Below are 288,358 nucleotides of genomic sequence, written 5' to 3'. Positions count from 1 at the left end.
ATTCAGTTCAGTCTTTCACCCATAAAGTATGTTAATTGTAGGTTTTGCAATAGATGCCATATATTAAGTTGAAGAATTTTCCTTTTACTCCTAGTTCGATGACAGTTATTATCATGAATGATGTTGATTTTACCAAATGTATGTTCTGTATCTGTTGAGATGACTCTGCAGTTTTTCTTCGTTAGTCTGTTGATAAGGTAAATTCCATCACTCATAATTCCGCCAATCCCAGAGAGAACCACTGTCCACATTTTCATAAATTCCCTTCCAGTCTTTAATCTGTAAATATAAATTACGTAGTAAAATAGAAAAGTGGTATTTATATAATTTGTATAATTTTTTCATAACACGTTATTAAGAACTATTTCACATTATTTAACTTTATTAAAAAATACAATTTTCTTGGCTGAATAAAAGTGCAGCCTGTGTATATACAATAATAATGTAATAGTAATGATATAATGATAATAATTGAACAATAACTGTTTCTTTGAACCAATGATTGTTCTAAGTATTATTACATATGATAATATTTTACTCTAATAACAACTCTGTGAGATAGATACGATCATGATGATACCTATTTTATAGCTAAGGAAATAGACTGGACCACTCTCTCAAGGGTAATGGAACTCTATTTCTGACTCCGTAGACTATAGTCTTTCCCATAATATACTGTTTATACTGTCACTGTATGATACACATATTCTTTTTATCAAAAAAATATTTTATTTGCTCATGAGAGACACAGAAAGAGAGAGGTAGAGACATAGGCAGAGGGAGCAGAAGCGGGCTTCATGCCTGGAGCCTGATGTGGGACTTGACCCGGGGACTCTGGGGTCATGCCCTGACCCAAAGGTAGACACTCAACCACTGAGCCACACGGGCGTCCCATGATACACATATTCTTATTATGTTATTGCCTTTATGTGCTACATAAACAATGCTATGATAAACACAACTGGAAGGAAATCTTTAACCACATCTCTCACTATATCCTTAGAATAGATTTATAAAGAAGAGTTAGGGTTTCAGATTTTGGGACCTTGAACTATCCTGCCCAATTGCTTTTTCTGAATAGTCCTATAAAAGGTGGACATACTGCAATCTAATCTAAATTTGCTTTTTAATTTTGTTAATTGTTGATATATAAAAAAATAGTGAAGTTTTTTTCATATTTAAGGTGTTCCTGTGTTTATTAATCAATTGTGTTTGTGTTTCCTATTTGTTGTTCACGTTTTTTGCCAATATTTAGTGTGTTCAGGGTTGAAAGAAATGTTTATGTATCAAATCAACAATTTGTTCTGAATTTTCCATTTGTTTTAAATTTTCTTTGCTTATCTTATCTTTACTTTTCCTTCTTATCATTTTGGACAGTAGTTTTAAAGTCAAATCATTTTTTCATTTGCATTTTATTCTTCACATATGTAAGAAATTCCTTCCTGAGTCAGTATTAGATCGGATATCCTTATGTATTTTATTCAAGTATTTTACATATATATATTTAATTCATACAGAATAAAACTTATTGTATCCTGTGAGTTGAGGATCTAAATTGGTTGTTTCCTAAATAGTAACCCAGTCATCTTAGTACCATTAATTCCATAATCTTTTTTTCTAAGTAATTGATGACAACTTTATCTTAACTTGTTATATATGCTCTCTATTCCACTCTACTAATCCATTATTACTTTAGCAAAACAAAACAGCATAGAATAGTCTGGGTTCAGATCCACAATTCCGCTGACATATGAGCTTGAAAAAGTCACTTAAACTCACTGAACCTTGTTCCTAATTTGCATATGGTTGTTTTAAACATTAAATGGTGGGGGGGGCTGGGAGTACATACAACACTTAGTTTAGTGCCTGGCACATAATTAGCTCTTAGAGATATCTGCAGTTTTATTGTTTTCTTTACTCTGCCAGGTCCAAGTTCAAGTCACTATGGCTGTGACGAAGGTCCTAATTCCATTTTCCCACTTCCCCTCTTTGCCCTGGGCCCAGCCAAAAGCCATATGGCCCATGTGGCTAACTACTGGCAAATGGTATACAAGCAGGCTTTCAAAAATGTTCTTCTCAGGAAAGGGAGATTTTCCCTCTTCCACATACCCTCCTTATTTCAAAATAAAATTAGAAAATGTGGCCAGAAATCTAGAACATTCTTGGGCCACGTGATGAAGATATATGTGAAAATCTAGGGCGGTGAAGTAAGAACAGAATAAGCTTGTTGTCTCCTGAGGATGGACTTGCCCTGGATTATTTCTCCCTGGATTTCTGTGTGAGAGGTGAAACATTTGTTCCTTTAACAGCCTATCCTTCAGTTCCTATTACTTACCAAATATCTCATTTTCAGAGATGTACTTGAATCTCAAATTCAAGAAAGGATGCTTATTTGCATGCTTAAGTGTTTTGAATTTAAGTTCTTTTGCATTACGAGTAAGAAATAGTTCCCTCATTCTCTATCAATTCTAGTCTAGAAAGCCAATATTTGCTCTTTTGAATTGGGTTGTTATCAATTAATGTGAGTAATTGGTGCCAACTTTGAAAGGAAAGATGAAGAGAATTTTAACCATCATGCAGAAAAAAAATCACTATTTTTTTAAAAAATTCCTCTAAAATGCTTTTCATATGAACAAAAGTGTTAAAAGTAAATACATTTTTCATCATTGCTTCAGGACTAAGCTGTATAAGATAGATTGTCATTGAAGAGAGTAAAAGCAGGTAATTCAGTTTCCCAAGAGAGCTTTAGTAAATGAATTGTCTATTTGGTGTTTTGCATTGATCATTTAGCTGCAATAATTAACGATCCTTTTATTTATACTGAATAGAAAATTAAAGCTTAGAATGGCACTATTGTTCATTTTTCTTAATATTAATCTTCAGTCATTATAAAATGCCTTCATATTGTTTTCTAATCAAGTTAGAAGTACCAATTTCACTAAGTTTATTGATTACCCTACCTTCAAGACATGGATTATTTAAGAAATCAAAGTATTCATGTGCTGCCTTTAGATACAAAGTCCAAAAAAAGGAAAAGAACTAGTTAAATCTTTTACCTTGAGACTAATGGGCATACTTTGGTCCTCCTGTGACTATTACACTTGAGCTTGCTCTCAAGGATGGATGCCAAGAGGGGATATGAGATAAAGCTGGGGATAAAGCACTTAATGCAAGTCCTTCCAAAAGATGCATTTTGGGGACACTGCTCTCTGATACTTATATCCTGTGCCAATAAGAATTTCCACCATTTCTATTGTGACTTGCTAACCCCAGAGAAAATCCTGCTAGGTAATAGTGGGTAAAGTAAATGTATCTAATTTCAGATGGCACACTATCCTGCATTAGCAGGCTCTCCAGAGTGACACAATAGGAAAGTCCCCTTTTAATAATTTATGTGAAGTTAATTCCACAGCAACGCACTTTTTGCAGGGTGTTTTTTCAATTAGAAATATCTGGATATCCTATTAGAGATTTAAGTCTTTATATTTATCTTTCCATAGCTCACAGAATTTAAGAATATTAAATTTTGTGATTCCAAAACTTATTCCATGATAGACTGTCAAAACTACAGGGAAAAATCTCAAAGTAAACAGTTGCTCTAGGAGTTGATTCATTCACTTATTGGATACATGTTCTATGCTTAGTAGTGAGAATAAAACACAAAATCTATATTTCATCCTCAAGAAATCTCTTTTAGGTTGGGGGGACATTGGCAAGAGAATTATCATCATAATTTCTTTAATACATAGGAAGCCAAGACTAACTTTGCTCAAATTATCAGGAAAAGCTATGCAAGAAATATTTGATGTTTAATTGTGAGAAGGAATTCACCAAGGGGAGGAGATAAACTAGGAGATCTCTTGGTCTTGCAAGTGATTAGTGAACTCATAAGATTCTAATATAGCCCAAAGAATGTCCAGTTGGCTTTGAGCTATCTGAGAAAAAAAGGAAAGAAATAAATATTAATTTATCAGGTTTGGTACCTAGATAAGAGCTATTCACTAAGAGTTCTATATGCATTAACATCTGTAATCTTGGTAAAAACAAACAAACAAACATATAACACATGCACTACCATTCTCTTTTCACAAACATAGACACTGAAATTCAGAGGAGCACAGTATAACATATCTAGTAATTGACAGACCCAGAATTTTGCCCAGCTTTGTGTAGTTCAAAAGTGTCACCAAAAGATGAAAGTCCTTCCTGTAACCATAAATCTGTCTCTGGGTTTCTTATAATCTTCTGTCCTGAGAGAAAAAAGGTAGTGAGAAACTGAAATTCCAAAAGGGGCAGTGTAGCTTAGGGTTTATATTAGAGTTTTAAAGTCGGACAGTTCTGGATTTAGTAAGTTCCTGACCACATCACTTGCAAGCTTGGACAAGGCACTTAGATTCTCTAAGATTCAGTTTCTCTGCAAAATATGAACACTAAGAACATCCACCTTCAGGCAGTTGTGTGAGAATTACATTCAAAACTGCATACAGAAACATGTAGCTCTACACTTGACAAATATATCTACTTAATGAATATCATCCAAACTCGACTCAAGCAACTGAACATGCTGAGAACTATGAAATTTATCTGGCTTCATAATAGAGTTCAGATACCCAGGAACTATTCCAAGTCCCTATGGAAGAACTCAAGTTCTCCTGAGGAATTGTTAGAATTCAAGAGTTCAGCTCAAGTCTAGAATTTTAGCTTTAAGTCTGACTAGACGAGTTGTGGAACTTCCTGGACAACCTAGCATTCCTAAAGGTCAAGAGTGGTAGAGAGTGGTCTGGGACTGAACTCTGAAGGTCCATCTAAGCCACAGGTTTGGGGCACCCAGATGGGTGGGAAAACCTGATTGATAAATACCATGGGGCATTCGGTCACTGCCTTACATGGACAAGCAGATCTTCTAGAAGCTGAAGCACTGCTTCCAAAACCCCTAACTGGCCCTTCATTGGATCCAAAAAAATCAGGGAAGAGAGCCAAGAATTCTGATTGAACAGCATCTGTTACATGATTGATAGAAATGTCTGAGTACCCCACAGATGGTCACAAAAAAAAAAAAAAAACAGGGCTTAGTGGTGTATGGAAATGACTATATACAAATTAAAAAGTGTTAAATTAGGTTACTGACCTGATAGTCTTAGCAAAAAACCAAACATTTATTTTTATTTACAACAGGAACTCTCAGAATTCTTATTGGTAAAAAAGTGTAGGATCACTAAAAATAGATATATAGGATCACTACATATGTAGACACAATTTTAGATACAATACACTTATACAATATGATAGATACAATACACTATGTGTGTGTATGTTTGTGTGTACACACAATTTTACATACCAGTATCACTTTCTGTTGTATTGATTCTTTGGACATTTTTTTGCTCAAAACAAAGTTTACATCTAAATATCAGTATAATTAAACTAGTGGTTTGTTTTATATAGGTGCCTAATTGCCTTAATAATGTCAGATGGATTATAGTGAGAATAAAAGCGGGAAAAACCATTAAATGGCACAGATGTCTGGTTTGCTGAAGGGTGGAGTCCTCCAGGTACGTGTGTATTATAATATGCACTGCCTTTCAATCTGCTTCAATCATTTGAAGCACTTAGCAAGCATGGCTGGAAGGAAACTTAGATCATCCAGTTCGATCTCTCATTTTAGAGTTGAGAAAAATGACACCCAGAGGGGTTGTTATTTTCTTAAGGTAACCAAATTAATTAACAACTTTCCTAGAAATAGAAATTTCTTCTATAATATACAGCTCCTCAGGAAACATTCCTAACTCTATAAACTTTTGAATAATTTGAATAAGAGGCTTAGTGACAAAGCAAACTTAAAACATTTCCAGATGTTTAACTCATCTACCTTAAATATCAGAAAGACGTTTTCCCCCCACAGATGTTGTGCTAGCATTGTTGAGTACTAACTGAGCCCTACCTTTTGTGTAACACACCATCAAAAATGCATGCCTATGATTGCCACTTTTACAATGGATCCTGATGTAATTTAACAACTGCTCTGAATTCTTTCTGTGTGTCATAAAGTGTTCATAGCAAACTCTTAATCTTTTACCTTTTTGATTTAACTTTGTTTCTTATTGACGGTCACCCATAAGCAATTTGTGTACCGCCAAATTTCCCTTTTATGCACTAGACTAGTAGCCTAAGCATCTTCCTCATAATTGTAGCTCATTATTTAACAATTAAATAAAATATTTAACTTAATAAAATTAATTACTTAACAATTATTTATCGCACCACTAGACTTCAAGCCCATTCAGGGAACCTAAAGTTTTCTCACACAAAACCCTGAACAGAATTGGGTATCAACAAATATTTTTGATGAATAAATGGAATACAGATGGATTTTTATACTAGTCTCAGGAAACAGAGGAATACAGAACCTCTTCTTTGTCACTGTTCAAATGCCTAAAATGCTTTCCAGCATGTGACATGTTTTGAAATACCACATTTTTTTCTATTATGTGTCATCAAAACTGTCTTGTAGACAAAAAAAATAACTGAGATTTGATTAAACTTGTTTAATAGTATTTCTCTGAGTTTAAGTCCACCTTGCTAAAGGTGATACTTTTCTACCAGTTTCACTAGATTTAATTTAAGAATAAGATTGAAGAATAGCTTAAAGTGTGCTTGCAAGTAAATATGTCTAGTTCTGTGAGTCCACCCCTTTGTTGCCCTAACCTTGGTGTTCCAAAGACTGCCATGTAATTAACTGCATAGACACTGGAAGAAACTCAGGGGATTTTTGAGGCTAGAAAAATGGCGTTACAAACAGATGACCCTCTATCCTCAAGTTGAGAAGATATGAATGACGCAAAGCAACCTGAGGTTGTAATCACAACATGTGGCTGGAACTCTGTCATCAATAATACCTATCCTATCCAGGACTTCATTTAAGAAGGGGACTAGCTAATCAAGAAGGCCTGGTGTTATAGCTAGAAAGCATCCTATGAAAAAACTAGCACGGGCAGCAAAGCCTATAATGCTAGAACAGCATTCTTTTCAGACAGCATACAGGCAAGAGGAAGAGGGTGGTAGATCGGATTTGGATTTCTGTCCACTTACAACTATCCAATTCCCTATATCTCCCACTCCCTTGGAAGCATCTCTCTTCCCTGGTGGGGGATTCAATTTCTTTTCTTCATTGATGTTAGTCCCATTCATATGACCAGCTTAAACTAATGAAATTTATGCTGAAGTTAAGTTTGGCCCTTCTGAGTACAGCTCACTGTGTCTCTTCCTTCTTTCATGAGATTGAATAGAGGCTGTTCCATCAGTTAGGGTTCTGGAGCAAAGAGGACATGATGCAAATCTCAACCAACCCATCACAAACATGCAACTTGAGCGAGAAATAGAAATTGTTGATTTAAAGCATTGCAATTTGAGGGCTGTTTATTACCATAGCAGATTTTTTAGCTGACAGATATAAACAGAAAACCTGATTTTTTATTACCTTCTGTATGTTTAAAAAGGATTCTCTCTGAAAGGCAGTGGACCTGGGGGCAGAAGAGACCAAGATGTCTTGAAGACAAAAAACAGAGATAAACCTGGATGAAAAAATGCCAACAGAAGTTCAAATAAAAATTAGAGTAAATCTAAAATAAAAATTAGAGGTAGAGAGGGGGAAGAAAAGAAAAACAAAAAAATCAGGAGAGACTGAAAATGTATCCATTGTATCATAAGACTGATAGATATAATCACAGAATCTTGTCTTTGCCTTTGCTCTGAGAAAAACTTCATGATCCAGAATGATGCTGATGTTATTACTTATGTGCCCTGTGCCATGAGCACATCAGCTTACCTAGGGTCCTGATCATGGTTTTTAAATACTATTTTCTAATAAAAGAAACCAGGGTTCATTGCAGAAGTGGTTGATTGCAGGGTGGGGTAGGGGAAAATACAAGATGAGGCTGAAGTACCTTGCCGTACCAGAAATAAGGAAGTGATTAAACAGGAATGCAGGAGTGTAGAAAGAACAGAGCTGCCAACCTGAGAAAGCTCCCAGGAGTCAAAATGGAACAATTTGGCACAAAATAAATAATAACAGCATTGGATCTTAACCAATGGAATAAACATAAATTTTCATGAGTGTGTAAATAAAAAATAGGGCCAATAAATATGTAAAGGAGAAAAGACAGTTCTTCCTTACTATAGAATTTGAATTAGTAAGTGCATAAGACAAAAAAATCATTATCAGACAAACACTGCAGTAGTAGTTTTTGCAGACTAGAACCCACCAATGGCTACGAAAATTGGTGGACAGATGTTTGAGGAGAAACAGATTTAGTTTGTTTGAAAGTATTCACTTCACGGTGGAGAAATCTGGAAAGCACCACCACATCCAAGTGATTGAAGTGAATGTCACCACTAATTAAGACACACACCAATGTCGTGAACCACTTGATATGTGCACCGAGAGGTAGGTGTCATTTCTGTGATATTCCTGACAAAAGTCCATAAACTCACTCCAATCGTGAGAAAACATTAGATCCAAACTAAAAGACATTCATCAAAACAACTGCTCAAGGACTCTTCAAAAAAGAGTTTATAAAAGAGAAGAAGGACTAAGAACTGTCACAGATGGTAGACTTAGAAGAATAACAAGTAAATGCAAGGTGGCATCCTGGATGGTATCCTGGACCATAAAAAACACATTTAAGGGATCCCTGGGTGGCTCAGTGGTTTGGCGCCTGCCTTCAGCTCAGGGCATGATCCTGGAGTCTCGGGATCGAGTCCCACGTCGGGCTCCCTGCATGGAGCCTGCTTCTCCCTCTGCCTGTGTCTCTGCCTCTCTCTCTCTCTCTGTCTGTCTCTGTCTCTCATGAATAAATAAATAAAATCTTAAAAAAAAATCTGAAAAATGGTGACATTTGAATGGGGTCTGGAGTTTAATCAACAGCATAGCAACGATGTCAATTTCTTGACTTTGATCATTGCTCTTTGGGGGAAGCTGAGCAAGGAGTATACTGGTATTCTCAGTCCGCTTTTGCAAATTCCTGTTGGGCTAAGAAATTAGGTCAAAATAAAAAGTTAAACAAAATATATCCAGAATCTCACTACTTCTCAATACCTTCATTTCTACCACCCTGGGTCTGAGCCAGCTCTCCTGAATTATTGAAATAGCCTTCTAAATGGTTGCCTTGCTTCTATGCTCTTCCTCACTCCCTGATGAGTCATCTTTTGAACACGTAAGTCAGACCATGTCACATCTCTGGTCAAGATCCTCTAATGACTCATAACTTGTCAGAATAAATCAGTCCTTTCAAAGATCCTACAAATCCTCTGCAATCTGGCTCCTCATTCTCTCTCTAAACCAACTTCCTACTTTTCTCTATTTCCATCCTTTTCTTGTCAACTTGATTCCTTGCTTTCTTCAAACACTCCAGACCCATTGTCCTGCCTTAGAGCCTTGCACGAACTGTTCCTGCCCCCCAACCACCACCCCCTGCCACCTGCCACATACAGCATCTTATTTTCTAGCTTGAATTTAAATGTCTCCTTCTTAATGAAGCTTTTGGTGACCGCTCTATTTAATGGTGCAACAGCATCACACCTTCTTCCCCTAGAAAAGGAGGACACTCTTTTTCTTCTATAGAGTCTCATCTTCTAACACACCAGATATTTACTTACTAGTTTTGTTTACTTTCTCCTATCTACAGCCCTTTCCTTCCAATTTAAGCTCCTGAAAGAAAGAGAATACTTACTTTTTATTCATTGATGCATCCCTAGAACCTGAACAATAACAAGTACATAATGAGTGCTCGGTTTGTATGATTTCAAGTAATCAATGATTCATTCATCTGTGAATATTACAAGCAAAAATTGGAAGGTCATGCTTTGTGATTAACTCCACCAGAAAACCTTTACAAAGTAGATATTTCGATCCTAAGAGTGGCACAATCTAATGTCATTTTTTTTAAAGTGAGCAAATATATTCAACCAGATATTTTATTCTTTCATGAAACAGCTCTTGTGGGCTTCTGAGGAATATTTTGATACCTTCTTTAATAAGCTGGATTCTCTGCCATATTACTAAGTTAAATCACTTACAACTGAAGCTAAATGGCCATGATCAACATTAAGGCATAAATTTAACACTTCTCATTTGATTTTTATGAATGAGAGTATAGGTCATATTTAGGTACGTATCACTACATCTTATTGGACTCACTTATTTTTCTGTTGTATGAACATCAGCAGCAACTGTTTTAGATTTTTTTTATTTTCTAAAGAAACTACAAACTTTGTTATTTTTCCCCACGGATTCATAAAAGCCGTTATTCTTTCTGTGATCCCATGTGAATTTTTAATTGGTGCTATTACACTTCTCTAAGGACTGACAAACAATAGACATTAATGTGCCTTTAACTGGCAGTAGCCAAACTTTTTTTTGCAGTCTCAGCCAGGGTGAAAAATATTCTAAATCGGTGGGCTAGTTATTATGAGATATTTTTCTTTTTCTTTTTTTTTTCCTTTTCTTTGTTTTTATTTATTTTTTTCTTTGTCATCCCCTCCCCCATTTTTTAAGATGTAAAGGAGGTAATGGGTGTTGCTAATGTTGCAGGTTGACACCTCGTTTCCAGCAGGCAATCAAGCTTCTAAGCAGACTTGTGTTTGGTTTTCTATTCGTGGTTGGTTGCCCCCTTTAACCTTATCAAAGCAGTTAAATTTCTTCAAACTGTCAACCAGAGCCATGTCAGCATCTTAAAGACAGCCACTGCTGACATGGCTCAGCAAAGCCGAATTGATCTTCCACCCCTTGGGGCATTGCACACAGCCAGCCTGTGCACCACCACCCGGAGCTTGATTTAAAGTTCAACTCTTTCTGCCTTGTTGTGGGGAAGGCAAGCTGTGTTGCTCCCTCGCAGTACTTAAAAATACTTCTGCTTCCATGTATAACACTTCAGCTTTTCTCTGGGCCTTTGGAGGTGCCTAGCGGAGTGAAGTTTGAGGAAAGAGATCAAGAGACCGGAAGTAAATACATGCTCTGTGTCCTGTGGCTTTGAGGATAATCACAACTATGCTGTTGCCAATCAAATGACATTCTTTTCTTACCAAACTCTCCATACTTTTTCCCACCCTTCTCCAAGTTTCCCTTCCTTGAGTTATTCTGGTTCATACTTCATCATGCTTAAAGGCTTGGCAGGATTTCCTAGAAAGGATTCTTCAAAGCAAATACTGTTGTCTCATGGTTTCCTTATTGTGATGACTAGAAAGTTGTATTATGTCTAGGATGTCTGGATTTGAGGAGAAGAGTTTCCAGTTTCTTCTGTTTTATTTTGTTTTCAGTTTCAATAAGCAGCCACCTTAACTTTATTTAAGTAGGCTCCACACCCAACTCCGGGTTCAAAGGCATGACCCGAAGATCAAGAGTTGTACACTGGTGAACCAAGCTAGCCAGGTGCTCCCTCAGCTGAACTTGAAAGCAGTCATCACAAGCCTTTTCCACCATGTAGTCTATCCCTAAACTGCTTTTGTGTCCTCCTGTCATGGAGCTCTTTTTTTTTTTTTTTTAAGATTTTATTTATTTATTCATGAGAGACACAGAGAGATAGAAAGAGAGGCAGAGAGACACAAGCAGAAGGAGAAGCAGGTTCCATGCAGGGAGCCTGATGTGGGACTCAATCCTGGGTCTGCAGGGTCAGGCCCTGGGTCGAAGGCGGCACACTAAACCACTGAGCTACCCGGGCTGCCCTGGAGCTCTTTTTGAGAAGAAATTTTTGTGCTATAAAATTTTATTTAAAACAGTATTTGCTGTTGGTTTGCTAATAGTTTTGCATAAAAATTTGCATTTGAACGTACTACACTAAGTAATTTCCAGATAAAACTGATTCTTGGGCTATCATAAACCCTTTTGATAAAATCTAAGATTCCTTGAATTCAATAATCATATATTGAGCATCTTTTATAAGTCAGGCATTGGACACTATTGGAATTACAAAGATAAATAAGGCAGCTCTTGCTCTCAAGGAGCTCACAGTGTAGTCAGGAAAGGTAAATAAAAAAAACAACTAACAAAAATGCCGTGTGCTCATTGCTCTACGTATACAATGGGGATGATGCATTTTCCATGGATAGTGTACCATAAATCCCCACACCTTTGAAAAAGAAACAACCCCCAACTCTATTGCTATGAAGGAGCTATTACATAAGACTTCAATTTTTCTTTTCTTTTCTTTTTTGAGAGAGATGGGGCAGAGAGAAAATTGTAAATAGGCTCCATTCCCAGCATGGAGCCCAACACAGACCTCAAGATCATGATCTGAACCAAAATCAAGAGATGTACACTTAACCAACTAAGCCACCCTTGTACCCCAAGTTTTCAAATCTGATTAAATAAATGACAGAATTAAGGTAATTTATCTAAGACCCAAAGATTTTGGTTGGCCAAGTTGTGTGTAGCATTCCCACACAGAGAATATGATATCCAAGAGCCTAGAAGAGAGGCTAGAAAGTCTCAGAAATAATAGAGTGACCATGATACTGATTCTGACTAAACCCTACCTGAACTTTTGCTCTCCTGTCAGCGTACCATGCATTTCTACTGAACAAGCACCACGTCAGTATCCTGACTTTTCCCTCCCTTCAGTTATATTAATAAACTTTTTTCTCTTCCCTCCCCTCTTCTTCTCTCCCTCTCCTTTTCTTTCTCTCTGCACACACACACACACACACACACACACGCTATATATAATATTGTTATATGTAAACACACTTATGTGAGATTTTACTCTTTAATCATCTCCCAACTTTACTCATAGAGTACCTCACAGTTACTGACAGGTTTTCACTTTCTTTCAATATTATTTAATTCATAAATCCAACCCAGCTAATGACCTTCAAATTTGTGATGCTTAACCATTGTTTTAATGCTCAAAGGTCAAGAGCATGCAGGCATATCTTGCAAGATAGTGATTGAAATGACCTTCAATACCCTTATTTGTTCATAATTTTACCAGTGAAGACTGCTGGATTTTATAAATCATAGGAAGAAATCAAGACAATTCACTTTATAAAGGGCCTATGCATTTAAAAAAAATCAAAGATTTTAGGCATTCTATGTAGGAGTCTATGAAATTGCCAACTGGTAGAATTTTAAGTACGTTCTTTACTGCCAGTGATATATCCCTTCAGGAGCCTTCATCTGATTCCGTTTTCATTTCACAATCAAACTGTAATTACTATGCTCTCTCTGCAACTATTCACAATACATATCCAACTATCATTGTGGTATTAGGTGACACTTTTTACTCCTTCTAGGATTTGCCAGAATGTTCTATGTGTGTTTTTCTCCTCAGTAGAACTTTATTTTTTTTATTTTTTTTTCCTCAGTAGAACTTTAAAAACCATTTTAGCCAAATGTGAACATTGTTATATGAAGTTTATGTGAACTTTTCATGAACACCTGTTTAACTTTACTTAAACCAAGAGCTGATGCTTGGTGAATCTTATTTACACATTTCAAAGTATCCAAACATCGCTTCCCTGAAGACTTTGCAATGATTTCAGAATAACCATTTACTTTCTTGATGTGCCCTCTTACAGGAATCACAAGGGACCCTATAGTCTTCATGCAAAATTTGAATTGAAAAAGTGATTTAGCCCAGCATATAGCAGTCCCCTCCCCAAGTGAAACCCCTTTGGTTACTTGGCCCAAACAAAGGCAGATCAATAGGCTTTAAATGCTTGTGATTTGGGAGTTGAGTGAGGAAGAATGTATTTTTCTATGCTTAACAACTTAAATGCCAATAGTCTGGCTGAGAAAATTGAAAGGACTGAGAGTGAAGGCAGACAAACCAGAGAAGAGCCTATGGCAATTGTCAGCCTAGAAATGATGAAGGTCTTGCAACAAAAATGAAAAAAACGACGATTTTTGCAAGGTATTGAGAAGGACAACCATTCAGGTCTTGGCAAATGGCTTTAAATGACTATAGAGATGAATAAATCAGAAATGACTCTGAGATTCTGCTTTCAAGGTCTTGAGCATAGCTAAGATTGAACTCATTACCTCTTCATAAATGCAGCTCCTCCTCCTGACTCCTGACATCCTCATCATCTCAGTTCCAGAGGATCCATTTCCTCTAAAGTGGCCTTTTTACAATGCCCTCCTATCAGGGTTTTCTGCCTTTATTCTTCCCACATCTTCACCTACTGGTATAATCCATAAATTGGAAATAGAGTGCATTTCCAGCAGCTCTTTTCATATCCCTAGCTGGGTTGGCAATCCACCATAATCTTCAGCCAATGACTTTGGAAAGTTTGGAGTCAGATAACAAGACAACAAATAAACCAGAAGACAAGCTTATATTAAATTGGTAGATATCATCATCATACATCATACAGTTTTCAAAGTATTTTCACATGTGATTTTTATAATAACTTCCTAAAAGTAGAAATTCCTTTACAATGAAGAATATGAGAACTCAGAGATTTAACTTTCTGGCTGAAAATCACAGAGCTATTAAATTTTGGTAACCTTTAGTGGAGTACAATGCAGAAATTTGCAATTATTAAATAGTTCCTTCTTTTTATCCAGATCTAATTCTTCATATTAGATATAATAGGTTACAAGGTCTAAATATGCCAGGTTTTATGAGATGAATAACTAGAGATTATATGGACTTCTTTTCAAAATTTTTCTAATCACACTATGAACTTGACTCATGGTTTCCAATCTTTGTCTTTTATATGCTAGGAGAAGTTTTAGGGCAGAATCTAAAAGCATTTTTATAATACTTCCCTGTCAGCAAGGACCAAGAGAAATCACTGGGATTTTCATTCTTTAAATTTTTATAATGTTCAAAGTCACTGGCATGCCATAAACAGCCCAGAGGTAGGAGAGGGGAAGAGGCAGAGGGAGAAAGTCATAAGCAGACTCCAGGCCCACTACTGAGCCTGACATAAGGTTCAATCTCACGACCCTGAGATCATGACCTAAGCCAAATTCAAGAGTCAGAATCGATGAACTAAGCCACCCAGGCACCCCATCAAATCAACATCTTTTATGAAAATATTATATATCAACATTAGTCAATTATCCATTTATTTCACAAATATGTGTTGAGCATCTGCACTGTTGTAGATGCTAGGAATTCAACAATAGTTTAAAAGATAGGGTTCCTTTTTTTCACAGCTTACACTTATATACAAATACAAACACTGCTAATTAATATAATTTCAGAGAATGATAAGTTCTTTGAAGAACAATAATAAAAGCTAAGTCTACAGAGTTTGATCTGGGTGGGGGGGGTTGTTTTTCATGTTTTTAGTCAAGATGGTCAGGGAATGTATCTCTAAGGAAGTGACAATTGAGTAAATCCCTGATGATGCATGGAACAGTTCAAGGAAATGTTTGAAAAGAAAGATAAAGCTAAGAGATAGGACACCTGAGTGGCTCAGTGGTTGAGTGTCTGCCTCAGGCTCAGGGCATGATCCCCGTGGTTCTGGGAACAAGTCCCACATTGGGCTCCCTACATGGGGCCTGCTTCTTCCTCTGACAATGTCTCTGTCTTTCTCTCTCTCTCTGTGTCTCTCATGAATAAATAAATCAAAAAATAAAAATAAAAAAAAGCTAAGAGAAAGTTTCTGAGAAGGAAATATTGAAAATTCAAGCACTGTGAACCAGCAAGACTGGAGTAAGAACAGGGTAGGGTAGCAGAAAAAAGTTCAAAGTGGTAGAGAAGGGCCAGATTATGAAAGGTGTTTAGATTACAGAAGTGTTCAGAAGGTGGTGGTGATCAAAATAATGCCCCCACCATTGATATCCACACTCAAATCCCGAGAACCTGTGAATATGTGTTCTTAAATGGGAAAAAAAAAAAGTCTTTGTAGATATGATTAAAGTAAGCATCTTGAAAAAAGATTATCCTGGATTACCTGGGCAGATCCAATCTGATTACATGAGATCTTAAACTCAAACAACTTTTCTTGACTATGGTCAATGAAAGCGATGTGATGATGGAAGCTGGGTCAGAATGATGATATGTGACTGGCCTTGAATATGGAGGACATAAGTCACAAATTAGGAAATATGGATAGATTCTAGAAACTGGAAAATACAAGGAAGTAGATTCTTTTCTAGAGATTCCAGAGAGTAATATAGCCCTACCAGCACCTAGATCATAGCCTACTGAGACTCATGTCAGGATTCTGATTTTCATAAATATAAGATAATAAATTTGTGTGGTTTTAAGGCACTGAATATGTAGCAATTTGTATAGTAACAATGTAAAACTATTAAATGGGTTTTGAGCAGGGGAGTGATAGCATACCTATGACCCATGTTTTAGGTGGTAACCCTGTGGAGAATATACTGTTAGGGAGGGCAAAATAGCAGCAGGAAGACTAGTTTAAAATGCTCTGTTAAAAATAACAATGGTTGCTCAGACTAAGGTAGCCAAGGTGATGGCAATAATAAGTGATAACATTTGGGATAAAACTTGGGTGTAGGGATCCCTGGGTGGCGCAGTGGTTTGGTTCCTGCCTTTGGCCCAGGGCGCGATCCTGGAGACCCAGGATCGAATCCCACATCGGGCTCCCGGTGCATGGAGCCTGCTTCTCCTTCTGCTTGTGTCTCTACCTCTCTCTCTCTCTCTCTGTGACTATCATAAATAAAAATAAAAAATAAATAAAAAAAAAACTTGGGTGTAAAATTGGCATAAGGGTGGTTTTCAAAGCCATAGGCCAAGATGAGTCCATCCAGCTGCACTGTCCAATATAGTAGCCAGTAACCACACATGGCTCTAAATTAAAATGAGTTAAAATTTAAAGTAAACATTTAATTTCTTAGGCACACTAGTCACATTTCAAGTTCCTAATAGCCAATGGGGCTAGTGAGTACCATGTTGAATAGCACAAAGAGCCTTTCCATCATTACAGAAAATTCTGTTGGACAGAGCTAATGGTAATGAGACAAGATAGAGAAGAAAAACAAAAAAAGAATCAAGGGCAAATTTCTGGGTTATTCTTACACAGTGAGAAATTGGAAAAGAAGCCAACAAAAGAGACTGGTCAGTGTTTATCTTTTCCATTATTTAAGAATATCGTAATACAGGGGCACCTGAGCGGCTTAGTCAGTTGAGCATCTGACTCTTGAATTTGGCTCAGGTCACCATTCTCAGGGTTGTGAGATTGAGATCCATGTTGGGCTCCATGATGAGCAAGTAGTCTGCCTGAAGATTCTCTCCCTTGAAGATTCTCTCCCTCTCTCACAAGGCTAGGTCATTTACTAGTCATAAGATCTCTATAAGTCACATCCTCTTTGTCAATTTCTTATCTGTACAATGGTAATAAAGAAAAGTACTTCTAGTGGTCAAGATGGTTAAATGAACTAGAGGATAGACTGCAAAGTACTTGCTTAATATATTTTAAAAAATATATATATTTAGTAGATGCTCAATTAAATATTTGTTGAGTGAACAAATGAATGTATGCCATCAACAACAGGCTCTGGTGAGCATGTAAATGTGATATATGGAATAGTGTTTTCATGTCACAGTAATCTGGGTTTGAATCACAGCTCTCCCATTTCCCAGCTTTAGGATTATGGGTAAACATTCCTCCAATTCTCAGTTAAGAAGACTGCTCCACAGATGAGTTAGAAGGACAGAAAAAGGTAATATGCATAAATCTTTGCCCCTGGTCATTCATATTCTCTCTCTCTCTCTCTCTTCCTCCTCCTCCTCCTCCTCCTCCTCCTCCTCCTCCTCCACCTCCTCCTCCTCATAAATAGATAAATCTTCAAAGAATATAACATAATACAAATTAGACTACTACATTTGGAAAATGTGATTTTATATGCCATCAGCATAAATGTGCTTTCTGTGTAGATTAAGCTATTGAATTAGCTCTTTAATTGTTAATTACATAAACAATCGGGAATATTAGCTTTCTTGGAGATTCCAGTTGTTGTTAAGTCCCTTTTAAAATGGAATATTGGCTCTGAAGAACAGTCAGGAAAGGAGAAAGGCAGCGAGACAGGGAGCGTTGTGGTACAAGAGTAAAGTGTTGCTTCCTTCATAATTTTGTCCCGGACCATTTTTGAAGGAGAAAGCAAGAGGAAATGAGAAGAGGAGCTGATGAAAAAAGAAAACAAAATTAACTTGAGCAATAGAACCAACACACTCTTTCCTCTGACAATTCCTAGACTCATGCAAAGAAGTTTAAAGTTTTCTCTTTTTAAATCATTCTACTTATTTGATAATTATTTATTTTGCTAATAAATTATCATCAGCTGAGGATTTATCAAATGTCTACTGTTCTTTAGCCCCAGTAAAACATTCAATATCTTAGAAGCAGTTGACCTCTGATGCCATGCTATTCGATGGTTTTGATGTGTTCTTATAAAAATCAGGAAGAAATAAAACTCTTAAGGAGTCAGACCTTAGCAAGAGACAAGAGACTCTGAAACCAGAGGAATGCTTTAAAGATTAGAGATTATTAGGGGCACCTGAGTAGCTCAGTTGGTTGAGCCTCTGACTCTTGATTCTGGCTCAAGTTTATGATCTCAGGGTTGTGAGATGAAGCTCTACTTTGGACTCATGCTGGGTGTGGAGCCTACTTAAGGACTCTCTCTCTTCCTCTCCCTTTCCCTTTGCCTCCCCCGCCCCACTCACCCACATGCACATGCTCTCTCTCAAAACAAAAACAAAAACAAAAACAAAAACCCAACTATACAAAAATTGGAGATTCTGAGAGAGGAAGAAAGCAGTATAGGTAAGGGGAAGGCCACCGCCATTTTGATTGTTACAATATAATATATATAATAGTTGTCTAATAAGTTTTTCCTGACTTTATTCAATTTTTTGAAATATTTTTTTCTGTTACAGGATAAGGAGCAAAAATAGACTCAATAAACTCAAAGGAAGTATAGCTCCCTTTCTACCTTGCTGACACCAAATAAAGTAAATTGAAAGAAAAAACTCAGTGAAATTAACTAGGAAAGACAAAATTTGCTGAAAGAAAAAAATATGAGCTTTCATTCAAAATATATTCATAATTTATTCTGACAACCTCTGTCCTTTATTGCAAGGAAAACCATGAATGCAAGACACAGAGTTTTTCCCCAAGAAACTTGCATTGTACTCTACATAGAAGATTTAATGGTATAAATTCTTGGTTTTTATCTTATCCAGAGGATTTTTCTTAGGGGCATTCTTAAAGATACCAAAATTAACACCAAAGAGTGAATATTTGTCGTGATCTCTAAATAAATACGGAACAATTTTTTAATGATTTTTGTTAGCACATTCTTAGATTAAATCCCAAAGATCGAGATTAACTCTGTTTTTTCAACTAGATTTAGCCACCATCTCTATGGTAGTTTATATGGGAACTTCTCCTATCGGGGTTAGGTAATGAGAACATAGCTATTTCACTTGATTCATCACCAGCAGTGTTGTTCTCAATCAAATCTTGGAATACCAGAGACTACATTACCCATGGTTATGAATTTAAGGGTCAAGCATTATGTCATAAACCAAGAAATAACATTGGTACATAGCCCATCTTTGTTCAGGTTATTAATAAGAAATTTTTGTTGTTGTTCTTTCTCCACTTCTAACACAAGGAAACTAGAGAGGAAGAGAATTCTCTCTCATTCCCTTTTTAGAGCAATCTTAGAAGTTCCCTTTGCAGTGTTTAGTAAAAAGTTAAATACTGTGGCTGTTCATTATGTAATGTAAATTATCATCGTTATAGAATTGAAAGGAGATTGCAAGGGTTTTGTATTTGGGGCAGAATAGGTGCCATAAGGTAAACATTATGATGAAGTAGATTACACTAAAATTTTGTGACTCAAACTGATATCTATAATTATCCTAGAACCATGGCAGGGAAGGGAGGGCTCCAGTGGTAATAACTGTAACCAGCAATACTTCTATTGGAGACCATGTATTTTAGAGAAAAGGCCAATGACCTGAGATCAAGAGAGTTATGTTCTAGTCCAGATTAGTCAAAATAGCTCCATAGTATTTGGAGTAATTTTCAACCTTCAAATTTGATCAATCTTTTCCTTATTTTGTACCCTTACTTTCTTACTATCACTGGGAGAGACAGCAATGAAAAGGCCATACTAATTATTACCTGGTCCACTCTAGTTAATTACAACTTGTCAATGCTCAGGATACAGCCTGTGCATTTTGAAATTGGTTTCTCACTGTAGGTGACGTTTGTGCAGGTTTGTTCTATTGTAGACAGGACACTACAAAATATATATAAGACAACACTATTATCAGAAACTATTTGGGAAGTTTTGGCAATGTCCGCTTCTCCAGGTAATTTGTCTCCTTAAGGGATTCTTCAGATCACCCTGTTGACTTCTTCCTCTTTGAAACTAGATATAATCTCTCTCTCTTTCTCTTTCTTTCTTTCTCTCCCCCACTCCACGACTAGTTTTTGTTATGAGGTAATAAATATAGGATTCAAGGGCATGGATTTTAGAGTCAGAAAAATCTGAGCCCAAATCACGATTGCTCACTCATTAATGGTATGACCTTGGACCATTGCTTAATCTTCCTGAGTATAAGATTCTCTGTAAGGAGTAGAATGACACCATCTATTTAACAGAGTTGTTCTGTTTTTTTTTTCCAGCTTTATTAAGATATAGTTGACATATAACACTGTGTAAGTTTCTGTTGTTGTGGTGGTGGTGGTGGGGGTGGTTGTTTTTAAGATTTTTACATTTATTTTGGAGAGAGGGAGATTGAGCACATGAGCAGAGATAGAGGCAGAAGGAGAAGGAGAATCCAGGAGACTTCTGGCTGAGCATGAGCCTGAGATGCAGCTCAATCTGAGGATCCTGAAATCACGACCTGAGCTGATTAAGAGTGTTAAGTGTCCAAGAGTTGGACACTTAACCAACTGAGCCACCCTGGTGCCCCAACACTGTGTAAGTTTAAGGTGTACAACACGATGAGTTTATATATATATGAGTTTATATATATATATATATATATATATATATATATATATATATTGCAAAATGATTACCATAGTGTTAGTTAACACAACCATCACCTCACATAATTATCATTTTTGTATTTGCGAGGAGTGAGAATTTTTAAGATCAACTCTCTTAGAGACTTTCAGGTACATAATACAGTATTATTAAGCATAGTCACTGTGCTGTACCTTAGATCCTCAGAACTTATTCATCTATTTATAATAGGAAGTTTGTACCCTTTGACCACTTTCATCTACTTCCTTCAAACTCCCACCATGGCAACTAAGAATCTACTCTGTTTCTATGAAATATTTTTTTAAGATTCCACAAAAGTATTGATTTCTCTCTGACTTATTTCACTTAGCATGATGCCCTCCAGTTTCATCTATGTTTTTGCAAATGGCAGGATTTCCTTCTTTTTATGGCTGAATAATATTCCACTATACATATATATATATATATATATATACACACACACACACATATATATACACATATATACATATATACACATACAATACATATATACATATATACACACCACATTTTCTTTATCCATTTATTTATTAAAAGACATTTAGGCTATTTCCATATCTTAGTTATCATGAATAGCACTGCAATAAATATGGGTGTACAAATATCTCCTCAAGATAGTGATTTCATTTCCTTTGGGTACATACACAGAAGATTGCTGGATTATATGGTAGTTCAATTTTTAATTTTTTGAAGAAACTTGATACCATTTTCCTTAGTGGTTATACTAACTTATATTCCCACCAACAGCACATAAAGGATCTTTTTTCTGTATATTCTCTCCAGTATTTCTTATGTCTTATCTTTTAGAAAATAGTGTTCTAACAGGTATGAGATAATATCTCATTTTGCTTTTGCTTTGCATTTCCCTGATAATTAGTGATGTTGAACACCTTTTCATGTACCTGTTGAGTATTCGAGTATTTTCTTCAGAAAAGTGTCTATTCTGATCCTATGCTTATTTTTTAATTGGAATCTTTGTTTTATTGCTAGAGTTATATGAATTCCTTGTATATTTTAGATATTAACCCCTTATTAAATATATGGTTTGCAAATATTTTCTTCCACTCCATAGGTTACCTTTTTATTTTGTTGATAATTTCTTTTGCTGTGCAGAAGCTTTTTAGTTTGATGTTGTTCTACTTGAATAACTTTGCTTATGTTGTTTGTGCTTTTAGTGTCACAACCAAAAAAATCATTGCCAAGACAAATGTTAAGATTTTTTTACCATGTTTTATTCTAAAAGTTTTGTAATTTTAAGTACTTCATTTAATTCTTTTTCTAAATCATGATAATTTTTGAGAGTTGTATAAGATAGGGATCCAGTTTTATTTCTTCTTAATGTGGATATCCAGATTTTATACCACCACACAGTGAAGAAATTGTATTTCCCCATTGAGTATTCTCAGCAACAATGTCAAGTATTAATTGATGGTACATGCGTGCATTTATTTCTATGTTTTTAATTCTGCTCCATTGGCCTGTGTGTCTTTTTTTATTCCAGTACCATTCTGTTTTTATCACTACAGCTTTCTTGTATAGTTTGAAATCAAGAAGTGTGATATCTCTGGCTTTGTTCTTTCTTAGGATGGCTTTATGATTCAAGGTCCCTTATGGTTCTATATGAATTTTAAGCTAAGTTTTCTATTTCTGTGAACAATGTCCTTGGAAATTTGAGCCAGATTGCATTGAATCTATAGATGGTGTTGGATAGTCTGGACATTTTAACAATATTAATTCTAATCCATAACCCACAGACTATATTTCCATTTATTTATATTTTCTTCAGTTTCTTTCATCTATGTCTTACTGTTTTCAGTGTAGAGATCTTTCATCTCATTGGTTAAATTTATTCCTAAGTACAATATTGGTTTTGATGCTATTGTAAATGGGATTGTTTCCTTCGCTTCTTTTTCAGATAGGTTGTTTTTAGCTTAAAGAAACACAATGGATTTTTATATGTTACTTTGTATCCTGTGACTTTACTGAATTCATTTATTAGTTTCAATAGTTTTTGTTGGAGTCTTTAGGGTTTTCTATATATAAGATCATGTCATCTGCAAGTGAAGACAATTCTACTTGTTCTATTCCAATTTGGATGTTTTTTATTTCTTTTTTTGTGCCTGATTGCTCTAGCTAAGGCTTTCAGCCCACAGGCTAGTCTTGGCGATTGGGAGGCCATTGGCTTTGTTCTGATATTGCATGAGGTCATAGACTGGGCTCTCTGTTTAGGCAGGCAGGACCTCTATACCCCATAGTTGGGTGTGGCTAAAGACCATGCTCTGCATTAGGGTGGGGTCACTGTCTATGCTCTTTGGTTAGGGGTGCTCAAGTTGTATTCAGCAGTTTGACAGAGCTATAAGGTGAAATCTGGTGCTGGGCAGGGTTGTAGGCTAGGTTCTGTGGCTGAGATTTGAGATTGTCCACCATCTATGTCTAGGCTCCCTGATTATGTGGGTCCAGATGCTATGGTCAAGAGTTAGATAAGGCTTCTGACTTGGCTCTCTATCTGAGCAGCCTGTAGAATGGGCTTCTTCCCATTTAGATTCTCTGGCTAGGCTTCTTGGTGAAAGGGCACTAGATGCTATGCTCAGCAGTTGAGCAGGTCTGTGATCTTGCTCACCTGCCCAGGAAAACTATAGCATGTGCTCCTTGGCAATGGGCATCTATGGTCAAGCTTCTACTGGGACAGGGCTAGAGGTTATGCTCAGCAATTGGGTGGGTTTTCAGCCTGCTTCCTTGCCCAGATGGGCTATGGAATGAGCTCCATGGCTGATATGGCTTGTTGGCTGGGTATTCAAACCAGGCAGTTCACTGGCAATTGAACTCCTTAGCTAGACAGGGCCAATGGCATCGTTTTACAGATGGGCAGAACCAGTAGCTGGAATATCTGCTCAGGAGCAACTCCAAGTAGAAGTTCAGTCTGCCAAGATCTGAGTGCTGGTTCTATAAGCCCTGTCCTCCTTCTTCATCTCTGATCCCCTGTGGGTGAGACTTATAGATTCTCCCATTGAACCCCAAGAAGTGAGACCTGAGTGTGCCTCCTGGAAAGCACCCTGTAATGCTGGGAAAGCTGAATATCCACCTTGGGCTCTCTTTTCCTACTGGAGGAAACCATAAGCCCAGGGGTGTCTTGGCCCAGGGGTGTTTCTTCCTTGAGGGGCTATAGTGCCTTGGGGGTGGGCAATGTGGTCAACATGAAACCACTCTTTTTACCCTTCTAATGTGGTCCTTCTCAGTCTCTGGCCCAGGTGTGTTTTAGCCTCATATTCAGGGTTTGGGATTTTCACAATAGTGTCTTATTTATGGATAGTGGTTAACTGTTCTTCTTATGAGGGGAACTGAAGTCAGGAACACTGATGTCACCATTTTGATAACATTCTGTTCTGAATATTAAAATTAACAGTTCAACAAATCATTTAGCAGGAAAAAAGCATATAATATCTATCATTATTATTTTTTAAGATTTTATTTATTTATTCATGAGAGACACACAGAGAGAGAGGCAAAGACACAGGCAGAGGGAGAAGCAGGCTCCATACAGGGAGCCCGACGTGAGACTCAATCCCAGGTCTCCAGGATCAGGCCCTGGGCTGAAGGCAGTGCTAAACCGCTGAGCCACCCGGGCTGCCCTACTATTATTCTTACATGTGAATTTTCTCCTTCTGGGCTCTCTGTGGATTAAATATTTCTGAAATAGCTTCTGCTCCACTCATTCTGACAAAGAGATACCATCCTATTGATATTTTGACATATTTTTAACATGTTTTTGCTTGTCCATGATATTGCCAAGAAGTAAGTATGGGTAGTTTTAAAGTTATACTTAATATAAAGCTAAAATATAGTTTAAAAATTATGACAACACATATCTATATTCTCTTTTGACAAACACATGAAACAAAGCAAGAAGAGTTTGGTCCTTCATTGACTTTTCTTTTGGGTGTTCTAGAAACCAGTCTTTCTTACCTCTTATTTTTATCTCTATTTCACCATAATTCTTACCCTCCTGCCAGCCTCCTCACTTGATAGCCACACATGGATGTACTCATACAGAGAACAAATGCCCACATGCATCCTGGGTGGGGTATGACTAAATAAAGGAAAACAAGTTCATAGAAACATCATGAAACTCAGAACCTAAGTAAACTTACGTTCTTGAACCTGTGTTCAAGCTTGCTGAACACAAGTAATGAAGACCTTCCCAAATTACCTCCAATAAAAGGTGGTACGGGAAAGTTTCTTGTACTTCCAGTAAGTAAGGAAGTGCTCAAAGCAAAACAAAACCCACAAATGTCAAAAGGACACAAGAGTCAGCTGAAAAGCTCTTACTGGCCAAAGATGAAAAAAATATGGGCAATAAAATAAATAGCATAGAACTGGGTTATAATCACAAGTGTAAAATAAATATCCATGACTCTCTCTTTATATCCATTGTATGGATATAAATAAATGATTGAATAAATAAGACAAGTCTCCCATGCAGAAAGAGTCCAGATAATATATGTAGATACTCTGCCGCCAAGGAGAAGGAGCATAATTCCCTGCTCTTTAAATGTGGCTGCTCAAAATGTGGACACCTCCTAAAAGTCACGGCATGAACAGAGCAGAAAAAGAGTAACTTTACATTGGGGAAGCCTGACAAACATTGCCTTACCCAGGTGACCAAGGTCAATGTCATCAGCACTGAGTCATTTGATAGCAGGTACCTTTGATAAGATATGATGACAATGGCATTTTATCCCTGTGATCTCCCTCTCAAAAACACATGACCCTAGTGTAATCATGAAAATAACAGACAAATCCCAGTGAGGACACATTCTACAAAATACCTGAGCCACCCTCCTCAAAATTGTTAGAGTTGTTCAAAATAAAGAAAATCTGAGAAACTGTCAGTCAAGAGGAGTCTAAAGAGACAGGACAATCAAATGTGATGTGGTGGTTTCAATGGGATCTAAAACAGTTTCTAACACTGGGTCAAAAACTAAGAAAATCTGAATAAAGTGTGGACTTTAAGTTAGTAATATTATATTGATATGGTTCATTCACTGTAACGCAAGTACCACATTAATGTAAGGTGTTAATAATGGGGAAATTTGGGTTCATGATGTGTAGGCACTCTCTGTACTATCTTTGTAATTTTTCTGTATATCTAAAACTGTTCTAAAAAAATAGAGTTTATTAAAGAAAGAGCAGGGGGTGAAGTCTGGCTGGTGACTGAAAGGAAATCTCTTAGATCAGAGGTAGGACTCATGGTTATTCCCATGGAACCAGGGCTGAGGACCAGAGAGCAATAATGAGCAAGGTTATTCTTTCCATCCTTCACAGGGTCTGTCATCTATGCTTCCTTCAGCATATTGACTTCTCTTTCACAAACTGCTCCATCTCACTACAAAATAACTGGGCACATGCTCCAGCACAGATGCCACCCTTGTCACTGTCCCAGTTAGCAAGCACCTCTGCCTTAATTCAAATTCTTTTCTTCAGATTAGATAAGGAATCTGGTTAGCTACCAGCCAGCCAATGGCTTGTCTGTCCTTGAGACGGAGATACAACCTTAGTCCAAATAGTCATGTTGGCAGATGGGGATAAAGGGCCATGTGGTAGCCTCTTTTAAGCTCTCAAAGGGAAAGTTCCTTAAGTGGGGGAGGATAAAACGGAAGGATATTGGAGTAGGTTTAGTACATATGACAAAAGCATAAAATAAATATATGTGGATACTATAAATTATAAAGCATAATATAAATATAAAGAAACAATAGAAATTGTTATGAGTATATGTTATCACAATACAGCTGGGTACCAAGCACAAAATCTTGGTATCATCAGGTAGTAAACATGGATGTAACTCATGAGCCTTCAGTAAATGTGGACTGGGCTTGGCAGGATTGGTCATGTGTCTGCAGTCATCTGTGGCTGACTTCCAGAATAATGATGTCTGGTGGTTGGCTGGCTGTCAGCTGGGGCAATAGGGACACCTGGGCCAGGCTAACCTAGACACGTTCTCATGGAAAGTCAGAGGGGCAAAGATAAGATGGAAATGGCAGGCACTTTTAAAAACCTTGACTTTCATCACAGTTGTGAATTTGCACTGGCCAAATCAAGTCACATGGTCCAACTCAGAATCAGGGGTAAGGGAAATAGACTCCATGAATACTAAGGACTGCTGCGTCACATTGCAGAGGATGTGGATATGGGCTGGGGTGGGGGTGGGGTGTGAAGAAGTAGGATCATTAACACCATCAATACACCACATAAGTGAAATATTTAAGTAATCAGATGATGGGATTAATTGGAGAAGCCCACCTAAAGGAAAGAATTTTGAATAAGAGTTTAAACCAAATTATAGGAGAGTGCATATAAGTGTTTTCATCATCTGGTCTGATTTAAAAATATTTCTACTTTTGATATTATGGATAAAGGGATCAAAAGAGGACAGGATGTTGCGGCTTCTATGTCCTAGAGTGAAATTATGATTCAGTTATTAACTCTGCTGCTCAGTAGCCCACAAGAAGTAATGCCGCATCCTTCGATTTGGCCTTATCTATTGTGACAAGGCTCTGGGGAGCTGATGCGTATGAAATTCATTTCATGTCTCATTCACAGAATGCCTGAGTTTTGAAAACACCTTTATGATGTTTCGGGTTTCAGTTACCTGGTGTGTGATCTCACAAACTCACAGTCTTCAAAAGAAAGAACATTAACTTCTCCTCAGAAGCTTGAGGTTCTTTGTTATGGGAAACCCAGGAGGCATCATTCCAGGAGAAATACACAGGAGCACACAGGTCACTTTTGATAAAATGCCATACATTCTAAGGGCAAGAGAAATATGTATTTTATGCAAACTCAAAGTTGAATAGATGGTACAGGTTTAGATAAAATAGATTCAAATCGTCCTTATGTATAATACATTAACAAGTAGATCAGAGTCTTTCCATATCAGGTTTCTCAAAATACTTCGTATACATAAGAAAAGTGGCATTTTTTTTTTTACCAAGGCAGCAAATAGATAAATAAATGTGCAAATAAGAACAATAACATTTTTAGAATGTAATGGGAAAAATAAAATTATATCTTCCTTCCATTAAATGAGAAGAGATAAGAATACACAAAAGATATGAGCAAATGTGTAACTTCCTCCTATTACTTCTGCAATACATTTCCAGTGTTGTAATCTATCAGGTTTACTTTTTTCCGTGCTTACCACAAATCACAATCATTAGACTTGAATTTTCCTGGGTTTTTTTCCCCCCATTTCTAACAATCTGTTGAGAATAGGGCTAGTATAACAAATACTTGGCATTCTCCTCACATCCATGGTAGACATTGCAGTTTCATTTGGGGGCTCTTTTTAATAGAGGCTGGACCACCTTCACTCATTCTTTTGATGAACACCGTGGGATTAGAAGTAGCTACATGAAGAAACCATTTTGTCCCTCTTTCCCTCCCTGCCCCCCACCCCCTTTGTGCACACCACAGCTAGTTTAGCCAACTCCAACTCATCCATCAAATTTCAGCTCCCTGAACACTTTTCCCTGAAGTCTTCCCTGATATGATCATTGTTATTTTGATAGATCTCCTCTGTATCCAGAAAACTCTGGATATACCTCAATGAAAGAGCTATTTGCATCTTCTATACTTAGTTCTCTATCCCACACACAGGTCTATGAAAGAGATATAAGCAAACAAAGAAGAGAGAACAACTAAACTGTGCTTTGTGGATGGCAACAAAATCTCACAGCACAACTCATAGACCACGGTGCCTATAATTTTGGTGAATGTGTGTATACCTGCAGGATGAAGGAGGGAGGGACCAAGTGAGTGATTTAGAAAGTGACTGAATTGGAAAAAGAAAGGCCCATGTCTGCATGCTTCTTTTTATTCATGCTCCTCACCCAGAAAATGACCCACAGTTGGTGACATTTTTCAATGCTTATTTGCAGCAACAACAGGCCAGCTGAAAAATACCGGTCTTACATAACATGTCTATAATTCTTGGGCTGGGGTGAGGGGTTGGAGAAGCAGGGAGGAACCGACAGAAGAGGTTTACTCTGGGGCTCCATTGAGATCAGGGAGGATTGAAGTTTATTTATTTAGGCAGCTCAGTGGCACAACCAAAGCAATGGGGCTTGGAATCATCGGGAGAGCCCAGCTTACCTGTATCAGGTTACTTAAAATTTCTGAGCCTCAGTTCGGCTCTTGTAAACCAGGGATAACAAGAGCTGCCTTCCTAGAATACTGTTGTGACAAGCCAGCCAGATCTGTGCATGTCTCTTAACCATGGGGGCGCCCTGATATTGGCAGAACTATCGCAGGTACCAGAGGACACAGAAGAAACCTGGTGTATCTTCCAGTATCACTTTATTCGAGGAGATGGGGGACATATTACTTTTGTATTGGCATGAGCATGTATATTACATGTATAGGATGCAAAATGCTCATGAATATTTATAGCAAATCACAGGACTTCAAAGAAATTTCATGCCTGGATCAGGGAGCAACAGTCTATACTCTGAATTACTCAAGGACTCATATTTACTTTTCTCTGTTGCTAAGTCAGAAAAGTTGGAAAAGCCTTGATTATGGTAAATGATTTAAAACACCTTCAAACATCATATAACTGTATAAGATGGTCACAGCTTTAAATTTTAAAACTATATATTTACAATTTTTCCTTAAAAATGAGTCCTGCGATTGGATTCTGCTCAGAGATCCAAATCCAGGAGTGGCTCTGTTGTCTTATTTTATAGCCCATGTATGGAATTCTTCAAGTATATTTACATAATTATTTCCCCAAGCATCTAATTAACTTATTTTTTTGCCATTCATGAATGCAACCTGCGTCTCCTCTTGGCAGATCCCTATAAGTAAACAACAGGAATGAAGAGGAATATGAGACTTTCTGCCCAGGCAGACTAATCCGTACAATTGTGGTAGAAACTCAGCTTGCAGAAAAAATAAATTGCAATTCAGCTAGTGGGGAAGAATTTTCAAACACAGCATGTACGAGATGCTATTCTATGTTTGCTTTTAGGATTTGAGAAGCAATTCCATGTTGGTGTTCTGCGAGAACAAGAAATCGCCACCACTGATAATTTCAAATAGCCAGCAGACTCCCATCATACGTGATCACGTTTACAGTGAGGCTTAAAAGGCAACAATATGTTTTCACCTACCTCCACACATGCTTCACTGTCTCCCCACCTCAACACAAGACTATTCAGTTGACTGTCAAAATAAAAAGTTATGGGGATCCCTGGGTGGCTCAGCAGTTTAGTGCCTGCCTTCAGCCCAGGAGACCCGGGATCAAGACCCACATCAGACTCCCTGCATGGAGCCTGCTTCTCCCTCTGCCTGTGTCTCTGCCTCTCATTCTCTCTGTGTCTCTCATGAATAAATAAAATCTTTTTAAAAAAGTTATGATGTTAAAAGCCATAAAGCCAAAGGATAGACAAGAAATTTAAGTATAGAGATTCTATAAACATAGAAGAGAAACAAAGTATACAACATAAATTATGAAGAGGGGAAGTAAGGCTTTTTCAGGATAGAACTAAAATCTACTATGAAAAATACTTGACAAGAGGTGTGGGATAAGTGGGTTAAAAGTATATTCGCATTTTCCCAGATTCTATCGGCACCTGGTTCTAATTTTGCTTATCATCTTCCAATTTCTTTTCCATATTCCTTGTGAGAGAGGTTTTTGAATGTTTAGAGAGCGTTTGTGCTGTGCTTTGTGTTTTAGGGCTGTTTCCCATTAAAAGAAACATACAGACAGGATAGGAAGACCTCAAGGTATCAGAGTCTGGGAGAGTTTTAAATATCATTACTGTAGTTTGCTTTGAGTTCTAAAACTGAAAAGCTGAAAAATAGATCCTAGAACTAACACTTGTATTTTTACAAATTTGTTTCAGAGACCTAACTATGTTCTGTCATCTACAAAAGTCCTGTCTTCTGTTTACTTGGAAGCACTGATTTGGCTACAGATTATTATGAGAAAGCCTTTTCTTTCTGTTCAAGACCCAAAGGACAAAGATGCTCCCCCTCTTTTTTTAAGTTTAATTTACAGGCTCATCCTGATTCAGTGATAAAGTAATACTCATGCTTGATAAGTACTTTGGGCCTGATGATAAATGTTGTGGTTGGATATTATTGCTATTCAAGTGCACAAAACCCTGGAGAATTTATTGATGGCTGTGGACTGCATTATGTGAATGAGTCTTCTTGTGCAACCTCAGTAGTCCGCCTGATGAAAGGACTTGATCAAACTGTCATCGAGACACCTACAATTCCAATACCAATGTCCCTTTGGCCGAGAGACTCTTAACCCCTATTAGACTTCTAGATGACGAATCTAATGTCAGGGCCCAAAGACACTGAAGTCATATCCTGCATTCTGGTCTTCTTCACCTCTCGGGACAGATTGCCACCAATATCCAGGAGCAAGATAAAGAGTATCACAAGGAGCTAGAGCCCACTTTACCTGAGTCATATGTTTTTAAAGTCTCTTCTGGATGCATACGAGTATGAGAAATGCATACACAGTAATGTTTGAGAAATGCATACACAGTAAAACTGCTTAAGGAATTAATATTGACCAGTATACTCAAAAACATCTAATTCAAGGAATAAATGATGCTAAAATAATCTGCATGGATTTTAAGTTGTCAATGCATTAACCATTGTCAGAGATGCACAGTGAAAATCAAGCCAAGCCTGTGTTCAGTTTATTTTTTATTTTTTAAAGATTTTTATTTTTTTATTTTTATTTTTATTTTTTATGATAGACCGAGAAAGAGAGAGAGAGGCAGAGACACAGGCAGAGGGAGAAGCAGGCTCCATGCTGGGAGCCCAATGCAGGACTTGATCCCGGGACCTCAGGATCGTGCCCTGGGCCAAAGGCAGGTGCCAAACTGCTGAGCCACCCAGGGATCCCCTGTGTTCAGTTTAATATTGGAATCCTTGAGGGATTAAATCTGGAATGAAAAACATCACACTCAATCAAGATCTAGAGTAGTCTGGATTTATATTACATATACCCCTTAATAGATTTGTTGTTTTTTTAAGGTTTCAGGTTGATCTGCTTTACACGACACTGAAATATTGCATTCAAAATCATCAAGAACTTTAGGCATAATTCAAATTTGGTGTCATTGAAATGACAATAATAATGAACATGCTATGTCTCGAGAAGAGCTGGGTTATTTTCCTCCCAGATATGGACGCATCCAGTTCAGGTTCTTTTAAGAAGACACAAAATCAGGTGCTGACTTTGGTAAACAAATGTTACCATGTGTTTCCATTTCCACCAAATTGTTGCCAGGGTGGGGAGTTTTAACAGAAGTCTCCTTTTAGCGGGAAACAATTTGTAGGACTGGGAGGAAGGGAAAGGAAAGATCCCTGGAGCAGATTTTTCCCTTCTTCTAAGAAACAGAGCAAGAGCAGATGTGTGAGAGGAGATGCTGCAGCTCGGTCCTGTGTGCTATGTCACTGGGTGCCCTCTAGAAATGAAATTTTGTCAGCTTGTTTCAGCTCACCTCTTCCTGCCATTTAAATACATCCACTCACTTTTTGTTTGCCAGCATGTTAGCTCTTGCCACCCTTTCTCATTCTTCCCAGACCTGCTTTCTTTTATTTTTTCTCCACTGTTAAAGAAAAAAAAAAAAAAACATTACTCATAACACTTGCTGAAAAAGGATCAACTTATTCAGGGGACCTCTGGAGGGGAGGGTGTGTTGCAGTAGTTGGGAAAGGGATGTGGTTCAACTTCTAACACAAGGACGATGGTGGGGGGGAGATTTCTAGCCAAGGAGCAGAGTTGGGGGAGTAGTTTACTCAGAGGAAACATTAGCTAGCAGGACTCTAGCTAGAATGATGCATTAGGATTCTTGCCAAAGGCAGGGCAGAGGAATAGATACCAAGGCACCTATGGAATAGATACCAGTTATGCCTATGGGTGATTTTCTCTAAACTGACCCAGCATGATTTTTGGTAAAACTGAACTAAAGGGGCCACAGACAGAGTCTAACATTGGAGGCTTGAGGGCTGAGAGGAGCCTGACTAGGGTCAGGTCAAGGATAGAGATGTCATCCCCATCTAAATTAAAGCCAATAATCCCTGAAGCTCTGTTATCTAGGCCTCACTGGAAAGGCACCCCTCACCAGATTCCCATGCCCTTCTAGGGTCCACTGTCATCCTTGATGTCTGAGCAAGAAATATGCTCAAGTGTAGCCTACAGACGGGTCAGCATCCTTGGTAAAACTACTGCTTCCAAAATAAGGCACAGGTCTTCCTGTTTCCATTTTCTGCCACATTACTGTAGCAGAAACCAAGAGTCATCTTTATTCTTTATTGCTCCCTGCATGCAATGCATTAGTCATTTCCCCACATTCTACCTCAAAAAAAAAAAAAAAAAATGGCTGCAGCCACCATCTTAAATCACCCAGTCATTTTCTCTCTCCTGGATTCATATAACAGACTCTCAAATGGTCTCACCACTTCTTTTCTTATTCCCTTCCCTTCCCTTCCCTCCAAACTTTTCTACTCATAGGTGGGAAAAATGGCATTTGTTGAAACAAAAGTTGGATGATATTGTTAAGAGAAAAAAGCTTTCACTGGACTTTCCATTGTACTTATCATATAATCCAACTTCTTGAGTTGGCCTATAAATCCATGCATGACTTCACCCCTGTTTTTCTCTTTAACTCATCTTATTCCAATCTTCTTCTAGTTTTTTTGGTCCAGCTCACCAGACATCTCCCTTTTTCTTCCTTTGGGTCTCAGGAGAAATGTCCCCTCTGCTCTTCTCTGTCTCAATTCCTTGTTTTTTTCCTTCATAGGACTTGTTAAACTTGAATATTTTGTCTCCATCTTTAACTGGTTTTGTTGGCTGCCTCTCCCAGAAACAATTAGCTCCATAACGACTATCACCTAGCCGCCTTATTCATCACTGTATAAAATTGTCTGATACAAAGTATATACTCAGGAACTACTTCATGAAAGGATGAATGTTGTCTCCAGGGTACTTCCCCAAAGTCCTTTAGACGAGAATTTCTAGTAAGAGTACAGTAGTCTTATTTTAAGACCTTATTGTCTTTGCTTTTAGAGAGGTTTAAAATTATTTTTTAACAAATACAAGATTCTCCACTAAACTTCTCTAACCATATTCAAATTAAGTTCATTAATGAGTATAGTTGTTAATGCGATATGAATGACCTGAGTAAATGGAGAAGAGGTGTGTGTCCAAAGAAATCCATTTTGGTAAAACCATTGAAGTCTGCTTTCCATGTGTGGCACAATGTTGCCAATAAATAAAAATTCCATGTTCATTGTTATAGTCAGAGTGACTCCATAGTTACTTGGGTTCTAATAGTGACCCAACGGTGAAGTAGACTTGCTCTTCCACAACCTCAGGTGTCATTAGGAATGAGCCTGCCCTGAGGTCGTGTCTGTTCCTGCATAATCTCTGCCAGAGGTAATGATCAGTAGCGAGGAATGGCCAGTGCAGGGCTCAAAATGCTTTGGAAGGCCAAGACAGCTGTCTGAAGCAATTTGGCCTCTGACAGAATAATTGGCAGGTGCCCAAGACACACACAGTGGATTACCTTCCCTTTCCTAAAATAAGTTTGATGCCGATCAGCATTTCTCTTGGGATAATTGTGAAATTGAACCCATGATCATGTCATCAAATATCCATCTCAAGAGAACCCAAATTACGAAATCTGTATTACGCTGGAAGCCTAGTCACGTACACATTTAAGGCAAACTTTTTGGATGAATTTCAGCAGCTGCTTATCCTAAAGAGCCGAATATAAAATTCATAGGCAGCTTCTTTTGTTTGTTCTTTCAAAGGTCATATAAGAATTTCTTTGTTAATGAAGGATTCTATATAACTTTTTGGAAAGGCTGGCGTTATAGATGTTGGTAAACTCTGCTCTTGCCATAAGGTTTTATTTCCATTTGAATTCATTGTAACAAGTACCACCTAACAGCTTATGTAACAATAGGTTAGTGAATGTGATTAATATCTTCACACTTTAAGAAGAGATAGGTAAGTACATTAAAGCACTTTCTGTAGAAATATCTCTAATAGAATATTGCTCACTAATTTTCCCCACTTGCTCAGTTGTGTTTTTTTCTTCAGATTAATGCATCCCAGTTACTACAATTTTCTCTTACATTCTATTTTTAAGGACTTTCATTTCCTCTAACCCAGTTTAGTCAGTTTTTAAAAATAAAATGCCATAAATTGAATATGACAATGCAGATTTAGTCATATCAATGTAAATGATAATGATACTCCAACCCAGTATAATGGAGGGAAAATGAGATATAAAATTAGAACTCTATTCCTATGAAATGAAATCTGAAGTTCTTTGCCAGGCCTCTTTGTTGTTATTAATGGAGGAGAGGGTCCTTACATTCACCTGAACGCTGTGGTAGCCTTGGGAGATCTTGGGATCGAGTTTGAAAGTAGAAGCAAAGATAAGATCAAAATGTTCTGCCAAATACATGGACTGAGAAGAATGTGGATGGGAGGATTCCCAGGAAACTGAAGACAGGAGATGAGGGGGCAGAGGAAGAAAGAATCAACAGAAAATAAACAATGAGTGATTAAGGAAAACTCTCAAGGGGTAGTGTAGATTAAAGACCTTCTAAGTAGTATATTTAATATACAACTTCAAGTTTTTTAATTTCTACAATGTGAACTTCTTCTGTCTTCTAAGTCTGCAGTAAAGTTTGCTATATTCTTCCCTTCCCCTCCCTCCTGTCATCTCTTCCCTTTCTCTCCCTTTCCCCTTCCTCCTCCACCTCCAACTTCCCCTCTCTCTTTCTTTTTCTCTCTCTTAGTGTTGATTGGAGAAAGTTCTAACTCTATCCACATCCCACATATCATAACACAGAACAAGGGCATCATGCTTAAGACAGCAAAATGATCCATTACCTGGGTCAATTAAGTGGAAATAAATCCCAGAGCCGGGGGGTGACCATAAGATCACAATCCCTCTTTGATTGTACAATCCTTTCTAAGTCATACCCAATTTGGAGAAAATTTAAAGGCAAGGAAATACCTTCTATAACTTCAGGTAAGATGTAAAAGGGCTGCTGGCCAGCAAAGAGAAAGCCATCTCTAGAACTTTCTCGGTAACTAAGGCTAGCAGTGTTTGGAGGGAGTGTAGCACAAAGTTGAAACTCCCCAGATTGTAATAAAAAAGAGATCATTGCAGGAAGGGAGATTAATGAATTTCTGAAAATCACATTAAAAGTCCAGATATAAGAGCAAGAGGTCCTTTTTCACAGAAACTGGTGTGGGATATAGGCAGGCAGGATGTAGTAACAGGATTATGAAAGCAGAGAACTTGAACAGGAACAAGATGAACTCAAAAGCCTTAGAAATATCTGTCTACAGCCTTTGGGGTCTCCAAGAGTTCTTTTGTGTCAAGTAATTGGGATTTAACTAGGCCAGCGCAGGTATATCAATTGAGTGTTCTATTCAATAAGCTTAAACATGTGGTAAACTCATAGTGTGAGCTCATTCATGTTGAACTAATTCTATGCCTCTTATTTGAAGTCGGACTCTCTACAGTTCTTCAAAATATGATGTAGAATCTATCTAGACTGAGAGGCTTCCATCTAACATGGTTGGCCTGATTCTGGAACCCAGAAAAGGCAACCAGGTTAAGTACATTCCTCACAAGGTACCGCACCCCTAAGATTCAGTCTCGTGTAGGTTTAAGATGTAAAATCAAGTAGATAAAAACTGGAAAAAAGAGAAGAACCAGGAATGTACGTCCATATAGTCCTTTGCCAATAGTTTCTGTGATTCATAAACAATGAGAAAGGATTATATAGTGGCATTCGGCAATACAAAGAGAATCTTAGGTTTTGATGCCTTATATTAAACCCTTTTCCACTCATAGATTCATTCTTAAAATCTTCACAAAAGCAGAATTAGAATGCTTCTTTTGAAGCATTATCTCACACACACAAAACATTGGTTGGCCAACAAAATATAAAAGAGGATGAGATTTAATAATTGCCCTACATTTTTGAAGGGTTTTTTTTCTTCTCAGATAATGAAACAATAACAACAAACCAGAGAACTCTTGACACAAAGGGACCATCTCAGTGCTTCACAATAATTCAGATATAGGTGCTTGTTATGGTTCCAAGTGATGTTCTTCTCTTCTATCACCATGGAAATTGACATCAAATTATTTTCAATATATTTTTGAAAGGACAATGAACGCTTCCAGCACATAATAGAGGTATTCATACCATGTAATGAAACTGACCACTGTGCTAATGGAAATCTACTTGATGATGAATGGTATTTTAAAAAATCTTTCTTTATTCCCTAAAAGCAAAATACATTGCCTTGCTTTGTAGGAAAACCTACCCAACAACTCCGCAAGAAGTGAGGAGTAGCAGAAAAGCTATTCAAGGTTTTGCTCTCACATCCGAGACAGAAGTAGTGAGATGAAAGATTTCTTTTCAATTTTAGTTTCTTTTCATTTAAAAGCAAAGGGGGAAAGGATATACTGGCTTCAGATGTATCTGAATAGAGTAGATGAATTAATAAATGTTGTACACACTTGTAGTCAAAAGGGAGCTTGTGAAAAGGAAAAGCAAGATGCCACTGGTTGATGAATGCCCAAGGCTTTTTGAATAAAGAAAACATTAACATTCAGATGCAATCCTAACCAAGTGGTCACTTAAATGGCACAATTAGCTGGTGCTTTTTGGATGAGCCACAGAGAGGCAGAGTAGCGAACTCTCTATCAGCTGTATTACCTTGTCCTTTTCTTCCAATTACAGTACACGTGCCCTGAAATTGTACCTTTTCTTCTGTTTCATATTATTATTCCATCATTTCCTGATGACTGATGGAGAGGGACTTCCTCCATGATTTTTTTATCACAGGAGGTAGGCCATAGATTAATACTCCAAGAGTCTATCCCATCTGCATGTCTACCTCCCTTGTTATCCGCGGAATATTCTATTTCTCTGGGTTAGGGGCATGGCCATGCCTGCTGCAATAAAACTTCAAAGAGGGTTGATTATGCAGGAAGAAAATTCATTGCAGAAGTTCATACCCATGGTAGGGCAGGAGGCGATGCACCCAGAACACAGATGCTAAGTACAGGAGAGGTTGGGGGATATAAATCCACTGGATCACCTCCTCCTTCACCTTAAAATTGTTTTAAAATGGGTCTCGACTCTTGATCAGGTGAAGTCCTCATTCCATGCGAGTGCCTGAGACCATGGAAATCTGAGCATCTTTCCCTGAGATCCAAGGGAGGCCTTGGGGAAATTTGTATGCATATTATTTATGTGCACTGCATATTTGTTTATCTGATAATGGAACAAAGTAAAAAGGTAATCCCAGCAAAGTCCAAGTGTTCATTTCAACCAAATTTTAAGCAGATATAAGCCTTTAAGGACTGGCCTGACTCACCCACTTTTTGTCCTGTTTTCTCCTGTTATGACCTGCAGGGGAGATGGTAGAAATCAGAATATACCTCTCAGTCTGCACAAGAAAACAGTAGCCAGGACTCGATGGAGGCTGACTCTGTGGCCCTGTCCATTTTGATGGCAGGAATTCAGAGTGGCCTACTGATCCCCAAGACCATTTGCTACAGCTTTGTAGAGGGAAGAGGGGAATACCTGTTTTTCGGGAAAGGCATATGATAGACCCCCAAATCGGTCTAGTATATGTCAGTGTATTTCTGCCAGAATATTTGAGAGTATTTCAGTGGGTATTTATGCCAAACTATTAGTCTAATGCTCTGGAAGATTCAATTAAGTTCCCCTTATGGATCTGATATGACTCCTATCATTCACTTCTATAACTGATGATATTTTTTCCCCACAGGAAATGCATAGAATTAGCATGTACTATTGTAATTAGGTATGTCACTTCGAGATCTGTGTGTAATCTTCCCCAGAATAAATTCACAAATTGCCACCAGTAGAACTGTAATGTTTACTGAAGTTCCTACGAGGAGTTTGTCTCTAAAGACACCTCCTCTCTGAAGTCACCACTTTTAAAAATAGAGGCAAAACCTACCTCAAATGTGATAATGGGTTTATGACAGACTCTCAATGTTTATGCCAGACTCTCAATGCTGCCAATCTTTTTTGCTACAAAATAGATTTTTTTAAAGCATCAAACAACTTTCCTGTTTTAAACAGACATTAATTGTGAGCAAAAATGGTGGGCATGGTAGAGAGGTAAGCTCTGCCAAGATATTTAGATAGAAAAAGGAAAGAATAACAAAAGAGAAGAATCAGGCAGAGGGCTGAAGCCTATGTAGACAATGTAATTAATTTTGTTTGGGGTAGAAAACGAAGCCCAATAGAAAAGCCATTGCAATTGGCCTCTGAATTTTTTGTATCTTGAAATTTGTTCCTTTTGTCTCGTGTTTAAAATACCACAATTAATTCCAAGCTAGAAAAACCAGTAATCCCTGATTTTTACAGTTGTGTACTCATGTGTACGCACACACACACACACCATATTAAAATATGAAGGGAAAAGGAAATTTACTGTTGTCTCCTTTGTGCTAAGCTTCCACTGTTTTCATGGATATCTACTATTCTCCTTTACACATATGAGGCTCAGCCAGGAGTCCCGAGGTCAGAAAGTCTCAGAGCAGCAGAGCTCAGGTTCAGACAGGGGAGAGGTCTATGGTCTTTCCACTAATTCACTCTGAAACGCCTAGATGCCTGTAAACTTTCGCATTGCATAATGTCCTCCATATCTATAAGTCTCACTTGGTTCCATAAAATTACATCATAGTGTAATATTAAGAACACTCTGAAATTTTTAAGAACAATAGAATCATTTTTTTTGCATATCGTCCTAAAATTTGCTAACGGCTCAAACATACATCGGTTCTTTACTGTTTAAGACCACCTTGTGAAGTATCATCTTAAATGGGAAAAAAATAAGATTCTGAGAATTAAAATCCATAGCTAGGACACAAAAGAAACTCAAATCTCATTTCTCTCTAATTCTAGAGGTGTGGGACTATATCATGACTGTCTCAGCATCCCTGGAAGTCCATCAGGTCAATTCTTCCAAAGATATTTCAGAACACTTACTCCATATTGGGCACTGCACTAGTGCTGAAGCTGTGGTGAGAAATAACCCAACATGCTCCTGCTGTCATGCAGCACAGCTAACAGTGAACAAATAAATTATGTGCTGCCATATGTGGTCCCATATGTGCTCTGAAGGAAATTATGTGGCATCAAGAGAGTGTATAGGGTTGGGGCAGGGGAGTCTGATCTAGTCATGGGAATCTGGGAAGGAATTTTTGGGAAAGTGATCCTGCAGATAAAGTCAGAAGAATATATACAAATTAATCAAAAGAAGAGAGAGGAGAGCATTCTAAGCAGCAGAGATGGTGAGAAAATAGAAGTTCAAGAAATTTAGGGCACCTGGATGGCTCAGTCAGTTAAGCATTTGACTCTTGATTTTGGCTCAGGTCATGATCTCAGGGTTGTGAGATCGAGCCCAATGTCCAGCTCCATGCCCTGGTTGAGATTCTCTCTTTCCCTCTCCTTCTGCCCCTCCCCACCTATCCCACCATCTCTTTCTCTCTTTCAAAAACAAACAAAACTGATACTTCTCTCAGTCTTTCATGGCTAGACTCTGGAAAGTGAGAAGGTGAGTTTGTAAGCAATGAAGCAAGAGATGCAGTCAATGCCAGCATACTCACAGATAGGAAGACCACGTGTCTTAGGCAGTGTGGGCTGCTATAACAAATTGCCATAGACTGGGTGGCTTAAACAGCAAACCTTTATTTCTCACAGCTCTACAGGCTGGGAAGTTCAAGATCAAGGTGCTAGTAGATTCGGGTCTGGTGAAGACACTCTGCCCAGTTTACAGACCCTCTTGCCTGTGTTCTTACTGTCCCCTCACATGGAAGACAGCAGAGAGAGAGAGAGAGAGAGAGAGAGAGAGCTCTTGTGTCTCTTTTTGTAAGGGCACCAGTCCCATCACAAGAGCTCCACCCTCAGGTCCTAGTGACCTCTCAAAGTCCCACCTCCTAGAACCATCACACTGAGGGTCAAGATACCAACAGCTGAATTTTGGAGAGCCACCAACATTCAATCCATGTTAAAGATACTGATTTTTATACTGAAAGCAAGGGAGAAGCCCCACAGAGAAGTTCTCTGTAAAGTAGATGTGATTTATACACAAATAATACATATATATAGGAAAATACCAATCTCCATTTTCAGTGGTTTTTTTTTATCATGAATATGAATGGAATTTTAACATACATACTATTTCTTGTTGTCTCTAGACATCATCCTATGCCTTTTTCTCTGAGAGTTATTCCATAGGATTAACTCCACCGGTCATGATATGATATATTATTTTCACAAGGGTGTTGGATTCTCTTGCTAATTGATTTGTTTTTCATTGGTATTCTCAAATGAGATTGTGCTACAGTATTTTTTGTATATTCTTTGTTAGTTTTGGTATCAATGTAAACTTGTTGCATAAGAAGGTCTTGGAGATTCTTCTTAACTATTGCAGTGCTCTGGAAAGGTGAAATAATGGTTAAGAATAACCAACTTTGCAAGGTTTAGAAGCATTATCCCATGAAGCCATATGGTCCTCAGGCTCAATTTTTTTTTTTTTTTTTTTTTTGTGGAAGAACTGTTTTAGGACTATCTCTAAATCTTATACAAAAACTTATCAGGAGAGAATTTCTCTCCCTAGATTTATACCTAGAATTTAGATCTTATATTGAAGTAAACTTTGATAAATTGTATTTTTCCAGAAAGTTAAACATTTCACATATATTTTCAAATTTATTTACACAGAGTGATGGAAATAAGTCTCCTATTGTTTTTAACTTCTTTTTCCTCATTTGCTGGCTAATCTTCCCTCCTTATTTTTTTGCTTTCTTCTTTGATAAAAGTTCAATTGGTTAGAGATTTATCTATTTTGTAATGAATAAGGGTTTAGATTTATTAAGTAATAATAGCTTTATTTTTCTGTTTTTTAACTCATTTTGTCCTGTCATATTTTTTTTCTATGTAATTTAAGATGCCTGTGAACTTCCAAGTGAAGTTGTCAGGTTAGCAATTCCATTTCTATGTCTGGACCTCAAACAGAATTTTCAAATGGAGATATAAATTTGTATATACTATATGTTCCACTTACTATCTCTATGTAAGTTTCCCCAAACTTAAGGGAAAGGATGAATCATTTTAGTATGCTCTTAGATTTATGAGTCAGGACACAGAAGAGGCACAGCAGAAATGGCTTGCCTCTGTTCCATGATGTTAAGCCACAGCTCAGAGGGCTTGAAGGCAGGAGGGCAACTAGACAAATGTGAACTAGAATCATCTGCGGGCTCATGTGCTCATGGTCTGGTGCCCAAGAAAGAAGAGGTTGAAGTCTAAGACTGCCACTGGAATGGACAGTCTTTCTCTGGGACTGGATACCCTGTAGCCTGGCTGCCTCAGAAAGGTTAGACTTTTGAGTTGGTGACTAGAGATCCCCACCGTGGGTGTTCTAGTTAAACAAGACAGAAGACATCATTTTGTATGTCTTATCCTTGGAAGTTACTCAGAATCCATCCCATTGCATACTACTGGTTTACAACCAAGTCACAATTCTACCCAGATTCCAGAGAAGGGTAATTTAATTCTACCTGTTAATGGGAAAGTAGCAAGATTCTAGAAGGGTTGATATGACAAGGGATACGTTTATGGCTATCTTTAAAAAATACAACCTCCCACAGTATGTACATCACCTGAAGGCCCTAATTGTGGATCAGAAAACCTCAGAAGAGAACACAGTAAAGGGTCTTAAACTTGGGTGTGTATTAGGAACCACCTAGAAGGTTTGTTAAAACTTAGATTGTTGCTGAGTCCCACTTCCAGAGTTTCTGACTTAGTACATACGCTTGAGATTCATGGGTGAGGCCTGCAATTTTAACAAGTGTCAGGTAATGTTGATGCTGCTCATTCAGACACCTCCTACTGGAATATAACAGGAGAAAAAGGAGGCTGGGAAAAAGCTTGAAGAGATCCAAGTAAAATGCAATGAGCCAATGAAGTTTACTGAGAATAAACAGAGAGTGAGGGTATGGTGTCACAGAAGCCAAAAGGAGAGAATGTTCAGAGAGAGGTCAACATGGGGGAGGAGTTCTTTCCTGGTTAATTCCATTACCCAAACTTCATTATCTTTCTTTTCTCCTATCTTTCTGAGAGTTTCTAATTTAATTCACATCAGAAGATAGGATTTACTTTTACTTTATTTTGACCTGAATTCTCTATGTAGACCCTTTTTTGTAGCAGGCACATTTTAAAGTCAAATTTATTTGAATCAGATATATAAATCAAATAATATGTCATAGGTACAGAGATTGAAAGCCTCTAATTTTCTAATTTTACAAAGGGTGGTAATAATCCATTATTACAGAGGATCAAAGATCAATTGTATTTTACATGATGTGACATTACCCTCACAGTTGAATTTGAGTACAACTAACTGAGAATCTACATGTAAAATAAAACAGTGAAGTCAAACTAACATTCTGACTAAAAACTAACCGAGGAATTTTCTGGTTTTCTTACTCTGTATCCACACATCTTTGTTCACCACATCGTCACTCCACGTTCAGTATGAGACATAAATAGAGCCTAGTCTAACCTAAGCAAAGGAAATATTTCTAGACAAAACTGTTGGAATTACACCTTCTTGGAGGGACTGGAGAGAAGTCTATTACAATTTTGTGGGAAGTGTTTCATTTGGCATTGAAAGGCTCCTAAGGGTTTAAAAATGGAAGAGAAAATAAAGAACTGGTGATGACATCAATAAAAGGCTTGAAGTAAACAAATTTCCTTGTAAATGCCTCTACCTCAAGGTTAAGAATTTACATTGTTCTACAGAAAAGGACATCCCACAACCAGTTAACATATAGCAGTTCATCTTATTATTAAGTAATTAAAGTATTAGAATTAATTAACGTTTTATAACATACTTTGCACTCTGACACAGTTTCTAAATTTTCTTGTGGTGTTAGCTATTCTTTTGTTTGATGTTAAAACTTCCACATTCATTTCAATAAGAAAACTCATATGTATCCTGTCATGTCTGATTTTGTTTCTACCTACAATTCCAGAGACAGGTCAAGACAGAATAAGAGACACAGTGTCTAAAATGAAGGCTTTATCTCCCACTACAATTTTATAATATTTTTTATTAATAATGTCCTTGCCCATTTTTAAATTAATTTATATTTTATTTTAGTAAGAAAACCTATTTCCACTTCTCACAAGTCACAGCTTGTTGCTTAGGGGCAACAATTATATGCTAAGGCTGAAAACCACAGGAAGACTTTCTTTACCCCTCACCACTGACAGGGTACAGATGAAAACTGGGGCCCCTGAAAAGTCAACCTGCCCACCTCCAGGTTTGTTCAGGAACTCGCAAAGGGCAGGGCATTCATACAGTAGGTGTTAATCGTTGCCAGCCATGGACTGGGAGTAGGGAGAGAGGGCAGCAGGAGGTAGAGATGTGCAACAGTGGGGAAGCAGGACCAGGAGGGCACTTAACAAGATATAAATAGAATAGCTGACCTATCAGGTTGAAAATGAGCATTCCTTACATGTTAATAAATACCAGGATTAAAAGGAGAATTAGCTTCCTCTGTGGATGATAAAAAGAAAAAGAAAAGCAAAGGCTTTTGCATAAATAAATAAATAAATAAATAAATAAATAAATAAATAAATAAATACAAAAGGAATAGGAATTACTGAGAACTTTGATAAGGTTATTTCCAAGTTAAGCTGATCCATACTATTTCCTCTCAGCCACTAAATTATTTTTATCTATCTCTTTTTAAGAAATAGTGTGGCATTATAATTGTCGTTTTTTTCCCCATATGTCACAGACAAGGCCGGAAAACTTGAATTTTCCTGTGTTCCTCAGTGGCAGGGCAAACACCTTTGTGCCAGCCAAAGATGCCTGCTATGCAGTTTTCTCTTCTCACCACGCATTCACACAATTACTCAATTCTACAAGCAAGCAAGAAAACAGATAAACAAGTAGCTATAGACTCTCAAGAGGAAGAAAGAGATCAGGATTGTCTTAATGTTCCCAAGTACAACATAAAAAGAGTTTTCAGACTCCCAGACCATTTCATCCACTTTGTAAAAGCAATAAAGTAGACAAAGATATGCTCATTTCTATTTCAATAATAATATGTGTCAGGATCATTTTGCATGAAGGTTAGCAGAACCATTCATCATTTCAGCTGAACTGCATATTTTCTTGTTCAGCATTGATAGATTTTTATTTTAACCTTAGAAGTCCCTCTCAAGGGACTCTATTAGGGACACTGTCATTTTTTATTCTGCTCTGTTACTCCTCCTTTGTAAACTTTGATGTATGCAGACAACACATTCTGGCCAGGGAAATTTAATTAGGTAAGTCTACAAATTAATTGTTGCAATTAGACTGCTTCTAACTGCCTGGTATTATGAATTTATTTATGCGGTAATTATTATCAGATGTCTGGGATAAAAGCCTGCAGAGCTAAAGGTGCTACCTTTCAGATGTATACACAGTACTCCACATTTAATTAGCCACAAAAAAATAAAAGCAGGTATTTAAAAAAATGAAGAAGAAAGAAAAACAACTTGCCTTCGTCATCCTGCACACATACAGATTTTGACAAACAACTTGTTAACAAAACCTAAAGAGGATTGTTTTCTTTGTATATTGGCAAAATTCAAAATGTTAGACATTATATAAATTACTGTAAAACAATTTGCTAGTATATAAACTAGATGAAAATACTAACTTCAAGTCCATCCTATAAAGGAAATCTGGCTTTTGTTTGTAGCAATAATTACAAGAGCATATTGGAAGAAATTGATAATTTTCAGTAAATTTTGTGTTTAATTTTTACGATCACTGACCATGACCTTATGGAGAGCACCTAAGGAAATAACAATCACACTTGAAGTTGTAGTCTCAAATCTTTTTTTTTTTTTTTTTGTCAGGAGGGGCATTTGGCTTTTAGTGGAAAAAGAGATCTAATACCATCATTTAGAAGAAAGCAAGTAGGGAGAGGCCGTTACTAGTGGAGACAGAAGCCAATGCATAGAAGTTTAAAAGCCAAACAGTAGACAAAGAATGAATCACTAATCCAAATGTAAATTGGTGTAACCTTCCTGAATGGATATTTTGAAATGGATTCCCAATCACTTTAGAAGAGTCGTTGACTTTGACCCAGGAATTTAAAAAATGGGATCTGATCTTAAATAAACAGTATCAGATTTAAAAAAAAAAACAAAAATACTCATCTCAGTGTCAATACTAATAATCCCCAAATCACAGCAATTTATGTCATCATTATTAATTATTATCTATTCAAAGACTGAAATCTGCAGCTCTTCATTTATTACCACATTCATTGAATAAATATTTTCTTTTTTTTAACAAATATTTTCTAATCCCTTACCGTGTGCAAGACACTTTTCTATACAATCAAGCCACAGATAGGAAACTCTTTTCGCAGAGAGCTTCTATGCCTTTGAGGGAAGATACATAATATCAGGTAAACAAATAATAATAATATTATTTATATATTAACAATTATTAACAATATATCATATTAATATAATTAATACTATTAATATATTATATAGTAATTATTAACAATTATTCATATATTAATAATAATATTACTTCAGAACAATATCTAAGAGGTAGGAAAATTCAGCAATACAAGGTACTGAGAGGATCTGGTGTGGGAGTATGTTCTGCTTTTCTTATTTATTTATTTATTTGAGTGAGAGAGAGAAAAAGCATGAGGACACATGAATGGGAGGGACAGAGGGAGAGAGAAAGAGAATCTGAAGCAGATTCTTGCCCTAGCATGGAGCCCGACATGGGGCTCGATCTCACCACCACAAGATCGTGACCTTGAGATCATGACCTGAGCAGAAACCAAGAGTAGGATGCTTAACAGACTGAGCCGCCATTCACCCCAAGGAAAGGCTTTTCTAGATGGTGACATTTGACAAGAGACCCAAAGAAGTGATTAGTGAATGCAATACTGGAAATGAAAGGACACCCTAGTCTTTCATCTATTTTACATAATATTGACCTACTAGTATTTTGCAAAAAAATAAAAATAAATAAGTTGAGATTTTACAAAATAAAATCCATGAAGCTAAATAATAATTTCAAAAATAAAAATCTATAAATACATTATGATATCAGCTAACTCACACATTCATAAATTCAAAAGTCAAACAAGCATCATCCTTCTAACAAACGATTAGCTGATAAAATTATTAGTGGGAAGTTATTGCTTGAAAACAAGCTAATCCCCTCACACAATGAAAACATTTTAATTAATCCTAAAAATGTCAAAGGTCACATGATGTAGTCTAGTTACTAAAAATCAAAGTTCATTACTGCTGTCATTATTTTGTACCAAAGATTAATGTACACAAATTTTTCACACCAAGTTTGTTCTGACTGTCCACTAATGAAGAAAATGATAAGGGATTTTTGTGCTAACTCCAAATATTTTCTTCTGACTCTTCTAATAATCCTATTTCTTGTTAGAAATATTTGAAGAGATCTTTTGGAAAATCTTTTTATATGTTTAGTTTGGTCTTTTTAAAGGGACTATAGTGTTTTTGTTGAGAGGAACTGTAGTTTTAGTTTCAGAAATGACCTGTAGTTTGTCATTCCTTGAGTTGTATCATAGATAGAAAAACTGCCTGAATCTATATCAAAACTGTAACATTTATATTCTACTTATTTGAAATATCTTTGAGCTGCAGTGAGAATTACAGACCATCTTCAACACCATAATCTACTCTCATCTGTAGGCATGTAGCACTCCAAATGTGTGGGCTTTCTTTCTTTTCATATACATTAAATAATCAAATTGTTTATCTTGATTTCAAAACGCTAATAATTCCAATTTTGGATTATTTTCAATAATGAATTTCAATGATACAATGACAGCATGATACTAATAAAGGTACCAGAATTTCACTTCACAAGAATAGCAGATATGCTATAATCCTGGGGAACAGAAAATCAAGAATTAAATTTGGTAGGAACCAGCAAGAACACAAATGTCCCCAGAGTGTCATTAAAAAAAAAAGAGAAGAAGGGTTCAATCTTTCAGCTGCAAGCAGGAGTCAAGACAGAGGACCACATGGGTTTATGTTTTCATAGTTTGCATTTTATTCTATTTCATTTGCATAAATTTGTAATCTCACTGAAACTTCATAATGATATGATGGGAAGTTGCAATAAAGATACAAAATTAGGGATGCCTGGGTGGCTCAGTGGTTGAGCGTCTGCCTCTGGCTCAGGGCATGATCCTAAAGTCCCAGGATCGAGTCCCGCATCGGGATCCCTGCATGGGGCCTGCTTCTCCCTCTGCCTGTGTCTCTGCCTCTCTCTCTCTCTCATGAATAAATGAATAGAATCTTTTTTAAAAAAGTATCATGATTTTTAGTATAATTTTTTATAATGACAAATAGGAATTTAAAAAAAAGAATAAAAATTCAAACTAAAATGCAAACAACTTTCCTATAGGTGGGGGATTATACATGTTCATAATCCTCTCTACTTTTCTCACATTAAAAGCTTTTTCTGATCAGTATGTATTGTCTTTTAGTGAAAAAACAAACTTTTAAGAAAATCAGTGACACTCAAATTACATGGGGGAACTTTTCTTTTTTTTTAAGATTTTGTATATTTATTCATTAGAAACACAGAGAAAGAGAGGCAGAGACATAGGCAGAGGAAAAAGCAGGCTCCATGCAGAAAGCCTGAGGTGGGACTCAATCCCTGGGACTTTAGGATCATGCCCTGGGCCAAAGGCAGACACTCTACCCACTGAGCCACCCATGCGTCCCACGTGGGGGAACTTGTAAACAGATAAACTACCACCTGGTGGAATTCTTTCCCTCACAATTTGCCATGAGAGAGCTAAGTGGGAAAAAAAAAAAAAAAAAAAAAAAGATGAGGCAACAGTAAGACCCCAGATCAGAGGCTTGTTGGATCTTGCCCTGCAGCTCATTCTCCCAAGTGTGTCCTGCAGAGCTGCAGCCCAGGAGATGGCATGTGTGCTCTGTGAAACAGGGTCCTTATAGTCAATTCTTTTTGGGAAACACTACATCATATTATAGCCCCCTTTTGGAAATGCTAAGATATATTTGCAGAGATAAGTTGTTGAATGATCTGGGATTGAAGAACATGCAAGAATGTTATTTAACTTGGGTGGTTTTTTTTTTTTTAATTTTAAATTTTTTAAAAGTAATCTCTACACCCAACATGGAGTTCAAACTCATGACCCTGAGATGGAGATGTACACTCCTGAGCCAGGCACCCCTGAACTCAGGTTTTCCTGAACTTTTGTTAGCCAGAGGAAACTTAACTTGTTTTCCTTTCATGACACTTAGGGACTGATTCTGAGAAAGAGAAGTTTGAGGAACACCACTGTGGAAAAAGGCCAAACTCTTGAAAACCATCCTTCTTGGTTAGCCTGTGAAGTGTAACTAAAAAAGATGAAGAGGTTTCTCACACATCAGCCTGATCAGTAATGGAAGCAAGTCTGCACTAACGTAGGGCTAACTAGGTCAGCCTAAGATCACTAACCTAGGGCTTTAGCCTCTTTACTGTTAGGTCATTATGAGACTAAGAGGTATCTAAATTCATGTTGGTGAAAATATATGAGTTGGATTCCCTGCTTTTCAATACCGAAAACCCAATACACTCTTAGAAAATGGAATTGGGGAGTGGATCCCGTCAAGATCCACTTGGAAATGGGAAATGGGAAATGGAAGAGCAACCGGATCAGCATGTGCTCTAGTCATCTTACATTAACAACTACTTTTCCTTTCCTCTTCATTTCCCCAAAGTCATAAGCTTCCCCTTCCCATCCAACCAATTTTGGTTAAGTGTCACAGGTCACAGCCCTGTCCTCCGTAGTGTCAACGAATTACCATCAGTCCTTCATTGTCTGCTGGTCTTTGCCATCTGTTTTCTCTACCCGGAGCTATGCGCCATCCCATGCACACCCCCACCCAGCGTATCCACACGTATCCACACGTATCCTGTCGTTTTAACATGTAGAGAGATACTCATCTTTGGTTCTTTGGGGACAGAGCTGGCACTGTAACATTTGCTCATCCTCTATCAGCTTTAGGTGTGTCAAAACTGGCCAAAGATAAAATACGTGGCAGCAATTGAGGTCAGAGCAAAATATGTAATCATTCACGGTAAAAAACAGTCAGTTCTGTATAGCACTTTAGAATGGTTACTGGCCGAGAGAATTTGCACTAAAACCCACAGGCCAAGAATGTGCCAAACAGTCTGCTGCTGCTCTCATTCTTTGGCTCAGAGCATGAGATAGCACTCAAAGGGCATGGGGGAGGAAGCACACACACACGTGTGTGTGTGTGTGTGTGTGTGTGTGTGTACTATGGGTGTATTGGAATGGGCTGCTTTATCTGTATATACCAGAAAGTCATTCATCGAGGAAGGGATTGATCCTGAATGAGCACCATGCAAGGATGATATAAAGTGGGGTCGGCCTATCCTCCAAAGTGGCTTTTATGGTGAAATGCTCCCAAGGCTGATTTTGTTTCCTTGAGCCCTCATAGAATGATGGGTACTGAAATGCAGCTCTCGAGTAGAAGGACACAATTTGGAAGAAATGTAGTTTACTACATCATATTTTGTCAGCCTAACATGAACACTGTAATCCCGGGAATTAAAATATGCTACTAGCCAAAACATAAATAGAATGTAATCAGTTCAAAGGATATTGCATGGTCAGATGGACCAGCTTCACCATGTACCTGCTCTATGATCTCGGACCTGTCAATAATTGCTCAGGGGCTTAGTTTTCTTCTCTGCAAAATAAGGCTAATTATAGGAACTGCCTCATTTCATAGAACTGTATCAGGATCAAATGTATTTGTCAGGTTTTTTTTTTAAGCTCTCTAGCAATAACATGCATGAAATACTTGTGACAAATAAAAACAAGTAATTTAATGTTATTTAACATAATTTTCAATAATAAGGTAAAAGTCCACATCAAAAAACTTATTTTTGGACAGTTTGGTTCAATTCTAGTTTTTCAGAATCATCAACAGTGTTTTGATTTATATTTCTATTTTGGTAGACATCCATGAACACCTCTTTGTGATAAATTTAGGGACACGGAAGGGCTGTGTCATGGAGTTATGCACACATTTAAGCCTTTTGGTGCATATCAACAAGCTGTTCACTAGTGCCTGAAAATACACAATTTTCACACTAACATTGAGAATCTTCTTTGGGCATTTTTTTGGTGCCAGTTTTTATGAAAGAAATCTGTATCTTTTCTGCCTTAAATTGAATTATTAGTAATACTTTAATCGATTTGTGTTGGTCATTTCCTTTTTATAAATTGTTCAATTTGAAAGATGTTTGTCTTATTTCCATTAGTTTATAAGAGGTATTTATAGTTGAAAATATTAACATATTGCCTGTTACTTATTTTCAATATTTCTCAATTTTTCTCCGTTTTTTTAATGGCTTTTTAATGCCCAGAAATAGTTGTGTGTGTGTGTGTATGTGTGTGTATGCACACCTGTACTTAAGGCACTTATATGCATTATTCTTTGTCATTATGGTTTCTTTCTTTTGTGTGTGCTTATAAAGATCTTCCTACAGAGAACCATGTAAATAAACACCCACATTTACTTTTAGGGAATGGCTTTATGGTTTCATTTTTTAATATTTAAATGTAAAACCATGTGGAACTCGTGTTGATTATGATGTGTGTCAGGAAGGGGACTTTACTCACTTCTAAATAGTCTTGGCTGTCACTAAATTTCCACATTTTCCTGAAGTAGGCACTGAATCATTATTTTCTTTCTCTTCTGATTTAATGGTGGAATGAAGGATGCTGAGAGAAGTGTGGTTAGTCAAGTGGATAGCAGGCAACCTCTCCTGGGTGATTTCCACATGTTGCTTTTAGAAGTAGACTTGTATGTGCTGAGGCTATGAGGCTATGAACATACTACTTCAAAGAACAGCTGGTTTTTGTTAGGTTTGTTTTAATCTAAAAGGAAATTTTATTTTTCAGATGCAGTTTATGATGAGGCTTAATAAAAGCTATCATCACCTTCAAATTCAGATGGAGAATAAGGAACCACTCATCTGTGATAACATGTAAGGAAAGGCTTAAAGTACTTTCTAATATGTCATAGCTATAATTATGAAGAGATATGTGCCTTTTATTCAAGTCCACTCCGAGGATATGCTATCTTTTCAAATGAGTGTTTTTGTATTCTTTGGGTAAATATCCGGTAGCGGAATTACTGGATCCTATAGTAATTTTTTTTAAAAATTTTTTGAGGAACTTCCATACTGTTTTCCACAGTGGTTGCACTAGTTTGCATTCCCACCAATAGTGCAAGAAGGTTCCTTTTTCTCCATATCCTTGCCAACATTTGTTGTTTTTTGTGTTTTTTATTTTAGCCATTTTGATGGGTGTAAGGAGAGAGATTTCATTGTGATTTTGATTTGCATTTCCTTGATGATAAGTGATGTTGAAAATCTTTCCATGTGTCTGTTGGCCACCTGTATGTCTTCTTTGGTGAAATGTCTGTTCGTGTCTTCTGCTCATTTTTAAATTGGATTATTTGTTTTTTTGCGTGTGTTGACTTGTGTAAGTTCTTTATATATTTAGATATTAATCTCTTACTGGATATATAATTTGCAAATATCTTCTCCCATTCAGTAGGCTGTCGTTTGTTTTTTTAGTGGTTTCCTTTGCTGTGCAAAACCTTTTCATTTTGCTATAGTCCCAAGAGTTGATTTTTCGCTTTTGTTTCCCTTGCCTTGGGAGCCATATCTGTAAAACTGTTGTAGCCAATGACAGAGAAATTACTGTCTGTGTTCTCTTCTAGGATTTTTTATGGTTAACAGGTCTCACATTTAGGTCTTTAATCCATGTTTAATTTATTTTTGTGTATGGTGTAAAAAGTGGTCCAGTTTAATTATTTTGCATGTAGCTATCCAGTTTTCCCAAAACCATTTGTTGAAGAGATGGTCTGTTTCTCATTGCATGTTCTTGTCTCCTTTGTTGTAGATTGACCATATAATCATGGATTTATTTCTAGGTTGTCTATTCTGTTCCATGATAGCTTTGTAGTATATCTTAAAATCTGGGCTCTTCAGTTTTGTTCTTCTTTTTCAAGATTGCTTTGGCTATTTGGAGTCTTTTGTGCTGCCATAAAAACTTTAGGATTATTTGTTATAGTTCTGTGAAAAATGCTATTGGTATTGTGATGTGAATTGCATTAACTCTGTAGATTGCTTTGGGTTGTATGGACATCTTAACAATATATGTTCTCCCAATCCATGAGCATGAAATATCTGTCCAAGTTTTTGTTTCATCTTCAATTTCTTTCATCAGTGTTTTATAGTTTCCAGAGGACAAGTCTTTCACCTCCTTGATCAAATTTATTTCTAGGCATCTTATTTTTTTGGTGCAATTATAAGTGGGATTATTTTCTTAATCTCTATTTCTGCTCCTTCATTATTAGTGTATAAAAATGGAACAGATTTCTATATATTAATTTTATATCCTGTGACTTTACTGAATTCATTCATCAGTTCTAATAGATTTTTTGGTGTAGTCTTTTAGGGTTTTCTATATAGTGTAGCATGTCATCTACATATAGTGAAAGTTTTACTTCTTCCTTACCAATTTGGATGCCTTTTATTTCCTTTTCTTGTCTGATTGCTGTGGCTAAAATTTTCAGTACTATGTTGAATAAAAGTAGTGAGAGTGGTCATTCTCTTTTTTTTTAATAATAAATTTATTTTTTATTGATGTTCAATTTACCAACATACAGAATAACACCCAGTGCTCATCCCGTCAAGTGCCCCCCTCAGTGCCCGTCACCCATTCACCCCCACCCCCCGCCCTCCTCCCCTTCCACCACCCCTAGTTCATTTCCCAGAGTTAGGAGTCTTTATGTTCTGTCTCCCTTTCTGATATTTCCCACACATTTCTTATCTTACTCCTGATCTTGGGGTACAAGCTCTCAGTTTTTGCCCATTGAGTATGATGTTAGCTGTGGGTTTTTCATCTATGGCCTTTATTATGTTGAGATATGTTTCCTCTAAATTTATTTTATTGAGGGCTTTTATCATGAATGGTTGTTGTACTTTGTCAAATGCTGCATCTATTAAAATGATCATGATTTTAATCCTTTCTCTTGTTGATGTGCTGTATCACACTGGTTGGTTTGCAAATATCAAACCACTGTTGCATTCCAGGAATAATTCCACTTGATCATTGTGAATGTTTGTTTTTTTTTTTTTTTAACATTTTGTTGGATTTAGTTTGCTAATATTTTGTTGAGCAATTTTGCATCTATGTTCGTCAGAAACATTTTCCTGTAGTTCTCTTTTTCAGTGATGTTTTTATCTGGTTTTGATATCATGGTAATACTGGCTTCGTAGAATGGATTTGAAAACTCTGTTTCCTCTTCTATTTTTTTGAAATAATTTAAGAAGAATAGGTATTATTAACTCCTTTTCAAATGTTTGGTAGAATTTATGAGTGAGGCCATCTGATGCTTGACTTTTGTTTCTTGGGAGTTTTTTAAATTACTGATTCAATTTCATTGCTGGTAACGCGTCTGTTTAGCCTTTCTATTTCTTCCAGATTCAGTTTTTGGAAGGTTATGTGTTTCTAGGAATTTATCTATTTCTTCTACATTGTCCAATTTGTTGGCATATACTTTTTCATAAAATTTTCTCATGATCTTTTGTATTTCTGTGGTTTTGGTTGTTACTTCTCCTCTTCATTTCTGATTTTGCTTATTTGAGTCCAGTCTGTTTCCTGTTTTGTTTTGTTTTTGATGAGTTTGGTTTGTGGTTTATCAATTTCATTGATCTTTTCAAATAACTAGCTCCTGTTTTCATTGACCTGCTGTGGTTTTTAAATTTCTATTTAATTTATTTCTGCTCTAATCTTTATTATTTCCTTCCTTCTACTAGTTTTGGGCTTTGTTTGTTCTTTCTCTAGCTACTTTAGGTGTAAGGTTAGACTGTTTATTTGAGATTTTTCTTGCTTCTTTTTTTAGAATTTTATTTTTTTTAAAGATTGTATTTATTTATTCATGAGAGACACAGAGAGAAAGAGAGAGGCAGAGACACAGGCAGAGGGAGAAGCAGGCTCCATGCAGGGAGACTAATGTGAGACTCCATCCTGGGTCTGCAGGATCAGGCCCTGGGCTGCAGGCGGCGCTAAACCACTGAACTGCTTGGGCTACCTATTTTTCTTGCTTCTTGAGGTAGGCTTGTATTGCTATAAGCTTCCTCTTAGAACAGCTTTGCTGTATCTAAAAGATTTCAGACTGTTGTATTTTTATTTTCATTTGTCTCATGTATTCTTGTATTCCTTTTCAATTTCTTAGTTGACTCATTCATTGTTTGGTAACATGTTAGTTAACCTCCATTTATTTATGTTCTTTCCAGATCTTTTCCTGTGGTTAATTTCTAGTTTCATAACATTGTGATTATAAAAGATGCCTAATATGACTTGAATCTTTTTGAATTTGTTGAAAATTGTTTTGTGGTCTAATATGTGAATTATTCTGGAGAATGTTACATGTGTACTTGAAAAGAATGTGTATTCTGCTGTTTTAGGATAGAATGTTCTGAATATATCTGTTTGATCCATCTGGTCCAAAGTGTCTCTCAAAGCCACTGTTTCCTTGTTGATTTTCTGTTTGAATGACCTAACCTTTGATGTAAATGGGGTGTTAAAATTCCCTACTATTATTATATTATTATCGATTACTTCCTTTATGTTTGTTAGTAGCTACTTCATCTATTTGGGAGGTCCCATGTTGAGTGCATAAATATTTACAATTGTTGTATCTTTTTGTTGGATTGTTCCCTTTATGATTATGCAGTGTCCTTCTTTATTTCTTAATACAGTCTTTGTTTTAAAGTCTATTTTTTCTAATGTCTAAGTATAGCTACCCCAGCTTTTTTTTTCACTTCCATTTTCATGATAAATGCTTTCCCACCCTTTCACTTTCAATCTGTATTTTTCTTTAGATCCAGATAGCAATTTTTAAAGTTTGGTTAAATATCCTGACTGGAATTACATTGTAGAGGCATCAGAATGTGCCTTTGAAACTTTAAAAATTGTTGCCTGGCCTAAAATTAACAAGACAGGAAACAACAAATGTTGGTGAGGATGTAGAGAAAGGGAAATCCTCTTACACTATTAATAGGAATGCAGGCTGGTACAGCCACTCTGGAAAACGGTTATGAAGGTTCCTCAAGAAGTTGAAAATAGAGCTACCCTATGACCCAACAATTGCACTGCTAGGTATTTACCCCCAAAACAGAAATATAATGATCCAAAGAAGCACCTGCACCCCAATTTTCATAAGAGCAATGTCCACAATAGCCAAACTGTGGAAAGAACTGAGATGTCCATCAACAGATAAATGGGCAAAGAAGATATATATATGTACACACACACACACACATATATATATATATATATATATATATACACAATGCAATATTACCCATCAGAAAGGATAAATGCTATTTGCATTGATATGGATGGAACTAGAAGGTATTATGCTGAGTGAAATAAGTCAATCAGAGAAAGACAATTATCATATGGTTTCACTCATGTAGAATATAGGAAACAGCACTGAGAATCATAGGGGAAGGGAAAGAAAACTGAATGGGAGGTATCAGTGAGGGAGAAAAACCATGAGAGACTATTAACTATAGAAACAAACTGGGGTTCCTGGAGGGGATTGGGTAGGGGGATGGGGTAACTAGGTGATGGGCATTAAGGATGGCACATGATGTGATGAGCACTGGGTGTTACATGCAACTGATAAATTATTGAACACTACATCTGAGACTAATGATGTACAATATGTTGGCTAAAAGAATTTAAATCGAAAAAAATGAAAAAAAAACTTGTTGCCTTCATCTTGTGATGACATGAGATGGTAAAATGGCTGCACGAAGGGATGAAGTGAGGTGAATGGTGTAGACATTGTGACAGAGTATTAGGCTACTATTGACCTGATGATCTCTTAGAAGAGGGATCATCTGCTTCCAGAGTGTGGTTGGCCTCAGATAACTGAAACCACAGAAAAGGAAAACTGTGGGTAAGGGGGGAATACTGTATCTGAGGACTGAAAGTGAATGAGAACCTCAAATAAGATAGAAGAGCCCCAAATAGTATGTTGAGTACTGAGCATTGGAGACACTGTCTTTTTATGCAGAGAGAAATAACATCATGGTGGGGAGAAAATATTTTTTGTTACTCTTTTTCCAGCATCTCTTTACTCTTCTATTCCTTTAATCACCCCTCCTCACCTTTTGATGTACTTTCATTGGAGTTAATGCCCACTTCTACCCTCAGTTTAGGGGAAAGCAAGTGATCCAAACCTTGCCAACCAGATCTCTGCATTCTTGGATGTTACCCAATTAGAGCCACCAAGTCACAGTGGTATTTTTACTGAAGGTTCTGGAAGAGATTTGTCTTTTTCACCTCTGGATCTAAATCTATAAGCATGTGGATTCAGAGTTAAAGACAAGCCTTCTGAAAGAAGCAGCTACTCCTGATTACATCCTGTAAGCTGTAAGCCTTAGATAGAGCTTCGTCCACAGCTCTGTTTACATCTAGAATTTTCAGTTCTGTAAACTAGTGGTCTGTTCTTATCCAAGGAAATGAATTTGGAATTTGAGCTCTTTGTTGCTTGAGACCAACTATAGTTGATACAGAACATGTGTAAGCTTTTTTTTTTTTTTTTATCTTGTGGAGCAGGATGTGAAAAGTGATAAGCAGGACATTGTTTGCTTTCTTAAATCTCTGAAATTTTAATAGCTGTCTTATGGTGGAAATTGGTGGCCAGTTACACCTGCTTCAAATGATTAATTGTTTATCAACAGGAATAACTCTTGGGCAGCCCGGGTGGCTCAATGGTTTAGCACTGCCTTCAGTCCAGGGCGTGATCCTGGAGACCCGGGATGGAGTCCCACATCAGGTTCTCTGCATGGGGCCTGCTTCTCCCTCTGCCTGTATCTCTGCCTCTGTGTGTGTGTGTGTGTGTGTGTCTCTCATGAATAAACAAATAAAATCTTTATTAAAAAAACAGGATTAACTCTTCTCGTATATACTTTCATATTGTGTGTATGTATGCATGTATGATACATACATATGTATAGGTACACATGTATATATGTATTAACCTGTGCTTTTTCTGACATAACAAGCCCAAACTAAAATATTGTGAAAACTACTAGCTTTCAATTATAAAAAAGTAACATATTTTAGACTGAGTTTTTAAAATATAAATTTTTAAGTTTAATTTAGTACTTTTTTGCTTATATAGGATTTGCTTGAACTTTTCTGGGTATTATCATCAAGAATGAGAAAATCAATTCATGATGTTATTTCTCTTCTAATTAGAAGCCATTCTTTCTTCAACCGAGTGCTTCAAAACATCAGAGGAATATGATATCAAAAGCCTTTGAAAACTTTCATTTGTGCTTTCATTATTTTATGAGTGACATGGATTATCAAATATATGATAACAATTCCTTCAATTAAATATTCCCACTTTACAATTGTACTTCACTTGCTTTTTTCATTTGCTTCACTGTTCTTATTGGGAGCAGAAAAAAAAAAAGACACACATGTAATCATATACAAATTTTCACTGCAGGATTTTCTTTTTTTGAATATATGCTTTTTAAAGTCTTAGGTTGGACAGGATGATGAAACAAAGTATTCCCCAAATTGAGATTTACAAGACTATAATTCTAGCTATTAAGATGGTAAGCATGAGGATGATGTCTCTCAGAAAGTGAAAAGATAGTATATGTGAGAACATTAGTGAAATGTTGACTCCAATGTACTTTTGCCTCATGATACGTTTGTTTTATTTTTTTAAATTGTTTTAAATATATAAATATACCACTAGGCAAAGCCAAAAGGTCTCAGTTTGGGTTCTGATAAATTCAGTGATTTTCCCTTGACAATAAACATTTAGGATGTTTCAGATTTCTATTTGGGAAAAGAAGGACAGTTTTGCTATTAGGGAGAGATAGCCATAGAGCCTATGGAAGTGCAAATAAGAAATCTATTCTCGTATTTTGCTTTCACAGATGATTAAAATATATTTTATTAGGAACACTATATCTCAGCTACTAATATATTCTGTCCACGGACTAGGGTCTCTGACCATGGAGCAGAAGTCTCTAGAAAAGAACCCCAGATGAAAAACCAAATGATCTTAGAGGTGGAAGAGACCTTAGAGATCATCTGACCCAATCCTCTAATTTTACAGTTGAAGAAACTGGAGACCAAAGAGGTTAAGTAACTTACTCAAGGTTACACCACTAATTATTGGCATAGTTAGGAGCCAATAGGTCCCTATTTTATTTTTAATTCTGCTTCTGATGAGCTTCATGACGTAAACCAAATCCTCAATGTCTTAGTACTTTAGCTGCTTCTGTTTAAAATGGAGTTAATACCCTTGGTTTCTCCATATTTCAGAAGCATATTGTTAGAGTTTGTGTGAGTCATGAGCAAAGCATGTCAGCTTCTGTGAAAGCAAATTATTCATTACCAATCTATGAGTTAGAATTCTTTGATGGCAAGGAATAGAAAACACATACAGCTGACCCAAGCAAGAGTGACTTGACCAGAACGATTGGAAGGGGCTCAGAGACTGGAAGGGAATGTTGAATAACTGGCTTGGCACAGATGAGAATGAGTGAGCTACAGAAGGTGTTGGAAGTGGGAATAGCTCTTACCTAACACCAAAGCTGGAATGATTCTTTTCCAGCTGTCCCTTTCAGCAGTGTGGGCCTCTCCTGAGATCCAAAACTCTGGAAGGGAGAATTGATTAGCTCAAATTAGATCACAGATGTACCTCCTTTTCCCCAACAGAACAGTGAGAGAAATCTACCACAAAGAGCCTCCAAAGCCCTGTCAGCTTCCTTAGCAAGAGGAAAAGGTAACCCAGTTACAAGCCTTCCAAGATGACACATAAGGAGGGAAAGATAAATTCCTCAAAGAAAATGGAGATGCTGTTAGGAAGAGAAAACTATGTATTGCCTAACCAAAAACACAACAAATGCCTACTATGACCACCATATTTAAGTTGATGGATAAATTTTGTATTTGATGAGATAGTACTAGAAAGCAAAACTAAACTTAGGCCATGTGTACTTGATATAAAAGAGCAACTTGGTATTGTTCTGATGGCCAATTCAGATCACTCGACAAGTCAATTGAGTTTGCCACATAAGAAAGCCAGATTCACTGAATGAAACTTTAGATGGACAATTTGCTGATTATGTAGGCACAACCTGCTTTCATGATTCTTTTAATACAGTTATCAATGAATGTTAGCCAAGATTTAAGTGATAAAGAAAAATGTTTCCATTTGAATTAGATCTAGCCACTAAACTCAACATCTGTTGATCAAGAAGCCAGTACAACATAATCTACCAACTTGACTGAATGTAGTGTGTAAGTATCCCAAAGTTCCTCCTAGACCTGAAAGACATAGGATAATGAACTGATTCCTCCACATTTAGGTTCAAATAGCTCATTTCTCCTGGGCTCCAGCAGCAATAATTTGATTTAGAAAGACTGAGGATCTTGGGGCACGTCGCTGGCCCAGTTGGTAGAGCATATGACCCTTGATCTCAGAGTTGTAAGTTTGAGCCCCATATTGGGCGTAAAGGTTAGTTAAAAATAAAATCTTTATTAAAAAGAAAGTCTGAGGATATTAAGCAAAATCTTCTCTCTCATACCTGGCTTAAATGTATTCACCTTCTAGGGGGAAAAAAGGATATTTCTAAAAATATTAATGATAGTGTGAATATATTTTTCTTAAAAATATGTATATAAAATGTGAGAATCCTAAGCTAAATAATAGCCAAAAGAGGAATCAAAAGTATCTTCCTCTTTAAATGCCATGTAAGATTTTCCCCACTCTTTGTCCTCAGTTCACCTCTGAATTCCATTATACTTGGGTCACAGTCCATTTCAAGGGCAGTGCGATCTTTTAAAATGAGCAAGATCATGTTACTCCTCCACATGAAATTCTTCACTGGCTCCTCATAACCTTCAGCTTGGCAACCAACTTCCTTCATACCAAGAGCCCCTCAGGGTCAGCTCTCTGCTGGCCTCTCGTCCTCGGCTGTCCTTACTTGCCTCTGCAGTGCGCTCTATAATCACACATGCAAGGCTACTTGAAGTCTCCCAAATTTGTCACTTAATCTCCTGCTTCTGCTTCCTCTACTAGAACTGCTTTCCTCCTTCTTTACTAATCCATCCTCCTCCTGGTCTCTACTCCAGATACCACTCCCTGATCCAAATCTTTTCTTTGATTAACTTTATTCACTATGGAATTTTTAGCTCAGATATCTTCCCCTCCAGAAACTTTTCTTGACCTGCCCAGTTTTAGGTAGGAGACCTCATCTATGTGACTCCAATAATGCTGTTTGCATGGCTACCATCATCAAAGGTCTCATAACCCTGCACCATCTTAGGTATTGATAAATCTAGCTCCTTTATGAAAACTGTGAATTCCTTAAACAACAGGAATTGTTTCTTATTCCTCTCTGTACTTCCAATATCTGACACAGTACCTGGCACAAACTATATGGGATATACATGTTTATTGAAGACAACAGAAGCACTGTTTTATAGCTTAGGAGGCATCGTTATCATGCCCATCCTCATCTTCCGCCATGACTGGAAGTAGGTATTATCATCCTTCTATTATTCCCATGCTGAGGAAAGGATAACTACATCTTCTCTGCTTAAAGAAAAATTGCAGTCATCTGGCCTCCTACCTGGAATGGGTGATGACTCTAAGCTTTTCATTCACAGGCAGTCAGGGGATGATTTGAAAAGCATTGACTTGAATTCTTATAGAGTCTATGATAGAGGGACTAGAGGGTGCAAAAACAGACAGCCTGGCCTGCTCTTATAGTGATTTAACGTGATGGTTTCCCAGTGGAAAGCAAAGGACAGATATGAGGGCAGGCTGTGCCTGGTACTTTTTAGCAGCATAGAAGCTGTGGCCCCTTGTGCACAAGGACTCCAAAAAAAAAAAAAAAATGATAAAGGAACACTTCTCCTGCAGGTTCGGGTTCGTGCAAATGGATGAGAAGAAGGCCCCAGGAAAGGAAAGAGCTATATTGTGATGTTAAAGGTTACTAATCTGTAGGTCTATTTTCCCTTTCTCAGATTTACTAACTAGCATGGGTGAGGTTGAAGAAAGATGAGGTTAGCTAAATAATCAAGTTCCGGGCTCTTGGCAAGTATGACCACCGTCATTCCTGTGCTTTTGTTTGCATCTTCCACAAGAGCCTTTCTCCATGTTAATTCATAGGCAGCTGGTCCAGAGCCTCACACAATACAACATATTTTTAAAAGCTGGCACCATTTGGATTTTCTACTCATAGCAAATTTGAAAAGTTGGCATTTACATTCCCTGAAGTATCTATCTCTAATGAAAACAATGTCAGAGCCTTAAGCACTTTGGCATTTTCTGGACACACTATAAATATACAGGATATATTTTATCATGTACTGTATGTTAGAGCACTGGGACAAAGAACAAGCACCAGGGAAAATGGTTTGAGGCAATCCTTTCAACATATTTTCCAAGGCCATTTCAAATGACTCCCTAGTCCTTGAACTCCCTGGTGATCATTTTAATAGCAACAAGATCCATTTGGTAACTGGCCTGGACAGCAGGTTGTATTTGGCTTTAGCTGATATAAAGTCTACTATCTTTTGTTACTAAGGAGACAGTATTCTAGCCTATTATAAAGGTGTTTAAAGCGATCCTAGTACCATATCCCTAAAACTTTAGAATGCTGCTAAGTATGTCTGCATAGGCTTCTTCTTCTTCTATTTTTTAACCATCTCTCATTGAACTTCTCACACTCTTTCCATTTAACTACCCTTGACTGTTGACTTGATAACTTTAATCCTGTGCTGAAACCTTGGTCAACTAGAGGCATCTGCCAGGATGAGGAAAATACAGAGGGTGCTTCAGATGAATACGGCTTCATCTTTTCACAGAGTAAGCTCCATCTTACTGCAACTCACTTCATTATCTGGTTGGGTGATTTCTGGAACCAGAGAAAACAGGGCAAGACTCCTGGGGGCAGACACACTTATGAAAATAATTTTAGTCTCACCTCTAATCTTTTCCCCCTTTTTGAAACTTCAAAGAGAGCTGAGCAGGCTAGTGATATTCCAGGCTGGATGGCTGCCATTCGTGAGCAGCATTATAAGAACCCTACCCTGAGTTCTTCCGATTTGCCACAATCTATCAATCGGATGCAATTATCAGATGGATAATGGAGTTGCTACTTGGAGGATGTCCCTTTATATAACAGAGGAGTCTCCATTTGTCCAAGATATATTCACTGGCTGAGCGACAGCTTTGTGTGCACAGGATCAAGGTGTGTCACTGCTGGTGTATGGTATGAAGAACCCAGCTGAAACAAAGTGTCACACCGTGTGTCTCCATGGAAGCGGCATCTTGACAGAGCAGTACCTATAAAAGTGAAATGTTTAACGATGAATAATTGTGTTTGAAGCCTTCTTACTCCACATTTCCATGGAAAATGAAACCACAGGAGGCATGAAAATCTCTAAAGGGCCTTTATACATAGATTAATGTGGTAATTCTCTCATTACTATGTTCTGAAAAAGAGCTTCTTACACCAGGCTCTGTGTTTTGCCTTCAGTTATAACATGGCTTTGCATTAAGTGTTTTAATAAAATGTGAAATTAAATGATCATCCCTGGTGATATTCAGCTTTGGTTGAGGTAAGGAAAAATGTAACTTCCACAGTACATGAAAGCCAAAGAGATTATTTTGCCCCCAATGAAGAGATCATTGGTCAAATGACATGGTTTCCCATGAGTCTGCACCTCTCCATTAATTGGGAATTTGTTATTACTCTCTCCTACACCTTTGAGAATTATATATAATGCAACCAATTTATAGCTATGGAATACATATGCTGTCAGAAGCTAACCAATGTAATTTATTCTTTTTTTTGCAAGTAATACCAAGTAGTATTGGGGAAGGCAATTTTTAATAGCGGTAGTTTATGCTATTTTTTTTTAACTATCTGTGCTTCCTTCTTTTGTAACAGTTAACAGGAGACAAATAGAAGTTTCCTGAGCAGTATTGATGTATTGACAATGGACACATTAGTAATAAGAGACATGAGTAATAAAGAGAGATGGGATATGATTCTTTCAGAGAAAATGACAATATCTTTTGATGTGACTCATCTGAAAATAATGAAACAGTCCTTCAAAAACTGTTGAGATTTTTGTTTGTTTTTAAAGTATGTGGTATTGACTAAAGAGCATGAAGCCTTTCCACTATGGATCTCAGAGAAGCAGGAAGAGTTTTTACAGATTGATGGTTCTCCTAGGGCATCAGTACTCCAATTTTTCCCTAACAGGCAAAGCGGTGCTGAGGCTGACAAACCTGAAAGACAACTGCTATACTGGTCACATTCATTCCTCACAAAGTCCCATTATTTTTTTCTCCCTGATGCTTACACAGCAGGAGACTCAACTCCGAGACCGTTTACCTGAAGTGATGGTTTAACAAGTTCTTAGAACAAGACTTCCTGGGTTCGAATCCTGGTTCTGCCACTTATTACCATGGCAAATTTCTTAACTTTCCCCCATCTTAGTTTCCTTGTCTATAAAACAGTCAGACAAATTTCATATTCCCATGTGAAGAATAAACAAGATACTATTGTGGAAGCACTTAGGACAGACCTTAGCATATGGTAGAGGCTCAATAATTGCTGGTTGTTGTCCGATGTAGAATTTTAAACTCCCATAAACTCAAACTCCTGTCACCCCTAATTTCATGACAGGTCATAACTGTGATTTAACTGGATGATGGTGTCATCACATATTTCTAATCAAGGAAGACCTGAAAGTTGCCACATTGAGCTCACTGTTTTCGAGCATGTCGGGGGTACAATCTGTGTGACACACTGAGCAGATTAAATTTTACCAGTCTCTCTTTGGGCCGCCTCAGGGATATTCTCCATTTTAGCAAAATTGAAAGTGCTTGCTCTCTGTGGAGCCTAAGCCAAGACCTAATGAATATAGTGAAATTGCTCCCTGTGGTAGATTTCATGTACAGGTGCTTGATTTGCATTTTGTAAATGAGAATAAAGAAAATAATGACAAAAATGCAAATAATCCTCTGTGGTTATAACAAAATCACTTGTTATTGTCCTCTTTTCCTTCATCTGGCTACAACATTATACGGTGACTTGCACAAACAACATTCTCAAGAGCTATTTGTAAAATAAATTAATAAATACACAGTGTAGTCCTGCATAAGAAGAACACTTATGACTATGTTGTTTTTGCTGTGAGTCTAAAATGAGTTCAGTCCTCTAGCATACACACACACACACACACACACACACACACAAGTTCTTTGCACTATGTACTATGCTAACATATACATGCTAACTAGTCATTGGGCAAAAAATTGGAATCTGCTGATTAAAATGCCAGATTAGAACGTAGAATCCATCTAAACAATATGTACACTTTACGTATTTAACAATGAATATTTGACATCTAAGATTGTTACAATATTGACTCAAGGTCACAAAATAAAATAGAGGCAGAGCCAGAAATAAAACTCAGATTCCGTCCAGACCTCCATCCACCCTATCAACCTGCCTTAATTGGTAACATTAGTCCGAACTTGCTTTCAATTATTCATATAAATGCTGAGCAAAACCTTGGAAGAATCTGACAACATACCCTATCTTAATTTCTTGCTCTAACTATGCCAGACTAAGGTCAGATTGTTAATCTTGCATTATTTCTTGATTCAAAAATTGACCCACAATTTAGTTATTTCCAGAAAGATTAATGGGTTTCCTTTGTGCTAAGAGATATTTGCACCAGAGTGTTAAAAATACTGAGTAGGGATCCCTGGGTGGCGCAGCGGTTTGGCGCCTGCCTTTGGCCCAGGGCGCGATCCTGGAGACCCGGGATCGAATCCCACGTCGGGCTCCCGGTGCATGGAGCCTGCTTCTCCCTCTGCCTGTGTCTCTGCCTCTCTCTCTCTCTCTCTGTGACTATCATAAATAAATAAAAATTAAAAAAAAGAAAAAAAGAATAAAAATACTGAGTAGCATTACAGAAAATAAATCAACAAAAGTTCAAGTTACCTTTCAAATATCAATCATATGTTGACACGTCTGTCCCTTTTAAATTACAAATTGCTAAGAACTGTCTAACTGGTAGCAATTGCTAATGTTTTAAATGCAAGTCTTCAAAAAAAAATGCAAGTCTCCTATGAAACTACTACTCCTAAAGGAATAGTTTGTTTTCTACAAGAGATTTATTTTAATATTTAAAGAAGTTTTATGTGTGTTATATTCAATTTTCCTACACTATAATCACACCATTCCTAGTACCTACCCTCTTGGATGGCAAATTTGCTTTCTCACCCTCTGATAATATTTAGACATATTTTTTATTTGTTTAAAAATGTGCTAAAAGAAAACTCATGTCTTCATTTGCAATCAGAGTCCTTGTTCTTCAATTAATTGCCCAATTCTTAATCATGGTAACTTCTGCCCATTGGAAAAAGGAGCATTTTGGCTAAAAACCCACTGCTGCCACCTAGTGTTACTGGACAAGCACTGCCTCGGCTGGATCCCTTGCCTTCGTGTGTCAGAGACACCATTCTTTGTATTGCGAGAGAGAAAAAGAGATCAGTTACTTTAGCAATGATCTTAGTAATTAATTATTTAGGAAACTTTTGTCTCCTTCTATTGACTCTTTTATATTTGAATAGTTTGGGTTCCAGACATGCTTCTTTAATATGCTTGGCATTTGAATTCTTTGAAGGCTTTAAATCGATGAATACTAAAGACAATGTGGTAGCTTAAGGCAATCATTCATATTGATGAAGTTCTCTATAAATAGATGTATGCTGCAATAACCCACGTGTAATAGCTGTGTGCCCTTTGTATTGTATCCCTATTGATTCCAACCCCCCAAGGATGTTGTTGTCAATAACTGAGCCAACGGTCTCAGAAGAAATTCGAAGACCATCAAGTCATTTTGCATTATAGGGCAAAGACAAGCTCAAGAAAGAATCCCACTACCGTATTCCAGCTGAATCAATCAGACAAAGTACAATAATTTTCCTGCATGAGAAATTATTTCATTGAATAGGAGCTACCTTTCAAAGGGTCTAAAATAAGGAGATTTAAATGACTTTAAAGACTCATATCCATTTTATGGGGGTGATTATATGCCATTCAATAGAAGCTATTCATGGACGGTTGTTAGAAATGCAAAGGGTTGGATTTCCGTGGTAAAGAGTAAGCTGGAGTGGCCAGTGGCCAGTGGCCAGTGTGTGATGACAGGAGAAGCAGGTACCAAGAGAGGGAGGGTCCAATGATTGCCCTTGCTTTGTGGAAATGGAGCAGGTATGTGTCCAGAGATCTGGGAAGTCTGTCTGAGAAGGAGCCCAGTAGAGAGGAGAGTTCTATCTTAGAAATGGAGGAGCCATAAAGTAGTAACAAGGGCACAGGACTGCTATTCTCTAGATGCAGACTCTTCTATTAATCTGATGTGCATTTCTGAGCCACAGTCTAACTCTGTTGGGTCATTCCTACTCTTGCTTATTCCCACAGACCATACCTGCACAAAATAAAACTGGGAAAGTTTTCTTTATCAATGACACGGATCTATGGAACATTCTCTTCAGGAAATACATATAGCAGAAGCTACTTCTTGGTACCTTCAGCTTTAAGATATATACAAAGAAATGGGCTGCCAAATCTCAACGGCTAAAGCCCCAGTAAAATTCATATACCAGTTAAACACAGGTGTTCTATAGGTAGTCTTTGGTGCTGAGAGGTGGGGCCCCTCTATTTGTGGGACTTCCATCAGTAGGACCATCGACCCTTTCTCTCCAACCAGGGGATAGAGAATCATCGAGTGTGCAGCCTTGCAGGAGACACTTATATGGTCAGACCCGGATGGCTTTATGTCACTTTCACCCTCATTCCACTGGATAGAACTCACACATGTAGCTACACACATGCTTAATAGGCTGAGGAAATATTGTCTGGCCAAGACTTGTGCTCAGGAAGTAGAGGAAATAGGTTTTGATGAGGATACAGCAACATGCACATCTTTCAGATACTACATGTTTGTCAAATGCAGAGGTCAGTGAACTACATACAGCTTCTGTGTCAAATCTAGTATACTGCTTGTTTTTGTATAACTCCTGAGCTAAGAATGGCTACTATATTTTCAAATAGTTGGGGGAATATAAAAGAGAGGATACACAAGGACCATCATTTATGGCCTGCAAAGCTTAGATATTTATCATCTGGGGCCCCTCACAGAAAATAATTGCTGACTCCTGGTCAACCTGTAGCATTTAGGGTCCTGGACAGAAACAGATGTCACCCTCAAAAGAGCATCTAATGAAGGGACTTACATTCGTTTGCTCCTGCTGCAGAACAAATTACCATTAATTTGGTGGCATGTATCATCTCATAGTTTCTGTGGATCGGGAATCTGGGTACAGCTATGATCCTCTGCTCCAGGTCTCACCAGTTCACAATCCAGGCGTTGGTGGAAACATGGGCTTGAACTGGGGAAAGATTCTTTTCCAAGTGCCCTCATGTTATTGGGAGAATTCATCCCCTTAGAGTTTTAGGTCCTCATTTTTCTGCTGAGCAGAGGCTGGCCTCAGGTTCTAGAGGTCACCCATAGTTCTCTGCCATTCTCTGTGGGCAGCTCAACGGGGCTGCTGTTTCAAGGCCTGCAGAGCCTCATATAATACAACCTAATTAAGGAGGGACATTCCATTCCCTTTTGAGATGTTGTATTGATTAGAAACCAATGATAGATTCCACTTGTGCTCAAGGGGAAGGGATTACATATGGGTATGACCCATTTGTGTGTGTGTGGGAGGAGACTTGTCACCTGAGGGTGTGTCTGCCACAGGACTATTTACAAAGGTTTAGCAGAGTTGAGGGGAACCCATAAGGCCCTGGGAAACTTTAGATCCTGGGAAGCTTCTGCCACTACCAGGCATGAAGGGAAAAGGTGAGACAGTGACCAGAACTGGGTGAGACTTCTAGCCACACCCCTCAGGACCCACTGCCAACAGAAGGGGCCTGAGCAGGAGGATGAGGGGAATAAAAGCCAGATCTTCTCTTTCTTTCAGTTCCCCACCTGCCCCCACCCCCATTCCTGCCAATCCAATAGAAAATCAAGAGGAGCCATGGAGATTGATTTAGACAATCCACAGAAATCAGCCTTGTAGAGCAAAGAACAGGGTGGGAGCAGATGGTTGGGGTGGGGGTGATGGGTTGCAAATAAAGGAATCCCAAAGACAGCACTTTTTCTTTCTCAAGTTTCAAAGAAAACAGCACATTTCCGATGATAAGTCTAATATTTATCTATAGCAAAACCAAGAATCTCCAGGGTCTGCAATCATTCAGAGGACCACCAAGGCTAGTCAAAATCAGCCAAAGAGACAACAGGATTGGTTCATCTCAGAGGTAGGTTGATCTCAGACAATACTGATGCTTACCCAGCTCCTGGAAGGAAAACTGTGGCAGCATATATTATTCTAATCAAGTGATGCAGTTGGAGAATGTTCCTTATGGAAAAATGAATACAGCTCCACTCAACACCGGGAACAGGTGACACTTGCTAGGACTTCCTATTTGAATATCTAGCTTAGGGCCTGTTTTTAGATGAATTATGAGCCTTTACCTACTGACTCAGGCCCGCTTTAGAAACAGAGGCATGCTCCATCTGGGGAAAGGTGGTATTTATGAGACTAGCCTTTCAGTAAGCAAATTTCTAAATGGCAGAGCCAATTTGACTACTAGGTTGGCTTTCCCAGCCAGCTTCTCAGCTACATCAACTGCAGTGGAGGCAGTGCCCTTAAAAAGCAAGAGCATATAGGATCTGGAATTACTATTGGATAATTGGAGAGACAAAGGAAAAAGAATTAAGGCACATCATTCTTCGCATGTTTCTGGATGTTTTTGTTTTGTTTCCAGCATATAAGAGAATAGATGGTGATTATTTAAAAGTGAATTTGGAATTAATATTATTTTTAAATTGTACATTATGGAATCTAAGTAAGTCTTGTATATATTCATATCAAAAGTAGTAGAGAAGCAGAAAGTGAGAACAGGTTTTAGAAGCAAGGATTTGAGCAGGAATCTACTACTGACAAAATTTCAGTAAGTCCTTTGGTTAATACAGGAGGCTTTCCTTCGTATCACTTTCTCCCACACCCTAGCACCCAATAAGATATTGCTGCCTAATTGAAAAGTTTTCTAATAAGAGTTTAGGTAAAACTAATTTAAAAGAACTCATTAGCTAAATATAATAACACGGCAGACTTTCCACAGCAACTTTACTGGTTCCCTATAAATAGAAAATTAATTAATGGTGAAGAAAATAAAGCAGTAACCACACCAGACTGTGAAAAGTGGTATTGTCTTAAACTTGTATTAACTATTAGTTCACTACAATAAATTACAATGGCCCTGGAAAGTTCGTCTGGATACCAAAATTACTTAAGATTGGTGCTACTGGAATCAGATGCCATATGGGCTTATAAATGATGAGATATTTTAAGTCTTACCATAAAGCATGTAGCATGGAAAACTATTAGCAGCAAAGTTTTCCTAACTACCTGGGCTGTACAAATACATACTTAAAAAATGAGAATCTTAAAAAAAATAAAAATGAAAAATAAAATAAAAAATAAAAAATATAAAATAAATGAGAATCTTTTTTAAGGAACATTTTCACATTCATTAAAAAGAATATAAGGGGATATTTTTAACTACTTTTCCTTTTTGAATCTTTTATATCAAATATTACTTTTATACTACTGAAGTAAATTTTATTTTTTTAAAAATCAGAGAGGTATAAAGTAGATAAAGTATAGCCACAAACTGGTTTCATACTAACAAAATATAATGGAGAACTTTATGTTTTCGAAAAGGGAGTGAACAGTGGGTTATTTCTCTTTTTATCCAAGGGACACTCGCAAAATGTCTCTCAAATTCACTTTAATTTTGTTAAGCCTGTATATGGTGACATAATATAGTGTTAAGTGGAATTCAGTAGTTCTCCGCTTATCTTGGGCATTGGTAAGGTTTCAGAAAATATCACCTAAGGCTTGCATTTTCTAGAGTGAAATTGGTATTTACATTGACAAATTTCCCTTGCAGTAGTCAGATTTTCACTTTGTTGAACTAGATAGAACCAGCACAATAGTCATGGATTTAGAGTAAGATCCATCCACACCTTCCCTCTTTCCTTCCCTCTATATATGTAATACAAGTAACACCTAGTCCAGATTCCTCCTGCAAAGTTAGCCCCTTTGTAACTCTGTCCTCCTGTATGCCCCAGACTCACACCACTCTCTGAGTACTCCCCATGATCAACATATGGAACTAGGTGCTCTGACTTTGCCTTCCATATTTCTCTATCTTCACATCATTGCACATGAGAATTGCTCCAGTGGAAAGCACTTTCCTTTTTTTTTTTTAGTCATGTCAATGCTTTCTCATCTTTTAGTGTGAACACACCCTCCTCTGTAAAACCTCCTTGTCACACTCATGCAAAAATTATTCATTCTTTCTGAGATCCCCTAGCACTTTGTAAATATCATAGTATTATTTAAACTGCGCTGCAATTATTTGTTCACATGCCCATCGACACCACTGAACTGGAGATAGCTTACTCTTACTTATACCCACCCACCACTAGCATGGTGGCACGAAACAGACTTTAATGAGTCTTTATTTAATGAATGAATGATTAAATGGATGGCTGAATATTAAAGTTGCCCTGCTGAGAATCAATAGTCTGTTTTATACAGCATGTGAAAGAACAATGGATTCAAAAGTTTGCGTATCAGTCACCTGTAATTTAGGGCAATATTAAGAGAAAATAACAGGGACTAATGCATCCTTAACCCTAACATATATGTCCAGTTTTTAATCTCCCGGATTTACATATAGGCAGATAGATACTGCTTTAGTTTTTCTAGATGCCTTTGCTAAAGCTTAAACACATGAATAGGAATGGCACGGCCATGTGAGATCAGCGAAGAAAGGAGCTGAAGTGCATAAGGTGATTCTGGGATAAAATCCACTAGAAGGAACCCAGGCCCACTGAAAATGTCTAATACTGGGCAGAAGTAAAGAAACTTGACAATTTGGGTTTTTAGAAACCATGCAGAGCCAACACACGGCGTGGGCTGTCGTGTTTCCTCTACGCCAGTAGAGGACAGCACACACTTCATTAACCAGGGAAGCAGGTGCTGTGCGGAATTCCTACTGTCGCAGCCAGGACCTGGAGCGAGTGCTCTAGACGCAAACATCTCAGGATTTTTCCACCATAGCAAAGGTCTCCTCAAGAAATTGTATTCTTTTGAACACTTTCTGTGTTACCACTATTTCATCAAATCCTATTATTGCCGCTTCCAAACGGTGTATTTATGCTTTGATGCACAGTGTGGCAAAGCGGAAAGGATGTAGCCTATGGGGCTAGCCTGAGCAGGTTTGTACATCTGGAATCCCCCACTTACCAGCTGCGTGATTTGGTCAAGTTACTTAATCTTTCCAATCCTTGTTTTCATCTTTAAAGCACAGATGACAAGATTAGCCTCATGGGGTTAGTGTAAGGTCAAATAAAAATATAAGTATCAGCTTGATGTTTTGTAGAAACTTCTGTTTCTTGCCCACGTAGAAAAACAAATGGCTAAAATGTGTATCATATGCAAGTGTCTTGCAAGAGGCCATGGAAGAATGAAAAAGCGTCTACCCAGAACCAGCCTTAAATAAATGCACCAAGTGAGCCAAAATTCCTCTGCCAGCAGTTCCAGCAGAGTGTTAAAACACTAGGAATACTACTCAAATAATGTAAAGTTTTTTGAAAATAACAAACACATCCCACACTGTGGAATTATGGAAATACGAAAGACAAAGTCATTTGATAATGTGTAATAAGGCACCACTGCAGTTCCTGGACCCGGTAGGAATTCAAGACAGGTTAGTCCTCATTTACAACAGGTAAGACTTGCAAACGACCTAAGTGATAATTGACAGATGAGTGAATAAAGAAACTGTAGCATCATATGTACAACGGAATCTCATTCAGCCATAAAATAGAAGGAAATCTTGCCATTTGCCACAGCATGGATGGAACTTGTGGGTCTTGTGCTAAACGAAATATGTGAGACAGAGAAAGGCAAATCCTAGATCTCACTTACATGTGGAATCTTAAGAAGCTGAACGTGTCCAAACAGAGAGTAGATTGCTGGTTATGGGTTGCAGGGGGAGGGGGGAATGATCCAAGTTGGTCAAAAGCTACAAATTTCCAGTCATTAGTTGAGTCAGTTCTGGGGATGTAATAATGTCCAGCGTAGTGACTACAGATGACGATACTGTGTTATATACTTGAAACTTGCTACGAGGTTCAATCTTAAAAGTTCTCACCGGATACACACACACAAATGGCAACTCTGTGGTGGTGAATGTGTTAACTAACTCATTGTCATAACCATTTGAAATATATGCATATTTTCAAATCATCATGTCGCACGCCTTCAACTTATGCAATATTATATGACATTTATATTTCAATAAAGCTAGGAATAAAAAAGATGTTAGTACTTAGCTTCTGCACCTGTATACACACATCCCTCAAGATGCTGTTTAATATAATTTATCTTAGTCTGATTTCATTAGAAATATTGGATTGCCATTTTTAACATAGTAATATTTTATATACATGAAATTAAATAATGAAAGCATACTTTAATTTCTCAGTCCTGTCCAAGTCTCATAGATTTTATTACTCAAAATGTTTGTTATCATTGGGTTTTTATGTTGCTTTTAAGTTTAAAGCTAAAGAATTTCACCAACGATGCCAAACAAGTGACAGCCAATAACAAAACCTGGGTACCAAGCTGAGAATAAATAGCTGAGAGATTCAATATGAAGACAGCAAAGTCCAGACCAGTTGTTGACTTACCATGTCAGTGCAGACTCGGCAAACTAGTTGCAGCTCAGCACACAAGGCCTCTGTGTCTTCTCTAGTAGGGGTCAAAGAATGGGGTCCGTAGCAATGGGCAATGTATACCCTATACCCATGAGAGCTGTGGAAATAAGTGAAGCCCACTCACATGAGAACAAGAAGAGATTATTTATTCAAAACTTGCCCTAAGCAAAGGGCCAGCCACCATCACTTGTGTTTGGCAGCAACTCAAAGGCAGGCAGAAGAGTGGGAGAATTTTCTGGCAGAAGGGATGGCTTCAGGTATGCCCTGATTAGAGGCTGTCAGTATGGGCTACATAGGAGTAGAGCATCTTACGGGATTGGTTAGGGGTGCGTATTTGACTTTGGTTGGTTCTAAGTTGGAAGAAAGGGCAAAAAGTTGTTATTAATCATGTCCTTGCCATTTTTGGATCAATTGTGTGATTATGTTTGGCCTCCTATTGTAGATAGCAGGTCAGCCTCCTGGGCTGGTGGTGCCAGGCTGTGAGCCAGAGTTGTAGTTTTATATTTGGTCTGGCCACTGCCCCTTTGTGTATTTCATCTCCCACCATGAGAGAAACAAATGCCAGGCTTGCACAATGTCTTTCTCAATCCTTTAGATCTCCTAGTCTTCTGAGCTTTCTAATTTCCTATTTCCGTAATCATGGGTGAATTTATTCTCTGTTGGCCTAAGACTGCTTCTCAAAAAATGACAGGTTGCATCTAGAAAATGTTCCCAGGCTGTTGTGAGTGTGTAAACTGATAGAAGAAATGACTCTGGGGACAGGGCATTCAGGTAGTGACTGCACTTGTGCAGAGCCCATGGGCTCTATTACCAATGCAGCCAAGTCAAATGAGTGATGTATGTTACCTGGCAGGTATCTTGCTATGGGGGGAGAATGGTTGAAAACCGCCGATCCAGTTAATCTGTCAGGGGTTCATTCCACTCTAATTGCAATAAAAACCGATTCTCAGCTATAAACTACCCACCTCTCAATGTGTAGGACTATGACTAGCCTTTACGGAGTGAGAGCAAAAGCAAAAGCTGTCCTCGTGATTGCCATGGGGTCAACTGGCAGGTATGGGCTGATTGGAGGCCAAGATCAAACAGTGATATTGATTTAATCATTAAGTTCCTCTTGGGTTTCCAGTCTCACTAATGTTAATCCTCTTCTTTTTCAAGTGCTTAATTGTCCTGTGAAGCCACGGTCTTTGCTAAAAATTAAATTACTATAAATTTCCGAACAAAATGTTAGGTGAAATGCCATGTACTGCCCTCTTCAGATTATTGAAATAACGAACCACCCTCCGTCATTTTGAGTAGTTTTACCAGAAATTGTGATGAATTTCCTGTTTTTCTTTAAATGTTTAATCTTGTTCACATAGTTCTATGTACACAATGTTTATCATTTGTCTATTCAGTTAATATTTATCATTCCTAGTAGGTATGATGCATCTATCCAGGTCCCCAAAAAACTATCAATTAATAAAAACAGTTAAGTCCTTAGTCCTCACTGGGGCTAACAGTCTAATTTTATAAATTGTACTTAAATACTTAATATTTCTAAAGTGATAAGTATTCAGTGGTAAGATAAGGAGATACAGAATGATCAATTGAGACCTGAAGAAAGTAAAGGGAAAAGCAATTTGGATATGAAGAAAAAGCTTCTGGGCAAAGAAAAAATGTACAGAGGCCCTGAGACCACAGCATACTTGGCATTTTTCAGACACAGGATGAAGGCTGGTGTAGTCACAGCTGAGGGAACTTAAGGGAAGAGAGGTAGCAGGTGATCACAGTGTGAGAGGTGTAAAGAAGCAAGGTCATAGAAGGTCTTGGCACCATGGTAAGAATTTAGGGGCTTGCTCTGAGTAAGACCAAGAAGGCAGGAGGGTTTTGAAAAGAGTAATGATATAATTTCTTTATATTTTAAAGGATCACTTTGGCTGTTATGCTGAGAAAAGACCAATTGAGTTCAAAGATGGAAGCAGAGGAACAAGCTGGGAGGGCACTGCAATGCTGCAAATGTAGCCATCACTTGGCTCAAACTAGGAAAGTAACAGAGAGGAAGGTGAGAACTCATCTCACTGGATGTAGGGTGTGAGCAAAAAAGAAAGTCAAAGACGTTTCCATGGTTTTTGGCCTAAACAAGGGACAATGGATTTGACAAGTACTGAGATGGGAAGACCACAGGCTGAGCAGATTTGACAGTAATGAAGAGGAAGACGTCAATTTTGAACACGTAAGAGACCTGTCAGACATCCAAATGAAATCTCAAGTAGGCAATTGCACAAATGTGTCTGAAATTCAGGAATTAGGTCAACGCCAGAGGTATAGTTTTGGGAGTCAGCTTATATACCAGTTTATTGCAATGAGCACGGGGGAGATCAACTATAGAGTGGAGGGAGAGACGGCTTGGAGGCTTGAGCCCTCAGGCACTCAGACATTCAAATATTTGGGATCCAGAAGATAAGGTGGAACCAGTAAAGAATCTTGGGAAGGAAATGAGGAGATTCAAGAGAGAACAGCGGCCCCGAGTCCAAGTAAAGAAAGTGTTTCAAAAACAGAGATTACCTTTGTTAAATGATGCTAATAGAGTACAATGAAAACCAAAATAACTTTGAACAGCAACACAGAAGTCACTCTTTTGTTGACCAGAGAGATTTTAGTGGATTGCTGGATGTGAGAAATTAGAGTAAAATCAAAAGAAAGGCAGAGAAGCAGAGGTGAGGAGCCTGTGTGCCTCAGTGGATTAAGCGTCTGACTCTTGGTATTGGCTCAGGTCGTGATCTTATGGGTCACGGATCCAACCCCGCATTAGTCACCTCACTCAGCAGGAAGTCTGCTTAATGACTGTCTCCCTCCACTCCTCTCCCTACTCATACTTTCATGCTCTCTCTCTCTGTGTGTCCAAAATAAAGAAATAAATCCTTAAAAAGAAAGAGAGAGAGAGCGAGAAGCAGAGGAAGTAGAGGTCTTGAGTACAAGAGACTCTCTGAAAGAATTCTGCTGAATTTAAAAATGAACTATTACCTCAAGGGGACATGGAATAAGTCATTTTTATTTTGAGTTTTGTTTTTAAGCAGAAAAGGAATGACACAGTTGGCTTTTGCTTTAGACAGACAAGTTAGGTGGCTGTGCAGAAGGCAATGGAAGGAAGAAGAGATGGGTGAGGTATTAGATGTGACACCTGATGTGACCACAGGTACGAGGCTGACGAGGACCCACACTAGAACATGGACAGTGGTGGTGGAAGGAATGGGTGGATTAAAGAGACATTACTGAACGGGCAATACAGGCGTGCCCTGAGTGATCATTATGCAGAGTAAAGGAGCATAGGGAAGCAAAGATTTTCTTACATTTTCTGCCTTCCCAGATTGGGTGAAAAGAGATATAACTGAAACAGAAATTATAAGAGAGATGGCAAGTTTCTTTTCCTTCCTTCCTTCCTTCCTTCCTTCCTTCCTTCCTTCCTTCCTTCCTTCCTTCCTTTCTTTCCTTCCTTCCTTCCTTCCTTCCTTCCTTCCTTCCTTCCTTCCTTCCTTCCTTCCTCCTCCTTCTTCTTTTTCTTTCTTTCTTTCTTTCTTTCTTTCTTTCTTTCTTTCTTTCTTTCTTTCTTTCTTTTTTCTTTCTTTCTTTCTTCTTTCTTTCTTTCATCTTTCTAGTTTTCTTGTTTTTTTGCAAAGGAGTGAGGAAGATAAGAAGGCTTGAATTTTAGCATTATGTTGGGTTTGTAGTTGCCTGTCAGACAGTGAAATACACAGCAGTGCTCTGGAGACAAGTATTTGGGAATTATGGTTGTTTAAGTGCCAGTTAAAACCTTGGGAGGTGATGATCTCATCGAGTATTTCTTTCTGCAATGAGAAAAGAAGACTAAGAACTGACCCTGAGAGGAAATACTAGTAATTACGAGGCAAACCAAGATGAGTCTGTGAAAGAAAGGTGTGACCAACCTATCCAATGTCCCAAGGTAACGGGGAACCAAGCATCAGGGCTAAGCCATGGGGCAGCTGACAGTGGCTTCAGTAAATACTGCTTCAGATGACACAGCCACATGGCAAGAGTGGAGATCTAACAGCAGGGGTGGTGATCATACATGTGTAAAGAAAGTGAGAGCACTCCTATTATATGACCCCGGGCATGTGAGCAACAATTAGGAAGTATCACTCTGATGTAGAAAACACAGTGCATGGGATTGGAGTCTTTATACTCTATTTCTGAATAGCTATTCAGCTACTCAGGTCTCAGTTATACACTATGGAGATATTCTGCTTGTGGGGAAATAAGATGGGAGACGGGGGAGCAGAATGAAGACTGGTGATAAATAGCTCAGTTGGGAGGACCTGGTCCTATTCTGAATATACTCTGAAATAGAAAAATCACTCATAACTTTTACCCAGGTCACTTATTGGAAACTTAACAAATAAAACCTACACATACAGCTTTACCTGGGTCCTGAACTAGTCATGTACAAGAAGGGTCCACATGTACAGGGAGGGACATCTCTATTCCTCAGCGGCTCTTTCTAAATTGCTCTGTGATAAGGCCATATGAACAACTTAGAGGAAGAAGCCATTTGGGATATAACTATTCAAACTCATTACATTGCTTTGTTCTCCAACCTGCATATTAAAAAAAAATCTTAAAAACAAAAGGAACAATATTTATGTGGCACTTTTTCATACAACTGATTTTTTTTAGGCAGTATCTCATTCAACTTCCCAATTAATTCTATGGACTTGATAATATAATTATCATCATTATTAAAATGCGGAAACCAGGCTTTACAACAGGGTAATAAATTTAGCTTCAGATTGCCTACACAGGAAAAGGCAGAGCCAAATTTAATTGAATCCAGGTAATCTGACCCCTGTGCTCTTTCCTCTATGTTAACTTGCTTATTCAGCAGATGATGCCTGCACCCACAGGGATTTCCTTTAATTCCACAAAAAGCAAACTGCTGTTTTAACTGGGCTAATTCCTGTATAATTTGACAAATCAAAGTTGAGAAAAACCATATTATTTTGTATGTGGATAGTGTTCAAAGTTTAAATTAAACAAGAAACCTTTACTATTTCACATTCCAAAGTCTATAGTAAATATATAATAAAAGTATTGAGACAGAAAAGAAAGTAGCATTTTAAATAGTCTAGGAAGTTCCTCTGAAATACCACTCAAGTGAGTGGGTACTGCAAGCAATGAATGGAATCAAGCTTTACATAGTTATCATGCACTAGTGCAACATAAGAAAGGACTAGGGGAATGATTTTGAGGGTTTTCTGACCATTTACAAAGATACCCAAGCAACGTGGGTGATGGCAAGGTCTTTAAATCCTGGAGAAAAGTATTAAATAATTAGTTGAGGGCCATAGGGAAACATTGACTCATAGAAAGTTTGAAAATATCTGCAGGTTACATATATCAAATCAAGTATGTTGCACTGTTCTTCATCAACTATTCAAAGGATTGTTGAAGAATATTTTAACAAGATTTGAGGTTTTAAATTTTTAGGTAGATGCTGAACATAGCACTTGGGGAAAATTGTATACTGTTTACATTTCAAACTGGGGTCTTTGAAATTGTGACCAAAAGACATGTAGACTTCTGGAAGATATGGTATGATCTAAGAGAGAAAGGTTAGGAAACAAAATGTAAAGAAGTGGTGTACACATCCCATGAAACCAAGATAAAGGACTTGTGTCAAATAGCACATTGTGGGGAAAAGTTCATTCCTGGTGGCCTTTCCTCTGAGTGGCAGGAACTCAAATCTGATGACTTTATTTCCATTCATATGATTTCCATCCAGCTACCAATGCCTATATCTTACAGCGTACTCATGCAAATACCTGGACTAATCTATGATTTCTGTAAGGCTACCATTTTCTTTACACTGGGCATTACAATTTGGGCTGGGCTCTTCAAAAATATTTGGAAACATGTATATTTTTTTCATCTGTGTATTTTCCCTAGAAACTTTCACCATATACGGCAAGGCAGTTGAGCCTACTTTCCACATATGGGAAAGTAATTAAGGTACTGGTGATTGGTAATGTCATTTTGTCCTTACCGGATGATGTGGAATCACTATTCTCTAAGGATAAAACAAGGTGACACTGAATTTCACCCAGAATAAATCACTTCTGCAAGTACAAACTTCATTCTTTCATTGTAATCATTGACTAAAATGGTGGCCAAGGGTAAACCAGGGACTGAGAATTTCTATCACCCACAGAACTGAGACCATGTTACTTGAATAAATGACATGTTAAGCCATGCTTAGCCATTATATTTCCTGCTGAGAGTTTTGACAAATCATAGACTTCAAAATGCCATCATGGGGGAAAAAATGAGTTCTTTAGGAAAGAACAGTATCCGTCTTCCTCAAGTATAAGTCATCATTAAGAACAAGTGTCTGGAAAAGAAAACAGTTCTTCAATTGACATTGTAACTTTACCCCTTTTATTAACATTACAACAGAATTTTTAAAAGAAATCTGCATGCTCTTATTAGTTCTCTTGATCACTTGCCAATCTGTAATTAGCGAAGCAGCAACATGTATAAAAGATTTTTAAAATGCATAATGCAAACAGGAGAAAATCATGCTTCTTAAAAAGTAATCAATGTCTTTAAAAAATTTAAATACATTTTAAACTATACTATACAAGAATATTTGTGTATATGTGTATATGTGTGTGCATATGTATATATATAATGTCCTTAGTAGACACAAGTAAAAGAAGATGTAAATATTCAGCTTACTATTAAAAGATTTGTATCCTGCATAGATGTTGATTATCAAGTACATATTAAATAATAATTATACTTATCATTATCCAAGAGAATGTATTTCAGCTGACTGTGTGTTTTTTCAATGAAAACAAAATAAAGGTAAAGTAAAAACAAAGTATAGTTAATATATTTCAAACTATTAAATGGAATGCTTATCTGCTTTATGACTTTGAGTCTTAAATTTTCTCTATTCTAGCCAAAAATCACCTTGCATCTGTTAAATAAAGGACTTGCTATTTAATGTCGACTTTTTTTAATGGTGCTAATTTGCTTCATTAACAAAAAGATCAGGTAAAAATTGACATACAGAGTACTTAGCCTTTAGATGAGTTCGTTGTTTTTTTTTTCTCCTGGAACGATCAATTTCATTTTACATATATTACCTCATTGGTCCCTAACATTGTTCAAGAATGGTGTATTACGTTTTGCAGAAAAGTTCCCTCTTCTAAAAAAAAAAAAAAATCCAACTTGAGTCCATCTTAAGATTTAACTATTAATATGTACACCTACTATATGTCAATTACAAACAAAATCTGAATTTTGCAACCTCCCAAATTCCTAAACAGACTATTCTGTATGGCTGCTGGCTGAGAGAGCATGGCCCATTTCATCAGTTCTCCATTGTTGTTCTAACTTAGCTGTCATTAAAGTGCCACATGTAAATAGCCTCCATTATGCTTTACCTGGGACTCAGGATAACTCTGATCTTCTGGCTGAGTACCCAGAACTTCACTGCTGAATAGAAAGTATGGTTGATTGATAAAACAGATGGACTTTTCAATTTTTTATAAAAGCTAATCTTCAGAGAGACTTCTCAGTGAAGGTAACAGCCTGCCTTGACAACTTGGTGAGCATAGTATCATCATTTCACACAAAATATATGGCAGGCATTAATTTTCAGTGTCAGATCAATTCATTGACCACAACTATCAAAAGCACAAAGGGACTGGACAATTAATTCCAGTTTGACATGAAATTACTATATAATAGAACTGCAACCTTCACTCTTTCTCCAACCAATTGTCTGATACTGTGCTTTCAGAGGTCATTGAAAGCATGGGGCATAAAACCTTTGACCAAAACTCTTGTCACGTTTCTATACTTGCTTGCTGATTGATTTACATCAAATCATTGTTTTCTTTTCAAATGCCACTCCTTCCCCACTCTCCCTCCCCACTCCTCCCCTCCTAGGCATTCTTCCCAAAGTGCTATTGCTAAGGTAGAAATACTACAAAGGGATAAATTTAAACATTTTTCCCCCTCCCCTGTAATGTGGTTGATCTTTTCAAATTTTTTTTCCTTTATATGAGTGCATATACGCTATTTGTACATAATATGTAAACTGATATTTATATTTTTGCTTATTTGTTTTACTGGTTCCTATCAGAAGTAGGCAGCCTCTTGAGGCCCTAATGTTTAGCTCTAGGATGAATTGACACTTGATAATTCAGAATATTTCAATGGATGCTGTCTTTTCAGAGATGTCACCAAAGAGTCAGATGAGGCTATTGGATGGCCTTTACCACACCACACATCTCTGTATATCTAGCTTAATGCCTGCCATGTAGTGGACATTCAATGAGTACTTGTTAAGTTAATGAATGAGTTCCTTCTAAAGACATTGTGGTTATGTCTAATTTACATAAATTGATTCCAACAAGTTGAGAGCAGATTGTATTTGTCAATGTTAGTCATGTTCACTTCTGGTTAACAAAGGTGGTTTTTATATTTCCATGGGAATGTTCATGATACAAAGCATCATGGCAACATTCAAATCTATAAAAACTAAGTAGCATTGAGAATGACGAAGACAAGCAAAAGGGAACTTAGCATAGGGATTGAGAATGTCGACTCCAGAGCTAAAGTGCTTGGATTTGAGTCTTGATTTTGCTCTAGGATCTTGGAAAAATTATTTAAGCTCTCTGTTTAATCGAAGTGATCATAATACTACTACCTTTTTAGGCTTAAAGTGAGAATATTCAATGAGTTAAAGTCACTAACACAGTTCTGACACAAAGTTTGTGAACCAGAAAAGGTCGAGTACCTCTACCATTGCTCTTCAATGTCAAAAATATATTTTTTTGCTTTTGTTATTTTTATAATTGCTTCCCTTCCCTCTTTGAACTCATTAAGCAAAAATGTATGGGTGCCAAGGGCAGGCCACCCCAAAATGGGCCACTTCAACATGAAGATTATTTTTTTTAAGATTTTATTTATTTATTTGAGAGAGAGAGGGCATGCACAAGCAGTGGGGAGAGGGAGAAGCTAGGCTCCCTACTGAGTAGGGAGCCTGATGCAGGACTAGATTCCAGGACACTGAGGTCATGATCTGAGCCGAAGGCAGATGCTTAACTATCTGAGACACCAGATGCCCTGGCGTGAAGATTATTTTGAGCTGAAGACAATTGAGACCCTACAGGCTCAAGAGAAACTTTTTGCCTCTCCCTTAACTACATAGAAGAATCTAAATTGGGGGTCTTTCCCAGAATAATGGTTATTAGCAGATATGAATTTTATCTGAATGACCTATCTGTACAGTAGGATAAACATTTGAATAACAAACATCTGCTCTTCTTCTTATGCCTATGAATTATTTTCTTTTCCCTTGAAGTCCCAGACCCCTACCCCTTTCTCCTTAGTTCAAAATGATACTCACTGTGCCCGACTGTCTTCAGAATTTCCATGTCTGCATAAATTCACCAGATATATGCTATTAAATTTTATTTTCTCCTGTTAATCTGTCTCATGTCAGTTTGATTCTTAGTCCAGCTAGGAGGAACCTTTGAAGGGGACTGAGACCATGAGCAAGACCAGGAATCTTGCTCCCTGACAAATGTAAATATTAAATTAAAATATTTGTATTTTTGCCCTCTTAATTTAAAAATAAATGATAGTTGGTTTCCTGCTATCACAGATCCTTCTCCTGGGAAAGCCCTTGGGACAACATGCAGTGAGTACTCAACACAGAGCTCTTCCTGACCTTGCAAGATGCCCAGACATGTGAGTGCTCAAATGCCTAGTGGAAATTATGAAATCCCTCCAATTCTCTTTCTTCTGAGAATAATAAGATTCCCTGAATTTATATTATGTGACAGACACTGTGCTCAGCATTTTGTGTGTGCGAGGCTACTACCCACCCTATCTGAGATGGAACCTGTTGCCTGACAGGACCCAGGACCCAGTAAAATCTCACAGTTCTGGAACCTCCAACCACTCTGCCTGTAGCAAAACATCTGAGGCCATTAACGGATTGGAGGACAGGGAGGTAAACTAGCTTTAAATAGAGCACAATAGGGTGGTGATAATTCCAGGCTATGCCCAGTTTCCCACAGGTCTCATGACTTTGGATGTGGGCTTCTCAATACAGCCCTTTGGTCCTTAGTGCTTCAAACATTTTGTCCTTCCAGGGACACCTGGGTGGCCCAGTGGTTGAGCATCTGCCTTTGGCTCAAGGCATGATCCTGGGGTCCTGGGATCTAATCCTATGTCAGGCTCCTTGTGGGGAGCCTGCTTCTCCCTCTGCCTGTGTCTCTGCCTCTCTCTCTCTCTCTCTGTCTCTGTCTCTCATGAATAAATAACTAAAGCTTTAGAAAAAAAATTCTGTCCTTCCAAATCTCAAGTTTCATAGACTCAGACCCAGCCTTTTCCTCTGCATTGACCTTTATCTCCAATTCTCTGGTGGGTATGTCGACCACCATTCGTCTATCAGCCACCGAGCTTCTAGACTCCTAACCTAGAAACAGATGATACTGCTTCATGGCCCACAATAAAGAAAATTATTGATTTACATAGACAGCATTTAGACTAGAATTTAAATTTGGAATATTTAACCTCAACCAGTATGTTTTAAGTAGCAGCGGACCAGTCTCCTAAAAAATATCTTCCTTCTTGTCCATCTGCCACAGTCCTAAAATTTCACCAGTTAAGATGTAATCACTTCGGTTTGAAAATACTCCACCTATTCTATTTAAAGAACTCTTAGAGTTTCTTGAAAATTCCTGATCATTCCAGACCATTTGTAAAGGCCCCAATATCATTTGCGTACATCGCCAACCATGTAAATGTGAGATTGGAGGACTTTATTAGAGTTAATCGGATTATTTTACTATAGTTAGTCTTCAGGTTAAATCTGTAGGTCACACTCATTATAACAATCCCAAGGTAAAGAAATTGAGGTTCAGGGCAGAGCACACAGCTTTTGGGTAGCTAAAAAGCAGATGTGACTGACTATTTCCAAACTGCCTGCTCAAATTCAGTTGACTTAAATTCACTGATTTTAAATTAAAAGTTTGAATTCACCCAAGTAGCCTTTTATACTTACTTTTCCTTTCTCCACAGTTGTTTTGATTCTATATAAACATCGACCCCGCTCACCAGTTAATTTCAAAGCCTTTTTAAATGTCAGGAGTTGAGCTGAGATTTCATGAGTCTCCAGTCTCTGAACAGGTCATTAGTCCAAAGCACTTTTTAGGCCAACCCATCCGCCCCTAGTGACTCCAAATGCCAGTTAAACAGATGCCCACCCTTGATAATATCTACTTAAAACCCAAAGAGTAAATCTTATAAGTAGCTCTGCAGATTTGACTATTGAAAGACTAATGGGTCCATATAAAATAATCTTCTTCCAACTTCTGGGTTTAGGAAAGCCCTAAAAACAAATTAACTTTAATGTTTTTCCAAGGTTTGTTAACCTTGCTCGCTCAACAGCTGCTCTGCTTTCATAATGAAAGAGAAACGAAGCCATAATGGCCCTAAGGGTGCCAAAATTTGGGGGTGAACAAGCTTCCTGTGCTCTTCAGAACATTCCCTCTCCATGAAGTATGATTGTCAGATTCCAACAGTCTCAGGACATTTACATCTCAGCAGTGATGAATGCCACAGAGAGACAGCAAATAGGACTGCAGTGAAATTTAATGCTCACTTTAGATGCTCCAGTTCTTATTAGAAAAGGTCACCCATTGTCCCACTCAGATGATTAATGCAGACTCTTACATCTTTATGGGATATTTCTGCAATATGTGCTGTCTAAGTGACTGTTTGTTCGTCATTTCAGACCCTACCAGTGCTTAATACTCAACATGAATTTAGATGGGTGGAAAAATGCCACTTTGCAGCCTCAGGTTTTTGTAGATTGCCCTGCTAAAAGGAAGCTTAAATCATGGTGTCCAAAGAAAGCTTGAAGCCCCTTTTCATCAAATTTCCCACAGCAGTTTTCTTTAAATGTATGCTGATAGCATAATTACTATAATAAACAAGCCCCTTTTTCAGTGGTACTTGGAAAATTCAAACCAGAACGATTTTCTTTCAGATGCTGATTAGTTAAATCCTGCCAGACCAGTGGTAGTAGCAATAAGCCCTTCTTATTTCCTATGTTGAAAAAGCCAAATTTCTTAAAGCATAAATCCTCTACCTTACCTGCTAACGAGTTATAACATAAACACACAGCACTGCTTGTGCTATTTTTCAAGTTAGGAAACTTGTTTTCTCATTTTCTGGGGTCAAAGAAAGTAACAGTTTTTAGATTCTCTCGCCACACCTGTCCACAGGATCCTTAGAGGTCAGAACTTTTCAGTACTTTTTAAAAAGATTTTATTTATTTATTTATGAGAGACAGAGAGAGAGAGAGAGAGAGAGAGAGAGAGGCAGAGACACAGGCAGAAGGAGAAGTAGGCTCCATGCAGGGAGCCCAATGCAGGGACTCAATCCTGGGACTTGATCCTGGGACTCCAGGATCATGCCCTGGGCCGAAGGCAGGCACCAAACTGCTGAGCCACCCAGGGATCCCCGGAGCTTTTCAGTATTGAGCACACAAGTGAGACACCTGAAGTTTGATTTCTCTCATTTTTGTTATCCTTGCTTTTATTTTTTGTTTTATTTCGTATTTCCCCAACATCAGCATCCTGGATGGACTAAGTGCTTATTGCCTGTTGTGATACAACTTTCACACACATAACATTCACTTGGCTCTGCAAATTCACTATGTTTCTATTGTTGCTCTGGAAAGTTTCACGGAACCCTGGATTTTAGATGGAGGGAGAATGTTTTCCAAATGGAATTGACCTGGAAGAATTTGCCCCATCACTCAAACGGCTATTTTTCAGTCTCATTTTCCTTCCTCAAAACTAATGGTTTGGTGGTTGAATTGTTATATGGCTGCTTGATGTGAGTTACATTTCATAGCATGACCAAGTTCAATATTTGTAGGCCAAATTGTTTTGGGTTCTGTCACTAATGTTGGACACAAAGAACCGATCAAATTGTCAACAGTCAATGCGAAAGAATCAATTATATAGATCTAGCCCAGAGCCAGAGAAATGTAGGTAGTAAAATAAGATTTTCTTTTCTTTTTCCAAGTCAGTCCTGCTAGTCAAAGAGGTTAAATCAGTTGACTTTAAATGTCATTGCCCAAATTTGGACCTGGTCTTGTGGATGACAAAAACATCAGGTACTACTGAGTACTTACTAATAATTTGTCCATTTGTTGAAAATACGCAGGAAATAGCAAAGCCTCTCTTTTCACAATTATGTGTAAGACTTGAAGCATAACTTCAAAACAGAAATGGATATGTGGACAGTCATTTCATTTTTATCACCAAAAAACTTGGGCTTAAAAATCAAAGTTTAGGCTTCCAAATTGGAAAAGAAAAAGGAAAATCATCTCTGTTTGCAGATGACATGATCTTATATGTAGAAAATCCTAAAAATTAACACACGTATACACTCACACACACACACACAAACCTGTAAGAACTAATAAATGAATTCAACAAAGTTGCAGGAAAAATTAAAATTAAACACACAAAAATCAGTTGCATTCCTACACAATAATAACGAACAATCAAAGAGAAAACTAAGAAAGCAATAGCACCATTGTTCAGAGTGGTATCTCTCTTAGTTCAGGTTACTATAACAAAAATATCATAGACTGGGTGGTTGAAACAACAAACATTTATTTCTCCTGGTTCTGGAGGCTTGGGAAATATGAGATCAGGGTGTTGGTATGGTTGTGTTCTGGTGAGAGCTCTCTTCCCGGTTCACAGTTGGTTGTCTTCCTGCTGTGTCCTCACATGGTGGAGATCAGAGAAACAGGATGGAAGGTCTTTCTTGTTTCTGTCTTTAAAGGAACTAACTTCATCATGAAGGCTCCACCCTCATGACCTCATTACGTCCCAAAGGCCCTATCTCCAAATACCATTCCACTGGGGAGCAGAGTTAAAACATGAAATTTGGGGGAACACAAACATTCAGACCATAGTAACACCAAAAAGGTTCCTAGGAATAAATTTAAACAAGGAGGCAAAATACTTAAAATTATAAAATGATGCTGAAAAAATTAAAGAAGACACAAACAAATGGAAAGATACCCCATCGTTGTGGATTGGAAGACTTCCACTGTTAAGATAACAATACTTTCTAGAGCAATCTACAGATTCAATGCAATTCCTACCAAAACTCCAATGACTTTTTTTTCAGATATAAGAAAATCCATGGATGAAACTAGAGAGTATTATGTTAGGTAAAATAAGTTAGCCAGAGAAAGGCAAATACAATATGATTTCACTCATATATAGAATTTAAGAAACAAAAATTATTGTAGGGGGAAAAAAAGAGAGGGAAAAACCAAGAAACAGACTCTGAATGACAGAGAACACACTGATGGCTACCAGAAGTGATGGTGGGTGGGTGGGGTGGGTGAAATAGTGATGAGGATTAAGGAATGCGCTTGTGACGAGCACCTGATATTGCATGGAAGTGTTGAATCACTAAATTGTACATCTGAAACTAACATTACAATGTATGTTAACTAACTGGAATTTAAATAAAAACTTTTTAAAAATTTATATGGAATTTCTAGGGACCCCAAATAGCCAAAAGGATCTTGAAAAAGAAGAATAACATTGGAGGACGCACACTTCGTATTTCAAAACTTTAGTACAAAGTTAAAATACTAGCAAAAAGTGTGGTACTGGATTAAAAACAGACATATAGACCAACAGAATAGAATAGAGATCCCAGAAATGAATACATATGTGGTGAAGTGATTTTTGACAAGAGTGCCAAGATCATACAATGGAGAAAAGACAGTATTTTTAACAAATAGTGTTGGGAAAACTGGATACCTGCAGACAAAAAATGAAGTTGGACTTTAACTTGGTTTATATACAAAAAAATAACTCAAAATGGATTAATGACATAATGTAAGAGCTAAAAGAAAACATAGGGTAATAGCTACATGCTATTGAATTTAGCAATAACCTCTTGAATTTAACACTGAAAGCCCAGGCAACAAAATGAAAAATAGATTAATATCCTATGTAGAAAGAATTCTTACAACTCAATGACATCAATGATAAACAACCTAATCTAAAAATGGGGAATGGATTTAAATAGGTATTTCTTCAAAGAAGATATATAGATGGCCAATAAGTGTATAAAAAGATGCTCAACATCACTAATCATCATGGAAATGCAAATCAAAAACACAATGAGATACTATTTCACACCCAGTAGGATGGTTATATAAAAACAAAAGAAACAGAAAATAACAAGTGTTGGTAAGAATATGGTGAAACTGGAACCCTCGTGTTACTGGTGGGAATATAAAATGGTGCAGACACTTTGGAAAACAATTTGCCAGTTCTTCAAAAAATTAAACATGCAGCTACCATATGACCCAATAATTCCACTTCTGGATAAGTTTAACTGAGAGAAATGAAAACATATGTCCACACAAAAACTTTTATGCAGATATCCATAGTAATATTACTCAGAACAGTCATAAAATGGGAAAAAACAAGTGTGCATCAAGTAATGAATAGATCAAAAATGTATCATATTTATACAATATTATTTGATGATTAAAACATGATTAGTTGACACATGCTATGCCATAAATGAACTTTTAAAACATGCTATGTGAAAGAAACTAGACACAAAAAGCCATACGTTGTATTATTCTAGTTATATATCATGTCCTGAGTAAGCAAATCCACTGAGACAGAAAAAGTAGATTACATTTGCCAGAAGCTAGAGGGAGTGGGGAATGGGGTTTGACTACTAATAGAGAGATTCTTTCTTCTTTTAATATTTTATTTATTTGAGAAAGAGAGAGGGAGCTAGCACACAAGCAGGAGGGAGGAGCAGAGGGAGGAGAAGCAGTCTCCCCACTGAGCAGGGACCCAATGTGGGGCCCCATCTCAGGACTCTGGGATCATGACCTGAGCCAAAGGCAGATGCTTAACTGACTGAGCCACCCGGGCACCCCCAGACTACTAGTAAGTAGTTCCTTTTTGTGGTGATGAAGATGTTCTCAAATTAGTGGTGATGCTTGTACAATGTGGTAAATGTGAGAAAAATCACTTTTAAACTGTATACTGCATGAGTGCATTGTATGCTGTGTCAATGACATCTTCACTTTAAAAATGTATAGAACTTAATAAAACCCAAATTAGATAAAGTTGGCTCAATTCAAAGGACATTTACATGCCAGCTATACTGGTGTTTGAGCTTTCTCAACCACACTCCCCAAAAGGTAAGAGTCATCAATTTAAAACAAACAAATAATAAGAAAATAAAATAAATAAATATAAAAAATAAAAAAATATATATATTTTTTAAAAGGTAAGACTCAAGACTGTTGCTGATAACTGGGAGGGCCACCAGCAGGTGAAAGCCTGTACACAAAACAGGAAAGTACCTCACCCCATTGATAGTGGACAGGCTAGAATTTTCACCTAGGACTTGCATTCATTGGAAATAGGATGGTCCCAGACCAGTAAACCCAGAAATCTGTATTCACCTTCCCATTTTTGTTGGCTTTTTTTTTTAAGATTTTATTTATTTATTCATGAGAGGCACAGAGGAGAGAGAGGCAGAAACACAGGCAGAGGGAGAAGCAGGCTCCATGCAGAGACCCCGATGTGGGACTCGATCCGGGATCTCCAGGATCACACCCTGGGCTGCAGGCAGCGCTAAACCGCTGGGCCACCCGGGCTGCCCTTTTGTTGGCTTTGATGGCAGCTTGGTGAGGGGATGGAGATAAAGAACCAAATCAAGAGAACAGTAATATATTTGTAAATAGTATTCTAGAAAGCTGGAACTTCTAATTTATTCTAGAAAGCTGAAACTTCTAATTCATGTATTCTTACATAGTTCTTGTCCAGGTGGACCCCACTTTAGTCCCACTGGATATGAGACTAGAGCTCAGAAACTTACATTTTTAATAAATACCTCTGGTGATTTTTATTCAAACTTAGGATTGACCACCACTGAGTCTTTTTTCTACTAACTTTATATTTTGACAAATACCAAGTCTATGAAAAGTTGAAAAATATATATAGTACAATGAATGCCCAAATACAGTATATATTTTAGATTAGATTCACTAATTGTTAACACTTTGCTAATTTTTTTTCTATCTATTCTCTCTTAATCAATCAGTTTGAGACTAAATTACACTTCAAATATGTCATCTTAAAACAAAGACATCTTTCCTTATAACCATAATTTAATTGTCACACCTGGGATATTTAACATTGATACACATATATCATCAGATATACAATCCATAGTTCTGTTTCTTCAGTTGTCCCAGTAATGTCCTTTAGAGCTTTCTGGGGTTTTGTATCCAGAATCCAGTAAAGTATCACACATTGCAATTAGTTGTCACATCCCTTTGTTCCCCTTCAATTTAGAGGAGTTCTCATCTTTCTTTGTCTTTCATGAACTTGACATCTTTGAAGAGTATAGGATAATCATTTTGAAGAATGTCCTTCAACTTGGATTTGCTTTATTGCTTCCTGATGACTAGACCTAGGTTAAACAGTTTTGTTAAGATAATGTGTATGTGTTTGTCCGTTATTGGTAATGTTAGGTTTCATCATTTAGTGTGCTGTCCACTAGATTTCTCTACTGTAAGGGTTTTTCTTTTGTAATTAAATAATCTGAGGGTGATACTTTAAAACTAACCACTTTTTCTTATAGATAAGAATTTTTAACCAGCTTGTTGTCTACTACAATTAATTCAACAATCATAGATCCCTGTGTAATTTCTAGGTATAATAGAAATCATTAAACTTGGAGTTTAATTGTAATATTTCCTTTGTATTTTGAACTCAAAGTCTAATATAGACATCGTTTCTTAATATGATTGCTTCCACATAATCAGAATTTGAGATATCAACACTTTTATCTCCTAAATAATTTCAGGTTTCCGAAAATTAGTATTAGTGTTTGGCAGGAAATGTTTTCTACCCCACAGTTCTCTAAATCACCTTAATTTATTAAGTGTGATAAATGATGGGCTGGCTAATCTTTGTATTCTTAGTCCTTTTATAACTAGAAAGGCTGTTTTCTTCTGCTTCATAAATCCTATAGATGTTGAATAATTTTATAGGATGACTGATTTTTTTTAGCAAATGAAAAGATAACACATTAAGCTATCTTTTAAGCATTGCTGGAATCAATTGTTGCTGTGGAATGCACTCTTACATTTTTTAAATACATTAAGGAGCATGATGTGACAAAAGGCAATATTTAGCATTGACTTTGAATATACCTTGTCCCATCCCTTTTTCATATACGTAGATATTTGACTATTTAATCTTACATGTTATGGTAAGATTATCTATTTGGCTATAATGGGTATTTTTGTCATTAAAAAAAAATCCTATGAGTTTCTCACTTATTTTATTCAACCCTATGTCACTTGTCAATGCCAGGTACCCCGAGAAATCTCAATTCTTAATGAAATTCTATTATTTAAGGAGTATTGGGATTTGTTTTCCTCCAAGAAGTGTTAGCTTAGAAAGTGCCTAAGTCTCTCTGAGGTCCTTGCCATTTGGTTGAGTTTCTTTCACCATGTTGATCTACTTAGTAAATGACTGGCTGGCAGTTGGGACACATTAACTGTCATTACCAGCCTTTGCCAAGCAGGAGGCCTGGGCCATTGCACTTGGCTGTGTCAGAGCCTAAGGAGCGTGCTGTTTCAAGGAACCATCACTTGGTGGTGATTAGCACCATCCATTGGTCCCATGTCCATGGCTACCAGTTACATCAAAATCCATTAGCATTTTGCTGCCCCATTTAAGTGGTAGTTGCTGATGAAGTTCAATATAACCACTATTTATTAATCACTACCTATAGCAAAGCACAATGTTAAGCACCGTTGGAGGTAATAAAGTGCAATCCCTTTCTTCAAGCGAATTACAAACCAGTAAGGAAACAGGATGATTTTTTAAAATAGCACTATTACATCTCAGAGTCTCAGAAATGCCAGAAAGGAAAAAAGAAAGGGCACAAAAGGCTATGAAAATTTGAAGAAAGGATGAGAAAATTATCCACTAAATTGAGAGGTAGGAGCTATCCCTTTAGGTGTTCTGAGAATATGGGATTTTCTAAGGACACAAGATGATAGGAAGCCTTCCACTCTGAATTGCTGAGAGAATCATGACTTTCAAGCAGCAGAAAACACACCACAGTGGGGAGTTAGCCCCTCACCATATCAGGCATGTTATTTTTGTGGCTTTCCAAATCAAAATCATGAGATTTGGAGACAAACATTCATTCACTTCACTATTCAATACTTTTTATTAAATGGCAGCTATAACTCAGAGCGTGCCCTAGGACCAGGTATTGTAACAGCTAAGAAGACCATCTAGTTGGGTGGTGCAGACGAAGCAACAATTTCACTGCAGTTGTCTGTGTGTGCAGGTGAGATGTGCGTTCAGAAGAGGAATACCTCACCCACTCTGGAGGTTTTGAGGAGAGAGTCCCAGAAAGAGACATACCCAGACTTAAACCTAAAGCAGCAGTATTCCAGCCCAGAAAACAATAAACCCTTTCTGTCCCAAACACTGTACTCCTGTGTCACAAGACCATCCAACTGCAGATGTCTACCTTGAAAGAAAACTGTTTACCCTCTAGTAGGCACAATAACATAATCTTCACTTCGTATTATAATATTATTGATCCACAAGAATACAACATGCTGCTCAATTTAGAAGGCATTTATTTAGTACCATTTAGAGATATCAAATGCTCGTGCATATCAACCCTTGGTTAAATACAGTACACTAGTGATGGCCAGCTGGTCAAACTATTATGGATTTTATTTTAAATAAAGAGAGAATGAAATTACTTATGATCATCACGATTTGTAGGGCATTTGTTTAGGAATGAATTATGGACTATTGGTAAGAGAAAAAGATCAGAGGGGTCTGAGCACTTAATAAATACTGCAGTAGTGATCTGATTTTCAGTCTGATTTAAGAACTGTAAAGACAGGGATCCCTGGGTGGCGCAGCGGTTTGGCGCCTGCCTTTGGCCCAGGGCGCGATCCTGAAGACCCGGGATCGAATCCCACGTCGGGCTCCCGGTGCCTGGAGCCTGCTTCTCCCTCTGCCTGTGTCTCTGCCTCTCTCTCTCTCTCTCTCTCTGTGACTATCATAAATAAATAAAAATTAAAAAAAAAAAAAAAAAAAAAAAGAACTGTAAAGACAGTCTGGGCTTTGCTCGAGATGCAGCGGAAGCTCATTTTGGATGATCAGTGAAGTGAGGGAGGTTGAACATTCTCAGTGCAGCAGTTAAGTGATCTCGGCAGTACCAGAGAGAACCAAAGAGATTTGTTCTAGTTAAAGAAGTGAATGTTTGGCACTCCTTCTGTGGCACTCAGGGGTACATTTTTCTTCTTTGCTAATGTGAACTAAAAAATAAATTCATCACATTTGCTGAGGTTTCTACACAAGATATAATTGAAAGGGGCCAGGCAAAATTTCGTAAGGGCATCTGTGATGCTTGGTGTTTGAGAGCTCCTGTGTATCCGTATGAATTGCTCCCTTGCCCAACCCCATATGTGAAGTGGGGAGCACGATCAAATCTTGTCCTATTTCTCTGAGATCTTACTCTGTCATCAGCTCTTCACTCTCTCTTGTGTATCTTCAATCTCTTCCACTCCAGTGAAGCTTCCTCAACATTTAGACATTCTCACATCTTTGAAAATTTTTAAGTGTAATGGGGTATCTCCCAGCCATGCTTCTCCTGGCTTCTCCTTTTTGCTCTTCTTCTATTCATAGACACAATTCTTGACAAATAATCTAAACTGCCTTACCTTGCATCGGTCCCCAGTCTGGCTTCTGGCCCCACATTCTGTTCCATATGCTCAGAGACAGTGGTCACCGATGGCTAAAACTGATGGGCCCTTCTTGATGTTTGTCATTGACCTCTTGCTGGCATCTGACTTGTGACCACTCTTTTCTTCATAAATATCCTTCTTTAGCTTCTGAAATGTCTTCCTCAGCTCAAGTTCTTTCTGAGATCACTATTTCCCCCATCTAATGTCCCTTAAATATTGCTGCCATTAATCTTCTATCAGTTTTTTTCACAGCCTCAAATAACTTCTTTCCCCTGGGGAATCCCAAATCTATACTATCAGCATAGGATCATCTCTTGAGTATCATGCTTGTAATGCCATCTACCTGTGCACCAGTTCCACCTGAATGTCACATAAGCACTTCAAAACCTATATGGATGAAACCAAAACTATCATCTTTCATTCCTGATTCTCTCTACTGCTTAAAATTGATCAGCTTGCCTTTGGGGACTATTTTTTGTCTATCATTGACCTTTCTGCAGGCATTTTTTTAAAAAACTTACCTATTCTACTTACTAAACTGTAAGTCATATAGGGAAAAGAGCTCTACCTTATTTGTTTTTGAATCCTCAGCAATGAGTAGTGCCATAATTATTTGGGAACTATAAATGAATGAGTGAAGTGAAGTAAGGCCCACTGCTCAGCTCTATTTTTTTTTGCACTGAAAAGAAGCATATCAGATCAGAGTCCCAACACATGGTTGGAGGTGCTTTTTGGCATAACTGCTCGGTGAAGTATCTCTTTTATTTCTCCTGGCAGCTCTCGAAACACTGCCATGTGCCACAGTGTTCTCTTTCCCAAGCAGGTACAGAATGCAATCCCAGGAGAACATATAAGGAAAGAAAATTGCCCATAAGAGTACAGCTATGAGGAATGAGTACATTTACAAAGGAAACGCAGAGCCATGCTCCAGGGAGAAGTACTAGGTCTTTCTTCTATTTTGATATTTAACATCCAGCAGACTGAAAGTATTCAGTCTGTAGTAATGGAAAACAGCCTTGAAAAATGTGAGAAGATTTTATCATTAAACCTTACAAATCATAAAAATCTCAAAGGAAATAAATTTAGTTGGAGAGGTAAAATTGCTATAGGGTAACATCAGGACTTTCAGCCTTCAAAAGTACATATGTGTCAGTATCCAAGGACCCCTTGGAGTTTCTAGCCCACATTAAAATAAAGAATTATGCAGAAGATTCTATGAAAACATAGAGGAGGGGCACCTCACTTGGTCTAAAGGAGTCAAGAGAGTTCTGCACGAGGAAGTAAAACCTAAGAAGAGCTTTAAAAATTAACTTTCCAACTGGATATTTAAGCAGAAGGAAGCACTTGCACAAAGGCACAGTGGGGTAAATCTGACATCTCATTTGGGGAACTATGCCAAGTTTGGCAAGACTGATGAGTGTATGGGAGGTGAGAGATGGCTGTGGAGATGTAGCAAGGAACAAAGCATGAACCTCTTGTCTACTGTGTTTGTAGTTTTGACAATCATGGTAGATGGGGAGCCATGGAAGTATTTTAAGTAGATAAGTGGCATGACCAGTTTTATATTTTAGAAAAATTCTGGAGCCAACATATTGGCTCCAGTGATGAATTTGAGAGGAATATGCCTAGAGACAGTGTGACAAGCAGGAAAACCGCTGCAATAACCAGATGAGAAGCCACATTAGAAGAAGTCAAAGGAACTGATTCAATAATAATGCAGGAAGTTGAATTCTAGAACCTAGTGCATTGTGGAGAAAAAGAAGGGGTTTCAGATAACTTCCAGGGATCTAGTTTCATTCAGTCATTCAAGATATATATCGAGTACTATGTCCCGGGCTCTGTCAATACAATAATAAACAAAACATAGCATTTCAGCTGAGATCTCAATGACAAAAAGTGCTAGCTGAGTAGAGTGGGCTAGGGGAATACTCTTTGAAGATGGACTAGCATGTGCAAAAGCCCAAAGGTAAGAAAGTATATCTTATTTATTGAGGAAGCTGCAAGAAAGACTGGGTACCATCATACTTCAAGAGAGGGACTATAGGAGGATAAGGAGGCTTATTGGTGATAAGCCTAAATTCGCACATGTTGAGATGGAGATGTCCATGGGACATCCAAATGGAAAGACTGGGTCCTGGAGCCATCCTCATTGTCTGGGCTGGATAGAGAAATAAATCTTAAAGATAAGGCAGTAGATAAAGCTGTGAGGGTGGTAAGATTTCCCAGGTATAGGGCAGAGAATGAGAAGAGAGAATACAAAGGATACAGTCCCAGGCAACACAACCATATTTAAGGGAGAGATGGAGGGAAAATGTCAAATGACACAGAATCAGGAGAAGAAAGAGGGATCAAGGGTAATCTAGAAATCAAGAGGGTTTTCAGGAAAGGGGATTCGACAGTCCTAGATGCAGCGGAGTGCTCTAGTAAAATAATGACAGAAAACCACCTATTGGACTTAGTGTTTATGAGATCATCAGTAACCTTTGTCAAGAGCACTTTCAGTGGAGTGGGAGCCATAGAAGCCAGGTTAGGAGTGGCTGATAGGTGAGCAATTGAAACGGTGAGTATAGATTACACTTTCAAGTAGCTTGATTGTGAAGAGCCAGAGAGATGGTAGCAACAAGATCACTGTATGGAATTGGGGGAAAAAAATCGGTCAAATTTTTGTACTGAAGGGAGAGGCATAAACACTTTTATCAGCTGAGGGGACCGAGCCAAGAGAGATGGAAGGTAAAGAGATGCACAATGACTCAGAGGAGACAAGGAGATATACGTTATGTGGAGGATTCAGCTTGAATTTCAACATAGCTGGTCCTCCAGAGTTGGAAAGGAGAGGAGAAGGGTGGATGAAAGAAGCAGATAAAAAGGTAGATGGAATCCTAAAGAGTTGAGGGAATAGTTTGATGATAAGGTCATTTTCTCAGGGAGGGAGGGGATGGGATGTGGAGGCAAAGGAGTGTCCTTATCCCTTTCCCCTCTCACCTTTCTAACTCCAGCCATCACCAGACTGGGTACCTTTGTTTGGTCAAGATTCCAAATGAGTCACTTAGTAATCTGGGAATGGTCAAATGTTAGCTTGCCTGGAACACTGCAAGTAAACATAAAAGAATCCCTGAGGCTTCCAGAAGCTTAGTTTTTTTGTTTTTGATAGGTAACATTTAATCCAAATAGAGAAATAAATATTTACATGGAAAAGGACAATGGGATTTTTTTTTCACTAGGTATTATAGATATTTGTATTTCATGCATGGTAATTATATTCCAAAACTATAGAAGTGATCACAATTACGTGCAAAACATCAAGGATTTGAGAGTATGACAATTGGTCTCCTCCAGAATGAAACAATGGTACAATTTTAATTTAAGTTATTATGGGTTTAAATATGTAATAGTTAATGGATAGTCTGTCAAGCACTCAATAAAATACCTTATAACTTGTATGAATCATAATACACGCTATTTTTAAATCTACTTTAAGTAATGATCTGAGGACAAATTGTTCAAAGAATTGAGTTTTACTTTTCATGTTTGTTTTCAAGGTGCCCGCATTTGTTGCCCCCAAATGAGCAATCTTTTGGTTGATCTCCAACTGCCTGGAAATTCAAATGGTTCTTCTGAAGACTTGACACTGCCTCTAGTATCACTTAATATTTTTATGAGCATCTTAACTACAAAACTGAGAGAATTAAGCAATGAATGACACCAGGATGACCAGACTGCTGACATCCCAGAAGAACAGATTAAAATTACAAGTGACCGAGACCAATTACAGAAACCATCTACCCAAATCACAGAGAAGTTCAAGAGAAACTTCAATTAAAGTCATACACTCTAACCTGCTTTATTGCACCTCCTCTTTGTGAAGGAGAATGATAATCATCACTTTTAGGACTTATTGCCTGTGTATTTATTTGTGGATGTTGCTCATAGTCAGAGTGGATAATAGCGCACTACTGTGGAAAGCATGATCAAATATTCTGGTCAAAAATTTGAAGGGCACTCATTTATAGCAAAGCAAATCAGTAGGAAGATGGTTAAAATAGGATTAAATTTAGGGTGACTGGGTGGCTCAGTTGGTCAAGCAGCTGACTCTTGATTTCAACTCAGGTTACGATCTCAGGGATTGAGCCTTGCGATGGGCTCCATGCTCAGTGAGGAGTGGGCTTGAGAATTCTGTCTCCTTCTTCCTCTGCCCTTTTTCCCCAGCATGCTCTCCCTCTCTCCCACTCTCTCAAATAAAAATAAATAACTAAACAAACAAACAAATAAATAAATAATAAATCTTTAAAAAATAGGATTAAATTCAGCAAAGAGTGATAGAAAAATACTAGTAGCTCAAACAAAATAGAGTTTATTTCTCATTCAAATAGAATCTCAAAGTGAGTTGCCTGGTACTGGAATGGCAACTCTGTGATGATCAGAAACCCAGACTCCTCATGTCCTGCTGCTCCACCATCTTCAACACATACTTACCATTCCAGATGACCGCTCAACTTACACCACCAAGTCTGCATTCCAGCCAAAGAAAGAGAAAGGAACAGAATCACATGCCCTTCCTTTTACATTTTTTTGATGTGTTTGATTGATAAAATATATGTAACAAAATTTACCATTCTAACCATTTTATGTATACAGTTCAGTGTAATACTTACAGCATTAAGTATATTCACACTGTTCTGTAACCATCACCACCAGCCATTAACATAACTTTTTCGTGTTCCCAAACGTTTCTACCCATTCCTTAGCCAATGACTCTCCACTCTCCCTTCTCCCCTCAGCCCTTGGTAACCTCTATTCTACATTCTGTCTCTATTAATTGGACTACTTTAGGTAACTCGTGTAAGTGAAGTCACACAATATCTGTCCTTTGGTGACTGGCTTCTTTCACTTGGCATAATGTTTTCAAGGTTCATCCATGTTGTAGAATGTGTTAGAATTTCCTTCTCCTTTAAAGCTGAATAATATTCCATTTTTATGTACATGTCACAATTTGTTTATCCATTCATTTATCAAAGAACAGTTGGGTTGCTTCAATCTTTTGGTTACTATGAGTAATGCTGCTATAAACATGTGTAAAAAAATATGTTTTTGAGTCCCTGTTTTCAATTTCTTGGGCAATATATAATTATTACATATATCGTTATGTATGTTATATGTTATAGTATTATATATATTTGAGAATATACATATTATTATATAGTATCTAGAAGTAGAATTGGAATTGTTAGGTCATATGATAATTCTATATCTAATTTTTTGAAAAATTGGCACATGTTTTTTCATGGTGGCTGTACCATTTTACATTCCCATCAGTGATGCACAAGATTTCCGATATTTTCACATCTTTGCTAACACTTGTTATTTTCTGTTTTCTTTATTTTTTAATAATAGCCATTCTAATAGGTATGTTCTGGTATGTTATTGTGGTCTTAAATTGCATTTCCCTAATGATCAGTGATGTTAAACATCTTTTCATGTGCTTATTGGCCATTTATGTATCTTCTTTGGGTAGATGTTTATTTTAGTCTTTTGCCTAGTTTTTTAAATCAGGTTGTTTATTTTCTGTTGTCATTAGTTTTTGGAAGTTCTTTATATATTCTGGATATTAATCACTCTTTTAAAAATTTCTTAAAAGATTTTATTTATTTGAGATAAAAAGAGAGTGAAAGAGAGAGCATGAGCAGTGGGGGCAGAGGGAGAGGGAGAAGCAGGCTCCCCACTGAGCAGGGAGCCTGATGCGGGGCTTGATCCCACGACCCTAGGATCATGACCTGGGTTGAAGGCAGACACTTAACTGACTACACCATCCAGGTTCCCCAGTCACTCTCTTTTTTAAAATGTTACTTTCTGGAAATCATGTAAGATATTTCTGTTTATATTTCTAGGGCTATAACTAGCTTTAAGTAAGTCTGGTAAATATAGCTATTTCAGGAGGCCATGCACCTAGCTAAAAATCAGGGGTTTTATCATTCTGGAAGAAGACAAGAACAGATGTGGTGAGTGAGTAGTCTCTGCTGAAAAATTTACATTCAGGGTTTCCTTTTAACTAGGGGCTTTGTCTACAGAACTATTTGCTAAATAAGAGAATATTAGTTTCTTCCTTACAACCAATGTCTTAGACTGATTTCCTATAACTCTGGGATTATTATGTTTTCCTTCTGAATTTTGCCCTCTGTTTATCTTAAAATATATTATATTCTTAATATATATTATATATTATATTATTATATACTATGTTGTTATATTATATATTATGTACCAAATTATTATATTATATTATATACTATATTATTATAATTGTATTATATATTTATGTTTTATATATTGTATATACATACAAAAATACATCCTATACCATATGTTATATATGAATGTCTATATTTTTTACATTATTCTTTTTATATTTTAAAACATCGTTGTATAAATAGACAAATAAGGTCACCTAGTATAGGTCTCTTCTGCATTAATAACCTATTTATTATTCCTCTCAAGTTAATATATAGCTGATATTACTCTAAGATTTAATTGATTTTTCTTTAATTCTATCTGAATCCCTAAATGTCCAGAACTTTTTAAAAAATTGCATTGGGGTGTAATTGACATATAACATGTCAGTTTCAGGTATACAACATTTGATATTTTTATAATTGCAAAATCATCCCCAGAAGAAGTGTAGTTAACATCTGTCATGATACATAGTAACAAAACTCTTTTTTCCTGTGATGAGGACTTTTAAGATTTAATCTTTTAGCAAATGTCATATATGCAATATAGAACTTTTTCCCATTGTGTCAGAGTTCCAGAGAATTTAGACATGCAGTGTCCAAACTTTTTGCAAAAGTATTTTTTCTCATGACCTATTGCCTCCCTACCTTGCAATGACAAGGTATTCATGCAGCTTGGCCATTTGAGTAAAGAAGTAGCATGTTTACAAATAATACCACAAGATGCATATTTTGAACCATGAGTACTGGATCAGCATTCAGGAGAGTGAAAAAAAAAAGCTTAAGAATTTATCAATAGTAATAACCATTATTATTATTGATAAAGATTTTTCAAAATTTAATGTATTTACTATCTTTAACCCATCAATGAAGGAGTAATGCTAAGGGATCAGGGATGCCACTGACAAGGAACCTATGTTTACTCTACTCTGGCATGTTCAAGATATGTTTGGAAGGCCAGGTCTCTCCTGGGAAAGAGCTCAGCCCAAAGGAATAAGTTTGGTCTAGGGCAGTGTCTCCAAAGTAAATAGTGATTTTTTTTTAAGCTTTTATTTGCCCATTCATGAAAGACACAGAGAGAGAGATAGAGACACAGGCAGAGGGAGAAGCAGGCTCGCAACAGGGACTCCGATGCGGAACTTGATCCCAGGACTCCAGGATCACAAAGGCAGATGCTCAACCACTGAGCCACCCAGGTGCCCCAGAAAGAGTGATTCTTATGAGAACTTCCTGTTTTATCCTGGACTAATGTCTGAACTCTGGGATGATAAAGTACTACTAACAAAATAAAAATAAAAAATAAAAATCTAAAGAGCCATTCACTAAAATAAGATGTTGGGTTAGAATGGCCTGACTGCCTACCTCTATCAGATCATGACCAGAGCCTTCTATTTGGGGTGACAGTTGGAACCAACTGAGGCAAAAAAGGGACCCAGGGCCAGAGCAGTAGGTAGGACCATCCCACATGTGTGGCAGAGAAATCTCAGGAAGGGAGGAAAATGTTGAGCATTACATACAAGTTGAGGGCTAGCTCATCAGGGATCTTATGACACCAAAAATGCCCAAAAGGAGAAGGGGAAACAGATGAGGCTTGGGTCCTAGAATGATAGGTGTGGGGTCCAGAGATGTACCCTGATATTAGTCTCACCGTGGCGCACAGGCATCTCAAGCAGTGTGGCCCAGGAGTCAGTGGCTCACAAGCAGGTGATCCCTCGGAAAGGGAGCTGGGGGAGAAGAGAGAAGAGACATGAGTCACTTGCATTTGAATAAAGATCCTTTAAAGACGAAGATATTAATCCTATTTATTTTCAAAATTCAAATGGTGTTTTACCATGTGAAAACAGGACTTCGCTGGAGGATTTCACTCCTTTCGCAAATCTGAGATGTCTGGCTAGAAAAGAACATGTGAACCGTGTTTCATTTTACTGACCACAGGTTTACGTCATTTATCGACGACAATAACAACAAAATATCTTGTAAAAAAATTAAACTAGCAGAAACATATAAGCTGTCTTAAAATAGAAAACCTGGTGGCAGAAGTACCCTCAATTTCTTTGGCACAATGAACTAGACGCAGCATCTGTACAGTCTGTTCATACACTCTTTTCATAGATGGCTTGTGAAACCAACACTCAGACTCACATGAGAGCCTCAGGGGAAGCCAGATTTCACACCTCCAGCCTTCAAAGTTCTAACATAAGGCAGAAAATCTGATGTCATGTCATCTGTAAGAGACTTCGTGTAGAGAGAGGAGATGCCGGTCCCGGAATGTCCAATGCCTGCCAACAGGCTCTGCCTGGTGACATGTGTGTTCGTGAAAGAAAGAATGCCCAGTCATGAAGGTGTTCAGCCCTTTCAACAATGTATCTAAAGATAATGATAAAGAGGAAGGACAATCCCCCTGGCTCCGTAACTAAACAAAGAACTTGCCTCCCCAGAGACTCACCCTACTTCATAAACACTGTAAGGAGGCCACACTGTCTCGAGGAAGAGGACAATGAGAGTAGAGTCCCTGACACCATTATGCTGCCATATGTCAGGCACAGGGGGCCATAAAACTGAATGAGAGCAGTGTAAACCAGTGAGCAGAATCCCCTCCCGCCACTCCCATCCCCGATTTATGACCAACCTACTCCTCATTTTCAGCCAGTGAGCGCACTCATGTTCTTAATAAAATGCTTTGAAATCCTGACATAGGAAACACAAAATGTTATCGTTGTGAAAATCCATAAAGTTCTCAGTGCATCACTAGAGATGTCAGCTAAACCACACAAGAGAAAAAGTAACAGATTCCCCACCTTATTCGAAAATAAGCACATAAAAATATCTGGCCTCAGAAAAATGGCCTCTTTTGTAAACAGGTTTTCTGATCATAATGTGGACCTCACCTGTAGTTTACCTAAATGCAGCATGTTTCCCTCTGAGCGAATGCCTAAGCTCAGACAAGGTCAAGCACACTCCATCTCAGGAGGCATTAGCTCGTGACTCCTTTTTAACAGCAACACTTTGGAAGTGACTGATGTGCACACCCGGAGGTTCTTAATGGACCAGTTGCAATCACCACAATAGACGGCGTTTAAGGAGCTGTCTTTCATAGTTGCTGTGCAAATCATTTCTGTAAATGTGTGGGTTTATTGATTTGAATAAACCATCCCTTGATGTAAAGAAGGTAAGATCTGTGTTAGTCATCGAATATTTCAATACCAATGAAGCCACACTTTAGAAAATGTGTTCCCTTTCAGACCTATTACTTCTTGTTTTGTTTCTTTGGTTGGTTGGTTGGTTGGTTTTGTTTTAGCACTAAGTCCTTAAAACCTCTAACTATACATTAATACCATTTAGATAAAAGGTCTCAACATTTATTTGTTTTCATCTTCATAGCCTCCACTACAACACTTGGTATAGGGACACCTGGGTGGTTCAGTTGGTTAAGCATCCGACTCTTGATTTCAGCTTAGGTCATGATCTCAGGGTCATGAAATCCAGCCCTGCGTGGGGTTCTGAGCTGAGTGTAGAGCCTGCTTAAGACTCTCTCTCAAAAAACAACAACAACAAACCAAACAAACAAACAAACAAACAAAAAACTCTCTCTCTCCCCCACCCTCTCTCTCAAATACAAAAACAAACAACAATGCTTGGTATATACCGGTGTGTTATATGAGGATTTATTGTGCTCCTGCATCCAACAGTTCATTATATATTCACTAACTAACCTATTAGTAATGGAAATTAAGAAGAACAAATAGAAACAATCTGTGTCAGTTTAAAAGCTCATTTCAAGCTGAAGTGAAATAGTGCAGTTTCCACTATGGTATGATAATTACAGGAAAATATTAAAGGGGGTTACTGGGTAGATTATCTTTGCTTTTTATTCCTTTACAGTGTCTTCACATACAACAGTCAATAAATAATTTCTGGATGGATTTTGTCACACACACACTCAGTCAAAATATAAATTCCAAATTCAAGGAAATTCTTTTCTAACTGTGAAAGACTGTGTATGTGGGGAAAACTCTTCATGTACCTCTGCCTTTTCAAGGGAAATCAGAGGCATTCAGTATGAAAGAAATGCCTTCTCATTTTACCTTTTTCACCCCCTCTCCTAATTATTGTAGTCTTTTTTTATTTTAATGGCTGCTCCTCTTCTTCTTTTCTTTGATTGCTCATCAGCAAAACTACCCATTTAATTAGGCATTTATATATATGTAATTTTTAAAAGATATTATGTATTCATCCTAGGTGGCACTTCATGGGGTGATCCTAGGTGGCTGGGCAGGAAAAGATCAGTGCTTAAAACTTGGGCAGTAATAGTAATAGGCTATTAAGCAATTCCGCATAATTATCATAGTGTTTATTACCTATTTGTTATTTTTACTTTACTATAATTTCATACAAATAATCTCTGAGATGTGCCAGTGCCAGAATAACCTTATTACTAGGTATATAGTCCTCATATGGGAATGTTGTCACTTTGAATCTAAATTTTATTCAGAAGCTTCTATGAAGTATGTGGTGAATTTTCTGATTACGTAAAGGCACATGATGAATCAGAAGTTTAAAGTTCTCAAAAAAAAGAAGTTTAGGGTTCTCTGAATATAATATGAAAGGAGTTAACTTAGTGACAAATGGTTTCCTATAGCGAAGAGGGGTTGAGACCATTGTTGCTTATGAATTTTAGCTGCTAGTTAACCAACTAATTAATCAAAAAAGGAAAAGTATGACTACTTGCTCTCTATAGTCGGTTTAATGAGAAGTTCCCAATAACTTAAGTGTTACAAATGACATAATAAAACTGAATTGATTTATTTGCTTTTAAACATAATATGTCTTTCCCTGATGTACCAAATTTCATTTCTGTTTACATTTTTGGTCTAGGAATAGTCATTATACTTTATATTAAGTCTGTAAATTGAGTATCAAGCTATAGCATTAAAAGTGTAACTTACTGGGCAGCCCCGGTGGCTCAGCAGTTTAGCACCACCTTCAGCCCAAGGCCTGATCCTGGACACCTGAGATCGAGTCCCACGTCAGGCTCCCTGCATGGAGCCTGCTTCTCCCTCTGCCTCTGCCTCTGCCTCTGTCTCTGCCTCTCTCTCTCTCTCTGTCTGTCATGAATAAATAAATAAAATAAAATAAATAAGTGTAACTTATTTAGGTAACAGACAAGAAAAAAAAAACAGAAATCAGTTTTTATTATTTTTAAAAATCAACTAACAGCAAAAATTAAAATAATCATACACAGATATAAACACCTAGCTTGTAAATGCAATTCCTTGAATTGTTTTAAATTCATGTGCAATTTCTAACTTCTTCATAAATCAGAAAGAACATATGCAAATATATCCAGTTTGGCATTTGCGGGAGAAAATCCCTTAGATGCAGAATTTCACTGGCTGCTCAGATAGGAAAGTCATTTTGGTTTTGCTTAAAAATTAACACATCCTCTCTCTGACATTTAAGACCAGTAATTGGCTGCAAAGTGCTCAGTGCTTTTAGATGAACTGTGGTATATATCTACCAAATCTATCTATATATAGATATTTATCTATAAATATACATATCTATCCATCTATATATAGATATATCTATATATCTATATATAAATAATATACATATATGTGTGTATATAAATATAAATATATTTATATTTATATACACACAGAGAAAGAGAGAGAGAAGGAAGTTCTTTACTACATCATCCTGTTGCTGCATACCTCATGCTACCTTGTTATTATATTGTGTGTCATAATATACTATTGTAAATGACTGCCTTTTTTCTCTCTTAAAAACTTTCTAAGATGGTAAAATTTAAACCAAACATCTCCAACTCCTAATAAAGCTAGTCACTGGAGAGCAAAAGGAGTGAAGACCCATGGAAGATTTCTCGCACAGGTTTCACTATCTTTTCATTTTTGTAGATCATTATATCAAATGTTTATAGCAGCTATATGATATATCCAGCCAAATTTTAGTTACAAATTATAAATATGAAAAGAATAAAAAGGAAAGAGAAAGACTGAGAGGAAAACACAGGGTCCTAAAATATATACACTACTATGCAAAATGTTTTCTATTTTTATTAATAATTAAATTCAGATTGTGGAACAGTTAGGGCAAACATCCAGATTAAAAAAGAAGCAAGAAGCAGGTAGTAATTGGGGAACATAGCATGTTGTGTTTTTTTTTTTCTCTTATCTTCAAATTTTACCTCTATTATTCATCTCCCAAACACTTAGAAAGGATATCAGGCGTTGGTATTCGACGTGTTGGCATACAATGAGCAACTGCAATCCATCATCAGAACTTTGTGCTTCTATCCCAGAAACATGCTCCAGCTAAAGAATATTCAGCTTTAGTTTGAATGTAGTCATATATCAAGTATTTACTGAGTACCATGTGTCAGTTTCTTAAATGTTCCACCTTCATATTACACTTACTGTGTTCCTTCTTACCCAAACACATGTAACAGTGCTACCCGGAATCTGTAACTACGAGAAACAGGTAATAGTGATTAATATTGGAAATTATTCCATTAACTCTCAGAGAGAGCTGTCTACTTGTCAGAGTTGTAAGGATTTTTACTGGATACAAAAAAAAAAAAAAAAAAGAAGAAGAAGAATGACATAGCAATATTTGATTGCCTTATTTGTAATTCTCTCTGAGTCAGAAAAATTATTTGTACTGAAAATATCTTTCAGTCTATATTAATATTTGGGTTCAAGAATCTAAGGAAAATCATGTGTTTGCTTACTTATTATTTATGTATATGAAAGGCTACTTTGAAACACTTCTGTTTAATGCATTGTGTTGACTACACATTTAGAAATAAACACAAAATCTGATTATTTGTAATGCCTATTTTTCAATTAAGAATGTTTTAAAAATTTGTAATTCAATGAGAGCTGAACTTAAGGACCATATTTTTAAATATATTTAGTGGAGCTATGATAATTCTTTTCCTCTACACTACTGCCTTTTAAATAGCAATCCTGATTGTCACAGCTTTTACTTTTCAACGAGGAAGTAAATTAATGAGAACCTCTTACTTTTTTCTGACCAGAGTATAATAGTTGAAGGAGTACTCTGGAGAACATAAAAATTACTGGGCTTATTCAAATTACAGTATTAGCTTTTAAAATATTAAATATTAATATTTAAATTATAAAACAAGATAGTTAATCTCTAGCCTTTTACCCTGGACAAAGCTATGTAGATATTTTCAAAGAATTTAGAGCTCTCAAAGAATACTATTGCCCATAGTTCTGAAAGCATGGCACAAGAAAACCATATAGGTCGTTCACTCACTTTACTTATGCTTTGAATATTAAAAATCTACCTAAACAATAGAGAAACATGTCACACTATCTTTAGCCAAAGAACACAATCACCCATTCAGCAAATAAAACAAGAAATTGTATAACTGCTGTTTGAAGTATGAATTATTATAATTTTGGGAAGGCATTATGGCAATATGTACCAAAGGTCCTAAAATATTTATATCCATTTTTAACTTGTACTTGCATTGCTATAAAACAATTTGAAATTTTCTAAAATCTTAATACATTAATATTAGGATTTTAATAATAGAATACCCTATTACTCATTAGAAACATGAAATTAAGGTCATGGTTGAGTAAACTATATTATGTGCATAGAGATAATATTACTAAGTCATTATAAGCATGTTTTTGAAATTTTCTTTAAAATTTTATTAATGTATAAAATTCATATAAAAATTCATAGAGCTTGGGGCACCTAGGTGGCTTAGTCGATTGACTGTCTGCCTTCAGCTTGGGGCATGATCTTCAGGGTCCTGGGATCAAGCCCCATGTCAGGCTCTCTGCTCAGTGGGGAACCTGCTTCTCCCTCTTCTTCTCCCTCTGTGTTTTTTCTCTGTCTCTCAAATAAATAAAATCTTTAAAATAAATTCATATCCTGGATGAACTTTTACAAAATAAACATATATATCCATGCTCTAATCAAAGAGAAAATTACTCTCACTCCAATGTGTAAAAAGTTTAAAAACCTAGGTTCTATTTGTCCTCAGAGCGACAGCATCAACATCACATGGGAATTTGCTAGATCCTGTAATTTGAAAATATTCAGATTCCCTCCTAGACCTACCCAACTAAAAGGCTCAGAGATAATAAAGCCCAGTAATCTGTGTTTTATCAAAGCCTGTAGGTGATTCTGAGGCACACTAAAATTTAAGAACTACTAATCTAGGGAATTTACTTTTTTTTTTTTTTTTGCATTTTACTTTAGAATGAGAAATGTGCTTATATGTATTACTTTAATGATGTAAAAATGGGCATAAAAATAATGTAAATAAATATGACAACTGATGATAGTGGTTATTGCTGGAGAGTAAAATTGGTGATTTTTATTTTTTTCTATATGTTTTTGAATCATCCAGATTTCCTGAAGAGATTGTAAAACTTTGGGTATATTATTAAGCACATTTTGGTTTATTTTATTTTATTTTATTTCTTTTTTAAAAGATTTATTTATTTTAGAGAGAGAGAACACATGCAGGGTAGGAGCAGAGTGAGAGAAAGTTAGTTAAGAGCAGACTCTGCACTGATGTGGAGCCCAGTGGGGCCCCATGTGGGGCTCCACCTCAGGACCTCAAGATCATGACTTGAACCAAAACCAAGAGTCTGACACTTCACTGACTGTGCTACCCAGGCACTCCACATTTTATTTTTTTTTTTAAGTATGTTATCATCAGCTAAAACAGAGCGGCTTCTTATGATGGCACTGAACAGTTAAGTTGCCTGAACTATCATTTTAATTTCCATTCTGCATAGCAACATCTACGTGTGGAGTACAAAACCTTACCCCACTATTCTTTAAATATTTGGAAGGATAAAGGTAGACCATTACCCACTGAACACACTGATGGCTGCACAGATGGAAATAAATACAGCCTTGCATGAACATAGGAGGTAATCTTGAAATTGGAAGGCAAGTTAAATCCTCAAAGATTTCAAATTTACTAAGCCTTTTTATTTTAGGGAACATGACCTTTTCTAAAAGAAGCTTTTTAATTCCATCTCTCCCTAAAAGGCTAAAATAAATAGTTCTTTAACATAGCAAAATGGATCTTCCACGAGGAGAGATTAAAAGAGCAATTCAAGAGCTGCAAAACATGGAACCTAACTCTGATGATAATGAAGGAGTTATAGCAGCTGCTGCCAGTGCCCAGCCTGGATCCATCAGTCCTTATCCCTTCAGAAAGAAGGATTTCTACACACCAGTATTTGGGTTCTCCATGCCTGATGGCTTTTCCAATAGGTTGCTCTGTTCTGAGGCACACGGATCAGCAGTACCAAGCAATTAACATTCTGAGGAGCAGTCCTCAATCAGTGACCAATGGTGTGAGAGTATAAATACCTCAACTTCCTTGGCCCTTGAGTGGGGTAATTCTGAAGTACACATCTCAACAATTCTCAGAGATTTCCTGTGGGATTAAGCATGTCTCACACTATGTTAACATGGATACCTCATGGGCTGCTTCCCTCTCTGTTTCACTTTTCCTGTTTCCTTGCTGGTGTTTCTTGTACTTTCCAAATAAAAGACTTGATCTTGAGTCCTTGTCTCAATGTCTACTTCTTGGGCAATTCATACAAGTAAATGTGTTAATCTGCTTAATAAAGTAGAAGATGGAGTAGGTATTATTTATAATACATTTACTAAAATGCATTTTATAAGCCTTAGGGATTTACATCCATTGCCAAGACTGTAATTATCAACCTAAAGAAACCTTACTAACTAGCTCTTGCTTCTTGAAAATTTGAGCAGTCCTCCATTTTCCTATGAAGATTTAAGCCATTATTAGTATTTGGGGGGATTGTAAAAAATTATTTAACAATAGATATGACACAATTGCTTTAATAGTGATTGTAATAGAAGACATTGTTATAGAAGTAGACTAACTCCTATTTGCCATACACTGATCATTTGGTGGCAGGTCTTAGGAGAGAGTCTGGAGCAATGGAGGGGTATTTGAGAGTCTCAGGCAAGTGGATATTTAACAACCAGTTTAGAAAAATTCCAGTATTTTAATAATCAGTAAAGCCCTATTAACATATTCAAAGAAAGATCTTGAATACCATATGTATGTCTTCTTTTTGTAATACAAACAATCTAGTTTCCAATGGGATGAACATAGTTAGCATATAAAATAACTGCCAAGAGGCACTCTTTCCTTGGGAATCAAATTTTCAAGGAAAACAAACATGAAGAATATGGATAATTTAAAAATATAACATAGAAATGCTTTCAATCCAGCAAAATGACTATCAACAAAGAATAAGTCCTCCTGGTGGTGTGAGTGCCACTCCTCAACATAAATGAATATAACATGCCTATTGAAATACAAAAGCCTTCTGATTGAAATGCCTCCTTATTTATACTCTGCTATAAACACACAAGGAATTCACCCTGTGTTGAGTACTGAATAAAAAGGTGAACAAAAATACCCAGTTGCTAAAAAGGTATTGTAATCTCCAAGTACCAGGAGGGAATTCAGAGGCTGGTAGTTGGTTAAGGCTGAAATATAACGTGAGTGGCCACTGTTGTCAAAATAATTTCCTACAAACTTGGGCAATTAACTAAAGCGTAAAAGATGACACTGCATGAAAAATATTGTTCCTACCACAGTTGTACAGAAAAGAAGAAAGAGGAAAAAAGAAAAAGGAAACTAGCAAGCAAACTCTGGCTTGAAAGATTCAGAATTTATAGTTTTCAACAATATTTTATGAGCCTCAAGAATACCTTCTTATCTAGACAGAGAAAGAAAAATCAAATTGAAATGAACTCTTCCTGAACTCAAGCAAACAAATAATGAAGCAAATGATTTCTGTATTAGATCTCAACACAGCTATTTAAAGTAAAATATTTCTGCATCTGACAGAAGTATCATTTCTAAACAAGAGGTTCTTGTCCAGTCTCTGACCATACACCCTGAGAGTTTTCTGTTTCAGCTAAAAACATGGTACTATATAATAATCACAGCAGAGCACAATTAGCAACTTATCTTTTAGGCTTTAACTATAAACCATTCATTTAAACAATTTTTTCCCATTCAACCTCAGATATACAGTATTAGATGAATTATATCTCTGTGCTGTGACACTGACATCATTGATCCATACATGTCTTGCTTTGATTAGTTACTCAATTAATGTTTTTTGAATAATATAACAAGCACCTATTAATTAACCACCTCAAAACAAAAGCTACCATACTAAGCATAACTAACACCTAATTACATGGTTCCTCCATCAGCACATCTTTCTTGGCTCTACTATGCAAGATAGTCATCATCCAAAACTCTGTGTTCATAATTTCCTGGTTTTCCTTTAAAAATTATTTGTTGTGTCTGCATTTGTTAGTTTATTTTAGTTCTTTTTGAGGTTATTAAAAGGATAGCGTGCTACATATAATCTTTTAGGACTCATTTTTTACTATATTATATTGCTATGATTTTCTACGTTGTTGCTTGTTACTATAATCCATTCACTTTGATATTGTTGATAATATTCTGTTGTGTGAATATGCAGTTTATTTATCCATTCTTTCATTAATGGACATCTGAGTTGTTTTCAGTTTTTACTATTAGAAATGGTACTGAGGGGATGCCTGGGTGGCTCAGAGGTTGAGCATCTGTCTTCATCTCAGGGTATGATCCCAGTATCCCAGGATCAAGTCCCATACTGGGCTCCTTGTATGAAGCCTGCTTCTCCATCTACCTATGTCTCTGCTTCTCTCTCTGTGTCTCTCATGAATAAATAAGTAAAATCTTAAAAAAAAAGAAATGGTACTGAGGATATTTTTGTACATGTTTCCTTTGCAAAATGCAGAATTCTCTCTTCAATGGAGATTTCTCCTAACATGGAATTTGCTGAGACATGGTAAAATGAGTGTTCAACTCAGAAGGTAATGCCCAAATTACATTCCCACCAACAATGTATAAGAAATCCCATGGAACTCTAGCCTCCTTGAAAAGTATCATTGTGTGGAAATACTGACTACTTTGGTTTCTTAGTGTGAAATACAAAATATGTGAGAATAAAATAGCCATACTAGTGAGATAGAAAAATTTCCATTTAAGATAAGCCACATTAATTTATGGACCACAAAATCATAATGTAAATATAATTATAATGTCTAAATTTTTTAGATTGTTCTCTGTCCATTTCATTTCATTTAGCCAAATAACTTATGAATATAAACTACATAAACTGTAAATTATCATACAAATGAAATAAACATTTAAAAAAACAAGATTTGTAAAAGTTCTCTATTTAGCAAGAGAAAATAGAGGAAAATATTAAGTGTGCAAGAAGAAATTCATAGTTTTAAAAGTACAAAAGAGTAGAAGTTTTCAGAGCCTAATTAGGAGGGTGAATGGTCTATGGCTCACAATTCACCAGGTAGCCTTCCCTAACTTGTTAGTAATGCTTTTGTAAAGAGAGAGTTTTAAAAAATACAGATAAAAATTACTGCTAAGGGATCCCTGGGTGGCGCAGCGGTTTGGCGCCTGCCTTTGGCCCAGGGCCAAGATCCTGGAGACCCGGGATCGAATCCCACGTCGGGCTCCCGGTGTATGGAGCCTGCTTCTCCCTCTGCCTGTGTCTCTGCCTCTCTTTCTCTCTCTCTCTCTCTCTGTGTGACTATCATACATAAATTTAAAAAAAAAATTTTTTTAATTACTGCTAAAAACATATCATTGCCTTGTCATATTACATATAAATTGAGGCTCACTTCAGGCTGTACTGAGTGGCCACTCATGTTATCACTGCCTGAGGATGTGTAAGGAAGGCATCCTGGCCCTCCCCACAGTCTGCTGCCTTTCAGAATACGTGGAAGCCACCGTCCCACAGCCCTTCCCCTTGCCATTACCAATGGAACTTCTCTTACTGAGTCCTGTCAGAAAGTACAACTTTTGGAAAACCACCAAGGTAAGAAGTAGGAAGTCAATGACAGCATTATACATTCTGAACATAAAGAACACTAGATGATTTCTATTGACATTGCTGAATGGTCAACCCACTTTTTCCTACATTTAGTGATCCCAAATATCAGAGACATACTGATGAGGAAGGGGAAGATGCTATTTTTGACTTAGCAGGGCCACAGAAGATAAAGGCTATCTGGATCACAGAAATGATGTAGCCATGGATTATCTTCTCAGCTGTAGGTTTAAGAAGAGAATTGGACAGAGATTCAAGTAGACAAGGAAAATACAGACATTCAGTCTGTCAACAAATGGTGATTCTGGAGAGATGGCTCCTGGTTAGAAAATGAAATAAAAGAAAAAGAAAAGAAAAGAAAAACATTAAAAAGGCTTGAAGGGGAAATGTCACTGAACAAGGAAAGTTAAATCACCTTGTCTCTAAAATACTCAGAAAAACTATGAAAAGTATTACAGATAATAAAACATTAGATATTTTTTGGCAGTCTCAATTGAATTCATGAATCACAAAATGAAAAAGCAAACTGATGAAAAGCAAAACAAGAAAAACAGAATGGCATGCAAAGGGAGAGAGGTGAGATTGTGAAAGACTGCAGTTAATATTAAACATCAGATTAAAGATGCATTGGAGGGGCACCTGGGTGGCTCAGTGGTTAAGTGTCTGCCTTTGGCTCAGGTTGTGATCCGGGGTCCAGGGAGCCTGCTTCTCCCTCTGCCTATGTCTCTGCCTCTCTTTCTGTGTGTCTCTCATGAATAAATAAATAGAATCTTTTAAAAAAATAAAGACGCGTTAGAGGATTTAAAATGTGTCTTAATGATTGATGATGAGGCCCCCTAGAGCACAAGGGACCTACTACAAGGAAGATATTATAGTACATGGTAGTGAATGAAAAATAAGGACATAGAGAAATTAAATAATACATAATTCCATCAATAAACTTGATAGTTTTAAAATTAAAAGTCTTAAGCTATTTCATAAAAATTAAGGAGTTATAGGTGGGAATAGTGGCAGATAGAAGATCCCAGTGAGTGAAAGAGTTTTCAAATAGTAGTAGAAAAATTTGTCATTGAAAGAAAAGAAAGGCAATCATTAATGAAACAGGAATGTAACAAAGAACTTCCTAATTTACGAGAGGAAAAATGAAATAAACTGAAATGTAAGCAAAGTGACAAGAACAAAGAAAGTTAAAAAGAGGGAAAATTAAGGGCAAATAGGAAAGTAAATGGAAGAATATTACAGCAAGAATCTTGGCCATTACATTAAATGTGAACTGACTGAATTCACTTCTGAAAGGACAGGTCCGCCAGGTAGGTCAGAATCAAAGCACAGCTATATGCTATTTACCTGAAACTACTTAAAATGAAGTAATAAAGGAAGGTTGAGTATAAAAATGGATTAAAACATGGCAAGAAAATACAAACAAAAAGAGAAAACAGAGCAGGCATGGTTAATACCACACCAGGTGATCCTTTAGATTAAAGGCATAATATAGGATAAAGAGGAACACTGTAAGGATACAAAGTCATATATGAAGGAAATATCACAGACCTTAGTGCATGCATACCATGTATCATCACACCTAAATATATAAAGTGAGTACTATCAGAAATGCAAGGTAGGCTTTATGCAATTGCAGTGTAGTATAATGCAAGGTTAAATGTTATAATTAGTCAAATGTCATAAATAAAAAATTTTGATTTAGTCAAATGTTTTATATAAATATTGTACACTGAATTAGATATGTAATATAAATAAAAAAATAAGGACATAGAAGAATTCATTAATATAATCAGGAAACATAGAACTTTACATCTAACAGAACATGTATAGTTTTTGGTTGTTCATGGAACATTTACAGAACAATCTGTACTCTGGTCAGAGAGAAAATCATAACAATTGCTCAAAAGTTGATATTTCATAGGTCTCTATGTCTGATCATAGTCCAGTGAAATTAGAAATATATAAGAAAGTTGATCTGGAAAAATCCAGAAGTATATACTATTATTCATATATCATATATTTATTAAGTTTAATATAAGAAAATAGGTGGTATTTCAATTATGTAAAAAAGAATTATTTAGTAAATGGCACAATTGGCCATCTACCTAAAAGAAAATAAAACTGGAAGTCACATAGATGTAATTTCTAGATAAATGTGTTAATGCAAAACATAAAATAGTAAAATTTGTACAAGAAAGTATGAAGAGATTCTTACTTAGTTGTAAAATCCAGAAAATTATAAAAGATAACATAGATACAGAGCAAAATATCAAAAGCCAAGTCAATAAATGATGTATTTTGAAAAAAAATTGGTAAAGCAAATAGTCATAGGACTAATATTTAAATTTACATAAGCATTACATCTCATGTTGACAAGGAAATAAACCAATGGAATATTGTAAACAATTCACAAACAAGTAGTCTTGATGGCCAAAAATATAGAGAAGCTCAGTCACAAATAGGAAAATACAAACTAAAGGGATTAGATATCTTTTTATAGCCATCCGAGTGGCAAAACTTAAAAGACTGAGAACATATAAGTGAGAATGTGAGAAAATAATGTAGTGGGAATATGAAGTGCTTGCACTTTCTGGAAATCAATCTAGCAGCATTTCTTAAAATTAATAATTGGCATACTTTCTGACCAGCAGTCTCATTCTTGATAATGAATCTCCTAGAAAGAGAATCCTAAAGAATATGAAGCTATTCAAAAGAGAATTGTTAAATAATGCTGACTTATCTGTAGGGAATAATATACAGCTATTAAAAAGAATGAAGGTAAGGTATAGTAATTCATCTTTGAGAAATTTCCGGGAAGTATTTTTTAAGCAAAAAAAAAAAAAAAAAAAACAGAAAAGTGTGCAATATACTTTTTTTTTTTTTTTTAAAGAAAATGAACAACAACAATGGAAACCCTGTACATGGAGGAAAGTATGGAAGGATGCATTCCAGGCGTTAAGATGTGTTATTGGATGGAGGCAGGGGCTGATGGATTAAATGCTTGAATCTTCCTTCTTTCATAGCTGGTGAACATAAAAAATAATGGATCAGTGATCCGGTTCAATCACATTTTTTGACTGTCAAAATGTAGGTAATACACCTGCATACATTTAAAACAGACTACTCAAAACCAGTCACAGAGTTTCATTTATAAAACAGAGTATTTCATCCTCATGAGAAGACATTTCTTAAAAGACATAAGGATTTACTTTCAAAAGTCCTAGCACACCCTCTATTGGTCTGGAAAATTAAGTGGGGCAGGGAGTTTTTTGTTCTAGAGACTAAAAGTCCTGCAATTCTTTATTGTTTATTCTTTTTTTTACTCCCTCTGCCTCCTTGTCCTTTACTCTCCCTCAGGATGAAATTAATGGTCTGCTGCACCTGTCCATCTCACCTACTTGGTTAATTTAGAATTAAAATTCACTGATTCAGCAACACTGTGACTCCTGCAGTTCTAAAATGATAGCAATAATTCCAATTAAAAATCGAACTATTCCTGGATGTATTATCTAACCCATAAACCCCTTTTAGAAAGATAATTAACGCTTCTTCTTGTCTCTGAGTTTTCAGTATCTCTGTGTTAATAATAGCTTTGGTTTTAATCATTTATTCCTATTAAAGAGCAAAAATAGGCAGAAGGAAGAAAAAAATTATGTTATTTGTATCTCTACAGTGAAATTGCTTGGAAAACTATCAAAGTTCCTTTAGACTATTTAGATTAGGGAGGGTAGGTTTTTTGGGAAATGAATGTGAATCAACAAATAAAGTTGGGAAATTCATTATGAATGGTTTTTTTTACATTAGTCCAGTGAATTGAGGATATGTATTTGTAGATATGCCTGCAAATCCTTATGTATTTGTAAGAACTTGAAAATGCATATGCTTCAAGTATACAAATCTCCAGAATGAGAACAAACTGACATTTTTTAGTAGCTCACAGCAGTACTAGGATCCCTTGAGTGAACATACCACTCAACAGAGTAGATCTTTATTTACAAGTATAGTCAGACAATAAATAGTATCTCAAGCTTCTTACAAAGGAAACAGGCTCCTTATGCTTCAAATATATTTACACCTAAGAATTAGGCTGTCCTTATTCGGGAAAGATTCTCGGTTCCCTTCTTGAAGGTAATTATTTTTATCCAGACTGAAACCAATTAATCAACAAGCTAGTTTTCTCTTTTCATATTTACTAATAAATCTTTGTCTATTTTTATATTGTTAATGATTTGTGTTATTTAGGATTATTTCTATCTCTTGTAAGAAACTATGGTTAGAGTTTATTTTCTTATTCTATTAATTCTTTGTCTTTTATTATGGAATTTTAAGCTATTTATTCTTATAGTGCCTGATGTGCCTAATCTTAACTCTGAAATTTTTTTTCTTGATTAAAGTTTTATTATTCCTTCATGTTTTCTTTATATTTTATCTTTTGTTACGTGGACTGTAGTTTCTGTTTGTTTTTAGAGATTTGCATTATTATCTACGGATTTTGAAATGAACATACTGTTGGTTTTTTAGAACTTCTGTGGGACACTGTAAGTTCCTTAGAAGTATGCATTTCTTGTTGTAGTTGTTCTCAAGTCAAGTATGAAACATTCTTTTGATACTGCCAATATAAACCTAGGTATTTAGGAAATATTTATATTCCCTTATAATAGTCTCTTATTTCTTTTATTATTATAATCTGGAATTTTTAGCATTTACAAGGACTACTTTTGGTATTCAACCTAATTTTACTTCTAACTGATTTAAGTGTCATTTCAAAATTATTCCTTCTAGGACTCTGAATTTTTACTTTGATCTTCTATCGTTTGGCTACAGTGTGTTTTAGAGTAATTTTCCTGGAAAATTTCCTGAAAGAATGTCTGCCTTTTGTCTCTATCCCTAAAACTTCTGGGTATCGATTTCTTGTGGCACAATCCTTCTCTCCTAGCCCTGTGGTTCTAGAGTTCTACTTTCCCTTGATATCTCAAACTGCAGGGAAATATATAACTGATCTGGTTTTTGTTCCCTTGTAGGAACTTTTCTAGATGTTTTTACTACAAGATTTGATTTTCCTCAGAATTGAAAAGGAAAAATCATAGTGTGTGTTGAAGCATGATTCTCTTTTTCCATTCTTTCCAGCTATAATATGAGCATTTCTGCATGTATATTTTAGGTCTCTTTTATTTAGAAATATTTTTCTTTCATTATATCTATTATTATTTCTTTTTTTTCTTATTTCTCCTACTTCCAGTGGTTTTAAACATTCCTAAAGAATACAAAGTAAACACAAATAGACGAATAGGGGGATATTCAGTTTAATCACAGAAGTTCATTTAGAATAATTTAATGCACAAATCCTGTTGTCAATATTAATATCTGTTTCATGCCCAGAACTGGTAGCCTGTCACAGTATTAATATGTTCACTGTCTACATTCTTTCTGTCTAGACTCCAGGTTTGAGCTCAACCTTTTACTGGCTATTAACTAGCTTACATGGATGGTTTCTCCCTGGAAGCCCATGAATGCTCTCTGTATCTGGTGTCCTGACTTTGGTCAGATCTATAAACAACTACTCTTTCTTTGGTTTGGACTTTAACTCAAGGTTAAGGATAGACCTTAACTCTAGCTCCAATATATCTTCATTATTTTGTGATATTCTTCAACTCTTTCTTATAAAATTAGTGTCCCCCAAACTCACTTCCATGGAAGAAAGGATCATACACAAAATATCTACATAATTTAGAAGATCACTAATTCGTTATAAACTATGAAAAAAAAAACATGAGTAAACGCAGAAAATACAGACATAAGACTGCCATAGGTCTTGTTTCTTTAGTCTGATTGAATACCAGGTTGTAAACTGTAAGTATAATGATATTTTTATAGGTGAAAGGTCGAAAAAAATACATAAAACCTTTCCAACTTTGTCAACCTTTCTTGTAATCATGAAGTGATAAAAGTTGAAGTTATATTGACAATCCTATCTCTTTCTTCAGACAACAAAAGAGTACCTGCAAACTTTGGAACTGGATGAAGTAAACCTTGCTCAATATCCTACCCTTAATCTATACGCAATTCCATCAAAGCTCCAGGAGCTGTGGTGAGATACCAAGTAATACCATGTATTAATTGCTATAGCGCCCCATTTCAACCATGCTATACGTGAAAACTTCAACCATGCTATACCTGAAAACAACAGTCAGCCTATTCTAGGGATTTTGTTTCCCCAAATACTCACCTTCACCTCCAAGTTGCTAATTTTGTAAACTCCTCAGGGATGGGCACTTTGTCTTCAGTATCTTCAATATAGCATTTGTTCAATAATAAGCAAATCATGAAAAAAGAAAAAGAAAGGGAAGGAAAGGGAAGGGAAGGGAAGGGAAGGGAAGGGAAGGGAAGGGAAGGGAAGGGAAGGAAAGGAGAAAGAAGAAAGGGAAAGGGAAAAGGAAAATGAAAAGGAAAAGGAAAAGAAGGGGAGAGGAGAGGAGAAAGAAAAGAAGAAATAGATGTTGATCCAGATTCATATACATCTTCATTCTATACCCATCTTCACTATATCAAAAGTGAAATCCTTGGGCAAATTAAAGTTGAAACTATAGTGCAAAGTTCTTCTCACAAACATGTCTATAGCAGATGCATACTCTCTTTTTGTAACTTTGCTTGGTTCCCTGGAGAAATTTCTCTCAAGAAGCATACCTCTCTCAGATATATGAATAGACCTGGCGCCTCTTTCCTGAGCCAAGTAGAGGAGGCCCTGATGATTCTGGTTGCTGTCATCGCCCTCAAGACAATTGCTGTTCTATTTTAACCTCAGTCCTTCCAAGCACTTTGGAATCGGAGATAACCACAGAGTTCCCTGATGTATTGAAGACTGCCCAAATTCTTTCCCTTTTGTTCTTACTCCTTGGCTGACTGAGAACACTGTATCCAGCCTGTCTCCCTGTTTCCCCCATGAGATTTGAGATGACTTGTGGAAGAAAAACAACAGTGAAGAGAATAATTAATGATCCTTTGATGCCTGCCAGCTCTGAAGAGGTACTTACCTGTGGGCTTTCAAGTGTTCCATAATTACTTGACAGTACCAACTGCTTGCTCATCTTGCCAAGTTTCCACACTTCCTTCAGATTACTATAGATGGTGTAAATACCTGCTAGGTTCCCACTGCACTATAGTTCAATCTATTCAGGTAATTCTTTTCCATTAAAATGATCATAATACATGCACAGTATGCTTCATAAATATGTAATTATGGTGGTATTTCAAATACTTTCTCTGAGAGGTTTGAGATAACCATAGACATCCTATGAGATGCTTTTCTTTCTTCCACTTCAACATAAAGAAATTTAGAAGACTTCTCTCTTGAACAGACTTCAGCTTTACTTTCAAATAAATTCAGAACTCTTTCATCTCATTTTGATAAAGGCTGGGTCACTGAGGAGGAAGTAAGTTAGTCAGTGTTCTACTAAACTTGGCTACTACTTTCTGAAAGATGAATAATACAAAAATACATAAGAAAATAAATGGGGGCTCCATGGGGCTAAGTATGAATAGGCATAAATTATGTATGTCAAGGCCTTCTGGATTTCTTAGGAGTCCTTGATATGCCCTATGCTTCGCTCTAGCCCTGACTTATAAGCACAGGTTAACATCAACAGAACGAGAGGTAAAGTATAGGATGGGGAGGCAGATGAAAAGAATAGAATTTCTAATCTCAAGTAATTACTATTTATTTAGGCAACGTAAAAGGCCATTCAGAGAAAATCACTATGAAATTTTGTTTCATTTTCTTTGAAAAAAAGATTTCTTCCATAAACCTAATCATTTTCTCAGCTTTCCTATCAAAAGACAGAGCAAAAAGTTTGGATAAGAAAAAGGCATATTTTCCAAGATTAGTTGAAGCCAGGGAAAGTGGTGCAGTAGAAAATGCACTAACATGGACTTCAATAAACCACTTCAAACTTGGCTGTGGGTGACAGACAAGGTCCTGGTTAAGTCACAAGTGTTCTAGGAAGTTGGACTAGATAAACAAGAGGTATGAGCCTTGCTGGAGCTATGGGCTCTCCGAGAGTCTGAAAAAAGTTATAGGTCATTTCCCTCTACCCCGTCAAAGCCACACAGACCTGCAATTAAACTTTCTATATTCAAGGATCACTGGCCCCTTGGATCTCTGAGTGTTCCATGAGCACCTACCCTCAGTAAGCATAAGATCATTTCAGATCTCAATGTTATTTTACATTTTTTAACATCTTGAGTCATTTTATTTTTTTTAAGAATTTTATTCATTTATTAATGAGAGACAGAGAGAGAGAGAGAGAGAGGCAGAGACACAGGCAGAGGGAGAAGCAGGCTCCATTGCAGGGAGCCTGATGTGGGACTCGATCCCGGGACTCCAGGATCATGCCCTGGGCTGAAGGCAGCACTAAATCACTGAGCCACCTGGGCTACCCATCTTAAGTCATTTTAAAGTCTAACAAGGAAAGTTACCTCTACATTATGTTTGCTTGCTGAATGGGTCAGTTGTTTCCCTCTGCTCTTGGATGCAGAATAAGCAGAAATATTATGCTTATAGATGCAGAATAAGATGACATCCCCAGCCCTAAATAGTATTATTGCAAAGTTTGCTACCTTAAAAAAAAAAAGGCTGATTGTAATGAGTATAGTTCAATGCAGCACTTCCCCTCTCTGGGAAATGTGCTTTACAAAGCAAGTCCTTTGGAAGTGACACTAGATCACAATATGTATGAAGACGGTACTGCCCATCAGAAGACACTACCTATAGGTCTACAGCTGTGTCAAATTAGCTGGACCAGGAGAATGATGATGGCCAACAGCCCTTACAAATCACCAAACCTTAGCACCTGCTGATAATTGGCACTTACTTCTTGTTGGAAAAATCTATGACCAGGGTGGGTGTTATAAGATGCATCTGCCTTCCATCCCCTCTCACTTCCAAACGATATTATTGTTTATAAGTAGATTAATGAAGTGATAGAATTCAGTTTCCTCTGACCCCAGAAGTGTCCAAGTTTCTAACCGTCCGAAACTGATATTTTTCTTTTTCCAAATCCTTCTGTTCATCGATAATTCATTTTTGCCCTTCTGAGACACTGATGAAATTCTAAGTTGCATGCAAATTCTGTATATACACTTGGAAAATGTGCATTTCTTGAGAGCAGAAACTAGATTCCAAATGACAAATAGTTTCCTCTCTATGTCAACTTCTATTGATTGGATTGAGTGAGGTTGCCCAGAGCACAGAGTTAGGAGGATTAAAACAGTTCCAAGGATGGAATTTTGTAATCAGGTAATACCTGTCCAAGTGCAGAAGGTCTTTTATGGAGCCTAAAATGCACCAGCCTTTTTTCAGAAACTTTGGCAGAGCCACTGCTCACCCATAGCACATGAGCATTACAGAAAGCAATAGTAGTTGAGCAAATGGATGATGGATAATGCAAGGAAGGTAAAACAACATACCTAATATCTCCATTAAAATCTCTATTTCTTTGCCCAATTACATTTAAGAAAATGCAGAATATTTTGTCTATTATTTTAAAATATATTATCTATGTATTTCAATATACCTAGAACATTTGTAGAATACACAAAAAACACTTAGTGATTATTGCTTGGGAGTGAGGACACAACCTCACCACTCCACAGTTGGTGGAAGTCTTTTGTTAGGAACATAATTTCTGTAGTAGGGGCCTCACCACCTACATACTGCTTTGATAGAATATGAATTCTGAGAGAGTTAACGCTGATATCAAATGTAATCCCTAGACTTTGACCTCCTTGGCAAGAGGGGTATTTTGACATTTTAGGACCCTACCCACTTTCCAAACTAAAATACTCAGTGTAAGTTTGTTGAATGAATGAATGAGTGAATCAAGCAATCAATTAACCAATCAATGAAAATACCTTAGACATGGTTCCTAAATTATAACTATGGGCCACCTCAATCCAAATTTCTTTCTTGCTTCATGGCAATCAGGTAGACCAGAATTCATATTTTGTCTCTAGGCTTTGGGACAAATTCCTAAATTTTTTGAGTTTCAATTTCTCTATAGTGAAATAGGGATGAACTCCCTTTTGGACAGTTGTTGAGATTGCATAGAACAATATCCTCAGAGCACCTCCCTAGCTCAGAGCCTGGTGAAATGCAGGTACCACTATTGTTAATTTCTTATAAGTGCCATTTGATTCTTTCAAGGCTTCCTTTTTTCCCTCTCTTTATTTAAATGATGTGATAGGAATTTAACAACAATGAAATTCTGCTAAATGTTATTATTCAGCTCCTGCTGGGTGATAAACTGTCCCAGACTTGGATTGTACTCCCTTTGAGCACTTACAGAAGTGGATGACAATAATTTAAAAGACAACACAGCTGAGCTGATTAATCATTTAGTGCCCTACACTGAATCACATGTTTCCATGGCTTCCCTAAGGTGCTTGTATATTTCCTAATACCCTTTGTGTGACACTTAATAATACAACACCATGTTTGCCCTTCAATAGGAAATCTCATTCAATTATCACATTTTGAGAGGGACAAAAATAAGAAAGTGAGGTTTTGGGAGTGAATGTCGTCCTCATATATATAAAGATCTAGTTTCCTATAATCCCTTATTATTTTGAACACAACATAAACCCTAAGTGACTTTTAGTTCCCATTTCTTTTTTACTTTAAAATATCACCCACATCATATTTTCTAGAATGACAGTCTTTTTCTGTCTTTACATGTTTATCAAATTTTTAAAAGAAATACTAAGAAAAATGGCAACCTTTGGTCTAATCATACCCATGTTGAACCAAATATTGGATACCTTCTTAAGTTGTTTTTAAAGCCTAATAGTCTGAAGTCTAGACAGACATTTCAGTGATTAAGTAAACCATTCAATCAATTCCATTTAAATAAATTAGATATGACTAACCCATTCTGATATCCCTAACTCAGCTTACTCCTTGTCCAAACATGGTAGGCACTAATAAATATTTATTGATTTGAGTTGTTCTTTGAAGTAAAGTGTACTTAGGCTGAAACTAGAGCAAGTGATTTTGATAATGCATGTGAATCGCCTAATAGTTCCTATTAAATCCTTTTCCAATTCATGTGCACCTTTCTCTGATTAGTGAGTTTCATTTATTCCTGTTATATTATTGAGCTTGGATTTAGATGCAGATTGGCAAATTGCTTTCCCAATATCTATGATCTATTTTGTGTTAATAACTACCCATTGGACTTTAAGTAATTTCCCTTTTGCCGTTGTTCTAAGCACCCTTCCACAGTGAACCAGTTTAACATATTATTTATAAATGACTTTAGGAAAAAAAACCCACACAAAGAAGAAATACTATGGATGCCAATGAGTGAATGCTTCATACCAGCAGGTGTGATTCATTAATAAGTGAGTTCACTTTGAAAGGGAGATCATTAATGTTTTTACTCCTATGAGACAATAACTCTGTAAGAATTAGATTTGATCAAATAATGATTAGATGAGCTGTAGGAGGATTCAGATTAACTGTGAAATTATTACTTCTGGGAATCTGATTTAGCACTTTTTAATTTTTAAATATGAGAGTATGATATCTAGGAGATCAATAAGTCTAAGGAAAGAATAAGATTAAGATAACACCCAGTGTGTTCTTCTGTTAGCAAGGAAGAAGGTTTTTTATACACAACCATAATTATACAACTACTCGTTTATCAAAATAGCCACATGTTGGATTATTTCTCTTGACCCTTTATATTTGGAATTCTAGTAAAGCCACCATGAAAGCACCAAGAGGGATATATTTCCATTGCATAATCAACATTTAGTCATTGTAAACAAAACAAAATGTAAAAGGTTTTTTCTGTGTGACATAAATTTAGAATTGCTATCCAAAAACTGAAGTTAGAGTTGGCTTTACAAAATTCAGTTCCAAAGGTAGGGAAATGTATAGTTGATGTACATGAAACTCAGATTAATTTTCTTACTTTTTCTTTCTGAAGAATTACAATGAATAGCACACGTATCCTTACAGTATTCTCTGATAACTTTATGATCACATATAAACAATCAGTGTATCACTGAGACCCGGAATCCTATAATGCTCCTATAGCACTGCACTTAGATCCTGGCAACTGGAGCATTGCTCAGGGCCCCACATTTAAGGACCCCTCAGTACCTGGGGTCATCCAAGGCCAGCAGCACCACCCAGGTGGGGTGCCCCAAGCCTGGACAAGGACCCACATGGTCCTTAGTCCTGATTTCTAGGATGCTCTCTGAGTGCTCTCCAAGAACACCTCCATGCTTACCTCCATATATGCGCTGACCAGATGACCTATGATGTTCATGTCTATGGAGTCATCCTCGTGGCAGGCCCAGATTTCAGGGGACGCCAGAGCAAGCAACCAGATCACTCTGGTTCTCTGGCATTGTATTTTTTCACAGGATCATGAGATTGGCCCTCAGAATGGTGCTGACATGCTGATTTGAGGGAATCTCAACCATTTCAGACTTAAGATAAGACTTGAGCTATGGATATAGGCTCATGTGTGACTCTGGCCATCCATATTTGGAATTCAGCATTGCCTCTGGTCTTCCACATCTGGGGATATAATGTGGTGCCAGGCATTCCTGGGTGCTCCCTGCTCCCAGGGCAGCCCCACCCCATTCACAGCCTCCACACCAAGCTTCAGGCTCTCCTGTAGATAGATGCACTATTTCCTCCCAGGGCTCTTGAGGGTATTGTTCCACATACCAATAGACATTGCCAATCTATGTCCTCTCTTGTCTCTGATCCATGTGGTTGTTGCACTTCTCTACAGACTGTCCTAAGTGGTGCTAGCAAAGGGATGGACATTGCTTGCACAAATATAGGAGTCCTTCTTTTCTATCCATTATTTTATATCTTCATCAATAAATCACTACACCTCATGAATGCCCATAATACACACATTTAATACTGCATGTTTTAGGTGGAACTCTCAATAGGCAGGGACCTGGCCAAAAAAAAAAAAAATTGTGCCCAAGGCCTCACATGCCCTAGCAGTGGGCATGAGGTCCTAAATTTGGAAAAGATTTTTATCTATATCTTTATGCAATGCAAAAACTGTTAGCCAGTGTTTGTCAAGTCTCATCAGTGTCAAGTACACTGAGAGGAAACTTATCATAATCTCATAAATCAAGTAGTTATATTTGGGGTCAGTGTCTTAGTCAGCTGGGCTGCTTTGACAAAATACCATAGACTGGGTGGTTTAAACAACAGACATTCATTTCTCACAGTTCTAGGGGCTGGGAAATCTGAGATCACGGTGCCAGCATGGTGGGGTTCTGGTGAGAACTCTCTTCCTGCCTCGCAGATGGCTCTCTTCTTTCTGTATCCTCACATGATTAGGGGAAGGGGACGTGGACAAAGAGATGACATGCGTGGGAGCAATCTCTCTGGTCTCTTCTTATAAGAACCCTGATCCTGTGATGAGGGCCGTATTTTTATGACCTCATCTAAACTTAATTAGTTCCCAAAGGCTCCATCTCTAATTACCATCATGTCAGGAATTAGGGCTTCAGCATATAAATGTGGGGAGAGGGTTTAGAATTAAGTCTATAAAAGTCGGTTTTCAGTTATGAGAACTTTGTTCCTAACATTAAACCAGAACCTATCTTTGCATCACATCCTTATGTTGGGGAAGAACAATCTTCCTCTAGCCTTAATAGAAGTTTCCGAGGGCTTGCAAATTAAACGAACAAAGAGATCAGGCACATGATTTTTATCAGTACTTTTGTGCACAGGATTTCACAGAAAAATGTTGAAACTCAAAGAAGCAGTTGAACTTGGGGGGCATAAGGATCCTCTTAACAAAGGAAAGGGAGTTTGGACTTTAAGGGATGATAAACTGTGGAGAAATGACCAGGAAATAGTAGGGAGCTAACAAAGAGAAAGGTGTTCGAGTAAGGTCTCTTAATGCAAACTCAGCTGGCTATTGGCTTCTATGCTAAGAGTCTCTCTTTCCCTTCTGGTCTGGGTGGGGGTATGGAGTATCTTCCTCAAAGGGAGTTATGTGTCCTGCTTTTAAGCAGATAAGGGTAGAGAACTCTTCCTACATCTGTTGATTTTCATTTGCCTTCAGGTCAAAATAATCCTCATGCCAAAGTATCATATTTTAAGGTGGCTTATTCTGGTCCCCTTCACCTACCACGGTGGCCCCAGCTCTCACTGCAGGCACAGCTCAGACTCACAGCTACCTGAGGCTTTGTTAAAAAGTTAGATGACTAGGTTCATGCCTCAGGGATTTGGTTTGATTTGGTCTGAGTGGAACCAGAGGCGGATCTGTTTAGAAAGTTCTACTGGTGATCCTAATGTGCAGCGAAGCTCCAGCAATTCTGCCTAAGAAGATCACAGTAGATGTATAGTAGATCATCTGAGGAACTATAAAAAACACATCAATGCTGAGGACCTACCAAAAACTAATTAAATCGGAATTTCAAAAGATGAGGCCCCCAGATTGGTCATTGGGAATTTTATAAAATCTCAGACATCTCTCATCTGCAGTGAATGTTGAGAACTACCATTCTAGAGCAGTTTCAGCTGGTGCTTTTACCTCTATGTGGTAAAAACGCACAATCTCTTTCATCCGAATTGACGGATTCCTTTAAAACGGTAGACACAAACCTAATAAAAAATCCCATTAAATGCCAACATTTGTTACACTTGACCTATGAAATGTCATAGTTCTTGTATTGTTCAACCATAAATTCCAATGGATCTTAATTGTGTTGGTTCACTATTTGAGTGGACCTGCCCACAATCCCCTGAAAAGCAGAGTCTTCTTAATTTCATTGTCTCATGTATCCCTACACAGACCCCATAGGGGTCCGGAGATGCCTTCAGGACTGTGCCACAGGGAGATTTAGGATTATGCCAGGCAAGTTTCTGCAGCCCCTTCCCTGCCTGCCTTTACAAAGCAGGACCAGAACTGTAAAATCACCCTCCAGGAGTTGGGAGGCAAACTGGCCTGGCTGCTAAGTGGAAAATGGGAGCTGGCCGACTTAGAAGAAACACAACCAAATCTCAGGCTGGTGTTTATCCAATCGATAAATGCCAAGGCTCTTGAATAACTGTTGTTTAAATTCATTTCTCAGTGGCAGAACAAAAGGAGCGTAATGAAAGCAACGCCGTTAGAGAATCATTAGAGTCAGTAAGGAGAGAGCAGGCTTTAAGATCATCACTCTCAGGGAGACAACATCCAGACCATCTTTTGGTTCACAATAATATAAGTAGGCAGTGCAGTGGGTAGGCAGGGCCATCTGTTTGTCTGTAGAAAGATTACGTAGAGGAGGACAATCAATAGCTTCATGGCAGAAAATCTCCCTGGTTTGTGCAACCCTTATTGCTGATTCTTTTGTCACTGATTTGGGTTTTGGTAATAGGAATCTTATCCAGTGCCTTTCAGTGTTAGCATTTTAGGAGCAGTTAAGCCAAGCAGAAAGGCCACAGATCAAGCCTATTGTCTGTTGGCAAAGGCTCCATTGAACCCTAATGAGCAAAGGAATCTAGCAAACAAAGAATCCTTAGTGCTTTGCTCAAATGAATCCTCTACCAGAGGCCAAGGGAGTCATTTTGATGATCTGAAAAGGCAGTGATTAGAAGGTGCATCTATTATGAACCAGAAAGAAAAAGAAAGGAAGAAGGAGCAGAAGGGAATAAGAATGAAAAAAAAAATGTAGAAAAGAGTAAAGGATGAAACTTCTCCACCTGCACTGTTTACTCAAGAGTCTATTGGCAAAAATTCGAAAGATAGCCTAGAAACGTACTGTGGAGTGGCCCACGGTGTCCTCGTCTGCACGAATGCAGATTTGCTATTCATCTTCTCTAAGGAAGAGATGAGCCAGTGAGCATTCGTTTTCAACTAGACTTCACAGCACTCTTGACAAGTGAGAGAAGGAAGGGAACGTTCGACTTTGTCGTACAAATGGTTATCTTTTGATGCCTGTAACTTCTAGAAATCAAATGATCTTTTCTCTAAAATTGGAAGCATTCCCCCCCTCCACACACACACACCTTTTTTTGTTTGTTTGAATTTGTAATCTCTGTTTTGGCTTTGCCCTTATTTCCTCCTCCAACCCCAGGGACCACGACTGGGACTGTTTGATGACATGTGTGCTTTCACTTTTGGAGTCAGGCTGCAGATAAAAACTGGGTGTTGTGATATTCCAAAATGATGAAGTAAAAGGCATTTAACCACTGAAATCCACTGAAGCCAACGTATGCATAATTCACTTCAACCTGGAGAAATGGAAGCTGACCATCGCCAGGAGATATTTGTCCATCCAGACACAGGTAAAAAAACAAACACAAACCAGCAAAATAAACAACCACAGAAATAATCATCCACACCATCTACAGAGTGCTTACCATATGCCAGGGAAAAGACAAGCTTATTTAATATCCGCAGATATCCTGAAGGATAAAGCTATTTTTATCATTTTACAAGTGACGAAACTAAAGCTAAGAGAACTGGGGTGTTTGCTAAAAGTCACACAGCTACCAAGCTCAGTGGTACCCTGGATAAGGCTTGCTGGTGGTAAGCTCCACTCCTGTAGCGCCTTCTCTCTTAGCTGCCAGGGTTTTTGCTTGATCACTCTCTTCTCCTTCCTACAGAGATGGCCTCCCAAACCTGTCCCTTCTAAAAGGCTGAGAAAAGGTCTGCCTATTGCTCCCAGGTTATGAAAAACTGAGGACTTCACTTAGGCAAAAAAAAAAAAAAAAAAAAAAGAAGAAAAGAAATCTTATTCAGTTGAAATGTCTGGTTCCTTCTCATCTGATCCATTTATTTATTTTTATTTTTTTGACACTGTATTAATTTATTCATTAGAGATACAGAGAGAGAGGCAGAGACATAGGTAGAGGGAGAAGCAGGCTCCCTGCGGGGAGCCCCATGAGGGACTGGATCCCAGGACTCCTGAACCATGTCCTCAGCTGAAGGCAGATGCTCAACCACTGAGCCACCCAGGCGTCCCTCATCTTACCCATTTAAAATAACTTCCTATAAAGATCTATGGAAAGAAAAGGGCAATGAGGTAAAATGGCATGGTTATCTTAGAGCTAGCTTCACCATTCTTCTCAAGGGTTCTACGAAAGCCATGGCAAACTCACTTCTGCTTCAAGATCTGACCACATTGGTACAGCCTGGAAGAAGGACCACGCTCAGAAATGTGAGTCTCATGTAGCCTTCCTCAGGAAAATCATACATTAAGCAAATTTAAATATCTGATCAGATGTTAGCAAGCAAGGAGTTTCACATTGCTGGACTGTGACATAGGCAAAATCTTTGGTTCCTCTTTGATTTTACTCACTACTAGGGTTGCCAGATTAAGCAAACAGAAATACAGAATAGAAAGTTGAATCTGAATTTTGGAAAAATGATGAATCATTTTCTAGTATAGATAAGCTTAGATTTCAGATAAATAATACATAATTTTTAGTACAAATGCTTTTAATCTGTGTTGCCTGTGCAATATTTGGGGCATTCTTTGACTAAAAAATTATATTAAGAAATTATATATTGTTTCTCTCAAATTTAAATTGAGCTGGACATACTATATTTTACCTGGCAGCTATAGGGCTCAGTGTGAGGAGTCTACACATGATTATGGAACTGTTGGGCAGGCAGGGAGGACATTTGGGAAGTGACACAGGTACAGGTGTATCCTGCCCTGTGGTTACACCAGAGCTGCAATTATAACTATGATGGGGTAGAAAATGACCTGGCTCAGCCCCAGAAAGCTCATTTGCATTGTGGCTTTGACCTCCCTTGCAAGGGATGGCTGCCATGACAATTCTGCTAAGGACTATACAGGGCTAAAATCTCCCCTTCCTGTTCTGTAGAAGACCCTCAGATGACTGGAGACAACCTCAGCCAAAGACTACCTTAGCTATGTCCCCAAACTCATACGAGCATAGAAGAAAAACAAACCTAACAACCCCTACCTCCTAATCCCTGATGCAGTTGCCTTCCCTGGCCTGCCCATTCTCCCACCTTGAGAGCATATTCCCACTCTAATAAAACCAGGCTGTGTGACTCACTGTACTTCTGTCCTTGAATTCTTTCTCATGATGAGCACAAGAACCTTCCAGTAACAGAATCTGGAATGAGCTACTTGTGTAAATAGACTTTTATTTGCCTTTAAACGAAAAAATAAAATTAAAACACACAGTACTAGGTACATATTTTTTCTACAATCTATTCTGAATGCCATGTGAGAACACTGGAAGGCCTATCAACTGGTTTTGCATTTTCTTTGTAATTATATTGTGATTTCTTTGTCATTTGATAGGAATTTCATTGTATAAATTTTGGGGGAATATTCTTTAGATACATATTAATTAATTCATTCATTCATTCATTCTCTCAACACACATTTATTGAGTCCTAACAACATGCAAGGCCTTTGAGTGGTAGGATAAGGACTCCAGCATGAATATGAGCCAAGGATTACCTTTAAGAAACCTATTGTTCAACCAAAAAATAAAATACAAAACCAAAATTATACTATAGGCAGTATTTAAAACAAAAACAAAAACACTTCTATTCAAAGAATGTAAGTGCCTTAGAATTCAGGGAGGAATGCATCACTTTTGCCTGAAGTTAGAGGCAGAGGCTGGTTGGCACAAATGGACCTCCTACCCATGTTGAAAAAGGAGACAAGTTGCCATCAGAAACCAGTTCTTACAATCTGGTCACTTTAGCACTTACTCACTTTTGCTGCCTAATATTTCACATGAATGGCAAATTGGTACATTAATATTTTGAATATAAAATTATTTTTAAGATACAGAATGGCCAGGGCCTTCAGTGACCGTTTGGTGGTCCTTCCTTGTTTTGCCTGGGTGGTTTGATTTTTAATGTCAAAGTAGTTAGCCTTAAGTACACATTAGTAAGCTTCATCATGTTCCATCATTTTGCCACAATCAACGAAAACTGTTTTTATAGTTGGGCCTTAACTCTATACCATTGTTTCTGCCTCACCTAGGAAAGCCTACTTATTTTCTCAAGACCTGTTTCTTGTTTTGTTGGTTTTTTATCCATGGAATGTAAAACATATATCTTATGTCTCCTATCTTCCTACCAGGAATAATAATGAATGCAGTGTCTGAAAGATGCTTCACTGACCCTGGGGATTCTCAAATACTGAGGGCCCAGCCCAGCCCAGCTGCTACGCATTCCTCAGACTAGTGCTAGTTATGAGGGGCTGTGGGCCAGACATTTTGACTCAAATGAAAGTGCCTTTCCCAATGCACAAAACTGCTGTTGTCTGCACTTTTGCTATGGGTCTTGAAGCTTTGGCTCCTCTTGCTTATTGGGTTTACAGTGTGTGAACCAGGGCTGCAGAGAGAAATTGCTGCTGTTCTCATTACCGTGTGTGTGGATTTGGGCTCCAGCTGAAGTCTTTGGTTCGTTGATTTCTGTACCAGAATCCATTTCCTTCTGCCCTCTTCAATTATTGCCACTTCTTTTTGTTTACACAGCTCTGAGAGACTCCAAAATATAGGTCATTAATTCTCTCGACATCCTTCCCTGATAGGAAAAAAAAAAGATTATTCCATGAATATCAAGAATGGACAGGCAATGTTCAAACATCTCTGTATTTATCCTTCATTTTAGCCAATCCCATCAATGCTTTAATACAAAACAAATCCCTGGACACTAAGAGCAGAGCTAACGGGCAGACTTTCACAGAAGAGAATTCAGAGAGGTCAACAGCTATTTACTTCAAAATATCATTTCCCTACCAAGGTCGAGCCATCTCAGGGGTCAATGGACTTTTACCCGGAAGCCTCTAGGGGACAATTTCAGTTATTCTGTTTTCCTCCATGTGACATTTTTCCTTATGGTCCATCAGGAATGAGTCATAGTCACATTTCACTCTGAACTCAATTTCAACAAACATTTTTTTTTTTTTTTGCTTTGGTGTTATTACAGTTAAATTTTAAGTATTGTGCACGAAGCTACTGTCAGTATTTGCCTTCCAATTAACTGATAAAGCCCCTTGGAATTTCACTGTAACACATGAGAGACGTTGGAGGGAAAACCTTGTTTGGAAGGCAAGTTTCACACGGTTGCTCAGTGACAGTTGGGATTACCTTGTGTTCCAACACAATTCCAACCGAGAAATCTTTGTCATGTTTAATTGACAGTTTAGTGTTATAATTATGTATTAAGCATATTTACTCCAGCCGAGCATTAAGGTAAGTAAATACTTAGCTTTGTCCCTTGTAAGAGTTAGGAAAAAAACATGCTAAATATCCCCTTATCTACTTACAGATAGGTTGTCTGCCTGTCTTCTGGGAAAGGCATCTAAAGTGTTATGTATGGGATCAATGTCACAGCACTGTGGCTCGCCACTTGGGATCCACCAAAGCAGGTCCTTTCTCTGCTTAAGAAACAGAGCCTGATCTTGATCCTAATGACATGGGTTTAGGATTACCTAATATGTTTAAATGCTCCTCTCCTGGCCTTCCATCTTCTGCATAATCCTATCCAATTCTTATCTCCTAAGGGTGCCACTCTTGCTTACAATGAGACAGAGTGTCTGTCTTACTGGAGATGTTTGCCTGAGAATTGTGAATTCTTCCTTGTAAAAGTTTGGGTTCTTTTTTTTTCTTTTTCCGACATTTATACTGTTAGAGAAAAAGAGAAGACAGAAAAGGATGACTGTGTGATTTTTCTCCCATTGTCTATCATCTCTCTATTTTTAAAACTGCACCTTTTCTCCTGGGAAAAGGGAAAGTGCCTTCTTTGCATGGCTAAGTGTGGTTATGTAGAGGTCAGCCTTGAGTAGGAAGTTATAGCTTTTATAAAGTAGATGAGAGTCCCTGCAGTGCGCCAGTTTTTAATATTGCTTTTTTTCCTCTATCAAGATAAAAAAAAAAAGTTTCTTTATATTTGTGAGTGAATAGGGTTGCATTCTTATTCATGGGCTCCCATCTCAAAAACCTTTCAACTATCAGCACTGGGGTAGATTTTCATCTTTTGCTGTTGCTATGTGGACAAAGTAAATAAAATGAGATAATGATGCTTAAGAACTGTGTAACGTTAAAAATCATTATGGTGCAATTATTATTACTGTTATCATCACCAAAGGAAAAAAACACCCCATTAAGATGATGAGATTTTTAGTGCCTGAAAACACCACCAATGGGAAAGTCTAAGCTTTTCAAGAAGGAAATAAATGTAGAGATTGAGAGATTTGTAAAAGACACTCTAAATTCCTGTCTCCTTCCCTTCATTGTCTGCTTCTCCACACACAAACATTCACACCAGTCACTAATGCTTACCATAATCCCAGGATTTGCTCTGCTGAAGCTCATCAAAATGCAAATACTATTGAGAAGGGTGACACTTTGCAGAAACCACCATCTATCAACTCAAATTAGTTTACAATATCTGGCTAGAAGAACTGTGAGTAAATGAGGCAGAGGGACTGACCTAATTGACTAGATACTCAGGAGAAAGGATGATGGGGGATCTGCAACCTAAGACACTGGGCAGTGATTCAGATACTACTGTGGGGGCATCTGGAGTCATAGCTAAATTCTGAGCCCAGAGTGAATAGTGAAAGGGACCAGAGGCAGGGTCAGGAGAAGAGCACCATGGGAAGTGAGTGAGTGAGTAAGTTATAAGGGACACTCACCGAAGCTTCCTTTATTCATAGGACACTCTGGCCATGTCTCTGAGTTTCCAAGGATAAGCATGAACAGGCCAGTGGCAAAATGTGGGGCCATTTCTCTCACATTTATGAGACCACCTCAATGAATCAGCTAAGGTAAATCTTTATTTCTGCAAAAGTGCACTGTTAAGAAAATATTACTGTATATCATCTGGTGATCTAACTGTTAGATCTGAGAATTAATCAGTGAGAAACAATCACCTCTGAATGTCTTTGCTGCTGACTAAATAAATGTAAGATAAAATTAGTACAAATGGGTAACAAGAAATGATTTCCATATTTTACTGACAAGTAATGTTAGGAATCATTATCCTAATGGCTTATGAACTTTCTGTATTATCAAATGACATTCTGGAGTAATATTATGATCAGGAAAAGAATTTTTCATCCCTGCATGACATAAGCAAAGAGGTTCTGTACTGTTTTAAGCATACACACATACACACACACATGCATGCTCATACACACACACACACACACACACACACACATAAAGCTGAGAACAATTTCAGTAACCCTCTGCCCAGAGAATCGCTGTTTTCTTTATTAGAACAAAGAGAAATTTAAGCTTACCGATGGACTACATATTCAGAAGACCCTGAAAAGCCACAGTCATCACTATAAAGTTTTTTCTTAGTAAGTTCCATTAAGGTGAGATATTTGCCTTTATGACTTAAAGAACTGTCTGTAAAAGATACTCTGAATGATGGCAGGGTAGAAGCCTGAAGAGAAGAAGAGTGAAATGATCCATTCCTCATCCAGGATAACCATCATGCTAATAACAGGGCATAATTCCAGTGCTGTAGATGGTAAGGTTATCAAATGGTAGAGTCTTTCCAAAGGAAGGGTGCAGCACTAAGGCAGAAAGTGGAACTGAGGAAAGTCAGAATAAATGTGACCCTCTGCCCTCCATCATCAGGATAACTTCTGAATATGTGTCTCTGAGAGAGACCTAGAGTTTATAAGTGGGGCCTTCAGCTCCTCTAAAGTCTAAGTGGAGAGAACTGAGCCAGAACCCTCTCATTTGGGGCCAGAAGTAAGCTCTGGATGGTGGTGGATCAAAATGAGTATTCTGGAGAGAGATTGGCTGAATGAGAGAAAGAGCAACACCAGCCCGAATGATTTTCAGGGAGGAGGTGTCTCAGTGGGTTAAGCATCCAACTCTTGATTTCAGCTCAGGTCACAATCTCAATGTCCTGAGATAGAGCCCATATGGGGCTCTGTGCTCAGTGCAGACTCTGCTTGAGATCTTCTCTCTCCTCCTTCTGCCCACCCCCAAATAAATAAATAAATAAAATCTTTTTACAAAGTGTTTCTTCCCCTAAATCCTGAGCCTGGGTAGGGGTGGCCTTGGCAGTAGGGGACGCTTGAGTGGGGTGGAGTGTCAACAAACATGATAATGTGGAAGCCCATGCCCCAAGGTCCCAGTGATAGAAAATAGACAGAGGAAATAAATGGGTAAGAATGTGACCCCCAATCTAATAAGAGAACCAAAATATTTTTGTTTTAGTGGAAGCACATAACGCATTGCTGAATCTTAGCAAATAGGAACTTAAAGGTTCAATAAAGAAATAGAAAACAAAGTAAGTCATTGACATAGAGGAATAGAATTATTTAGTTGATAAGCTCAATGCATATAATATCCATCAAATAGAAATTATATGTTTATATATATATCAAAGAAATATTTGTGAAAAAATGATCACATCCTGGTCTACAATGGAAACTTTAGCCAACATTTCATAACTGAGATATATTTTTTTCCTGGAACATAGGTTCTGATTTTTTTTAAAAAAGTTAGGAAGTTAATCATTTTTAAGTGACTCAATGCATAGGAACTCATGAAAATTAGTAAACAGTCTTGCAATTTACACTTAGAATAAAGAAGCCTCTACAAATGAGAAAGGGCTTTCCATAAGCATGTTTAAGTGGGCCCTTTCTCTTCACCTGCCTGTGAAAGCCATAGATGAGTGGGTAGTGTCCTGTGGGGTCTGAAAGGCTCAAAAGGTGAACACATCTTCCAAGGGAACAGCCCTTGGGCCAATTATCTCAGGGCACAAAACCAGAAAAGCCCAGTACATTCGAGTCTGCAGGTACTCTGCATTTTTTATGGCATCAGGAATGTATGGAGATGCTTGTTTCCATTCTTAATTTTTATGCTTTCTTCCTTTGAGTTGGTATCGGCTTTTTTTTTTTTAATATATGGAACATTGCCATGCTTTAATGGTACTTTGAGGAGCCAAGATTTTTGAAGCCAGACTACAGACAAAGCACTGAAAGGGAGAATGGTCCTAACTCTATGAGATCTCCTTGACTATGAAGATGAGAGAAAGCCACTTGCTTAGGAGTCAAGGATCATGACACCACAGCCACATCTCCCCCCGCCCCCCGCCCCGCCCCCCACCGAAAGTTTACTTCCTGGGCCCCAAATCTTGGATGTTTCATCACGGGCCTAACAGTCTGTGCTCTTGTCTAAAGCTAGACAAGAACCTTCATGGAAAATCCTTTTCCTCAATTCTTCACTTCTTCGCTTACTTTGAGTTTCTGAGGTGGCCACTGGCTCTTCTCAGGATTTCCTTGTTCCAGCCATCATTTCAAACATTGTTTCCATGGGCCCTTGCTTGCCAAGCCCATTTCTTGTTTTTTCCAATGTACCAAAGTATATATGGCCACTGTAGAGATGATTCTCCATTGTCTCTGTGAAGTGTTCAAATACAGTCACTTGCCTCCTAGCACAGATTTCCAAGGGAAGCACTGTCCGCCCTATATGTATCACCTGAGTGGCTAAGATTGCAAGCTGGCAGAAGCCAGAGCAGCTGGACACCAGAAGGAGCTTCCCTCTACAATATGTTAAGAACAAGTCTGGATTAATAGACAGAACTATTTCAAAAGCAATTTTTTCCCTCATTCTTATGGAGCTCCATGTTAAGGAATAAGGTACATTCCCCTGAGAGATGCAGAGTCCTAAAAAAACTTACTGGCATTATATAGATGGTTACCAAATGTTCACATCACTGTAGCCTAGAGATTCATAGCCTTAGATGCAATTCATTATGAACTCAAGTCAGTTTGCATATGTCAGCAAAGAAAAATATTTCATTGATATGTTCTTAGTGTCTTCTTATTTGGTCAAATCTTATTTGGCACCATGATGGTGTAGCTGTATGTTATCCAAGATTTAGTGTCTGTGGTTAGCTCTGATAGAGCCAAAACTGGAAGAAAAATGAGTGACCTTCCACATGAAAAGTTTTGAGGATTATTTGCATTAGTTAAGGCTGGATTTGTTAAACTGCTGGAACAAACCAAAATGCATAAAGGTTCAAACCCAGTAAAAACTCATTTCTTGTTTACACAAAGCCCAAACTGGGGATTCCTAATTAGTGGGCACCTCTATTCCAGGTGATGATCCCCAGAGATGGGCGTCACCTTTCAAATTGTGGCTTCCAAGGCTGGAGAAACGATGGAAAATGACCCCTTTTCCAGCCAATCAGAAGAAGCAAAAGCATTGAGCATCTCTTGATGGAGGTAGCTGGGCGCTTGCCTGGTAGGGTGGCACCTGTTACTATGTTTCTATTTCATTTACTACAAGTCAGTCACATGGCAACATGTGGGAACCAGAGAAATGCAACTAAGGTAGATAGAGCTCAGGAAAGAAAGCAAGAAATGGGTTTAGCAAATATCCAGTGGCGGCAAATATCCCACTCTGGCTTTCCAAATTCATTTTGGCTACCACTTTCTTGAGAACTAAAACTATTTGTAAAAATCAGTGCAACCCACCACTAACTTGAAATGTATTCTGGAGGCAACACGGTCGCACTTAAATTGCCACTAAGGTTGTACTTTATATTGAAGTATGTATTCGGAATCTTTTTCATGTATCTTTTTTTTAAAGATTTATTTATTTATTCTATATATATATATATATATAGAGAGAGAGAGAGAGAGGCAGAGACACAGGCAGAGGGAGAAGCAGGCCCCATGCAGGGAGCCCGACATGGGACTCGATCCCGGGTCTCCAGGATCACACCCAGGGCTGAAGGCGGCGCTAAACCGCTGAGCCACCCGGGCTGCCCATCATGTATCTTTCTTAATTCGGTATCCTTCTCATAAGGTTTTGTCTCTCCTCTTTCTGCCCCAGGATGTGATTTTATTCTGGGCTGCGCCCTCCTTCTCCCAAAGCGCACTCACTCTGAAGTCTACCCACGTGAGCCAGCTGGGACACAGGATAAGCTCCCTGCAATTTCTCCCCTAGCCAAGGGCTCTCTCTCACCAAATGCTCCACATCCTCCACTCGCCAAACCAAAATTGCTGCTTGCCCTTTCAGGAACCCAGGAGAAGGTGATGGATCAGATAGCTCCCCCGTTATCCTTGCGCGATCCAGACGCTGACACCAAAACCCTATCGGAGCATCAGCACAAACGGGGGACGCGGTGAGAGCCAGCCTGGCTGCCACTAGGCACCGCTTGATGTTCGTGGGGACTGACACGGAGAGAAATCCCCCTGTGGCAGCGCGGCAGACATTACACATCCACCCTGAAATCACTTGCGGAGCTATTTGCACGCTGCCACAAAAGTTTCCATCAGCAGAAAGGACGGCTGGAGTGTGGGTATGAAAATGCCACTTTAAGCTGTGTTTGCTAAGACCTACAAAAGGGGAGGCTCGCAAGTCCTCCCGGCAGTTCCCGTAAGGATCTTAATGAGGCACGTTGTTTGCAAAGAAGAGAGCTAATCCAAGGAGCGGGGCTTAGATGCCCAAGTGATTGGACGGGGCTTAGAAAAATTTAGATAGTTTGCGTGTGGAATGATGTTTCCGGGGTTGCAGTGTGATGTGCACCCAGACATTCTAGCTGGGGTAGCTACAGCCCTATGCATGGCCTTGGAAGTCTCTGTCACTGTCTGCCAGGTGAAGCCCGGGCACCCTGCCCCAGTCCCCTAGCTGGGCAGCCCCCAGCAAGTCAGCGGCCGAACCCTGCCACCAATAAAGGTGTGAAACTTCACAAGCCAGATCTCTCTGCTGTCCCCTTCCATTGGTTTACTTGTGATCATTCTGCATTCTAAGCCTCTCCTTGGACTCCAGCTCGCCTTGACCTGTTGGCACAGCCCACTGCTTCATTTCCTCATCCCCAGACTATCATCATATGTACCAATTTTTCAGTCCAATCTTCTGTTTCTGTTTCTTGCATAAAACCCAAACAACTATCCTACAGCCTGAGTAAAACTATGACGAGCAACTTTTGTTACTCTGTATTTCATAATTTAAATAGCTCCCTGTGTCTTTTCTCTCTAATTTCACCTCAGGGTATACTGGTCTTCCATCTTCTTTACTTTTCCTTCAGACTTAACCTGCCCTCTCACTTAGGAGGTAGCTAACTAACCTGGCAAAAAATATTTGCAAAAATGTGTTCATTTGGGTTATATGTAAATGTGCCCTATTCCCTAAGGAGTGAGTCTGCATAAAATAGAGATGTTTTGAGTATAGTACTTTAACAAAGCAAGTAGGTCTAGGGTGGGAACACCTGGCATCTGATAGATTTGTAGGGGAGATGTTTGGGGAAAGGTAAAATTTCTATTGTCTTTTAACACAATAAAGTGACTCTCCTCTACTTACATCTAGAGCCATCATTGTCTCATAATGTGTATATTTATAGTTTGTTTCAAATAAACTGAGAACATCTATTTTTTTTATTAAATGTACAGAGTATAAAAGTCTAGAGAGACAATATTTAATTTACTCTCTGCATGATTAAGAAATGCATGTGCACTCCTATGTGTCATGTTCTCAATTCATTTGGCTTACTCCATGGATATCAGTAGATTAAAATAGATGAATATTAACTAAATGATGAAGAAAAAATCTGAGTGTAGAGATGAAATTAGCAAAAACTATACGAGCATACATAAGCAATTAAAAAATAAGAGGTGAACTGTCTATAGGAATTGATAAAAGAGTCAGTACAAAAATTCAAGGCAAGAACAGGCAGTATGGAATAGTTCTTTTTTTTCCCAGAACAGTCCTAAGTATACAAAGGCTATATAAAATGCTAGCTAACAACAGTGGGATCCATTTATAACAGGGATGTAGGCCAATTTGCAGTAAACTCCAATAATCAAAATGCCTTCATGCTGGCGTACAATGAAAATTGATATGCATAATAATGACTATAAGTCACTGAAAGATCCCGGATGCCTCTGAATCACTAAAAATTTGATTGTGTTCAGTATAATTTTAGGGATAAGTGCATTTATTTCTGAATAAAGAGACTTAAAAAATATTTCCTTTCACAAGGAGCCATTTCACTAAGAATCGTAAAATTTTAGAGCTAGAAATTGTCTTGTTGCAGTACCAAAGTTGAGTTGTTAATTCAGTAGAAAACACTAAACCAGAGAGCAAAAGGTTGTCAAGAAGTTTGGGAAGTTTGAGGCTGACACCGCAGAGGTAGGGGTCAAGTGGACCAGAGCCTAGGGGAGGCATACCCAGCGTGTAACTCAGAACAACATGATTTGCCAAATTCTAGATAGGGCAAAGCCATCTAGTTAAACCCATGTGGTATGAATTGACAAAAATCCATGGATAAACCATCACAGTGTGGGGATTAAAAATAAGAAGGTATTCAGTAGTCTGATGTAATATCCTAAATATATTTTTTAGAATCTACAAAGGGTGTTAGTGGTCTGGGTTGTCAAAATCAGCCATGTCACATCTGCCCTCCCCCTCTCCCCATTTTACCAATGGGGAAAACTAAAGCTTTTTTTTTTACTAAAAGTAAAATGAATTGTCCAAGGCCCACAGCAGTTGGAAGGAGCAGAGCTATGACTTACATTCACATTCTTTGTTTGCTGTGCAATATTCTCTTTTATCTGAAAAGCAATCTCTAAAGGCAGAGGAGCCTGAGTGCTCAAACCATTCAGTGATTCACTTCTTTTCCTTCCTGTACATGCAAGTAATCTGACAGTCTGGGGAGGAAACTCAAGTCAACGTAAAACTCTGCTGCCTCCTCCTTTTTTTTTTTTTTTTTTTTTTTTTTAAATTCACCCTATAACACAAGATGTCTCAGACTGGATGGTTTATTATCCTTGGATTAATCTCCCTTCTGAAAGGAAAAGGGGAAAGTGTTCCTCATGGGATCCTAAATAACATCAACCCACTCACCTCTCCACTCCCCTGGCTCACTCAGGCAGAGCTAGTCCTAGTTTGTTAGCCCTAAATTAATTTGAAAAACAAACAGGCATAGCTGAGTTTGTCATCCTCAATTCATTCTTAAAAATGTTATTTAGGATCTATTATGTAATGGAGTAAAAGATAAATAAGACATCATCTTGACCTCAAGGAGCTTAAAATTTGCAGATTATTCCTCCCTCAGATGAATCCAAGTAATGAAATTGTTCTAAATTACGTTTGTAAATAATCAACCTTTAAATCAGCCATACAATAATAGAAAAGTGGTTTGCTGTACTGCAGGGCATGTGGAGATGATACAGTCTTTCCGGCTTTGAATGTTTTTTCCAATTTCAGATAAGCCTTATTTTTTTTTCAAAGCAAAACAGTCAATTTCCTTGATATATTTGTACTAACTCAACGTTTTACTAAATATCTCATGCATATATTTAACCATACCTTATGTCTTACATTATACAACATAGATGGTGTGTTAAAGCAAAGTGTTTTTGAACTCTTAGCTCTTTGTTAATTATGAGAAAATAATCCTGTGGTTTAAAATGGTTAGTGCAAATATAATTGAGCTTGACTCTCCTTGAGAATGTCCCTGTTTACCTGGTCTCAAGGTCTTGATCTTCTCCCTGGCAACAGAGCCTGGATGCTCAGCTATCTTTCCCCCTTCTTAGCTAGCCACCACCACCTGGGATTTCTCCTTGTGTTCTCTATTTTTTTATTCTCTAGTTCATAATTATAAATATGGAGATTGAAAACAACTGTCTCTTCATTTGCATTTTTTCCTTAAGTGTAACCATGATTTCACCATGCCCTTTTTTCTCTGTCCAGCAATTACTGTTTATTAGAAAGTGATTTGTGTATGCATCCTTGACTTTTCCTAACCTCAAAGTCATTGGAGAGATTTTTAAAAATTGTGTTTAACTTTTGGAATAATACATTCACAAGTATAAATCAACAAGTGCAAAATGGCCTGAAGTGAAGAGTCCTTCTCCCATTCTAGCTGTTCACATCCTCCTACTTCTCATTTGCTCTAGGGGTAGCTATTGTTCATCCACAGAATCATTTTGCATTAGGTGAGAAGATACAATGACATAGTCACATCCTTTCCCCTGACCCTGCCATCTTTACTCTGATTTTATCATGTAAATCACCCTGTTCTGCAACTTGTTTTTGTTGGGTTCTTTTTTTTTTTTTTTTGGTGATATATATATACACACACACACACACACACACACACACACACACATATTTTTAAGTACATATATAGGTTGTTTCTCAAATATGTTTTTCTCTTTTTCTCAAATTCAAGTGTTTTGTGCAGGGGAATTGGAATAACTAAACATTCCATGCCTGCTCACAACTATAGACAAAATAAGCTCTAGTCCTCCAGCTCCATAAAGCATAGTTCATGTATTCTTAAACACAGTACTCCATGCTCAAGGGTCAGGGAACTTACAAGTACACATACACTTGAGATCAATGCACTGATGTTTTGTAGCTAATTTAGGCATGTAAAATATCAATGACTGACTCTTCACTAATCCACCAATGACAGAGAGATCCAACTCTATCACTAAAACAGAATAATTGGATTGTCCCGCCATTTGACTGTTGCTTCTAAAGTGTGGACAAAATCAGTAGTATAATTGCCTTATAAAGTCCTAAACTCATAGACACCTTAAGAGTTGCTACTTGTTGATAGCTGATGAGTGTACCTGACATTGTACTGATGTCTTTGGAATGATTATCTCATTTAAAACCTCAAAAACAAAAAAAATAAATAAAAAAATAAAATAAAATAAAATAAAACCTCAAAAACATAAAATTAACATTTGGCTCTTACAGCCAACAAAAGTGAGGCCAAAGAGCATAACTAATGGATCAGAGTCCACAAAATTAACTGATACAACTAGTATTTGCATCTAGAGCCCTGATGCTTGATGTCTATGTTATATTGTCATGGTCTCCTTCACTATACTAACCAACTTTCTCTACTAACTTTCAATCCAGAGTCACACCTACTACATTTTCTGAGCCCAGTGGGCCAAAGGCTACATTCTGCTTCACTGTTTACCAGCTATGTCACCTTGGAAAGGCTCTGAACCCCACGCTACGATAATGAAATGCCTCATTGACCTGATGCCTCAGACGTTGTGTCCATTTTCTGTGGCGTTGTGCAGTGTACTATTGTAAGCATCAAATGAGAGGATACACACAAAATTAGGGAAGCTCTGGGTGCAAATAAATGACAAATAACTGAGACTTTAACAACAGTAGGAACAGCAGTCATATTTGACCTCCTAAAGTAACCATAGCAAGACCAGAATTTCAGGATATATATAAGACTGAATGTTCCTGAAATCCTTAGTGTGATGGCCTTAACTTTGGAGACATGGTGGGGGAGAGGGGGCATGAAAATACCAGAAGCTAGTATGGTCTCCTAAGAGCTAGTTTGGCTTGCAAGATATTAAATGTAAACAGCTATTGATTCATGGTAAGCATGGTATGCTCTGCAAAATGAAACAAAAAACCTGATGACAAAGTAGCTAAAACATTTCTACCCCAAATTCGACTCAACCCAGTTTTCCTGCTGGGAAAGAAGTAGAAGCTGGAGGGTTTTTTAGATACTGAAAGTTCAATCTCAGTCCTTATCTCTGACCTGTGAGAGGTAATAGCACCTAAGGAGAAAGTCCTTTTAACACAAGGCTTGAGGCTTTCAAAATGATTGTTTAACAGCTTATTGAGATATGATTCATATATCATACAGTCTACCCATTTAAAGTGTACAATTTGATGATTTATAGTATATCCAAAGAGTAGTGCAACCATCACCAGATCAACTTTCAAAGATTTTCATCATCCCATAAAGAAGCTCTGTACAAGTTAGCAGTCCCTCCCCAAACTCCCCTTCTCTCCCCAGTCTCAGGCAATCCCCAATTTGTTTTCTGTCCCTACAGATTTGCTTACTTTGGACATTCCATATAAATGGAATCACCTATAATCTTTTATGAATTGTTTTCCTTTAGCATGTTTTTAAGATGCATTCACGTTGTAGCATGTATCAATACTTCATTTTTTATTACCAAATAATATTCCATTGTATTTGAAGGTCACTTTTTATCCATTCACAGTCGATAGATATTTAGGTTGCTTCCCCTTTTTGGCATTATAAATGATGCTATGAGCATTCATGTACAAGTTTTTATGTGGATGTGCTTTCATTTTTCTTGGATACATATCTAGGAGTGGAATTGCTGGGCCATATGGTAACTATGATTAACCTTTTGAAGACCTCCCACACTGTTTTCCAAAGTGGCTGCATCATCTTACATTCCTGTAACTTGAGCCACTTTTAAAACCTAATATCTCATGTTTGCTCTTTAAAAAATATATTAGTGGCTTTGCTTCAATCTGTCATTTCACATCTGTTAGAGGGACTGGCCAAGAAGTCAAGTTAAGCAATAAGTCTACTAAGAGAAAACCTACTTTATCACACACTAAATCATTGAAACACTTTAACATCTTGTCACTTTTTCTGTTGACAAGCCAGTCACAATTGTTGTCTAATCCCTCAGTTATAATCCATTCTTTCCTCCCTGAACCTTATCCAACAGAGTTCTTGGCGTGAAGAAACAATTCATGGAATCTGTGCATTAGTTCCCCCAGTGCTAGTCTTTGTATCAGCCTAACTGCTTTCCCGCTGCTTTTACAAATGTAACCTCTGGATTCACAGTTATAGTTTGACAAGAAAATGAACAGATGGTGCCAGACAACAAAATGAAACAAAAAAATAAAATTTTTGTGAAATCATGTCTGACTATGCTATTTATCATCCAAGAAAAGAAAAAGTAAACAAAAGCAAAATTTAATCATAAGTATAGCTGTACATGTACTCTGTGCTTATAATTCAGAAAGCCCATAAAACTGTATCACCTAATGGCTAGGAAGATATGCTTGCTATCAATATGGCAATAAGGCAATACCGCTTATTTTTAACATGGATAACAATTTAAATATATAATTGAATATTTCCCTCCTACAATTCATGTTAGAAAGCTATAGACCTGTTTTACTATTTCTGGAATTACTCCCCTGGTGTTATCTTCAGAACTCACTCAGTACACTTAAAGCAATTGCACAAATATTTATTGGGTGCCAACCATCTGCAAGGCACTGTGCAAAGCATTCTTTTGAAAGAATTTTTCGAAGCTATCATTCTTTTCAATGTGCTCACTGGAGGCAAATATTTCTCCATGGATGGTGGATTTTATTTGGGGAATTGGTCAAAAGTTATTCCAAGTCAATTCTGATGGATGAGATGGGTGAGATCCATCAAGCACAATGACATTCTTAATGGTCAAAATTATGTGTGACTATAAATTTATGAGGCTGATTCTCTGGTGTGGTTCATTAACCAGATCTGAAGAAAATTGCAGAAGAGGAGTTCTAGTAATACTCAGGGTAGTGAGGACAATGGTGAGGTGTGTGGGGCCAAAGTAACAATTTTGACGGATAGCCCTTGGGATGTATTAGTCCTGGCATGTTTTTAAAGCACACTCAGTGCTTATGGTCACACACTATATAGTGCCAAAAAATACTGGATCCAGTAAAAATTTAGCCATATCCATAGCCAGGATAATATCGTTTTCTAGTGTCTGTGCTTTCATCCTTGACAAAGCCAGAAGATCACTGATAGCACACATGACTTGTTTTTGCCACAGCCAGAAAGAAGCTAGGGCTTGAGTGTTACTTGTTCTTACAAAGGAACAGACCTAGAGAAAAGTATTCTGACAGATGGGCCTTTTCAGTGCTCAGCTTTTAAACTTTCTTCAGGTGGCACTACTTGTAGAAGTGGTCACAGAAAGGGATTGTGGCTCTTATTTGTTACAGAACAGAATGACCTTAATAGAGCTTTAAGGGAATAAATCACAGTCGAGTGCTACATATTGACCATTTACTGCATTCTGCATCTTGCTCAACTTCTTTGGACTACACTCAATTTGAAAGCTTCTATTTTATAAACTAGCCCAAGAATTGTACAGAAAATGAATTGGTTCCTTAGGGCTTCAGTAACAAATTACCACAAACTGGGTGCTGAAAAAGAGGAACTTATGGTAGTAAAGTTCTGGAGGTCCAAAATCAAGATGTCAACAGGGTCAGTTCCTACTGGAGCCAAAGGAAGAGTCAGTCCTAGGTTTCTTTCCCAGTTTCTTGTGTTGCTGGAGATCCTTAGCACTCTTTGGCTTATAGATGCCTCATTCCAATCTCTACCTCCACCTGCACATGGTTTTCTTTCTGCTGCATCTGTGTTCAAATTTCCCTCTTATAAAAACACCTGTCACTGCTTTAAGGCCAGTATAGGCTTGGCTAAAATAAAAATTTACTGATCCTTACCTGCTACTCCATTAAGGTAGAGACTCTGACTACCAATTTCTTTGTCTGCTTCAACTTCTAGTAGAGGGACTTACACAGAATAGACATTTAATAATTATTACGTAATAGACAACTAGCAGTAAGATCTAAAAATGTTTTAAGCTCCATCATGGGAAAATGTGTTATTATAAGTTATCTTTTCATCTCTGAGTATTGAGAATAAAGGTGATAAAGAAGGGGTCACAATTGCTCACAGAATTGACATCAACTCTAGAGAATGAGGAACTACACCTGGGATGCCTCACTTATTTCCCAGACTCGGATACCATTAAAGGTCTTTAGATGCTTTGTTTCATCCTTCTGTGATAGCTGTGCTGGGGTGATGACATTTCATCTTGAATGTCTAGAGGCTTGTTAGCAGAGACCCTGTCACCGCCAGGGATCACAGCATTTTTGTGCTCAGTCCTTAGGGCACTGATCTTGGCTGTACAGCTGGACTCAGCAGTAGACACCACATGGTCTAACATGACAAGCAGCTGGATCTCCAGCCAACAGGCAGAGAGTTATTTCCTGAAATGAATGGCAGTTTGCAAAGCAGAGCAGGGGGTGGCTTTTTCCCCCCTATTCCACTAAAATCAGCTCAACTCTAGCAATCACTGGGACCCAAAGAGAACAAAAGCGAAAAAGGTAGCTTATTTTTGCGGCATACAGCTACTGTGTCTGTTTAGAGCAGGTGAAAATGAGCAGCCCAATCTGCCTAATTTATCTCTGCAAAATTGACCTGAGGTGGGATTGACTATGAAAGCAGAGAAAGAGAGGTAGGAAAGGTTAAACACCCATGTACACAACACAACTTTTTGCAAAGTTTTTTTTGTACATGCTCTCTAGAAGCAAAATTATCAATTTAGCATAACTCTTTTAACCAACCATCTGTCTTTGTTACAGAATAATCCCTCTGTCCTCGAAAGCTGTAAATCAGAAGTGAGCAACAGAATGACTGCAAGCTTTCAACCAATGTTTGCTCTGAGACTTGAAACCATCAAAGAAATGGCAACTTCATTTCTAGTTGAAGTAAAAGTGTGCGTGCATCTCAATTTGAGTGGTGCTACTGGTAGTTATAGGGACATCACCTTTATTTCCGAAGAAAGTAAATCCACTAATAGGATTTTTTTAAGTCGGTGACTTGCGGCACTTTAAGCCACAGTGGTGGGGAGCATTGGGGGGAGAGGAGCGCTGATGTATAGCATGCTTTAACTTTATGTCTGAGTGAATCTTTTCAAAAAATTGTTTTTCAAAAAGTATTTCAACTTTCATTTTCCTCACTACTAGTGAGAGTTGAATGAGCAAACATGTTGAGAGCATTATTTAAGTAAAATATTTTATATTGTAGCGTTCATTTATTCAAAGCCATTCAAATTTGATGAACTGGGTCAAGAAGACAAGCAAATAGCACTTGAAATGTTTGCTTTATTGTTACAGACATACAGAAATTACTCGTAGTCCTGAATCTTATGAGGCCTCTGATATTTTTTTTTAAGATTTGAAATAGAGCTCATGAGTAAGCATGAGCAGGAGGGCAGAGAGGCAGAGGAAGAGGGAGAAGCAGACTCCCTGCTGAGCAGGAAGCCCAATACCTGCTCCAATCCCAGGACCCCAAGATCATGACCAAGCCAAAGGCAAATGCTTAGCTGACTGAACCACCCAGGTGCCCTGAGGTCTCTGATATTTAAAATGTCAAACAAGACATAAAGCAAAGTAATTGTAATTCTAACCAAGATGGGGCAACCTGTGTGAACAACAGAATATTAGATATGGATAAGTCTGTTTAATTATTGAAGGATAGAGAGAAGCAGCAAATAGCAGAGATCTACCAGTAATAAAAAGTTGACCTAGTATCATTGAACTAGACTTCATGCTCTCATTAACTGAAGAAAAGGGACTCCAGCCATAATTACATTTTTACAGATTTTTAAACAGAGTCTATTTAAAAAAAAAGATTTTACTTATTCATGAGAGATATCAGACTCATTGAGAGATACAGAGAGAGAGGCAGAGACATAGGCAGAGGGAGAAGCAGGCTCCCCATGGGGAGCTGGATGTGGGACTCGATCTCAGGACCCCGGGATCACAATCTAAGTCAAAGGCAGATGATCAACCACTGAGCCACCCAGGTGCCCTAAACATAGTCTATTTTAAGGTAAATTTAGAAAATAGAAGAACACTCACTGGTAACTAGTTTATTGAAACTGTTCCAAGAGGAAGTGTACAGACAAGGACCACGCATTTTAGAAAGCACAAAGAACATGAGTGTCTTGTATAATTAAAAACAAAAAACCCTCAGATTAAGTCAAAAGTCCAGATCATTGAAAAGACAACAAAACTGTTTAAAAGAAGATAAACTTTGGTAAATCTATTCAAAAAAAAAAAAAGAAAAGAAAAAACATATTAATAGTATATAGGTAATATAGATAGGAATCTCTCTATATATATAAAAGACAAATTAATGTAAAATATGCATATATCAATTTGAAATTCTAGGAAAAATGTCACTGCCTCCCAAAGTACATAATTGACCCAAGAATAGTTCATAAGCCTACAAATAATCTTTTAAAAATGATAGTCAAAGGCAGACAAGATGTACTTTTTTAATAAAATTTATTCAATTAGATATTCTTAATTTTTTTAAAAAAGATTTTAAGTACTCTCTACACCCAATGTGAAGTTCCAATTTTCAACCCTGAGATTGACTCCCATGCTCCAATGACTAAGCTAGCCAGGTGCCCCAAAGGAAGATTCAGTCCTAAGAATGAGTCCAAATGACTTTGTGGGTAAGATCTTTAAAACCAATGAGAAAAAGCTAGTTGTGATATGGAGAAGAGAAAAAAAGGAGAAACCTCCCAACTAATTTTAAAACCTAGCATTATCTTGATCCTAAAATAAACAATTCAGGGATGCCTCGTTGGCTCAGTGGTTGAGCATCTGCCTTCTGCTCAGGGTATGATCCCAGTGTCCTGGGATCCAGTCCCACATCAGGCTCCCCATAGGGATCCTGCTTCTCCCCCTCTGCCTACATCTCTGCCTCTCTGTGTCTTTCATGAATAAATAAAATAAAATATTTTCTTAAAAATTCAGAAGCATGGGAAGGGTAAATAAACACAGATACAAAACACACCCCCACACACAGTTGAATAACTTCCAAGTAGAATACAGAAATATATATAAAGAATAACATAAGAGTGAAAAAACATTTTCAACATTAAGGCATGCAAATATATAAAACAACATATAAAATTATGTATACTAAAAAATGTTAATTACTAACGGCATGCAAAAAAGGATTCTATAAAGTTCATTACTCATTCTTAATAAAATTTTAGAAAATTAGGAATAGAAGAAAACTTCCCTAACCTGAAAGACTAGTTGCCAAAAACAAAATGCATGATTTTTAATACAATATTAGAAATCTTATCATTGTCAAGCACAAGATATTTTGGTTGTTATCACTACTATTCATACGTGTTAGAGGAGATCCTTGCCAAAGCAATGATAGAAAGAAGTGTGGGATAAAGAGAGATAAAACTAATACTAATTGAGATTCTAAGAGTTTCTACCTAAATATATAATTGAAAATCACACATGACCAACAGAGAAAATAAAGCTCACCTAAAGTGCAGTAATAACCAATTAGAAAATGCAATCAGAAGGAAAAGAAAATCTCATTTAGAGTGCAATAAAATCATAAAACATCTAGGAATTAACTTAATAAATGGCAACTTACTTGGTGACTATTTAAAAAGTTTACTACAAAAAAAAAAATAAAAAATAAAAAAAAAAAAATAAAAAAAAAATAAAAAGTTTACTACAAAACAAAACGACAAATAGGGTCTGTGTAGTCAATATTACCATTTTTCCCTAAGAGGTGGTACAAATTTATATCCCCCTCCCTCCTCTAGTAGTACATAGGAAGGCTGACTTTTTCTCTGGCATTTACTATTGCCTTAATGGTTTTAATTGGCATTTCCTTGATGACTAATGAAGTCGAATTTCTAACTTTTGTATTTAGGCCTATACTTCATCTGGAACTGACTTTTTTACATAGAATGAGCTAGAATTCAATATTTTCTACTAAACATATACCATATTGGCCCAGAAACATTAAAAAAATTCTATTGCAGTGTCACCCTGCCTGAAAATTGGTTTACCATATATGTGTGAGTCTATTTCTGGACTTTATGTTCTACTAGTCCACTTGTTTATCCTTGAGCCAATTTTACACTCTTTTGTGATAACCCTATAGTAAGGCTTGAGATTTAATAGTGTAAGTCTTCCAACTGTATTCAAGACTGTCCTTACTCCTTGAGGACCTTTTAATTTTTATATGCACTTAAAATGGATTGTCCATTAAAAAAAAAAAACCTCTGGAATCTTGAGATTACATTTAATGACAAATTGTAAGAAATTGTTATCTTCAATATATTGAGTCTTTTAATGTATTAAGGTCTTATTTCTCTAAAGTTTTAAAGTTTTGCTGATTTATTCCTAGGTACTTAATATTTTTGATGCTATTGTAAATATGTTTTTCTATTTTTAATTTTTTTTGCTTTGTATGGTAATACTGGCCTTGTGTCTAAGGGTTTTACTAAATTCACTTATTAATTCTAAAGGTATATACAATATTTTGAATTTTCTGCATAAACAATTATGTGTTTTAAGTCTTTTTCTCTCCAATTGTTATCTTTTATTTTCTTGCCCAAATGCACTAGCAATGCTGAACTGAAGTGATTGGCAATCTCTGTTTTGTTCACAACTTAAGGGGCAAACTTTCTATATTTCATTATTTAAATTTGAGGGTAGCTATAGGATTTTTATCATATTAGAGAAGTTCTCTTCCATTCCTTAACTGATTTTCAAGTTTCAGTCATAAATATTAGATTTTATTAGACACCTGTTATGATGTTTCTTTATTCAGCAATGAATTATAGTGATGATTTTTCAAATATTAAGCCCAATTTGTGTTTCTGGATTTAACCCAAGTTGGTGATCATTTTTATAAATCATTAGATTCAGTGGTTTTCCTAATATTTTAAAGTTTTTATATCTATGTTCATAAGAAAAACTGCCATGTAATTTTTGCTAGTATCAGTTATGCTAACTTCACAAAGTAAGTTGGGAGTGTATCCCTTTTCTATTCTCAGGATGATTTATGTAGTTTATTTTTATTGTTTAATTATTTGGAAAGAATAACTGCTTATATCCTTGGAACCCAAAGATTTTCATTATGGAAAAGTTTTAAATTATGGATCCTATTTTTTTTAAAAAAATGGTATAGGACAACTAAGATTTTCTATTTCTCTTTGTTTTGGTTTTATGGAATTGTAATTTTCAACACATTTTTCTAATTCATCTAGTTTTCAAATTTATGGGTCAGATGTTTATATTTATCACAGTGTTCTAGCTAAGCTATGATTAATTTTTATCTGACAAAAATATGACAAAAGCGGCTAAGATCTTACTTAGACTTGGTAAGTTAGTACAGCCTAATGACCCAAGTCCTACAAATGTTTCTGCCTTAAGTATGCCTGCTGCCTTCTTGTATCACCAACAAAACAATGAATCAATGTGATACCACCATCAGAACAAACAAGAATGAATAAGTCAGTCAGATACAAATATTTATAGCATATATGGGCACAGCTTCTTTGCTTAATACTTCCTTATTTATCCTGCTTTTAGATATTTTGGTGCAATAGGATTCTATTCTTTCATTAAAGTACTATACCCTTCCCAGCATAACAAGAGTTCTTGTAAGTTTCAATCCTACACAGTGAATTCAGAGCCTAGTGTCTGCAGATTAAGCTGTTGAATTGGTGAAAGATTCTTATTCGGTATCAATAGAACTGAATTTAAGGAGACAAAATCAATTCACAAGCAATTCTGAGTTTTGATAAGTATCCAAGTGTTCAGCTCTTGAAAGGAATTGTACTCATATGCATGCCTAAAATCTTTAACCAGGATGAAAATAGTTATATTCAATAACTCATTTTTTTCTGCAGTAACTGTAAATTTAAAAGGTGATCTAGACAGTTTGGTTTATATTTTACATTGGTCTAAAATTATTTCTCAGTGCCCTTTCTCCTAATTTTAGCATTATATCTTCATCAAAGCCAAAGTTAGTTTTAAGTTGACTGTTTGGGATAACAATTAGAGATCTTTTTCAGAGATATACCTTATTTGAAAATGGAAGGAAAAAAATACAAAAGCATCCTTAAAACCAATTCTTATATAGGCATAAATGGAAATGGCTCTTTTTAAAATTGAAGTCCTGTATGGTAGCCTTATTTTTCATCAAATTAACATATATATTTTTTTCAAATTAACATATCTTGATGTGAATTATATCTCAATAAAGCTGTTAGAAAACAAATGTTTTGGCATTTGAATGTGTAATATGTCCTAGAAAGAAAAAGTTTTCATGACTAAAAAAAATGGGAATATTTCTAATTCAAATATACTGCCTGTTTTTTTATCTTTCATTTAAGGGGTAAGATTCTAGCCATTTTGTTCACTTTTTTCTAGTTCCTGAAGCGGTTATAAATATGTAATTACCTCCCAAATTTCAATAACAAATAGAATTACCAAGAAATCATGACACTGAAAAGCAGGCTTCTCATTCTATTATGGATCATGAGCCAGAGTGCATAAAATAGCCTTAGCCATGGATCATGGAGCCAGAGTGCATAAAATAGCCTCTGGACTCCACATTGCTTTTTTTTTTTTTTTTTCAAATTTTTATTTATTTATGATAGTCACACAGAGAGAGAGAGAAAGGCAGAGACATAGGCAGAGGGAGAAGCAGGCTCCATGCACCGGGAGCCCGATGTGGGATTCGATCCCGGGTCTCCAGGACCGCGCTCTGGGCCAAAGGCAGGTGCTAAACCGCTGCGCCACCCAGGGATCCCCCACATTGCTTTTCAAAATCATTTCACCTCTGCCCTCCTTGGGAGGTTCAGGGCAGGGGTGGAGGTGGGGGCTTCCTCTGAGGAACAAGTTTCATAACTACATCACCTTCTGCTTTTAGTCATTGTCATCAGAGGCCCTTCCAATTATAGGTCAATAATCTCATCCCCCTTAAATTCATCAAGGATTTGGGGACCCATCTCATCCCATTCCTGTATCTTGGAGTTATTTTCTATTTTCTCAGTCAATGCAAATAATTTGACATTACTATGAGAATTTAAAAAGCTTGTAATATTTGCATCATCTTTTAAAGGTGCTAAACTTTATTCACTTCCATCTAATCTGACTTTCCTAATAATAGCCTCTTTCCTCCCACCATCCCCTGCCTTTTTTGTTTTTTTTTTTTGTTTTTTTTAGAGAAGGGATCAGCTGGGAGAAAACTTTTTTCCACTGGTTTTCCATGGTTCCACTGACCTAGCTGCATGTGGACCTAGATCTGGCTGAGTTCAGGAGCTTTATCTGTTTCATAAACTATGAATTGTTAGCATTCAAATTCTTCAGAGAATGATGCTACAGAACTGAGTAACAACTTACTTTTAGGTCTTCTTGGTCCTGACATTTGATTTGGTTTCTCCTGTCATGGTTTTCTTACTCTATTTGATTTTGCAAATGAGAGGGTCATCTATCCATGTTTAAAATGGTGTACCAAAAAAAAAAATAAAAAAAAAATAAAATAAAATAAAATAAAATAAAATGGTGTACCTTTGAGCATTTTCAGATATAGTGTGCTATCACAGGTTCACAGATAAAGGGCAGCCATTTAGTGCAGATAAGCCTTGGACTGCCCATTTATTATGCAAATGTTTATTAAGTATTTACAATGTATGTCTACAGAATCTTGAGGCTAACATAACCTTTGCCTTAGAGAAATTTATTTTGAAGTGTATAGACTGCATTCTCTTTAAGATATAAAAGTATCAAAACGTCAAGTCCTTTAATCATACATCTATAGTATCTCTTTCAGCACCCAGCTCATAAAGTAGACATTTGTTATTACGTTAATGAATTAATGCAGTTCTAAAGTATGGTCCAGGAGCCCAATGGGGTCTCTGAGTCCCTTTCTAGGGGTAAAACTTTTAGTACTAAAACACTTTTTTTTTTTTTTTTGCCTGTGTTCTTCTTAGAGATGTTCAACAGAGTATTCCAAAAATTACATGATCTATCATGTCATTGCTGATAACTAATGAAATGTGTATTTATGCATGCATGCATTTTTAAAAAGTCTCTTGCACGTCTAACACTGTAAATGTTGATACATAATATAAACAAAAGTTTTTCAGAGTCCTGAAGATATTTGAAAATGCAAAGGTTACTGAGACCAAAAAGTATAGCAGTTGCTGACTGAATTAATAAAGATCTTTCAAATCCAAGAAATGTGTTTGCCATTTCAGGAGGAGAAAGAGGTGATAGAGCAACGAAATGTTTATCTTTTTTAAATTAATATATATTTAAAAAAATTAATATATATTTTTTGAAATATGCTGTATTAGTTCCAGGTATATAACATGTGTTCTGTATATATTGCTAAATGATCACTATAATCCATCACCACACATAGCTACCTAACTTTTTTTCCTTGTGGTGAGAACGTTTAAGATCTACTCTCCCAACAACTTTCAAATGGACAATTAGAAAGTGTGTACCTTCTAACTGCAATCAGTTAAAACTCTCTTACACTGTGGGCTCAAATGTTTAACTATACCTCTTTTCCCTCATCCCAACTCTTCTTTTATCAGGATAAAGTGTTTTGAATAGGTGGTTCTGCTTCTGATGTGATCAATATGGTATTAGTACTATGTGATATATTGTGATACCAATAAATATGAGTTACTCTTACACTTCTGTCCTCCACTCTAGTGTTTTAGGTTAATAAAATTATTTCTAGGCAGAGTGACGAAATGTTTGGGTTCCAAATAGCTCTCACCTAACAGTATTCTGATAAGCTAAAATTAAATAAAGCTCAGCCAGCATTTTCGGGGCCTATAGGAAGGCTTTCAAACAATATGATTTTGCTTAGCATATTTCCAATCAAAGAGACCCATCAAACTGAATACATCTGAAAAACACCAAGAGGTGTTTGTCAAATGCATCCGTGCAGTACCTTGATAAAATCACTGTCAGTTTTTCCATCTTCATAGTTTTTCTTGGTTATTTGCAGGTAAAAAACAAAAAAACAAAAAAACAAAACAAAAAAGAAACATTAAATTCCTCTTGGACATAGGTGACTCTTTGTTGTCCAGTGGCAACAGACTGTGTAGTTGTAGGTTCATCCTCCAATAGGGGTTCTGCTTTCATTCAGATTTGTTTTTCCCAAATATTACTATATTCTTATGTTTAAGAAAAGACATACCTGGAGATCTCAAGTTTTCATTTGGTTTGTGTATCTCCAAAATGAGTTTTGTCTCATTCAAGAAGTTTTAAAAAATTCTAAAGAAGCATTATACATCTTTTGGTCAGTTCTTAAATTTTGATCCTATTCTAGGAAATAGAATTTTCAGGTTTTCAGAAATTTGAAACTTTACATATTATGAATTACATGAGGTAGGAAGGGTTTTTAATGTGATTGAATATATGAAAATTAAGCAGATAAATTGATAGAGATTTCTGATGCCCATTCAGCAAACAAGTTGTAAGGTTCATCAGGTTTATGATGAAGTGACTGAGAAAATATTTTCTGAAATTCTATACGAATAAAAAAGAATATGTGTTAGTAAGTCCTCAGGAGGAAATACACAAATATGTGCCACATCTTTAAAATATTCTTGCATTCAAAACTGAACTAACTCTTGCTCAGGAGGTGAAGATCAAGCAAATAAGAAAAACCTTCCAAACAAACAAACAAACAAACAAACAAAAAAAGATGAAGGTTAACTTATACATTCTGGAGGCTGGTTTTGCACCAAAAATTATCTATCATATCAGGGCTGATTAAGAACAGGTCTCGTATCAGAGTGATCCCTTGGGTCCCACTCTGGGGTAAACTTGAACTTGCCAAAGATCACTACCAAGCATGTTCACAAAAATATGTTTGTCAAAAAATGTAACCCTTGAGAATCTTTGTTTTTAAAAAAAGCATTTCACATTCAGATGAGTTTGGGAACTACTGGACACTGGGAGTTAGTAAGAATGCTGTATATTAGTCTATCAAGGACTCTGAAAATACTTCCAGTGAAGAATTCTGATTTTACGGAACCCCGCATGTCCCTAAATTTATACTCCCACAGAGCCCTCTTCCATGTAATTTCTATGAAAGATTCCTGGAATTCATGTTCTGTGGAACACATTTTTAAAAATATTGACCTAAGATAAGACACAGCCTCTTGGGCCTACTCCCAACTGGGAAGGATGCAGGTGACTTCCCCAGGTAATACTCAGTGCAGCTCTGGGAGTGCCCTTCATCTCATTCTATTCCTCCTTCCTCTGCCTGCCTTGCCGAGGCCCCACAGCAAATACCCATATAATTCCCTTGATCTCAATAATGTCACTATAGCCATTTCTGCCTTGATTTTTTTGTACAATTGTTACATTTTATATGAAAGTAATATGTGTAGTAACTCACTACTTAGGTGAAACTAGTAAGAAACCATATAATTTTAAACCTAGAAAGAACCTAACTCATAAACTAGGAAAGTTAAACCCAGCGCCTTTGTCACTTGCCCAAAGTCATACAACCAATTAAACATTTAATGGGGAAGAAGAATTTAATAGAAAGTTCTAGCCAGCAGTGGGCTGTATCTGGATCAGATTATGCTACACTAATGTAGAAAGCCAATTCCAACCCTGATTGGTCTTATTTCCAAAATGGGCAAGAAAAAAATGTCAACTATGGCAGAAAACAAAGATGATGTGCAACAGACAAAAAGCCCACAACCAAAGCTGCCCTGCTGTGTATCATCTTGTGGATGTAGTAGCAAAGAATATCGTTGAAGTCTTTAGGCCAACATTACAACATATGAGGGTTGACACTGGCATTACTCAAATGCCAAGTGAATTGCTTGCCATGGGCATTCTGGTACTGCCTCAAGTTTTCTTATGTGACTGATAGAAAAAGAATTGCCTGTGAATTCATTAATTCATTTCCTTGTGACCTCAGGGTGAAGAGTTTCCACATCTGCTGGTTGTTATACTAGATGCTCAGTTTTAATGTGTATTCCCCACTTAGAATTTTATCAGTTGCTTTCTATCAAAAATGTCATCACGCCCTTCTTTTGTTAAGAACTAATTTTGTTAAGAACTAATTTTAAAACACTCCATTTATTTCAGTGTCATAAAAATCAAAGTTTAACTAAACTGAAATGAAGATAGGCCTTATCTCCAACATTTCCCTCCGTTAGATGTTCTAGCACTTTTACATTTATATCATTATGACTAACAATAAAATTCCATAAACACTTCTTTCTCATTTGGCTCCCTTTGGCTACTTACCATTTGCTCATTCCAGATGATGATCATTATCGTGATCATTATTATCATCTTCAACAAATAAGCATTGAGAGCCCGCGGGGTGCATGCCACTAGAGGAAGACTGTTTCATTACAACATGGAAATCACGTGGTGTAACAGATGAAGCTCAGAGTGGGATTTTGAAAAACACAAGCTTTGTTTATGGTCCTACCCATGATGTGTTGCCTGGAATTGCTCCAAACACGTAATTTCTTGAGGCCCTCGTTTCTACTTCTCTGAAATGTAAATAATGCTCATGTCTGCCTCTCATCTATCCCTATGATTTTATGGGAAATCACACAACAAAGTATAAAGCTTTAGAGAGAGACAGTCACTATATCATGAAAAGATAGTGTAGGATTATCTTTTTTGCTCTAATCCTCAACTACTATTCACATTTTAACAGCCTTTCTTTCATTTCCACTCCAGGCCACAAGATCTAGGTCTTTCAATGCCAATATTACAAATAAATAAATAAATAAATAAATAAATAAATAAATAAATAAATAAAAAGTGGAAAGTCCAGCCAAACAGCTGGGGCTTAGGGCACGCGTGTTGAAACATTACTCTTCTGAAAGCCTTGTTTTCCTCTTGAAATGACTGGCTGGTTGACTAAACCAAGCTAACTGCTTGTTTTGACAACATAAAGCCTTAAAAATGGTTGAGAACAATACAACCATATAGATGGGCTCATTTTCCTTTTTCAAAAAAAAAAAAAAACAAAAAAAAACAAAATAAAAAACTGTGGTTGTTTAATACGTCTTATGAGGTGCCTAAATAAACTTAATCAATCCAATATCTTTTAAATATTCAATCAGTTAAAGTGTTGAAGTGTTGATTGAATTATTTACATTATAACTTGTTTTATTCCCTTTCCAGCAGTCTCTGTCCATCCCTTCCAGATTCTTTGGGATTACCTCTCATTGTTTCCCCTTCTTTAAGGAGCGCTTTCCTAAAAATAAAACCTTTAACTCCCTCCCCAGGTACTTCTCACCTCCTGGTCTACCTCAGGATTAGCCATGGGCAAGGACCAACCAAGCTGAAGGAAGGAGAGGGCCTGCCCCACAACTACTCCCCCTTATCTCCCCTAAATGTCTAAGGGTAATTCTGGTCCCTGTAATTCTCAAACTTCTGCCACACTGCTTTATCCTCTACCATCACCCCATTTTACTGGGCATCTCAGAGCCTATTTTGCCTTGATTCTCTCACAAAATGTTTAGGCTAGACATACACAAGGTATGCTGTCACATACACCCTTATTTCAGCCCACTGCACAGAGCCCTACTGTGAACACAACTGCCAAGGCTCCATGTTTGTTGCCTTTTGACTCTAGGAAAAGGAAAACGCTTTGCAGCCTTTGTCTCACTTAAATTCCCGAGTGTCTGATGCTCTGCCTGGACCACTGCTTCCTTGAAATTTTCTCCCAATTGGCCCTTTTTGCACAACTTTTCTCCCTCTGACCAATCGTTTTCCACATCCCGTTCCTCTCTTCCTCTCCTCTCTCTTCTCTATTGGTGTTCCCTAAACAGAGTCACTTTGTAGCTTACCCTATAATCTCACCCTGTGAGTAGTTACTCAAGATCTCTATGTTCTGTCACTTCTTGGAAGCCCCAGACTTATGTAAGTAGGTGCCTTGTCACTATCAACCATTTATATGTCTGGGAGGAGGGAAAGTCACTGAAGAGACATTTTCCCTACTGCAGGAAGGATAACCAGAGTGTTACTCTTAGTTATATAAACGAAGGACAAGCAGCACTGTTTGCCCTGGGGGGTGTAACAGCCCCTTTTGGGAAAGTTTTAGTTCTATTTGTGCAGTTTAACAAACTTCTGCCCACTTTAATGTGTGTGCTTAAAGGATGGGTTGGTCCATTTGCAAAAGTATCACAGGGGTTTTCTAGCAGGAAGAAGGCTAAGGCCTCCAATACATTCCCTGCAATGCTGCAAATGGGAAAGTGAGCTGGGCTGACCCAGGTCAAGGATCTGTGTCAAAAGGAAGAAACAAAGGGGCAGGCAAGATGTCTGAGGAATAGGGTCCCCAAGTCACCTGTCCCCACCAACTTACTTAGATAACTTTCAAATCATCCTGAAAATCTATGAATTTGACCTGAGATTTAAAGAGACGACAGCTGGAACACTACAGAGAGAAGAGTTTGCGCTTCTAACAAGTACAACTCTTTTTTAACCACTCTGCACTGAGCAAAATGACTAGAAAGAAGAACTCACCAAAAAAGAAAGAATCAGAAACAGTACTCTCTGCCACAGAGTTACAGAATTTGGATTACAATTCGATATCAGAAAGCCAATTCAGAAGCACAATTATAAAGCTACTGGTGGCTCTGGAAAAAAAGTATAAAGGATTCAAGAGACTTCATGACTGCAGAATTTAGATCTAATCCGGCCAAAATTAATTAATTAATTAATTATGCAATCCAAACTGGAGGTCCTAATGATGAGGTTTAATGAGGTAGAAGAAAGAGTGAGTGACATAGAAGACAAGTTGATGGCAAGGAAGAAAGCTGAGGAAAAAAGAAAAACAATTAAAAGACCATGAGGAAAGGTGAAAGGAAATAAATGACAGCCTCAGAAGGAAAAAAAAATCTACATTTAATTGGGGTTCCAGAGGGCGCCGAGAGGGACAGAGGACTAGAAAGCATATTTGAACAAATTATAGCTGAGAACTTCCCTAATTTGGGGAGGGAAACAGGCATTCAGATCCAGGAGATAGAGAGGCCCCCCCCAAATCAATACAAACTGTTCAACACCTCGACATTTAATAGTGAAACTTGCAAATTCCAAAGATAAAGAGAAAATCTTTAAAGCATCAAGAGACAAGAGATCTCTAACTTATATGGGGAGAACTATTAGATTAACAGCAGACCTCTCCAGAGACCTGGGAGGCCAGAAAGGGCTGGCAGGATATATTCAGGGTCCTAAATGAGAAGAACATGCAGCCAAGAATACTTTATCCAGCAAGGCTCTCATTCAGAATAGAAGGAGAGACAAAGAGCTTCCAGGATAGGCAGAAACTGAAAGAATATGTGACCACCAAACCAGCTCTGCAAGAAATATTAAGGGGAACTCTGTAAAAGAAAGAGGAAGCCCAAAGAAATAATCCACAAAAAAAGGAACTGAATAGGTATTATGATGACACTAAATTCATATCTTTCAATAGTAACTCTGAACGTGAATGGGCTTGATCCCATCAAAAGACACAGGGTTTCAGACTGGATAAAAAAGCAAGACCCATCTATTTGCTGTCTACAAGAGACTCATTTGAGACCTAAGGACACCTACAGCCTGAAATTAAAAGTTGGAGAACCATTTACCATTCAAATGGTCCTCAAAAGGAAGCAGGGGTAGCAATCATCATATCAGATAAATTAAAGTTTATCCCAAAGACTGTAGTAAGAGATGAAGAGGGACACTATATCATACTTAAAGGATCTATCCAACAAGAGGACCTAACAATCATAAATATTTATGCCCCTAATGTGGGAGCTGACAAGTATATCAACCAATTAATAACCAAAGTAAAGACATACTTAGATAATAATACACGAATACTGGGAGACTTCAAACAGTGCTTTCTGCAAATGACAGATTTTCTAAGCACAACATCTCCAAAGAAAGAAGAGCATTAAGTGATACACTGGACCAGATGGATTTCACAGATATTTACAGAACTTTACATCCAGGGATCCCTGGGTGGCACAGTGGTTTAGCGCCTGCCTTTGGCCCAGGGCGCGATCCTGGAGACCCGGGATCGAATCCCATGTCGGGCTCCCGGTGCATGGAGCCCGCTTCTCCCTCTGCCTGTGTCTCTGCCTCTCTCTCTCTCACTGTGTGCCTATCATAAATAAATAAAAAATTTAAAAAAAAAAGAACTTTACATCCAAATGCAACTGAATACATATTCTTCTCAAGTGTACACAGAACTTTCTCCAAAATAGACCACATACTGGGTCACAAATCAGGTCTCAACTGATACCAAAGATTGGGATTGTACCCTGCATATTTTCAGACCATAATGCTTTGAAACTTGAACTCAATCACAAGAAGAAATTTGGAAGAAACTCAAACACATGGAAGTTAAAGAGCATCCCGCCAAAAGATGAAAGGGTCAACCAGGAAATTAGAGAAGAATTAAAAAGATTCATGGAAACTAATGAGAATGAAGATACAGCCATTCTAAATCTTTGGGATACAGCAAAAGCAGTCCTAAGAGGGAAATACATTGCAATACAAGCATCCCTCAAAAAATTGGAGAAAACTAAAAATACACACGCTAACCTTGCACCTAAAGGAACTGGAGAAAGAATAGCAAATAAAACCTACCCCCAGTAGAAGAAGAGAGTTAATAAAGATTTGAGCAGAACTCAATGAAATAAAGACCAGAAGAACTGTAGAACAGATCAACAAAACCAGGAGTTGCTTCTTTGAAAGAATTAATAAGATAGATAAACCATTAGCCAGTCTTATTAAAAAAAAAACAAAAAAGACTAATTAATAAAAACACAAATGAAAAAGGAGAGATCATCACCAATACCAAGGAAATACAAACGATTTTAAAAACATATTATGAGCAGCTATATGCCAATAAATTAGGCAATCTAGAAGAAATGGACACATTTCTGGAAAACCACAAACTATCAAAACTGGAACAAGAAGAATTAGAAAACCTGAACAGGCCAATAACCAGGGAGGAAATTGAAGCCATCATCAAAAACCTCCCACGTCACAAAAGTCCAGGGCCAGATGGCTTCCCAGGGGAATTCTATCAAACGTTTAGAGAAGAAACAATACCTATTCTACTAAAGCTGTTCTGAAAGATAGAAAAGGATGGAAAACTTCCAAACTTGTTTTATGAGGTCAGCATCACTTTAATTCCAAAACCAGACAAAGACCCTACCAAAAAAGAAAATTATAGAATAATATCCCTGATGAACACAGATGCAAAGATTCTCAACAAGATACTAGCCAGTAGGATCCAACAGTACATTAAGAAGATTATTCACCATGACCAAGTGGGATTTATCCCCGGGATGCAATACTGGCTCAACACTCGTAAAGCAATCAACATGATAGATCATATCAACAAGAGAAAAAACAAGAACCATATAATCCTCTCAATAAATGCAGAGAAAGCATTTGACAAAATACAGCATCCATTCCTGATCAAAACTCTTCAGAGTGTAGGGATAGAGGGAACATTCCTCAGCATCTTAAAAGCCATCTACGAAAAGCCCACAGCAAATATCATTCTCATTGGGGAAATACTGGGAGCCTTTCCCTAAGATCAGGAACACGAGAGGGATGTCCACTCTCACCACTGCTATTCAGCAGTACTGGAAGTCCTAGCCTCAGCAATCAGGCAACAAAAAGAAATAAAAGGCATTCAAATTGGCAAAGAAGAAGTCAAACTCTCCCTCTTTGCAGATGACATGATACTGTACATAGAAATCCAAAGGACTCCACCCCAAGATTGCTAGAACTCATACGGCAATTTGGCAGTGTGGCAGGATACAAAGTTAATGCCCAGAAATCAGTGGCATTTCTATAGACTAACAATGAGACTGAATAAAGAGAAATTAAGGAGTCAATCCCATTTACAATTGCACCCAAAAGCATAAGATACCTAGGAATAAACCTTACCAAAGAGGTAAAGGATCTATACCCTAAAAACTACAGAACACTTCTGAAAGAAATGGAGGAAGACACAAAGAGATGGAAAAATATTCCATGCTCATGGATTAGAAGAATTAATATTGTGAAAATGTCTATGTTACCGAGGGCAATGTACACATTTAATGCAATCCCTATCAAAATACCATGGACTTTCTTCAGAGAGTTGGAACAAGTCATCTTAAGATTTGTGTGGATTCAGAAAAGACCCCAAATAGCCAGAGGAATATTGAAAAAGAAAATCGGAGTTGGGGGCATCACAATGCCAGATTTCAAGTTGTACTACAAAGCTGTGGTCATCAAGACAGTGTGGTACTGGCACAAAAACAGACACATAAGCAATGGAACAGAATAGAGAATCCAGAAATGGGCCTTCAACTTTATGGTAAACTAATATTCGATAAAGCAAGAAAGACTATCCACTGGAAAAAAGACAGTCTCTTCAATAAATGGTGCTGGGGAAAATTGGACAGCCACGTGCAGAAGACTGAAACTAGACCATTCTCTTACACCAGACACAAAGATAAACTCAAAATGGATGACAATGTGAGATCTAAATGTGAGACAAGAATCCATCAAAATCCTACAGGAGAACACAGGCAACACCCTTTTTGAACTTGGCCACAGCAACTTCTTGCAGGATACATCCATGAAGGCAAGGAAACCAAAGCAAAAATGAACTATTGGGACTTCATCAAGATAAAAGGCTTCTGCACAGCAAAAGAAACAGTCAACAAAACTCAAAGACAACCTACAGAATGGGAGAAGATATTTGCAAATGACATATCAGATAAAGGGCTAGCATCCAAGATTTATAAGGAACTTATTAAACTCAACAGCAAAGAAACAAACAATCCAATCATGAAATGGCCAAAAGACATGAACAGAAATTTCACCAAAGAAGACATAAACATGGCCAACGAGCACATGAGAAAATGCTCCGCATCACTGGCCATCAGGGAAACACACATCAAAACCACAATGAGATACCACCTCACACCAGTGAGAATGGGGAATATTAACAAGACAGGAAACAACAAATGTTAGAGATGATGTGGAGAAAGGGGAACCCTCTTGCACTGTTGATGGGAATGTGAACTGGTACAGCCACTCTGGAAAACTGTGTGGAGGTTCCTCAAAGAGTTCAAAATAGATCTGCCCTATGGCCCAGCAATTGCACTGCTGGGGATTTACCCCAAACATACAGATGCCATGAAATGGCAGGATACCTGCACCCCAATGTTTATAGCAGCAATGTCCACAATAGCCACACTGTGGAAGGAACCTCGGTGTCCATCGAAGAAGCTGTGGTCTATATATACAATGGAATATTACTCAGCCATTAGAAACGACAAATACCCACCATTTGCTTTGATGTGGATGGAACTGGAGGGTATTAAGCTGAGTGAACTAAGTCAATCGGAGAAGGACAAACATTATATGGTCTCATTCATTTGGGGAATATAAAAGACAGTGAAAGGGAATAAAATAAAGGGGAAAAGAGAGAAAATGAGTAGGAAATATCAGTGAGGGAGACAGAACATAAGAGACCACACACTCTGGGAAAGGAACAAGGGGTAGTGGAAGGGGAGGTGGGCGGGGGGATGGGGTGACTGGGTGACAGGCACTGAGGGGAATACTGGACGAGATGAGCACTGGGTATTATGCTATATGTTGGCAAATTGAACTCCAATAAAAAATATACAAAAATTAAAATAAAATAAACAATGTAAGCAGGTCAAAAAAAAGGAAGAAACACTTCTGGAATAACACTTCTATTGGTGTGTATCTTAATTCAGGCATCTATAACAAATATCACAGGCTGAATAGCTTGAGAACATGCACTTAATTTTTCACAGTTCTGGAGGTTGGAAATCCAAGATGAGGATGTTAGCAGACCCAGTGGCCGTTGAACTTCCTGGCTTGCAGATGGCTATCTTCTTGTACCCTCACATGGCAGAAAGCAAAAAAAAAGTTCCCATGTCTCCTTTTTTTGTAAGAGCATTAATTCAATCATGCGTGCACTACCCTCATGACCTACTCTAACCCAAATTACTTCCCAAAGGCCCCATATCCAAATACTATCATAGTGGGGGTGAGGATTTCAATATATGAATTTGCATGGGGCAGGGGTGAACACCAACAGTCCATAACAGGTTAGAAGAATACATAAGCAATGAACCCGCTTCTGCCCTGAATCATCACGGAAGATAATGTAGATGATGATCTAGTTTCCAGAACTTAGGCCAACCCAGCATTCCTAGGCAGGGAGAAAGGTGAAAGGAGGGAGGGGGATCAGAATGCATCCTCAAGGAGGGGACTACAGGAACAGTGGGAACATGCTATATCTATCACCATAAGGGCACCGGCCTGTCATGAACTACTGTTGACTGAGTATCTACTGGAAGAGGTCATCCCCCTTTAAGGAATCCATAGCATGGGGTCAGGAGTTGCTATAGCACCTGCAAGTCATTGGAAAGAGGGGAACCTAGGAGTAGGTTACTCCGTCACAGCTCTTCAGACCTAAAACTCAACCCACGGGTACACACTTTCCCATTCTAAGCCGCATGTCCTCACCATCACAGAACATCTTCACTGGAGAAAGACCTATTTCAGCACAGTGCTCTTTGCAGGAATTAGGAGAAGGATGTTAAGAAGAGACTTATTTTCCCATCTACCCATACTTAAGTTAAATTTGGACACCAGTAACTAAGAACACCGGTATTACTAGACATTAGGGAGGGAAAGAGAAGCTTGAAGATAAATTTCACTTCCTGCTAATGAACGTGTGAGTGAGCATTACTACTCTGAAGCTATAATTACAACCTGCACAGTACAACCAGACTGTCCAGATGCATTTTGGGCCCATGATACCTATATACTGAGGTCACCTAGATGACTGAGAGGTAGCACTTGTAACTGAAACTCAAAACATCCCTAATGGAATTCCTCTTTCCTCCCAAATATCTTCTCCCTCCAAATATCAATAAATCAGATACTCAGGTGCAACCTGGAAATATCATTAGCTCCTCCTTTTATCCTTACCCCCATTTAAGTTTTGCTATCAGTCCCCTTCTCCCTTTAAACTGAGGGAACCGGGATCCCTGGGTGGCGCAGCGGTTTGGCGCCTGCCTTTGGCCCAGGGCGCGATCCTGGAGACCCGGGATCGAATCCCACGTCGGGCTCCCGGTGCATGGAGCCTGCTTCTCCTTCTGCCTGTGTCTCTGCCTCTCTCTCTCTCTCTCTGTGTGACTATCATAAATAAATAAAAATTTAAAAAAAATAATAAACTGAGGGAACCTAGACCTCCTATGTCATTCTTATGTGTCTTATGTGTCTTATGTGTCATCCCTGTCTTCACAATTAAACCCAAATAATTGAGTATGACAATATCCCTTCCATCCTGGTCCTTCCCTAACTCTTCTGGTATCCTTCATCTCTATTCTTCTCCTCCTGTAAATAGGGAGAGATTTGTCGTAGACACAGGGTTTTATATCTCTGAGTCACTGTTCACATCGTTCCCCAAGGCTTGGAATGCTCTTAGTTCACCTCTCTACAGACTAATCCCTACTCATTCTTGGAAGGCCAATTTACCTCCTTCCTCCAGCAGGAAGACTTTCTACCACTCCTTCCCCTCTAAGGATAGGTGAGGTTGCCTCTCAGACCTCCCATCATGCCCGAAACACTTAATTTACAACAGAATAACAGTTTGATTATCGTCTCTCACTTGACCTCAGTTCGCTAAGGACAGGACTACATTCTATTGTCACTGCATTTCCACCACTAAGTGGTACCTAACTGCTATTTGTTGAATGAACAAATAAATGAATGAATGGGAAAAGAGAAGGCTGAGGAAATCCATGCATTGCCAGTCTGGTCCTAATCTATTATTAACAAACCTCAAAAGGCTTGTACAATTGAGGGATGAGAGGAGCTCTGAGTTTGTGCACAGTTCTGCTTAGAGCAGGAGAGGAAAGATTCAGTTGGAAATAATCAATGAAAACCACAACTTTGTTGTTCAATCCAAGTATAACACCCAGGCTACATCAGTGTTATTTGCCTAGGAGATCCAGAAGAGATTAGGTAAAGAGGGGAAAAGATACAGGTACCAGGTACTTTTTCAGTTGCTAAGTACTAATTCCCATCCATTATCTAAAAATTGCAAAGCTCATTAAGGCAACTTGGTTGAAGACAGTCAAAAAGCAAAAGGCACTGATAGATTAAATAAAGAGGAAACATCGAGATTGTATTACATCCATATTTTCTATGGCTCAGCTCCATTGGAAGTCTTCTACTTACTAGGCCAGACAGAATAAATAATAATTCATTAATCATAATCCTACATGAGACCTCATTTAGGGGTCACATATTTTCATTTATACATTAACAGTAATAGCAAGTATTTCACTATACACCTTTTCTATTACTTTGACAATATTTATGATCCTATGTTTCTTATTTTCCATTTATCTTCACAGTTTTAGCCAAATATTTAGTATTTGAATTCTGAAAAAAGAGCCTACTAGATTTTAATGTATTGTAAAAACAATATTAATTATCATTCAAAGTCACTTCACGCCATCTACTCATTTTCATTCCTCCTTGCATTCTCAGTCCTTCTAAATTGCGTAAACACATACTTTTCATCATTTATTTTTTGTTCTGTGAGATACTCTATTGATTTTTATCAACATTGAAGCTCAAAGACAAGTTAAGGGCAGCTGCCAAGGTTGGAAATATTTTTCTTAATGAATTCAGGGGATCTTGAAACTCAAGGTCACTTCTTGAGATAATCTAAATATTTCTATATTTCTAGGATTTTAAACTACAAAGGAAAAAAAAAAAAAACAACAACTCACCTGTAAGTTGGGTTGGGATGGTTCATCCTAAGTCCATCCACAATTCATTCTTGGCTCTGCACAGGTGTGCTTGGGCCCTACTTATAGAATTTTTATCAAGAGATCAGTGGTGTTTTTCCATTCACATACCTCAGGGACATCTAAGCTTCAAGAACTGACCCACATGATGGGACTGGAATAAATGTTTTAAGTTTGCAGACAATTGTAATATGTGGGAAGCATTTAGTTCTGTGTACTATGTCTCAGAATCCAAGCTATTATAAATCCCAAAAAGAGTTCCTCCACAGATTTAATCACAGGCATAGTAAAAGAACACAACTTGCCCTTCAAGTGTCACATAACTGTATCTTAAGGAAATGAAAGGGGACTTTAGTACTAATAGAGGTGATAGGACACCAAAAGCACCCATCTATGCATTCATTTTGTAAACATTTAATGAACACCTCTATAGACTATGCTGTTTATTTAGGACTTGGAAATGAAAAATTGCCAAGACATGTTTCCTGACACAAAGAATATAAAATTTCATAAAGGAGAATAAATGAAGTTGAATAAGTATAAGAGCAGGATAAAACAATCAGATCAAAAAGCAAAACAGTGAAAATCACTGTATTAGGCATATCAAAGGTTTCCCAAAGAAAACTCTGTGCCAGGCCCCAAAGTGGTTTGCAGGCATTGACCCATTTAGTCCTTATAGTTCTGCATGAGGGAAATTACTGTTATCATCCCGTTTTATACATGAGGAAACTGAACCTCAGAGAGTGAAAGAACTAAAAGCAAGGTCACAAAGCTAGTGAACAGGGAGCCAATGTTCAAACCAAGGCAATCTGATGTAACGCTGTGCTAGTAATGGCGATGCAACATTGCTTCTTGATGTTTGTAACTGACAAAGGATTCTGATTTAAAATAAGCTAGGAACTTCTACAATCCAGCAAGAGGCAGGCACCCCAAATGGAAAAACAAGCGAACTGTATGACCAACAATTTCTCATCAGTTTAACTTGGGATAGCAAAAGAACATTCAAAGAGATATTCAATTCAATCTGATAGCATTGAATACAATTGAGACCACATATATCCAACTAGATCATTCTATTTCTTTTTTTTAAGATTTTATTTATTTATTCATGAGAGACAGAGAGACAGAGACAGAGAGAGAGAGAGGCAGAGACATAGGCAGAGCGAGAACCAGGCTCCCTGTAGGGAGCCTCATGTGGGGCTCCATCCCAGGACCCTGGGATCATGACCTGGGCCAAAGGCAGACGCTCAACTACTGAGCCATCCACATGCCCCAATCATCCTGTTTCTATGAAAATAATTACACATGGCCTGCAGACACATGTAAATATATAAGTAAAAGTGTGGAGAAGAGTTCAAAGAACATATTAAATGCACAGAATATTTAGATAGGACAGTCTTAAGTGATAAGTTCTCATTCTTAAATATGATACTATGACAGCTAGTACTTACTAGTACTTATTACTTTCCAGGCATTTCCAAGGACTATTAACTCACAAAAATGAGTTAGGCACTATTGTTACCCTAATTCTACAAATGAAAAAAACTGAGTCATAGAAGGACAAATAGGTTTCTCCAAATCATACAAATTTTAAATCTTGAATATGGGATTTTAATCTAGCACTAACTATATAATCAAAGTTCTTAATATATTATTAGTGATTATATTATATTGTATCCCCCAAACCAGTGACACGTTGGGAGTCAGGAAGAAAGAATACTCAAAAGTGAAAATGAGACATTTCAGAATCTATATGATAGTTTGGAAGGACAGTCCAAGGCTTAAGTAGACATTGTATATCCACAGACACTTGAAAAATCACCATGACAAAGATAGTGATAGTTCTATCTTTGATAGTTCTTCTGCTTCTACTGACCTCTTCTGTAGAATAAGTTAAATTCAACTCTGAAACAAAGGATTTGAGTTTGAGTTTCTACCCTATGCCACTAACTGTTAAATACTTCTATGTATGTTATCACATTTAATGTTAAACTTTGGAGGTAGGTATTATGAGCCTCATTTTAGAAATGAAAACCAAAACACAGGGAGGCTAAGTACCCTCCCACTGTCATAAACTGTGGAAATGTGACACAAAGTCTTCTAATTTCAAGACCAATGGTCTTTTCATTGCATCGTCTCTAAAATGGGTCAGATGGTCCTCCCACCTCATGAACTATTTAGATCAGTGTTCCTATCTCTAGCTAGTAATGTATCAATTAATCTCTTCAGTCTAATTATAAAATATGAGTAAGAGGCATCAGTGATCACATAAAGAATTGCATTCTAAACCTTATAATTGGGATCCCTGGGTGGCGCAGCGGTTTGGCGCCTGCCTTTGGCCCAGGGCGCGATCCTGGAGACCCGGGATCGATTCCCACGTCAGGCTCCCGGTGCATGGAGCCTGCTTCTCCCTCTGCCTGTGTCTCTGCCTCTCTCTCTCTCTCTGTGACTATCATAAATAAATAAAAATTAAAAAAAATATATTAAACCTTATAATTTTTACTCTTAGTTTTTCCACACAAAGTATCTTGATCAACATTTATTGGTGCCTAGTTAAGGTTGGAAGAGTTTCCAATTTATACATGGAATCTTTCATTCTTTTAAAATATTAAATTTATTTTTACAATAACTGACTTTTAATTTATTCTTGTTTCTACTCCCCAACTGGTCTAAGTGGGCTTTTAAACACAGTGGCACATACTCCAATACTTCACCCTTCATTTCTGGTTCCTTCCTTTCTACCAGAAACTGTCTTCCAAATCTGAACAAATATAGACTTTCTTTCTCTCTTTCTCCAGCATTACTCTAACTTGACATACAGAGTGAGTATTTTTTATTATACATGAAGGGAAGAGGAAAATAGATGGCTGAAACTATTTCTCCATATTTATCAAAACCCACTAGAGTTTTTGCCAGCTGTGTGAGTACAACACAATTAAAAAGGGATTTTGAAATTAGACAAACCTGAGCGTGAATCTCAGATCTGCCATTTATAATCCGTGTGACATTGGGCAGATAATTATCCAAGCTTGGTTTTTACAACTTTAAAATAATGTAAATGATACCTTCCTTTGCAGGTAATTTTAAGGATTCTGAAAATATATACATCTGAAAACTGGCTGAACAGCTCCTCCAAAATAACAAGAGACACACAGAAATGGGGAGGAGAGGCATAGATGTGATATTACCAGAAACCCCATCTCCAGGACAGTGAGCCATAATCAAGAAGGATTTCACATAGCTAGAGGTCCCTGAGAAATAGGGACTGGTGTTCTTACAGCAGGAACCATAACTCTTGGCACTTGCACTAGAGAAACAAGACCCTTACAACATCTAGCTTTGAAAAACAACGAGGCTTATGTCCAAGAGATCCAAAGGGCTGTAGGTAATGGAGATCCCACTCTTAACGCACCTGCAAGCTAACTTAACTCAGGGCCCAGCACAAAAGCAGTAGTTTGAAAAGTGCCTAGACTATTTGTAAAGGAGATCCATTTGCTAATCTTACAGTATCTGCTAGAGGTTCAGGAACCTATTGGGACTCTCTAGATAGAGGTAGTGGTGCCATTTCTGTACTCCCAAATTAACCTTGCTACCACTGGCACAACACACAATTCCTGTACTCTCCAGCTGCTCTGCTAAAGCCAGCAGGTTCCCAGTTACACAATAACACCTTATATCTGTCACAATGGCTATCATCAAAAAGCCAAGAAATAACAGGGATTGGTGAGGGTGTGGAGAAAAGGGGAACCCTTGTGCATTGCTAGTGGGAATATAATGTGAATATAAATTGATACAACTGCTATGGAAAACATTATGGAGGTTCCTCAAAAAAATTAAAAATAGAACTCCTGTATGGTCCAGCTGTATACCCAGTTTTCTAGGTATTTATCTGAAGAAAATGAATACACTGATTTAAAAAGACATGTATCACTATGTTCATTTTTTTATTAAAAGATTTTATTTTTTTATTAATGAGAGACACAGAGAGAGGCAAAGATACAGGCAGAGGAAGAAGCAGGCTCCATGCAGGAAGCCCGATGTGGGACTTGATCACGAGACCCCAGGATCATGCCCTGGGCCAAAGGCAGATGCTCAACCACTGAGCCACCCAGGTGTCCCATGCTATGTTAATTGAAACATTATTTACAATGGCTAAGATATGGAAGCGATCTAAATGTCCATTGATCGATGAATGGATAGAGAGGTGGAGTATGTATATGCACACACATACATATAATGGAATTTTAGCTATTAGAAGAATGAAATCTTGCCATTTGCAAAAACAAAGATGGGCCTAGAGAGTATTAGACTAAGTCAGAAAGACAAATACCAGAGGTCTTCACTTACACACAAAATCTAAAAAAACAAAACAAAACAAAACAAAAAACAAAAAATGAACAGAGCAGAAACAGATTCCTACAGAGAGCTGATGGTAACCAGAGGAGAGGTGAAGTTAAGAGACACAATCTTCCAGTTATAAAATAAGACGTGAGAATGTTATGTACACCATAGAGAATACAGTTAATTTTTTAACAACTCTGTTGACAGATGGTAGACTGTGACTATTTCATAATATACTGAATCATTATCTTGTACACCTGAAAAAAATGTTGTAGGTCAAGTATACTTCAGAGAAAATTTTTAAATGGATCAAAAAAGTTTTTTGTAAGAATGCTTACTACTATGGAAAGATGACTAATGGCTATCCAACATCCTTCTCCCCTTTTTAAAAAAATAAATTGGCTAATGTTGCCCAGGTAGAAAACTAAGCTTTGCATCTCAGTGCACCTAGTATGTTCCAGACATTAAGCTGTAAGTTGGAGTCATGCCGTTCTGATGTTTAGTATCTGGATATCTGGATGTAATGCCTGGAGGTTCAGCAGCCATCCTGAAATATGAAGTAACCCTGAGTGACACAGCATAAAGGTGGAAAAATACCAGGTCCTTGATGATTTCTTAGAGGCACAGACTAATTAGCCCTGGGCTGCCTACTTCTTCTACACAGAAGAAAAATTTCTATATTGTTTAAGTTACCATTTTTGAAAGGAGTAGTCATGGACACCTGGATGGCTCAGCAGTTGAGCCTCTGCCTTTGGCCCAGGGTGTGATAGAGTCCCACGTCGGGCTCCCTGCAAGGAGCCTGCTTCTCCCTCTGCCTATGTCTCTGCGTCTCTCTGTGTCTCTCATTAATAAATAAATGAAATCTTAAAAAAAAAGAAAAGGGTAGTCACTCTAGGACACTCTATTGCAAGTAAGTGAATACAATTTCTAAATAATACAACTGTTCTTAGAATATACAGACTTATTTTCTTAAATCCTTATCACTTAAAAATAATTAAGTAGAATTAGCACTAACACTCTCGTGTGAAAATCTCTTACAAGCTCTTATCCTCTCATGGCTTGCTAGTAAGCTGCATAATGCCCCTCAAAAAGATATTCATGTCTTAATCTCTGGGACCCATGAATATTATCTCATGGGTGGGGAGGAGTCTGTGCTTAACATATGTTAACAGCTTGAGAATTTCATAAGATATGTAAAGATCTTGAGATGGGTAGGTAGCTTTATTCTTGATTATCTGGGTGGGCCCTGAATATTCACAAATGTCTTTATAAAAGGAGAGGCAGAGTGAGATCTGACATACAAAGAGGAAATGGCAATGTGATTACATAGGCAGAGACCAGAGTGACGTGGCCCCAAGCCACAGAATGCTGGCAGCCACAGAAGCTGGAAGAGGCAAGGCAGCACTCTTTCCTTTAGCCTCTGTAGGGAAAATAGCCCTGGCAACAACTTGATTTCAGCTCAGTGATACGGATTTTGGGCTTGGATTCTAGAACTGGGAAGAAAATAAATTTGCCATTTTAAGTCACCAAAAACAAAAACAAAACACACACAGGTGATATGCTCTTTGATATTGGTCTTGATAAGAGTTTTTTGGATCAAACTCTAAAAGCAAAGGAAACAAGAGCAAAAAAATAAAAGGTAACTTCTACGTCAAACTGAAGAGCTTCTGCACAGCAAAAGAAATCAACAATAAAATTAAAAAGCAACCTACTGAATGGGAAAAGATATTTACAAACCATATACCTAATGAGGGGCTAGTATCCAAAATACATAAACATTTCATACAACTCAGCAGCAAAAAGAAAAAAGAAAAAATCCAAATAAAATGGGCAGAGTTTCTGAAAACACGTTTTTCCAAAGATGACATCCAGATGGCCAATAGACACATGAAAAGATGCTCAGCATCACTCATCACCAGAAAAATGCAAATCAAAACCACCACAAGATACCACCTTACACCTATTAGGATGTCTAGAATCAAAAAATAAATAAATAAATAAATAAATAAATAAATAAATAAATAAATAAATAATAACAACAAGTGTTGGTGAGAATGTGAGGAAAAGGGAACCCTCGTACACTGTTGTGGGAATGTAAATTGGTGCAGCCACTATGGGAAATAGTATGGATGTTCCTCAAAAAAAAAAAAAACGAAAATAAAGCTACCATATGATCCAGCAATTCCACTTCTGGGTATTTACCCAAAGAAAATGAAAACACTAATTTGAAAAGATATCTACACCCCTATGTTGACTACAGCATTTGTAACAGCCAAGATGTGGAAACAATCTGTGTTCATCGATGGAAGAGTGAATAAAGATGTAGTGTAAAAAAAAAAAAAAAAAAAAAAAGATGTAGTGTATACACAAAGGGATACTACTAGCCACACACACAAAAAATCTCACCATTGGCAATATATATATACACACACCCCTATATATATGCCTAACATAGTTGGCTAGCATATAAATCCTCGATGAATGACCATCATAACCATGGCTGACATTGGACAAGTTACTGTGACCCTTTCTTATAACAAGTCCAGCGAGTTAACAACTGTGCCAAGCCTCAAACATATTTTTAATAAACAAGCATTTTTATTTATGTACTTATTTTTGAGAGTGAACAAGCACATGTGCAAGTGGGGATAGGAGGGTGGGGAAGGAAGGAAGAGAATCTCAAGCAAGCTCCATGCCCGGGGTCTTGATCTCGAGACCCTGAGAGATCATGCCTTGAGCTGAAATCGAGAGTTGAACGCTTAACTGACTGAGCTACCCAGGCACCTCTGGAACATAATCTTTTAAATTTGCCAATGCTCCGTTCCCTTTGGTGTCTTCCCAGTCTTTCCTGCTTGCTTCTAGCATTTCGAGTCTGTCTTTTTCTGGTTCCTATTGTGTAAAATACACAAGTATTTTTATTCTATCGATGAGCAGGGTTTTTTTTTGTTTGTTTTTTTGTTTGTTTGTTTGTTTGTTTGTTTTTGGTAGTGTCCACAACATCTATTGACCGATTTGGAATCTGAACTATATTCCAATAACCGCAGAGCTTGCTTATTTGCACTGTCACATAGGAACATGCACATGGTATTTGGAGGTTAAAAAAATTTCTTAGGGGTTTATTTTTAGCTCATTGCCTCACAACCTTGGGTTCTTCATGCTTTACGTAATTAGTTTATCATAAGAATGGTAATGCTGAAAAAAATTTCTTTTGAGCAAAGCAGCAGCTGAAAAATTGTTGCAAGAAGTTGCAGCAGTAATAAGACTATTGCTGAGCATGGGTTTATTAGAAAGTAAAATAAACATCATGCTGCATGCAGACTTCATCTTCATTAAACATTCATACTGGAAATGCTTACCTTGTCTACAGCCAAGATGTTATCCTTTGCAGAAGGGGGAAAAAAACGGAATCTCTAAGCCAATGTACTGCAAGCGTTCCAGGACTTTGGGAAAGCAGTGTTATGTAAAATCTTCAAATATGTTAGTGTAAGCAGTTTGGCCTTCAAATGATTTCTACCACCTTGGGGCAGGGCATGATGGTGAGGAAGGGCTCTCAGAAGAGAATGGATGGACTTGCATTCTACCCTGCAGAGAAATGTAAATAAAATTCAAGAGGCCTTTACGCCACTGCCATCATGGTATGTGAGTCACTTGGCTTAATATGTTAAGAGGATTAGCACTAAAGCTGCGTGAACTTTGAAATAGCCCAATGAAGCTTATGTGCTTTCCAGTTTAAATTGGTCCTCAGCAAGACCTCTCTGATCATCAGGAATTTGGCAGCCTGGGTTTCTATCACATTCTCCAAAGCAAGGTCGAGCCCCCTGGGTGTCAACACTGTAGCCTCCCTTTTTATTTGAGGTAGAGATGGAGAGAGGGCTAGAAGGGGAAGGGGCAGGGATCACCAAGGAGGTCACGGTGAAAGCCAAGATCCAAATTACTGCTTCATGCTTTCCCAAAGATCACACAGTTTAACCAAATTAAATTAAAAAAACTACCACCCAGCTGTTGCATCTTGCTTATGGCTTAAAGGGTCAAAAGGAAAGCCCTTTCTGTACCCATTTAAGCTAGAGGGGGCTTCAGGGAGCAATGCATGAATCTTCCTTACAGAAATAAAGGCATCGTACCATGTTGTTCATGTGGAAAACACATTTGGTTGGAGGCGGGGTGGTGGTGGCGGGGGCAGGAGGACTCACAGTAAAATGGCTCTTTCCTTAATAAAATCCCGAAAATGTCTACTTTTATACAGCAATTTAGCAAGCATGCAGCTGATCAACTAACTACAGAAGCATGCTGCAGATTCTTCACATCGCAAATGGATTACTACACATGACCAATAATGCTGAATGCCCACATATAAAGGCACATGCATGTGTCTCGGCATTCAGTGTGCCTATGTGTATTTGCATAGCTGTGGGAGCAGCCTAAAACACACCCCCCCCAGCAAACATAGACTAAAAAAGAAAAAAAAAACCCTCCTATAAGGCATGCCACCTCCAGATAAATTTCATGGGGCCTTTTGCTGAGGATGCCAATGGTTTTGGAATGAGTTTAAATGAAATGCATCATTCAGGAAGCAGCTGGGGAACCTGTTCCGTGGCTCTCCAGGGTGTCCTTTGAAGCTCCTGCTTCTGCTTCAAGGATATCAAATGACAGGAACACTTCTTTGTCTCCAGAAGTGGTAAAAAAAAAAAAAAGGGAGGACTGTTTAGACACTTGAGCCAGTGCTGTGTCACCATCACAAAAGGCAGTAGCTGAGAATAGCAGTCAGTCCAGCAAAAGGAATTTTAAAGAAATCAGTACAACTTGCCTATTGAGAAGGCTTCTAGAGTCAGAGGTGGTTGCTTTCCACAAAGTGAATATGATCTAGATCATTTTCGGGTGCAAAGTAAGAGAGGAATAAAAAGGCAAATGTTACTTGATAGCTTTGTAGTATTAATATGGAGACAGCAAGGCTCTGTGTTTATATTTCCTTCTGACTTTTGCCACAGCAATGGGCTTGTGTAATAACTCTGTCATGTTCTCTTTCTCTCATACTGTGTCCACTGGTACTAAGTGAATTCATGAAGAAACCCAGAGCTGCTTTGACAAAATAGAAAATTAGTTATAGAAGCAGTGAATTTTTTTAGCAGAAAATATATTGTATTTTTAACAAGCCATGACTTCTCAGCTGAATGTGACATAATGCAGGATCAGTTGTATGGTCTCAAATGCTTGCACTCATCACAGATGTATTTTCATTTATAATTATGTCATGCAAAGAGCATTGCTAAGGTCCCATTCCAGACAGACTGGAACACCCACCACGCCATACAATATAACTGTAATTGTTAACTCCTTTGGGGACTTTCCTGCAAAACTTTAAAAAAAAACCAAAACTGACAAAGAGATCAAATGTGTACAATATTGCTTAAGGGTTACTGGAACTCTCTGCAAACTCTTTAAAATGGAATTCTAAAAAAAAAGAAAAAGAAAACAAAATTGTCAATTTATATAGCTATTAAAATTTGTTTTCCACGTTTTGCTAGATTTTAGTTAGAACTTAAGAGCTTAAGAAAGTAGGCTGACTGAACAGGCAATTCTGAGTTTTTGGCATAGGGTACAATACCAAATCTGTCTTTTGATATTAACTCTCACTCTATGTTGCTTACGACCTGACTTAAAATGCTTAAAAGATCCAAGACGGCTGTCTTCTCTTTTACTTAAGCTTATAGCCTTGGCTGAGGTCCAACATTCTTGTTCAAGGTTAGGAGGAAAGAGAGTTTCATGAAACCATTAACTCTGAAAGAGTACATATATAAATAGACAATAGCCAGACCATATATAAAAATAGAACTTTCCCTAACTAGCCAAAGCTATTTAAGAGAGTTTCTTCTTGAGAAGAACAAAGCTGCAGGTATCATCAACCCCTCATTTTGAGATATACTACAAAGCTATGATAAAAAAACAGTATGGTACTGGCAAAAAATAGACACAGATCAATAGAATAGAATAAAGAGCCCGGAAATAAATCCACATTTACACAGCCAATCTATGACAAAGGAGGCCAGAATATCCAATGGGGAAAAGATAATCTCTTCAATAAAGGGTGCTAGGAAAACTGGACAGCTACATGCAAAAGAATGAAACTGGAGCACCGTCTTACACCGTACACACAAATAAGCTCCAAATGGATTGCTGGCCTAACTGTAAGACTTGAAACCATAAAATATAGGCAGTAATATTTCAGACTCGGGCCTTAGCAACATTTTTCTGGATATAGCTCCTCAGGCAAGGGAAACAAAAGCAAAAAGAAACTACTGGTATTGCATCAAACTAAACAATTTTTGCACAGTGAAGGAGACCATCAACAAAACTAAAAGGCAACCTATGGAATGAAGAAGACACTTGTAAATGATATTTCCAACAACAAGTTATTATCCAAAGTATATACAGAGCTCCTATAATAGCAGAGAAAAAATAATGCAATTTTAAACATGAGCAGATGACCCAAATAGACTTTCCAAAGATCTACAGATGGCCAATAGACACATGAAAAGATGTTCAACATCACTAATCATCAGGGAAATACAAATCAAAACCATAAAGAGATACCATTCTCATATCTATAGGAATGGCTAATATAAAAAGACAAAACAAAAACAAGTGTTGGCAAGGATATAAAGAAAAGGGAAGCCTCTTACACTGTTAGTGCAGCCACTGTGGCAAAGAGTATGGAAGTTTCTCAAATATTTAAAAATGAAAATACCATATAACCCAGTATTCCATTTTGTATCCACCCAAAGAAAATGAAAACGCTGATTCAAAAAGATATATGCACCATATGTTTATCGCAGCATTATTTACAGTAGCAATTTTTATTTTTATAGAAGCAACCTAAATGCCAACTGATAGATGAATGGATAGAGGATATGTGGTGTGTGTGTGTGTGTGTGTGTGTGTGTAGAACAGAATATTAGCTACAAAAAAAGAACAAAATCTTGCCATTCTTGGCAACATGGCTGGACCTGGAGGGTATCTTATTAAACAAAAGAAGTCAGAGAAAGGCAAAAACCATTATGACTGCATTTTTATGTGAAATCGAAATAAAACAAAACAAAATCGAATCTAATGCAGAGAACTGCCAGTTACCAGAAAGATGCAGGGGGGATGGGAGGAGGGCAGAGAGATAAACTTCCAGTTATAAAATGTCAGAAAGACAACAAATACAGTACAGGGAATAGAGTCAATACTGTAATAATGTTGTAGGATGACAGTAAATGCATTTATCATGAGCATTGCATAATATATACAATTGTCGATCCACCATGTCATATGCCTGAAAATAATACAACATCATATGTCAACCATACTTCAATTAAGAGAATATAAAAATAGAACTCTGACCCATGACCAGCAATCTATCCAGGAAATATCCTTCTTATTTATAATCATCAGCTCAGGAAACCGTCTATGTAGATCAGACTTGTCGGAAGTTAGACTGCTATTTCTAGGAATAGCTCAGGGTGACTAACTTTTGTATCCATCAGCCCCAAATGGCAGGACTTGATGAATCCCTGGCCACTCCTAACCACACATAGGATACCTACTCTTAGCCTGTCAACAGAACATTTTTCTTTGCACTTTCTTGATTTTAGAGAATAGCCATACTGTTATGATTTGTACATTTGAGAAAGAGAAAATCCTATGTTTAGGATCCAAACAATGAATCTGCATCCAGTCAGGAAAAGAGAAACAACTCCATGCATTTTAATAGACGAACCTTGAGGAAAGACCTTGGTTATAGAGGAGTTGGCCTTGAAGGTGAAAAGAGGGGTAGTAGAAGAGTCAAAGACATAGTGTTTGTTAATCCAGGGTCAAGAAGGCACCACCTTCCTGGACTGGATCCAAGGAGTCTACACAGACAGGTTCTTTGATGAAACAACATCACTCCTAGGTAGAAAAATGAGAGCTGTGCTCCTATTTTGCTAAAGTTGCCAGCAACAATACTAGAGTCCATGTCCACTGGTAACCACCTTGGCCATGGCTATCCCTACCAGAGGCATTCCAATATAGGTTTTCCTCTTCCCACTTTACAATCTCCCATCAGGACCTTTCACTGGGAGGGCATACCAAGAGGACAGGTGGCAACGGTGGCTTGGGAGATGGAGTCTGCCATCTTCCAATGCTAGGGTAAAGAGGAAAGCAAGTGTGGAGCTGACAAAATGGAACTGTCGATACTGTCCAGCACAGATAAACAGGTTTGGACCTAGGCTGGATCATAAATCTAAATCAGAAGAATATTCTAACTAATTAAACCTGCTCTTTAAAAAACAAAGACAAAACAAACAAAAAAAGCCACTACTCATATTAGATTGCCGTGATCCTGAATGTTCCTACGAGGAAATGAATGACAGAAAACTAGACCCCATCCTCTCCACTTCTAATGCTGGGGGATGGGAAGGCAGGGAGAGACCATGCTAAAGGAGGAACTTTGCCAGAGTTCTGAGCCCTGATTAGAGCTGACAGTTACAGTTGGGAGCCATACTCCTCTCATGCATATGAAGCTCTGACCCCCCCACCCTGTTTTTGGCTCACCCTAGATCTGGAAAGAGAATCTCTACAGCTCTCTACAAGAGCTCTTCACAGCACATCCATGGGAAGATGCATTCCTCCAGAGAATCAGGGCCAGAATTTGTAGAATTAGATTCTGGGGCCATCAGCAGAAGATCATGGGAATGAAAAAAAACTGATCTCTTTTTGGATTCCATTTATTTCATTCAGCCAGTTTTTCCTGGGTGCTGACCATGCATGCAGGCACTACTTCAAGAACAGGGAATACAGGTGACAAGAAATCCCCACCCTCATGGAGAGTATACATTCTAGGAGGGAAAAGGGAGCCGACAGTATAATCAAAAGCAGGAAGGGGCAGAGAGCACAGCAGCAGACTCTGCCATTTAAGGTCAGTGGATGGGAAGAGCTTTATTGGAGAGCTAGTAGTTCAGCAAACACGTCAAGAAAGTGAGCTAGGAAGTCATGTGAACACCAAGGGAAGATCTACCTGGCCAAGTGCAAATTCAAAACCCCCGGGGGCAAAATATGGTTGGGGTGTTTAGCAAACAGTTTCTTCGTGTGGCCAGAAGAGAGAAGTAGCAGTGAAGTCAGAAAGAATGAAGGTCACATCACAGGCAGCCCTGAAGGCCATTTTAATGCATAGCCCTTCCTCACGAGCTGGGAAGGTACTGGAGGATTTAGCACCGGAGGAGGACAGGATCACCAGGGAAGCTTATAGAAGCAGGTGGAGGGGGCGGAACTCTGGGGATGCAGTTGGTGACGGTAGAGACAGGGAGGCCAGTTCAGGTGCCCTTGCGGTATTCCAGATGAGAGATGCCCTGAAGTGGTGGTAGTAGAGGTGTTGCTAAGTAGCTTGTTCACATAAATAGAAATAGGAAATTACACAAGTGAGCCAGAATTATATCTGCAACACTCCACTGAAAAATCTATTATAAATATATCCTCTTGTGATGCTAGGTTAGCAGTATCATCTTTAGACCTACATATTATACCAAAATTCACTTTGTATTTGCAGTCTCTATGCCCCAACTGCTTCATTTTGGCTGAAAATGTGTTACTCTTAGATAATAATAAGACAAATAACTAAATGCATTTCACATAGCACACCTATCCTTTTACTTGCTTATGGTGCACTTTCCAAATGAGGACCCTTTTTAACAGAAAATGACTTTGTGAATACTTACATTCAGGTGTATTTTTAGCACCCACAGACGAAAATACATAATGACAAAAAGGTACTATAAAATCAGTAATGCTTGAAAATGCCATATTTTATAGGTACAACAGCATCTCCATTCAACTGAAAAGTAATTGCAGGTGTATGCACCAAATCAAATACTTATAATTCACTGACCACATGTGGGGTGCATAGGGTTTCAAAGACCCTTCGTCATTGTCATGGAAATAGCCTCTGTACAAAGTGAAATCCAAGTCAGACAGCTTTGTGATACATCAAATTCAATCAGAAAGTCATGAATATGAAGATCAGTTGTTACAGGAGACAGATAGGAAAAGCAAGAATTTAGAAATCCCAAACTGATTAACAAAAGCTAGGCACCATGGTTTACATGGGTGGAGGCTGTAGAATTTTTCTCGAAAAGCACAGAATGAGCTCTCCTCATACCTAAGGTGGTGGGCGAAGGTGATCCATCCCTTTGGGAAGTTGTGGGTTCTGTGGTGTAATGATTATGAAAGGAAGCTCACCTTACATGCCACCAGTTCCAGGTCACAAGTGGAACCAAAATCTTTGGTCAATTAGCAACCTTCTGCAGCTAAAGAGGTAATTTAAAACTTGGCAGGCAAAAATCACAATGGTTTCCTCAGAGGACAAATTCTTTACAGAGAAATTAACTAAATCATACCTCCTGGCACTCCTACTTTTCATGTTAGATTTAGAAATAACCTATATATGGAAGTATTTCAGGTATGGAGAATACATAAGAGGATTTGACATAGTAAGTTGTTCTAATGCAGACGTCTTAGGATGTTGATGGAAAATCTGAGGGATTTATTTAGACTTGTAAGTTAACCTGAAATTTTTTAAATTTACATAGAATACCGAAACATTTAAAGTGCCTCTCAAAACCTTGCCAATCACCTGGAGAGTTTGCTAAAACACAGCTGGGGGGCCAATCCCTAGTTTTTTATTCAGTAGATCTAGAGTGGAACTGAGAATTTACATTTCCAATTCACATTCTCAGGGGATACTGATGCTGGCCCAGGGACCACACCTTGAGGAACACTGATTTATAGATCCGAAGATTCACCTGATTCATAAGGTAAGTCTATTAGACACAAAAATGACTTAAGAACTTTGGAAAGCTTGTTAAATCAGATTACTTTAAAAAGGAAAGATTGCATTTATAAATGCAGCTTAAGATATTTAAAGGAGGTTAATGATCGGAGTTTGTAAGTGATACCAAACATTAATAGACTGAAAAATGTACCAGTGTTATGTATACAGAATGTTAAGATTTGTAAGTTTAAGGAAAAACTTGGGTTTTGGATGACCAACTTTATTAAGCTGAATATTACACGCAAAACCAAAGTCCCCTCTGAATAATCTTGGTACACAAAACTCACTAGACCTAAAAACTCAGCGATGACAGTTGTTACTCATTTTCCCAGGGCTTTCAAGCCCACAGACTGGGAATCTTTGTCATGAAGGACTGGCTAAATGTGCACCCTTTCTCTCAACCATTTGATGCCTCTTCAAATGGTCTTACTCCTCTGCTCAGAGAGTCAGGGCTTGCTTTAAAGACAGTGGACTGAACAAAGAGTCCACATCTTGATCGACTTTGTCTGCCACAGGAATGAATCTCCTGCAAGCGCTCTGGGAGCTTTTCTTTCCAGCTCCCCTGCTAACTGTCATTGTCTTCATGTACTGTCAGAGGACACCACAGAAAGAAGAATGGCATGTCAAGATCAATCTTCCTCCAGAGACACTCCTTGAAATAATGTTGAATAGCTGTGCTTTTGGAAATCTTTACTTCTGAGACCAATTATCTCCCCGCTACAATGTATTCAGCCTTCACCAGCTTGGCTTCTGGACCCAGCTGTTGTGTCTAAGGCCAGATGTACTTTGAATCACAGATGTGATCATTTAAATTAACTAAATTTTCTATGTTTTTAAAGAGGGACATTTATTAACCTTTGGGGAATACAATCCTTTGGTTGATTTGGCAGGTTAGGAAGCACCTAAAGCTACCCTGTCTAGTTCAAGAGAAACTGAAGTCAGTGAAGGTCCTAGATTTCCATAGGATTCCACACTCCATTTGGAAGCCAACTCTGTTGACCACGAAATGTCAATTGCTTGAGGCCACATCCACCCCTGTGGTATCTATCCTTAGAGTCTAGATATAGTTGGGTTACCAAAACAATCCTCTTATTTTCTGGGGACCTTAATTTTTAGATCTAATCTTAGGTGAAATTTTACAGAAAGCTGTCACAGAAAAAAAATCTATAGTCCATTTCCTTTGGGCCTCAGAACACAATAGAACGTGCAACTAGTCTTAGACAAATGCACCATTTTACTAGTTGTGCCATCATGGTAGACATGGGCTAGAATAACAGATTTTGTAATGAAATGCTTTAAATTCTGGCTTTGCCTTGCCTAAAGTCTGTTTACTTATTTTTATAAAAGGAAAAACCTACACTTAGTGTCTGGGACATAAAAGATGCCTGATGAATGTTAGCTATGATTTTTTTTTAACTTTACAGAAAATGGTTAATCCCTTTGATGGAATTATACATGGTCATTAGAAAGTGTTATGTAAAACTACATAATGTTACATCTAAAATGATAAAACTATTAGATTTTAAATGCAAATGATTTTAAAAACCAGGGACAAGACAAAAAGCCATCAAATTAATAATAAATTGTTGTGGAACTATGGCCTTTTAAAAGTTATCCTTCCCACTTTTCTATATTTGGGGGATAATTTAATCAGACAAATGAGCAAATTCAACACGGAAATTTAAAAACTGTGAATGAAATCATACTGGCCTATCAAACTCCATTACAAACTACCAATTGCTACTGCTCTGGTTAGGAGTCAGACAGGTAGTCAGGGCCAAGGTCTCCAACAAGAAAATATAAAGTCAGGATGGCTAAGGGATAACAGCACTGGCATCCTGTTTTGCAGCTTAGACAGGACCACATTAGCATTCTCCTTTGTAGCCTTTGCAGAAATGACTTCTGCAAAACATTCTAAAATAAGACAATAACCACAAGCCATTTGTCTCTATCACAGGCAAGGGGCAGTTAAGACATAAGCCCCCAGACATCAGCCAAAAAAGACCATCAGCACGTAGACATTCACCTAATAGGTAGACAGATATGTGATCAAAGCCCTGATGGGCAGACTCTTCACACCCTGATGGCTCAAGATAGTTCCTCTGCAAAAGAGCTCATAAAAACTCTAAGACTTCGAAATTCCAAGGACAACCCTCTCGGGGCCCCCACCCTCTCTGAGAGCTTTATACTATTGCTCAATAAACTTTGGTTTGCTGCCCACCACTCTAATCTACCTCTTCATTCTTCTAAGGAGCATGACCATGGAACCATGGGCACTGAAAGCAGAGATTTCCTGCCACACTATGGTCACAGTCATATCCTATACCCCCCAACACACACCTCCCCATATTCACCCTCTGCTTGAGCACTTCACACTGAAAGAGAAGCTCTTCATTTCTGGGGGTGCTTTCCTCTTGGCCTGTACAAAAAAGTGTCATTCTGTTGACAAGTCTAACTATTTCAATAAGCTCTAACTGAAAAGAAAAAGTAGCAACTTTATACTAAGAGGATTAAAATTAAATACTGTTTAGAAACTTTTTTCCTTTTCAACTTTCTTCTGCTGTGCTCGGATTGCTCATCTGAATGTCTAATTAGGAAGTCTCATCTTTCCTGGGTTTTCATTGAGCATTGTTACTCCGCAGGCAAGAATTTTCATTTTTAAATTTTCATGACATCAACATAATCCTGTATCATAAAATAGAGTGCGGAAAAAACTGAGCTACTTGGGGGTTAGTTGTGCATTATGGGTAGTAATTTGCAAATACCTTGCCTTGAACCGCAGAACTGGATCTGTAATGAACAAACCCCTGCAAAGTAGTGCTGGCAGTGAGTCCTTTCTGGAACACTCTGTCTGGATACCACGGGGTAAAAAGTGTAAGTCTTATAAGAATCACCACCTCGTTCAGTGGGAACACTTTTACTGACATCAATTTAAACCTAGAAATATGGTGAAATCTAAATATGGAAAATGTGCAATTTCGCCCATCTTTATTCAGCTCCATCATTCCAAGAATTGTGCCTGCATTCTAGTCTGCAGTGAACAACAGCACAGCAAAGATGACAAGTTGTGTGGCTCTAACGGTCAACCGCTCCCAGTGTTGTTTCACCTCTGATAATGATAGCTGGGGAGGTGCTTCTGAATATTTATCTTGCCCCCTCCCACCACCATGGCAGGAGCCTGCAAGTATTAGGAGTGTCCCCACTGACATGCCAAGGTTTCATTCAAAAGAAAGAAGCATCCTTGTGAAGGAAAACTGCATAATTTAGAAAACAGTTTAATTAGGCTCAAAATGTTCTTTTGCAGGGGTAATGGTTTTAGAATCCATCAGCTCCTCTCATTTACTCAAGCCTCAGGTTATACTCATGATAGGAGACATCCAGCCTAGAGAGTTTTCCATCTCTTCACTGACCCAGAGAGTAAAAGGTGGGCTCTGTTTAAAAAAGCAGCAGTCTCTCCCAGAACGAGGGCTTCTGTGACTATTTCCCAAGGAAATCTTGGCAGTTAATAGACTTACAACCATATCACAGGTAAACTCGTTTTAATCAGATCACCTGGGTATCATGACCCAGCCAACCCCAAAGTCCCCAAACTCTGCCTCCCACCAACTCCTAAGAATTTCAGGAGGCATTTACCAACCTAGGTATACAGAGCATCCTGCAGACTTTTGAACTGAGTTCTGTGAAGAGTAAGAATCCTGGCTTATACAGCTCTTTCCCTGTTCACAGCAGCCCATTGAAACGTGTCACTGTGCAAAAATAAATATTGATACTGTGCTCTGAGTAAATAGGAGAAGCCTGAAAGCAGTTGGTGATACTTGATTGTTCTGGTTGCTTCTTCCTCTCTTCCAGAAAGGAGCCTGAAGGGAGGGAGGGAGGGGTGAGTGTGGCCAATGCAAGATATCAATACCATTTTTACATATTAATCCCGTAATTCTACTTAGATATTACATAAATATTAGTTTATTAAACTATCATAAAACTTCTTCCTTCTCTTTAAGCCTGTTTCATAGCATACTGCAGCAAACATAAAATTTTAAAAATACTATAAAAAATGTGGGTTCAAAGTCTAGTCTACATCGTCTCTAATAAGAAACTAGCTTCAAGATAGTGAACAGCCGAAAGTGCAGAGGTGACCACAGATGATAAAAGGACATTTAAGTTTATAATTTCTTCATTCTATGGACCCAAAGGATCTGGACTTAAAGTTTCAGTAAGTGGAATTTTTTAATATTACCTTTCTTTTCAGAATCTAATTTATAGAGACAAAACTGATAACCCAAAAATATAAGTTTGACAGACAGTCATGATAATTCTTTTATAGAAAGACAGGAGCCCGAAGAGTCAGTGAAAACAGTAACCAGTAGAAAGGGCAGACTAGGGTGGTGAGTATGCCTGACATAGAAACCAAAACGGAGGGAGGCGCAGACACCATGCCTTTGCTGACTAATGTCTCAGCCACAGAGGGTGTGGACAGAGAGCAGGGACATATCTCCAGGTGTGTGCAGGAGGCTGGCCATCTTTCAAGAGTGTTGACAAAAGGCTAACTCAAGGGTCAGGAGAGCTGTCCTGGAGCAGTGGGGAGGTCAGGAAAGGTAAAGGAGCTTACTGGGTTCAGCAAAGTCTCCATGCCAATTCTGTGCTTAGGTCTTCCTTCTTCTGGGCAGGTGAAAATGGACATGGACAGCCGATGCCATGACCCCACCAAAGCCAAGGTGGTACATAAAGATGGCCAGGGTCGGGGGCAAAGTTAGAAGAAGCATGGGGAAAGAGTGGGGTGACAAAGCGTGAAGAGTGGAGGCAACGTCACCTTCTCCTCCATGGAGAAGAGGGACAAGAATGCCTAGACCAGAAAACTGCTCGATGAAATTCTAGTCTTTCCTTGGAGGGAGTGCAGATGGAGTTCATTTTACATTCTTCCCTATCACTGCCCTTCTCCTACAAGGTTCCTTCCACTAGGGGGAGCGGTGTGGAATCAGTGATGGGGGCTCGTGGTCTCAGTGAATTAACTCCAAGGTCCTGAACAAGGGTTCCTGGTTATCTAGCCATAGCACTTTTGCATCAAAATATTTTGAGTTCCATAAGGCTGCTCCTCAATACCACGTGTTGCTATCACCCAGGCATCTGGACTTTGACTACATTTCCCAGGGTCTCAATTCTCTAGTGCATTAAGTGATAGAAATGAGCTTAGGTGATCACCTGCTCACACTCTTCCCATTCTCTTTTTAGGAACTAGTCACAAAGACAATCCATGTTTTTATTTGCGGTTGGATTGTGGTTTTTAGTGTTGCTTGGTTTTCTTGTGTTCACAGCTGGTTGATTTAATAAAGACCATAGAATATATTTATGAAACTTTCCATTTACTAATATACTAGAATCTGGTTTTGCTATTCAAATAAACTTTAATGTAATGAAGAGGATCATACCATAAAAATTTTAAACAAGCTGTTTGAACACTCTTGGTCTGTATGTGCCTAATAACCACAAAATAAGCAGAGCAGAAATCAACAGAAACACTAGGAAAGATTAATAAGATTTTGACATACCTCTCTCAAAAATGGAGTGCAAAAATAGTTTTATAAAAAAATTAAAATATGAATATAAAATTCCAAATGGTCAGGCATCCAAATATAAACATAAAACTCCACAAGTAGTAGGAAAAAAAAATGATGAATTCCTTATATAAAACTAAGAGTAAGGAGAGCTTCCTGGACTAGGATTCAAAATTAATTTTCTAGCAATTTGATTACATAAAAACGATAAAGTAAGCTTTGCATGGCCAAGAGAACTCAACATAAGTTAAAATATTGACAAAAAAATATTTTGTAATATATCTACAAAGGGTTATAAAGAACTTCTAAACATTAACAAAAACGGTAGCAAGCCAATAGGAAAAAATAGGCAAAGGTTATAAATAAAATGTGAACGACCCTTAGTCAAAGGAAAATATGCTCAAATTCATTCAGAAAATTATAAATTACACTGAGGTACCATTTCTCACATATACTGTCAAATATTCACAAGTAGAGCAACTTATTCTCTCTTGCCAAGGTGTCATGAAACAGGTACTTTCCTATCTTGCTAAAGGGGAATTCAAAATGGCACAACTCTTATGTTTAGTAATACTAAATATACACATCCCTTCTGATCCAGCAGTCAGTTCTACTTTTGGAATTCCCTTCCAAAGATACACTGACGAAAAATAAATGGTATTTAAAGAAAGCTAGTAGTTGTGCAATGATTTATAATTGCAAAATGCAAAACACAACCTAATGTCCAGCAATGAAGAATTGGGTTGGACAAACCACAGTTCATCCATACTGTAGAATGAGTATATCTGTAAAAGGAGATAAAGAAAATCTAATACAGATATGAAATTATCTTCAGGATGTATTTGTAAGAGACAATATCAGAAAGCACTGAGTGAAACAACTTTTAAGAAAATTTGGAGATATACAAATATATTTTCTCAAAAAGAAACAGAAGAATAAGCCAAAAATCTAATAAAAATGACCAACCTACACAAGCTGCAAGAATATGAAGAGGAGAGTCAGAAATGAGAATTTATCTTTAGGGATCCCTGGGTGGCGCAGCGGTTTGGCGCCTGCCTTTGGCCCAGGGCGGGATCCTGGAGACCCAGGATCGAATCCCACGTCGGGCTCCCAGTGCATGGAGCCTGCTTCTCCCTCTGCCTATGTCTCTGCCTCTCTCTCTCTCTCTCTCTCTGTGTGACTATCATAAATAAATAAATAAATAAATAAATAAATAAATAAATAATTTTTAAAAAAAGAGAGAGAATTTATCTTTAGTAGTGAAAGTAAGGTAGCTATGCATCCAGGTTTTACCTAGGACTGAGTAGTTTCCTGAGACACAAGATGTTTAGTGCTAAAACTGAGAAAGTCTTAGGCAAACCAGGACATTGTAATCATGTAAATTTTAGGACAAATAATAAGTGCAAATGCATCAATTTTATTATTTTGAAACTATTATAAATATATGGCAAGACAGAATAATTACATTAATGTTATAAGCCAAAAAAGACTCAACGTCATTAAAGGAAAGCACTAGTAAGCTATACAGTTGAAGAAGTAAAAACAAAAAACAAGTAAATGTGGATTGAATGGAATTTCTGGGAACACAGGGGCAGCAGCGATGGCATTTCTTAATCTTCCAGAATGTACTCAGAAAAATGGACAGAGCAGCTAGAAATGCAAAACCAAAACTGAATCGGCAGAAAAATTAAATGATGAAGTATCCCCACAATCCTGAAAATAGAAGCGCCTATAGACAAAACATGGTATCAGCATCTGTGCAGGAGACAGATGAGGAAAGCAACATGATATCTACTGGACCTGAAAATGGAAGAAGCCCTAAACGATCGATAGATATTTACTGGAAAGTGTGACAAGTCAAAATAAAATTGGGAAGCTTTTGAACACGAACAGGTAATTATAAGGTATGTGTCTGAAAGAGCTGGAGCTCTGGGAAGAGGAACTCAGAGAACTAAGCAAACAAAGCCCCCCCTTCCTCCTAGACTTGGGGTGGTGGGGGAGGAGGATAGGTTCCACATTTTTAAAGTCAGAATTCATAGAAGGATAAAGGAAGGTACAAATAAAAGTAGGAAAGAAGAGGTACACTATCTCAGAGAGCAGATGGTCGTATTTATTGATTTTTGAATGTAAACATCTGACAAAGATTAAAAAAAAAAAGTTTATATCTGTGAAGGTTAGAAAAGCTAATTGACCCACCCTGTCCTCCTATTTTAGTATATGTGCTGCCAAAGCGAGCACCTACCCTGTCCTCCTAAAAGTTCAGTAAATTGAATATCAGACAAGTGTGAGCAATTAACAGAACTGTATCAAAATTCCACAGGATGAAACAAAACCACAGAGCAAGGAGTAGGACACTTTCCTTACAAATATTGAAAGTATTTCAGTAAGTAGAGCCTTTAAACAGATGAAAATTGTAACCAACTATTTCCAACCAGCTAAAGGAATTTTGTGATTTAAAAATTAAAGAACACCACAAGTTAGGATTTAAAAAATCAGATATGGGGTGAGAACTAAGAAAAGAATTAGAAATAAAAATTATTTCAGAAATAAAGCCTGAACTAGAATGTATGCAAAAGCAAACAGATAATGATTTAAGTAGAAGGCAAAAACAAAATGTACAGCGAAAACAAAAGGATGAAAAGTATTTGAAAGAGTGGCAAATACAACTGATAGAGTGTAAGAAGAGCCGACACATATATAAAGGGGTTGCTAGAGAGGAAATCCAAATGGTGGAACAGAATATGAAAATTAAGAAAATCTTACCCCCACTCCAAAATAAAAGACATAAGACATAAAAGACATGTCCTATTACAAGGACATGCTGAGTATCTTGGAAAAACATCCCAGAATGACACATTCTGAAATATTACCTAATAAGGTTAGTGGACCTTAAAGACAAAGATTAAAAAAAAAAATTGGGGGGCCCACAGGCAATAAAACCAAGTTGCTTATTAGGGGAAAAGATAGGCAGGAAGTATTGTTGCTTTAATTTTTTAGTAACATTTTATGCCAGAATGTAATGGAATAATAAATATAAGATATTGAAGAAAAACAATGTGATGTCACGAATTTATATGCACCCAACCTGGATTTCAAGTGTAAAGTGACAAAAACACATTTGTCAACCTATAAGAACTCTGGGAATATCATTCCCATGAGCCCTTTCTGAGGGCTGACCTGAGCTTCAGATGACCAAAGCGGATGAAGAAACTTTGACATAAGGACTAGTATGTCATCTCAGGGATGCAGTTGGTTTCACACGCTCCTTTAGAGTACCTTGCCCTCAGAGGTCTAAGCCCCAAATCCCTGGGGCTCCTCTTCTAAAATCCAGAATTCTTGAGCCCCTGTCTTTTCATTTCCATGATCTGTCATTCTCCAGGTAAACTCAGCATATGCAACCAATTTCCCAGGCTAAAGCAAATTTAGTAGGACTATTACTATAAATACATTTTAAAGCAAAATACTTTGAAGTAGTATTAATATACATTTTAAAGGAAAATATATTTCCTTGTTTTGTCCATCGGAAAAGCCAAGAAGCAATGATACCCCAGTAGCAATGAATGCAGACATCACTCAGTCTTCTAAAGTCCATTTGTCACTATAAAGGACAAGTGCCCTTGGGGAAGTTCCTTATTCTAGATCTTGGAAAGGAAATATACAAAATAAGCATGAGAGATCTTAATAGGCCAGAAAGTAAGGAAACTATCAAAGACTAAAGGGGATCACATGAGCCAACATGCAAGAGCCTTCACTGGCCAAAAGCGGAGACAATTTGAGCAAAGGAAAAATGAATGTGTCAAAGCATATCAAATACATTCCTAAAATCCCTATATTTAGAGTGGTACTTAAAATCCATGAAATGGGATGCCTGGGTGGCTCAGTGGTTGAGTTATCTGCCTTTGGCTCAGAGCATGATCCCGGGGTCCTGGGATAGAGTTCCACATCGGGCTCCCCACAGGGAGCCTGCTTCTCCCTCTGCCTGTGTGTCTTCCTCTGTGGGTCTCTCATGAATAAATAAATCTTTAAAAAAAAACAAAACATGAAATTACAAGGAAACTGAAAATTTAAAAACACACTGGTTATCCTAGGAAGTTGTTAGAGCACCAGCTTACTCTGAAAACTGATAAAAAAAAAAAGATTTGTCTTTCTGTACAAACAGTATGTAAGGAGGTTGGTGAGGGAATGCTCTTTAAAATGCACAGAGGGGTGCCTGGGTGGCTGAGTGGTTGAGCAGCTGCCTTGATCAGGTAGTGATCCTAGGGTCCTGGGATCAAGTCCTACATCAGGCTCCCCGCAGGGAGCCTGCTTCTCCTTCTGCCTATGTTTCTGCCTCTGTGTTTCTCATGAATGAATAAATAAAATCTTTACCAAAAAAAAAAAAAAAGCACAGAGAATTACAGATTTAGAAAGTCACCATTTGGGCAGCCCGGGTGGCTCAGTGGTTTAACACCACCTTCAGTCCAGGGCATGATCCTGGAGACCCAGGATCGAGTCCCATGTCGGGCTCACTGCATGGAGCCTGCTTCTCCCTCTGCCTGTGTCTCTGCCTCTCTCTCTCTCTGTGTCTCTCATGAATAAATAAATAAAATCTCTTAAAAAAAAAAAAGAAAGAAAGAAAGTCACCATTTTGACTTTAATGAAGTCAAACTATAATGAAGCAAGACAATTGTCATAAACATTAAAACTATCAGGTGGGGATCCCTGGGTGGCGCAGCGGTTTGGCGCCTGCCTTTGGCCCAGGGAGCGATCCTGGAGACCCGGGATCGAATCCCACGTCGGGCTCCCGGTGCATGGAGCCTGCTTCTCCCTCTGCCTGTGTCTCTGCCTCTCTCTCTCTCTCTCTCTCTCTCTCTCTGTGTGACCATCATAAATAAAAATAAAAATAAAATAAAATAAAACTATCAGGTGAGAGGATCCCTGGGTGGTGCAGCGGTTTGGCGCCTGCCTTTGACCCAGGGCGGGATCCTGGAGTCCAGGAATCGAATCCCGCGACGGGCTCCCGGCATGGGCCTGCTTCTCCCTCCTCCTGTGTCTCTGCCTCTCTCTCTCTCTCTGTGTCTATCATAAATAAATAAATAAATAAATAAATAAATAAATAAATAAATAAATCTTAAAAAAAAAAGAATAGCATATAATTAGTTTTAAAAAAATAAAACTATCAGGTGAACAGGTGATTGACAATTTAACAAGACGCAAATTAATGGAGCAAGAGGAATGAACAAATTGACCTTGGCCTCACCCAAAGGGGAGCTGGAGCTTCTCCGCCTATGTTTTAACGTCTGAACACAGTAGGAAAGCCATAGTACCACCTGTGAAGAATTCTCACCAAAACAAAAACTGAGTATGAATAGAATTCTCCGGATCAGCCTGCCAACCTTCAGAAAATGGAGAATAAATAAGCTAAAGGGCCCTTGAAGAAAGCCATCTAAATGGAGTCCACAGGAAAGATGGGCTGGTTTCTTTAACAAGTCAAAGGAATGAGAAAAGGAAGTGAAGGAGAACGTGAGAGAGAGGCTAACGTGGCAAGTAAAAGCAACCCATGGATCTTGTTTGGATCTTAATTCAAATATATAACCACGGACAAGACACATACCTCTGCTAGTGGGCCAAGAGTTTCAGAGCTTTTAGGTCTTTTCTTCCCCCACTTTAGGAAGTAGAACACACTGGCCCCCACGTGTGATACAGGCTAGAATTTTATTTCTCACAGTACACTTCTGAAATCTTCACCCCTGTAGATTTTATTCATCTGGGGCTACCCAACATCTTTGACTACCTTCCTTATCCTTTATTGATTTGTCACATCCAAAGTCCCTCCTGCCCAAGGTACAAAAGGAAAACTCACCTCTCTAGATTCTGTAGTGAGGACTGTAACAAGGAGACATGCACGTGCCTCGATGTTGGAAACGAGAGACAGGAAGAACTGTCATGGGAATGGGACGAAGTGTTCTAGCAAACACAGTCACAGAGGCCCGGGGAGCAGTGGCAGTTCTGGAATTTCTGGCAGAACTTGAGGAATCTGAGGCTCACAGGCGCTAATTGGCAGCAATGCCCTATAGTGGGCCGGGTGTTATACCTGGCTGCAGAGCTTCAGATGGCAGCTTGCTGGACCTCCTGGAAATTCTTTTTCTGCAAATACTGCTTTTTAAGGTGCAAATACTGTTTGCAGCCGAGACCCCTGAGTGTCATCTACCCAGAACCTCTGCTATTTCCCTGGGCGGGGCGGGGACGTGGGGGAGGATTTTTAAATTTTAATTTTTAATTTAATTTTTAAATTTTCTTTTTTTGGTAGGAGACCGTTCTCACCAGCTTAGTCACCTCCCCACACTGTTGAGAGTTCCTTATGTAATATGTACAACCTCAACTGTAGGAGCAAAGTCACATGGTGTCATAAAGAGGAAGGGGGGCAGGGGTAATGAGCAGGGATGCAGTTTCTAGTGTATTAATACATCCATCTGGTACCTTGGGTTTTGTCGTTGTTGTGTTTAGATTTTTCTTTTTCTTTTTTTCTTTCTTTTTTTTTTTTTTTTGAGAGAGAGAGAGGGCATGCAGGAGCAGGGGGAGAAGGAGGAACAGAGGGAAGGGCAGGGGGAGAAGCAGACACCCCACTGAGCAGGGATCCCAATGCTGGGCTCAATCCCAGGTCCCTGAGATCATGACCTGAGCTGAAGTCAGACACTTAACCAACGGAGCCACCCAGGCGTCCCTATACTGACACCTTGTTGCATCAGCATATACACTCTCTTCAATTGCTCCTTATAGATCTTAAAACTATCTTCTTTCTTCAAAAACCAGTTCTGACTCTCCTTCCATTTGTAAGTATTAAGAGTCACGTAATTGTCCAGGCCTCTTATGGATGACTATGCAGTGTGCCAGTTCTTTCAGTCACCAGGGAGGCAGCACGGCATACTGTGTAGGCACAACAGGGAGAGGCTGCTGGGGAATCCAAGAGCATGCAGCTCTTCGACTGAATCATCCTGTGAATGCGGAGATACTGCATCAACTCTCCAGCCTGTTTTTTAGTTAGAAAACGGTAATAGTAACCTCTTAAATTTGTGAAAATGCAATTGATCCATTTGGTCTGTTACATGATGACAGCTTGATGAATATCAGCTTTTATCATCGTCATCGTTGTCGATAGTACCAGTAATCGGAGTCGTGGAAATCAAAAGTCTGTAATAGTGTCCATGAATTTTAACCCTGCAAGGGTGGATGTAAAAAACAAAAATTACTTTCTTGTTTGCTTAAATTAAATGTCCTATGTTTAAAGAAACCATCTCACTATGATGGCATCAGGTGCACTGTCCTTACCGATGTTACCTCTCCCCATCTCAGGGCTGCTCTCACTTCCTGCGGTACATCCATAGTCCAGAACAGATGTGGAGGGGCCTTGTCTTTTCTTATTTTACACCCCCTAAGTCAGTGCTCTTATAGAAAGGTGGCTCCATCTAATGTCCATGCCAATTTCCCTCACCTCCCCAGGATGCAAATTTTAGTGCTCTGTGCCTACCACCATCATCCTTATTACAGCACCCATCACCTGCTTCTCGGGGCACATCATATGGAGCCTAGGTAATGGAGCGCTGGTTTTTAGCTACTCCTGGAACCCAGAAACCTCTTTCTCCTTCCTAGTATTTAAGAGAATGGCTCAGATCTTCCTGAAACTTAGCAGCTTTCATCACCCTTCTGTCGGAACAATCACTCATGACCTGACCCAAGTGGCCCTTTAGACACTGTTCTTTCTCATTTCAGAATGTGCTATGGGAAATGAGATAGAGGAAGGAGGCTTTTCTTTTCCTTTGTAATTATCCAGTTTCACTGTGAAGTGAGCTAATAAGAGACATGGTAAGTGAGGAAGATAGAGCTGAACAGAGCAGACACGAGAACCTAAGAGACGGTGGGCAAGAAGCCAGCAGAGAACCTCTGGTAGACGCAAGGGACAGCTTTGAGGAGGCCATCCCACCCAGTCACTTTAAAATCTGTTTTATTTGTTCTGTTTGGGCTAACATTCAATGAGAGACTAGACGCCGAAGTCTCAAATACAAGTAATTACCCCACTGTCTCTATGCTCTGACTTCATCTTGCGTCTGCTGCTCCAACCACTTTAACTCTCTTTCTCACATCTATCTGATCAAAGAGAAATACGAAATGAAACCAGGATGAGCACAATCCTTCACAACCAGCCATTCTGGGCATCAGAGACCTAAATAAATTGGCCAGCTCACTTTCCCCCTCCCCTCCAAAAAAAAAGTCTGACAGGGAATAAAAAGGATCCTACAACTTCTGTCAAGGCTCTCTACAGAACCCTCACTCAAAGCAAACAAAAAATGAAGGTAGCTGCATAAATGAGGAATGTGAGAAAGCACGTGAAGAAAAAGAAAAATAGCATGAAGCACTGCTAATGTTTCTACATCCACCACTGCTCTTTTCTACTGATATATATTGAAGCAATTAGCAACTCTGGAAACACAGACAGGAAGAAGCCAGCATTTCTAGTCATCTCTGTCAACAGTCAATAAGCACCAAAATGATTAGTGAGAAGTGCTTAGAGAGGCCCAGAGAAAAAATGTTAAGAGATGTTGCCACTCATGATGGGTTGCAGTTGCAGAAAACGAGGTTGGGATTTTATTGAATGCAGAGTCAGAGGGCCTAGGCCATCACTGAACCTCGAAGAGATGTTTGACTAAGACGTTTGGGACACAAACAACGCTTCTAATGATGTACAAATGGGAAAGAGATGTTCTAATTGCTCCCAGCAGATTCCAAGTCACCTCTGCCAACATAAAGGCTCTATTAGATCAGTGAAGGTCCCCAATGAAACTCCCAACTATCCCAGGGAGTGGGAAGTCAGAAGGAAATAGCCAAAGCTCAGCAGACAAGATTGCTTTTGAAAGACTCACCTGTAGTATCTGACAAGCATGAGTTTACAACATCTGGGCAGGTAGTTGAAGCAAGGAGAGACAAGGAGCATGGCTGATCCATGTATCCCGACCACACTTAACTTATGATCATAAAAGGAAAACCTCTGGAAACTCCTAGAAAGCTCATGGTAGGGGAACTTTGCGTAGAACTAGTATGGTACTGGGTAGCAGCAAGACTTGATTAAACACGAGTTATAGGGATCCCTGGGTGGCGCAGTGGTTTAGCGCCTGCCTTTGGCCCAGGGCGCGATCCTGGAGACCCGGGATGGAATCCCACATCGGGCTCCCGGTGCGTGGAGCCTGCTTCTCCCTCTGCCTGTGTCTCTGCCTCTCTCTCTCTCTGTGTGACTATCATAAATAAATAAAAATTTTAAAAAAACACGAGTTATAAATAACTGCATAAGAGTAGTACCTACCTCACAGGTATTTTATGATTTAATGTGAAATCACTTTGTGAGCTCCACAGCACTAGCTGAATGTGAACTGTTGCTAGCATCAGTGGGTTGCAGCCAACGTTACCATGCCAGGTATTCCAGACTTTGAGGACAAAGCACTGAGGCTTTCTTTCTGAAACATGGTCTTTGCAATAAAGGCTAATAAATGCACTGAGGTTCCAAGATGCTTTGAAAAATACAAGTTTTGCTCCAACTTCATTTGTAAGGTTTGTATTGTTACATCACTGTAGGAAAGAGTCTCAGATCCTTTCTTGAAACTCAACATTGATGGCTGGCCCAGGGAAAAGCAACATATGAAAATAAACTCACTAGCTTCTCCCTCCTTCCAAAATTCACTTTGCCTCCAGTATACCTTATCTCCGTATCAAAATAGTAACTGAGCTGTCATCTTTGGCTCCTTTTCCCCTTAATCCTTAACATCCAATTAACCACTTAGACCTCCCATTCTTAGCTCTTCAAGATTTCTCGAATCCATACATTCCATTCCTAATACCATCACCCTAATTTAGGCCACTATACTTTCTTCCTTAGAATATTTCAACAGCTAGGGCAGCAGGGGTAGCTCAGCAGTTTAGTGCAGGCTCCAGCCCAGGGTGTGATCCTGGAGACCTGGGATTGAGTCCCACGTCGGGCTCCCTGCAAGGAGCCTGCTTCTCCCTCTGCCTGTGTCTCTGCCTCTCTCTCTCTCTCTCTCTCTCTCTGTGTGTGTCTCTGAATAAATAAATAAAATCTTTTTTTTTAAAAAAAAGAAAGAATATTTCAACAGCTCAAAGGTCTTCAACTCAAAATGTCATTATGCAGCATGTGTGACCTTACAGAAGTCCCTGCTTATCTCCTTCACTTCACATCTTCACATTATATTCCTCAAAAACCTTGAACACTCTTGCAGAACTATGAAAGTACCATTCTTTCTCATCTTGAATCACTGCTTGTATAAGTTTTAGCCTCTCACTTACCTTTCTCCATTTTCCTAACACTAATTTCTATTTGTTTTCCAGAGTTTGGTTTCTATGTCACATCCTCAGAGCAGCTTGTCCCTATGCCCCTAATTCCTAACTTTACTAAGCCTACTCCAGTTTATTACCTAAACTCTGGATTGCCCTTGCCTGTTTCCTGACCAAACTAGACCAGTGGTTCTTAAAGTGTGATCCGCGTACCCAGTGGGATCCCCTGAGATCCTTTCATAGTGTCCACAAAATCAAAACTGTTTTCATAGAAATATGCAGATTTTATTTGCCTTCCTCCCTATGTTGACATATGCACTGATGGATAAAAAGTCCTAGTACCTTAGCTCAAACCAAACTTTACCAGTAACCATATATTCTTCACTGCCACATATAATGAAAGCAATGACAGTTTCACTTAAGAATTCCCTGATTCAGCCCTTGGCTTCGCAGTTTAGCGCCGCCTTCAGCCCAGGGTGTGATCCTGGAGACCCGGAATTGAGTCCCGCATTGGGCTCCCTGCATGGAGCCTGCTTCTCCCTCTACCTGTGTCTCTGCTTCTCTTTTTCTTTGTGTGTCTCTCATGAATAAATAAATAAAATCTTTAAAAAAAGAATTCCCTGATGAAGCAGTATATTATTTCAATTAAATCTCAGATGGAGTATCTTTTCCATAGGCATCTTTTTCATAGTTTCTGTGATGAAGTGAGAAGCACAAAGTATCAAAATTGTACCAAAAGATGATCACTGTCTTAGGGAAAAGCACCTATGTAATAGTGGAACTAGGTGTTTTCTTTTTCATAGTGTTCTACTTTCACTCCAACAAAATTGAAAAACAAGCTACTTGAGTATTTGACAGACAGCTTATTGAAAATGTAAAGTGAGCCTATCAGTCAGATCAAGGGAAAAAATTAAAAGTATTTGTTAATGATAAAATTCACACTTATACATCATCATGAACTTGAGTTTCCCCATAAAGATTTTTCTAGGGTGACTGGGTGGCAAAGTTGCTTAAGCATCTGCCTTCAGCTCAGGTCATGATCCCAGGGTCTTAGATCCAGCCTCGTAATGGGTTCCCTGCTCAGCGGGAAGCCTGCTTCTCCTTTCCTCTCTCCCCCATTCTCTCTTCCTTCTCTCCCTCTGCTGCCCACTCCCTCTCTGTTCTTCCCCACTCTCTCAAATAAATAAAATCTTTAAAAACTATATTTTTCTGATACAATCAGTGCTGATATTAACAAATATGAGTTTTTGATAAGGTGTAATGAAATGTATTAACATTTGGAAAATCTGCATAACTAAGCCAGTATTTTCCAATTGACCAATGCATAGTAAAATATTCATTGAAAGTATAAAATAGGGATCCCTGGGTGGCGCAGCGGTTTGGCGCCTGCCTTTGGCCCAGGGCGCGATCCTGGAGACCCTGGATCGAATCCCACGTCGGGCTCCCGGTGCATGGAGCCTGCTTCTCCCTCTGCCTGTGTCTCTGCCTCTCTCTCTCTGTGACTATCATAAATAAATAAAAATAAAAAAAAAAATAAAGAACTAAAGATTCCTTTAAAAAAAAAAAAAAACCAATGGAGCTTAATAGAGTATGAAATGTTCATTTATATGGTTTCAAAATCCACATTGCAGCTAACATTTAGAGAACTATCATTTGTTGCATTTTGGTGTAGCATTAAAGATCTACAACTATCTGAAAAGCAATTAAAATACTCATCCTTTTTCCAGCTACTTATCATCTTATATTTGAACCAAAATAAGATTATAATAGATTGCACACAAAAACAGATAGGAGAATTAAACTATCTTCTATTATAAAGCCAGGAATTAAGAACATATGCAAAAATGTTAACGTCATTTGGTTCATTTTTGTCAAAAAAAATATTTTTTTTCATTAAGGATGTTATTTATGTAGATGTGATGAGTTTTTAGTGTTTTAAATGAACATTTTAAATATTTTACTTTCTAATATGAAAAATACCAATATAATTAATATGAAGAAAAGTTAATTGGGGTATTCAATTTTTGAGACTGTAAAGTGTCAAATCCTAAACAGATCTAAGATCTACATCTCTAGACCATAATCTCTTTGCCACCAGTCCGATTACCATATCTCTGGCTCCCAGCCCCAGTATCAAGCTCACAAAAAGCATTAAATAAATATATTTCAAAGAAATGAAATATAGATGGGGCACTGCTCAGCAGAGAAGAAATGTGTGAAATTCAGAGCAAGGCTTGCCACTTCCCCTGAGGGCAGCTGTGCAAGAAAACAGGCACACCTAAATCCACAAGGGTCTGCTCTTCTCTACCCTAAAGTCAGACCGGCCCAGGGATGCATCCCTAGTTCTGAAATAACTCACTCAAGAGTATCAGGAGATCCTGAAGAGGTTTTGTAAGAGCCACAGAGGCAATTCAGTGTTAGACTACAAATAAAGTAAAAGTTAAATTATTTTGTTTATTGGATGGAATGTAAAAAGGAAACCCAGTAATGCTCATCAGGGAAGGAGTCCTACAAAGTAGTTGGCCAACTGCTCTTTGTTTTCATGAAGGCAGAACAATAGAAAGCAACTTAACCTGAAGCCTGGGGGATTTAGAGGCAAAAAGAACTTGGTCTTGAGGGTTATTAAGCATTATAATGGGCTTGTTAGAAATGCCTGGGAGCTTTGGATTGACTGGAGAGCTCTTCTGCTGAAGGAATGGAAGCAAAATAAATGTTCTCCTATTGTCTCACTTGGTTGTATTAATTCCAAGAAATAGAGGCTCAGTATTTAGAAAAAAAATATTCTATTTCAATTTAAGAAGTGAAGAAATACGGAAGCCGTCGTAAAAGTCTTTCCATTATTCCTCTGTAACCATTATGGCTCACTGTGGACAAATAAAATGTAAAGGGCCAAATGCAAGGCTATGTTTACAGAAATTCAACTCCCATCACTAACCAAGTTCCTGCCTGGTATGGGTTCAATTGTGTCCCCCACCCCAAATTCCTCTACTGAAGCTCTAACTCATAGTACCTGGGAATGTGACCTTATTTGGAAATAAGGTCACTGCAGGTATCATTCAAGTTAAGAAGAGGTCAGACTGGAGTGGGGTTGGGGGGGCGGGGGGGGGGGACGGGGGAGGGGGGGCTCTTATTCAACATGACTGGTGTCCTTTAAAAAGGGAGAATATGGCCACAGACAAGGACAGAAACTAATGTGTACACATAGGGAGAACGCCGTGTGAAGTTGAGGCAAAGATTAGGACAATGCTTCTACAACCTCCAAAGATGGCAATGAGCTGCCACTGACATCTCGATCTCTAGCATCTAGCCACCCAGAGAGAAGCTGAAACTGAATTTCTAGGTTTAAACCATTCAGTTTAGGGGATATTATGAACCAATAAGCTGCCTCTGATGACAAGGAGATTTTAGAGTGATGGGTGAGAGGAAGTACGTTTGGGGTTCTAAATGATGCAGTAGGGTGAGATGCCTAGAACTATTTATTCCCCACTGGGCACCAATCTGTAGCTTGCTTGACAAAAGCTTTAGGAGCACAGATCAGAGCAGCATCAATAAAGAGAAATGCAAAGGTATATCCTTCTCTAGACTCACAGTCTATGCAACTTAATAGTTATAAATTGTGCTGATTGAGAGAAATAGTGAGAATTACACGAGTCAAATTGTAAGTGATATAGCTATGCCTATTTTCCACTTGTTGTCAAGCTCCCCAAAGCTCAGTTCAGCCAGAGCTGTTAGTACTTGAAAGAATCAAAAATAATGTCCAAGTACATAGAAGAACATTGGTCTTGACTGCTAGGTTAGTTGACTGAAAAGCTAACTCAGTGATGTAAGCTTCCATTTCTTTTCAGGAATGAGTACTGAGTATTTACTTGAGTTTCTCTATTTCCCTTGATGATATGTATTCAAGCCCCTGGAACCAAATGGAACCCCTTCCAACTTTTACCTCTTACTCTCACTCCGTAAAAATGAAAGCAAGTATCTCACTATGTTCAGTGTGAGAAAGCTGCCTACATACTAATTAGTTGCAACTTGGTTCTTTTTTGTCCTTCTACATTTAAATTTTGTTTCTATTTTCAAATTCAGCTTCCCTGAATTGTTGCTGTCAAGCCTTGCCTAAGCAGAAAGCAGATTCTTGGGAGATGAGAGAAAATAGCAAGGAATTGAGGAAGATGTTGGCTTTGGTTGTTTAAAGACGGAGCCGATTATCTCATTACCCCAGTTTCCGGCCCACTGGCCTGTGGAACAAGAACGCTCTTGGGTCACTCTCAGTTCTGGGGCACTGGCTGGGCTCCATGCTCCACCCCTCCAGCTGCTGAGCTCATTCTTACTCCTGAGATCCTCTTTCATCTACAGAGATATTGCACAGGTAGGGAGTATTTTCAAGTCAATAGCATGCTACCCTCTTTATTTTGTAACGACTAATTCCTCGGTAAAGTCAAAAGGAAAAGTTCTTTGATCCCAAAGGATAAAACTTCCCTTCACCAATCATTCTTCATCTACTTCACTGTAATTACAGATTATTTATCCAGATCTCACCTCCCTAGCAGCTTGCAGCTAAGATGTCCATTGCTAACAAATGAGGCGCCATAGAGGTGAATTTGTCATTATTGTAGGTCAGTAGTTCTGTGTGTATTTAAACCCATCTTTTCCATAATAGCTGTGTTTGCTATAAATGCTGGGTCTTGAAGACTTGGGAATTTGGACTTTATTATAAAGGAAGTCATCCATGTTTACTGATGGTTTCCCCAACTATGCATATGCAAGACAAATCTCAAAGGGACAAATGATAACGAAAAAACTAAAGCATAACGGTGAGTGGTTAAGACTGAAAAAGATACTAAAAGGAGAGTTTTCAATAGAAGGTTGAATTATGGCTATACAAAAGCTGGAGTGTCTTCCTGCATTGCCATTTCACAGATACAGCTTCATTTATTCCTATGAACGGCTACCATCCGTCTGAATGGGGAGGTAAACAAATGGGTATGGGACATAGCACTGCCTTAATCATGAAGACCCCTGCAAGGAACATTTGTATCCTTGTTCCCTCTGGTTTCCTGCTAAGAAAATGTAGCAGTGCTGCCCTCTAATGGTTGTCACCTTACAGGTTTAAAGTTGCCAGAACAGAGCTGTTGAACTACCACCCTAAGGGTCATCCTCAGATGTGCAATGGGAAGACAGATTGTAAACCAAACTCACATTGTTATAGTCATATTGTTTAAATCAGCACTAGAGTTGTCACTTTTCTGCATCTGTGTTTGATTTGAAAATTGATGGAGTCTCAGAAGCCAATACTACATACTCCTTCATTAATAGATATGGAACACTTGGGATCCTTCCTTAGAAATAATACAATGCATCCTTATTGAAAAAAAAATTATCAGGAAGCAAGACTTGGGGTTTGCAGTAGTGTCCTTTAAGTGTACAGATTATCTGCCACATTCACATCTCTCTGTATTTCTCTCTTAAAGGTGTGAATTCATTGACCCAACTCTTAAACTGTTTTGGTAATTTCCCTCATGTCAGATTACATACTGCTATTCACAAATATGATGTTACTCTATCAAAAGTTAAAGCCATAATCTTCCCTACAAGGTTCAAAGTCTGTGCTTCGGCTTCCTAGATCTGTGTTTTTTGTTTTTGTTTTTTAAGACTGACTTAGTTACTTAATTTATTTATTTATGAGAGACGCAGAGAGAGAGGAAGAGACCTATGCAGAGGAAGAAACAGGCTCTCTGAGGGGAGCCTGATGCAGGACTTGATCCCTGGACCCCAGGATCATGACCTGAGCCAAAGGCAGACGCTCAACCACTGAGCCACCCAGGCGCCCCACAGATCTATGTTTAATGCGTCCCAAAGACAAGAAAAGTGGAGAAAGCATTATGACGTGGATGAGTTTGGCACACTCTTCAGCCTAAGATCCTAACCTTCTAATACCCCTGAAGTTTGGCAAAGGAAAGAATCAGCATATAATTATGGGCAAGTGAAAACAGGAAGGCTTCTTCCACACAGCCCAGGGAAGACCTGCATCTCAACTAGCTGATCAAGTCACATAAATATTAATAACACTGTTTAAAGTGGCATGTGGTTTTGTTGGCCACGCCTGAGTCAAAGCAGCTTCTATAGGCCAGCTGCTAGTTGCTGTCTCTGAGATCCATTTATAAATAATTGAAGTATTTAGTGTGAAATTACCACCCTGTATATAAAAGATCATTGTGCAAGTGCCCATCAGATGGGGAATCCCAAATTAGTGTTAGGCTGGAGAAGATGGGGGAGACCACATTACCAGGGTGTACACATGTGCGGGCAGGTGCGCAGATCAGACCCTCTTGCTGCTGGAATTATTCCTTCTCCCAGTGAGTAGTATGGGTCAGAGCACCAGCTTCAACCCGAAATTCCTGACTTTTTCTGTAGCCGGAAAAACCAGATTACAGTAACAGAAAATTGAGAAAGAAAAGCAAAATGTGAGCGCGATAACATTGCTATGGCATCAAAGAAGTGTGTTTTGAATAAGGAAAAACTCAACTTGCACTGCAAATAATGTTCTCAGTAACAATATTTTTCTGAGAGAGAATGTGTGTGCAGAGGAGGGGGAGGGAGAAAGAGAGAGAATCTCAAGCAGGCTCTACACCTGGCACAGAGCCCCACAGAGGGCTCAATCCCACAACCCTGAGATCATGACCTGAACTGAAATCAAGAGCCAGGCATTTAACTGACTGAGACACCCAGGCATTCCTCAGTAGAGATATTCTGAGGCACAAAGGAGGAGACACTGTAGGTAGCAGGAGGAAGAAGTGTTAGAATTTTATCAATTCCAGAAATAACATTTTGGGGAGAGGGAATTGACATGGTACAGCAGTTTTTCTTAATAATTTTACTCTAGGATATGAACACGAGTATGTGTATGGTTGACAAATGCCAAATCCAGACTGAGGTTTCATTTTACAAATTGTAATATATCCTCCCCCTCTTATCTCCCCCAAACAGATCACAGTAATTCCAAGGGGAATTTTAAGCCTGAATTTATTAAATAGCTCCTTACAAATATTTTTTAAAGATGTTGATGAAAGTAATTTTAAGAGTTTGGTATAAGAAAAAATTTTGTTTAAAGATTTGAGAGAGAGAGAGAGAGAGCAGGAGCATGCACGAGATGGGGGAGTGGGGGCGGGGTGGAAGGGAGAGAGAATCTGGAACAGACTCCGTACTGAGCATGGAGTCCAATGCAGGCTCAATCTCAGAACCCTGAAATCATGACCTGAGCTAAAATTAAGAGTCAGAGACTGAACTAACTGGTGCCCCAAGAAATTTTTAAAAATTATATCTCACTCTTCTAAAATGTCCTGAGAGAACTCATTCAACCTAAGAAAATACTGCTTCAGAAGTACCTGTGTTACCAGAAATTATTTGAGAATCTTCCCTGTTTAAAGGATGGTGCTAGAATCTGCAGAGGGTTCAAAGACTCATACGGCAGGGTCTTGGTCCTTGAAAAACTTATAGCATATAGAAACGTTCTAGCATAATAAATCCAGGTTTCTATATTGATTTCTGGATCATATCTAATTCAAAAGATTTCTAGACAATTCTCTCCTACAGAGTCTACTCAATTCCTGCTGAATCATAAATATGGGAAATGTGGTAGAGATTTTTGATATAAAATATTCCTGGGGTGCCTGGGTGGCTCAGTCAGTTAAGCATATGCCTTCTACCGAGGTCATGATCCCAGAATCCTGGATCAAGCCCCACATTGGGCTCCCTGCTCAGTGAGGAGTCTAATGCTCCCTTGGCACCTCACCCCTCTCATGCTCTCTCACTCTCTCTCAAATAAATGAAATTGATATATTCCTATAAAGAGAGAAACCACTAACAAATACTGAACTCCAGTGGCTTTACACCAAGATTATATGTGATCAACTTGGAAGACCTGTCCATAGTTTCTCAGAATAAGCAAGAAATTCTGAGGAAGAAATTAAGTTCAGTTGTTCCATTAAGCCTCCACCAGAGTCTGTGCTGTCAAAAGAGACTTCTAACTGGAAGAGGCTCAGAGAGAAGTGAAAATGAGGACAATAGCCCAAAGAGTATTTCTGGTATATTCCAGAGGCTGTATTACCTGAAACTTCTGAAAGAGGCTGCTGCAGAGACAGCTGTTATAACTGAGCCCATCTCCTCTGCATCATCAGCCCACATACTTTGAGTTGTGCTCAGTTATGGAGCTAAACATTTGTGCTACACAGCCTTTCTGTCAGCACCTGCGACCAGACTGTTTAGCTGACACATTTCTAGGTTTCTGCACGTCCCCATGTCCTGTAGAAAACCATGGGGGTGGCACACACACTCTTCTTTCAAATTCAGCTTCCCTAGGGAATAGGAGCTGCATCTTTGGTGCCATAACGTGGGAGGTGAGGGTGTTCTTATCCTCACAGGCAGCTGTTCTGTACTTAGATAAATGTTATATTTGTCAAGGGTGTTGGCAGTGTAGAAAGAGAGACCTGGAAAATGATGGGCAGCAAAAGCCAGACAATAGAGTATTTTCTGTCCACTGCTTCATTTACTTCATTAATCCTGGAAGGTTGCCCTGAGATCTTTCATTAGTGTTTTCACCATTCACTGTCCCCTTTATTTCATTCCTTACTCCTGAAAACCCACTCTGAGTTCCTATATCCACTGATACTGTAGAGATCACAACATATCATAGCAAAAGATGCTTCTGACAGAATTGTTTCAAGACCTGTGGATAGCCCCGTGTGCATTAATTAGTACATGGAATCCAGCTACCCCACTACCCCATCATCCAACACATCCTTCTCTCCATGTACACCAGCTTGAACCATGGCCTCTCAAAGAATATGGAGCCAGATGAGATCCAAATAGCTCTGCACATGGATTCTCATGGGTCCAGAAAATGCCCTGCAGCCTGAAAAGGATTTTCAGAATACCATGCTGTAGATTTGATGAACACGTCCACTCCTCTTTCTTTACATGCTGCATGCTTCAAGAGGGAAGATTTCCCAAATAAAGGATGATCATCCCAGCTTTGGGGAGCCAAGAAACCAAGACATCACAAAGTATTCTCATGTGGCCCTTGCAAGTCTCCATGTCCCTTTTAAATATCTGCAGCTTATGAGGGATGAGTGAATATCTGGAGAACAATTCTGAAAGGGCCAATGAGCCATATGCTATCGAACTGGTTATCAGCATCTCCCTTAAATTTTCTTTCTGCTCAACTGATATTCATGGATTTTAATATGTTTGGCTTTGCACTACCTTGTGAGATCTTTGAGAACAGGAAATAGGTCTTCCTCCTTTCTATGGATTTAACACCTAGCATAATACCTGGAACACAGTAGCTTCTATCTAAGTGTTCACTGAATTTCCTATATCAGATTCTTGCACATTATCATAGGGTTATGATAACATATCTGGAGGATTTATCCCTTCACTGTAACTGAAAAACAATACTCAAAGTAGTGTTATAAAGAAAGTGAAATTTTCATGTATACATAGGTATATGAACTACAATCAGCCAAAAGGACCCATTTTCAGTTAGAAAGTGACTTTAAACCCTGAAGTAAAAGATTAAGCCCCACATGATAATCAGACCTTTATTTTTATGTTGCCTGATATTTATACCATTTGAATTAGAAAACTTACTTTAAGAGTATAGGAGAGGATATTTTTATTGTTTGTGTTAATGAAAAGTGAAGATCTACAACTTTTTGAAAAAAGTTTTTTTTAAAGATTTGAGAAAACAAGCAGGCATGAGTGGAACAGAGAGAGGGAGAGGGAGAGAAACTCAAGCAGACTCCTCACTGAGTGCAGAGCCGGAGGAGAGGCTCTATCTCACACTACAACCTAAGACCACCACCTGAGTTGAAATCCAGAGTAGACACTTAACCGTCTGAACCACCCAGGTGCTCCTAAGAAACAATCTTAAAGGAATTTTGAATGAGGTGATCTAATTCCACGATGTGTAGGTGCAATATACCTTGGCTCTGAAATTCACAAAATAATTCTATTACATATCATGAGTGACCTAGGCCCTCAGGAAGAACACATAGCATCTGCATATATATAACCTCAGCCTCAAGAGCATCTTAAGAATTCAAAATATAAAGTCTTGAAAATAGGCTAGAGGGATTCTGGGTGGTTCAGTGGTTGAGCATCTTTCTTCGGCTCAGGTCGTGATCCTGAGGACCCGGGATCAGATCCCACATCAGGCTCTCTCCGCAGGGAGCCTGCTGCTTCTGCCTATGTCTCTGCCTCTCTCTGTGTGTGTCTCATGAATAAATGGATGAAGTCTTTAAAAAAAAAGAAAATAGGCTAGATATGTGTTTGTTAAGAATACAGTGAAACACATGACTGCTTTAAAACCCTTTAACAATAAAACTCCTAGAAGAATTCCAATCAAACTAAATAAGCTATTGACCTTGAAAATATTATGTCAACATCAGAGCATTACAAGTCTATATCATTAATGTCTAAGATCTTTGGACAAACCCCTTTCAATCATTTTAAGCTAGCTAACCCTACAAAATACCCACTGTGCAAAAATAAGCAAATTTAAATTTTCAGAACCAGTTTCCTCATCTATAAATAAAAAGTAATAATACATACATCTAAGTATTGATATATGATTTAAATGAGATTATATGATCAACATGTCAGGAACATCAATAAACAATTTACAATAAATCTGTTTTCTCCCGTTATGCCTTCTCCATATGGACATTAAGTTAAATGTCACAACAAGCTGGGAGAATAAAGACTGCATAGAAAACAAAAGATTCAGGGTCCCTGGGTGGCTCAGATGGTTAAGTGTCTACCTTTGGCACAGGTCATGATTCCAGGATCCTGGAATCAAGCCCCAAGTCGGGTTCCCTACTCAGCAGAGAGCCAGCATCTCCCTCTCTCTCTGCTGCTCCCCCTTGCTTGTGCTCACTCTCTCTCTCTCTCTGTCAAATAAACAAAATCTTACAAAAAGAGAAGAAAATAAAGAGATCCAAAAGGAGCAAGGGGATAAAGGAGCAAGGGGATAAAGAACCAGGAACAAAAAAAAAAAAAAAAAAAGAACCAGGAACACTAAATAATCAGGTTAATGCAAAGGTTAAGAGGAAGAGATAGAACATGATAGGACATTTTTCTTTTTACTTATGTAATGTCTGGTTGTCTCATGGTAGCTAAGATGAAAGCTTTGCTAATTTGTACTGAATGCCTACAAACCAAAGTGTCTCTCTGTCCATTTGTGCAAATCAGTTTAAATTTTCCTCCCTAAAACACATCTATGGCTGAGATAAAGCAATAAATATGTCAGTTCAATAATCCTAACAAGGGGAAAAACAAATATAAGAACAATGCTTCTGGCTTCAATATGACTAGACTTCCCAGGGCAATCCTGGGAACTTAACTGAGAAATGACAGTCTCAGCCTACCCAATCTTCATAAATGAATTGTGTTGGCTTAGTCAGTTTCTTCAACTCTATATGCATCAAACAAAAGATAAAGGCTAATATTTGGGGGGACAGGACAGTTGAGTTGATCTAAATTGCTTGATCTGACTTGTATTTAGTTTGTACTCTTCAACCATATCTAAAGAAGGAACACATAATTTATTTTATTTATTTTATTTTATTTTATTTTGGGAAAACATAATTTAATTCAACAGGCATTTAATCCCTGTAAGGCACTGTGTTAGGTTTTAAGACAAGTAAACATATTATGGAAAAAATTTACTCATATTTTAAAATACTTGTAGTCCATACTAACTCAAAGTCTAATCTGATCCCTCGCTTGAGATTTGGGGGTTAGAATCTCAGTCGATTAAGTCCATATTGAGAAGCAATAGAATTTTTAAACAGCTTCTAACATGCAAAAGAAACAGGTTCTGCAGCCCAGATAATTTAAGGGTAATTATTTTTTTTAGTTACATAAAGCGACATTTGCAGACCTCTAATTGCTCCAAATTTATCTGCTAAAGAGTCATTATGATCCATTTTTAACCCCTCTCTGACATAAAGAACTAATGCTATAATTGAACTGTGTCATCATTGATCTCAATTCACAACCATTAGAAAAGCTGGGTTTTGCCTGGTTTCACTGCAATTGTACCATTTTCCTCCTAATCACCCTCATGCCTGCAGATATGCACTGTGTAGCCCAGAGTTGTTTAAAGCCCAGCCAGATGCAGTGAATGACACCCATAGCCTAGTAGACTATTACTTGCAATTTTCTCATGTGCAGAATAAGAAAAAAAGTACAGACATCTCTATTTTTAAAGCTCATTTTCTCTTTCATTCTTTTTGGCCCCAAAGGTCTTTTATAGTAACTTAATTTAGTTTGCTTACTCATATCTGTAATAGAGATAAGAGAATCAAAGGATTTTAGGTCTGTCCCATCACTGATGCTAAATATGTGCAACTAAGTCTCACTCTGAAGGGATAGGAAACCCATATAAGAAATTACATAAAAGAAAATGTACGGAGCAATTATGCTTAAGCCTTTGAATTGGAGCTATGCATTAAAACCACTCCAATACCCTCTAACATTTGCTGTCATCTTCAGCCCTAACCACAAAATGAACAAAAATATCTAATTCAGTGGGCATTTAGTTGATCAAATTGTTGGATGCTACTGCTTAATTTAGGAAGTCATGTTTTGTTGTTGAGCACAGGTATATGTTTTATCATGATGTCTGTAAAACTTAACACTTAAATCTAAAGTTTTGCTTTGTTTTTAAAGTTCAGAAGCTGCTATAGCACCAATACAATTCTTCCTTCTACCATAAAAATGATTTCACAGAGAGGGAACCTCTGCTCTAAAACCAGGGACCTAGCAATGAAAAAAAAGAGCAGATAGGAGGATCAGGAACACTGGCTTCTGACCTCAGCTCCCCCAGCTACTGGCCTATGCTTCCCTTACTCTAAGTGTCAATGTTTTCATTGTAAAAGAGGGAGCTGAAATAAATTGGGTTTAAGTCCCTTCTGACTCTAAGATATTTAATAAAGAACTACATGGAATCATCATTAGTTTATTGTGAACACAGCATCAAGGAAAAACAAGGATGGAGACTAGTTAAAAGTGATAAACACTGTTTTCATTCAGCAGTAGTTTTTGTGATAGAGAAAACCAGTGTAACCAGAGCTCAAGTCCATTGAAACAGAAGGCAGGAGACTTAAACGCGGTAATCAAAGGTCTTAACAGGTAGAGGGGTTCATCCCTATGACCAGACCATCTGTGTTTGCTAATTAGAACTTCCCCAGAGAAGAAATAAACTTCTCATATCTTTATGCCAGCGGGTATAATAGTGCAAGTTGGAGCAGGGTGCCATCACAGCTTTTTACCAGCCCTTCCTCAGGAACTGGGAAACAGTGAGCACTCTCTCTCCAAAGAGGTTGCTTCCAGGTCCTTAAGGAGACAATTTTAGATGGAAGAAGAGTTATGGCTCAAAGAATAGAAAAAATTTATAATTGTAGGCATTCTAAGAGGGACTAGAGACAAGCAGTGACACAGTCTTAAACTGCTAGAAGCTATGCTAGAGTTTGGACAGAGACAGATTGTCAGTAGCAGTGGACCAGTTCAGGACGTTCATAACCATCTGATGTCTTGGAGAAGACGAAAGCTCAGTGAGAGTATGGTCTACTGACGTACAGAACCACATTTTTAGAAGGTACAAAGTCTGTTCATGTAAGTTTTTGGTTCTGCCATATATATGGACTCTTAAAAAAAAAGTTGGCCCAAAAATATCTTAGTCAATGGCTCCATCTAGCTTTATTATAGCACTGCCTTGAGTCATTTAAATACATATGTATAACTGCATTTCTCTTAAATTCATTAACAGTTGAAGTTTAGCCAATTATAATACTATCTGCCCTCCAGAAAAATGGATCAAGGATCATACTCAGAAAGGCCACAATGGAGAATGACAAGCCCATTTAATTTATATCAAGAATCTGAATTCTTCCCATTTTTTTATTACCTTTTCTAAAATAAGGTATTTCAAACAAAGATCTTGAGAGGGCATTTCTCTGTACAGTCTTATTTAGCTTTCATGAAAAATTTAAATGTGAGTTTTTGTAAATGCAAATGAAAATATTAAAGGTGCTCAATATATTCATAGAGCAGATTGATATTTTTTCATGCAATAATGCTAATGTGCTGTGCCCTCTGCAGCAGTACCATAATTAAACCTGTTGGCATTTCCATTTTAAACTTAGTCATAAAAAATCCCTCTGAGCAATAATGCGCCATTTCAAGACTCAAACCAGCAGTTTCTACTGTTTAGGAACAATATTTGAGAAAGTTTTAGCAGGGGGTCAAGTTCTAATAAGGCAAAACATTTAGCAGAATTTTTTTCTTTATTTCACCCTAGATGCTTGTTTGCCCTCTGAAAACTAATTTAAATCTAAATGTGTGATGTTTATAAATAGGGCAGACATGCAGCTGGTGAACTGCATTCAAGCTCCCATTGAAAGAGAAAACATAGTTTGTCATACTGGTGTATCCAGTTTTGTCAGAGCTGGAGTTTAAGTGAATTGAGAGGGTGGTGTTCAAGAAAGTTAAATTACAGGTAAACATTTAAAATGAAAGTATTTAGAATGAGAAAAATAATCACAACCAATAAAGTTTGAAAGGCTGACAACTACAACACATGGGGTACCTGGGTGGCTCAGTCAGTTAAGTATCTGACTCTTGATTTCGGCTCAGGTCAGGATCTTTTTAAAAAAATTTTTTTTTTTTTTTTTAATTTATTTGACAGAGAAAGAGAGAGCACAAGCAGGGGGAGCTGCAGCAGGAGAAGGAAAAAGCAGGCTCCCCACTGAGCAGGAAGTCTGATATGGGGCTCAATCCCAGGACCTGGGATCATGGCCTGAGCCAAAGGCAGATGCTTTGAGCCACCCAGGTGCCCTCCGGTTGTGATCTCAGGAGCCACAGAGTCTGTTTGAGATTTTTCTCCCTCTCTTTGGCTCCTCCCCCAGCTCATGCCCAGGCACATATGCACTCTCAAATCTTAAAAAAAAAAAAAAAAAGAAAAGAAAAGAAAAGAAAAATAGGGCAGCCCGGGGGGCTCAAAGGTTTACCACCGCCTTCAGCCCAGGGCGTGGTCCTGGAGACCGAGGATCAAGTCCCGCATTGTGCTCCCTGCATGGGGCCTGCTTCTCTCTCTGCCTGTGTCACTGCCTCTCGTTCTGTGTCTCTCATGAATAAATAAATAAAATCTTAAAAAAAATACTACAACTATAAAATCCAGAATTACCACAAGATGTGCTTATAAATTAGTTTCATCCCCATTAATACTTTTCTTTCTTAACCATTGTGGCTGTATATACTCTTTAATCAAATGCATCATAGCACAGATTTGATAATATTTATTATGGAGTGAATGAGTCTTTTCTCTACCATTAGAGTTGGCAAACTTTTATAGAAAAGGCCAGAGAGTATTTTAGGCTTTGCAACATACGGTCTCTCAAATTGAATAGTTTTTCAATTCTGTTGCTGTAGCACAAAATCAGTGACAGACAACATAAATGAATGAGCAGGACTGTGTTCCAATAAAAATTTTTGAATCCTATGTAATTTTCACAAAGGAGTAAGATTCTTCCCCTTCCCCATATTCTAAAAATGTAAAAATTATTCAGTTCATGGACCATACAAAAACCATAGACCATGGTTTGCTAATCTTTGTTCTACTTCAATTGACATAAGTCTGTTTATTATTGATAACTTTTAATAGCTACTTTGAGTCTCTCAGATCATTAATGTATATTTTAAGATAGCTATAGCTATTGAATCTGAAAAACTTCCTTTTATATAAAAGCATTAATTTTTTCTCTGCTGTGACTAATTTTAAGTGTTCTTTGAATTGATACTAACCAGTTTGCCATTGATAACCTCAATGCAAACCTCAATGTATGAGTTTAAGTATCTTTGTTATGGTATTTTACATTAAATCACCAAGAAATTTTAATATTTTCCTTAAGTGTTTATGCCATTCACTCATAGGATTCAATCTAAGAACCTATTCACCACTTCTATTAAGAATTTATCACTCCCTCTTAATTGCTTTTGCTATGCTCTGAAAAAAATTTTGGTTATAATTATATGCTTAATGTTAGCATAATTTCTTTTGATTTCATCATTCACTTTAATCACTTTGGTTCATATTTCTGCATTTTTTAAATCTGAAATTTCTCTCAGTTCCTTAAAAATCACTTTAAAGAAGACAAAAGGGACTCATCATATATATCTCCCAATCGATTCCAATCTTTCATGTTTTATGGAAACATTCCAAATAATCTTCTCAAGTCACTCAATAATGTCTTTTTGTGCCAAGATGCCAGGTCAGTTGGCATGATGGGCAGCAAAAGTATGCCAGGAAGCCATGGCTATGCCAGAACAGTTAGCACTCCCTGAACTGTACATAGAATTGAATGAAAACCACACCAATATGTCCCAAACTCAACCCAATATATTTCCAACTTGATTATTCTTTAGCCAGATGCCAAAAGTATCTGTAGCCACTCCGATAACCAAACAATGTAAGGGAAATAGGTAATGGAAGGGAGAGAGTTTGTAAAGACAAATTTTACCAATTACATTATCATGCTAAGACCTGGGTAGAGCTCCTCTCCTGGCCTTGAGCTTGTCTTCATTAGACATAATGTCCTAATCATACCTAATCATACCATTCTATGGTTCCTAATCATACCATTACCTATGGTTCCCAGGAAGTCTGTCATGCAGCTACCTAATAAGCAGTCTCCTGCAGTACCACCCACCACATTCTCTTGACCATTCCACAAATGGCCAAAGTTAGACATTAACTATGTAGTATTCCAGACGAAGCTAATGAGAACACATGTAGTTCAGCTTACAATTACAAAAATTTTTTTTTAAACACAGGAAGTATAATCAATAGTTTTGAAAAAGAATAGATTTGAAAAGTCATTTGCTGAGATCTACATGTGATATGTATGCTTAGGACATTTCATTTGACAAAGCTCAGTAGAAAATGTATATCACAATCACACATAATTACTGATTCTAACTTAATTATGTGATTGTACATATTTATTTACTCTAGGAACTAAACAAATATAGAGTAATTAAACAGCATAACAAAAAGGCTAAATTTTCAAAGGAAAACAAGAAACTCACAAAGACTCCTGCATGTAAAAGAACATTAAAAAGGTCAATTACAAGCTTACAAAAGCAGACTATTCTGATTTAAAAGATAATTACAGTCAGCTCATTGTCTTTCTCTACTATACTAGACATTCTTTTCACTCCTGAAAATGAAGGAGAGTTTTGGGTTTGAGTATCTCCACAGCTTAGAAAGCAACCACATAACCATGCTCCTAAAGATCTCCATAAATCCCCCCTGTGTAAATGGAATCATTTGAGGGTTAATTAATCTGCTGCTCAAACCTCTCTTTGTCCTTTCTCCTGAGTTCTTTTAGCCTTGGGGCCCTCATAAAATACATTTCTGGTCCTAGATCTACAAGCTTTTGAATGTCTATTGTTTTCCTAATATAAAGCTAATAGCTTTTTTTTTCAGTATTGTGATTATCCATGTAAAGGATAATTAACTCCAAGAAATTACTATTTTTTAAAAGACTTAGACACTATGGCAACAGTACAGGTACACTGAAGTGTGTTTTACATCCTATTAAGCTAAATACCATATTTAATTTTAAAATACATGTCCACAGGTCTGCCTGGCTTTGAAAAATATAAGAACACACAGATAATTTGGAATAGAAATATTACTCACATTACACAGAAAGTAGTTCACTAATTTTTGGTATTTCTAAATTACAAGCTAGCCTGTGACATTTAAAATATGGTTTACTTTAAAAACTATACACAGAATAATGAAACTGTCTCTCTCTTCTTCATGCCTTTATCAATCATCTTTATACAAACCTCTACCCTGTAGCAGTTAAGTCATGTTCCTAAGACTGACATTAATTGAAAGACCAAAATAATAATATTCTCATGAATAAGTATTATGGGGGGATAATTACCTATCATAATTATGTTAAAGAGTTAATTTCTATGTGTAATTCTATTACTAAGTAACAATTTACAAACACTGTAGAGCTTTGGGGAATATGTTTGGAGAAAATGCTTAATTAGGCAATGGTGTGAATTTTGACATATTTCTTCATGGTTCATAGAATACTCTTGCTGACACAGATCAACAGTTTGATGAAGAGAAAATCTTATTCTTTCAATACTAAAAACAGTATTATAGGGTCACAATATGGTGAGAAAAAAAAAATTTTTTTATTTAATAAATGTCATCTTACCCAGTAAACCAAAATTAATAGCACTAAAAAATAAATTCACACTAAAATATACCACTCACAAAATATGATGGATAAGAACAACTTCGAATCTAAGAAGTTCCCCACATTAGTCAGGAATAAGCTTGGGGCATAAACATGTTGCTTCAGGGAGTCTGAGGCAGTTCACCCACCGCTTCACTGACTGTCAATATTGGCACTTACTGTGCTGTGACATTCCAACCAGAGAGTGTACTAAAGCTATGGACTCATTAGACAGGCCCCACAAAGGCCACCAAATAGAACTTGTGCTAAAGAGTTTACTTTCTTTGTTTTTTCTGCACAATTCTAACAAAGACATTAATGTAAATCACTCGCATCACATTGGATTTTTCAAGCTTCTTATAGGTTAAATCCTAAAAGGTATCAATTTAAATATTGACACTGACAATTAGACTGCTTCAAATTTAATAGTTTAGTTACTTCCTTATATTCCAATATTTAACAATTTCTTATTCCATAGGTACACGTGTGAGGTCCATTCCTGGACCACTGGGAGTTCTACGCCACCAGAGCAATAGCAACGAAAACTGGTTTGTCTTCTCAGTCACCCACATTGGCCAAGAGGCCATGTTGTAATCAGGTTCAATCACAGTATTGCTGTAAAATGTGGACTCTCACAGCACGTATTCTCACAAATTTCTCACTAATGGACCATTATGTTCGAAAAGGAAGAGGTATTCAGAAAGTTTTGTGACTCAAATTTAATTTGGTCTCAGAATCAGAGCTGTTCAAAAGTGAGTACATCCCCATGAACTAGAAACCCTTGTTAGTCTTCCCCACGAAACAACTTAATTGCCCAACTTAATTGTTTTCATCAGACTATCGCACCAGAAATATTATCAAGGGAATAGGTCAAATAATTGCTCTTCCGAGCATCCCAAAACTGCCTCGTCAACAATTTTCAGGGTGCTAAGCTGGCAGGACATTTGTTAATACCGATGAAATGAGGTTACAGGAAACATAGAAACAAGACCCATGTGCCACATTAAAAAAGAAAGCAAAGGATGGCCATGTTTTTGCCTACAGTTAGTTCTTTAACCAACCAATGGTGTGACTTACAAGGCTCTAGGCTCTAATAGTCTCCCCCTACCAATACTTTTCGTTTGATTCTTTAATATGGATTGATAGTTGATGTGTTTATTCACATCTTATATAAAATTGAGAAAATATCTTTGAAAAGCTTATTCTTTTTTCTAGTAACATATATCCTAAAAACCATGTACAGTTGACCCTTGAACATAGGTTTCAACTGCAAGAGCCCACATGTATGTAGGATTTGTTTTTCCCTCAATAAATATAGTACAATGCTGTAATTCTCTTATAATTTTAACATTTTTTCTAGCTTTATTGTGATAATATAGCATATAAGACATAAAACATACTAAATGTGTTAATCATCTGTTTATGTTATAGGTAGGGCTTCTGGTCAACAGTAGGTGATCAGTAAAGTTGCTGTGGAGTCAAAAATTATGCATTGATTTTTAGGGATGCCAGGGTGGCTCAGTCGGCCAACTCTTGGTTTTGACTCAGGTCATGATCTCAGGGTCCTGGGATCAAGCTCTGCATTGGGCTCTGCACTCAGCAGGGAGTCTGCTTGGGATTCTCCCTCCCTCTCTGCGCCTGCTTACTCACTCTAAACCTTAAAAGAAAAAAAAAATATACATCAATTTTCAACTGGTGGGTGGTTAGCACTCCCAACCCCCTGGTTGCTCCAGGGGCTACTATAGTTGCTACTCAAATGTAGCTTTACCACAATTCTCTTTTCAAACACAATATTATCTCTGTTTGGGGTTGTAATTTGTAAGTCACCTTGGAAGAAGAAATCCCTACAAGCCTGTAGTTCATTCTTTTGTTCAGCTGCCAAACCTCCATACAGATGCCCATCCCAGTTAGAATAAATTATTGGAATTCATGTTTAGGGTTCCCAAATATCTTATATAATCAGGTGGAGACCCCTAAGTACTATGATGAATAGTTTCATCACTATCATAGGCAGCTGAGTGAATCCATGATGGAAATAGGTGATGGATTATGTTTTATAAATTTAGAATAGTAAGAAGGTTTTAAGTACACAGTCAAGAGTCCATTCTAAAGCCATAGGACAAGCATGATGACTTTTATGTAGGACAATGGGGAGATCTATGAAAAATATTACCCTGGCTTAGTATATTTATTAAAAATGTAGAATTCAATCTTTCACTTCTAAGAATAGTAAAAGCTTCTTTCATTCAAAATTACTCAAATAAGTCATTTAAAAAAATTCTTGAAAAATAACTTGCTTTCAAGAGTCATTTTATCTCCTATCATCACCAGATGATAAAACCAACAGAGGTCTTGACTAGAAGTCTTGATTGGGCTTTGTTGGGAAGGATTCTTCCCCTCTCCCCACCAGATTAGACAGTTATAATTCCTAGTTAGAGGCCAGAGGCCTACTGTCCCATCATCTTTTTCTTTACACCACAAACCACGTTCATCCACCCAACCCTCTTAATTTGCTCAGAGTATAAAAATACTGGATCTCACATTCAGTTGTAGGTTTAGTATATTCTAATCTATCCAGTACTGCTATGCTTATCCTATGTATTTTAGATGACTGGGGCAAGGATGGTGTGATTTTTCTTCTTGGTTCAGCACCTGATCACTTGGGCCACTCAGTGCACTGACACCGAGTGACATAGGATGCTTCTGTTGATGTAAATGTTCCAAGAAGAGCAATGTACAAAGCACGGCTATAAAGTAGGTCTCAAAGAAAGGGTTGGGTCCTGGGAATCTGTATTTAACACACCCCATGTGATTCTGATGCTGGTTAGTGGGAACTAGGTGTTCAGAAATACTGTTATTAAGAAGTCACATCCAAGCATCAGCATCATGGCTTTCTATGCAAACTTTGAACATTGCTTTTGCCATAGTGAGCTTGAGGTTTTTTCCCTTCTAAAAGGGATTTAGCAACTTGTCCTTTGAGAGATTTTCACAAAGCAATGTCCAAGAATTTGAAGTTTGTGTTGCTGAACAGAATCAAAGAAAAGCTCCCTATGATTCAAAATGCATGACAGTGAAATACAGGGGTACTCTGCTAGGTGATTTACATATATTTTCTGGTTTAATCAAAGGGTTACATGCTTTCTTTGACATGGATCTTCAAGAATGATTTTATGGCAGACTATGCACCAATTGACAAGGATACAGCAGTGAACACAACATACAAAATCCCTCTCATCACTGAATTTATCTAGTGAGAAACAAAAATAGACATATATCATACATGAAATGGGACAAAGTCCCAGAGACAAAATAACTTGGGAGAAGGGAAAAGACAAATGGGTAGGTTACAGAGTGGTCAGGGCAAGGCTCTCAGAAAAGATGCCCTGGGAAAAAGGAAGTGAGGGACATGATTGGATTAGATTCTTGATTTATGTTGAAAATCTGGCCAATAGGCTATACCAATAATTCAACTGCAGGAGAGAAAGGAAAATTAAGGATGACTCCAGAGCCTTTGTTTCTGAACAGAAACAATGAAGTTCCCATTTATTGACAATATAAAGGATGGTATTATTATACTTGAATTCTTTCTTAAAGATTAGGAAATATAGGTTCCCATTGATTATGAACTTGCCACAGGTAACAGCTTGTACTGTGGTGGAGGTGGCTTTGAATGGAGTCTGTCAAACTCTGGAGCCTACATAATCATAAAAGCAGCTGTAGGACACCCCCCCCTCCCCGCCCTGCAGTATTCTGGCTTTGAACATAGCCTAAAACCTAAGAATGATCTAGATGGGGAGAGAACTGGATCACTGTATCTGTGCATAGTTTTGAGAGCACTGCCCTACCAATCTATTGATACCACTCTGCACACTCCCTAAACAAAGCAAAGGGACCTCCTGTTCCCTTGGCTTGACATTTCAAAGATTCCTGTTGCTCATTTTTATCTATATATAGGCAGGTCCAGCCCCAGGCAGGTGCAGGATGCAGAACAAATCTCAGTGCCTGTTCACTATACCACCACCCTCTGGCATATGGTATGTGGGTGGAATTAGGTTAAAAAGAACATCAAGGACAACCTTGGAGGCAAAATGAAATCATCACCAAAAGGAAGCAAGCGGTAGAATAAAGAGGGAATGCTAGATGATAAAGACAGTGTTGGAGTGCTGATTATATGTATAAGGAATCTGCAGCTGACCATCTGTCCATTGTTTTTTCAAAGTTTCTACGTAGACAATTAAGTTTCAGGCTGGGGAGAAGAAAGGAAAAAAGCATGTACTGATGATCTGCTATGAGCCACACACTGAAATAGGTCCTTTTATATACATTTTCACAACACCATGTGGCATTTTCTGTATGATGCCATTTTTTTTTTTTTTATACATGAGGTCACTGGGGTGGAGACTTAACTCTGTTATACAAGATCAGTCTGTAACTTCCATGAGGGCAGGACTATCACTGCCATGTTCATACTGCACCCCCAATCCCTAGTGCCTAATGGCCTGGAATTCTGGGGATATAGATTCTTGAGTCAATGGTTTGTGTGTGTGTGTGTGTGTGTGTGTGTGTGTGTGTTTTAAGTAGCCTCCACACCCAGTGTGGAGCGCAAGGTAGGGCTTGAACTCAGGACCCTGAGATGATCAAGACCTGAGCTGAGATCAAGAGTCTGATGCTTGACTAAGCCACCCAGGTGTCCCAGTGCTTCCCTTTATTTCCATTTCTGGCCATTGAAAGAAGAAGGTCAAAACAAAGACAAAACAAAACAGCAAAACAAAGAGGAAGGTTTTAGGATTCCCAAGGCTGCTTCCGCTATGCAAGCAGCTGTGTTTATGAGCTTGGGGAAGCAGAGCCAGCCAGCAGGAACACCCTCCAGCAGTGATGTTTACCATCTGAAGGGCAGCTAAGGATGGAAAAACTGGGAGAGGTGGGCAGGCATTCCTGGATAACTATAGTTCGCCTACTCTCAATTTCAACAGGAAAAGGGAGACCACTTTTAAGCAGATAGTTGTGTCTGCTCCACAAAGCACTTCTCAGAAGTCTGTCATCCCCCCAAGGGTTCTGGTTCTGGAGTTTCAGTTCTGGAGCACTGCCTCCACCACCAAGGCTTTTCAGCAGCTGGTAGAACCACTTCCTGTTCTTTGCCACCTGCTTCTGAGTCACTGGTCTTTACATTTCTGAAGTACACCCAAGCCCCCCCTCCCCAAAGGCCTAAATTCATTTGTTCCAGTACCATTTATTCTGAGCAGAGACACTGATTAAAAATACAGAAGGTAGCATTTACAGGACACAAGGAATTGTGCAAAAGTCTATCCCTGGATACAACAATTTTGTAAATGGAACTTTTTCTTCTGTATTTACATTCCTACCCAAGTAATTTGAGATGGATTTTTTCCCCTGCACTAAAAAATAAAGACCTGGATCCACCTGTGTTAACAAAAATTGCCCTTTATCATGGATTCAAAATAAACTCAGGCAAAATCCAGCAGCTGTACTCAGTTGCTACCTGGCTGGAAACAACTCCTATAATTTTCAACTTTAGAACAGTAATTCAAAGCACCAAAACTTATAATTCTCTAAATATTCAAGTTCGACGGAGTAATGATCCTCCCATTAGGCAATAGCATTTCTGATTCATCTACAAAAAAATGTACAACCCAACATATTTCAAAATTTTTGAGTAGGACTTAACTCATAGTTGTGAATGATTCGTCCTTGGTATATTTGTGATACCACTCCTATCTTCATACAGTGTTTAGTATTAGCAGGAGAGAAAATAGGACTGCTTTTGTTGCTGGTAGCATTTGTTCCACTCTGCTCCCGAAAAGCAGGTTTCCCTCCCCACCACCCTGAACCCATGTCCCTTGGCCATACCCTCTTCCTCCCCCATTACAACATATCCTTGTTTTTTAATTTTAACTTTTAATAAGGGAGCAATTTTCAAATCCTAAGTATAAGAAACTAGTAGGAGGCAATATGTTTGGTATTTCGCTCAATAGACTGTAGGGAAGGGCAAGATGTGCTTAGAAAGGAGAGAATACCCAATGCCATTTCCTTCTTTTATTCCTTCATCCTACAGAAAAAAAAAGGCCCTGTTTTGCTGCACCCTTCACAACCTGAACAGAAAGATAAAAATAGCACCAGCTATTACCCGCAGAGACTTAAAAACAGTGACTTGGTAATAACAAATCACTACCAATCACATCAAAGGCACTTGTACTACACAACTGGTGAATCCATTGAATCCATGTACATCTGCTTGTGTATTTGTCATGTACAATATTTGTTATATTTTGCTATTCAGTTTAAATACCTGTATGCATGTGAAGTAAAAAGACATCTATGTAATTTAAGATTTTATTTATTCATGAGAGACACAAAGAGAAGCAGAGACACAGGCAGAGGGAGAAGCAGGCTCCCTGTGGGGAGCCCAATATGGTACTCAAGCCCAGGACCCCAGGCAGATGCTCAACCACTGAGCCACCTCAGGTGTCCCAATATCTAATAATTCAGGCCAGGTTAAGCCATTATATCTTCAAGTAGGCTCTTTAGGCTTCTGGTTTTCACTTGACATTGTTTTGGTTTGGGCTTGAAATATCTTCTTGGCATGTATACATGCAGAAAGTCTGGGATTTCATGGGATTTCACAGAATCATTTCTGAATCCATTTTTGGTAAATGGTTGGCAAAAGATCAAAGAAGGGATCTTCCACCAAGTGATGGAAAGGAGAACTGGGGGCTCTCCAGGCTGAGTGCCTTCCCCCCTGTCTTCCTTTAACTTTTCTTCTCACTGGGACCCAGAACTTTTATACATAAAGTTTTCTAAGTATCAATACAGACCTACTGAGTAAGCAGCTCTAAAAGTGAGGCTTAGGCCCCTAGTTTTTGTTTTTTTTTAATCCTTTTTAGATGATTTTGAAGTGGAGGAAGGTTTAGGACAAGACCTGTTTGCCAGTAAGTCCCCATCTGTTACATCCCTTATTCTGAAAGCAGATAATTGCTATCATTTATTAATTTATTAATAATGCATAGGGTTTCTTTAGCTAAGGCCCAACTAGAAATTCTAGGCTGAGAGGCGTGTGTATGTGCACACACACACACATGCACACACGTGCACATACCATGGTTCCTTGGTTCCTTGTGATGATTATTTGGGGTTATTTATCTGAGCAAAGTAACATCCTGCCTTGGTTAACCCTTCTTTACTTAACTCTGGTGTCAACACACTACCAAAGTCTGGCATATTTCCAATCCAGCATCCCCAGAAGCAACTAGCTCTCCTTTCCCCAAACATGAGGATCCTTGTTTCTCCATCCAAAAACGTTTCCATTTAGCCTTATGAATTATTGATACCCCCTACCATTAAAGAACAGATGCTTCAGGTTCCATGTTTCCTTCTGCACTATATAATAAATCAAGCATTGTGCTATATTTTTATGCCCTTTACAATTATTCTTCTTGGAATACATTGTATTATTTGACCAGAATCGGGCTGTGATTATAGGAAATCATGGGAATACGCCATGCTCAGCAGCCTTTTCAGGGAACCCCTTCTATCCACACCACTCTTTATGCCTGCATGTCTTCTTCCAACTCCCTTTAACACTTCACAGGCACAGAATGCTGGCCCTAAAGTCTCTCACTTTGACAATATACTACACTTGTGGTACGACAAAAAAAAATGTAACACTAATGTTCCCAATAAATGTTAACACCAACTCTTCCTGAATGGGAAGAGTGAAAGTAACATGTTCAAGAGCACCTGCATGAAACACATGCTTTCTGGGAGAAAATGTGAAAATTAGATATGGAAAATCCTTGAGATAAGTTTTCACAACAATTAAAGATGAGATGGTGAAGAAGCAGAGTCATTCACATTAAACAAAAGAACAGAATAGTTGCCTTTGTCAGAAAGAAACACTTCCCCATTAGAATTACAGCCTGTAGCCACTCTTCATTCAGAGCTCTGCAAACCCAGTCCATTGAGAGATGGTTCCAAGGAAGTTACCTTTTGGCAGAACACAGGGACTGAAGTTATGCAAGAAACACTCCTTCCTACTTTTCCTCAACAGCCATGGATTGTTCCCTATTAAACTGGCCAAACACATCTCTTTTACTTCTTGGAGAATTGAGAAGAATATCAATCTGTTGTGTACACAGTTTGCAAAAGAGGAGAAAGTCCAAGAACCAGTCTGTTGCGATAGGACATGCTGTGGGCCTAATGTTAGGGCCCAAAGTTTTCTCAGCCTTTAAGCATTCCTATTTGCCTTGGAGGAAATGCAATCATAAGAGTTTCTGAGTGGTGGTGGTAGCAATAATGACATGTATGTACATGCATCCACATGGAGAAGGGCAGTGCATGCTGTTTTATTTTACACTATAAATAAGTTTGTGTGTTTCACAGTACTGCTTAAGAATTACCAAAAAAAAAAAAAAAAGATACCATGGTCTCCTGTTCCTGTGAGAACAAAGATCAGAATCTGAATTCATTCAAACCCAGACTTCCATGCATTTTAGAACAATTAATGAAGTTAATACATCAATTTATTTAAGTGCTTTGAAATAACCTTTATATCTTGTTTCAGTATTGCCAGACTGAAAAACTAGGTTCTACAGTCAAAATTTATGAAACACCTGCAAATTACTTTTCAGGATTCAAAGACATTACACTAGAAGCTGATTGGTTGAGACTCAGAAGCAAGCATCCAAAAAAAAAAAAAAAAAAGAGAGATGAAGATAGTATTTAATGAATAGAAAAGGAAAGTAGGAAAGTAAGTGTTTTCATGGTCTCTTCTTTCTTCCTTCCACTAACCCCTACTAACCTCTCCAATCAGAATATCACCAAAACAACCTTTAGCTGCCCCTCAAACTTCAAGCCTTGATATAAATCATAAAGACTAAATATTTTCTTCTGAAATAATTATTTGAATTCAATTTCCTGATTAAGAATAGCCTGAGTCATGTTTAACCAAAGAGCCCATACAAATTGAGGAGACTGAAGATTAATACTTTTACCTTTAGTGTCTAGCTTATCTAATATATATATTCTTTCCTAATATACTTTCTAGGACTATTCGTTTCTAAGTCTCTGGATTAAAGGCATATAAAGTCCAACTGGAATTGATGTTGGTAGCAATTCATTTTCCCTCTAGATAAAATGAGTATTTCAACTTAAGAAACCAACATCTAAAAAAGGAGTTGGCATTCTTTTTGCAAACATGTTCCCAAAGTTTGGTAAGGCTTAAAATTTATCCATCTATGTATCATTTGGTGAAAAATAAGTTATTGCAATAAAATGCATTGTTAATCCAAACTGGTCAACACGAAAGACTAAAGATTTAATGAATACCTTCTTACTGTATTTGGTTTTAAGAAAACTAAATGTAGGATCATAAAAATCTTTCAGTGGGGAAAATGGTTTACAAATGATCATGTGATTCTTAACATCCAGCATAACACTGCCTCATATGGCACAGAGAGGATTTTAACTAATAAAGGAAATATATTTTAAAAGTTATTTGAAAACTCCAAAGAAAATTGATCCGATTTTCTAGTGCCTTAAGTTATATATCAAATTGCTTGGGGGGTGGGGAGTATTACAGCTCTGCCTCAATTTCCTTAAAGAAAAAAAAAATCAAACTTTCTATTCAGGAGTTAAAACTATTTTCTTACAATCGTAGAGCATTGTAGCTGAAAAGAATCTCATGGGACTTTTCCAACCTCTTAATATTTACAGGTAAGAAAACTAGGGGCCAGATAATTTAAGTGGCTTGTGGTCATCTTCATTGCTAGCTTTTTAGAGATAGGTTAGATCAAGTCTTCTTAGAGATAGGTTAGATTCAAGTCTTCTAAGCTTTGTAGTACAGATTTGCTTCACTCAGCGGTCAACCACAAAGGTTAGAACTTTCAACTGGAAAGTGAATAGTCATAGTCAACTACTTCCAGCCCCCATGGTTACACAAGGAAGGGAGTTCAACAAACACTGCCGGCCTTTGCTCCCAGTTTGGAGCAGGAATTACAATGCCCATTTCTCTTACTTTCTCCACACATCATGGGCTGCCATTGTCAGCAGAAGCAGGCAAAGAAAGTGAAACACTTTACCTGTGTTTTTTCTGAAGACAGATAATCTAGGAATTCAGGAATCTTGTTTGTTCCAACAAAAGATTTGTCCAAAAAAAAATTGCTAACTGCTATCCTTAAGAGGACTTTTGTTTGGTATCATGTTAGCGAGGCTTAACACAATGTAAGGGAACATTGGCCCGGCAGCCATGAAGTGAGGTATTGAGACACATGAAGTTGCCAGATCAGAGAGGGGACACAGGCAGTTAATTATTCTGCTCCCCTCTTCTTTAAGGAAAAGCGCCTCCAGACTTAAAGAAAAATGAACCAGAATTTTGATATATTTGTAGTGAGACAAAATCTAGTTACTCTAAATAGAGGGAATTATCTTGCCAAGTATTGAACCATCCTGTAAGTTCAATCAAGAACCATTTGTGGTCATCTATGTGCAATCAGGGGAGAAAGAAATTTGAATAGACTAAAGATACAAAAATTCTTGGCTCAAGTTTCAAAAACATAACTTCTAGAAATCATACACTGTTCACATTGACTCCAATCCCTGATAAAATTCCATAATGGATTCACCTAGTTGATTTCAAGAACTGAGCAAGCTAACAATTCACTAAAAATATTAAAGGGATTTTGTTTACTTGTTTTGAATCATGCGTCAGGAAAAACTATAGAGGAAACCATGATTTTGCCATAGTCTGACTCTCTTATGATACACTCGAGGCCACCACAGAGGAATGTGGCTTGGATAGTAGTAGTGTTGGAGTCTGTTCAACTATACAGAACCTTTCAGAAGCTGTTAGCAATCCAGAAAAAAAAGGGGGGGGGGAACCTACACTCCATATCATGATCTACAATGTCCTACAGAGCCGACCCCACCTACTTCTCTCCTGGGTTCACTAAGCTTCAGTCATGCTAGTGACTTTCTATTCTTAACCAAGCTCATTCCTTCCTGTTTGCATCTCCTATTTCCTTCTGCTGGAATGTTCTCGCAGCTCTTTGAATAGCTGACTCCTTGTCAAACTGAAGGCATTGTTAGATGCCACCTATTCAGAAACTCCCTCTAAATTCGATGGCCACCTACCCAACTCTGTCATTTTCTACCCTGTTTCCTACCACACTATTTTCCATCTCCTCCATGAAGATTTCAGCTTCGTAAAGCTAAGACCTTGTTTATTTATTCACCAAGCCTCCACAGGGCTTAGCACAACACCTAACACATACTAGGCTTCCATGAGCACTGAATAAATTAGTAAACTAATGAAATACAACCCTATATTGCAACATCATAGCTTCTATCTGGCATTTTAGAATACAGTATTTTTATCAATGTCTTATTTTGAGGTATAGAAGGCCGGGGTCTTTATTTGTTGTATTTTTTCCCATTATACCAGGTAAATACACTACATGCTGAAATAAGAATTCAAAGGGCCCTGAGGGAGTAAGAGGACAAACTTATGCAAGGAGAGGACAAAGCAAAGGTACATGAAACATTTGTACCTAGAATCAAAGGAATTGTGTGTGCCAGCATAGGACAGGGCAACTTGGTTTGTTATCAGGATTTGTAAGAAGTACCTTGAGTCTTAGTTCATCGCAATTTTGTTATGTACCAACAGCATGATGTATTAAAAAAACACTGGAGACTTGAAATCAAAAGAGGTTACTTGCAGACCAAATTATATACTTGTTCAATTCTAGACATTAACATTTTAGAAAACAGGAAGAAAAAAAAAAAAAAAAAACTAGGGCACCTAAGTGGCTCAGCCGTTGAGCATCTGCCTTCCGCTCAGGGCATGATTCCGGGATCCGAGATTGAGTCCCATATCGGGCTCCTTGCAGGGAGCCTGCTTCTCCCTCTGCTTGTGTCTCTGCCCACCGGCCCCCCCCACCCATCTCTCATGAGTAAATAAAATCTTTAAAAAAAATCTAGATGTAGTTGAAAGAGAAAAATGATTATGAGTATAGGGGCCAAGGACAGGCTGCCTCAACATGGGCCACTTTGACAGGAAGATTATTTTTTACTTAAAAGAAATCAAAACGCAGCAGATGCAAGGGAAGCTCTGTTACCTCCTCCACAACTGCCTAAAAGAATTTAGATAGGAGAACCTGCTCCAGGGAAAGAACTTTCAGCATAGAGAACTACATTATAATGTGAACTATGTATGATAGGGAGGAACCTAGCAAGGCCACTCTAATCCAAGTCCTCTGTCTTGTTTTTGAAAGGCCTAGCAAATATATACCAAAAATTTACTTTTTCATCTTTCTAGAAATTGCATTCTTTCCCCTCAAAGTCCCAAACCCCTATACCCACATTACCATTCATGGTTTTTTCCCAGTTTGATATTTAGTTTTTAAAGATGAGCAGGGCAGAGTGGGGCAACACACTGAGCAAACATAGGGGTGGTAGGGGGAGGCAAAGGGAGACAGAATCTCAAGTAGACTCCATGCCTTGCATGGAGCCCTTCGTGGGGCTGGACCCATGATCTTGAAATCATGACCTGAACAGAAATCTGGAGTCAGACATTCAACCGACTGAGCCACTCAGGTGCCCCAGTTTGCATTTTTCTTTCCTACCATTGATTACTAACAAGGTTATGACCTAGCAGTAAAAAATTAAGTAAAATCTCAAGATTTAAAACCAAGAAAAACTAAATCACATATTTTGACCAGATCCTGGAATATTTCCCAAATAAACAATTATTACATTCCATATTTCAGAAAAAAAAGACTAAGGATTCATGCCATTAATTTACAAATATATCTAGTATGAATTCATGAGTTTGATCTATTTTTCAATGAGACTGCCTCTCTTAAAATGCTCTTTTTCCCCCCAAATGTTTAAAGAATTAAAACACCCTTATTTCTTAAGCAGTTGAGGGTCTTACTATTTAAAAAATGCAGCAAATCCAGATTCAAAGTATATAGTCATTATAACTAGTCATCACCACTTGTTCTCCACTGAAAATGGCAAATTCTTCCCTGGGTCCTCCTTCCAGTGGCTCCTATGGACCACAGAGGTTGTTAACCTCTAGATGTTCTATCCCAACATAGCTCTATTCAAAGTTCTGTGAAAGGCATAGAGCCCTAAGACAGTAAAAATCCCATTTTTAAGATTTTTTTTTTTTATTTGCAAGCATGGGCATATGGTAGAGGGAGAGGGAGAAGTAGGCTTCCCGATGAGTAGGGAGACCATGCAGGACTCAGTCCTAGGACCTGGGGATCATGACCTAAGTTGAAGGCAGATGCTTAACTGACTGAGCCACCCAGGCACCTCTAGTCTCCTTCATTTTAAAAGGACATACCTCATTTTATCAGTCTTTGGAATGTTTATGTATATGTGGATTCCACATACATAATCTTTATTTCTCCTGTTAGTCTGTCTTACGTCAATTTGATTCTTAGTCCAGCTAGAAGGATCTTGAAGGGCAGGAAATTCTTCTTCTCTTATAAGAGGCATGGAAACTACCCTCATGATAAATGAATCTGAAGCTGTTGCAAGTAGCCTCAAGTAGAAATTTTCTGATACTTTATAGTCTCAAAATATGTTAGATTATTCCATAAAAGAGTGAATTCCTTGTCAATAGATTTCTGCTTCATGATTAGCAGTTAGGCTACAGTGGAGAAATACTCACAAACCAAACTTATTTGGTTAATGACGAATGATTTACAGAATCATAGCTGAGCTTCTATACTCCCTAGTTTTAATCTGCAAATAATTTTAGTATTTAATTATATGTTGGTGGACCATGAAGACCCCCACTGGATGGCTCAACAGATTTAGAATAGCTTTGTTGAAATGTTCCTGAAGGCTGCCTTTTCACTCCACTCACTAGGCAACTCTAGTTAGGTCTACTTCTCAGGGATGCTGGTAGATATATTCTTCTCCATCATGAGAAAAGCGTATCTCCATTCTAAATGTTCATTATGGTTTATGTATTTCAGTGTCATGCAGTTTTGATTAGCATGAGTCAGCCTTTCCAAGTCTATGAAGTGCTGAACATAGTAGGGAGGGAGACCATGGGCTATAGTAATAACACAACATAATAGTACCTCGGGTAGAAAGCCATCTGGCCCTCATATGTCCACACTATTACTCCCTCCTTAAGTTCCATCATTCTGTACTGACTCCATACTTCAGCTATTTAGCCTAGAGAGTATAAAGAGTATAGAGAGAGTATAAAGAGATGTTTGATTTCTGGGTATGAATAAGAACCACTGACTAGAAGGATAATTAAGAAACCTACAGGTTAGAAGGTAAGTCAGAGTGTTACAGAGCATACAAGCTGATATGGAAAGGAAATGTTCCAAGATCAAAGGAAAAGATAGCTTTAAACAACTGGGTTATTTTAACCTCAAAAGCAAAGAAGCAGGACTCTTTCATAGGGACAGGACTGAGAATGAATAAGGTTAGTCTGAAGTTTGCCACTTGGAGAAAACCTATGTGATGATCTGTAGGCCTGAAATAAGTCTACCTTCACTAAAGATTCAGTGGAAAGGACTTCAGAGGAAAACTCCTAAGTGACACAGACATTCAAGAAAAGGCTGCTAAATCAGATTCATGCATTTAACTAGGAAGATGACAATGAAGCAGTATTCATCTGTGCACATTTTTGGAAGTAAAAAACTCCTGCTTTTCTTCCAGAAGAGTGGAAGGAGAAACTATTCCAAGGCTGGCTTGAGTTAGAACTCAATGAAATGCATCAAATACACAATGGAACATTCAAAAATCAACGGAATCTTCCTCTCCTTGGCTGTGAAGGGGCTCTTGAATCATTTTTTTTCCAAATACTATGTGACCCAGGGTATCAGCAGTCCACAGACAGTGGACGCATCGCCTTGCATTTCTTTATGCTTACTTTGTGTTTGGGAATGACACTGACATAGCACAGACTTTATAAATGATACATAAAATGAAATGTTCTTGACCAGTGCACAAAGAGAATATCATTATGGACTGCTCTGTGATTCTTGTCACTGTATATTCAACTCACAGCTGTGAAAAACCCATGCTCTGAGTTCTTAACCAATAATTGCCCCTCAACCTACTTAAGTCAGTTGCTTATGTTCTAAAATATATTAGCTATCTTGGCTCCTTTCATTCCTTAAATATCTACCCCAAGATGAGCCATGATCTGAGAAATAAGTTATGCCCACATACACCAATATTCTTGTTGATTTCATTAAGAAGGAAACATTTCATTTCTTTCAATAAAAGCTTTTGAAATCTGGATAGGAAAAGACTGAGGCAAAGAGAAAGAACAAAGTAATGCCATTTGGCTTTCTGGTTGGTATATATGGTAGGTACACTCAAGTTCTCACCTGCCTGGTGACTTCAGGGCAAGCATCCAGCTACTTCCTCAGGCTTAATTAAATCTGCAGCTGACCTGCAAAGAAAGGGATGTGTGTTTGCCATCTAGAGATAAAAAAGGAGGCCCTGAAGATTTGTGACCAATATCAGATATTCTAACAAGTTGGTGCTAGAGACAGAAATTAAAAATTGTTATATCAAGTTCTCCCAGCCACTAGATTTTAGCCTTCAGATGATATAGCAGCTGACCAATGATCAGTGACATTTTTCCTACACATGTATATATGTTCCAAGTGACAAAAAAATAGATTTTTAAGTATTTGACAAATAAGCACATTTTGTGTGTTTCAAAACATTTAAGCATACAAAGCATTGCTTTGTATCATGAATAAAAACTATGAAGTCCAATTACAGGATCTGAGCTGTTGGCAGTGCTTGTAACAGAAGAATTAAGGATGGGCCCAATAGCCTATTCAAATGAGGATACATGAGCCTTTTTTCTTACCACTAACTTTTGAGAACTGCTATTTGTAAGACATCTAGGACCTAATTATTTAGGTAAACAAGGGTGGTCATTTGCTTAAGGAAAGAAAAAAATCCATTCACTCACTAGCTATGCCACTTCATCACTTACTAACACCTTTTTCTAGCAGTTTGTGTATTGCCTGGCTATAACAAAGAGCTGGAACTAAGAATCAATGAAATAGTAAGAATCCATTTTCAAATCCCACAAAGGAACCCAGGGCAAACTTTAAAACAAATACAACCTACTGTGTGAAAAAGATTAATTCCCAGACAGAAGTAATGAGAAACAAAAGCTAGGAATCTCATTTATAGAAACCACACTCACCTCTTCTGAAAAGGCACCCACTGAGCAGTCATGGGCATAGCTCTCCAGCCTGTCAAAAGAAGGATTGGGGGCAACCCGGGTGGCTCAGTGGTTTAGTACCACCTTTGGCCCAGGATCGAGTCCCATGTCGAGCTCCCTGAATGGAGACTGCTTCTTCCTCTGTCTGTGTCTCTGCTTCTCTCTCTCTCTCTCTCTCTCTCTCTCTGTGTGTCTCTCATGAATAAATAAATAAAATCTTTAAAAAAAAAAAAAGAAGAAGAAGAAGAAGGATTGGGCAACCTTCCTGGATCTGAAGGATCCTAACAGAGACCTTGGTAGTGGTTTTAAAGACAATGAGTGGTGGTCACATGGCTATAGGTCCTCAACCAGGCTACTTATCTTGAGATTCATGGACTTCATACCAAGGGCTTAGAATTCTGCTCAGTGACTGAATTCACAACCTGACATGGTTCTGTGTTGTCATTAACCCACCAGAATAGCTCAACTCACGTGTTAGCTTCTGTCATCTTCAATTTAAGGATATCTAGCATGTGCCAGATGTTTAAAGCATGAAAATCATAGGTGGATTTAAGAGAACTTAATTTTGAGGTTTAAAGAAAACCGGGAATATCTGTGGAAACATGTTTGTTCTCTTTGAATCATTTTAACAAATGAGAGGTTTATGGCAATTTGGTAAACCTAACGCACATGGCTGGAGTTAAAATACATTCCTCCCTTATTTTAATTCAATTCAGAGTAGCCCACAAGACCCTAAAATTCTTATTATAGGCATTCTATAATTGGGTGTTTTTATATGGTATGGGAACTGAGGAGGATCAAGAATTTTTCCTTAGCATAAAGACTCATTTTGCCCTGCATGCTAAAATGTTCTTTTCCTCATTTCCCTTAGGTAGATTTGCAATGGTGTTTTAACATCTGAAACTGCCATCCATGAATTTGAATTTCTGCATCATTAAATGGGCAACAAGCTAGCGCTAGTGGATGAAAATATGAGCTGGAAGAGAACACCACCATATGGAATGATGATCACATAATGAACCAAGCAACCCAAGAACTGAATTAGTCAGGCTACTTAGAAACACAAAACAAGGTTATAGCACTCTTTTGAAATTACTACACTCACAAATGATAAAGAATATTACTTTCTAATCTTGATATCATCACCTCAGCCCAGTAAGTCTTATAATGTCTCCAAATTATTCCAAAGGATGTAGGCAGTTCTCACAAACTTCAGAGAAAACTATAGAAATATTTTAACCCTTCTTTTTCAATAAAACATTAGGCTGTATTTTGACTATTGCACAAAGATGTACGGTTTTTTAAGGTGTAACTCACATACAATATCCTATTAGTTTTAGGTAACAATATTTTTAAATATTTGTGGTTTTGAGAGCACATGTGCGTGCATGCATACATGAATGGGGGAGGACCAGAGAGAGAAGGAGAGAGAGAGAGAGAGAGAGAGAGAGAGAGAGAGAGAGAGAGAGAGAGAATCTTAAGCAGGCTCCACATGCAGTGAAGAACCCAGTACCAGGCTTGATCTCACGACCCTGACATCATGACTTGAGTTGAAATCAAGAGTTGGCCACTTAACCAACTCACCCACTCAGGCACCCCTAGGTGACAATATTTTTAAGTTGAAAGCTCTAACCTTGTGCAAGTCACAGCTGGGGTTTACATAACCAAATTTATTATTAACAGCAAGTGGTTTCCTTAAGACAAGTCTTAGAATGAGGATATTGAGGGTAACAAATAATGCTGTCTCCTATTTGATCTTTACTCAAGGGACTTTGATACTCTACAGTTTGATAAACTACTCTGATTATGGCTTGAATTATAAGTGGTTGGATACACTTACACTTCAATACTACATACACATGTAATATATTGCAGTAATAACCAACATGTTAAACTAGCAGTGATGATTTAGATTGTCCACAATATCTAAACAACTCCCAGGAAATAATAGGTGTTAAGAGTCTTTGAAGACACATTAACCATTTTGGTCACCAGAAGGTCTTGAATAAAACCCTCCAAATATATAGACATTTCGGCATAGTTAAAAGCAGTAAGCTATGTGGTGCGTGGGATTTCTACATAAAATATCTAATTTAATCTTCATGAAAAGCTTGTCAGTTATGTAAAATGTAAATAATAAAACCTAAGTTTAAAGGATTTGCCCTAGATCACATAGCTAATATAGAAGCAAAGCCAGCCTGGAAATATAGTAAAACTTGAGTAGCATTTACTGTGTATCAAGCATTGCTCTCAGAATTTGATGGATTCATTTAATTTAATCTTCGGAAGGGTAGACAGAGGCCCAAGGTCACATGATTAACAGTTGGTAGTATGGCTTCAGAGTCTGTGCTCATAACCACCACCCTGTCCTAGCTCTGGGAGTTTCTGGATAAATAAAAAATACTAAGGCCTAATATTTTGGGATTCTGGCCTAGTGTTGGACAGTATAAATAGCCAAATACAAATAGAGCAGCAATAAAGATTGAATTCCCAAATGTTCTGTAAGTAAAAATAAAATCTTAAGATACCAAAATTCTTATTTCTAGGTCATTCTCTTGACTTTCTTTAAAAACATAGCTGTCTTGCTTCAAATCACCTAAAAATTTTTTTCAGAAAATAGCAATATGTCTCCAAGAAACTCCTAAAGATTGTAATGCACTAGAACAGTCCATCACCACATAGAAGTTTGGTCAAAACCAATGAAAAGAGATAAAGCTCATAAAATCAGTTTGACGTAAAACACCCTATATATCTGCTCTTGAGGATTCTGCTGTTAAGGATGAAAGGTAGGACAGCAATACACATGTAACAAGAACTAGATAATTAGCGATTTCAAAGTTGTTTCATTAGAAAAAAAAAAAAGCTTTAACGACTTCATCCACTTTTTTTATATTCACACCTTAGATTTTGTGTCAAAGATACTATCAAGATGAGCTTTTAATGCACTTGTGCCAATATCTTTACCAATATCTTTAGAAAAGATTTGTGCATAGTTCTTATAAAATGCAAGTAGGTACTTCATCACTGTAGGTGTAAAATGTAGTATAGTTGTATGTAAATATTAAATATTTGAGATGGACAGGTAAGACCAGTGTATTAGGCATGATCTTTGTCAAGGGAGTTGGAATTTCAAATTCAATATGGCGGTAAGTCATATAGGATACTTTATGAGATGTGTTTAGAGAAAAGCTGAATTTAAAAAGGCAATAAGCAATTAACTTTCTATCACAGAATGTCAATAATTTGTAAAAATGGTTTTCTAAAATAGCATTGTGTTCTTGAAAGTGGATTTTAAGAAAATCTCAATGACAATCATTGAAATATGTGATCAAAATGCCCTATGTGAGTCTTCTCCAGTCTTCGTATTCACAGAAAATTTAGAAAACACTAAATTCCTTCAATATGTTGTAAAATTAATGGAATAGCAGCCACAATTTATCGCCATCTTGAGCTTGACAGATCAAGAGTCAAAAAGCATGTGCTCAGAAAGGAGTCTCCTAAAAGCTAAATAAAGATTAGACAAAGTGTAGACATTCTAGATTATGAGACCTGAAAATGAAAACTACAAAGTTTAACTTAACATTACACTACCATACTACCATGCATGTTGACTATTCACTGTGGGAAGTTGAGGGGATGGACTTTTCAATTCAACCAGTTTGACCTAGAATATGAACATTATAATTTCTATTAGGGCTCTTATGGAACAACATTTTTTCCAAATGATTACTTTAAAGTGTTTTGGAGAGTGAGCCAGCCCAACGTGATAATTTAAAAAAAAAAAAAAAAAAAAAAAGGAAGGTAAGGATAGTTACTTTCTCTGTGTGGTTGTCTAAATGTCTAATATGAACTCCAATACACAATAGGCATTATGTGTGAATTGTATCCACCTAAAAAATGTTTAAGTTCTAACCCCCAGCAACTCAGAATGTGATCTTATTTGAAGATAGGGTCATTGTCAATGTGAATGGTTAAGATGTGGTCATATTGGAGTAGGGTGGGTCCCTAATCCAGTAGGAAAGGTGCCCTCATGAGCTGCCCATACGAAGATGGACACAAGGAAAATGCCATGTGACAAGAAAGGCAGAGATTGGGGCTCTGCAGCTGCCCATCAAAGAATGCCAAAACTTGGCAAAAAACAAAAAAACAAAAAAACAAAAAAAAACATCAGAAGCCAGGAAGAGAAATGAAAGAATTCTCTGCCAATATCTTGATTTTGGACTTGTAGCTTCCAGAACTGTGAAGCAGGTTTTGTTTTAAGTGCCCCAACTTGTGGTATTTTATTACAGGAGTCATACAACACAAATACAAGCATCACATAAATTGCATACTTCTCCCTTCCTAGATCCCTCTGTTTTTGCAGAGAGTATGGTAGAAGGAGTTTGAAAACCTGAGTTTGAATCCTAATGCCTATTTACTAGTGGACTTTAGGCAACTCATTTAACTTCTGAGCTGCAGATTACTCCTGTTGGAAATGAGAATCATTTTACATAAAGTTCCTAATATTGAATGTGATGATAGATCTAAAGTGTCTGGCACAGAGTAGGCATTGATTGTCAACTCTAGTCTCTCCCTCCTCCATATAAAGTTGTTAAAAAGATTAAAGGAGACTAAAGTGCTTTTACTGTAGGCACTATTTTCCATTTTATTACTCTAAAATCACCTACATCCTGCACATGACATGAGAGATCCAAAAGAGACTCATATGAGAGCAAGTGGAGATCTCAGGATCCTAGCAAGAGAACCTGGAATGGTTTAGAATGGAGTTCTGTGAGATTGGAGTCCCTGCCCTAAGCTACAAGTTCTCCATAAAACATATAAATCCCTTCAGAGTTCTAAAAATACCCAAACATCAGACTGGGCAGTCTTGCATGTGGTCTATGATCCCTCTAGAACTTGCCCTGAGTCCGTGGACAAGGGAAGCATTAAACTTGAGTGAGTAGTCACATCCTACTGGAAAGAAAGCTACAGAAAGAAAGGGCAAAACTCTTATTGGCTCTATTTGCTGCTTCAATGAAGACAAAGTTAGGGACTGGGATTAGCAGTAATTATTAATGAACAAGATCAATACCAAGGTTCAGAGGAAAACCAGGATCTGGCCCTGGAGAGAGAGTAGTCACAGTCCCCAGAGCACCACCAGGAAACTTTCTATCCAGACCATGGCATACTGCTCAGGAACAAACAGGAATTAACCATTGATACATGCATTCACTATGGAAAACAGTATACACATCCTCAAGAAATTAGGTAGGACTACCATATCACCCAGCAATTCCCCTTCTGGGTATTTAGTCAAAGAAACACTAATACAAAAAGATAGCTTTACTTCCATGCTCAGAACATAATTTATAGTAGCCAAGACATGACACAACTGCAGTGTTCACTGGTGAATGAATGAATCAAGAAAACATGGTGTATATATACAAAGGAGTATCACTCAGCTAGAGGAAAGGAAATCCTGTTGTTTGTGACAGCATGGACAGATCCTGAGGGTATTATGCTAAGTTAATAAGTCAGACAGGGAAAGACAAACACCCTATGATCTCATTTATGTGTGGACTCTGCAAACACAGAAATAAAACCTCATCGATAAGAGAAGACATTGGTGGTTGCCAGAGGCAGGGAGTGAGGAGGATGAACAAAAAGGGTGAAGGGTGAAGAGGTACAAGCTTTCAGCTATAAAAAAAGTCCTGAGAATAAAATATACAACATGACTATAAGAATACTGTATTGCATATTTGAAAGTTGCAGAAAGCAAATCTTAAATTCTCATAAGAAAACAACATTTGTAGCAGTGTGGTGACAGATGTCAGACACCATGGTGATCATATCAATATATACATATATCAAGTCATTATGCTGTATACCTGAAACTAGTATTTTATGTCAATTATATCTCCGAAAAAATGGTATCTACCATTTGGAGGATTCTTCAAGGCATTATGCCAAGTGAAAAATGCTAGTCTCAAAATGTCACATACCATATGATTGTACTTGGATCACAGTCTTGAAAAGTCTACGGTGACAGATAACCAATCAGAGGATACAACAGGGTTAAATTAAGAGTGGGAGAAGACAAAGGGAGACACAGGGAGGTTTTTGTTTTTGTTTTTTAAGTAGTAGAGCTATACTGTATCCTAATTGTAGTGGTGCTTATATGAATATACACACGTATAAAAATTCATAGAACTGCACATAAGACAATATTACTGTGTTAATTTTAGAATAAAGTTTTTCAAAACTTCAGGCACCACCAGGGCTTGAAGGGACCCCCAGAAGGCACAAAGGCTGATTATTGATTGTACTCTACTGGGACCTTAGCCCACATCTTGAATAAGCCTCAGCCCTCTGCAAAAGGGAGAGAGGGAAAAAAGATGACTTCCATGTAAGAGAAAGGCTCTTGGGGAAGAGAGAATGGAGGTGGGGGGAAAAACATCCAGGAACATGAGCAAATGTTCCCGCAACTTAAGGAGGCAGTCATCAGGATCCCAGGCCTTGACTTTCCCTACTCAAGTGCTTTACAGCAGAAGAAAGCACACTTCTTCCCCCACACAGAGGAAGAGTGACTCTGTGCCAAGTCACTCCCTTCCCTAGTCCTCTCAGCTAACTTAGCCAAAGAAGAAAGCTAAGCCATCAAATACAGTGCTAGCTGCACACCCCAAAGTACACATCTCTGGGATCTATTTTTAAGAGTTCTTTTCTCTGTTGCTATTCTGAGGAGAAAGATGACCCAAGAACAGCCAATTCCAAGAACATACTTGGATTTCTGCCTTCTAGTTATGGTGTCAACGACTGGCTTGGGGGTATGATTTCTAGGTCTTTGTAGAGGCGTAGAAGTCCCACTCAAGAGGGGAATCCTTCACACACCATGGACCACCTGAAGATGGCTCCTAGAGAGCAGGGTGTAAATGAGGCCTCATAAAGAGCAGAGAATAGCAATAGCCAAGAAATGCCCAGCCACAGCCACATTAGCCACAGGAAACTATCCCTGCAGCCTCCCCAGAGGAGGGTGAAGAGGGGCAGTGACCCAGCAGACCACTCCCTTTCATGCTGCGTGGGGATCCCCCAGGGCTATGGATCAACCCTGAACTGGCTGGGGGCCAGGGAAAACACCTGAGTTTTAGATTTGTCCAGATTTTCATAAAATGAATAGGCTGCCATTCCCAGACACCAAAGGACAAAAGACCCAGTGAACAGAACTTGGTTTAAAGCAATGATTGAATAAAAATAAAACCTTTTCGTGTTTGCACCCCACAGAGTGCAGAACCACTTCACTGAACACAAAGGTATAGATCCTGAGCCGAGCTACTGAATAATGCAGTGGCCAATCTCCAGTAATGAGGAGCAGTGTTTCTGCAGTCCAGCTGGGCACGGGTGAGGCAAGGAAACTGGCGGGAGATGGGGCAGGCGGAGGCTCAGAGGAGAGACTGGGAAATATGGCCATTATTCTGAAAGTAACGAGCTGCTTCGAAAGCTACTGAAGGTAGTGTAGTGACTTGACATTTTAAGAAGCCACGTCTGACAGCGGGCTCCACCATAGATCCGATGGAAGCACCGCCTGGGAGGAACACGAGGCAGGAAGGCTGAATCCAATTTGAGTCACCTATTCCTTCACTGCTCCCCCAATGATGCCTCTGTAGAGGGATGCCAAGGACAAAATGGAATCCAGAAAGAAAATGAATGGGGTTGCCTCAGTAGGGATGATGAACAGGTGGGAGGGCATGGAGGATTTTCAATAATTTGACACTTAACTTTCATTCCTCTGATTAGTAGTAGTGCAGTCAGGATTGCTATAGGAAAAATTACTGGAGCTCCTCCTGCTTGGGAGGCAAACAGCTCCCCTGCAAAGCAAAATAGACGGAGTTTGATTCAGATAAGGAAATGCTGGGCATATGTAGCTTAAGCTATATATTGTCCAGGCCATAAGAGACTAAAGAGAAAAATGGTCTTTCAAATTCAAAGCCCAGCTCCCTTCATCGGAACAGAGCTGCCAGTGTTTTGAAATTCAAAGCCTTAGTATTAAGACAGACACCTTGTCTAGGATACCACCTCCCTCCACTTGAGCAAATATTTCTAGAACCTAATACAGTGGTGGACCACTGCATGAAAGCATGGGGAAGGGGTGCTGACTGTATGTAATTCTTAGACAAACAGCTATGGATGCTGAGGAACTAAACAGAGTTTGGAGATGAATATCAGGATGAGGGTGGGAAGAGACAAGCTAGGGCTTACAATCAACTAGATAAAAAAGCATTAAAAAAACAAAAACAAAACAAAACAAAAAAACAGAGTTCCAGATTTTGAGAAGGACTGCATGGGGAAATGGTCGTTCGCAGAAGGAGGGAGGCTGAGAGAAGAGTGCTTGATCTTAAACATGCTAGAACAAGAGTGCCTGCACTGCAGTACATTCACAAATCCTAGGAACAAAGAGGCTTGGAGCCCAAGAGAGGGAGCGCACCTCCTCCTCAGCTGTCCCCTTATTGCAGCAAGGCTGGAGGTTCTGTGTTCCTGTGCCAAGAGGAGGAACGGAGCTTTAGCTTTCACACACACAGTGGCTGCAAGAAATAGAAGACAGATCTGACTCCCCAAGGCCTGGCAAGGTCTCCATGTGCTAGAGCGAAGACCCAGCATTAAGTAAATACTGAACTAATAGCTAAGGACTACAACGCAGACACTGTGAAGTTTGTGACAAGCAGTAATGAAAATGTCAGATGCCACATGGTTGAGGAACTTGGTGCATAAAAAACACATGTTATTTAACAATCTGCCACTGGGTGAACAAAAACCAGCTGAAATCAAACTAGAGGCAGCCAAGAACACACCGAGGAAGTCATTACAGAGCAAGACCAAATTAGCAGAGCTGCAATTCTTATTCTGCCAGAAGGCCAGAGCAGGGCAAGGGTGGGGCCTGCTGGGAAATGGTACTAAGGGTGGGGGGCAGTGACATTTAAGCTAGTTAGATTGAATAACAAGGCAAAAAACAAAGAGGGAATCACCCCTCTCCTAGAAGGCACTGGTCTCTGGGCTCATACTTTGTGACCATTTTGATTGATCAGCAATTCTCTCTAGATCTTCCATAAATAGGGACAATAACCTCCTAAAACAGCAGTTTCCCAAGTGCCTTTAAGAGAGTGTATCAGCCTCTCTTAGAGGAAAATATGCAAACTCCAACAGGGGTAGAGCCAAACACTCCAAACCTTAAGCAGACATGCGAAGCACCTGAAACCACACACCCACTGTGTAGGAAAAGCAGGTTCAAGCAGCTGTACAGATTTAAACTAGGCAAAGCACATGCGCACACAAGGAGGAAAGGGACTAATTCAGCAGAAGACCATGTATGCTGATCCCAGACCATATTGTGATAAATTTCAAGTTTAATGACCATTTATTTAACCTCCATTTTCTCACCTACAAAATGGGGGTAATAAGCCCTCACTTATAGGACTATTGTAAGAATTGCATGAAAATAAAATTTTGACCACAAGACTAATTGAATGTATTGAATCTAATATTAAAGAGAAGGGTGAGGATTTTCATCTGTAACTGGTTGTATAACCTGAACAATTCAACAATTCAGCTCCATGCTCTACTTTTCTCATCTAAAAATGGATCTGGGGCAGCCCCGGTGGCTCAGCGGTTTGGTGCCGCCTTCAGCCCGGGGTGTGATCCTGGAGACCCGGGATTGAGTCCCACGTCGGGCTCCCTGCATGGAACCTGCTTCTCCCCCTGCCTGTGTCTCTGCTTCTCTGTGTGTGTGTGTCTCATGAATAAATAAATAAAATCTTAAAATAAATAAATAAATAAAAATAAAAAAAATAAAAATGGATCTGATAGGAGTGACTTGTTTTTAGGTCTAAATAGGATTAAGTTAGGGAACAAGAGTAACATAATAGTTCCAGGCACACAGTATAAAACGTAAGTTTTGTTGTTTTAATCAGAAGTAGTTCAAAGAAATTCCCTAAAACTGCCTTACCTAAGTTAGTAACAGCCGCCGGGGGGGAAAAATTGTGATTGGGTTATGAGTCAGTTGAGGAATTAGCAAATTTGAACATCAAGCCATCCAATCACCTTCATGGGTCTTTTTTTCTATCTGTGATTGAATGTTGGGCAATGGGCAGTTTTTGAGTGCCACCCTCCAAGCAGGTACTATTGTAAATGCAGAGATGTAACCAGGGCTACTCTTCAGGCAGGATGCCCAGATATAGACCTGCTGATTCTTGAAATGCTGAGGGGATTTTACCAGCTGATTCCTAAGAACTCCAGCTCCCCAGGTACCTCCTTTCCTTGGGCCCCCAAGAGTGGCTCATTACCCAGCAGAAAGGTTTGCCTGTAGGTAAAGGATAGTTGTTTAAAAAAAAACAAAAAAAAAAACAAAAAAAAAACAAGGGACAACCCTGACTCTCATACACCTGGAATACTAAACATCAAAGATTTAACTAATGCATGAGGGACCTGAAGAAGTGGTCACTAATACCTCAAAAGGAGAATAAAAAGACCAGTTGGGACAGAGATACAAAGCCCATCAGGAATGTTGAAACCTCTGCTTAAGGGATGCAAAACTGGATTCTTCCATGATGGAGAGGGAATCAATTGAAACTCCAAGGCACAAAACTACCTCCATGTTTATAGACAAGAATTATTTGCTCTAGAAAAAGTACAAGTTAGCTTCTGTGGATATAGTTATATTTAGTAATTTCTGTAGAGTTGTAAAATAACTCAAAGACAAAAGAACAAGCTCTGTTGAATCATATCATTGTGAACATTCTAAATAATGCATTGCTTTCCACTGAAGATACCTGGTCTTCTTCTGGCCCAATTAAGTCTTTTCAATTTTTTGGTATAGTCTTCCTCCTTTGATCAAGAATAATCCTGAAGAAAAATCATCCTTGTAAAGCTGCTCTCATTTGATTGATTTGGCCTCATTTGCATAGGTGCAGCACGAGGCTTTCTCAAGTTTGCTTTGGAAAGCTAGAGCTCTATAGTATTGAATGATAACAAAACAAGCTGGTAGAAAGTTTTGGGGTATTTTTAAGATTTCTTTATTTTAGAGAGAGAGCCTGAGCAAGCACAAGTGGGGATAGAGGCAGAGGGAGAGGAAGAATTTCAAGCAGACTCTGCTGAGCAGGAAGCCCGATGTGGGGCTCAATCCCACCACCCTGAGATCATGACCTGAACCAAAAATTAAGAGTCTTAGTTCAACCAACTAAGCCACCCAGCGGTGCCCCTGGTGGAGGTTTTCATAAGGAATTTCAGGTTGCACTTTAACATTTCTAGTATTTATTATGTCAAGGCTAGAATCCAAGTCAAAAAAACTCATCAAGTTTAACCTGCAGTACCTATAAGTGTTGGTGACTCCCTGTCTCAGAGCCCCTGGCTTTCTAGGAGGTGGCTGGTCTTCCTCACCCTCTATAAAGACTGGACCCACTCAAGCCAGCTTCCAGGCCAATCTTCCCTGAGCAGCTTTCATAGGCATCTCCTCATAAAAAAGCCTAAATAAAAAAAGTCCACTTTATATCCCTTAAAAGTGACCATCCTACCTGATGAAATTACAATTCTCAATTAAGACATTCCAGGTCAGACTTCTTTTGTACCCACTTTTCCAATCATCTCCCAGTACTAAGGAAATGTTCTTATTGGATATATGTAAGTTATACTGTTAAACAGTAAAGAAATTTAGTAAGAGTTTCGCATTTCCAGTGGAGGTGAGGAACACAGGCTTAGTGAGAATCAGACATCATTTGAAAGTGATATGTTAACAATGGAAGGGTCTGCTAACTTGTTATTGGTTCTAGATAGCTTAAGAATAAGAAGAACGTGCTTACATCTCTAACATTTTTTTTAAAAAGTCAATATTCTAAACAAATATCCATAATAAAAATGCCCTCATCAGTTCCTCAGTCCTATGTAATTAAGTCATGTTCTGCTAAATCTTGAGCTAGCAGACGCAGGAAGCCGTCTGCTTCTTGACTAAAGAAAGCTTGAAAATCCTGACTCAGCCCACTGGCAGGCAATGCCATCTGCACACAAGACCCTACTCTTAGAAGAGTCAATAGTTTGAAGTACTTGGAACATGAAGGCAGCTTTGTTAAAAAAGGAACTCTGCTCACTCAGGTGAGGATCCATAAACCAGAATCTGTAGATAAAAGATGTAACACAGGTGAGGTTATTACCTTAATTTCCAAGAAATCTGAGGAGAGCTCAGAATAAAGTGACCAGGAAACGTGATGATGTGCCAGACATGACACAAAGCCACCCCAATGTTTTTAGGCAAAATGTTTCCAAGGGTAATAAGCGAGTCTGTTTTCTGATGTTACACCTGATTTATAAATACATAAATTTTTATAGAGGAAATCTTGTGTTATTATGTACAATAATCCTGAGATATTATATAAAGAATGTCAAGTAAAGAAATTTTTATAGAACTATGGGTAAGTCTGGTGTACATGTCCAATTTAGAAGCCCTGGCCTTGAAGATGCTAGATTCAAACTAAAGCAGATTATCAAAAAGACGAGAGAACAAGCATTGTGGAAGTGGAGATAAGGGAACCTGTGGGCATGGTTGATGGGAATGTAGACTGGTGTGGCCACTATGGAAAACAATATGGAGGTTCCTCAAAAAATTAAAACTAGAATGACTATAATTCCACTTCTGGGTATGTATCCAAAGGAAATGAAATCATCATCTCAGATCTGCACTCCCGTGTTCATTATAGTATTATTCACAACAGCCAAGACATGGAAACAGATGTGTTCATCAATGGATGAATGAACAAATAATTGTTCAGCCATAAGAAAAAAGAAGAAAAAGAGAAAGAAAAAGAAAGAGAAAGAGAAAGAAGAAAGAAAGAAAGAAAGAAAGAAAGAAAGAAAGAAAGAAAGAAAGAAAGAAAGAAAGAAAAAGAAGAAATCCTTCAGTTTGCTACAACATGGAAGGACTTTGAGAGCATTATGCCAAGTGAGATAAGCTAGAGAAAGACAAATAATGTATGATCTCACTTATATGTGGTATCTTAAAAACACCTGAACATGGAATGGTGGTTGTCTAGAGGTTGAGGCGGTAGGGCAAATATGGAGACATTGATCAAAGGTATAAACTTCAAGTTACAGGTTCCAGAGATCTATTGTACAGCAGGAAGACTATAGTTAATACTACATTATATACTTCAAAGTTGCTAGGGTTATAAATCTTAAATGCTCTCACTATAAAACAGTGATGGGAGGGATGGATGTGTTCATTTCATTGTGGTAATCATTGTGTAATATATATGTACCAAATCATCACATTGTTTACCTAAATTCACAATGCATATCTCAATTATGTTTCTATAAGGCTTGGGAGAAGGGGAAAAGAAGCTTGTTCCAAGTAAACATTTAAATAACTGAAGCTGACTGGCCACACTGTTTTTGCCTAATATTAGCAGGCAAGCCACCACCAGAATTCTAATCAATAGGAACCTATTATGGATCATGAGGGCATTGAACAATCTCTAGGAATTTCCCATGAAAATATATAATTTCTGAAATATTTATATTAATACATGTTATGTATTCAAATGTAACCTAGGGAAATCTGGCATGTCTTCTGATTTGGTAACTCATTATACAAACCTAATTATTTCTAGCATTACTTTATAGAAATAAATCATTGTAATTTTCTAGAGCTCTTCTGGGAAATCTCAAATATAGCTTCAGGTATAAAAGATACCCGGAAAGGTCTTTTTTCTATATTAAGAATTTGACTTTTTGAAGGCAAAAATAAAGAGGAAATTTGGATGTCTGATTAATATAGGACCTTATACAGATACTTGAAGTACCTGTTAACCTATTTAATCAAAGTAACAATAAAGTATTTGAAAGTAAACATAAAAAAATAAAATAAATAAAAGTAAACATAAAGATGCCATGACTAGAAAGAACCTCAGTTCCTTTATGAGGGGGGAAGCTGTTTCATTAGGTGGTTTTTCTTAAATCATCCCAGGAGCTCTACAACTATTTAAGGATAATTTTTAAGAAAAAAAGTAAGGTGACTCCTCCCACATACATAAAACACACACCCTGCCAAAGATGGTATTTAATTAATGAATTGAGAGAATCAGAAAAGGTGTTATAACCAGTTCAAAGGAGAATTCAAAGATCAAATATATAAGCCCATGAGATATGTGAAAATGTATTCACTTAATAGGTACAACACTGGCTTCTACAGTGGGGGGAGAAAAGGCATCCAGACAGTATATTTTGCATATCTACAGATATTTGCATTACTATAAGTTTCCTGCAGTTTCTCTCTAGAGTTGCAGGATAGCTCAAAGAAGATGAAAGATCCAAACTCCATAGAATCAGCTAGCCTTGAAGAACAAGGTGCTCTATACGACACATGGTGATTCACTGAAGATGTTCAGTGGTCACTCAGAAGTCCCTCCTGGTTTCTCCTTCACTTTGACATATAGCAAGAGACCCCTAGGGCTGTATTTAATCAGCTGGCCAGGCTCATTAATATTTACTATCACTTGTTAAGTATTTGTGTACACAGACCATTTCTGTCTTTGATAAGCTTTTAGTGTACTGGTAAAGTCAAGCCAAGTAACAGAACAGAGATAAGCACAGGTACTTGTACGAAGCAGTGCCTAAACTGAACTCCAAGGAAAGAAAAAGCCCTCTGGGTTGATAAGGGTTAGCAGAGAGATGGGCAGGATGGACAAGAAAGAAACATGAAACAGAGGGCTCTAGACAAATGGTTTGAGCCATACCTGGATGCAAATTAGACAATGGTGAGTCCGTGGAACTGCATGTTCATTCAGGCTTTGGAGTGGAAAAAAAGAAATGTTTACTACCATCCTTGACTTGGCATAGGAATAAACCCCTGGGTAGCAGTGGTACCCTCTCTGCTTCAGAGGATTTTAAGGAAAACACATAGCAAACATACAACAGGCAAAGTGTGTGAGCAAGGTATTGTAAATAATTCTCTTCCAATTCTAAAAATGGCTTGCAGCCATTCTAAATATTGCCTAGGAATTATTTATAATGCCTGATATAACATTCTGGGATAACATAAGCACACAATTGAGGGTTTGTTAAAATTTAATCCCAATTTAAAAGCTAAGCAGAGAGGACTAAGACCAGAGTAGGCAAAGGATTTTCATCAGCAGCATATTATTCAAATTGAGCAAAACCTTCAAACTCCAAATTCAGATGACCAATTCCCAGAGAGGTAAATGCTTAAGTTGGCAGACGTAGCTCTTTGGATTGGTTTTGCCATATTCAACACAGGACCGGATTTTCAGTCTTAGTGAGAAGGGTTATTGATTTAACTGCCATTTGCTGGCACATGGGTCACCATCCTAACTCTAAAATTATACCTAGAAATGCAAGATTATAACCAGAGCTGCAAGGTGGCTTCTACAGTGAAAAATTCTTCATAAAAACGGCAGCTACCATTTACTACATACCAGGCACTTTAAGATTAAATGAGTACTGTTTTTAACACAACCCTAGGATATATAGGAAGTTATTGTGCCCATTTTACATGTGAATAAACTAAGAACCATGGAGATTAAGTAACTTGCATAAATTTCTCATGTTACAACATATTACAGCATAAGAGGAGCTCAGATCCTGAGCTACATGGTCAATCCTAAGCCCATGGTCTTTAAAACGTAGAACCTCTAGAGAAAAACTAAGTTCCCCCAAGGACTTTTAAATAATGACATGTATTAACAGTATCGGAGTTTATTAAAGGGGACTTTGTTATCTGCCAAGTAAGATTCTGGACCATACCCAGACCTACCCTTTCTCACTGGTAGGGCCTTGGATAAGAACAAAAAGTCCATATGCCTTCTGCCTAAATACTAAAAAGAATAAGTCAATCTAACAAGCTATTAGATATGCTCTATACTTCTACCTTGATAAATATACTTTAGAAGGCCTGGAAGGCCAAGTTCACATTTAGAAGACCTCAGCTCATAGCATGGCACTCTATCTCTCCCCACCTCCCCTCCACATATACTCTTTCAAGCCCTGGCTCTACCCCCACACTGCAAGGGGCCTGGCATGCACATTTGTGGTCACCCACCTGACATGTTCAAACACTATTCACAACAACCCCCCACTCCCACCCCCACCCCCATAGCTGTCCCTTGGCTATTGAGTGGTGAGGTCTGCTCTGGGGTCTAGAATTTAGTAAACAGTTCTACACAGATCCTGAAGCAAGCTCAGGTCCCTTCAGGTAGAGGATTCTGGGAACCCATGCATTGTCTGGAACATACTATTTAAAGGACAATCTTTGAAACCCTGTTGGTCCTTGAACTGTTACAGTGTGCACCAAGTCACTATAGAAAGCAAGCACTTGGGGCAGCCCCGGTGGTGCAGCAGTTTGGTGCCACCTGCAGCCTGGGGTGTGATCCTGGAGACCCGGGATCGAGTCTTACATCAGGCTCCCTGTGTGGAGTCTGCTTCTCCCTCTGCCTGTGTCTCTGCCTCTCTCTCTCTGTGTCTATGACTAAATAAATAAAAATCTTAAAAAAAAAAAAAAAAAGAAAAGAAAAGAAAGCAAGCATTTAGTGCCTTTCACAGAAATTGACATTGTTGTAATATCCAAGTACAGGATTTTGTATTTTACAGAAGTATTGGTCATTCATCAACAGGAAATTTCTTAAAAAGGCAGGGAAGGTAGTTCTTACCCACAAATGGATAGAAAAGCTTTGTCTTTCTGCCTAGGAGACAAGGGGCCCAGTGTAGACATCCCTCTGGCCTAGAGCCTCACCTTCTATAGGGAGGGCACAGCCTGGGGAAGCCTCCAGAAAAGGCCCTCTAAAAGCACTGGCTTCTACAGGATTTCTCTTACCCAAGTATAAGGCAGTTCTGACAACACCACCTCTTCTATTTTTTCTTAATCTTATTTTAACGATCTACATATCTTTGGGGCCTTGTGCTCTGAGGAAGCTGCTAGAATGGTGAAAGCAAGCTCTGCTGTGAAGTGTGTAGGTTTTGGGGATCCCAGATGACAATAAGCAGATGCATAGCTAATAAGTGGCTAAGGGAAACTGCTAAGCCTCCAGAACTCCTGCTACCAGCATTCTACTGATTAGCTCCAGCAGGAAAATCAGGTCAAAGCCAATAAAATTCAGCTCCTATTAATTCAGGACTACTTTGACAGTTCAATGGAAAGATTTTAGATCTCCTGTATTTTTTCTTACCCCAAACCTCAATTCCTGCTGAAGACACATTCCCTAGGCCTGTTTTTCTCTGCCTGTTGATAAAGGGATTTTAAAGTCAAAGGAAGAAATTTGAGGTCTGTTTCAAAGAAAATGAATTTTTCGGAGTAAAATAGATCTCAAAATACTATTTGCAATCATCTTGATATTATATTGCCTAAAGGTTCTGGCCAGGAAGAAATTGTTTTTAAAATGACTTGGGATAAGGAATAAGATTTGCTACTGTGGTTTTTTTTTTTTTTTCACTTCATAATTTTGTTTACTCTTTAATATGTATATCTTCCCCTCTTTGCCCACCCCTCCTTTTGCATTCCCCACACTATATAACACACCCACACTAGTAAACCAACAGCTGATGAGAAAGAACTGTAAGAGCTCCATTTTTAAGCATGATGAAGTATTAACTTAGCAAATGTTTATCTCTGATACAGACCACAGAATAAAAGATTATACTTTTAAAATAAATGCCTTGCTACAATTGTTTTTATGAAAATGTCCAACTTAACTCTCGTACCACTTCTGACCATTTTCTCTTCAAACAAAATTTGATTGGTTAAGTTTTATGTAGGCAAGGAGAAAAGAAGGTAAAATGATAGAAATCTAAATTTCTTAAAAGGGATTCCACTCAATCTCCCCCACAGCATGCACACCTCTTGTGACAAATCGACCCTCTTTCCTTTGAGTCTGGGATTTTGTTCCACAGCAAAGATCACTATCAACTTTACATGGAGGTTAAATTAAAGATTGTAAACCAACAAGGGCTTTCAATATCATACTTAAGATTACGTAAATAGTGTTCAGTAACACCAATACCCTACTGAGATACAAGGTCCCTTAAGTACATGCACGATTTTAACCCTGGAATAGTCTGTCAACAATAACCCTTTTTTGCTCAAACAGTGACTTGATCTCTGGAGGCATGAAATGATTTAGACCTATTTTCTTGAGCCTCTCTTGGTATTAACTTATTTTAAAGTGGGCATCTTTCCCCTCTCCTGGACAAGTGATTATAACCTTTAATGGGCATAAGAATCACTTAAGATAGTTTGTAGAATGCATATTCCCAGGCCTCACCCCCTAGAGATGGATTCAGTAGGCCTGAGATCTTCCCGGGAATCCTTTTTTTTTTTTTTTTTTTTTTTTAAACAAGTATCCCAGGTGATTCCAACACAGTTATTTCATGGAACAGCCTTTGAGAAACTAGGCTAGGCTAGAATCTAGGCTACTAGAATCTTGAATGTTCTAGGTACTGAATGGGTCAAACAGTGCTTCCTGGCAATCACTTTATTTGATGACCAAGGTATCACGGTGGGGGAGGAAAGTGAGCCTTCACAAATTCACAAACTGCTAAATATTGAATAATAACATAACCCAAGTGGCCAAAGTAAATTCAAACCCATAGTCAAAGAATTTTGTTAAAGTTGCCAAATTTTAGAAATAAAGATGGTCATTTCAACCCTATTGTTTAACAGGCTCACCTAAGGATTATTTAATTATATAAGGGAAAGCATCTGCTATTTGATGTTTAATTAGCACCTAGGCATTGTAAAGTTATACATAAACTTAAAAAGTCTCTATTCATAAGGAAAGAGAATCACAAAAGTTAGAGTGCTGTTGTCCTATAAGGTATTAACCAGGTTTGCATCTATGAGCCAATTTATGCCAATATTCTTTTATCTGACTGATTACATATAAATCTCCACTCTTCAAATTCTCTCTTGAGCCTATCTCACCATCTGACTAGTTCTTTCATGAAGCAATGGGCGGAATCAAAATATTGACATGTATTCATTTGTAGGGGAGTCAGGTTTTTATTTCGAGAATTGTGCTTCTGCAGCTTTAGAGGTTCTATGGAGATGCACAAATGCACTTGCCTGCCAAAGCCAATTAAACTCTGTTGGTCAAAGAATACAATTTGTGTTGCTTCAGCCCAGGCACATGTTTTCTTGGTGTCCAGAGTGAATTTCAAGCAGCAGGAGACGCTTGCCGACTCGGTTTCTCTTTTTTTAGTCTCCTGCCTGTATTTTTGTTCTGCTTCTGGTTTGGCTACATTTGGTTCTGACTAGTTTGTGCATAGCCAATAGATTATTTCCCACTGGTAACAGCAGTAGGGATCTGGTTTTATGGCTTGACAGTGTGGTTATCTCTATCAAGATGATAGACATCTGCTCGGTCAGGAGAGAAAGAACTTTTTGTCTATCCCTTGATGTTTTCATGGCAATTAAGAAAATATTTTGCACACATTCAATAGGAAAACTGCTCTTCGAGAAACTAGTGACTGTGTTTCTGTTTACTTAGATTTGTGGCTCAGATAGTATAAGTATGTATCTGTCTACTATTGAGAAAAAGCTTTAACTTCTCACTGTATAAATTTGAAGTATTGCCCTGCCTCTGAGGGGTATTAATGAATTAGAGGACAAATACTTCAAGCCAGTTTTATATTAATTTATGGAGATTAATAACTGTTATGTAAGTGGAACATTCCTAAGATTTCTCTGGAAAATAAACTGAATTTTAAATGTGATAGCCTTTTAAGACAAAACAAGTAAACTGCTTGCCCAGAAGAATGGTTACATAAGATTTCAAGTTCACATAATCAAGATGAACCATTGGATAAATAAGACTGGTTTGATAGTCTTTGATAGTCTGGGTTAAGAAAACAGGAATATATTTTTTCTGTGATTAGATTATAGTTCAGTATTATAAAAGAATACACTTTTAAGGATTTGATTTTGTTTTTATGAATTTCCAAAAACTTCTTACACTGGCTTATTGATCAAATAAGCTAATACTACTCCTATGTTATTAAGATTATGAAAAACATAAGGGACCAGTTTGGGGCTGCCTTAACAGCAAAGAAACCAAACCCTACCCACAACAGGCAAAGAAAGCAATTGTAGACAACTGGACTAAAGGCAAATGTGGTTCAGCAATACAGGTATTCAGCAATACCTGAAGCACTAGAGTCTGGGGGAACAGAAAACACTGCACTGCAAGGCACTACAGGACCTCTTCTTCATAAGGCCACTACTTTCCAGATCAGGAGATTTCACCAACCCTCCAAAATGAGAAAGCAGGGCTATGTCCCAAATGAAAGAACAGGACAAAATCAAAACCAAAGAGCTAAATGAAAGAGATAAGCAATTTGCCGGGCACAGAATTCCAAGTAATAGTCATAAAAATACTCACTGGGATGGAGAAAAGAGTGGAGGATCTTGTGAGATCTTCCGCAAAGATATAAACTATAAAAAAGAACCAATCAGACATGAAAAAAAAAAAAAACGCAAAACTGAAATTTAAGATACACTAGAGGGCATCAAGAGCAAAAGCAGAGAAGAGTTAGAGGATCAACAACCTGGAAGACAGCAACAGAAAGCAACCAAGCTGAAGAAAAGAAAGAAATGAGAATAGATTAAGGAACTGAGTGACACCATTGACCATAGTAACATTCGCATTATAGGTTTCTCAGAAGGACAAGAAAGAAAATTTGAAAGAACTAACTGAATACTTCCCTAATCTGGGGAAAGAAACAGACTTCTAAATCCGAAGGCACAGAAAGCCCCCAACAAAACCAACCTAAGGGAGTCTATACCAAGGGGCATAGTAATTAAAATGGCAAAAAGTAGTGATACAGAGAATTTTGGAAGCTGCAACAGTACCTGCAAGTGAAACCTCGTAAGGCTATGCTGATTTTTCAGCCAAAGCTTTGAATAGATGCCACTCTTTACTCAGTGTGAAGTGCTGAAAGGGAAAAATCTGCAGTCAAGACTGCTCTATCCAGAAAGGCTATCATTCAGAATAGGAGAGAGTTTTCTAGACAATTTATTTTTTTAAAGATTTATTTATTTATTCATTCCTGAGAGGCACAGTGAGAGAGAAAGAGAGAGAGAGAGAGAGGCAGAGACATAGGCAGAGGGAGAAGTAGGATCCTTGCAGGAAGCACATGAGAAAATGCTCCACATCACTGGCCATCAGGGAAATACAAATCAAAACCACAATGAGATACCACCTCACACCAGTGACAATGGGGAAAATTAACAAGGCAGGAAACCACAAATGTTGGAGAGGATGCGGAGAAAGGGGAACCCTCTTGCACTGTTGGTGGGAATGTGAACTGGTGCAGCCACTCTGGAAAACTCTGTGGAGGTTCCTCAAAGAGTTAAAAATAGACCTGCCCTACGACCCAGCAATTGCACTGCTGGGGATCTACCCCAAAGATACAGATGCAGTGAAACCCTGGGACACCTGCACCCTGATGCAGCAATGTCCACAATAGCCAAACTGTGGAAGGAGCCTCGGTGTCCATCGAAAGATGAATGGATAAAGAAGGTGTGGTCTATGTATGCAATGGAATATTCCTCAGCCATTAGAAACGACAAATACCCACCATTTGCTTTGACGTGGATGGAACTGGAGGGTATTATGCTGAGTGAAATAAGACAATTGGAGAAGGACAAACATTATATGGTCTCATTCATTTGGGGAATATAAAAAATAGTGAAAGGGAATAAAGGGGAAAGGAGAAAAAATGAGTGGGAAATATCAGAAAGGGAGACAGAACATGAGAAACTCCTAACTCTGGGAAATGAACAAGGGGTGGTGGAAAGGGAGGCGGGTGGGGGGTGGAGGTGACTGGGTGACAGGCACCGAGGGGGGCACTTGCTGGGATGAGCACTGGGTGTTATGCTATACGTTGGCAAATTGAAATCCAATTAAAAAAAAAAAAAAAAAAAAAAAGGAAGCCCAATGTGGAACTCGATCCGGGGACTCTGGGATCATGCTCTGAGCCAAAGGCAGATGCTCAACCGCTGAGTCACCCAGGAGTCCTGACAAACAGAATTTAAAGGAATTCACCACTAAGTCAGCCTTACAAGGAAGGTTAAAGGAAATTCTTTGAGTAGAAAGGAAAGGTCACAATCAGGAATAAGAAAATTAGAAAAGGGGGAAAATTTCATAGGTACATACAAACATAATAGAAGCAGACCAATCACTTATAAAAACCAACACAGATGTTAAAGCACAGAAGCAGGAAAATGAATTATGTCTATAAAAATCAGTCAAGGGAACAAAATAAAAGGATGTAAAATAGGATATATACATAAAACATGGGAAGGGAGAGCAAAAAGTTTTTTAAAAGCTTATGTTCTGTAGAGAATCAGCTTAAACAATTTTCTAGATCCCTCAATTAACTAAATCTTAGATTTAGATTAAGATTTTAGATAGCTTATTCGATAATCTTCAGATACCAGGGTAATTTCTAGGTAAAATGAACACTGAAATCCAAGCACAAACTTAATAAACCTAACATTTGCTTCTTTAAGATGTTCCAGAGTGATTATAATTTTGAATGTTAATAAACATGCTTATTCTTGCCACTGTAAAAATGTATAAAATTGGATATCTGTGGCTATTGGGACTGAGCTTTGCTAGTTTGCTAAATCGTGATAAGCTATTATCAATTACCTACCTCTCCGCAAAATGGAATTTTGTAAGAGTTCTATGGGAAATTGAAATTATACCAGCAGCACAAACGTCAGAGAATTATAACTGTGTGTGCAAGGTAATGGGATGGGGTTGTTTTTCCAGGAAAATAAGTATGGTTCTCCAGAATATGAAACATAGTGGAGAACAAAATTTGAGTCTGTATACCAAATCGAGTTTGTATACAAAATTTGAGTTTGTAGTTGTTTTTAGGGAACTGAATTTTACCTTGATTTATAACATTGGAGTCTTAAGAGGAATGAAATGTTAATTTATGATTTTGAGAGAGAGCATGCATGTAAGCACACAGCAGGGGGAGGGGCAGAGGAAGAGGGAGGAGCAGACTCCCAGCCAAGCAGGGATCCCAAACTGGGGCTTGATCCCGGGATACCTGGGTCATGACCTGAGACAAAGGCAAACACCTGGCTGAGCCACCCAGGCACCCCTGAAAAGTTAATTTCAACAAAGTTTGCTTAGTTTTGATGGGGTTATTCATGTTATCTTGTAAAAGAGGTTGAGAACCCTTTATTGCCAAATACTGTATTAATGCAAACTAGAACTTGGCCTTTCTTGCTATTAAAATGGCAAATAATCTTGACATATTTAATCTTCATAGGTAGTAAAATGGTTCCTCTTTACCTCTGTATAATATGTCCAAATACAAGTCTACTCACTAGGATAATTTTCTGTGCTTTTTACTACTTTACTACTTTATCAAGTCTTTTTTTTTTTTTTTTTTTTTTAAGACTACATCTGTTCACTTGTGAAAGTGCTAAGGTCAGAGATGGGGTTGCACATGAACAGACAGACGTTGAGACTGTTGGCATGCAGGGATCAATACCTGTGAAGAGAGTATGTTAGAAGCAGAGGCAGGCACAAGGTGAAATCCCACAGACACAAGCAGGAATTGCCGACGCTAGACCCCCAGCACTTCAACCAACCCCATAGGGAGTTCTGGAACGTGGCTCATCACGATATCCAACGTTAGGCCAAATTGGCCAGGCTTTCTACCTGGGATCACTGGATATGGGCCATCCTTGAAAAGAATGTGCTTGGACTAGGCAACAGAATGCTTGAGGCTGCATGCTGACACATGGACAACAATGCTCTCCCTGAACAGCAACCTGAACAGCTCATCCTCATGTCCACCACAATTCTCTGCAGTCACATACCCTCTCCTATGCTCATTTTCAAATACCGTTATTGTATTCAATAGGTGGCCAAGCACTTTATCTCAGGAAACCAAGGATCCTCTCTTACGAAGGTAAGAAAGCTCTTGAAAGGGCACCTCGGTAGCTTAGTGGTTGAGCAAATCTGTCTTTGGCTCAGTTTGTGATCCCGGGAACCTGAGATCAAGTCCTGCATCAGGCTCCGTACAGGAATCCTGCTTCTCCCTCTACTTATGTCTCTACCTCTCTCTGTGTCTCTCATTAATAAATAAAATCTTAAAAAAAAAAAAAAAAAAAAAAGCAAGCTCTTGGCACAACTCCTGATTTTGCCTTCGAGGGCAGAATCTGTTTAGAAGGACAAATTTCAATGTATTTGTTATGTAAAGCTAACTGAGATTTCCCATTTAGCCTCTGGATAAATCAAATATATATATATTTTTGCTTTATTCAAAGGGGAATGACTATAAAAGATAGGGCATATTTGGTATGTTCTTTCTCAGCTCAACACAATTGTAAGAACAGTATTTTAAGTTAGGTGACAGGATAAGTGTATTGATTAAATATTCATAAAAGTGTTTAAGATTATACCCTCTTACTGTGTTTCTTAAAGCTGGTCCCCAGATCAGCAGCATCAGCATTACCTGGGACCTTGTTAGAAATGCAGATTCTAGAGCCCCACTCAGAGCTATCAAATGAGAAATTCTTAGGGTGGAACCCAGCAATCTGATAAGGTTTGAAAACTATTGTTTTACAGAGCTCTTTGAGAGGCCCTAGACTATTTGTTATAACACCCATTATAAATTCCTACCCTCAGGAGAAACCGGAAAGATTTACAGATTTCATTGCAATAAAGAATTTTATACTCCTTGGTTTTTAGGTTATCGGTTACTTAAGTTAATCACAGCAGTTAGCCCCATTATCAAACAGAGTTCAGTCTAACCCTGATTCTTGCCTGAAAACGAAGCTACAGGCATGATTTTGTATTTTCAACACAGAAAGATGGTCTCAGCAACTCATGGAAGGTCCATTTCAGAATTTAAGGCAAAAACTCACAGATCAGGCCTTGGAGCTTTTGGGTGGGTGACATCACTTAGACAATTCATTATTCCTGAAAACCATCAGGATTTGCAAAACTATTCTAAAAGCAGACAAGCTCATGAAAAAGTTTATATCAGACTAAATGAACCAGTGAGAAATTTCGCTGTAGCCATTCTAATGTATTTAGTATTTTTAGTGTCTTATTTTTTAATCAGTATAGGAGAAAATTCTTTTAAAAAAAAAAATCTCTCAAATTAGTAGAGCATGCTTCTGTAGATTAAAATTAACCTTTTGGTAAACTTCTTGTTGACCTCAGAATTCAGATGCTGTTACAGAATCTCCTTACTTTAAATGAAAATATGGCTATTTGCCTCTCATTTTAAGGAAGACATGGTAATATACATTTATTCAAGGAGTCTGTCCTTACTAGGATACAACTAACAAATGGTGTCACTAAGATCATATATCTAGCCTATCCTATCTGTAAAGGATTCCTATTTGATATTGTATAACAAGCTTACCAATAAAAATCATACTTGATGTATGGAGCCAATGGCTATCAAATCCTACTAGGAAAACTGCTATGGAACTTGTTCTATTATTTAGGTTACAGTGATAAGCAAGGCCACTTTCCAGGAGTCAGTAGCTTTTTAAATTTTGGGACTATCTAGGAGATAACATTTCACCCCAACCTATAAGCACTGTAGGTACTGCTAGTAAAATCTCATAAAGGGAGATTCTTGACCTTGCTTTCCAAGACTCAAAACAGAGGCTTTTAAAAGTCCAGGCCAAGGTCAGCCCAGGTGGCTCAGCGGTTTAGCACCGCCTTCAACCCAGGGCGTGATCCTGGAGACCCGGGATGGAGTCCCGTGTTGGGCTCCCTGCATGGAGCCTGCTTCTCCCTCTGCCTGTGTCTCTGCCTCTCTCTCTCTCTGTCCCTCGTGAATGAATAAATAAAACCTTTAAAAAAAAAAAGTCCAAGCCAAGGTTCTTTTAAAAAACTAAAATAGTTATTTTTTTTCATTACTTTACAACAGACTGCACGCTGCAAGAGTTGTAAACACATATAAGAGCAAGACCTTATTACTAATAAACTTTAGAGATTATGTAGGGATGAGAAAGCAGTGGAAAAAAATTCAAAATCTGGAAATAAAATCTTGATAGCAGATATCTTTTCAGTGTCATTGTTTAAGGATTCTATAAATATCTGGGAGAACGCATCTATATAGGACTTTATTATTTAATATTTAATCAGAATACTGATACGTTGAAATTGCATGATGTGTAAATTTGTTGAGTAAGAGTGCTCACCTTTGTAAGCCATTAGCTACTTTTTAAATCTATTCATACAAATTTCAGCAATGCTGGACCGCCTTGACTAGAGAAGTCTATTTTTCAAATTCTCTTTGAATCAGCTTTAGTAGGTAGGTTATTGGTTTTCTCATTAATGAGTTGAATAGAATCTTTGACATGAGCTCATTTTACATTTGCCAAAAAAAAAAAAAAAAAGGTTTTTTACTTTTGAAAATCTTGCGTGATACTTGGGATCAGGTAGGTTTTGGAATTTAGAAGTCAGATTTTAGAAGGTGCAGAAATGTATTTTTTATATGTATTTTTATATTCTAGATATAGATAACTCCCCAGCAGTATGTGGGACAGCACCCCATATGCAAACATCTTAGTATGTCTTCAGTGAAACATATTTGTGCTTCATAGGGTGAAAGATTATAAAGGTTACATAAAAATTACATGAAGATTATAAAAAGATTATTTCAGGTTTGATTCAACCAATGAAAAATCTCAGGACAGGTCAGAATGCTACCAAATGAATTATGAGAGATTTGTCAGTTTTCAGCACTTGTTGGATTTTGGTAGGCAATTAAGGGATTGCCTGCAATTTCTATTACCATCTCAAACTACATTTATCCAGTTTCAGGGGATTCATGTCAAAGATAATAAGAAAAAGAGGAAGTGTGAAGCCTTAGAAACCATTTATAATTTAATATCCTAGAATGCAATCCAATATGAGTCATTTCTTTGAGTAATAGTCAGAAAATGTAACATTCTCAAAATAATGGCTAGTGCTTCATGATCCATGTTGAAAAAGACTTCATAATCAAGAACCCCAGTAATCAAATAGCAAACAAGACTGAAAACATGAAAGGTATAAATCAAATTTTCTGAAGTTTAAAATAGGTAACTTTTCCTATAGCAATATTTCACTGCAAATATAAACCTTACATAAAACGAGTATTTTTCAGTTTTTAAGTGAAATGCTTCAAAGCAACACATTCAGAAAAACTAAATGCCAATTTATTAATAGCAAGATGAAAAGGGCTTTGTCAAGATGTGAGAAATATACTCTTCAATGAAGAAGTATGATCTCTACACTGGGGATTAAAAATTAGAGACCAAGTTAAAATATGGATAAGTCTACAAAAACAGGAGTAGAACATAAGAGGAAGTTTTACTACAAAGAACTCTATTGTACCTTATATCTCAACTTTTTCATAATTTATGTAATAGTTTGAATATTGAAGACTTTGATTTAAATTTCAAAATACTAATTAAAAGTTCCTTAACTTTCTTCCCAGCAGGGGTGTGTGTGTGTGTGTGTGTGTGTGTGTGTGTGTTTTAAGGAAAGGATCAAGAGGAAGACAGAGACTTTTGGCTTTTTAAAATGATATTTAGGATTATTCCCTTATTTCTTCCCTTCTTGTTCCACAAATTTACCAGAAGGACAAAATGATCTAGAAAGAAAAGATGAGAGGGGAGCTCCAGACAAACTAGAGAGCTGGGGTCAAACACCCCACAGTGTAAGTTGTTCTCCTTTGGTTGCCAGATTGATCCACACATCTGAATGTCCTGGTACCATCTGAAGGAAAACTGGAAGACTGGCATTTTGGTCCCAGTTACCGAGCCCCCTGCCAGGATGGAGCCACCTCACTCATCTCTGCTAGACTGAGCAAACTGATCTTGGCACATGGGCCTTACTCGGTAACACAGGCCATTCTCCATACTCTCTCAGCCCCCAAGGGAAGTTTAACATCCTTAACGGACTCTGTTCTGCCACTGTCTTAAGTATTTGTAAAAATGAGCTGTGTATCTTGTATTATCCACCACCTAAACATACTCTAACAAATATGCTCCCACCGTATAATTTTCACACCTAACAATCCACACTCCAACAGTATTACTAGAACTCCTGAAACAGGATTTGGTTTGGAAATGCAAAGGGAGGGAAAAAAGCCTTTGCTGATTCAAAGTTCTCCCTACATGCCATCACTCTCAAAACATATCCTATTAAAAAATAGGACAGCCCGAATCATTTTTTTTTTCAGCCCGAATCATTTTTAACACTGAGGAATATTTATCAAATGCTTAATGAAGGATTTATTTGAAAAGCTATACACCGAAACTTTCAATATGGTGAGAAAATTTTATAAACCATTAATAATCCTTCATATCTTATAATTTAGGAGCTAGCTGTTCTTTATGTGTTACAATTCACCTTTCCTCTAGAAACAGATCTGTGGCTTAATTTACATTTTGTATTTAATACGTGTACACTCTTAATATATTTAAAATACATTATTCTCAGTTTTAAATCGAGGATTTGTCCAGGATACTTTCTCTGCTGTCATCCGTCTGTTCAAATTTTCCATACACTGTTCATGTATTAGCTTTCTATAAGGACAACCCCTTGTGATATTCTCTCTACAGGTTTTCCTTCAACACAAGGCTTAGCATGTAATTATTTTGTTCATGTATGTTCATTACTCCAGCTAGATTATAAGCGTAACCCCCAACTGGCCTCTAGATCAGTAGGCTACTTACTAGGGAAGAAGGGAAAAGGGAAATAAGGCTTGATAAAATACTAAGGAGTCAATGATTTTGCACAGTGAAGGAGGTGGTCAAGGTTTATCAATTGGGAGCTTCTCTTCGGATGCCTAAGAATAAGATGAACTCCACAGAACTCTCCAAAACTGTAGCACTTACAAGACGGACAAGAGGGAGACCAGAGCATGACAGCATCATTCCCCTGAGGGAGTACACATCATAAAAGAATCCAACACCTTCAGCCCAAGTCCACACACACACACATACACACACACGTCTATGTATCATCAGAAAAGAGAGATCACTAAAACTAAAATATCAACTTTGTACTTGAAGTATGAACCTTCAGACTAAGATGTTTGCAAAAACATCAAGAAGTTAGCCCATTGCACAGAAACGTGACAGATATTCTATAGTGACCCACATTTCACAAGCTACTTTATAATTTGGATACATCTTTGGTTTCCCTTATGCATCTAATAGCACCTGTTAATGTACTGAACAGTGTTCTCCCAAATTTCATATGTTGAAGTCCTAAGCCCAAGTACCACAGAATGGGATATTTGGAGATAGGGCCTTTAAAGAGTTAAGGAAAGAGGAGGCCTTTAGGGTAAGCCTTGATCCAATCTGTTTTTGTAAGAGGAAATCAGCACAAAGGAGAAACATCAGGAATTCTGTACAAATGAAAAGTCACTTAAGGACACAGGGAGAAAGTGGCCATCTGCAAGCCAAAGGGAAAAGCCTCGGAAGAAACCAATCCCGCCAATGCCTTGATCTTGACTTCCAGCGTCTAAAGCTATGAGAAAATAATTTCATTCACCCCGTCCATAGTATTTGGTCATGGCAGCCCTGGCAAGCTATTCCACTACCCACCTATACTAAGTTACTAATCAGTATTCATTACTGAATAACTGATTTGACTAACTGATGCCCTGTCCATATGCTCTTATCTACTACTAGGGGGTCATCTATGAGATGTTCCCATATATTCTAGTAACTTCCCTCATTCCTGGAAGCCAAGGGAGTATGGAGGGCAGGCCATAGTTCACACTCCTGGAGCCACAGTCCATCAACAAGGGCCCAGTGGTGGTCCAGCTTCCTCCCCACTAATGGGACAATTCCAACATGTGCCTCTCAGCTTCCCAGCAGAGCTGAGCACCTTTTGCCCACTACAGTCCCACTGTTGGATCTTAAAGCTGGGGATCCCTGGGTGGCGCAGCGGTTTGGCGCCTGCCTTTGGCCCAGGGCGCGATCCTGGAGACCCGGGATCGAATCCCACGTCAGGCTCCCGGTGCATGGAGCCTGCTTCTCCCTCTGCCTGTGTCTCTGCCTCTCTCTCTCTCTGTGACTATCATAAATAAATAAATTAAAAAAAAAAAAAGGGATCTTAAAGCTGAAGGATTACATGGGGAGAAATCCAAAGGAAAAAACGCAACACCAATTATTTCAAAATACATTATCCTTTATTTCTACTACGTTAATAAAAATTTGATTTGCTGCTGCTCCTGCCTTTTCTTACAGGTGTCATCTGTAAAGGGCTACTCTCAAATCAGACTCAAGTCACATAGAAGGCTTGCATAAGGGATTGAAAAGGAGAATTAGAAATATATTCATTTTATTATACCGTAAAATATTAAAGTTTCTACTATCTTATGTTATTAGATTTAGAAATTTGAATTTTATCAGTATAAGACATTTTGTTATACCAGTGACTCATGTCTGTTGAGGTGGCTGTGGAATGCCATTCCTCTAATATTTGGAACATGAAGTCTCAGAGTGGTATTTCATGGTGTTTTCCCCTCTACAATCAGCAAGGACTTTCGTAAAACTACAGATTACAGAGAGGGCACTACTATCAGGAAAGTTTGACAACAAGAAGACCTAATGTTCAAAGAAAATAAACAGTATCATGATGCTGATTTTAATTCCACTTAGGCTGAATCTATAATCTCCTTCAATCTAGAATATCTCTCCCCTGGTAATTCACTCTTTTCATACCTAGTATCTTAGCTTCCATTGCCTCCAAAGCAGATTGGATTCAAGTAGTTATTTGGGAAGCTAGAAGTAGCCCAGTAGAAGGAGAAAATGGATAAACCAAAGCTTCCAAAGATGAGATTTTCCAAAAGAGACCAAATTTAATTTAAAGAGTTTAAACGAGAAGAGACCAAGATGTCTAACAGGTTAAGATTACACCACACATGTGTATCCACTAATAGAAAAAAATAACCAAGAACAAGGTTTTTCACACCACTAATTGTCGTCTGAGAACAGCAGAAGTCTAAAATGGTGAAGGCAGGAAGAGAATTTGAGTGGTCCAAGGGCAGGCTTGGTGCCTTGTGTTCAATACTATACATCCCATGCCTGTAACAGTGCCTGGATATAGGAGTCAACAGGGAAGATCTACAGGAGGAAGGATTCAATAAAACAAGGAGAGCCTCAGGGTTCCCAAAAGCCTCATTTCATTAGGAAGTTAAAAAATTTAAACAAGAGCTTTCTGAAACTCTGACAAACATGGCAAGAACAAATTGGCAATATATCCAGTGGAAGCAGTTCTCCTAAAAAGGCCATGGGTTTGTAAATGCATATAAGAATATTTCTGGGGCAGCCCCGGTGGCTCAGTGGTTTAGCGCCGCCTGCAGCCCGGGGTGTGATCCTGGAGACCCGGGATCGAGTTCCATGTGGGGCTCCCTGCATGGAGCCTGCTTTTCCCTCTGCCTATGTCTCTGTGCCTCTTTCTCTCTGAATAAATAAATAAATAAATATTTAAAAAAATAATAAAGAATATTTCTGAATAGAGAAGAAGGGCAAGGGGATCCCCCACTCTGAAATGTGAAAAATAATGTGAAAATATCAAGTATTACCAAAGAAAAACTTATTTTTATTAATATTTGGAAGCTAAGTCTTTTAGTCTACTATGGCCCCACTTGCTAAAATTATAACATTAACAGGTTATTATTATGTGCAATTAGTAGCATGAGTAGGCATGTATACAAAGGAGATAGAAGTCCTATATTTGGATAACATATATTATACAAAAATCTGAACATTCAAAATGATTGGAATCTTAGAACCTTAAGGACCCACTCCCAGAGTCTGAATGCCCAGGTTTGGAACCCAGCTCCACAAGGCATTAGTTAAATAACCTAGAGCAATGCTCCATTTTCTCATCTGTAGAATGGGAATAATACCCCCTAACTACCAGGTTATCATTAGGGTAAGAGGAGATTCCTGGAAAGCATAATAAATGTCTGACACATGGAATTACGGGGCAGGTGTCTCCCCTTCAGCACAGGGACTTTCCTTAGTTAAGATCCAATTCAGTCGCAGCTGATAATTTAGCCTTTACTTTGGGGCTGGTCACTGTGCAAAGTGCTTTGCATGTATTCACCAATTCTAATATGTATTACCCATCAAAACACCTAATGTGCCATTATCTTCTTTGGCAGCCCACATTGAACAAAGAACTCAAGCACTATCATTAGTTTTTAGGGTTTTTTGTTTTTTTTTTTAACAGGAGTTGCCATTTTCAGGTTTCTCAACTATAGTTTTGAAAAGGTTACTTTTCTTTAACTGATGTGCAGCCAAATAGATTGAGTCGTGATTGATCTCACGTTCTTGGTCTTGAACCATCATCGCAGCTAACCTGGGTCTGTTTTCCATCGGAAGTCTGTCTTCCAAAATATTAAATACCATTTGCAACTTCGGGTTGAATAATCCTAACAGCAAAATTGAAACGCAGGGTTTGCTATCCATAACCTCCTTCCAGTTAACCTATGAGCCAATTATTTAAATATGGTCCTAGACTTTATTTATTTATTTATTTTTTTTTTTGGTCCTAGACTTTAAACTTACCTGGCCGATAGTCATCTCATGTAATTTTTACGCTCAAAGATTTTAGCTACAAAATGGATAAAGTCTGGGCAGCCCAGGTGGCTCATTGGTTTAGTGCTGCCTTTGGCCTGGGGCGTGATCCTAGAGACCCGGGATCGAGTCCCACGTCGGGCTCCCTGCATGGAGCCTGCTTCTCCCTCTGCCTCACTCTCTCCCTCTTTCTCTGTCTCTCATGAGTAAATAATTCTTTTTTTAAAAAGTGGGTAAAGCCTTACAGTATCGTAAGGATTAAATGCAAACTCACTGAAAATACTGAGTGTCTTACACTCTGGGAGTAGTAGGCACTGGGATAGTTTTCCTTTCCCTCATTCAATTAATAGTGGTGCTTGCTTGGCCTGCTGCCCCCCCCCCCCCCCCCCAATGTCCTCCTGATACTGAGGTCGCAGTGCCACTGCAGAAACAGAAAGGCGTCATTGGCTTTAGCTCCGCTTTTCAAAAGGATCAGCGTGTTACTCCTGCTTAAGCAACAATTCCCAGCGTCCAGGCAACGGAGAGCGACCCCCCCGCCCCAGGACGCGGCGCGCTCCTGCACCTGCCGCGGGCCAGGCCCACGCGAGCCCCGCCGCTCGGCTGACCCGGTGGCGCCCGCAGGCTGCCCTGCGCCCCTCTCGGCTCCGGGCCGCCGCGGGAGCTCAGCGCTCACCTTCCCCGCAGGGGTGAAAAGGGCCCTTCTTGGCGCCCGGATCCAGCTCAGGAGCCCGGGCCTCCCTTACCCGCGCGGGGCGCTTGCAGAATGGGAAGGGCCGCAGCTCGCTCCCGCTTTACCCTCCCGCGGTTCTGACTCAGAAGGCGCCCCCCGGGGCGGGGAGGGGGGTGGTGAGCAATCAGCAAGGCCTGGGGCCCAGCACCGAGCCCCGCGCCCTGGTGGTCACTCGGTGTCAGGGGTGCCCTGGGCAGCGCGGTGCACGGTACCAAGGCCGTGGAGAACCACCGCTTCCCACGGGCCTGCTCCGAACCCCACCCCCCAACCTACAGGGTAGACAGATCCCCATTCCCAGTGGGGCTCCTGCCCCTTCTAATGCTCCTCTTTCTTTTCCTTTGGCTCCCCCGCAGACTCCAGGAACCTGCCAGGTCTCAACAGTTTCTCAGGAGCCTTAATGGGGGCAAGGGTTCTCAGCACCCCTCCTTCACCCCTCTCCCACGCTCAGATCCCCCTCTGGCCCGCTGCTGAGACGGGGAGGTCTCGTGCACGCAGTTAAACAATTCGACTCCACGGAGAGAAAGCAGGATCGGTCCAGCTGGTCGCGTCCGATAGAAGTGTAAAAATAGAACCATTTTCTAAATGACTTTCTTTTCTTACAACTGTTAGTTTTGGCAACGTGCACTCCACAAACACCTCAATGCTTTTTTTTTTTTTTTTTTTCACCAAAACATAACAACTGAAAATAACACCCAAAGATATTTCTTCCCCGGGGCCAGTTTCCAAGGCCTACTAGGCCACGCTTTTAAAATATTATTCATAAATCAGTGGATGAAATAAGAGTCATGGACAGTCTATTCTTTATTCACATTCTCCCAAAGACACTGTATGTTTCTCAAGAAATATCTGAGAAATAAAATGAAATGGTATAGTATTTTTTTTTCCAAAGAGAAATGATTTTGGTAAACAGCATTATCTTGAAAGTGACTAGTTCTTTTTAATGCTTATCATGCTTTCCTTGTATTCAGTTTAAATGTCACACATCACCATCTATAGGTGGGCTATTGTCAGTGACCTTTATATTATGTTGAAAAAGCACCAGGAATTTCTTTTTTTTTTTTTTCCTGTATTTTCAAAGAAATGGGGGGGGGACCTTCAACCCCACTCTTTCGCTGCCAGAAACGTGTGTGGAGCTCAGTGTTCCCTGTTGTATGACATCACAGTCGTCATCAATAAATATTGATGACAACTTCAACAGAATACTGTGGATCCCTTCCGCTAACCTCCAAATATATGAGGGGGTGGGGGGCTCTTCTTAAGTTTTGTATGCACTTCTGCCTCTGCACAAGATGTAACCTTAACCTAGGCTCCCATGGATTCATAAATAATGCAAGAGAAGCATTTATGCCAGAACATAAATTTGAGTCCTAAAGTGCTTTTTGAAAAACGTATATATATATATACAAGGAGAATTGGCCCTGACTAGCAATAGAAAATGTTACACAATTAAATGCTAATGATTCAAGCTGGGTGCTTATGTTTTGGATTACTTGCTAAATAGGGTTAGCATTTAAATGGTCAGTTTTGAAGTTAACAAACAGCCATTAAGATGCATCGGGGGAGTTCTTGGGTTTTCTGCAGCTATTGTTTTAATCTGGCTGGCTACAGACTCACCAAAACTGCAGAAATGGGATTTACATTAGTGAAGGCTATTTTTGTTAGTGGGAGGGGCGAAACCTTTTCTTCAAAATAAATAAATAAAAGGGATGGTCTGGAGAGCCTAACATGTGGGAAAAACTAAATCTTCCAGCCAGACTCGCCAGCTCGGAGATTTGCATTGTCATTCCCTCCTTGCCCTCGAAGGCTTCCATGCAAATGTTGTAGTTCCCAAGCATTTGCCTTGCACGTTGCTCACGGCATCTCAGCCCCTCTCAAAGGATTCCGTGGAGACTGAGCCAACTGTCTATAAGATTCATTATTGTAGACTTTCTGGGGTTAATACCCAAAAATCCTCTCCCGTGGCGGTACAAGTCAGAGGAGGAACGGAGGGGAAAATCACATGAAAATTCCTAAAGGCATTGTCTGCTGAAAAGAGGGCAATAATTAAGAGATAATGTGAAAGGGGAGAGAACATTCTCACAGGATAATGGTCTCCTGCTGCTAAAAGAATGCCAACGCAAAGCCAGCACCATTTATGGAAAATAAATGTCATGGCGAGGGAGGTTAAGACATTTACTTTCAAATCAGAAGAGCCAGTCCCTTGGCAGAGTCCTGTTATTCCAAATTATCAAAGCTGATTGAATTGTTTTATCCAATAGCTGATCGTGCAGAAGAGAGCTGCTCACTATGTCATTAGGGCTGCAGAATTAGAGGCCCTCTGTTAGATGATGGATGGATGGATGGATAGATAGATAGATAGATAGATAGATAGATAGATAGATAGATGATAGAACGAACACTGGTTCTGTCTTGAGCTGGTTAAGAGAGGTGCAAGTACAGCATAATTTTTAACAAGGTCTCCACCAGGCTGTGCTCAGAGTGATTCCAACTGCTTAGCATCAGCGTGCATTCTATAAAAGCTTTCTAAGAGCAATGCCCTTTCCTTGGCTAAATGAGAATGAAATTGCTCCAGAGGTGCAGACTGAAGGATAAGGGATCTGAGTAAGGACAGGGAGGAGGCAGTCTTTATAGTGGAAATATTTTAGGGCAAGCAGGGGCCTTTCAGTACCCTCAAATCACACGCATGACTAATTGCAGAGCTGTAGTTCACTGAGTGAATTCTAAAGGAATTGCCAGATTATTTCAAATGCCTACAGATGAGACTCAGACTGCAACATGGTTAGGTGTTTTTGGCTATCCATGGAATGGCACATCAATTTATTGCTCAAAAAGAACACACTAATACAATCAATTTTTTTTCATACAAACAATGCTCAAGTTTTATTTAGTCATGTCAAAGAAGCATAGCCAGTGTCACTTGTTCTGCACTTGTGTGATATTATATGATCATAATTCACCATAAATGAAGTTGAAAATGTATATAAACGCTATATAGTTAAAGATATAAAGTTATATAAAGCTCTAAAGTTATATGAAATATTTGGTAAATGTCTATATAGAGATTTTATGTCAGATGTCTCTGGACACATAAATATGAACAAGGTACATTCAAGGTATTTGTAACCCAGGGAAAGGAGGAAAACTACCTATTTTTATCAAAAATAAAGGAAGTGTGGTAATCCAAAAGAAAGAAATACTAAGAAAACCCAGGAGACATCAATCAATTCTAGTTAGAACAATTGTGGACAGCTTCCAGAGAGGCTTGTGGCTGCCAAGAACATGACTAAATCAGAACCCCAGCTAGCTTCCCACATCACTCAGGGTAAAGCCAAAGTCCTTCCTGTGACCTAGAAGGTCCTACACTGATATGCTACCATTCTTTTCTGGTTCACTCAAGATATACTGACCACTTCCCTGCTGTTGCCTCGGGGCCTTTACACCTGCTGTTCCCTCTGCTTCAAATACACTTTCCCAAATAGACTCATCTCCATGACTTCCTTCATCACTCTTCAGATCTTAACTCAAATGTTCCCCTTCTCAGTAGGGCCTTTCTTGGCCACCATTCTTGACACCGGAATTTCTCTTTGCACCTCTCCCCCACCAACACTCCCATTCTGCACTCTTTTCTTCTCTTTACCATTTACCAGATTCTGTAGTATTATATCTTTTGCTTATTTTCTGCTCCCCTCAAGAGTGTAAGCGTTATAGAGGAGACAGAAATGTTTTTATCCTTTGCTCAGAAGGTCCATAGTAGGCATTCTTAATTGAATTCTTACATGGATAGCTTCATTATTTTCATGTTTCATGGGAGGATTTTATTGTAGGAACTCTAACTCTATACCTGGTGATGTAATGCTTTTTCTGTAAAATGTCCCCTTGGAACATGATGGAATGTCTTTAAACAATATGGTTTCTCTGAGCTATTCCATCAGACCAAAATAGAAACTATCTCCTAACACAAACAAATCATTGCATTTTCCATCTGAAAAACAAAGGTGTTCACGATAATCGTAATTTGAGCAATATCAACCATTTAAGCAGTGCATACTATGTGCAAGGCACATTAATTGATCAATAATTAAGTAATTACTTACAGAGTTTTTAATATATGCCAGTCCCTGGGAGTATATAGTGAATAAGAAATACAAATTATTTTGTTTCTCTCTAAAGTCCCTCCATAATCTGGTCCACCTACGTATTCAATTGCCAAATATGTCTTGAGCGCTTACTATGTGCCAGGCATAGTACAATAAATCTTCCCTTTCCTACAATATTTTCTTCCACTTTGCAAAGTGAACCTTCAAAAGCTAGCCTTCTCATGTTCTTTTAAGTATCCATGACATATTCATTCCCGCAGCTGTTCGCGCTCTCCTTCCTGGCAATTCTTCTCTGTACTTGCTCTTTGCCGCTCCTGGGTGGTGTCCCAGTTTCACACGGTCTGGTCTCTTTTCTTTAGCCACCTTCATCCTGAGTTCACTTTAGCCCTTAACACATCCTCCTGCATGCCACCTTGTCACTCTTCCTCTGAACTTGACTTCACATCAGAATTACCTGGAAACACTTTTTTTTTTTTTAATTTTTATTTATTTATGATAGTCACAGAGAGAGAGAGGGGGCAGAGACACAGGCAGAGGGAGAAGCAGGCTCCATGCACCGGGAGCCTGACGTGGGATTCGATCCCGGGTCTCCAGGATCGCGCCCTGGGCCAAAGGCAGGCGCCAAACCGCTGTGCCACCCAGGGATCCCTGGAAACACTTTTTTAAGTAACAGTTAAATTATTCTAGGAAATGACCCAAAAATCCCTGATTTAGACCCAAAGTTGAAAACAAATCCCTTTTCAAACAATAAAACTAAATTTAGGAGGGATGCTAGTATCATTTGCTTTACATTATAATGTTGAGTATAACAGGAGGGGATCATTCAACAAAGTGGCAATTTTCATCTTGAATAATTGTTGCCCACCAGTTTAGACAAAACCCTGGGAATATTAGCTAAAACTATGTCAAATGTCTGCTAGAGTCTTCATTCCTTATTTGTACTACAAGATAATGAACTATGTGATACATGAGTACCAACTCACCCATTTCATTCATAGTTCCATGATTTGGGGATGGCAAAAATGTTAAAAAGAAGTTAAAGACATACAATAAATAAGGAATTTTAGCTGTAATTTGCTGCCTTTCCTCCAGTGTGGCAGGTTTTTCATGAAAATAATCAGAGCTTGGGGTATTTATGAACTTTAACTCTTAATTTTTATAACTGTCATAAGGATTTCTGGATGAATGAATGTCTTTTCTGTTAAAAAAAAATGTTTTTCTTTGTCTCCTCTTCAATTTCTTTCATAAGTCTTATATAGTTTTATCAAACTCAACACACCAAAAGACAAATATCCCAGTTTAGAAATAGGTAGACATTTTTCCAAAAAAAACCATCCAGATGGATAACAGACACATGAAAATATGCTCAACATCACTCATCATCAGGGAAATACAAATCAAAACCATGATGAGATATTTTCTCACACCTGTCAAAATGGCTAAAATTAACAACACAGGCAACAACAGGTGCTGGTGAAGTTGTGGACAAAGGAGAACCCTCTTGCATTGTTGGTGGGAATGTAAACTGGTACAGCCACTCTGGAGAATAGTATGGAGGTTCTTTCTCAAAATGTTTAAAACAGAACTACCCTGTATTCCCGCAACTGCACTACGAGGTATTTACCCAAAGGATACAAAAATACAGATTTGAAGGAATTCATGCTCTCCGATGTTTTAGCAGCATAATCAACAATAGCCAAACTACCGAGAAAGCCCAAATGTCCATCAACTGGTGAATGGATAAAGAAGATGCGGCATACGTATACAATGGAATATTACTCAGCCATCAAAAAGAATGAAATCTTGCCATTTTCGATGACACAGATGGAGCTAGGGTATGTTATACTAAGGATGATGATGATGATGATGATGATAATAATAATAAAAGTTAGGAGAGAAAAAATAAAAAAATAAAGCTATTGTTTTATAGGCAAAAAATGTTTTAGAACAATTGGAAGGTTCAGGTTATTTTTTAAGTAATCATTATTTTTTTTAAGATTTATTTATTTATTCATGACAGAGAAAGAGAGAGAGAGAGAGAGGCAGAGGAAGAAGCAGACTCTGTGCAGGGAGCCTGACGTGGGACTCGATCCCGGGTCTCCAGGATCACACCCCGGGCTGAAGGCAGCGCTAAACCGCTGGGCCACTGGGGCTGCCCAATCATTTTTTTTTTTAAGTATTTTTTGAGGCACCTGGGTGGCTCAGTCAGCTAAACATCTGACTTCTGCTCAGGTCATGATCCCAGGGTCCAGGAATCAAACCCCACATCAGGTTGACTGCTTAGTGGGGAGCCTGCTTCTCCCTCTCCCTCTGCTTGCTGCTCCTCCTGCTTGTGGTCATGTTCTCTCTCTCTCTCTCTCTCTCTCAAATAAATAAACAAAATATTTTTTAAAAAATAGTATTTTTCTTTGAACAGAGGAAATTCTAAATTACCAAGTCCAGCTATATTTTTATTTTTTTTATTTTTGTAAAAGATTTTATTTATTTATGAGAGAAAGAGAGAGAGAGAGCACAAGATGGGGGAGCAGCAGAGGGAGAGGGAGAAGCAGGCTCCCTGACAAGCAAGGTGTCCGCAGGGAGCCTGACTCAGGGCTCCATCCCAGGACCCGGGGATCACAACCTCAGCCGAAGACAGATGCTTAACCAATTGAGCCCCCCAGGCTCCCAGCTGTATTCTTATAAACCATCCTGTAATGGTCTGATTGAGGAGAAGGAAGAGGAAAGGTCAGGCAGGTTGGCAGTTTTAAAGGTTGACATTACTACCAGAACGTGGTGTAGGAAATCCCGATGCTAATCAAAATCCTTTGTTCTAACTGAATCTGCCTCATGATCCCATCGTGAAGCTTCAAAGACCTTATGAGAATGTACTCGAATTTAAAAGTTACTCAAAACGGTTTATTCTCTTATTTTCTGTTCACCATCTCTCCACTTGACCTGCAACTTTTCCTCTTAACATTGCCCACTTATGGAATTGTTACCGAGAAAATTGTATACATCTGAGAGATCCTTTGTATTTAGAATATGGTTAGGCATTCAGAAATATTCTAAAATAATACATTAGTACAACAAATTTTGATTTTAAAAATTCTAACTGATTTACTCCACAGTAACATGAAATAAAATCTATTTGTACTTCTTTATCCATCCAACTGCAAGAAGGGGTGTAACTGAAGTGTTCTAATATATAATTTTTGTGCCGTCATTCCTTCATACTCCAGGGGCAGATCATGAATCCCCAGTAAGCTTCCCTGAAAGTTGATACTCACTCTACTATCTCCAAAACAAAAACAATGGGAAATTAGATATAAACTGACATTCTCACTTGGCTATCTATCTTACGGTGTCTTCAATGCATTGATTCTTTTAGCAACAGAAAAATCACAAAACATTTATCTTATGAGCTCTAACACATGGTCAATTTATTCCTGATGTGGAAATATGAGGAGATCTGACATTACAACCTGAAATTTCTCCTATTAAGAAAGAATATATGAAAATCATACTGTTTGTGTGCATATAAGGATGTCTAAATGTTCTATTCAAAGCTCTTACTGAAATGAAAGGATTATCTTAGAAAAAAATGGCTTCTGAATCTGTACAGCTTTCCCCTCTTGGTTAGGTTTTAAATTCTAAACTCCAAAAGTCTGGTCACTCTCAAATACCCACATCACTGTCTTTGTCACACTGCCTGACATTTCTGGTACCAGCATCATACCATAGGGACCTTTAGAAAACTTGATCATTTTGACTTGTTTTAGGCATTGCTAAGTTCTTGGGTGCTGTTGTCTATTAAAATAGTAAGGAACTTGCTAGAATTCTTTTGTCTGATTAACCCAGTATCACTAAGTCTCACAAGAGAAAGTATGATTCTGCAGGAATAAAGTCCAAAAGTCAAGCAATTACATCCAGGGTGGGAGAACAGGCAAAGGAGAAGTTAAGTTGTCTGTGAAAGGCCCCTTCGTGATGGGTGGCACATGGCAGGGCAGAAACAGTCCCACAAAGTTGAGGTAGAAAATAGACTCTTCAAATTTTGCCCAGGCATGAATATCTCTGCTCACCTGACAAACAGTAGTTGGGCACCAATTATATGCTGTGAGCTTCTACTCTCTTTGCATTTTATTTAAAATACTTCAGCTTGCATGAAGGCAAACACTGACCTAGAAAACAGGCATTCATAAATTCTGCCTTCGTGTTGGAAAAACCATCATGTAGATAGCCACTGCTACTCAAGGGCTTTGAAGATTTTTTGAAAAAAAAAAAAGCAATATTCTGCATGCAGCAAATTGATAAGATGGCATCTCATTATATGAAATTAGTTTCTACCTAAAGAGACCTCCTGGTCCTTGTGCCTGTTATCTTTACGGCTGCCCCTCCTGCTACCACGCACTGAATGCGACCCTAGAGACATCCCAGGCCCACTATCCTGGAGCCTATCCTTGGTCTCTCACAAACCACATCTAAGCCCATGTCAAGTTCAAATTTTCCTTTCCTCGTTTTTTTCTCCCATTCATCACTCAACTAATATTTATGCGGTGCTTACAGGGGGCCTGTCACTGTTCCAGAACCCTGGGATATGGCAGTGAGCAAAACAGACCAAAGTCTTTACTCACCCTCTAACTGGGGGGAGAAGACAAACAAATAAGTTCTGTGTGGTAGTTGGCGGTGATGAAGAGGGTAGGTTGCACAGGGTTTGGGGCAAAGGGGATTCAGATTAGGGGAATGAGGCATGACATGAGGTTCTCACTTCTGGTGGTGAGTGATGGAAACAGAGATAGGGAGGATAATGAGGTGATCATGCTTTCAAAGCAAAGACTGCTGGAAGGCTGGAAGGGAGAAATGTAATCCAAGCAGTTTGGTACTACAAATAGGAGCCTCTTCTCTCCTCTTGCAAACAATGCCACCGACACAAAGAAGGGGACAGGCAAGTGGCCTTCTTATCTGGAGTCAGGGAGCTAGAGGGCTCCCTCCTGTCTCCTTTGTTCATTGACAGACTCTTTCCTAAATTCCTCTGTGGATTCTTATCCAGATCATTGTCATCTAGATATATTAAAATAGAAAATTTCTTCTATAAAATCCCCAAAGAAATTACTAAAAATATACCTGCGACATTTTCACACAAAGAAAGCACAAATGCTAAAATCCTGATGGCTTGCGTCCTCCCAAGGAAATTAAATAATACCCAAGACTAACTTTGCTTTTTTTTTTTTTTTTCATTCATTTCCAAGTGGGAAAGAAGAAAAAGGACCAATTATTTCTGTTCCTGGCATACTCTGATTAAACTGTGTGTTTCTAACTAGAAGCTACCTACTCGAATAGAGAAAAAAAAAATGTGTTTCGTTTTCAAAACATAACCGACACCACAAAATTATAACCAAGTCCCAGTGAACAGTGGCAGGAAAGGAGCTGACTGGGTTCGTCAACAAAGGAAAAGTGTCCTTAATAATGTGATTACTGGCCGCCACACGCTTCAGCTAGGGACTTTTCTACATGAATGACTGTGTGGACCCTGGGGAGGCAGCATTTGGAGGGAGCTCGGCCTTGGACATTGACTAACTGATTTTCTGGCTATAAGTAAGAACAAGCTTCTATCCTGAGGAGAGTAATGACTGTGGCTGAACACAGAGGACAAACCAAGTGGAGTGGACATGAATGCTTTTTCCAAGTAGGCACACAGCAGGCTGTCTATATCGAGTGTTATCATGTATCTCTGTACTGGTTGGAAGTTGCATGGTGAGGAGCGGCGGGGCGGGGGGGGGGCACCATGGAACCCTCCTTTTTCTACTCACCAAGCCACTTGCTCTAGTGAGGGGTCACATCCTTCATCCACTGGGGAAGACACTTTTGTCTTGACGTTGTATAGGCTCATATGTGTGTGAATGTGAGTGTGCGTGTTGGTGGGGGGTCCACTTTGTACTCTCTGCCATATGTTCTAACTCTTCCTTTCCATTGGATATTTCTACTCAGCCAGGAAGCAGTCTGTAAAGTATACACATATTGAAAACTTAACCCTTTTTAAAATTAATTCCTCAAGCCACTGTTTCTGTCTTTAATTCTTCTTCATTTACTGTCTCCAATGCATACTCATTCTCGACAGCCCACAGTCTGCATCCAGACATTGTGCTCACATACCCTGCTCTTCCTCTGGTTCCAAATCCACCACCATGTCAACTGTCTTCTCTTTCTGCAACATCACATGGCTGATCAGCTTCCTTTCCCCTAAATCTCTCCTTTGGCACTCTTCATCCTGTTTGTGTTTTCCTAGAATTGCTTCTTCCCTGACCTCACCTCCACTCTTCCTTTCTGGGTTCAGCCCTGGAGTTCTTTTTTTGGCCCTCTATTTTCCAGGAAAACATACTTGCTATCACCCCTTCCATGCCCATCTCTAAGCAGAGGACTTCCAAATAGCTGTGCAGAGTTCTGACTTTTCTCTTGAGCTCCAATCCCAAATATTTCATTGCATGCCAGACCAACTGGAAAAATCAAATAGATTCAGCTTGCAGATGAGCCTCGCAAAGGCACTTTTCTCCAACTGGACTAAGAGCCAGAGCAGCTACCACCTCACTCCCTTTTGGAGGACTCTGCAGAAAAGAAAATGAAAGAGGGAGATGAGAAAGGAGAGGCCAGGGAAGGAAAGCGAGAGACAGAGTAGCCCAAGTGGGCTTCAGCCTCTGCTTGGCCCTCAAAGGGTGGATTCCTATTAGCAGCTCAAGTAAACCTAAAAGGTCATCACTCTGCCTTCTCCATCCCATCTTTAAATTAATCTCTCTTGATATCTTGTTTACATCTCCATCCGTTCACTTTTGATTTGTCTGAGTTCAAAACATTGACACTAGTTCCTTTCCATTTTTACCTCTCCAGTATTTTTTCTATTTTGTATCTTTTCTCCATCCTCACAGCCTTCCCCTTTGTTCTGGTTCCCGTTGCATCCCACCCAGGCTGTGACAGTGGTGTTACCTGAACAGTCCCCCACCTCAAAACTCTGCTCCCATATCGCATTCTTGGAGGCCAAACCTTACTCCAAATAGTCCCTGGTTATATGGGTATATTTTAATGAAAGACACAAATTCTGAAAAGTCTCAGGACAAATAATTAAGGCCACAATGATTGAAAATAATATAATGAAGATCAAACATTCTGACTGATAGGCAATTTTGTTAAGTAAGGTCAAGCTCTGTTTCTGTGAGCTGGCACCAACAGGAAAGTATTATACATATTCTTCTTTTATTCTTTTTATTCAATAGTATACTTCTCTTGGCTGCAAGAAAGGACCACTTGTTAATATTATATATAATTTATGTTTAAAAATATAGTTGTGAATATTGGTTTGTGATCTAGGAGAGAAATATTGGAAAAAAACCCATCAGCGGGAAAGGATTTTATATACTGGAGGAGTGAAAAGTGTACCAACTAAAGAAAGTCTTCAGTAAGTCAAGAGAACATGCTATTCTGTAAAGTTAGGCAAGACTTGATGTGAGAAAAGAAATACAGGAAGGAGTAAGTGTACATGTGTGCATGTGTGTCTATGTGGGTGTGTCCCAAGCTAAATAGAAAAACTCTGTTTCCCCAAAATGACCAACTTTGGGTGGGAGGAGACCAAACTTAGAACACTAAACAGGAATTCTGGAACCTAAGAAGTCAATGTTAAGACTAGTCTTCCTAACTGACAATACTGGACACTATAAATATATGCTTCACTATTTACCGTGGTCCAGGTATAATGACTGATGCTGAAGTATTGAAGAGTGACCTGAAAGGAAAAGGATCATAGGGATCAGTCCTGCAGACTCCTAGAACTTTCACATTCTCTGAGAGTCACCACAGCCTCGTTTAGATAGGATACAGGGTGAATGGTCCCCTTGGGGTTGTGTAAAGTGACCTGTTAATGAAGATTTGCTATCATTGGCCATTTCCCCAATCCCACATTCCCTACCCCCCAAAAGAACCAGGAGATCCCACCAAAATAAACTATTATAAAAACAGAAGCTTCCTACTGGTAAGAGAGATGCAGGGCATCTGTCTCTAGTGTTGTGCATATTTTGCCATATGTTTTGATGATATGGTGATCTAATATCACCTTCTTTTTCTCGCTATCTCTCTGCCTCCTTAGCCTATTGGTTCATAGCCTTTCCTTTGTCTCCTACTCTGCACCCTACACCACCACACTATACCATCATCTCCTGAAGGCAACTACTGTCTTATTTATCTTTATATCTGCATGTGTATAATAATATGTAAGTGAATCAATAAATCAAGAGCAAATGTATCCCAAAGCAATGGTTCTCAAATAATGAGGTTAAAATATCAAAACGTAGTACTTAATTGGATATAAGAAACCTTATCTGTCTTAAAAATATTGCTGTAAAATGCATTTCTTTTGGCAAATTCCCAAATTATAAGTTTCAGAATTAATTAGGAAAAGATCTACACCTAACTGCATTCATTTCTTTCTACCAGATGACACCTAGATGGCTCCTGTGTACACTTAGCTCACTTTTCCACAATTTCTTTCTTGCTTTTTAAACCTAGCCTTTAAAAAGAAAAAAAAAAAAAAAAGGATTTTATTGATTTATTTATTTGGAGAGAGAGAGCATGAACAAGGGGAGGGGCAGGGAAAGAGAATCCCAAGCAGACTCCATGCAGAGGGTAGAGCCCACCACAGGGCTCAGTCTCACAACCCTGAGATCCTGACCTGAGCCGAATTAAGAGTCAGATGCTTAACCAACTGAGCCATGCAGGCACGCCTAAGCTCAGCCTTTAGACATTGCCCCCAAATGTACCACAATGGCATATTGATTATTTTGAAATAAAGCTACTTGGGAAATAGCCAGTGCAAGGACCCTTAGACTCTCCTCTATCCCTCTGAAGGCAAGAGACAAATCTCCTATATGAAAAATGCCCTCCCCATAGTAAGAAGTAAAAGACATCCTTAACACCAGAGATAAGGGACTTTAAAGTCAAAAGAACTGTGGAAAATAAACTTTGTTACTTTTTACTACCCTACTACCATCAACCCACTTGGAATTCTTTACTAATTAAAGCTCCTGTTTTCTTTGTCCTGGAAATTCCTCCTGAATTTACTGTCTTTGTCTAAAATGTATAAAAAAAAAAAAAAAAAAAAAAACTGCCTACCTTGGTCATTTCTTTGGGTCTCAATTTCATAACTGGACCTCAGTGCACAGGTAATAAAACTTTGGGCCTTTTATTCTTGTTAATCTGTTTTATGTGAATTGGGTTCTCAGTGCAGTTGGAATATCTGGAACGATAGAGGTAGAATTTTCCCCTCCAACAACATCTTCCAATTCCTCTAGTGCTCCGTGGTCTCACGGGCCTTTTGTGACTCCACGTGTGATGCTTACTCTTCCCAGAAATTGGACCTTTTCACATCGTTATCATTCAGGTCTCTACTCAGAGGTGATGTCCTCAGGGAGGCCATTTCTGACACTAAGGTTTGATTAAGTCTCTGATGCCCTTTTCCTGCAAGTAGGCTACAGGAGTCCCCCCGATTCGTGGTTTTTGCTTTCCCTGTTCAGTTACCCACAGTCAAACACAGGTCTGGAAGCACATGATCCTCCTTCTGACATATCATCAGGTCAATAGCAGTCTAACTCTAGGTCACAGTGCCTACGGGGTTCACCTCACTTCATCTCCTCACACAGGCATTTTATCACCTCACATCCTTACAAGAAAAAGGGTGAGCGCAGTCCAATAATACATTTTGTTACTGTATTTAGTTATAATTGCTCTATTTTATCATTAGTTATTATTAATCTCTTACTGCACCTAATTTATAAGTTAAAAATATATACATATATATAAATATGCATAAGCATATACATATATATATATATATATATATATATATATATATGCCTCATCCTAGGCATGTATATATAGGAAAAAACAGTATACATAGGGTTTGGTACTGTCTGCAGTTACAGGCATCCCCTGGGGTGTCTTGAAATGTATCCCCCTGTAGATAAGGGAGGGGATACTATACTTACACATCCTGCATTGTCTAAAGCTATTTAACTACATAACCACACAGTGCTTTATGAAGAAGATATGTTTCCCAAAAAAGTTGTCTAAAAATGGAATCCTATTTTCCAAGTGAAGAGCATTGTCATTTCAAGGATTACATTCTTTTTTCATTTTTATTGAACCTCAATTGGCAGTAGTTCTTCACACTTTATGTTTCTGTGCTCCAGAATCTTTCTCTCAATTCATTAATTATACATAAACCAAGCTTAAAAGTATTGGAGGAATATCTATTTAAATAAATATTTAAGTGACTCCTTTTATTTTAGTGAATGACATGTTATTTAACCTTTGTGTAATAATTCTTGCTAAACAGCCCACACATATCTGGGATGCAATGTGCCCTTTCACTGAGAATGTTCAATCAACGTTTCCTTCTTACAATGATGACATTCAAATTCAGTTTTCCCTTTTTAATTTTCTTTTTCACTCTTACATTGCCAATATTGGAATTGCCACTAACAGATTTTTCAGGAGCGAGGATGAAATGATGTGTGAGAGGAAAAAAAAAATGTATGTGATAGGGAAGTTTGACAAAGTGTTTTAACTAAGCAGAAGCTGAAATTAGAAGCTGGTTACACGAGACATAGCTAAGAAGACATGACATTAAATATGCAGTGACACGATGAAACCCTGTTCAAATGGTAGATCAGCACAAGTAAAGGTGTAGAGGTTATGGTTAAGCATTTTTACCATGAAAAATAAAATTAAAGTTAAAACATCAGAAACTTTCTTCGTTTGAACCAGCATAATACATTCACAGTTGGAAGAAGGGGCAGGTAAATGGGGACTTACACAGCCCCAGCATGAGCTCTGTGTGTGGGTAAAAAGCAAGATAAACCATGAGAGCAAACTTGCATTTTCATATCTATTTCTAAATCCAATGATCAACAGCATTTTACTACCTATATTAAAGAAGATTCGTTCATTCACCTCTAAACTCTACCATTTCCTTGGAGAAATAAAAAGTAGTCATGATACATCTTTGTAGCTACAAGCAAGAGGAGAATATGACTAAAGAATTTATAAAATTTTTTTTTAATTTTTATTTATTTATGATAGTCACAGAGAGAGAGAGAGGCACAGAGACACAGGCAGAGGGAGAAGCAGGCTCCATGCACCGGGAGCCCGATGTGGGATTCGATCCCGGGTCTCCAGGATCGCGCCCTGGGCCAAAGGCAGGTGCCAAACCGCTGCACCACCCAGGGATCCCGACTAAAGAATTTATTTCCATGATAGGTGATGAGGAAAATAGGTGTATTTCATTTGGGGGAGGAATAAAGAACTCACCTCAAAATACAGGTAAGTGCAAAAGTCATTTTGGTAGACCATGTGGAATGAAGTTGGATGAAGAGAAGAACCCATTAAAAGGCAACCTCTAGCCTCCTACTGTGTACTGATTTATCATCAGTGCAAAGGGAGAAGTGCTATTTGGATTCCTAGCACTACTTACTGAGTCTCCCCAGGAGATTCTGCATCTACTCTCCAGGAACTGGCTTGTTCTGCACTTGCTTTATTTACGAGAGCCAATGAGATTGTTCTCAAACTGATATGACTGCAGGGTTCCTAAGTCCCTTGGCACACAACACTCAGATGTGTCTTTTTCACCAAAGACATGATCAGCTCATCTGGTGATTTCTATCTGTATCTATGCCCTGGAGGACGTAGTGAGCCAAGGTGTTATGATTCTCCTAGCACTTACATAATTTAGTTTGAACTGATAGGATGGCAAGAAACTCAAGACAGAGTCTCACCACAGCCCATGACTTTGTCTACAGGATGATATAACTAGCTATAAATTGGAAAAGTTAAGTTGGTTTGTATTTGGTGGTTACTCAACCAATTGGTACAACTGATCATTGTCACTAAAATGAATGATTTCTCCAATGGCCTCACCATGGCACTTATCTAAATCAGGAGGTTTCAATGAAAGCCTGAAAGTAGCTGCCTGGCTGATGATTGTACTAATGTGCAGTGCCTCTATCCTGTGCTGACTGGTTGACATCTGGAAAAAACTGATGAAGCAATTTCAAAGGCCAAAGCAGAAGAAAAACTCTAAGCATCCTCAGAAAGACAGGGTCAATACCAAGTAACTAAACACAAATGATGCAAGCAATGTTATTTTTTAGAACCCCTAAAATCCACAAATAAGAGTTATGCATTATTTTTATCTGGGCCTTTCCATTCTGTTGATCACAGCATGGCTTTGAAAAAGCAGAGATTCTTGTTTACTACCTGAGCAGGATTTGAATCTACTACATGGTCTGGGAAATCTGGCAAATGTGGGTCTGACTTTCTGATACATGCTGGATGCTCTCCAAATAACCTCTATATGGAAAGGCTTTCTTGGTTGTCTTCAGATACCAGAAGGTAGCCTGACATGCAGCCACCCATTTGCTTCTGAGTCACACCTGCATAGGAGAATCATGGGCCACTAGCCTGTTCCCAAGGATATAGCAAGGACCTGTGTCTCAGCTCTGAAATCTCTTCTAGAGTAGTATAGAACCTACTAGAATCAGACCTACATAAGCCATATCCATATGAGATTCTTGGCTCAAACTAAATACAAACCAGATTCAAAGGCACTAGAGGCAGCATACAAAGTTAGCTAATCTAATTCAGATCCAACCTAAATATGTGGTTATTGTTGGAAACATGCCTATTATATTTCACATCTTCACAGAAACTTGTGAGGTTGCTCCTATTGTTTCCAGGTTAAAGAAGGGGCTGAGAAAAGTTCAGCTCACTCAGAAAGGTGGAGGGTGCAGAGGTGAGACGCCAACCCAGAGCTGTCTGCCTCTAGAGATTTATTTTCCCATTAAGAGCTGTTGTTCCTCTCGTGAAGGGGAATTGTCAAAGAAGCCTGGTAGAGTAACGGTGGCCATGGTAATGGAAGCACTAAGTACTGTGCTTGTCGCCATTGCTCAAACTCATTCTCCACCCCACCTCTAGGGGTGATGGTGCTCAATTTTTATTTTTTTAAAATCAGCATCTAAAAAAAAAAAATTGAATCCCCCCCCCCAAAAAAAAAAACAAAAAACAAACCGAAAGGAGATCTTCCTGAATCTGTGAATAAGTCACTGCCAATTTTGTCACTCTGATTCCATCACTAAATCTCTCCTCTCAATACCCTAATTAGTAAAAGGAAATAAATTATCTCCTCTCCTCTTCTCTTACTGTCAGGGAAGGAGCCACAAAAGGAACTCAGCATCCTTGTTTCTCTGACTAAATGTTTTATCCACAAAACCATATTATGTTTACATGCTTGAGTTAAAACTAGGGCAGGAGGGGGAGAAAAAGGAGGAAGGGCAGGAGGAATGTGGAAAAAGCAACTCACTCTCTCTATTCTCAAGAAAAGGGAACAATGACATCAATTCATTGGAGGTAAAATGTTGAAAGTCCAAGAACTATGGCATTGAAGTTTAACTGTGCTCCCGGTTCTAATTTGTCTGCCGTTGGCCATTTAGCACAGAGATTTCACCAGAAAACATGAACCAGGATGGAGGGCGGGGGTGCAGAACTATGAGAGATCCATACAACCCAAAACATTCAATTACATTCTTTATTTCTGGCTCATGGAAAGGAACTGGCTGGGTGTGCTGATTACCCTGAGATTTGCTGAGCCTGCTGCCAGGAGCAATATGAACTTATTCCTAAGTCACCCTCCCAAACAAATCTGGAAGTTTCTACTTCATTCTTCCCCTCCTAGAGAAACTGAGCACATATTGTGCCCACAGCGAAGTCATTCTAGCAAGTTTCCATCAGTGGGTATAACTATACAGGGTGTAACAATCTGAAATTTGAGAAACACAGCAGCCAGGGGCACCTGGGTGGCTCAGTTTGTTAAGCGTCTGCATTCGCCTCAGGTGGTGATCCTGGGGGTCCTGGGATTGAGCCCTGAGTTGGGCTCCCGGCTCGTGGGGAGCCTTCTCCCTCTGCCTCTCATGCTCATATGTGCATTCACATGTACTCCCTGTCTCTGACTCAAATAAATAAATAAATACATAAAAAAAAAAAAAAACCCAACCCAGTACCCAAACTAATAATGGGTGGACAGCACAGGATTTTTTTTTTTAACTCTCAATTTGCTCACCTGTAAATGAGAACTTTAATATTCCTCTTATAAAACCAGAGGAGAAGGGCACCTGGGTGGCTCAGTCAGTTAACCTCTGACCCTTAGTTTTGGCTCAGGTCATGACCTTAGGGTTGTGGGATCAAGCCCTGTGTCAGGCTCTGTGTGAAGCATGGAGTCTGCTTGTCCCTTTCCCCCTGCTCCCACTCTCACTCTCTCCTTCTCGCATAAATAAAAAAAATAAAATAAAATAAAATAAAATAAAATAAATAAATAAATAAATAAATAAAGTCTTAAGAAATAATATAATAATCTGAGGAGAATCTAATGAAACTATGTGTAGATCTCCAGCATGAAGTGATTGTTCCTCTGCCTTCTTGACAATCTCCAATCCGGTGGCAGCATCCAGATTATAGGTTCTAGGAAGTTAACATTTGAATTATCCTCACTTTAAAAGCTCCTGTGAAAAGTGGAGCCAAAGGCAGCCACAGTATCCCATTTTGCACAACTCTGCTCCTTGTGCTTGCCATTCCTGCTCCAGAGACTCCTTACTCTCCCCTTCTCTCCCTATCCCTGATGTCAAATCTGTTTTCTTTTTTAAGAAAGATTATTTAT

At 38.1% G+C, this 288,358-nt stretch overlaps 2 long non-coding RNA genes across 2 annotated transcripts; both read right to left on the bottom strand.

Moving 5' to 3' along the window:
• Positions 1-31,696: 31,696 nt before the first annotated feature.
• Positions 31,697-34,393, bottom strand: LOC112647925 (uncharacterized). Its single transcript, XR_003128568.3, has 3 exons — positions 34,208-34,393; positions 32,561-32,637; positions 31,697-31,968 (listed from the first exon to the last, which is right to left on the bottom strand). It is a non-coding gene; the product is annotated as an uncharacterized LOC112647925 (long non-coding RNA).
• Positions 34,394-99,458: 65,065 nt separating this feature from the next.
• Positions 99,459-269,182, bottom strand: LOC118355358 (uncharacterized). The gene is made up of 7 exons (XR_004817693.2): positions 268,801-269,182; positions 235,354-235,418; positions 197,182-198,536; positions 133,732-133,891; positions 120,565-120,625; positions 103,004-103,079; positions 99,459-99,639 (listed from the first exon to the last, which is right to left on the bottom strand). It is a non-coding gene; the product is annotated as an uncharacterized LOC118355358 (long non-coding RNA).
• Between the last annotated feature and the right edge of the window lie 19,176 nt (positions 269,183-288,358).

Source organism: Canis lupus, chromosome 7, assembly GCF_003254725.2.
Source record: "Canis lupus dingo isolate Sandy chromosome 7, ASM325472v2, whole genome shotgun sequence".
NCBI classification, from domain to species: Eukaryota; Metazoa; Chordata; class Mammalia; order Carnivora; family Canidae; genus Canis; species Canis lupus.
The sequence above is the reverse complement of the archived record's forward strand: the minus strand, read 5'-3'. Positions and strand labels throughout refer to the sequence as shown.